General features: G+C 43.7%; 5 protein-coding genes across 16 annotated transcripts; 3 read left to right on the forward strand and 2 right to left on the reverse strand.

Moving 5' to 3' along the window:
* Positions 1-2,832: 2,832 nt before the first annotated feature.
* LOC139577206 (ras and EF-hand domain-containing protein-like) lies at positions 2,833-34,091 on the forward strand. Its single transcript, XM_071404140.1, has 17 exons — positions 2,833-3,592; positions 10,424-10,570; positions 12,930-13,020; positions 15,226-15,321; positions 15,563-15,640; positions 16,108-16,223; positions 18,660-18,728; positions 19,422-19,500; positions 20,127-20,206; positions 21,567-21,897; positions 22,017-22,151; positions 22,805-22,955; positions 23,126-23,207; positions 23,618-23,732; positions 28,721-28,840; positions 30,702-30,778; positions 31,121-34,091. The coding sequence occupies exons 1-17, from the start codon at positions 3,261-3,263 to the stop codon at positions 31,224-31,226; spliced, it is 2,205 nt and encodes a 734-aa protein (XP_071260241.1). The 5' UTR covers positions 2,833-3,260; the 3' UTR covers positions 31,227-34,091.
* Positions 34,092-65,906: 31,815 nt separating this feature from the next.
* On the forward strand, positions 65,907-88,300 carry LOC139577207 (transducin-like enhancer protein 1). Of its 4 annotated transcripts, none has more exons than XM_071404141.1 (20): positions 65,908-66,617; positions 66,963-67,063; positions 67,605-67,668; positions 68,184-68,228; positions 72,111-72,173; positions 72,275-72,379; positions 74,481-74,667; positions 74,944-74,960; positions 78,549-78,665; positions 78,875-78,928; positions 79,162-79,314; positions 79,511-79,649; positions 80,094-80,293; positions 81,201-81,277; positions 81,403-81,652; positions 81,819-82,066; positions 85,687-85,834; positions 86,389-86,539; positions 87,336-87,412; positions 87,557-88,300. In XM_071404141.1, the coding sequence occupies exons 1-20, from the start codon at positions 66,594-66,596 to the stop codon at positions 87,662-87,664; spliced, it is 2,328 nt and encodes a 775-aa protein (XP_071260242.1). In that variant the 5' UTR covers positions 65,908-66,593; the 3' UTR covers positions 87,665-88,300. The 4 variants fall into 4 exon arrangements, with proteins under 4 accessions (XP_071260244.1, XP_071260242.1, XP_071260243.1 ...); XM_071404142.1 differs by having other exon boundaries at positions 80,112-80,293; XM_071404143.1 differs by lacking the exon at positions 72,275-72,379 and having other exon boundaries at positions 65,907-66,617.
* A 27,919-nt stretch (positions 88,301-116,219) lies between these two features.
* LOC139577209 (MAP kinase-activated protein kinase 5) lies at positions 116,220-145,035 on the reverse strand. 2 transcript variants are annotated; one of them, XM_071404145.1, is made up of 15 exons: positions 143,936-145,035; positions 139,077-139,150; positions 133,698-133,773; positions 131,909-132,006; positions 127,133-127,241; positions 126,775-126,864; positions 126,490-126,585; positions 126,324-126,404; positions 123,164-123,351; positions 122,875-122,995; positions 122,233-122,363; positions 119,658-119,773; positions 119,437-119,541; positions 119,032-119,096; positions 116,220-116,584 (listed from the first exon to the last, which is right to left on the reverse strand). In XM_071404145.1, exons 1-15 carry the CDS (start codon positions 143,969-143,971, stop codon positions 116,540-116,542), a joined length of 1,431 nt encoding a protein of 476 aa, XP_071260246.1. In that variant the 5' UTR covers positions 143,972-145,035; the 3' UTR covers positions 116,220-116,539. The 2 variants fall into 2 exon arrangements, with proteins under 2 accessions (XP_071260246.1, XP_071260248.1); XM_071404147.1 differs by having other exon boundaries at positions 119,658-119,770; positions 143,936-145,030.
* Positions 145,036-150,591: 5,556 nt separating this feature from the next.
* Positions 150,592-177,164, forward strand: LOC139577210 (ataxin-2-like). 7 transcript variants are annotated; one of them, XM_071404148.1, is made up of 25 exons: positions 150,593-151,252; positions 153,015-153,048; positions 153,333-153,392; positions 154,129-154,200; positions 154,742-154,892; positions 155,665-155,679; positions 159,989-160,119; positions 160,580-160,671; positions 160,856-161,044; positions 161,336-161,508; positions 163,181-163,372; positions 163,932-164,111; positions 167,675-167,839; positions 168,000-168,107; positions 168,223-168,293; positions 168,412-168,719; positions 168,911-168,977; positions 169,096-169,227; positions 173,324-173,341; positions 173,901-173,967; positions 174,730-174,908; positions 175,117-175,243; positions 175,550-175,968; positions 176,079-176,253; positions 176,532-177,164. In XM_071404148.1, exons 1-25 carry the CDS (start codon positions 151,161-151,163, stop codon positions 176,558-176,560), a joined length of 3,246 nt encoding a protein of 1,081 aa, XP_071260249.1. In that variant the 5' UTR covers positions 150,593-151,160; the 3' UTR covers positions 176,561-177,164. The 7 variants fall into 7 exon arrangements, with proteins under 7 accessions (XP_071260254.1, XP_071260249.1, XP_071260251.1 ...); XM_071404151.1 differs by having other exon boundaries at positions 150,595-151,252; positions 175,550-175,911; XM_071404152.1 differs by lacking the exon at positions 150,593-151,252 and adding an exon at positions 151,830-152,482.
* A 1,282-nt stretch (positions 177,165-178,446) lies between these two features.
* LOC139577211 (SH2B adapter protein 3-like) lies at positions 178,447-240,526 on the reverse strand. Of its 2 annotated transcripts, none has more exons than XM_071404155.1 (8): positions 240,411-240,526; positions 224,886-225,887; positions 201,304-201,405; positions 197,226-197,320; positions 188,885-188,976; positions 188,347-188,561; positions 188,015-188,186; positions 178,447-184,106 (listed from the first exon to the last, which is right to left on the reverse strand). In XM_071404155.1, the coding sequence occupies exons 2-8, from the start codon at positions 225,858-225,860 to the stop codon at positions 183,790-183,792; spliced, it is 1,968 nt and encodes a 655-aa protein (XP_071260256.1). In that variant the 5' UTR covers positions 225,861-225,887; positions 240,411-240,526; the 3' UTR covers positions 178,447-183,789. The 2 variants fall into 2 exon arrangements, with proteins under 2 accessions (XP_071260256.1, XP_071260258.1); XM_071404157.1 differs by having other exon boundaries at positions 240,264-240,461.
* Between the last annotated feature and the right edge of the window lie 446 nt (positions 240,527-240,972).

The raw sequence follows: 240,972 nt of genomic DNA on the forward strand, positions 1-240,972 counted from the left end.
CACCACTGTTACACTCTATCCGCCGACTTGATAAACACACTAGAGCATTGGGCCAGTAACCAAAAGGTTGCTGGATCGAATCCCTGAGCTGACAAGGTAGAAATATGTAGTTCTGCCCGTGAGCAAGGCCGTTAACCCACTGTTCCCCTGGCGCTGAAGACGTGGATGTTGATTATGGAAGCCCCCCGCACCTCTCTGATTCAGAGGGGTTGGGTTAAATGCGGAAGACACATTTCAGTTGAATGCATTCAGTTGTTCGACTGACTAGGTTTTCTCACAGACACACTTTTGTTGAAATTGATAACACATCTGACAAACTCCTCCACAGTTACCACAGAGGCATGACTCAAATCAAATTAAACGCTTTTTAAATACAGCCTGTGTGATATAAAGAAGCATGAAGAGTGTTCAGGGAATTTTAATAGATATCTCTCTATCTCTCTCTAGGTTGAAGCTACTGCATCTCTACGGCTGTGCCTACATCCTTACTGAGAAGGAGATCAGAGACATCAACCCCACTGTTACACTCTACCCGCTGACTTGATACACACACACAGACACACTTATTGTTGAAATTGGTATCACATCTGACAAACTCCTCCACAGTTACCACAGAGGCATGACTGTAAATACAGCCTGTGTGATATAAAGAATGAAGAGTGCCCACAGCACAAGTGTGTCAAGGGCACTCCTTCCATCACCTCCTTCATACAGTGATGTGGTGTCAGGCAAGCTTTATCCACATTACATCTATCTAGTCAAGGTACAAATATGTTGTAGATTTGTTATTTATTTTTTTACATGCTGATTGCTAGTGAAAGTTTCCCATTATCTAGAGGCGGCAGGTAGCCTAATGGTTAGCTCGTTAGTCCTGTAACTGAAAGGTTGCTAGATCGAATCCGAGCTGATAAGGTACTGAACAAGGCAGTTAAGAAGGTAAGAACTACTTAGGAGGGGAACCACAACTGATCACTGCTCTACTCCAACCATGGTCCTTCCATGGCAGGGGGAATGGATGACATGTTTGCGAACACAATGACTGTTTGTGCCTTCATTCTGTTACCAAACTTTGAAACTAAAATGTTCTTCAAGTAAATATGTTTTAATAAAATGTTCTTTACACATGCTTAAAAGTTGTCCTTGTGCCAGAGTGAGCTCCCGGGTGTGCTCTGGGCGTTAGTAAATTCAGAGCGTTGTCAGACTGTTCCGTTAGTAAATTCAGAGCGTTGTCAGATTGTCCCGTTAGTAAATTCAGAGCGTTGTCAGATTGTCCCGTTAGTAAATTCAGAGCGTTGTCAGATTGTCCCGTTACTAAATTCAGAGCGTTGTCAGATTGTCCCGTTACTAAATTCAGAGCGTTGTCAGATTGTCCCGTTAGTAAATTCAGAGCGTTGTCAGATTGTCCCGTTAGTAAATTCAGAGCGTTGTCAGATTGTCCCGTTAGTAAATTCAGAGCGTTGTCAGATTGTCCCGTTAGTAAATTCAGAGCGTTGTCAGATTGTCCCGTTAGCAAATTCAGAGCGTTGTCAGATTGTCCCGTTAGCAAATTCAGAGCGTTGTCAGATTGTCCCGTTAGTAAATTCAGAGCGTTGTCAGATTGTCCCGTTAGTAAATTCAGAGCGTTGTCAGATTGTCCCGTTAGTAAATTCAGAGCGTTGTCAGATTGTCCCGTTAGTAAATTCAGAGCGTTGTCAGATTGTCCCGTTAGTAAATTCAGAGCGTTGTCAGATTGTCCCGTTAGTAAATTCAGAGCGTTGTCAGATTGTCCCGTTAGTAAATTCAGAGCGTTGTCAGATTGTCCCGTTAGTAAATTTAGAGCGTTGTCAGATTGTCCCGTTTGTAAATTCAGAGCGTTGTCAGATTGTCCCGTTAGTAAATTCAGAGCGTTGTCAGATTGTCCCGTTAATAAATTCAGAGCGTTGTCAGATTGTCCCGTTAGTAAATTCAGAGCGTTGTCAGATTGTCCCGTTAGTAAATTCAGAGCGTTGTCAGATTGTCCCGTTAGTAAATTCAGAGCGTTGTCAGATTGTCCCGTTAATAAATTTAGAGCGTTGTCAGATTGTCCGGTTAGTAAATTCAGAGCGTTGTCAGATTGTCCCGTTAGTAAATTCAGAGCATTGCCAGATTGTCGCGTTAGTAAATTCAGAGCGTTGTCAGATTGTCCGGTTAGTAAATTCAGAGCGTTGTCAGATTGTCCCGTTAGTAAATTCAGAGCGTTGTCAGATTGTCCCGTTAGTAAATTCAGAGTGTTGTCAGATTGTCCCGTTAGTAAATTCAGAGCATTGTCAGACTGTCCCGTTAGTAAATTCAGAGCGTTGCCAGATTGTCCCGTTAGTAAATTCAGAGCGTTGTCAGATTGTCCCGTTAGTAAATTCAGAGCATTGTCAGATTGTCCCGTTAGTAAATTCAGAGCGTTGCCAGATTGTCCCGTTAGTAAATTCAGAGCGTTGTCAGATTGTCCCGTTAGTAAAGAGCGTTTTGCTAAATGTGAGCATTTAGAGCACTCACTGGACGCTCTGGCCGAGCAGTAGGGTTGAGCGTTCTGACCTCACAACGGTAGTCAAGCACCCAGTATAACTGGCTAACGTTGGCTAGCTGGTAGCTACTTCCAGACACATGTTCGTTGTAATTAGAATTGGTTCTTAACTGACTTGCCTGATTAAACCATTTTAATTTTTTTAATCTAGTAGACAGAAAGGGGTCTTGGTCTTCTAGACTATCTCTATGGAAGCACAGTTGTTTTTGCTTGTGTTTCGTTTATTCAACCTATTACAGGTAATTATGTAACTGCGCGTGGCCGGGCACACAGTTCTTGTTTGTTTTGTGTCTGTTCTCCAAGTTGAGATGCCAACACAAGAAGTAAGCCGCGTCAGCAGCTGTCGCACCCCACCTCTCACCACCTGTGTACCTGGCAAGAGACCCGCGGCAAGGGGACTGTCACAGCACCGCAGAGGACGACACGACACTTGATAAAAGATACTAGGACGAAGGACGAGACATTAATACCGTTAGCCCAAGGTGGTCGAAGTCCTGGAGAGAATGAACACTATATTTTTGTTGACCTTTTCTGGACCTCAATAAGGTGTTTGACAGTGTTGGAAGACTTGGACAAAAACCTCAGACTTGAAGTTCGTAAGATGGTGGTAAAAATGAATTTAATTGGTTAAAAACGTTGCTTTATTGTTGTTGACCATAGTGTTCTTTCCCCTGGTGGTTTTCTGCGTGCTTGGTTTCTGGGGCTTTCAACTCTGGGCTAAACCATGTCATTACCAGGCATGGGTAGGGACCGAGAGAGTTTGTTTTCGCTCTTTCACGCTTGTGATGTGGATAATTCTGGACAGATTGAAAAATACGAGTTTATTAAAATCTGCTCAGAGCTCAATGTTCCACCGACGGAGAGAGAGCACATATTCTCTAAACTGGACACCGACAGAGACGGGACTATCAATCTAGCGGAGTTCATTAGCGGCTTCCTCGGGATCTCGGAGCAAGTGTATTGTGGGAACATGGAGAGCGAGAGCTGGGAAGTCTCTTCTCCGGCCTGGGAAGATTTCCAGACCCGACTGGGGGACCATGCCAAGTTCATACCCAGGTGAGGTATGGTTTACATTGCAACAAAAAAATTATAGGCTAATTCAAAATATTTTTCTTTACATATTTTCATAAAACAGTTTCAATGTACTTTATCAGTGTGTGTAACCAATAGACTACAGGAAGGTTCTGCCCTTATTTGGATTCATAAAATAAATATACTCAATATTTGTTGTATGATTGTAGTGTTTTTTAATTTGAAGCTGCTGTTCTATTCCGGTTTCCAATGATATTGGCAAAATGTGGTTAGGACACCTGCTCCACCTATTTGTGTGTGTGCGCGCGTGCGTGAGATGCGTGTGTGTGTTCGGGTCAGTTTAGCTCTAATACGTCAGTTATCTCTAGGACCAATAGAAATGCAGCAACCTAACCCGAAAGAATGAGCGAAAGAAAGAAAGAGAAAAAGAGAAAAAGAAAGGAAGGAAGGAGTGAAAGGTAGGTATCAGTAGCCTATCCTATGACAGGTTATGAAATAAGGTCCCATTGAGCAGTTAGAGGGAGAACACTGCCCCCTAGGGCTGGGAATGGGACTGAGACACCGGCTAACAATACCATGGAGAGGACATTGATTAACACAGTGATTCTATGTTCCCCATCACATCTTAAATAGACCTCATTATGACTGTTTGATCACCAGCTTCACCAGCTGTACAAAGACACCCATCAGAACTAACATCTTAGCCTGCTTCTTTGAAAAAGGGCCACCCCTGGGGCCCTCCATTAGGGATGGAGGCAGAGGGTTTTCCGCTGCAGCAGATAAAATCACTGGGGGGGGGGGGGGCCCAACCTCAAAAAGACAGTAGGCCTTACATCCAACCAGAAACTGAGGTCACAATAGGGCAATTCAATGGTAATAGAGGGTGCGTTTGTAAATTCACTCTGGCTATCTACTCCAATTTCAGAGCACTATAGTCTGAGTGTGCCGGAGTGCAGAATAACTGGTTAATTTACGAACGCTCAACAACCATTGAATATGGCCGGTATCAGTAAACGTCAGCAAAAAAAGTGTAATTAAATTGTTGCCAGCAGCACAGTTACAGTCACCAATGCTCTGGATAACATGTAAACAGCCTAACCAGCTCTGCAAGGGCAAGTAAAATGGTCAGAGTGAGGTGTTCTCTCATTATGTGTCTGGAAGTAGCTACCAGCTAGCCAACGTTAGCCAGTTATACTGGGTGCTTGACTACCATTGTGAGGTCAGAACGCTCAACCCTACTGCTCGGCCAGAGCGTCCAGTGAGTGCTCTAAATGCTCCGAGAGCAAAACGCTCTGAATTTACTAACGGGACAATCTGACAACGCTCTGAATTTAATAACGGGACAGTCTGACAACGCTCTGAATTTACTAACGGGACAATCTGACAACGCTCTGAATTTAATAACGGGACAGTCTGACAACGCTCTGAATTTACTAACGGGACAGTCTGACAACGCTCTGAATTTACTAACGGGACAGTCTGACAACGCTCTGAATTTACTAACGGGACAGTCTGACAACGCTCTGAATTTACTAACGGGACAATCTGGCAACGCTCTGAATTTACTAACGGGACAATCTGACAACGCTCTGAATTTACTAACGGGACAATCTGACAACGCTCTGAATTTACTAACGGGACAATCTGACAACGCTCTGAATTTACAAACGGGACAGTCTGACAACGCTCTGAATTTAATAACGGGACAATCTGACAACGCTCTGAATTTACTAACGGGACAATCTGACAACGCTCTGAATTTACTAACGGGACAATCTGACAACGCTCTGAATTTACTAACGGGACAATCTGACAACGCTCTGAATTTACAAACGGGACAATCTGACAACGCTCTGAATATAGTAACGGGACAATCTGACAACGCTCTGAATTTACTAACGGGACAATCTGACAACGCTCTGAATTTAATAACGGGACAGTCTGACAACGCTCTGAATTTACTAACGGGACAATCTGACAACGCTCTGAATTTAATAACGGGACAGTCTGACAACGCTCTGAATTTACTAACGGGACAATCTGGCAACGCTCTGAATTTACTAACGGGACAATCTGACAACGCTCTGAATTTACTAACGGGACAATCTGACAACGCTCTGAATTTACTAACGGGACAATCTGACAACGCTCTGAATTTACTAACGGGACAATCTGACAACGCTCTGAATTTACTAACGGGACAATCTGACAACGCTCTGAATTTACTAACGGGACAATCTGACAACGCGGTGAATTTACTAACGGGACAATCTGACAACGCGGTGAATTTACTAACGGGACAATCTGACAACGCTGTGAATTTACTAACGGGACAATCTGACAACGCTCTGAATTTAGTAACGGGACAATCTGACAACGCTCTGAATTTACTAACGGGACAATCTGACAACGCTGTGAATTTACTAACGGGACAATCTGACAACGCTCTGAATTTACTAACGGGACAATCTGACAACGCTCTGAATTTACTAACGGGACAATCTGACAACGCTCTGAATTTACTAACGGGACAATCTGACAACGCTCTGAATTTACTAACGGGACAATCTGACAACGCTCTGAATTTACTAACGGGACAATCTGACAACGCGGTGAATTTACTAACGGGACAATCTGACAACGCTGTGAATTTACTAACGGGACAATCTGACAACGCTGTGAATTTACTAACGGGACAATCTGACAACGCTCTGAATTTAGTAACGGGACAATCTGACAACGCTCTGAATTTACTAACGGGACAATCTGACAACGCTGTGAATTTACTAACGGGACAATCTGACAACGCTCTGAATTTACTAACGGGACAATCTGACAACGCTCTGAATTTACTAACGGGACAATCTGACAACGCTCTGAATTTACTAACGGGACAATCTGACAACGCTCTGAATTTACTAACGGGACAATCTGACAACGCTCTGAATTTAGTAACGCCCAGAGTACACCCGGGAGCTCACTCTGGCACAAGGACAACTTTTAAGCATTTGTAAAGAACATTTAATAATTTTATAAAAACACATTTACTTGAAGAACAGTTTGAAGTCACAGTTTGAAGTCAAAGTGTAGTAACACAATGAAGGCACAAACAGCACAAACCGTCATTGTGTTTGCAAACATGTCATCCATTCCCCCTGCCATGGAAGAACCATGGTTGGAGTAGAGCAGTGATCAGTTGTGGTTCCCCTCCTAAGTAATTCGAGTTTAAGGAAGCAGGTAACTAGATGTGTTGTAAACATGAAATAACTCCAAGCACCTCTGTCACTTTTGATTACTATCAAAAGTATTACTATTAAAAGTATTTAGCATTTCTTAGCTTGCATGTAGGAAGGTGATCTCTCTGTAAGCCCTGGATTTTATGACCCGTGGCGTGTACCAGTGATGCTGCCTGTCTTGACAGGGCTGTTGACTGTGACAGTGAGTCTATATGCTTAAGGATTGTAATCTGGCCACCATGTTGAAGGCAAACACACACTCACACACTTTAGATACCTCTACCTATCTGACCCACACACTTTAGATACCTCTACCTATCTGACCCACACACTTTAGATACCTCTACCTATCTGACCCACACACTTTAGATACCTCTACCTATCTGACCCACACACTTTAGATACCTCTACCTATCTGACCCACACACTTTAGATACCTCTACCTATCTGACCCACACACTTTAGATACCTCTACCTATCTGACCCACACACTTTAGAGATACCTCTACCTATCTGACCCACACACTTTAGATACCTCTACCTATCTGACCCACACACTTTAGATACCTCTACCTATCTGACCCACACACTTTAGATACCTCTACCTATCTGACCCACACACTTTAGATACCTCTACCTATCTGACCCACACACTTTAGATACCTCTACCTATCTGACCCACACACTTTAGATACCTCTACCTATCTGACCCACACACTTTAGATACCTCTACCTATCTGACCCACACACTTTAGATACCTCTACCTATCTGACCCACACACTTTAGATACCTCTACCTATCTGACCCACACACTTTAGATACCTCTACCTATCTGACTCACACACTTTAGATACCTCTACCTATCTGACCCACACACTTTAGATACCTCTACCTATCTGACCCACACACTTTAGACACCTCTACCTATCTGACCCACACACTTTAGAGATACCTCTACCTATCTGACCCACACACTTTAGATACCTCTACCTATCTGACTCACACACTTTAGATACCTCTACCTATCTGACCCACACACTTTAGATACCTCTACCTATCTGACCCACACACTTTAGATACCTCTACCTATCTGACCCACACACTTTAGATACCTCTACCTATCTGACCCACACACTTTAGAGATACCTCTACCTATCTGACCCACACACTTTAGATACCTCTACCTATCTGACCCACACACTTTAGATACCTCTACCTATCTGACCCACACACTTTAGATACCTCTACCTATCTGACTCACACACTTTAGATACCTCTACCTATCTGACTCACACACTTTAGATACCTCTACCTATCTGACCCACACACTTTAGATACCTCTACCTATCTGACCCACACACTTTAGAGATACCTCTACCTATCTGACCCACACACTTTAGATACCTCTACCTATCTGACCCACACACTTTAGATACCTCTACCTATCTGACCCACACACTTTAGATACCTCTACCTATCTGACTCACACACTTTAGATACCTCTACCTATCTGACCCACACACTTTAGATACCTCTACCTATCTGACCCACACACTTTAGATACCTCTACCTATCTGACCCACACACTTTAGATACCTCTACCTATCTGACCCACACACTTTAGACACCTCTACCTATCTGACCCACACACTTTAGAGATACCTCTACCTATCTGACCCACACACTTTAGATACCTCTACCTATCTGACTCACACACTTTAGATACCTCTACCTATCTGACCCACACACTTTAGATACCTCTACCTATCTGACCCACACACTTTAGATACCTCTACCTATCTGACCCACACACTTTAGAGATACCTCTACCTATCTGACCCACACACTTTAGAGATACCTCTACCTATCTGACTCACACACTTTAGATACCTCTACCTATCTGACCCACACACTTTAGACACCTCTACCTATCTGACCCACACACTTTAGATACCTCTACCTATCTGACCCACACACTTTAGATACCTCTACCTATCTGACCCACACACTTTAGATACCTCTACCTATCTGACCCACACACTTTAGATACCTCTACCTATCTGACCCACACACTTTAGATACCTCTACCTATCTGACCCACACACTTTAGATACCTCTACCTATCTGACCCACACACTTTAGATACCTCTACCTATCTGACCCACACACTTTAGAGATACCTCTACCTATCTGACTCACACACTTTAGATACCTCTACCTATCTGACTCACACACTTTAGATACCTCTACCTATCTGACTCACACACTTTAGATACCTCTACCTATCTGACCCACACACTTTAGACACCTCTACCTATCTGACCCACACACTTTAGACGCCTCTACCTATCTGACCCACACACTTTAGATACCTCTACCTATCTGACCCACACACTTTAGATACCTCTACCTATCTGACCCACACACTTTAGATACCTCTACCTATCTGACCCACACACTTTAGATACCTCTACCTATCTGACTCACACACTTTAGACACCTCTACCTATCTGACCCACACACTTTAGATACCTCTACCTATCTGACCCACACACTTTAGATACCTCTACCTATCTGACCCACACACTTTAGATACCTCTACCTATCTGACCCACACACTTTAGATACCTCTACCTATCTGACCCACACACTTTAGATACCTCTACCTATCTGACCCACACACTTTAGATACCTCTACCTATCTGACCCACACACTTTAGATACCTCTACCTATCTGACCCACACACTTTAGATACCTCTACCTATCTGACCCACACACTTTAGATACCTCTACCTATCTGACCCACACACTTTAGATACCTCTACCTATCTGACCCACACACTTTAGATACCTCTACCTATCTGACTCACACACTTTAGACACCTCTACCTATCTGACCCACACACTTTAGATACCTCTACCTATCTGACCCACACACTTTAGATACCTCTACCTATCTGACCCACACACTTTAGATACCTCTACCTATCTGACCCACACACTTTAGATACCTCTACCTATCTGACCCAGTTTTACCAAAGCATGAATGAGTTATTAACATGTAAAATGGCTCCACAATTATTATGCAGTCAGGGAAATGAGAAATGAACATTTAAGTACCTGAATGAGCATGTAGATATTAGGTAAATACTGTAGGCCTCACAGGTATACAGATGAACAGGTGTGTTTCACCCCCCTAAGTGTTAAACCTACTTCTTCTCCAGTTCAACAAATAGCCTAGATACGTGAACCCAGCCATGATGAGTAAGCTTCCATTTCAAAGTACAACAACACTGTCAACACTGTTGAAATGAATGATATTGTTGCAGCAGCATAATAATATCATCATAACTTTGCCCAAGTGTTGCATTGATGTTTGTGTGCTGTAGAAATGTTATGATAGTAGCTATTAGAGAGGTATATCAACGAGTGGTTCTAGATGCTTCTAGTGGTAAATAGCTGTTCAGACATTATGCTGTTGTGTTAACATTCCCTCTCTGTCGGTCTCTCCGTATATCTGTCTTTCTGTCCATCTGTTCTCCGTCTGTCTGCCTCCGTTTGTCTGTCTGTCTGCCTGCCTCTCTCTGTCTATCTGTCTGTTTGTGTTGTGTCTGTAGGAATGAGCAGGCAGCCACGCTGTATCAGAACATCAGTATGGCAGAGCCCAGGATGGTGCCTCAGTATGAGAGACTCATCATGAGTTTCACCAGAGAGATCAAACAGCACAACGCTGAGATGGAGAACCTGGCCCTGGCTGTCAAACGGTACACACACACACACACACACACACAAATGCAGTTTGCTTAAAAACACATACTGTACATACACTGCAGACATTCTATCATACACACCCTCAAATACACACATACCAACCCAGATACAATATAATATTATGTTCTACTCACACCATCACAGATACAATATAATATTATGTTCTACACACAACACAGAAATAGTATTACGCTCTACACACACCAACACAGATATAATATAATATTCTACACACACCAACACAGATATAATATAATATTCTACACACACCAACACAGATATAATATAATATTCTACACACACCAACACAGATGTAACATAATATTATGTTCTACACACACCAACACAGATATAATATACGATTATGTTCTACACACACCAAAACAGATATATTATGTTCTACACACACCAAAACAGATATATTATGTTCTACCCACACCAAAACTGTAACGATATTCGTCTTCGGATGAAGAGTAGTCATCGGACCAAAGCGCAGCGTGGCAAGTGTTCATGTTATTTTTATTAGAACAGAAACACTAAACAAAATAACAAAGAGAGTGAACCGAAAACGAAACAGTCCTGTAAGGTGCAGCAACACAAAACAGAAAACATCTACCCACAAAACCAACATGGAAAATGGCAACCTAAATAGGCTCCCCAATCAGAGACAACGAGAAACAGCTGTCTCTGATTGGGAACCAACTCAGGCCACCATAAACCTACATAACCCTAGACCATACAAAATCCCCATAAATAAACAAAAACCCTAGACAATACAAAAACTAAACAAACCACCCTTGTCACACCCTGACCTAACCAAAAAATAAAGAAAACAAATATAACTAAAGTCAGGGGGTGACAAAAACAGATAAAATATTATGTTCTACTCACACCAACACAAATATAATATATTATTATGTTCTACACACACCAACACAGATATATTATTATCTTCTACACACACCAACCCAGATATAATATAGTATTATGTTCGACACACACCAACACAGATATAATGTAATATTATGTTCGACACACACCAACCCAGATAAACTCCGCAAAAAAAGAAACGTCCTCTCACTGTCAACTGCGTTTATTTTCAGTAAACTTGTGTAAATATTTGTATGAACATAATAAGATTCAACAACTGAGACATAAACTGAACAAGTTCCACAGGCATGTGACTAACAGAAATGGAATAATGTGTCTCTGAACAAAGGGGGGTCAAAATCAAAAGTAACAGTCAGTATGTGATGTGGCCACCAGCTGCATTAAGTACTGCAGTGCATCTCCTCCTCATGGACTGCACCAGATTTGCCAGTTCTTGCTGTGAGATGTTACCCCACTTTTCCACCAAGGCACGTGAAGTTCCCGGACATTTCTGTGGGGAATGGCCCTAGCCCTCACCCTCCGATCCAACAGGTCCCAGACGTGCTCAATGGGATTGAGATCCGGGCCCTTCGCTGGCCATGGCAGAACACTGACATTCCTTTCTTGCAGGAAATCACGCACATAACGAGCAGTATGGCTTGTGGCATTGTCATGCTGGAGGGTCATGTCAGGATGAGCCTGCAGGAAGTGTACCACATGAGGGAGGAGGATGTCTTCCCTGTAACGCATAGCGTTGAGATTTCTTGCAATGACAACAATCTCAGTCCGATGATGCTGTGGCACACCGCCCCAGACCATGACGGACCCTCCACCTCCAAATCGACCCCGCTCCAGAGTACAGGCCTCGGTGTAACGCTCATTCCTTCGACGATAAACGCGAATCCGACCATCACCCCTGGTGAGACAAAACCGCGACTCGTCGGTGATGTGCAGGTGTTGTTACACATGGTCTGCCACTGCGATCAGCTGTCCGTCCTGTCTCCCTGTAGCGCTGTCTTAGGCATCTCACAGTACAGACATTGCAATTTATTGCCCTGGCCACATCTGCAGTCCTCATGCCTCCTTGCAACATGCCTAAAGCACGTTCACGCAGATGAGCAGGGACCCTGGGCATCTTTCTTTTGGTGTATTTCAGAGTCAGTAGAAAGGCCTCTTTAGTGTCCTAAGTTTTCATAACTGTGATCTTAATTGCCTACCGTCTGTAAGCTGTTGGTGTCTTAACGACCGTTCCACAGGTGCATGTTCATTAATTGTTTATGGTTCATTGAACAAGCATGGGAAACAGCGTTTAAACCCTTTACAATGAAGATCTGTGAAGTTATTTTGGATTTTTACAAATTATCTTTGAAAGACAAGGTCCTGAAAAAGGGACGTTTCTTTTTTTGCTGAGTTTATATTAATATGTTCCACACACCAACACAGATATAATATAATATGTTTTTATATTGTATTTCTTCTCAGGGCCCAGGACAAGGCCTCCATGCAACTCAGTGAGATGGAGGAGGAGATGGATCAACGCATCCATACAGCCGAGAACAACACAAGGCTTCAGGTGACAAACACACACACACTTGCTGATTCACTTCAGAAATGATGTCCATGTTATCAGGCGGTATCGGCAGGTTGTGTTCCTACAATGTTTAGACAGACTGATAAGAAGGGTGTAGCTCATCTCTTCCCTTATGTCAAATAGAGAGGGATCTGGGATCAGATTACTCATAGAATCTCAAACACACCTCAACGATGGCCAGGTCAGGAGGAGTGCTTGATACATCAACCTGTTTTCATGTCTGGATTTTCATCTGGCTCAAAGTAACTGCAGTGGGTGGGTGGCTTGGGGCGGTCTGGCGGTCCATATTCTGAGGTAATGCTATTCCATCACACGCTCTCGTGCTCCTCTCTTCTTCTTCCTGTAGCTTTTCTGTCAGTCTTTCACTGTCCTATCTAATAAAGAGTCAATGCAAAAAGGAGTGGGACTGTCCCTGTCCTTTAAAAACAAGTAAAGTTACTCAACAGTGATATTCCTTGGATTCCCAGTCAACATTATGTGGTGATGGGACTGAGCGCTCCTTTTCCTGGAATCTGGACATTATTCCCAATCTCATCTGTGGAAATGGTTCCCTCTCTCGTTCCTCTACTCTGGGAACAGTCTTATCGTGAAGAGGGCGTGACAACACATCTTCCTTTGTCGACAGCATATTGACTGGCTGCATCACCACTTGGTATAGCAACTGCTTGGCATCCGACCGCAAGGCTCTACAGAGGGTAGTGTGTATGGCCCAGTACATCACTGGGGCCGAACTCCCTGCCATCCATGACCTCTATACCAGGCAGTGTCAGAGGAAGGCCCAAGAAATTGTCAAAGACTCCAGCCACCCAAGCCATAGACTCTTCTCTCTGCTATCGCACGGCAAGTAGTGCCAATGCACCAAGTCTGGAACAACAGGACCCTGAATAGCTTCTACCCCCAAGCCATAAGACTTCTAAACAAGACTGCTAAATAGATAATAAAATGGCTACCCGGACTACCTCAATTGACTCTTTTTTGCACTAACTCTCTTGACTCTACCCTGGACTCTACCCACACACTCACACATACTTACACTGACTCCCCAACACACACATACACACACACACACAATTTCACTCACCACATACACTACTGTTAGTCAATTTACCCCAACCTATATGTACAGTACATAGCTACCTCAATTACCTCGTACCCCTGCACATCGACTCGGTACTGGTACTCCCAGTATATTGCCATGTTATTTTTACTTGTTATTTTTCATCGTTATTTATCGTGCCAAAATTTATATTTTACATTTAATTGTTTATCTTATCTTTAACTCTGCATTGTTGGAAAAGGGCCCGTAAGTAAGCATTTCACTGTTAGTCTACACCTCTTCTCTACGAAGCGTGACAAATAAAAAACATTAAAAAACAGATATTTACTTTAAGCATTCATGTTCCTTGATACACCCTGGCCCCTCCACCTGTCACCCAAACTAACCTGGCCCCTCCACCTGTCACCCAAACTAACCTGGCCCCTCCACCTGTCACCCAAACTACCCTGGCCCCTCCACCTGTCACCCAAACTAACCTGGCCCCTCCACCTGTCACCCAAACTAACCTGGCCCCTCCACCTGTCACCCAAACTAACCTGGCCCCTCCACCTGTCACCCAAACTAACCTGGCCCCTCCACCTGTCACCCAAACTAACCTGGCCCCTCCACCTGTCACTTAAACTACCCTGGCCCCTCCACCTGTCACCCAAACTAACCTGGCCCCTCCACCTGTCACCCAAACTAACCTGGCCCCTCCACCTGTCACCCAAACTAACCTGGCCCCTCCACCTGTCACCCAAACTAACCTGGCTCCTTCCACCTGTCACCCAAACTAACCTGGCCCCTCCACCTGTCACCCAAACTAACCTGGCCCCTTCCACCTGTCACCCAAACTAACCTGGCCCCTCCACCTGTCACCCAAACTAACCTGGCCCCTCCACCTGTCACCCAAACTAACCTGGCCCCTCCACCTGTCACCCAAACTACCCTGGCCCCTTCACCTGTCACCTTAAGTATTGAGTTAATTTGGACAGTAGTCGTTGTGTTTTTTGGCAGTAGTGATCTCTATATGTTGTCAGTGTGTGAGCAGTTGATGATGATGTTATCCTCTATAGTTGTGTCTTCAGTCCTTGTGGAGGCCATAAGTGAGGGAATGATGCTAAACCATTGATCCATTGTGTTGTCTGTAGGAAGCCAAGAGGGCCGAGGCAGCTCTAAGTGAGCTGAAGAGACACTATGAGTCCGAGGTGTGTGAGCTGCAGCACAAGGTCCAGAAGATGAAGCTGGTGAGTTTACTATTGGACTATTCCTCATACAGTTCCATCTAGTACACTCTAAAGATATCCTCTACAGTCCAGGCCAAATTTGAAATACATTTTCACTTTTTATAAAAGTATTAAACTTCATGAAACTCAGGATAGTCGCCTTTGAATAAAATACATCTATGCTGCTATCTGTGCCTCTGAAGATACTGATTCGCTGAAGGCAAGCAGCATTTGTGTTACTTTATGTCTACTCCATCCTCAGATTGAAGACCAGTACAAGAACATCAACATGAAAGACGAGTCTTCAACCCTGAAGAGGAAGATCAACGAACTGACTCTGGTGAGATGGTTCTTCCAGCTAGTTCTATATCACTCTGTACATATCCTTTATCTCTGCTCCATTTCCTGCTCCAGAATCAGTCTGGCTCTGACCCTGATGTCACCTGTCCCTAACCCCTCCTCTTTCTTTTTCTCTCGCTCTCTGCTCTCTCTCTCTCTCTTTCTCTCTCTCTGCTATTTTTCTCTCTCTCTGCTCTCTTTCTCTCTGCTCTCTTTCTCTCTCGCTCTCTCTGCTCTCTTTTTCTCTCTCTCTCTCTCTCTCTTTCTCTCACTTTATTTCTCTCTTCTCCCTCCCTCCCTCCCTCCCTCCCTCCCTCCCTCCCTCCCTCCCTCCCTCCCTCCCTCCCTCCCTCCCTCCCTCCCTCCCTCCCTCCCTCCCTCCCTCCCCTCCCTCCCTCCCCCCTCCCTCCCTCCCTCCCTCCCTCCCTCCCTCCCTCCCTCCCTCCCTCCCTCCCTCCCTCTCCCCAGGAAGACCAGAGGCTGAAGCAGGAGTTGATGCAGTCCCACACTAACATAGCCTTCCTGCAGAGTGAACTGGACTCGCTGAAGAGTGACCTGACAGACCACAGCATCAACTCGGAGGGGTGAGACATACACACACACACAAAGCATTTTAAGGCCTTTTTATATTAGACCCTGTCAATCCAGGATGAGTTACTGTAACATGGGTGTTGGAAATCACAGGAGGCTGCTGAGGGGAGGATGGCTCATAATAATGGCTGGAATGGAGTGAATGGAATGATATCAAGCACATGTAAACAATGTATTGGATGTGTTTGATACCGTTCCATTTATTCCATTCCAGCCATTACTTTGAGCCCGTCCTCCCCAATGAATCTGCCACCAGCCGCCTGTGTTGGACACCCATTGTGCATGAGGCATAATCATCTGTACAATCTCTCGTAAAATGCCTTACCTGGGGTGGTAACATGTTTGGCAGACCTGTAACAGGATATCCTGGTGTGAAGTCACACTCACAAAGAGTCTCACAACACGGTTACCTGGCAACCAGGCCGGGGAGATAGATTTCACACTGTGCCTTTGAACCCGTTCCATTCAAACTACGTTTTTTTGTTGTGAATGTGTCGATTCTTTGAGAATGCTGAAGTGACTGCTTTGTCGGCATTATTAGACTGTAAACCTGCTCATGTGCAGTGCCTATAGAAAGTCTACATGGATTTCTTCACATTTTATTGTGTTACAAAGGAGGATTAAAATGGATTTAATTGTCATTTTCTGTCAACAATCTACACAAAATATTGTGTAATGTCAAAGTGGAAGAAAAATTATATATTTTTGGGATTAAGGAAAAAAAATTGGACCGCTATGCTCCCGAGCGGTCTAAGGCTCTGCATCTCAGTGCTAGAGGCGTAACTACAGACCCTGGTTCGATTCCAGGCTGTATCATAACCGGCCGTGATTGGGAGTCCCATAGGGCGGCGCACAATTGACCCAGCATCGTCCAGGTTAGGGTTTGGCCGTCATTGTAAATAAGAATTTGTTCTTAACTGACTTGCCTGGTTAAATAAAGGTTAAATAAATAAACAAATATACCTTGATATGGTAAGTATCCACCCCCCTGAGTCAATGCATGTTAGAAACTCCTTTGGCAGCGATTACAGCTGTGAGTCTTCTTGGGTAAGAGCTTTGCACACCTGTATTGTACAATATTTGGCCATTCTTTTTTAATGTATTATTCAAGCTCTGTCAAGGTGATGGGGATCATGGCTAGACAGCACTGTTCAAGTCTTGTAATAGATTTTCAAGCAGACGCTGTAGCTGTTTTAAAATCGCTAATGGCCTCATGGTGACATCCGTAAGCAGTTTCCTCCCTGTCCTGCATCTCAGTTCAGAAGGACGACTGCATCTTTAATGTGTCTGGGTGGTTTAATACATCATCCACAGCATAATTATTAACTTGACCCTGCTTAAAGACATATTCAATGTCTGATTTGTTATTGTTACACATCTACCAATCACTGCCTTTCTTTTTGAGGCCTTCGAAAAGCTCCCTGGTGTTTTGTAGTTGTAACTGTGCTTGAAATTCAGTACTTGACTAATGGGACCTTACAGATGTTATATGTATGGGGGACAGAGGAAGGGGTAGTCATTCAAAAATCATGTCAACCCCTATTATAACTTCCATATAACTTATTATGTGATTTGTTAAGCAACATGTTTCTTCTGAACTAATTTAGGCCGGCCTAAACAAAGGGGGTGAATACTTATGCAACGACTATATTTTTGTTATTTATTTTATTTATTTGTAAACATTTGTAGAATTGTCTTTTCACGTTTACATTATGGAGTATTTTGTGTCGATAAATCGGGAAAAAATTAACAATTACATTCATTTAAATCCCACTTTGTAACGCAACAAAATGTGAAAAAAGTTCAAAGTGGTGTCGACTTTCTATAGGCACTGTATGTGTTATGAGAGTTTATGTAGTATGTGTTATGAGAGTTTATGTAGTATGTGTTATGAGAGTTTATGTAGTATGTGTTATGAGAGTTTATGTAGTATGTGTTATGAGAGTTTATGTAGTATGTGTTATGAGAGTTTATGTAGTATGTGTTATGAGAGTTTATGTAGTACTGTATGTGTTAGGAGAGTTTATGTAGTATGTGTTATGAGAGTTTATGTAGTATGTGTTATGAGAGTTTATGTAGTATGTGTTATGAGAGTTTATGTAGTATGTGTTATGAGAGTTTATGTAGTACTGTATGTGTTAGGAGAGTTTATGTAGTATGTGTTATGAGAGTTTATGTAGTACTGTAGGTGTTATGAGAGTTTATGTGTTATGAGAGTTTATGTGTTATGAGAGTTTATGTGTTATGAGAGTTTATGTAGTATGTGTTATGAGAGTCTATGTAGTACTGTAGGTGTTAGGAGAGTTTCTGTAGTATGTGTTATGAGAGTTTATGTATGTGTTTTGAGTGTTTATGTAGTGTTATAACAGTGTATGTAATATGTGTTATGAGAGTATATGTGTAAGTTGTGAGTAACTATGTATGTGCAGATACGAGGCGATGATGAGAGAGTTCTCTGATGAGAGGGATAACCTGGAGCGACAGATAGAGATCCTACAGTAAGTCTGACCAATCACAGTGCTCGCCTGACACACAAACAGGAACACTGACCAATCACAGTGCTCGCCTGACACACAAACAGGAACACTGACCAATCACAGTGCTCGCCTGACACACAAACAGGAACACTGACAGTGCTCCTCTGACACACAAACAGGAACACTTCAAGACTACGAACCTTATTTTCAAAAAGTATTGAAAAGTTTCTGTTTTCATTAGCCAACCTGTCAATGGTACTTTTGATCACCCCCTTCCCATTCTAATCCTTTTCATCCCTCCTCTCTCTCCTCTGTTTCTCTCCCCTGTTTTTCCCCTCCTCTCTCTTCTGTTTCTCTCCCTCCTCTCTCTCCCCCCTCCCTCTCCCTCCTCTGTTTCTCTCCCTCCTGTCTCTCTCTGTTTCTCTCTCTCCCTCTGTTTCTCTCCCTCCTTTTCTCTCTTCTGTCTCTCTCTCCTCTGTTTCTCTCCCTCTTTTTCTCTCCATCCTCTCGCTGTCCTTTGTTTCTCTCCCTCCTCTCTTTCTCTTCTTCCTCTCTCCTGTTTCTCTCCCTCTACTCTCTCTCTGCTCTGTTTCACTCCCTCCCCTCTCTCTCCCTGCTCTCTCTCCTCTCTCTCTCCTCTTTCTCTCCCTCCACTCTCTCTCTCCTCTATTTCTCTTCCTCTCTCACTCTCCCTCTTTTCCTCCCCCTCTATAGGGCAGCCAACAGGAAGCTTAATGACAGTAATGATGGGCTGCTCAGGTCCCTTGAGAACAGCCTCAGCAAGAGCAACAAGGTGAGATTAGACACCTGCATCACCACGGTAACAACACCAGCACGCTCGCTCTCTCTCGCTCTCCCTGCCTCTCATCTTTGTCCCTCTCTTTCAATATGCCCCCCCCCCATCCCACACCCCTTCTATCCTCCTCTACACATCATCTCTCTGATCTCTCTGATCTGAACGTCGGGTTGAATCTCTCAATGCTAGTACTGGGGGCTTGTCTGTTGGATGAATCATCTGAACCCTGTATGAGAGGCAACGATATCAACATTATATTTCAGTCTTGACGCCTGATTCACTTTCCTCATAACCTCAGAACTTCCACTCAGCTTCACACACTCTCATCTAACGGTCATTCCTGTACTAACACAGAGGGTTCAGTGCACACACACACACACACACATATATACACACACACACACAAACACACATATATACACACACACACACACATATGCACGCACACACACATGTATATGCACGCACATGCATGCACACATGCACCCACACATGCATGCACACATGCATACACGCACTCACACACAGGCACGCATGCAGACACACACACATACACACACGCACACGCACAAGCACACACACACAGTGAACCAGACAGTTGTGACAGTGATGTTGTGTTTCAGCGTGATAGCAGTGCTTCCCCAGCCAGCATCATTAGCAGGAGAAGCAGGAGCAGCTGTTACTCATCTCCATACTTGGACAGGTAAGACAGGACCAGCAACAACCTGGCGTGTTTGTGCAGGTACACACTGCACATCCACATTCCTTAAGTTCTAGACCTCAGCTGAATCTGGTAATGAATGGTGTGGCTGTTGAACAAGTTGAGGGGACTAAATTACTTGGCGTTACCTTAGATTGTAAACTGTCATGGTCAAAACGTATAGATTCAATGGTTGCAACGATGGGGAGAGGTCTGGCCGTAATAAAGAGATGCTCTGCTTTTTTGACACCACACTCCACAAAGCAAGTCCTGCAGGCTCTAGTTTTGTCTAATCTTGATTATTGTCCATCATGTGGTCCAGTGCTGCAAGGAAAGACCTAGTTAAGCTGCAGCTGGCCCAGAACAGAGCGGCACATTTTGCTCTTCATTGTAGTCAGAGGCCTGATATAAATACTATGCCAATCTCTCTTGGTTAAGAGTTGAGGAGAGACCGACTGCATCACTTCTTCTTTTTATAAGAAACATGAATGTGTTGAAAATCCTAAATTGTTTCCATAGTCAACTTACACACAGCTCTGACACACACACTTATCCCACCAGACGTGCCACCAGGGGTCTTTTCACAGTCCCCAAATCCAGAACAAATTCAAGAAAGCTCTGTTCCATCTCATATTGCTCAAATAAACAGCAAACCTGGTTTCAAAAAACAGATAAAGCAACACCTCGCGGCACAACGCCTATTTGACCTAGATAGTTTATGTGTATGCATTGATATGTAGGCTACGTGTACCTTTAAAAAATGTATGTAGTTCTGTCCTTGAGCTGTTCTTGTCTATTAATGTTCTGTATTATGTCATGTTTCATGTTTTGTGTGGAACCCAGGAAGAGTAGCTGCTGCTTTTGCAACAGCTAATGGGGATCCTAATAAAATACCAAATACAAATGTGTGTATGCTCAAACTTAAGTATATGCCAAGTTATTCTCAGGTGGAAAATTTGCTCTGAACACGTGCCTGTTTGCATTGTAGAGTGTGCTCATAGCCGTCCATGGAGGACAGACCTGCGGAGTCAATGTTTGGGCTCCCGAGTGACACAGAGGTCTGAGTCACTGCATCTCAGTGCTAGAGGAGTCACTACAGACCCTGGTTCCATTCCAGGCTGTATCACAACCGGCCGTGATTGGGAGTCCCATAGGGCGGCGCACAATTGGCCCAGCGTCGTCCGGGTTAGGGTTTGGCCGGGGTAGGCCGTCATTGTGAATAAGCATTTGTTCTTAACTGACTTGCCTAGTTAAATAAAATGTAAAAAATGTTATAGCATGGTTGTTGGAGCTAGCTTAGCAGTAGAAAGGAAGGTTTAAGTTTCTAGCAGACTGTGTGGATGTTGTGTCTGTCCTGCCCCAGATTCTACCAGGCGGGTGTGGAGGATGTTGATGAGGACGAGGACCCACTGGGAGGCCTGTTTGGGGGTGGTGGTAGGGGCTCCCTAGGGTGTCGGAGGCCCGGTCTGGACACGCTAGCTCTGGCTCTGTGCGACCCGGGCATGCAGCGCAGACGTAGCTACGAGGTGGACAGCCTGCCCGAGAGCTGCCTAGACAGCGGCATGTCCACGCTGCGCGGCTCCAACTACGGATATGACTCAGAGCAGGAGGTCAAAGGGCACGAGGAGGAGGAGGAGGGACAGAGGGTGGCCAGGATCACAGATGGCCTGGCGGAAGACAACTCTGACAACGACGTAAGCCATACACACACACAGACATTATACACAATTCATCTACTTATACTAAGCACACATATTGTGAGTGATAACTGTCATTGTGTACTGACGTTAATGCTCTAGTGTTGATGTGTCAGATGGCAGAGGTGCGGAACAAGATGGTGTTCGGATCAGACAATGGTTCTGTCCTGGACTGGAAACCCTTGGAACCAGTCAGCCGGAACAGCTCGGGAGCATCCACACGCAAAGCCCTGTCCGCCATCACCAATGAGGTACAGGACAGAGGGAAGGCATGTGGGGAGAGAGGGAGGAGAGTAGAGGAAAGAAAAGGAGAGGAGAAAAGGGGGGGAGGAGAAGAGAGGAAAGGAGAGGAGAAAAGGGGGGAGAGGAGAAGAGAGGAAAGAAAAGGGGAGAGAGGAGAAGTGAGGAAAGAAAAGGGGAGGAGAAGAGAGGAAAGAAAAGGAGAGGAGAAAAGGGGGGAGAGGAGAAGAGAGGAAAGAAAAGGGGGGAGAGGAGAAGAGAGGAAAGAAAAGGAGAGGAGAGGAGAAAAGGGGGGGAAGGAGAAGAGAGGAGAAAAGGGGGGGAAGGAGAAGAGAGGAAAGGAAAGGAGAGCTCAAACTTTTGGTACCTTTGATGACACCCAAACAGACCCTTTATGGTAGAACACACTAGTATGGAGATTAACAGGGAGACGTGGTAGAAAACACTAGTATGGAGATTAACAGGGAGACATGGTAGAAAACACTTGAGTGTAAATGTTTGACTTAGTTCAGGAGAAACTGCTGACTATGTTGACTATGCATGACTGAGTCAAGGTGTGCCTTTAATCCTCTCTCTCTCTCTCTCTCTCTCTCTCTCTCTCTCTCTCTCTCTCTCTCTCTCTCTCTCTCTGTCTCTGTCTCTGTCTCTGTTTGTGTGCGTACAGGCAAAGGAGAAGGAGTCAGCTGACCTGGGATATATGACATCAGAGAAGGCCTACCGGGTGGTGTTGGCAGGTGACGCGGCGGTGGGCAAGTCCAGCTTCCTGCTCCGCCTCTGCAAGAACGAGTTTCGAGGAAATACCAGCGCCACCCTGGGTGGGTGTGTTAGCTCTCACCTGCGTACATAGTCAACACTGACCCGGCTGTATTCCACAGTGGTGGGGTTGTATTCATGGCTAGCTGCCTGGGTCAGCTATAGGAGATATGTTTAGCAGTGGGATGGTCTTTGGAATAGTGTGTTTGAATACTCTTGTGTTTGTCCTCAGGGGTGGACTTTCAGATGAAGACTCTGGTAGTGGATGGAGAGCCTACCCTACTCCAGCTATGGGATACAGCAGGCCAGGAGAGGTGTGTGTGTTAAAAAAAATAACACAGCGTGTTAAATCAACACTGTGGAGTCTGTGGGCCCATAAATACACTGCAATAGTGTTAATTTAACACACTGCTTAGTGTCAATTCTAAATTCTAATATAAATTGTAGTTACCAACCATAACTGTATTTGTTAGTGACATGGTTGTTGCATCCATCCATTTTTGGTCCTATGGACTTCATCAAGTGTGATCCTAAGGGTCTACAGACACACGTTCAGTGTTGATATTTAACACTGGACAATTTGCTGTGTACCTCCTATCTGCATCTTTGTTTTTGAATATTGCAAAAATTTCTTTCCAGTATGGCGAATCCCCACAATTAGTCTATTTCAGCCTATGTTTGGAGTGGTCCTGTGTTGACCTTTAACCCTGTGTGTGTGTCCCAGGTTCCGTAGCATTGCTAAGTCCTACTTCAGACGAGCCGATGGCGTCCTCCTACTGTATGATGTCACCTGTGAAAAGAGCTTCCTCAATGTCCGAGAGTGGGTGGACATGATCGAGGTAGTAATATTTGATTGATTTATATATATAACTGATTGCATTTATATAATAACTGATTGGATGTATATAATAACGGATCGCATTTATATAATAACTGATTGGATTTTTATAATAACTGATTGCATTTATATAATAACAGATTGGATGTATATAATAACTGATTGGATTTATATAATAATTGATTGGATTTATTTAATAACTGATTGCATTTATATAATAACTGATTGGATTTATATAATGACCTGATTGGATTTATATAATGACCTGATTGGATTTATATAATAACTGATTGGATGTATATAATAACTGATTGCATTTATATAATAACTGATTGGATGTATATAATAACTGATTGGATTTGTATAATAATTGATTGGATGTATATAATAACTGATTGCATTTATATAATAACTGATTGGATTTATATAATGACCTGATTGGATTTATATAATGACCTGATTGGATTTATATAATAATTGATTGGATTTATTTAATAACTGATTGCATTTATATAATAACTGATTGGATTTATATAATGACCTGATTGGATTTATATAATGACCTGATTGGATTTATATAATAACTGATTGGATGTATATAATAACTGATTGCATTTATATAATAACTGATTGGATGTATATAATAACTGATTGGATTTGTATAATAATTGATTGGATGTATATAATAACTGATTGCATTTATATAATAACTGATTGGATTTATATAATGACCTGATTGGATTTATATAATGACCTGATTGGATTTATATAATAACTGATTGGATGTATATAATAACTGATTGCATTTATATAATAACTGATTGGATGTATATAATAACTGATTGGATTTGTATAATAATTGATTGGATGTATATAATAACTGATTGCATTTATATAATAACTGATTGGATTTATATAATGACCTGATTGGATTTATATAATGACCTGATTGGATTTATATAATAACTGATTGGATGTATATAATAATTGATTGGATTTAAATAATAACTTAATGGATTTATATGACGCTTTCCCAGGTGCTTAAAGCTCTTCACATAGTAAGGTTGAAACGTCATCCACCACCAATGTGTAGCGCCAGTTGGGTGACGCCACGGCAGCCATCTTGTAGTGTATACAATCAGTATCTTCCATAACACTAGATAACACAAAACATTCAATACATTTAATGTAGTGACTTTGGAATGGTTGGGGCTTTGATGTATAAGAATTTGAGGTTTTGTCATCACAACAATATGCAATAGATGAAGCCTGCTGAAGTCCCTATGCACATGTTGTCGAGTGTCATTTGATGGGTGACAAGTGCAGTATTTGACCCAAGTGTCGGAAAATTGTGTTCTCACTCTGTTTTTCACTCTTTTATGTGCAGTCTACATGTAAGTGCTATGTGTTGCATGTGTGTGTTTGATTCTTGATGACTTTCACTTTGCTATAATAGATGTATGCTACGTACGGTACTGCCTGTGAATTTGTGTTGCATTGCTTGAGTGACTGAGTAGTGTGCATTTAAATACACATACAGTACCAGTCAAAAGTTTGGACACACCTACAGTACTCATTCAAGAGTTTTTCTTTATTTTTACTGTTTTCTACATTGTAGAATAATAGTAAAGACATCAAAACTATGAAATAACACATATGGAATCATGTAGTAAATGTGTTAAACAAATCAAAATATTTTATATTTTAGATTCTTCAAAGTAGCCACCCTTTGCCTAGATGATAGCTTTGCACACTCTTGGAATTCTCTCAACCAGCTACACCTGGAATGCTTTTCCAACAGTCTTGAAGGAGTTCCCACATATGCTGAGCACTTGTTGGCTGCTTTGCCTTCTCTCTGCGGTCCAACTCATCCCAAACCATCTCAATTGGGTTGAGATCGGGGGATTGTGGAGGCCAGGTCATCTGATGCAGCACTCCATCACTCTCCTTGGTCAAATAGCCCTTACACAGCCTGGGGGTGTGCTGGGTCATTAAGCGCAAACCAGATGGGATGGCGTATCGCTGCAGAATGCAGTGGTAGCCATCCTGGTTAAGTGTGCCTTGAATTCTAAATAAATCACAGACAGTGTCACCAGCAAAGCACCATCACACCTCCTCCTCCATGCTTCACGGTGGGAACCACACATGCGGAGATCATCTGTTCTCCTACACTGCGTCTCACAAAGACACGGCGGTTGGAACCAAAAATCTCAAATTTGAACTCATCAGACCAAAGGACAGATTTCCACCGGTCTAATGTCCATTGCTCGTGTTTCTTGACCCAAGAAACACGAGCAATGTGTCCTTTAGTAGTGGTTTCTTTGCAGCAATTTGACCATGAAGGCCTGATTCACACAGTCTCCTCTGAACAGTTGATGCTGAGGTATGTCTGTTACTTGAACACTGTGAAGCATTTATTTGGGCTGCAATCTGAGGTGCAGTTACCTCTACTGAACTCATCATCTGCAGCAGAGGTAACTCTGCGTCTTCCTTTCCTGTGAGAGTCCTCATGAGAGCCAGTTTCAACATAGCGCTTGATGGTTTTTGCGACTGAACTTGAAGAAACTTTCAAAGTTCTTGAAATGTTCCGCATTGACTGACCATCATGTCTTTAAGTAATGATGGGCTGTCGTTTCTCTTTGCTTATTTGAACTGTTCTTACCATAATATGGACTTGGTCTTTTACCAAATAGGGCTATCTTCTGTATATCACCCCTACTTTCTCACAACACAACTGATTAGCTCAAACGCATTAAGAAGGAAAGAAATTCCATAAATTGACTTTTTACAAGGCACACCTGTTAATTGATCAAATCAAATCAAGAATCGGCTTTCTATTCCGCAACAAAGCCTCCTTCACTCACGCCGCCAAACTTACCCTAGTAAAACTGACTATCCTACCGATCCTCGACTTCGGCGATGTCATCTACAAAATAGCTTCCAATACTCTACTCAGCAAACTGGATGCAGTTTATCACAGTGCCATTCGTTTTGTTACTAAAGCACCTTATACGACCCACCACTGCGACCTGTATGCCCTAGTCGGCTGGCCCTCGCTACATGTTCGTCGTCAGACCCACTGGCTCCAGGTCATCTACAAGGCTATGCTAGGTAAAGTGCCGCCTTATCTCAGTTCACTGGTCACGATGGCTACACCCACCCGCAACACGCGCTCCAGCAGGTGTATCTCACTGATCATCCCTAAAGCCAAAACCTCATTTGGACGCCTTTCCTTCCAGTTCTCTGCTGCCTGCGACTGGAACGAATTGCAAAAATCTCTGAAGTTGGAGACTTATCTCCCTCAACAACTTTAAAAATCTGCTATCCGAGCAGCTAACCGATCGCTGCAGCTGTACATAGTCCATCTGTAAACTACCCACCCAATTTACCTACCTCACCCCCCATACTGCTTTTATTTATTTACTTTTCTGCTCTTTTGCACACCAGTATCTCTTCTTGCACATGATCATTTGATGATTTATCACTCCAGTGTTAATCTGCTAAATTGTAATTATTCGATTTATTGCCTACCTCATGCCTTTTGCACAAATTGTATATAGATTCTCTTTTTTTTCTACCATGTTATTGACTTGTTTATTGTTTACTCCATGTGTAACTCTGTGTTGTCTGTTCACACTGCTATGCTTTATCTTGGCCAGGTCGCAGTTGCAAATGAGAACTTGTTCTCAACTAGCCTACCTGGTTAAATAAAGGTGAAATAAAAAATAAAATAAAAAATTGAAATGCATTCCAGGTGACTACCTCATGAAGCTGGTTGAGAGAATACCAAGAGTGTGCAAAGCTGTAATCAAGGCAAAGACTGGCTACTTTGAAGAATCTCATATATAAAATATATTTTGATTTGTTTAACACTTTGTTTGTTACTACATGATTCCATATGTGTTATTTCACAGTGTTGATGTCTTCACTATTATTCTACAATGTATAAAATAGTAAAAATCAAGAAAACCCCTTGAATAAGTAGGTGTGTCCAAACCTTTGACTGGTACTGTACGTACACACGTGTGTTGGATTGATTGTTAATGGTGTCAAGAGATTGATGTTTGATCCACTTTCATTGTTGTAGCTCTTGAATCATTTGACTGTATTTCAGTTGATAACGCTATGTGTGCAGTTGCTGTGTTGCATGTTTGCGGTGTAGTTGTGGAGTTGTGCTGTCTGTGATGACAATATATGCATCTAAAATGGAACACTATTCCCTATATTGTGCACTATACACTGAGTTTACAAAACATTAAGAACACCTGCTCTTTCCATGAAATCCTCTTCAATCAGTGTGTAGATGAAGGGGAGGAGACAAGCTTTGAGACATGGATTGTGTATGTGTGTTGTTCAGAGGGTGAATTGGCAAGACAAAAGATGTAAGTGCATGGTATGGCAGTAGGTGTCAGGCGCTCTGGTTTGTGTCAAGAACTGCAATGCTGTTGGATTTTTCACGCTCAACAGTTTCCCGTGTGTATCAAGAAGGGTCCACCACCCAAAGGACATCCAGCCAACTTGACAACTGTGGGAAGCATTGGAGTCAACATGGACCAGTATCCCTATGGAAACGCTTTCGACACCTTGAAGACTGCATGCCCCGACAAATTTAAGCTGTTCTGAGAGCAGAGGGGGGGGGGGGGGTGCGCAACACAATATTAGGAAGGTGTTTCTAATGTGAGGTATACTCACTGTATGTAGCCACGCGAGTTACACTGTTTTCGCAACTTTGCATAATTATGCATTTTTCCAGCCTCGCGAGCCACATTGATCTTACATGAATATACGCTACTTGGAAAAACACGTATGGGCCCTAGTCAAAAACAGTACACTATAAATACTGGGGGGAAAAATACCTTGATCAAAACAAAGTAGTGCACTATAAATACTGGGGGGGGAAATACCTTGATCAAAACAAAGTAGTGCACTATAAAGGGAATGGTGTGCCATTTGGGACTGTTGTTTTACCTGCTGTCCATATCTGTTCAGGACGTGTCCCAGGACGACATCCCCATCATGCTGGTGGGGAATAAGAGTGACCTGAGAGAGCAGGCTCTGCAGGACGGGATCACCTGTGTCTCCACCAGCTACGGGGAGAAACTGGCCATGGTGAGACCGCTCAACCTCAACATCTTAGCACTTTTACTTAACATAAGGGCCAAGTTGTGTTACCCGTGGCAAGGAAACTCCAAACCCTAGTTACATTTTGGTCATTTGGAAGATACTTTTATCCAGAGCGACTTATAGATGCTTCTACTTGTACCCTAGAACTGTTTCCCCACTCCAGTCCTCAAGTAACACAAACGGTACCCCCAACAGTACCCCCAACAGTACCTCCAACAGTACCTCCAACAGTACCTCCAACAGTACCCCCAACGGTACCCCCAACGGTACCCCCAACGGTACCTCCAACGGTACCTCCAACGGTACCCCCAACGGTACCCCCAACAGTACCCCCAACGGTACCCCCAACAGTACCCCCAACAGTACCTCCAACGGTACCTCCAACGGTACCCCCAACGGTACCCCCAACAGTACCCCCAACGGTACCCCCAACAGTACCTCCAACGGTACCCCCAACGGTACCTCCAACGGTACCCCCAACGGTACCCCCAACGGTACCCCCAACGGTACCTCCAACGGTACCCCCAACAGTACCTCCAACGGTACCTCCAACGGTACCCCCAACGGTACCTCCAACGGTACCCCCAACGGTACCCCCAACAGTACCCCCAACGGTACCCCCAACGGTACCCCCAACAGTACCTCCAGCAGTACCTCCAACAGTACCCCCAACAGTACCCCCAACAGTACCTCCAACAGTACCCCCAACAGTACCCCCAACAGTACCCCCAACGGTACCTCCAACGGTACCCCCAACAGTACCCCCAACAGTACCTCCAACAGTACCCCCAACAGTACCCCCAACAGTACCCCCAACAGTACCCCCAACGGTACCCCCAACAGTACCCCCAACAGTACCTCCAACGGTACACATTTTTATTGTAGCCCTGGACAAACACACCTGATTCAACTTGGGCCTCCAACAAAAATGAGTGCTGTACCCGAGGACTGGTGTTGGAAAACACAGTTCTAGGGTACAACTAGAAGTCACTTTGGGTAAACTGTTAGTCACTCTGGGTAAAATCATCTGCTAAATGACCAAAATGTAAATGTAACTAGGGGTTGGAGTCCACTGCCCTACAATATAGTCTAGAACTGGGACCCAGAATTTTGCCTAATCAGGTGACATGGTCTGGCAGACTCCTCGGTCCGCTTATTATGTATCAAACTTTATTATGTATTAAACTACTAGCACACAACTCAGACACCCATGCATACCCCACAAGACATGGCACCAGAGGTCTCTTCACAATCCCCAAGTCCACTACAGACTATGGGAGGCACAGAGTACTACATAGAGCCATGACTACAGGTAACTGATGCAAGCAGTAGAATCAGATTTTAAAAAACAGATAAAAATACACCTTATGGAACAGCAGGAACAGTGAAGAGACACACACACAGGCACAGACACACGTACTCTACACACACGTACACATGGATTTTGTATTGTAGGTATGTGGTAGTAGAGTAGTGGCCTGAGGGCACACACTTAATGTTGCTGGACCCCAGGAAGAGTAGCTGCTGCTTTGGCAGGAACTAATGTGGATCCTTAATAAATACAAATATAAATACAAACTTCGGCCTGATTGAGAGGTCATGTCTAGAAGGGATCCAGCTCTTGTCAAATTTATGTCAAAAGTTGATTTATTATTTTATAATTTAGCATTTTAGCCAACCCTAACCCTTTTCCTAACCTTAACCTAATTATCCTAACCTGCCACATTAATTATCCTAATCTGCTGCATAAGTTCTCCTAAACCTGCTACGAAAAGTCAATTCTGACAAAAGCTGGATCCCTTCTAGCCATGACCTGATTGAGAGTTGTGTTGTTGTTTCCTATCAGACTTATAACGCCCTCTTCTGTGAGACCAGTGCCAAAGACGGCTCCAATGTCATAGAGGCCGTGCTGCATCTGGCCAGGTAAGATATACCAGGTCCTAGTCATCTGTTGTCTCTCTCTGCTTAGTGATATTTAACTGTCCACGGAGTACTCTCTGATCTGTCTGCTTTGGATACGTTTTGATAAGGATATTTTCCTAAACTGTTCTTACAATACCAACATGTAGAACAACATGTAAAGCTTTGCTGCCCTCTAGTGTGCAATAATGTTATTTAACGTCCATCATATTCACACTAATGCCCATACAGTGGAAGTGTGCCTCTCACTCACTCACTCACTCACTCACTCACTCACTCACTCACTCACTCACTCACTCACTCACTCACTCACTCACTCACTCACTCGCTCTCTCGCTCTCTCAGAGAGGTGACCAAGCAGGTTCATGGGGCTGAGGACCAGGGGTCTGTGACTAACCTCTATAGAAATCCCAACAAGAAGATGCCCACCGTCACCTGCTGCACAGGATAAGATACCGAACAGAAACGCTACTAGAGTAACCAAAACTCACCACCTAAGGAACCGCATCAACAGAACACCACAATACTAGAACACTGTGTCCAACAGCAGAACAAGAGAACAATGGGACTTCAGAAGAAAAGAACACAGGAGAATCTGATCAGAACACTAGAGAACTGTACAGTAAAACTAGAACCACAAGACAGCTGGTTTTCTCATATAACATCAACTGTACTGCTTAATGCTATAGGATAACTCATATTGAGCTGTTTAGAAAGACAGCTAATGCCTGTGTGTGTGTGTGTGTCTGTTTGTTTGATTATGCGCTTGCAATGAATGCATGGGTGCTTGTGTTATATGCAGACGTCATTCACATCCTGGTTAGTAGTGAAATCTAATCTCCTATGCTGTTGATTGTGTCTTATGAAACCTCTGTGTGTACCCAATAGTCATACATTTGAAGTCAGAAGTTTACATACACTTAGGTTGTAGTCATTAAAACTCGTTTTTCAACCACTCCACAAATGTCTTGTTAACAAACTATAGTTTGGCAAGTCGGTTAGGACATCTACTTTGTGCATGACACAAGTAATCTTTCCAACAATTGTTTACAGACAGATTATTTCACTTATTATTCACTGCATCACAAGTCCAGTGGATCAGAAGTTTACATACACTAAGTTGACTGTGCCTTTAAACAGCTTGGAAATTTCAGAAAATTATGTCATGGCTTTAGAAGCTTCTGATAGGCCAATTGACATAATGTAATGAGTCAATTGGAGGTGTACCTGTGGATGTATTTCAAGGCCTACCTTCAAACTCAGTGCCTCTTTGCTTGACATCATGGGAAAATCAAAAGAAATCAGCCAAGACCTCAGAAAAAAAATTGTAGACCTCCACAAGTCTGGTTCATCCTTGGGAGCAATTTCCAAACGCCTGAAGGTACCACGTTCATCTGTACAAACAGTAGTACGTAAGTATAAACACCATGGGACCACGCAGCCGTCATACCGCTCAGGAAGGAGATGCGTTCTGTCTACTAGAGATGAACGTACTTTGGTGCGAAAAGTGCAAATCAATCCCAGAACAACAGCAAAGGACCTTGTGAAGATGCTGGAGGAAACGGGTACAAAAGTATCTATATCCACAGCAAAACGAGTCCTATATCGACATAACCTGAAAGGCCGCTCAGCAAGGCCGCTCAGCTCACTGCTCCAAAACCGCCATAAAAAAGCCAGACTAAGGTTTGCAACTGCAAATGGGGCAAAGATCGTACTTTTTGGAGAAATGTCCTCTGGTCTGATGAAACAAAAATAGAACTGTTTGGCCATAATGACCATCATTATGCTTGGAGGAAAAAGGGGAGGCTTGCAAGCCGAAGAATACCATCCCAACCGTGAAGCACAGGGGTGGCAGCATCATGTTGTGGGGGTGCTTTGCTGCAGGAGGGACTGGTGCACTTCACAAAATAGATGGTATCATGAGGTAGGACAATTATGTGGAAATCTTGAATTAAACATCTCGAAACATCAGTCAGGAAGTTAAAGCTTGGTCGCAAATGGGTCTTCCAAATGGACAATGACCCAAGCATACTTCCAAAGTTGTGGCAAAATGGCTTAAGGACAACAAAGTCAAGGTATTGGAGTGGCCATCACAAAGCCCTGACCTCAATCCTATAGAAAATTTGTGGGAAGAACTGAAAAAGCGTGTGCGAGCAAGGAGGCCCACAAACCTGACTCAGTTACATCAGCTCTGTCAAGAGGCTCTGTCAACTTATTGTGGGAAGCTTGTGGAAGGCTACCCGAAACGTTTGACCCAAGTTAAACAATTTAAAGGCAATGCTACCAAATACTAATTAAGTGTATGTAAACTTCTGACCCACTGGGAATGTGATGAAAGAAATAAAAGCTGAAATAAATCATTCTCTCTACTAATATTCTGACATTTCACATTCTTAAAATAAAGTGGTGATCCTAACTGACCTAAAACAGGGAATTTTTTACTAGGATTAAATGTCAGGAATTGTGAAAAACGTGAGTTTAAATGTATTTGGCTAAGGTGTATGTAAACTTCCGACTTCAAATGTATGTATCACAGATAGCTATTGTGTATATATATATATATACTGTCTGTCACTCTCTGTACATTGATATACACTGTATATCAATGTACAGACAGTGACTGCCAAGTACCAAGTACTATATTCACAACAAGCCACTAGTAGAAAGTCACTGGCATATTTTTAAGTTAACTATGACATCGTACATGATGAGGAGAGACAGATGCACAGGATAGGTGGAGAACAGGAAGGTCCAACAGCACAGTAGAGAAAGGTTATTTATAACAATGAAAGAATCTTCTTTTATGGAAGCTTTTTATTACTAAGAGGGACGTGTAGATAGTGGACGAGCTACAGCAAATAGAATCACATTCTAGTTTTGTGATCGTAGAGACAGAAGTGTCTGAAACACCCTCCATGTACAGTATTTGTGATGAAGAGAAACAACTGCTTGATCAGGGAAGGAATGTTATTATGTCAGTTGAGCGAGCATACTGTATGTCTGATTTCTGATTGGAGGAGCCAAGAGCAACGTCTGGAGAGAGTGATTCTGATTGGATGAACCTGGTTTGTGTGCGTGTGGTGTGAATGCATATAGGCAAGTTTTATGTCTGTGTATATATTTTACAATAGTTTCATAATTAATATATAATGTCATGTTAGAGTTGCCGTTTGCCCGATTTATTTGGAACTCTCCCAGGTGACTGATGATGTCACTGTGAGCCCACACCTGTCTGTCTCTTTTGTCTTGTCTGTCTGAGCCCCCAATGTGCTCATACTCAAAGCACTTTACTATTAAAATGTAGCATGAACAAAAACCAGTGTCGTATGTATAGCCTTGTCCAGGCAGAGCCTGAACAGAGTGGAATGTTTAATGTTGCATCATTTATCTGGAGACTCATCTGCTGAAACCAAGGCAGTTCATGTCATAGGACAGTTTGTTTAAATAACAGCTACTCTCTCGCTCTGTCACACATACACACACACACACACCCCCCAAGGCTGCGTTTACACAGGTAGCCCAATTCTGATATTTCTTCCACTAATTGGTCTTTTGACCAATCACATCAGATCATTATTTTTTATCTGATTGGTCAAAGGATTAATTAGTGAGAAAAAATATCAGAATTGGTCTGCCTGTGTAAACGCAGCCTAAATGTCCATGAAATCGCTGAAGGGGAAACAATTTCAACTATCAGGTAACTTCACACTAAATTTGATGTCACCCATATTCCCTGAGAGTGTTTACGTGGAGGCCCTCTGAGCTGTGTGAATAGCTGCAGCATATGTCAGTGTTTATTCAGCCCGTTGGTGTCTGGAGGCCTGGCACGGAGCCCAGCCCCACCTCCCATCTGTTTACATTGTCATGAGCTTGATGAGGCGAGCCCAGTCATTAGTCAAACAACATGTGGGGTGGGGGCAGACAGGCAAGCAGGCAGGGGGATAATTAAATATTCACAAATGTGTAGCAGGCAAGGTTAATGTTTGGAATGGATTCATTAATTTGATGTGGGAGGAACAGCAGCGTGTCATAATCCCTTTTTTATGGCCACCCAGCTGAGTCCCAGTATGTCATCACTGTTGGACGGGTTTGACCATGTTCAAGGGTTTATGAGATGCTGTTAATAACTTTATAATAACCTCTGTCTGCACTGGTGTTGTTCTCCCTGTGATGGAGTACTCAGAGTGGGTTGAAGGAAGGTGAGGATGATGGCCTTTGCGATTCTGGAAAGGTCCCTCGCTCGGAAGAGCTGTTATTACTATCACCCCCCCCCCCTTCAGCTATCAGCAGAAGAGGAAGAGGAGGAGGAGGAGGAGGAGACAGAAGAGAGGGAAATAATGGAAGGATTTCTGAAGAGATTGTCCTTGTGTGAATCTCTAATAAACATACACACACAGTCACACACACTGTATAGAACAAGCACACACAAAATCCATGCTCACCCGTACACACATACACAGTCTGACGTGTGGTATTTAGGCTACTCTTAATCAATTAGTCAATTAACATTGTCTAGCACTACATTAATGTAGGATCAAACTCACAAGATTACCATAATCACATCAATCCAACTAAATCAGAGTTCTGTCTTTGGGGCTGGGTTGCTGGGGGATCATGAGGTCACCATCTGGAGAGGTCATAGTTCGTTGGAGAGGCCGGCGGCCACACATGGACATCTGGGACAGCAGACTGTGGAACTCCACCCCTCCAACTATACTCCCCCAAGACTGCCCTGCCTGGGATATCAATCACATCGTGACAATGTCACATCACAGGGAGCTCGGACCGGCCTCATCTAGTCGATTCTTACCTGGAGATACACAGACGAAGACTGTAACTCACTTTAGGACCTAGGTGAATATGAGTGAAAACCCTCTGACAACTCTTTGATTTGAAATGTCACAACCTATTATATTTAATGTGATGTCTGAAGGAGAAGGAATGCCTTGCTCTTACTGTCACTGGATTCATATGGATAAATGTGACCCAGAGGAAGACTCTATTCTGGGACCAATGATGTTGAATAACATTATGATATATAGCTACACTCCCCTTCATATTTATTTGGACAGTAAGCTACAATGTTTCATTTGGCTCTGTACGCCAGCACTCTGGATTTGAGATCAAAAGTTAGAGGCACAAATATCATGCCCCCAAGACATGCTAACCTCTCACCATTACAATAACAGGGGAGGTTAGCATTTTATATCATGCCCCCAAGACATGCTAACCTCTCACCATTACAATAACAGGGGAGGTTAGCATTTTATATCATGCCCCCAAGACATGCTAACCTCTCACCATTACAATAACAGGGGAGGTTAGCATTTTATATCATGCCCCCAAGACATGCTAACCTCTCACCATTACAATAACAGGGGAGGTTAGCATTTTATATCATGCCCCCAAGACATGCTAACCTCTCACCATTACATTAACAGGGGAGGTTAGCATTTTGAGGGGGTATGATATTTATGTCTCTGTTACTTTCTCACTCATCATTATTCACAATTCATTCACATTAATGTAGAAATGTTCAGAAACATATTCTATTGGTATTTACAATCAAATTGACTCCAAAATGACACAATACATTATTTACCATTCATTTCTATTGGGCACAAAATAATCTGAAACACAACCAAAACAAACAGCAAATGCACCCAACAAGTTTGTAGAGTCACAAGCCTGATGTAATCATTGCATGCTTAGGAATATGGGACCAAATACTAAACTTTTGACTTCTTTATAACACATAGACGTGAATTTCTACAAATACTTAGGACACCTTTAAATGGGGGGACTAGATACATAAATGGCTTTAATTTCTAAACGGTACAACAGATATGTATGAAAATACCCTCAAATTAAAGTTGACATTCTCTACTGACGCTTCATATGAAAAATGTGGTCTCAAATCTAAAATGCTAGAGTATAGAGCCAAATTAAACATTTTAGCTTCGCTGTCCAAATACATACTGAGTGTACTGTATGTTTATGGTTGGTACAGTCAGCACTAGGTGCTATTTGTGACTTGGACATCAGAGGGCAGCATTGTCCTACAGTGTCATCACATCACACAACCTATCTCCTTCTCTGCTAGGGCACTTTGAATGTAAATATAATTTGCAAGTTCTTCTGACATGATGTAAGTTCAGGTGATTACATTATAACCATGGGGTTTGTCACTGAGACAGTTTAAGGTGATGAGGAAGTATCTGTGTGTGTGTGTGTGTGTGTGTGTGTGTGTGTGGGTGTGTGTGTGTGTGTGTGTGTGTGTGTGTGTGTGTGTGTGTGTGTGTGTGTGTGTGTGTGTGTGTGTGTGTGTGTGTGTGTGTGTGTGTGTGTGTGTGTGTGTGTGTGTGTGTGCGCGCGCGTGCGTGCGTGCGTGCGTGCGTGCGTGCGTGTTTTACTATATTTGTGAGTATCAGAAGTCCTCACAAGAATAATTATCGCTACAAAAATCTGAGAAGTGAGAACATTTTGCCGGTCCTCTCTTGTAAAAAAGCTATTTTAGCGTTGGGGTTAGATTTAGGGTTAGAATTATGGTTAGAATTAGCTTTAGGTTTAGGGGTTAGGAGTTACTGTGAGGTTTAGGTTAAGGTTAAGGATAGGGTTAGGGTTAAGATAGTTATATAGCATATTCATCATAGATACGTACAGTACCAGACAAAAGTTTGGACACACCTACTCATTCAAGAGTTTTTCTTGTTTCTTTTATATTTTCTACATTGTAGAATAATAGTGAAGACATCAAAACTATGACATAACACATATGGAATCATGTAGTAACCAAAAAAGTGTTTGCACACTCTTGGCCTTCTCTCAACCAGCTTCACCTGGAATGCTTTTCCAACAGTCTTGAAGGAGTTCCCACATATGCTGAGCACTTGTTGGCTGCTTTGCCTTCACTCTGCGGTCCAACTCATCCTAAACCATCTCAATTGGGTTGAGGTCGGGTGATTGTGGAGGCCAGGTCATCTGATCCATCACTCTCCTTCTTGGTCAAATAGCCCTTACACAGCCTGAAGGTGTGCTGGGTCATTAAGCACAAACCAGATGGGATGGTGTATCGCTGCAGAATGCATCCTGGTTAAGTGTGCCTTGAATTCTAAATAAATCACAGACAGTGTCACCAGTAAAGCACCATCACACCTCCTCCTCCATGCTTCACGGTGGGAACCACATATGCAGAGATCATCTGTTCACCTACTCTGTGTCTCACAAAGACACGGCAGTTGGAACCAAAAATCTCAAATTTGGACTCATCAAACCAAAGGAAAGATTTTTGCCGGTCTAATATCCATTGCCCGTGTTTATTGGCCCAAGCAAATCTCTTCTTCTTATTGGTGTCCTTTAGTAGTGGTTTCTTTGCAGCAATTCGACCATGAAGGCCTGATTCACTCAGTCTCCTCTGAACAGTTGATATTGAGATGTGTCTGTTACTTGAATTCTATGAAGCATTTATTTGGGCTGCAATTTCTGAGGCTGGTAACTCTAATGAACTCAACCTCTGCAGCAGAGGTAATTCTGGGTCTTCCTTTCCTGTGGTGGTCCTCATGAGAGACAGTTTCATCATAGTGCTTGATGGTTTTTGCAACTGCACTTGAAGAAACTTTCAAAGTTGTTGAAATGTTCCGCATTGACTGACTTCATGGTGGAGTAGTGGCCTGAGGGCACACAGTGTGTTGTGAAATCTGTGAATGTATTGTAATATTTTTAAGTTGTATAAACTGCCTTAATTTTACTGGACCCCAGGAAGAGTAGCTGCTGCTTTGGCAGGAACTAATGGGGATCCATAATAAATACAAATATTTGATGTCTTAAAGTAATGATGGACTGTCGTTTCTCTTTGCTTATTTGAGCTGTTCTTGCAATAATATGGACTTGGTCTTTTACCAAATAGGGCTATCTTCTGTATACCACCCCTACCTTGTCACAACACAACTGATTGGCTCAAATGTATTAAGAAGGAAAGAAATTCCACAAATGAACTTTTAACAATGCACACCTGTTAATCGAAATGCATTCCAGGTGACTACCTCATGAAGCTGGTTGAGAAAATGCCAAGAGCGTGCAAAGCTGTCATCAATGTAAAAGGGTAGCGACTTTGAAGAATTTCAAATATAAAATATATTTTGATTTGTTTAACACTTTTTTGGTTACTACATGATTCCATTTGTGTTATTTCATAGTTTTGATGTCTTCACTATTATTCTACAATGTAGAAAATAGTAAAAATAAAGAAAAACCCTTGAATGAGTAGGTGTGTCCAAACATTTGACTGGTACTGTATATAGTCTTATCTAGAATAGATACTGGTAAACAGAGATCTATGTAAGGTCAAATAAGCCAGTGTTCAGTACAGAATGGTCAGGAGAGAGGGGATCAATAGTCCATTCATCCAGTACTCATGGTCATATCGACTGATCACTGCTCTGAATAACCTTTGACCCAGCTCATCATGAGATAGCCAATGGAAATAGACCATCATCGCAATCACACACTAATTCCTCACAAAGAACAATTGATCTGGATTTGAAAGTAGCATACGGCTCACTCTCTTTATCTCGTTCTATTTTTCTTGTTTGTTCTCACTCTCAATTCAACGCAATGGGCTTTATTGGCATGGGAAACATATGTTTATATTGCCAAAGCAAGTGAAATAGATGAACAAAAGTGAAATAAACAATAAGAAATGAACAGTAAACATTACACTCACAATGGAGACATTTCAAATCTTTCTCTCCATCTCTCTCCCTCCCTCTCTCTCCCTCTCTCCCTCTCTCTCTCTCCCCCCTACTCCGTCTCTCTCTCTCCCTATCTCTCTCTCTCTGTCTCTCCCTCTCTCTCTCCCTCTCTCTCTCTCTCCCTCTCTCTCTTTCCCCCCTGCTCCGTCTCTCTCTCTCTCTCTCTCGCTCCCTCCCTCTCTCTCTCGTCTCTCTCTCTCTCTCTCTCTTGCTGTTTGTGACCTGCTGTTCAACTGTACTCATAGAGAAACAATAGCTCACCACACATACAGACACACACTCAAAGTACACACATTAAGTGGTTAACTGTCAAACTACACACCCAGAGGTCAGCTAAGGTCAGAGTTCATTTACATAAACAGATGGAGAAGCATTTTAAAAGCCTGTGTGTGTGTGTGTGTGTGTGTGTGTGTGTGTGTGTGTGTGTGTGTGTGTGTGTGTGTGTGTGTGTGTGTGTGTGTGTGTGTGTGTGTGTGTGTGTGTGTGTGTGTGTGTGTGTGTGTGTGTGTGTGTGTGTGTGTGTGTGTGTGTGCGTGTGTGCGCGTGCGTGCGTGCGTGCGCGCGTATCCACATGGTGAATGCAGTTGTACTGTAACGCCGCCTTCCCCCAACATCCCGCTGGCCCTGCTGAACCATGGAGACAATTAGCAGGCTGGATACATATATCATCCAGCCAGGTCACCCGTGATACAAGTCAGGATTAGACGTTCATCTTTGTCTGAGGACGTCAGGAGACGTGGGAACCGTTCACTAGGGGCAACAGTGAGCGGTGTTGCCTTCAAGTAGGTTTCGGTTTTATTAGGGCTTTGTGGACAGGGATGGCAGATGGGCATTTGTGTCTGCCTCTGGTGCAAAAAGGTTGCATGTTCAAATCCAGCGATAGAAAACTTTTGAGATTTTTGTTCGAAGCCTTTCCCAAACCCTTACCTTAACCATGTGGAGTAATGACTAACCTTAAGATTTCTGAGTTAATACCTAAACTTAACCCTAACCTTAAAAATGTGGAGTTAATGACTAAAATGAACCTTTAACACTTAGATATGTGATGTTTGGAACAACTTCAAAATTGGACGTTTGAAAAACAAGGACGAACGTCTAATTCTGACGTGAGACTGTTAGAGCTTGTTGATGTGTGTGTGTGTTGCTGTCTTGCTGTGCTGTGCGGTCTGTCACTGTGATGACTTTCACAGCATGTAGATCACACCTGCTGACAGCGAGCTCATCTCTGATTGGTCGAAACAAGACAGGGTCATGGTGATGCTGATGGGGGTGTAATCTGGACAACAACATTCTCTCTGGGTCTCGACCCCGCCCTGTGCAACTGGGTCCTGAACTTTCTGACGGACCGCTCCCATGTGGTGAAGGTAGGAAACAACATCCCCACTCTGCTGATCCTCAACACTGGGGCCCCACAAGGATGCGTTCTCAGTCGTCTCCTGTACTCCCTGTTCACCCATGACTGCGTGGCCATGCACGCTTCCAACACAATCATCAACTTTGCAGACGACACTACAGTGGTAGACTTGATTACCAACAACGACGAGACGGCCTACAGGGAGGAGGTGAGGGCCCTCGGAGTGTGGTGTCAGGAAAATAACTTCTCACTCAACGTCAACAAAACAAAAGAGATGATCGTGGACTTTAGGAAACAGCAGAGGGAGCACCCCCACATCCACATCGACGGGACAGCAGTGGAGAAGGTGGAAAGTTTTAAGTTCCTCTGTGTACACATCACGGACAAACTGAAATGGTCCACCCAAACAGACAGCGTTGTGAAGAAGGCGCAACAGCGCCTCTTCAACCTCAGGAGGCTGAAGAAATTTGCCTTGTCACCTAAAACACTCACAAACTTTTACAGATGCACAACATGTAGGGCCGTATCACCGCCTGGTACAGCAACTGCTCCACCCACAACCGTAAGGCTCTCCAGAGGGTAGTGGAGTCTGCACAACGCATCACCGGGTGCAAACTACCTGCCCTCCAGGACACCTACACCACCCGATGTCACAGGAAGGCCAAAAAGATCATCAAGGACAACAACCACCCGAACCACTGCCTGTTCACCCCGCTATCACCCAGAAGGCGAGGTCAGTACAGGTGCATCAAAGCTGGGACCGAGAGACTGAAAAACAGCTTCTATCTCAAGGCCATCCGACTGTTAAACAGCCATCACTAACATAGAGAGGCTGCTGTCAACATACAGACTCCAATCTCTGGCCACTTTAATAAATTAACATTAATAAAGGTATCACTAGTCACTTTAAGTAACGCCACTTCAATAATGTTTACATATTCTAAATGACTCATCTCATGTGTATATACTGTTCTATACCATCTACTACATTTTGCCTATGCCGCACGGTCATCGCTCATCCATATATTTGTATGTACATACTCTTATTCAATGCCCACATTGTGGGTTTCTCTAGAGATAAATCAGATCAAGCCCGAACTGTGTGGTAGGGAGTTGTAGTCTCTAAAAGGCCAATGTTCCTGCCAGTAACTGCAGCCCCTCATGATGAGTTCTGACTTTTTGTGACACCAACGCCGATCAAAGTTGCCCATCCCTGATCTAAGTGATTGATAGTTGGTATTCACCAGTCATAAAAGTATGCCTTATTTACTTTAAAGAACTACTAAAATAGTGATTTTGTCAGACAGCATAGGCAGCAGCTCTATAGTGATGAGATGATGACTTGGAATGAAATAACAAAGTCATCAAATAAAACCAACATACACAACAACTGAAATATGTTATTCAAGTAATGTGTATCACTGATGGTTAATACGCCCATCCGCCATCCCCGTCCACAAGCGCTCACTGTTGCCCCTAGTGGCCGGTTCCCACGACATCTCGTGACGTCCTCAGACATGGATGGACGTTGAATACTGACTTGTATCACGTGTGACCTGGCTGCTTCTCTAGCTGTACAACATCTCAGAGCCGGGCGGAGGGGCCAGCCAGGACTGTAATGACAGCCAATTAGGAAGTAGTGCTGGCTGCCACCGTGATGACAGCTGGTTACCATCGCACAGCTCTAACCGCAGATCAAACAACACACACTGACCTGCTAACTAATTAGCTCTGTGACTTAGGGCGGGTGAGACACACACACACTCTCTCAAAGACTGAACAGTGTCCTTCCTCTGATCTCCTTGTTGATGTGTGGATCTCTATCTAGGTCAGAGCAGACTTGCAATGTCTCATCCTCTCTTCCTGTTTTTTTTCTTTCTCTCTCTCTCTGTGTGTGTGTGTGTGTGTGTGTGTGTGCGTAAGTGTGTTTGTTTGTGTGTAAGAAAGAGGGGATACGGTGATGTCACATAGTCACACAATGACCTTTGAAGAACTGGCTTGAAATTGAGGGACCACTTCAAAAGAGAAGCATTAAAAATAGAACACAAAACTATTTTAAAGAAACATGAGAAATATCTTCACAGCCTGTTACTCTGCTCTTATACTTTCATTCCTTCAACCCCCTGCTTCACTCCCTCTCTCACTCACTCTTTCCATCACTATTCTGCCCTCCCTCTCATCTCTCTCTCTCTCCCTCTCACCATCCCTCCCTCTCTCCCCTGGGGTGTATTTGTGTGTGGATTGTGATACAGATGTGTGTGTGTGTGCGTGGGTAGGTGCGTGAGTGTGTGTGTGTGTGTGTGTGTGTGTGTGTGTGTGTGTGTGTGTGTGTGTGTGTGTGTGTGTGTGTGTGTGTGTGTGTGTGTGTGTGTGTGTGTGTGTGTGTGTGTGTGTGTGTGTGTGTGTGTGTGTGTGTGTGTGTGTGTGTGTGTGTGTGTGTGTGTGTGTGTGTGTGTGTGTGAGCATGACACTGTGAGAGGACAATGAGGATATTGACTGTGACAGAAACACTTCTAGCCAATCATGATCTGTGTGGCATCTGTATATTTCTGTTCCCTCCTGTTCTATAGAGTGGCGTCGCATCCATAGATGCTGTCTAGATTATATGGTTCAGACTGAAACAGTCTTCTAGACTTGGTCAAGCCTTAGCGTAAACATAGACTGTTAAGATAGAAGACAAAGAGTGCTTTGGTTGAGGACTAGTTCTTCAACTGTCACACATAGTCACAAACACACACACACACACACACACACACATAGTCACAAACACACACACACACACACACACACACACACAGACACAAATACAAACACACACACACACACACACAAACAAAAAAAAACACACACACACACACACAGAGAAGAGAAGTGTGTGATGTGATCTGACCTCCTCATGCATTGTGCATCTCTCTCTCTGTGTTTTTCTTTCTCTCTCTCTCTCTCTCTCTCTCTCTCTCTCTCTCTCTCTCTCTCTCTCTCTCTCTCTCTCTCTCTCTCTCTCTCTCTCTCTCTCTCTCTCTCTCTCTCTCTCTCTCTCTCTCTCTCTCTCTCTCTCTCTCTCTCTCTCTCTCTCTCTCTCTCTCTCTCTCTCTCTCTCTCTCTCTCTCTCTCTCTCTCTCTACTCTCTCTCTCTCCAGCAGGAGTACATGATGAACAGACAGCATAACATCAACAGACCTGCTCTCAATCTACCCCCCCCCCCCCCCAACAACCTATTAATGTCACACTCTCTTTGAAAAGTAACATCACAGAGAAGAATGTATTAAATCTGAAATCTTTCCACTTCAATGAGAATCAGGAAATCGTCTGCCCTGTGGGGTGTTGATGGGAAAGGGGGGGAGCTGTCTCTGTGCAGATAAATCAGAGAGTCAGTGGGGGCTCTCTAAACCCCCCCACCCCACGGCGGGCCGATAAAAGGCCACGCCTGATTGGCTGCGGCTGGGCGATTCCGCTCGGAGTGGCAGAGCACTGGATGTTGGGATGTTTGGATACAAACGCAGTCATTCATGCAGACATGAGCGAGGTCACCTCCTCTCTCTCTCTCGCTCTCTCTCTCTCACCCACTCCATCCTTCATACTTAACCACACCACACACACATCTGCCCTGATCTCTCCTTGTCTCATTTTCCCCCTCCTCGCTTCCTTTTCAGTCAATGTCTTTCTGCACGTACATGTCACCTTCTCTCGCACTGTTACTTGAATCTTTTATCTCTCTCTCTTTCACTCTCCCTCTCTCTCTCCCTATCTGCCTCCCTCTGGTGATTGGTCCGCTAAACGCATAATTAGTTGCCGTCGACATCTCTGACAAATCTAATCCTGCTAATGGCCGCCACATGCCTCTCCTAATCAGTCAGAGACCTAGAGAAGAACCTCTTCTTCCCTTGGCATCCATGAACTCACCCCACTGCAACTATGCTTGAAAATATGGAGAGTGGTATTCAGTAATGTGTTGTATTGTATTTGGCGCAAACGTAAAGCTTTGTATTCAGGAAGAAAAGTTCATTGCTTTGCCACATTGTTTGCATTATTACTTTAGTACCTTGTTGCAAATAGGATGCATGTTTTGGAATATTTCTATTCTGTACAGGCGTCCTTCTTTTCACTCTGTCAATTAGGTTAGTATTGTAGAATAATTACAATGTTTTGATACATCCTCACTTTTCTCGTATCACAGTCATTAAACTCTGTAACTGTTTTAAAGTCACCATTGGCCTCATGGTGTAATTCCTGAGCAGTTTTCTCTTATTGTTGAGAACTTGTTCTCAACTTGCCTACCTGGTTAAATAAAGGTGAAATAAATGAATAAACGTATTCAACGTATTATGTGACTTGTTAAGCAAATTTGTACCCCTGCACTTTTTTAGTCTTGCCATAACAAAGGGGTTGAATACTTATTGACTGAAGACATTTCAGATTTTAATTTCTAATTAATTAGTAAACATTTCGAAAAATATAATTCCACTTTGACATTATGGGGAATTGTGTGTAGGCCAGTGACAAAAAAAATCTATTTAATACAAAACGTGGAAACAGTCAAGGGGTGTGAAAACTTTCTGAAGGCTCTGTACGTGGCAGTGCCGGCCTTATAATATGATAGGACTTTCCTTATAAGTACATTTTGGTCCACAAGAAAAGTTTAACCCCTGACAGAGTCCTTTATTTTTGCAATGAATTCTAAGTCTCCTACTACACCTGCTCCAGGACAGGCTCGCTTTCATCAACCTATCTTGATTCAAGTGTTCCTGACTGATCTAATGATGTGTATTGGTGAAAAATAAAAATGTGTGTGTGTGTGTGTGTGTGTGTGTGTGCGTGCGTGTGGGAGACGCCGAGGTGAAAGGCTGGATTTCTGGTTCACAATGGAATATAACAATAATCATTATTGTGTTGCTGAGAGTCAGAGTAGACTAAATCTGAGCAGACAGCTACACAGACACACACTCGCATTCACACTGCATTCACACTCACATTCACATTGCATTCAGGCTACACAGAATAAAGGGCTGTGTCAGTCATTACATTTTTTCAGCCGGTAACTGTCATGCAAATATCTGCCGGTCTCACGGTAATTGACCGTTAATGAACATAAACACATGTAGCGACCCTTAATGAACATAAACACATTTAACATCTCTGGCCTTCCATGCATAACCTACAATCAACTGATGAGGACCTTTGGAGCATCAACATTTTTAAAAAGTCTAACAAATCTATTTAATATGGGCTCCACCAGGGGCCACATTTGGTCTTCAACGATGTCCAGAGGGTCTCACTGAAAATGTGTTATATATCCTTGCTGTCAACATTTGCAAAAAATAGTCATCTATCCATAATTTTGGGGGAATTTTCTATGCTAGTGATTATTAGTGAGCTAGACAGTCAAGAAAATGCATGAATGTAGGTCAGTGGTGGTCGGTGCCGTTTAAGATGAGGGAGGACTATTCTTTTTTTATTACAGCATAATGGATGACTGTCATTCATATTCCGTTCACAAAGTTCAATGTAACATCAATAGGTTTAGGCTACTACATGATACTCTAATGTTCCCTATTCCCGTCATGTTGCTACAACCTAGCTTTTGAATGAGAGTTTACAACGTAGGTGCACAGGTCGAGAGAAATTTGAGTTATCAAGATGACAGACATTGACACATTCAATACCGCCTTGCACACACTTGCCTGTATCGGTTGCAAACGACAGTTTCTATTGGACAAATTCAGTTATGTTAATCCCCGTTTCATTCCGTTTGCTTCCATTAAAAAAATAAGAAAATCAACTGAATCAGCGGAATGAATACACCCCTGATCACACGCAAACACAGTTCACTCTCATAGCAGCCACACACAATTGCCAGGTCGCAATTGTAAATGAGAACTTGTTCTCAACTTGCCTACCTGGTTAAATAAAGGTGAAATAAATGAATAAAATAAAATACAAACAGCATGAGCCCTTTGATTGTTGTATAATTCTATATTGCATCTACGCGCTCTCTTCCTCTCACCTTTTCCCTTCACTTTGTTGACTTCAGTGCACAACACTGAACATCAGCTGTGTGTGACCAGGTGAAAAAAACTTTCCAAGCCAAACCTTAATATCATAACTGCTACACACAGCCTACATCGTTGTCACCATATTAGTTAATGTCATAATCAACATAGCTACTAGAACTAACACGTTAGTAAACGCGCTATAATTACACACTACAGTGTACAGAAAGAAGTTTAGCAGTTACACAGGCGAGCCCCAGTGGCAATAAATTCATAAAACCAAAAAACTCACCTTGAAGAGTTCCAGTGTTGGATAGCCATAGCCAGCTAACTAATATAGTATCCAACTCTGTTTGAGCCGGGTGTTTGAGTAGGCTAAGCTAGCTAGCTGCATTGGCTAGCTAAGTAAGTGAAAAGAAATACAACATATAGCTAGCTCTCTCTCTCTCACTTTTCCTTCATTTTTGAAGAAATTAATTTGTTCAAAACTGTTTAACTATTGTCTTTCTCTCTCGTTGAGTCAACTACTAACCACATTTTATGCACTGCAGTGCTAGATAGCTTTAGCTTATGCTTTCAGTACTAGATTAATTCTCTGATCCTTTGATTGGGTGGACAACATGTCAGTTCATGCTGCAAGAGCTCTGATAGGTTGGAGAATGTCATCCAGAAGTTGTCATAATTACTGTGTAAGTCTATGGAAGGTGGTGAGATCCACTAGCCTCCTAGGTTTTGTATTAAAGCTAATGTATCGAGAGGAGAACAGAAACTAGCTGTCCTCCGGCTACACCATGGTGCCACCCTACAGAGTGCTGTTGAGGCTACTGTAGACCTTCCTTGCAAAACAGTGTGTTTTAATAAATTATTTGGTGACGTGAATATATAGAGTGCATTCGGAAAGTATTCAGACCCCTTCACTTTTTCCACATGTTGTTACGTTACAGCCTTATTCTAAAATTGATTAAATATGAAAAACAAATCCTCATCAATCTACACACAAAACCCCATAAAATTCAGTTTTTACAAACGATTACGCAATGACTGTGTTCATGAGAACACATTTCACTAAGCGCTGTAGGCTATGGGTTCTCCAACCCTATTCCAGGGGTCCTAGGCCTATAGGCTACACTTAGAGTTATTGGGCCACTTGTAGTTGTGATATAAACCGTATACACACATATAGGCCTATGGGCTAAGCTACATGATGCAAGTCACTATGATTTGGAAAAAATGCATGCGCCGTTACTTTCCCCAAACGATGAGCATCATTCACATTCCTTATTTCATTTTGTATCTACACTTTAATAATGTTTACATATATTGCATTGCTCATCTCATATGTATATATTGTATTTTATATCGTCTATTGCATCTTGCCTATTGCATCTTGCCATCTTCCCTATGCCGCTCTGTCATTGCTCATCCATATATTTATATGTATATATTCTTATTCCATTGCTTACTTAGATTTGTGTGTATAAGGTAGTCGTTGTGAATTTGTTAGATTACTTGTTAGATATTACTGCACGGTCGGAACTAGATGAACAAGCATTTCGCTACACTTGCAATCACATCTGCTAACCATGTGTATGTGACCAATAAAATGTGATTTGACTTTCATTTTTGTCTTTACGTATATTAAATAATACACACTGAGTGTACAAAACATTAAGGACACCTGCTTTTTCCATGACATAGACTGACCAGGTGAATCCAGGTGAAAGTTATGATCCCTTATTGATGTAATTTGTTAAATCCAATTCAATCAGTGTAAATTAATTGATGGGAGGAGACAGGTTAAAGAAGGATTTTTAAGCCTTGAGACAATTGAGACATGGATTGTGTATGTGTGCCATTCAGAGGGTGAATGAGCAAGAAAATATTTAAGTGCCTTTGAACGGGGTATGATAGTAGGCGCCAGGTGCACCGGTTTGTGTCAAGAACTGTAACGCTGCTGGGTTTTTCACGCTCAACAGCGTATCAAGAGCGGTCCACCACCCAAAGGACATCCAGCCAACTTGACACAACTGTGGGAAGCATCTGAGGGCAAAAAGGGGGGTGCAACTCAATATTAGGAAGGTGTTCTTAATGTCTTGTATTCTCAGTGAATGTGTGAAATTAGTTTTTAGTTAATGGGCCATTAAATCGTCAGTGTTCATATGCTGGTTTGTTTCAATATCTATGTTTTTGCATGTTCATTGATTGATTAATTCATATTATGCTACGTAAATATAAATAAAAAATGTGTTAGCTAATCCAATCTATTGTTTGGACTTATTGTGCCCGTTACTGAAATGTTTTTTTCCGGTTTAGATGCTTAAGGTAGTGTCATATTTTATATTTACAACCTGGCAGTCACTCTGAATGCAGGTTGCAGGTGAATAAAAATTCCAAATGTTGGATATCCCTATCCCCAATCTGGCTGAATTCCAATAGGAATTACACATCACTTTGCAAGCCAGCATAATGTGATTATAAGTTTCAGGCCATTTTATTAGGGTACAACTAGGCCCTCAAAATAAGGCATAATGAATTATGTGTTGTATTATATTATTGAATTTTAATGATATCATATTCGCTTAGGATCTCACTTGGTGAAGTCCACAGGACTGATAATGGATGAATGTAACAACCATGTCTCTGTCACTAACAAAAACAGTCATGGGTGGTAACTCGAAAGGCAAGGCACTCTGGGAAATATGCAAATAAGACTTTACACTAAGCAGTGTGTTAATTTAACACTGAAAAGTGTGGACCCGTATAGACACTGGACCGGTTTTACATTTAACACTCTCAGTGTTGATTTAACACTGTAGAATTTGCAGTGAACACCATAACAGTGTACATTTAACACTGACCTAGTTTTAACATCGAATTCTAAAGTGTTAAATACAAGGCATTAGTGAACACCATAACAGTGTAACTTTAACACTGCGTTAGTGTAACATTTTAATGCCACTGGTGTTGGAAAGTATTGGTGTTAAAAGTGCAACACTTTGAAAACTGTAAATTCAACACTTTCTGGTGGTTCTAATGTAAACACTTCAAAAGTGTGAAATGGAACACCCACAGAGTTCAATGTTCTGTGTGCACCTGTCGAAACAGGGATTAAAAAGACAGGTTATCCTTGAATGGAGGACGTTTTTCCGCGGTTTATGCCAGCCAGGTAGGCTACTCTGGTTGTAAAGTGAAGAAATGTGCTTAATATTAGGAAAGTTGAGAAATAAATATAGTAGACCTAGTCTATAGAAATCTGATCGGATCCTCCTCTTTTTAATAGAGGCCGTCAAAATATTTTCTCACGCAATTCCATGGCATAGCCTATAGAAATGTTGCGTAACATGGGTTTATAGGAACACCTATTTCATTCCATGCATCAACCAGCTACGAGGAGCTGGCTCTCGCTGAGCAACGGGTGATCCTATTCCACTCAAACTCTGAATGCCAGGGCTCTCATTAAGTGTTTGATTTGATTTGCGAATGCATTTGCATTGATGTCAGAGTAATTAGAGGGACTGAGTACCAGGCCATCAGCGACTGGCCATTAAATTTGGTAGGTAATACGGTCAACGTAAAAGCTCAGACACACCGGTAGGATTGTCAAACGCTTGCCTGCGATAGTACTTAGCACCTCTGAACAAAGTGTCGGCAGTCAATCTCTTTTGTGGTCACACAGCAAAGACCTTGGAAGTCGTCAGTCTTGTTAAAATACTTCAAACCAGAAGGTGGCAGTAGCATTGTTTGGCAATGCATATCCGTGTGTTTTGCATATGGTCTAGATTCCAAGTTATCTTTGCAGATGTTGCTATTTCGTAGAAAGCCCTTGTTGATACTAGCCAAATGGCCACAGCTAGATAACTACCTAATGTTAGCACACTTGCTAGATAGCATGACATAGCTAGCTAACTAGCTAAGGACACTGCACTAACTCGGCAGCTAACACAGGCATCTGTTTCATTGAAACTAGCTAATCCATTGTGATTTAATTATAATGTCAATACTAGCTACAGTGGTTAGCTAGCTTCGAGAAAGTATTTAGTGTTGTGTGCATTGCGTCTGTGCACTTAGCTAGCTACCATCCCATAGCCTACATTACATATGAAGTGTGACGGGCTCATCTGTGGATGTACGGAGAAAATGCCCTCTTTTTTACTTTTTTTTTTTTGGGGGGGGCTCCCTCACGTGGGGTTCATGCTCTCTGATTGGCTCAAGTTGTGAAGTTGTTGGCCACTGACGAGCATTGCGATTCTACAAGTAGAATTGGTAGGTTCATCGCTACCGGGTCAACACGCAGCAGGTACCGCTTTTGTTTTAGCAAGAGAAGGAACTGCCTTCCACTGCGATAAGTACCTATCGGCAGTCTATTTGCAGGGAAGTTTTCGGTGTGGTTCATGCTTTACAGCCCTACACATGTACACACACACTCTACAGATTGAATCAGCCCCCCACCAACCCAGTTGTTTGTGTTTGTGTTTATATTTGTGCTTGTTTGTGTTGTTGCTATGCTGATTTCAGTGCTACTCTCTCTGTGTAGATAATCCTCTAATCCTGAGATAGGAAACCGAGACAATGTCATCAGTGATTCACTCTCCCAATGTCTGCGTTCCCTAGGCGCATAGGAAGGAACAATCAAATCGAACACAGCCTACATGAAACCAGGGGGGTAGAGGGAGGGGAGAGAAAGAGAAAATGGAGGAGGGGAAAGAAAGAGAGAGACGTAGAACAGAAAATGGGCAAGTGAGAGTCAACATAATTAATGCATGTACTTGTTTTGTTTCCGTGTTTGTCAACCCGTCCTCCCCTGGTGAAAAAGCCACAGGTTCTGAGAGAGGAACCAAACACACCCTACAAAGAGTTGGTAAATATTTACAGTTTACACACAGACACAGTGTGTGTGTGCGCCTCAGCCGGTTACATGTGGTGCCTGAGCGTGTACCCCAGTGAGAGAGAGAGAGAGAGAGAGAGAGAGAGAGAGAGAGAGAGAGAGAGAGAGAGAGAGAGAGAGAGAGAGAGAGATCAAACACATTCGGTCATATGGTCTGAATTAGGGTGCAGTCCTCATGTTTCATTATAAAATCCAATAAAGCAGCTCTTACATAACACACACACACACTTAACACTGCTCATACACCACAAACACTGCACACATAAACATAACACACAGACATGTGTGGATGTGGTCGCAGTTGGGAACATTTTTTCCTACACCACAGTCCCACAGTGCAGCATGAGGTTCTGCCCCCTGTAGGTTCCGTGTTAGGGGCTAATGGGCCCACCCACAAACAGGAAACGGAACATGTACACACACACACCGACGCACGCAAGCATGCACGCACACACATGCCCAAACTTTATTACAGCTCACACAATGTCCCATTATAAGACGCTCTAACAAGCCTTAACATCCTGTTGGAGATCATGTGTCGGCAGTCTGATATTTTAATACTGTTATTTCCAGTGAAACAGAATGGACTTATTTCCTCATCCCAGCACACCTGACGGACACACCGTCCTGTGTCTTGGTCCATCTGAAGTAAAAGGGTGGAAAACAGCTAAAGAAATGCTGAGTTGTCACGGTGACTTTATGCTTTTCATTAGAGCCTGAAACTCCCCAGGAGTCCACCCCTTCCCACACACGCATGCACACAAACGCACAAACAAACACACATACAAACACACACACACACACAAATGCACATACATGCCCACACGCACATACAAACGCACATACATGCCCACACGCACATACAAACACACATACATGCCCACACGCACATACAAAAACGCGTACAAACACACATACAAACACACATACATGCCCACACGCACATACAAAAACGCGTACAAACACACATACAAACACACATACAAACACACATACAAACACACATACAAACACACATACATGCCCACACGCACATACAAACACACATACATGCCCACACGCACATACAAAGACGTGTACAAACACACATACAAACACACATACAAACACACATACAAACACACAAACCGAGCCCCCATGTGTGAAGATGTTTCAAATTACTCAGGACACACACAGCACTTAATGCGTCAACAGCAGGAGCAGCCGTCCTCTCAGCAACTGAGCTGCTTTGTTCTCAAACATGGAAAATCTCCTTTAAACTATACTAAATGTGATAGCGATCACTACAGTGCACATAGACAGAAACACACACACACACACACACACACACACACACACACACACACACACACACACACACACACACACACACACACACACACACACACACACACACACACACACACACACACACACACACACACACACACACACACACACACACACACACAGCCTTGATGTGATACAGCTGCTGCTTTGGCGGATGATTAAACAGGAGCAAGACACAAATAACAGGGGCGCCAAAAACCACACGACCTGGCCCCGGAATATTCCACAGCACCACCGCTTTGCTCTGCTCTGCTCTACCACATGATGCACAAACCTGCTCAGCATTATAGCTCTATCAACTAGAAGATATCAAAGCTGATCTCAGGGAGTATCCATGTTCATCTAGGACAGGGGTGTCAAACTAATTTTTCCTGGGGGCCACATTCTGTCTTTAACACAGCACTGCATTGAAAATTGGTTATATTTCCTCGCTGTCAAAATCTTCTCCAGCGTTTTTGGAATTTACAAGGCTCTCTGACTGTCAAGCTTTCAGTTCGGTGATTATTAAAGAGCTGGACAAAGAAACCGTATAATGTAGATCCATTATAATTTCTACACATTATCGATTTGGTTTCAGTCATTTTAAAGTATATTAAGTTTGTTTACCTCCCTTAAAAAATATATTTATATATGTATATATATATATATATATTTTTTTTTTTACTCAAACCGTGCCGGACTAAACCCTGTCGCGACAATATGAGGCTGTTACTGTACAGTTGGCTTACCACAAGGGAGTGAGGGTAGAGAGCTGTGTGGAGAATGGGAGCTAAGTATTCAAGGTTGAGTAGTAATGGTATAGACCCAGTCAGTATTAGACAGAAAGCCTCGACCTTGCTCACATGTGGGGAAAACAACGTGTGGTTACCTAGGTTACCCCATTGGCTCACAGTAAAAACGTGTCCTTTTTTAAATGCAATTTTCTTGTTATTTGCTTGTTTTAGTCAATTACAAAACTAAATTTAAGAAAATTACAGCATGTCTAAAGATGACTTGCCTGCTCCCGAGCGATGTCCCTACTTAGAACAACATAATACTGTAGGGCTTCCCTCATGCCCCTTTTCATGATGATGCTACGGTCACTTGAGTGAGTGTTAGCTAGCTACCGACTGAAACATTTAGCTAGCCGAGACCAACAGCACAAACAAACAGACTATAGAGCTACAAGTAGTGAATGGAGTCCCAACATTTCCCACTCTCCCCCACGAATAGCCTGAAGCCACAAGGCTCTTCTTGCAAGCTCTATTTCCCTATGTGGGAGCATTGCGAACCGTAGGTCGGGATTTTTGACCTGGCTAAATGTACATTGAACAGCACAGCAACTTTTGTTGTTGTTATTTCTGTATAACAAAATATCTACAACTAAGTTGTCTCTTAAAAATCATGTTTTTTGTTTCCCCCAATTTGTGGGCGTGGTCGAGGGGAATTCCTTATTATTACATGAATATCGACTGGGACTATGAGATGTATTCTATAAAATGGGTGTAGGTGGTTTTGTCACTTCTTCTTCAAAGTGTTTGACTGTTTCTGTAGAGTAGGTCAAAGCCTCAGCAGGTCATGCATGCTGGTCAGCAGGTCATACATGAAGGTCAGCAGGTCATACATGAAGGTCAGGGTTTACAGAGATCACCAGAAGACCAGGTCTGGCGAGATGAGACGACTAGACGACTAGTCACAAAGGTACTTTAGTCTGAGGGCCAAATGCAGCCACATCACAAGACTGTTCTGAAGCACCCAGCAGACCCTTCCATGAGGTCAGGTGTTACCCTGGCCACACAGGGTTATGGTCAAGATTAGGATGGTGGTGGCAGGGGGGCATCAGGTGGTTGACGGTGCTTTGAAAACCTCTTTTATCTGAGTCTGTTAATGATAACCGCTGATCATAAATTCACAGCCAATGCTCTCCTCTGGCGTAGTACTCTGTAATTCTATTTCACAGATCCTCAGCACATAGGATGTATTGAGTGGAGGACAACCGTAGCACGCGCTGACACGCACATGACTGCACATCAGCTCAGAGGCAAAGACTGGCTAATCAGAACAAGATCATCAGAGTCGTGACCTGTCATTATTGATTATAGACTCCAAACTGAGACAGTTGTTAGAAAGACTCATCTTAATGTATATGAGTGTCTATTCATGTATCTGTATAAATGTACAGTTACAAATCAATAATTTCCATTATGATGACATTAAAACACTTAACATTGTTACGGCATTTGATGATCACAACTGAGAGATGTATACAAGCGAGAGAGAGAGAGAGAGAGAGAGAGAGAGAGAGAGAGAGAGAGAGAGAGAGAGAGAGAGAGAGAGAGAGAGAGAGAGAGAGAGAGAGAGAGAGAGAGAGAGAGAGAGAGAGAGAGAGATAGAGAGAGAGAGAGCAGATAAGAAGAGAAACACATACTGTATCTGACCCTACAGGAAGAGTGTGTTGACTCTGTCCTGCTCTGTACATCTCTGTAGGGAATATAGCTTGCTAATTCAGAAAAGGTTTGTCTCTTCCTTTCAAGTCCAGCAACTCAATATCCTGTGGCAGGGAGTGTGTGGAGCGAGGTGTGAGTCTGGGGAGCGAGGGGTGAGTGTGGGGAGCGAGGGGTGAGTGAGGGGAGCGAGGGGTGAGTGTAGGGAGCGAGTGGTGAGTGAGGGGAGTGAGGGGTGAGTGTGGGGAGTGAGGGGTGAGTGAGGGGTGAGTGTGGGGAGTGAGGGGTGAGTGAGGGGTGAGTGTGGGGAGCGAGTGGTGAGTGTGGGGAGCGAGGGGTGAGTGAGGGGTGAGTGTGGGGAGCGAGTGGTGAGTGTGGGGAGCGAGGGGTGAGTGAGGGGTGAGTGTGGGGAGCGAGTGGTGAGTGTGGGGAGCAAGTGGTGAGTGTGGGGAGTAAGGGGTGAGTGTGGGGAGCGAGTGGTGAGTGTGGGGAGCGAGTGGTGAGTGAGGGGAGCGAGGGGTGAGTGTGGGGAGTAAGGGGTGAGTGAGGGGAGTAAGGGGTGAGTGTGGGGAGCGAGTGGTGAGTGAGGGTAGCGAGGGGTGAGTGTGGGGAGCGAGTGGTGAGTGAGGGGAGTAAGGGGTGAGTGAGGGGTGAGTGTGGGGAGTGAGGGGTGAGTGATGGGTGAGTGTGGGGAGCGAGTGGTGAGTGTGGGGAGCGAAGGGTGAGTGTGGCGAGCGAGGGGTGAGTGTGGGGAGCAGATCAGCCTGGCAAGCAGAAATACACAGGGCCTCATGTGGACAGTCTGATGCCTCTGTGTGTGTGTGTGTGTGTGTGTGTGTGTGTGTGTGTGTGTGTGTGTGTGTGTGTGTGTGTGTGTGTGTGTGTGTGTGTGTGTGTGTGTGTGTGTGTGTGTGTGTGTGTGTGTGTGTGTGTGTGTGTGTGTGTGAGCATGTGAGTGTCTCACATGAGCATATGTTTGTTATAACACTACCAGTCGATTATGCATCTGCTTCCTGATTTTATCCCGTTGGGGCCATGAGACACCCCCAGTCTGCGAGGTGACCTCCAGTAAGCCTGCTGATTGGCCCAGATGTGTGCCCTTGTTAAACCTAACTGCTGCTTACACTAGTCTGATCACAGGATCAAGGGCCCTAATGGACTTTACTGCTTATCCCTGGGACCGGTCTCTCCAGCACACCCGGGTGCTCCAGGTTGAAACTAAAAGCTATAAAAGCACTGTTCCACGAAGACCCATCACTGAGCCATTTATTTTAGACTCAGAGGTCATGACCTCTGTGTATAGACATATGAAGAGTCCAGGGGTCAGCCACAAACCAGAACATCCATTTAATTTAGTGTAAGCTAAATATTAGGTAAAGACCAGTAGCATAAGCTAAATACTACATAAAGGCCAGTAGTAGGAGCTAAATATTAGATAAAGGCCAGTAGTAGGAGCTAAATATTAGATAAAGGCCAGTAGTAGGAGCTAAATATTAGATAAAGGCCAGTAGCATAAGCTAAAAATGTGTGAAAGGCCAGTAGCATGAGCTAAATATTAGATAAAGTCCATTAGCATAAGCTAAATATTACATAAAGTCCATTAGCATAAGCTACAGTTTAGATAAAGTCCATTAACATAAGATACAGTTTAGATAAAGTCCATTAACATAAGCTACAGTTTAGATCAAGGCCAGTACCATAAGCTAAATGTCACATGGCCTATGCACCTGCTGGTAGTTTGAATAAGCAAAATGTTATCAGGAATAATTCAAATGAGCCAATGTAAAAATAAAAATAAACAGTTGTGAGTATTAAGGGTATTATAGGGCATTGTACATTAATTTACACAATGTAAATTGTTTATCATAACAATAATATGTTACATTCACTGAAAAATGTAACTACATTTCCCCGTCAATATATTTTATGTTAAAAAAAAATCTGTGACTCACAAATGGTGGTCCTCAAGAGCTTTAAACAGTGATTTGGTGGTCCTAAAGAGCTTTAAACATTGATTTGGTGGTCCTAAAGAGCTTTAAACAGTGATTTGGTGGTCCTAAAGAGCTTTAAACATTGATTTGGTGGTCCTAAAGAGCTTTAAACATTGATTTGGTGGTCCTAAAGAGCTTTAAACAGTGATTTGGTGGTCCTCAAGAGCTTTAAACAGTGATTTGGTGGTCCCTGGAACAGAAGAGGTTGGGAACCGCTGACCTAGAGAGTGTGATGTCCTATAGTACACACAATGTGTGTGTGTGTGTGTGTGTGTGTGTGTGTGTGTGTGTGTGTGTGTGTGTGTGTGTGTGTGTGTGTGTGTGTGTGTGTGTGTGTGTTTCAGGACTTGTTTGTAGATTAACACATTTCTAATAGCCTTAAAAGTTGGTGGTATTATGCCACCAGTTACCAAGCAAAAACTTAAAATATGGCCAACTTTCTTTCTATTCTCACATTCTCTCAAATTCTCTCTCTCTCTCTCTCTCTCTCTCTCTCTCTCTCTCTCTCTCTCTCTCTCTCTCTCTCTCTCTCTCTCTCTCTCTCTCTCTCTCTCTCTCTCTCTCTCTCTCTCTCTCTCTCTCTCTCTCTCTCTCTCTCTCTCTCTCTCTCTGTTTATCTCTCTCTCTCTCTCTCTCTGTGTCTCTCTCTCTCACACACACACACACACACTTCGGGTGAGACATTTTGAAACAGGCCTTGATTAGTGTTAATCCTGGATCAGATTGGGTTAACAGGAGCTTCTCAGTCCTGGCCCTGTTGTAAACTGTTGTTGGATAACACAGGCTGTTTTGAACTACTTTTAGAGATCATAGTGAGGACCTACAGGGCTTTATTTATTTTATTATTTTCTATTTTTTGAACCTTTATTTAACTAGGCAAGTCAGTTAAGAACAAATTCTTATTTACAATGACGGCCTACCAAAAGGCAAAAGGCCTCCTGCGGGAGCGGGGGCTAGGATAAAATATATATACAGTATATATATATATATATGTATATAAATATAGGACAAAACACACATCACGACAGGAGAGACAACACAACACTACATAAAGAGAGACCTAAGACAACAACAATATACTGCATTATACTTTATACTAGTCCTACTGAGACTGGGGCTGTCCTAATATGGACACCTTACTTATTGATCACACAGTGGCCTTATGGGTCATTCCTCCTAGTCTCCTATACTCAGTCGTCGTGATCAGGGTTTACCATACATCAATATAGGTCATCTTGTCCAAACCTCCATGGACAAAAGTTGAACATCAGGTCAACCTCAGATGTAGTACAGCGAATCATCTGGTTGTTGGCTTTGATGCTTCCTTGTGTCAAGTTACAAGCAGAGCTATCATTTAAGAGAAAAATTTGGTAAAGAGTGAGCCCCATGTGTACACGTGCAGACGCACACACGCACACACACGCACAAACACACACAGTTTTAATATGATAACTAGTGGTCTGTCTTGTGGAGTGCAGGATGCTGGATCAGTCATGGGATGTGTTTGATGGCTCTAATAAACACCAAGGATTATTCTAGAACATTATATTAGGGCAAGAATTTGTCACAGCAGCACGTTGCCGTGGTGACAGAGGAGCGTTGTTGCCAAGGAGGTGTTGTGGAGATCAGAGGATCAGAAGATCAGAGGATCAGAGAGCAGCCTTGTTACTGGAGGAAGTAAACAAGAAAATGGATTCCGCCCCATAACACACATTACACCCCATTGTGTCTTGAGTAACATCAAACCATGAAGAATCCCTGAATGTCTGGTCTATGGCCCAGATAGCCTTTCTCTCCTTGTCTCTGTACAGAGGAGGACTTAGCCCTCCCGGATAGATGGATTAGGTGTAAGGCAGTCAGAGAAAGGGCATGATTTACCCCCCTCCACCCCTCCATCTCTCCAGTGTAGGCTGTATGACTTGTATTTTTCTCCCTGGTCAATTTCATATCCAAAAACAAACAGTGGATCTGTGCCCCTGTCTACCTCAGGGGAGGCTAGGGAGGGGGAAGGAATAATCTGATTGTTATTTCATATTTTCCTGGGTGTAAGCTGCTGTGGTGATCCACCCCTCCAACCTCCACACCCCTCCCCGATTAAATGAATCGGCCGCAGAGGCAAGTTCCCAGGCACTGTGATCCGGTCTGATCCACTGTGATCCGATTGCCTGGCAGGCAATGTGGGATGCAAGGCTAAGCCTTGTTAACACAAGTGTTTAATAACTCAGCTAAATCTGCTTAGTTCCTCCCCTTGTCCCCCCCACCCCCCACACACACACACACACAGGGCCATTAGTGTAAGTACAGGCCTATATAGGGTCACATGGCCACAGCAAGCTGCCAGTATTATCCTGTGTTGAGGGTATTTCCCAGAGCGTGTTTTCATTAGTGTTAAACAAACGCTTTTTATCCAACTATGGAGCCATCTTTGTTCCCCTTGAGCTTTACAGTAATGTCACTCAGATCACGGGTTCATTATCACTGAGCTTTCTGAAGACACAAAGAGAATGCCTTTTACAGAAAAACGCTTCCACGTACAGCGATGCCTCAGAAAGTGATTGAGCTAAATCGATATTTTTTCTCCTACAGATATAAAATAATTGTATGCTGTTGAGTGCATTGACAACTAAGTTACAACCAGGAAAAATACTGCTTTCTTTTTTATGTCGTCAGAAAACTTTTCAAAGAGAATGGAGAGATCAAGCAGAATGCCCTAACGTTAGCACTGTCACCGTTTTTTAAAAGAAAAATGTACTTCTCCTGTGAATGTGAATCAGCTTGTGTGTGTGTGTGTGTGTGTGTGTGTGTGTGTGTGTGTGTGTGTGTGTGTGTGTGTGTGTGTGTGTGTGTGTGTGTGTGTGTGTGTGTGTGTGTGTGTGTGTGTGTGTCTGCTCCCTTAACCCCCACCCCACTGTAGGGAAAACAAGACCAGGGTAAACACCACAGTGCAGTTCAAACATACCCAAACCACAACAAGTCAAAACGAAAACAAACCCAGACTCAACCCAAACACACACACACACACACACACGCACACGGTGGGCCGGTGGAAGGAGGTTTTGTAGAAGAACGAGGGAGGTCTTCGGGATCCTCGAAGCAGGATGGTGTTCCTTCATATTGATATTGTACTGGTGCTCTGTCCTATCGAATCAGCTGCCCATAACTACGTCTACCGTTCATTGATGAAATGAAGCATCGCTCTTTCTGCTTTTGACAACCTACATGTCCTCCAGCAGGTAGAGAGGTGTGGTCAGAGAAGGGGTGCAGCTTGGCCTGTGGGTTGTTGCGTTGTTGGGTGGTGTTAAGCATCACTAATCAGAGGGCAAAGCACCAGCTCTTCACAGAGAGCTTGAGGAGACACTCAGCCCTGATACATCTGATATGCATTATGAGTTCCACAGCTACACATGTAAGGAAACACAAACAGAGCAACCACCACCCCCTCCTTCTCATCACACACACACACACACAAAGAAACACACATACACGCATCAGAGTTGGGCTCAATTCAGAATTTTGTAATTGACTCCCATTCAACTTATGATCTGAAATTCGGATTTAACTGCTCACACTCAACAGGATGTAGAATTTGAATGTCGGTGACAGGAAGTACAATTTAATTCAGTGCAATTCAAATAAATTCCACTCAGTCATAGAACATGAGAGTATTATTGAATCTGACATGTCACACTTCCAGATACCAAGGAATATATCACTTTTCTCTGGAAACAATGTTCATATCCTCTTTTAACCTTAGTGCTTAAAATAGCCAATTATATTTCCACCAACCATTTCATTTGTTTGGCTTCTTTTTGAAAGCCTTAGGGTAAACTTGAGGTTTAAACGAATGCATTCTGGGAAATGTTGTATTTTTCCCCCCAATATTGAACACAATTTAAGTGATTAATGAATATAAAAACTAAGAATATTCACATACAGGTTTTGTTTTCCTTGATCATTTATTTTGTCCTGAAAATCAATTATACATGTTTTATGTGCAATATGTACTGTATATTTGTATACACTACACATAATATAGAATAGAAAAGGCATTTGAATTTCATTGAATTTCACTGAATTGAATTCTATTTCCTTTCATTAAAATTATAATTTCAATTCTGTATCCTGTTTACTACAATTCAAGAATTGAATTGGAATTTCTGAGGCATTCTCAATTCAATTCTGAATTGAATTGGGTGGTGTTAATTCAATTCTGAATTGAGCCTAACCCATTTCAATTCTGAATTGAGCCTAACAAACACACACACACAGTGTTATATACACAAATACCCTCCTGAAAGTATGTGTGGGACACCCAGCAGAATGGCTGTGGCCCATCTGGGCCCAATATCCCGGTCAGAACCAAAGCAGCTCCACATGTTGCCTTTGAAGTGGCTCTGAGCCCAGCTGGGGCTGATAAACCAGGGGGTTTACGTTGGTTCAGAGGTCGACCTGGAGGGAGGAAGGGATTTGGGCTGTTGGAGTGGGGGGGGGGGGGGGGGGGGCACAGTGTGTCATTTCCATATTGTCTGGTTCTCATGCCCCACATGTTTTCCATTTACCTTTTTTTTCCGGGCCCTCCTGTGAAATGTAATAGCCCTACCCGTGATTGGGCTGCTGTGTCCCTGTGTGATCTTGGTGTCAGTCTGCTGGTGTCTCTGGTGGTGGATATACTCACGCCTCTGTGCTGTTCCCAGGTCAGTGGCAGGCAGACAGGTAGGTAGGTGGGTGAGTAGGCAGGAAGAAATGTAGGTAGGTAGGCAGGCAGGCAAGAAGAGAGAGCGAGAGAGAGAGAGAGAGAGAGAGAGAGAGAGAGAGAGAGAGAGAGAGAGAGAGAGAGAGAGAGAGAGAGAGAGAGAGAAAGAGAAAGAGAAAGAGAGAGAGAGAGAGAGAGAGAGAGAGAGAGAGAGAGAGAGAGAGAGAGAGAGAGAGAGAGAGAGAGAGAGAGAGAGAGAGAGAGAGAGAGAGAGAGAGAGAAAAAGAGAGAGACAGAGAGAGAGAGGGAGAGAGAGAGGGAAAGAGAGAGAGAGAGAGAGAGAGAGAGAGAGAGAGAGAGAGAGAGGGAAAGAGAGAGAGAGAGGGAAAGAGGGAAAGAGAGAGAAAGAGGGAAAGAGAGAGAGAGAGAGGGAAAGAGAGAGAGAGAGAGAGAGAGAGAGAGAGAGAGAGAGAGAGAGAGAGAGAGAGAGAGAGAGAGAGAGAGAGAGAGAGAGAGAGAGAGAGAGAGAGAGAGAGAGATACAGATAAATTCAAATGATGCCCTTGGTTGTACATTAAGACATCAAGACAGACAGGAATTGGGCCTTTTCAGTTTCACAGTGTGTACAAACACAATGCATTAAGGGGCCCCAAGGGAAATGAGTGCAATACAATAAGGTAACATCTATCACAAATATTATCAAAACAACTATTGAAATTCTAATCTCAGTCTTCACAAATGAATAACACCATCCCGACGTGTCCACCGTCATGCCTGAATGACTACACCATGAAGCCGAGGGAAACAAACGACTGGCTTCATAGAACAGCTCAACCGAAAACCTCAAGCAAATTTCCATTGTTGACACACCTCAGGACCATAAATCCCTCGCAGCCCCCTCCCCTCCCCATTGTGGTGAGTGGCTAGAATGGGATCACTCCATGTAACCTCCCACACAAAGGTGCTTGTTCAACCATTATCTGTGAGAGCCTCTTCTCATCACTAAGCAGGGACTGACCTGGCCACCGTTGAAATATCCACTTCTCCTGTCTCTCTTGTTCTTTATAAAAGCCCAGTCATTTGTTTAGCCACCAAATCACAAATGAATGAACATTTGCAAACCAAATGGGGGCTTGTTTGCTGGTTATATCTGTCATTCAAAGCAGGCGTTAAAGGGATAGTTCACATAAATAACAAAATTACATATTGGTTTCCTCACCCTGCAAGCAGTCTATGGACAAGGTATGACAGCAATCAATGCTTGGGTATACTTTCCCTGGCACTATTTCCACATGCTAACATTTCAGCATTTGTGGCACAAATTTTTAGCATCATGTTCAAAAACATCTATAAGTGACTTTGTTGAGTTTCACACTCAATTTTAGATACTTTCAGATGATTTGGACATGATGCACGAAAAATTACAATATCAGTCCCATGACGTTTTGTTAAAACGGGAAACTAAACCAAAGCATGGATTGCTGTCATACCTTGTCCATAGACTGCTTACAGGCTAAGGAACCCAACGTGTCATTTGGGTAAACTGTCCCTTTAATGGAGTGCATCTCCACTCCAAACTAATGTAGTTTGGGGGGGGGGGGGGGGGGGGGCAGAGAAATGGTGATTTGCGAGGGAAATTAAGTGACACTGTGATCATTTGTCAATATCTACTCTGTCTTTCAAAATACAGAAAACATCGGGCTTCAAAACAGTTGGGGTTTGCCTGGAACACACCTTCCTATCTACTCTGATGGAATCAACATATTGTGCACACAGGATTGGATTGTAGGGGTAGTATGTAATTTACTTACAACAAGCATACGTATTCAGGCGTATCTACGTATAACATCTACATATTTAGATGTATCTACGTATAATATTTACGTATTTAGACGTATCTACATATAATATATACGTATTTAGACGTATCTACGTATAATATATACGTATTTAGACGTATCTACATATAATATATACGTATTTAGACATATCTACGTATAGCATTTACGTATTTAGACGTATCTAGACAAATGTGTGGCAGAGCACGTCATCTAGTATACTTAACAGCTCGTTAAAGTCTACCCAGAACTCCCAATCCCCTAATATACTCACTACTCACTCAATACTATCAGCCAATCTACAAGCATCAATGAGAAAACCATCACATATTCTATGGTTGAATGCCTTAAAGAAGAAGATGAACTACATATTGTAAGGCTCATCCCACCTGTTTTATGACAAGTCACGCATTGGGTACGACATGCAGCATTCAATCATATGTCTATCATGGCACAGTATCTTTGACATTGACGCTGTTCAATATCCTGTACTATTCTATATGATTCTATGTAGAATGGATATTTTCTACTGTCTACAGACCTGATATTCAAGGAATAATGATGATAGGAGAGCTTAGCTGCTTAAGTGGAGACTGTAGTAGGGAGCAGACTGCAAGGGTCTGTCTGGTTCCTGGTTCCTGATTGGTTTATGTGAGGGCTGGGGTGCAGGAATAAATGGCAGCGATCTATTAAGATGGCCCGGATTGAACCAGCCTATGGCCCGTCACGTGACTGGGTGAAGCCGGTGAGGGAGGAGAGCTCTACTCAAATCAAACAACAATCTGAGGCGCTCGGTTATGTTGTCAACAAGGCGGCATGAGCCGTTGTTCAGAAACATACAACATCTCTTTTCCACAAAATACGTTCAAATTTTCAAACTAGTTTTCATTGGGAAGGCAGATAAAGCGTTTTTATCAAAAACAATCACTTTTGCATGTGAAGAGACACAGAATCCACATCTAAGGAGGTTGGTGGCACCTTAATTGAGGAGAACGAGCTCGTGGTAATGACTGGAACGGAATCGGTGGAATGGTATCAAATACATCAAACACATGGTTTCCATGTGTTTGATGCCAATCCATCCTCTCTGTTCTAGCCATTATTGTGAGCCGTCCTCCCCTCAGCAGCCTCCCCTGATCCACATGCTAACCTACGTCCCTTTTTCACCATTGGCTATAACGGGACAGCCAGCTGATGCCCAGGATACATCCCGCTTCCAAAACGAATGCAATCACTTTTCATCCGGTGCAAACTACGCCTACCTGGGTGCCTGGCTAGCTTAATAGAATTCCCTCAATTCTCCTGGAGCTCAGGCTGATAGTGAACCCACTGCATCTCCACATCATCGTCCACCAGACTATGTGATGGAAAGGTCACGCTGGGTCATGTGCATCTCTCTTATGGACCCAGATGAGCCAGAGGTCAGGGCAGGTCACGGCACTCTTGGAGCCTTGCACAGGACAGGACAGGAGGCCATGGGTTCCCATGCTGAACCTACAGGATAACCTGGAACTATTTTAAGACATAACTATAGCAGGGGAAAAGGCAGTGATACAAAATATCTTTAATATAATAGTTTATTTGTGCATGTGTGTGCGCCTTTAAGGATCTCTGATGTCGCCACGTTACTTTGACTGACAGCTGAGATCTGTCACTCTCCAGTACACTAGCCGCCTTGTGCTTTACTCCTCGCTAAACCTATCCGTCACTCGGATTGGCTAGTGTCTGTGTAGCTCAAAATAATCGACAGACTTGAATGCATTCAGAGGAAATCTATTGGTGGATTCTACATATTGCGTCATTATCCCACGTGGAAAGACAATCCCTATTGGCCCGTGTACATTTTCGGAGGCAGTTCATTTTCTGGTTAGCTGGGGGAGTGTGAAACCGCGTGAGAAAGTTGCCATTGGGGTAAAGCGAGGCTTGACGCTACATTGTTGAGTTGATAGTGGGAGTTATTATCAAAACTAACAACATTTTCCCCGTACGAAACCTTTCTTTAGACTGGAGTATTTTCCAATCTTACGTTTCATCGAGTACAGGCTATTATTCGGATAACGAATAGTAATTTATGTTGAGCATTCACCACAAGCGACCACGGCAAGTCAAGTGGGAACTCTTCATTACAATTAACTTATGTGGATTTGTTCTAGTAACCTACGCTTTTTTCCCTGAGCGCGTTGTGGTCTTGGCTCTGTTGACTACAACTGGAGTTTCGGCTATTCGGATATTTCTGCGTGGACAGGATCACACAGCCTACAACAGAGGAAGACCGCTCTTGTTTTTCTCCTCTGGATGACCGTATCCCTTGTTTTTACGTTTGATACATGGTCGTATGCTGGAGTAAAGAAAGAGTATTCTTCCGCGCATCAGTCGCCGGAGCACCGCTGTTGAGGAGTTGACTGGAGATCTAGGAGGACAAACGGTCGGACGTTTTGTGTCAATTTACGGCCAGTCTCGGAAGGACCTAGGATGCATTTATCGTAAGGTGGAGCATCCCCACGCCGGTCCCTATTTTGATACCAGACTGTTTTTTAGGAAGAGGACGTCTGCGGAGGTAGAACGATGTTCCCCCAGGGTCGACACCCGGTAAGGTTGGCCAGTGAAACGCATCCCCCATCCGCAGGTTCTCTGCACTCATTTGTCATGTCGAACCATTCTGTATACCGGCGATGGTGGGTCAGTCCCGGATGTCGGGCGAAGCCCCTTTGTTTGTCTTTGGCTTAGAGGCTGTCAGCCTGTAACAGTTCTGTAATGAGTTTAACATGATGCACTCTCAGTAATTGGGGCTAGGCGCACATCGCACTTGGCAGCGCACATCGCACTTGGATGCTATATTGCTGTTTGTAATTCACTGTTAATTAGCCTACATCTATGATGCAGAATCAAACGGACAGGTATTGAGTGATGTGACTTTTTATTTTATTTTGATAGACGCCCCACCAGGCCCCGGGCCAACCTTTCAAATTCACCATTCCAGAGTCACTGGACCGCATCAAAGAGGAGTTCCAGTTCCTCCAAGCCCAGTACCACAGGTGAGTGGCTGTTCACACACACAACCCCCACACACACACCCCACCCCACCCCCACACACACAACCCACCCACCCCCACACACACAACCCACCCACCCATATACACTCCGAGGCCAGTATGTCACACTTTTTGTGCTCAGACTGTGGTAGGTATAAGCCATGCTGATGTGCTTAAGCCAGAGGGTAGAGTCGAGGTCAGATTTTCATAAATCACCTCTTATTTTCCCATGTGTGGGACTGGGGAGGAGGAGAGGAGAGCGATGAAGTGCCCTGCATGATAACAGTAGTAGGCAGTAGGCTAGACTGCTGCTATCATAGCCATATGACCTAGAATGTCTTAATGGCCTATGCAGCAGGTAAACAAATATTGGTCTTGCATGATTCCAAGAGGTTTTCCAGACCATGCCGCTCTGCCCTACAGACCATATTAGATATGTTTATCTGAACTAGATTTGGAATGTCTTCTGGGTATGTGTTCAGGATTGGTGGTGGTGGCTATGTGGCGTCCTGTTTTATTTTGATAGTGTCTCTGTCCTCGGCAGTTTGAAACTGGAGTGTGAGAAGCTGGCCAGTGAGAAGACAGAGATGCAGAGGCACTATGTTATGGTGAGTCCAATCAGCACACACATTCTAGATGTTAACGCACTATCACTGTCTGGATTGATACTATTGCCACATTGCAAGCATACTGTCAACGTTTATTTTTTGCTTACACACACAAACAGGCCTATGCACACACATTGATTTCCACTACATTAGCTCTATATATATATATATATATATATATATCTACATTCTGAGGTTGTTTTGTCTTTTTTGCATTTTAGTCGTTTAGCAGATGCCGTTATCCAAAGTGACTTACATTTAGTGCATTCATCATAAGATAGCTTGGTGAGACAACCATATATCACAGTCATATCAAGTACATTTTCCCTCAATGAAGTAGCTATCAGCTGGGTCAGTGCTAGTAGGAAAAGAGAAGTGGTGTTAGGGTGGGGAGACTGACTGAGATGCCTTACGATACTCTTTGAAAAGGTAAAGCTGTTAACTAGCCCTCTCTTTAAGATAGTTTACTTCCCTTTCCTCTGTCAGCCTAATGATTACAACTCTGTCATCCACAGTACTATGAAATGTCTTATGGGCTGAACATTGAAATGCATAAACAGGTAAGCTTTGCTCACACTCGCTCTTACTATTTCCTATAGTGTGTGTGTGTGTGTTCACGCAGAGAATGGGCTTTTAGCCTGCCAGGAAGTGTGTGTGTGTGTGTGTGTGTGAGAGAGGGTTTATCAGTGATGGATGGTGCTCTGTTTCTCTCAAGTTAGACCTGGTGGTACGAGCTCAGAGGCAGGATGAATTACTCTGTTGATTGATTGGTACTGTCTGGGGGAGTAGCCTGTTTTATTGCATTGAAGAGGCTGGGCTGGGGAGGGCATAGGAATCAATCACAGAGTCCTTTATCGAGAAAATGCAGAGGAGCACTCTTCCTCAATACACACACAGGCTTGCCCCACAGGAACAGAGCACTCTGGCTCACAGCATTTACCAGTAATTACCACAGAAATCGATTGGTCAGGACAGAGGAAATTGGAGGTGGAATAGCCTGGGTGGTTTGCTGAGGAAGGATTATGTGTGGTCTCTCTCTCTCTCTGTGTCGCTCGCTGTCCCTCTCTCTCGCTGTCCCTCTCTCTCGCTGTCTCTCTCTCGTTGTCTCGCTGTCTCTCTCTCGTTGTCTCGCTGTCTCTCTCTCGTTGTCTCGCTGTCTCTCTCTCGTTGTCTCGCTGTCTCTCTCGCTGTCTCTCTCTCGCTGTCTGTCTCTCTCGGTGTCTGATAGTAATGCATGCCTCCTATTGTGGGGAAGATGTAATTTCTGCTCATTGTCTCAGTAGAGGTTGGTATTGTGAGTGCTGTATCCCTGCCCCTGCCACACTGTAGCCAGTTGCTCTGGCCACACCAGCCCCAGGCCTGCCTCCCCTCTGTCTGCACCGCTGCCTGATTGAATGAAGTTGGAGGAGATGGGAGTGCAGACCCATTCTCCTGCTGCTCATATTAGGGTATTGGGGCTGAATTCCAAACCTATCCTTAACCCCTACACCTACCCACTTTATGTAGACCTGAACGTTTTGATTCAGGTTTAATGAAGCAGTATGGTATTAGGCCTAGCTCCATCTTGCCCTCTGATAGGTTAGACGTAAGTTTAGTCTATCCAGCCCTCAGGTGTAGTATAGACCCAGAAGTGCCTTGGGGTTCAGTGTAGATCTGGAATTCAACTTGTCCATGTAGGGCTCTCTGCTACCTGGCAGGCCCTCAGACCTATGGCCTGTAGGCCCTCGTCACTGATATACTAGCTGATGACTCGACAACTTGCCATGATTTCCATGTGCGGTTCGTCGTGTCACCTACTACCATAGTTGAACACACTGGTTATTGTTCTGAATCAGAGCGGAAGTCTGCTCCATGACCAAAGGCCTTCCTTTCGTTGTAAGCCCCTGGCATGTGTGAAAACCTCCACGCTGTCTGTCTCCTGGGGTTGGGTCGGGTAAGAGATGGGCGAGGTGAGGGACTTTTATTGGCCCATTGATTTTCTGGCTCCTCTGACCCACTTGGGCATCTGGCTCTGGGTCGCGCAATGATTCCCTTAACCGTTCCTTAATGAATCCCTGTTAATGCTCTCCTGTGGGTTTAGTGCCCAAAGTGTCTTGGAACTCAGCCTATTCCCGGCCTGCAGCACCTATGTGCCGGCTAAGAATACCCCTCAGAGATGGTGCTTCCCTTCTGGGAAAGTACAGTGGGGAGAAGCAGGTCTTTTCTTGGCTTACAGGTATATTCTAGGAGCTAGGCAGGTGTATTCTAGGCCAGCTGCTGTGGTTCTAGGAGCTAGGCAGGTGTATTCTAGGCCAGCTGCTGTGGTTCTAGGAGCTAGGCAGGTGTATTCTAGGCCAGCTGCTGTGGTTCTAGGAGCTAGGCAGGTGTATTCTTGGCCAGCTGCTGTGGTTCTAGGAGCTAGGCAGGTGTATTCTAGGCCAGCTGCTGTGGTTCTAGGAGCTAGGCAGGTGTATTCTAGGCCAGCTGCTGTGGTTCTAGGAGCTAGGCAGGTGTATTCTAGGCCAGCTGCTGTGGTTCTAGGAGCTAGGCAGGTGTATTCTAGGCCAGCTGCTGTGGTTCTAGGAGCTAGGCAGCAGACAGAAGCAGGTGTGCTAACGGGAAACCGGTGAGGCTGCCTCTTTCTAGGGCGTGTCACAAAGGCTGCTAGAAGATTGGCTGGAGGATCTCTTCTGATAATGTAGCCAGCATCTGATATCACAGAGATCTGTATGTATCAAGCGTCTGATCTAGGTCAGCACTCCTGCTCTGAGAAGCTCAATACATACGGCCCATGGGCCCTGACTCCATTTCTCACTCGCTTTTCAAAAGAAAATGGGATGTGTGTGTGTGGTGTTTGTGTGTGTCTGTCTGTCTGCGAGTGTGTGTGCGTGTTTGTGTGTGTGTGTAATGTCCTATTACTGCGTTCGAAGGGTCCTCTAATTCCCCCTGTACCCTGACCCGCCTCAGATCAATTTGATTGGACGATATGTAATTTGAGCTGCATCATCTGATTTGCAGCCTCAGTGGGGGTATAGGGTATCCAGCCAATCGCAGTCACCTCCGGGGGCCGGATGCCCAACCATGGATATGAGTGGGACGAAATTAAATTAGGAGTGATGAGATTATCTTAAAGCACCGATGGGAATAGTAGCGAGGCAGAGGGTGAAACTTAATCTAAGGCTGACATGATAGCAAGGCAGGAGCCTTGGTATGATTCATTGCTGTGTGTGTGTATGGTGCGTGTGTTTTCTGAGAACTGTGGCAGGCAGCAAGCTGTTAACTAGCCCTCTCTCCAGTGAATTGTTTATGGAGTCACTCATACCAATATTTACTTTTTAAATTTTATTTATCCTTTATTTAACTTGGTTGGTCTCATTACGATAAAGATCTGGACCAATACAGCATTGATCCTATATCTTGACAGATGGCGGCAGTTGGTCCTGAAAGCAGTTAGACATGTCTGGCTATCCTTCAGCACATCTCCAGCATCACATGCACACTAGGGTTTACCGATATTTGGTCAGACCTCTTCTACGATATGCTACTCCTAATATCCGATATAATCGTTTTGCAATGTTAATGACTAGATAATTCAAATGTTAGTTTTTATTTCCGATATAATAGTCACATTCTCATTACTATGATCTCTCCACCATTTCCTGGTTGCTAAAACATCAGTTTGTGACAAAACAAGCAAGTATAGTGTAGAGAATCATTGTACCATCTAAACCGCTGTGAGAGAAGTTTTCCATAACCAAAAATATAGTATTTTCAGCTGTTTGAAGCTGCTGTACAAAACCGGAAGTAAAAGACACAAAAACAAAACTTAAGAACAGGGAGCATAGAAATAACGCACATAGAACAGATCTACTGCTTCTTAGACTTGCTTTCAATGAGAATGACAGATCAAAACTCACATTTCTATATATTTCTATATATATATGTATATATCTATATATTTGGTTGGGTCGCCCAAAAGTTACATATTGCAGCTTTAAATAATCTTAGTATGACTACAAAATAAGACTTAGTTCATTCATTTAGATTTTTATTTTCAACATATTAATATAGCCTAACTGATAAAACTGCACAGTTTTGGTATTTGTAGAGTTCAAATTGTCTTAACCCTCACAATACATTTTCAATGTCTAATATCACGATATTTAATCATATATAGGATATCGGGTGCAGTTGACCTGGGCTGTATTCACTAGGAACCAATGGGGAGGGACATACCTGAATTAGTCCATTAAGAAACTCTCGATTTCAAAACTGTTTTGCTACACTGTGCACTGATGAATAAACCCCAGCTGGAGTTGACCTGCACATGGCTGTGTGAATACAAGGGGGAATGTTTTTATGTCCGACGGCCCCTAGGCACTGCTGGATGTATCTTCTAAGCTGTGATGGTCACTGCACTATCCATACTGATCCATCCATCCTCTCTCTACTCCGTCCAACAGACAGAGATTGCCAAAAGGCTCAACACCATCTGTGCACAAGTCATCCCCTTCCTCTCACAGGAGGTAAGTGTGTGTGTGTGTGTGTGTGTGCATATATGTTGTCAGTACATTTTGTGTAGTAGGCCCAGGATATTAGGTGTGTAATGCTGTGTGTGCCCATGCAGCACCAGCAGCAGGTGGTCCAAGCGGTAGAGAGAGCCAAGCAGGTCACCATGGCTGAACTCAACGCCATCATTGGGGTACGGGGACTTCCCGGCCTACCATCCACTGTAAATACACTCTACTGCAACTTCCTGTGTGTGTACTGTGAGAGTGTGTGTATGTGTGACATGCTATTAGTGAAATGTCGACATGTCTGTGACAGTTCTTTACCGGGATATGCTGCTGCTGTGTTTGGTAACCATAACAACATGCATATTTTTAGTTTTTATTTTCTTTAACCTTTATTTAACTAGGCAAGTCAATTAAGAACAAATTCTTATTTCCAATGACGGCCAAACCCGGACGACGCTGGGCCAATTGTGCACCGCCCTATGGGACTGCCCTATGGGACCCGGAATCCAGGTTGTGATACAGCCTGTATTTGAACCAGGGTGTCTGTAGTGACGCCTCTAGCACTGAGATGCTTTGCCTTAGAACGCTGCGCCACTCGGGAGCCCAGCAGCGTAGCTGCTGCTGTGTTTGGTAACCATAACAACACGCGTAGCTGCTGCTGTGTTCGGTAACCATAACAACACGCGTAGCAGCTGCTGTGTTTGGTAACCATAACAACACGCGTAGCTGCTGCTGTGTTCGGTAACCATAACAACACGCGTAGCAGCTGCTGTGTTTGGTAACCATAACAACACGCGTAGCTGCTGCTGTGTTTGGTAACCATAACAACACGCGTAGCTGCTGCTGTGTTTGGTAACCATAACAACACGCGTAGCTGCTGCTGTGTTTGGTAACCATAACAACACGCGTAGCTGCTGCTGTGTTTGGTAACCATAACAACACGCGTAGCTGCTGCTGTGTTTGGTAACCATAACAACACGCGTAGCTGCTGTGTTTGGTAACCATAACATGCGTAGCTGCTGCTGTGTGTTGGCTGTTTGGATTTTCTCAACGGTTCTGTGAGGCTTTGGAAGAGGGGGAGGCTGAGGTGGTGGGGGAGGTGGGTTTGATGGCTGTGGCAGGGGTGGCGGTTGCCATTTGAGTCTTAATTGCAGGATTCCAGTGTGTATAAAGTGGGTTTGAGAGTCTGGTCCCCCCCACCAAGCTGTCAGTCACTGTGTTTGTGTGTGTTAAATGAGTGTAATGAAGCATGGACACCCTCACCCCTCCCTCCACGGCTCACCCTAACACCCCCTGACACACAGGCTCCCCCCGCCTCCACCAATACTTCCCCTCCATTTACTCTCACCAGTGGGGGGGAGGTGTGTGTGTTCGCATGTGTGTGAGCGAGCGCTCCTTGCCATGCTGTTTTGGCACATGGAACAAGGGCTCGGTGGTATGTGTGTGTTTGGCGGGCAAGCCCAGGGATTAGCGCTGTGAAAGAGTAGGTATGGGGTTAGAGTGCTGTGGCGTCTCTCTCCTGTGGTTCTGAGGAGGAGGAGGAGGGGGGGGGGGTGGCTTAGTCAATTAGAGATAAAGAGGAGGGTTGACCTTCACCACCGCCCCTCCCCCACTCTCCTGCTGAGACCCTCCCCCTCCCCCCGCGGCAAATCTCCGAGGTTTGATTCCTGCGGCTACTGTCTGAAGACGCAATAATGATGTTTTGGAACACAAAGGCATTTCACGCTCAGACGAGCGCCTGATTTGGTGTGAAAGAGACCGAGACCTGACAGCTAAACGCCCCCAATCCACCAGAGCCCTACTCTCCTCCCCACCTTCCCTCCCTCCCTGGCCCGCAGGCAGCAGCTGGGGCTCTCCAACCCCCTCCTCCCTTCCTCTTCAAGCTCTGGGCTGTGATCCCAGCTGTCAGTATTGTTCTCTCTCTCTCTCTGTGTGTGTGTGTGTGTGTGTGTGTGTGTGTGTGTGTGTGTGTGTGTGTGTGTGTGTGTGTGTGTGTGTGTGTGTGTGTGTGTGTGTGTGTGTGTGTGTGTGTGTGTGTGTGTGTGTGTGTGTGTGTGTGTGTGTGTGTGTTTAGAAATATAGAGTGTGTGTTGAAGGGAGAGGATTATGGCTCTGCCATTATTTGTAAGAAGGCCACATCGTAGAAAGCTGCTCTGGATGAAACACTGAAGGGTCATGAATTCCTCTAGGTTTTCACATTGATCACTCTGCTCCATCAGTGTGTTAATGGCTTGTTCTATTGATTGACACACTTTCAAGTGGATTGGGGAATATTGATTGATTATAAATTAGTAATTGATTGCCTCTCTCCTGTAGCAGCAGCACCTGTCCCACGCGCACAGCTCCCATGTCCCGCTCACCCCCCACCCCGCGGGGCTCCACCCGGCCCATTTGGGGGGAGGGGCCAGTCTGCTCGCCCTGTCCAGTGCCCTGGGGGTGCCGCCACCCCACCTGGCCAGCAAAGAGGACAGGAAACACCCAGTGGAGGCCGAGCACCTGAGAGGTGAGACCCACCCGGCCTTGTTGCTGGGCCTGCATCTGAGGAGGAGTCTGTCTGGCTCGCCCACATAGCCAGACAGAGGGAGGAGAACGGACTGGACTGTGTTATCATTGGGTTTGTTAATAATAAATATACTGAAAACAACAAGTGCACGGCTCTGGATTCTAATTCTTTTATTTTTCTCTCCGTTTCTTTTTGTGTGTTTTCCATGCCTCCCTCGTGTGCGCCCTGGTGTCCTCGACACCTTGATGCTGTGTGTCATCGTTGCTATGGGAACAGAGAGAGAGCCAAGCACAGTAAGTACTTCCTGTTAGCTATGGCTGCAGCCTTGGCAAGCGCTAGTTAAATACCTGAAAGGAAGCGTCATACCCCTCCTAGATGATATGATACGAGAGAGTCAACTAGTCCTGAAATAAAGCATCATACCCCTCCTAGATGATATGATAGGAGAGAGTCAACTAGTCCTGAAATAAAGCATCATACCCCTCCTAGATGATATGATAGGAGAGAGTCAACTAGTCCTGAAATAAAGCATCATACCCCTCCTAGATGATATGATAGGAGAGAGTCAACTAGTCCTGAAATAAAGCATCATACCCCTCCTAGATGATATGATAGGAGAGAGTCAACTAGTCCTGAAATAAAGCATCATACCCCTCCTAGATGATATGATAGGAGAGAGTCAACTAGTCCTGAAATAAAGCATCATACCCCTCCTAGATGATATGATAGGAGAGAGTCAACTAGTCCTGAAATAAAGCATCATACCCCTCCTAGATGATATGATAGGAGAGAGTCAACTAGTCCTGAAATAAAGCATCATACCCCTCCTAGATGATATGATAGGAGAGAGTCAACTAGTCCTGAAATAAAGCATCATACCCCTCCTAGATGATATGATAGGAGAGAGTCAACTAGTCCTGAAATAAAGCATCATACCCCTCCTAGATGATATGATAGGAGAGAGTCAACTAGTCCTGAAATAAAGCATCATACCCCTCCTAGATGATATGATAGGAGAGAGTCAACTAGTCCTGAAATAAAGCATCATACCCCTCCTAGATGATATGATAGGAGAGAGTCAACTAGTCCTGAAATAAAGCATCATACCCCTCCTAGATGATATGATAGGAGAGAGTCAACTAGTCCTGAAATAAAGCATCATACCCCTCCTAGATGATATGATAGGAGAGAGTCAACTAGTCCTGAAATAAAGCATCATACCCCTCCTAGATGATATGATAGGAGAGAGTCAACTAGTCCTGAAATAAAGCATCATACCCCTCCTAGATGATATGATAGGAGAGAGTCAACTAGTCCTGAAATAAAGCATCATACCCCTCCTAGATGATATGATAGGAGAGAGTCAACTAGTCCTGAAATAAAGCATCATACCCCTCCTAGATGATATGATAGGAGAGAGTCAACTAGTCCTGAAATAAAGCATCATACCCCTCCTAGATGATATGATAGGAGAGAGTCAACTAGTCCTGAAATAAAGCATCATACCCCTCCTAGATGATATGATAGGAGAGAGTCAGTCCTGAGCATCATACCCCTCCTAGATGATATGATAGGAGAGAGTCAACTAGTCCTGAAATAAAGCATCATACCCCTCCTAGATGATATGATAGGAGAGAGTCAACTAGTCCTGAAATAAAGCATCATACCCCTCCTAGATGATATGATAGGAGAGAGTCAACTAGTCCTGAAATAAAGCATCATACCCCTCCTAGATGATATGATAGGAGAGAGTCAACTAGTCCTGAAATAAAGCATCATACCCCTCCTAGATGATATGATAGGAGAGAGTCAACTAGTCCTGAAATAAAGCATCATACCCCTCCTAGATGATATGATAGGAGAGAGTCAACTAGTCCTGAAATAAAGCATCATACCCCTCCTAGATGATATGATAGGAGAGAGTCAACTAGTCCTGAAATAAAGCATCATACCCCTCCTAGATGATATGATAGGAGAGAGTCAACTAGTCCCTGGTTGCTAGGGGACCTGATGCTACTTTGCACCACAAAGTACAAGCCATCTAGTTTCCCCCTTAGCACTTTTGATGTTAACCCCTGCTAATCATTCCTTAAGCCCACTCATTATCTTTCTCTCACACAGACACAGCTCTGTGCCACCCACCAGCCTTGCTTTGATTCACCTCCCTTTCTCTCATTCTCATGTCAAACTGGCCTTCATTTAGAAATGCATCCATGGCCTTTAAGTGTGTGTGTGTGTTTTCTGAGGTTAACATCATGGCAGGGTGGGAGGGGGCTGGGGTGCTGGGCTGCCTGCCGTTACTGGATTGGCCTGGATCTGCCCTGGACTGTTTGGCGCTCTCTCCAAATGAGGGAATTAGCAGAGCCCTCATACACGCACGTACACAGACGTACACACACACACACACACACATACACATACACATACACACACACACATACACACAATGACAGGAGCTCTCGCCCTCCACTGCCCGGCATTGTTGTGTGTATTAAACACCTCAGTGAGCAGATTGCCCCCCCCCCCCACTTTGCTGATCCTGCGCTTAAAGGGCCTCATTGTGTTTAATACGGCTGCCGGTCGGGGGGGGGGGGGGGGGGCTAGAGCGTCATGACCTGAGAGACAGCGGGGAAATTGCTTGTGTTTTGTGGGTCAGCGCTCTGCTTTCTAAAGCCTTTAAATAATGTTCCCCTGGGAGGGAGACTTTGAAGGAACCTTTGGCTGGGGGTGAAGAGGGGGAGGAAGAGGGGAGGAGGCCCCTTGCCCTGCCTGTCTATTGGGGCTCTCTGTGTGTGTCTGTGTGTGTGTTCTGCGGCTCCTGGATGCACATTTCATTGACAGCGTCAGGCCTAAATGGACTCCAACATGATGGGCTAATCCACACACAATGGAATCTGTTAGCCAGGGGAGGAGGGGGGGGGGTTGTGGAAGTGAATCTCACACACACACACACACACACACACACACACACTGCCCTTTAGCTACAGCAGTAATAGCTGGAAAGGGCCAGGAGAGGGAGCACTGATAAAGCGGCAGAACTACTCCAATCAGCGTCTTCTCTGCCGTGTGTCAGCCCACCACCACCTCCTTGACGTGAGGGTTTTGACTGAAGACTGACAGACAGCCACACCTGCCCCTGGCCTGGAGGGTGAAGGTGCTGTAGTGCAGGGCTCTGAGACACCATCCTGTTGGTTTTCACTCCAACCCGGTTCCTGGAGAGAGACCATCCTGTTGGTTTTCACTCCAACCTGGTTCCTGGAGAGAGACCATCCTGTTGGTTTTCACTCCAACCTGGTTCCTGGAGAGAGACCATCCTGTTGGTTTTCACTCCAACCCGGTTCCTGGAGAGAGACCCTCCTGTTGGTTTTCACTCCAACCCGGTTCCTGGAGAGAGACCCTCCTGTTGGTTTTCACTCCAACCCGGTTCCTGGAGAGAGACCCTCCTGTTGGTTTTCACTCCAACCCGGTCCCTGGAGAGAGACCCTCCTGTTGGTTTTCACTCCAACCCGGTCCCTGGAGAGAGACCCTCCTGTTGGTTTTCACTCCAACCCGGTTCCTGGAGAGAGACCCTCCTGTTGGTTTTCACTCCAACCCGGTTCCTGGAGAGAGACCCTCCTGTTGATTTTCACTCCAACCCGGTTCCTGGAGAGAGACCATCCTGTTGATTTTCACTCCAACCCGGTTCCTGGAGAGAGACAAAAACAACCTACAGGACGGTCGCTCTCCGGGAACAGGGTTGGAGAACCGTGATGTCGATGCTGATTTCCCCACTAATGTTAGGTTAGCATTGGGATGAAGGGAAGCTGATCTGTACCTAGGGCAAACCTAGGGCCTGTAGAATGTCATGTCTCACCCCTTCCTCCTCCTCCTGTCTTTGGCAGAGTAATACCCTGCTGGTTGCTGACAGTTTGCGTAACTCAGACAAGCGGCGCAACGGACCAGAATTTGCCAACGACACCAAGAAGAGAAAAGTGGAGGACAAGGACTCCAGTCATTATGTAAGCAGCAGCTGTGAGGGTGATACGTGTCAAATCAAATTGTCACATGTGCCGAATACAACATGTGAAATGCTTACATACAAGCCCTTAACCAACAGTGCAGTTCAAGAAGAGTTGAGAAAATATTTACCAAATAAACTAAAGTAAAAAGTAACACGATAAAATAATGTGTGTGTGTGCGGTGACTGACACTCTGTTTGTCCCCACAGGATAGTGATGGGGAAAAGAGTGATGACAACCTGGTGGTGGATGTCTCCAATGAGGTAACGTGTGTGTGTGTGTCTTTCTGACGTGTACATGCCTGTCTGAATGTTCTGTTAGGCCTCGCTAGATGGCTCAAAAATAGATGGATAGATGGATGTCATATAGGCCCTGGTCAAAAGTAGTGAACTATATAGGACATGCGGTGCTCTTTAGGACGCAGACTATTATTACACATGGGGGGGGGGGAAGTGGTGCACCGAGTGAGTCAGTGTGTGAATGAACCCCCCTCCAGGACCCTGCCTCCCCACATGGTACGCGCCTGCCATCCCCCAGGGAGAACGGGCTGGACAAGACACGTCTCCTGAAGAAGGACCCCTCCTGTAGCCCTGCCTCCACAGCCTCATCTGCAAGCTCCTCCTCCCTCAAGTCCAAAGAGATGGGAATGGTGGGTGTAGCTGAAGCCCTCAATACACCTAACCCAGTTCTGTCTAAACAAGACTTAAACTCTGGATCACAAACACACAACTGACCTTCAGCAGAATATCTCAGCTCTGTCTCTCTCTCGCTGTCTCTCTCTCGCTATCTGTCTCTCTGTCTGTCGTGTGATATCTGGGTAATGAATGCCTCTGTTTCCATGGCAGCGTGATAAGCCGGGTACGCCTGGGCTGAAGTCGAGCACACCTACTCCCAGAGGAGACTCCACCCCCGGACCCAGCGCCACTCCCAGTCTCCGGCCAAGCCTAGTCAAGCCCCCCTCCATGGAGCTACCTCACCCACCTAGTAAGACGATAAAAAGTCACACCTTTTGAATTGACCTTGTGCCATTTCCAAGCCTTCCTAACAGCCTACAAGGCGGCAGGTAGCCTAGCATTAAGAGGGTTGTGCCAGTAACTGTAAGGTCACTGGTTTCGAATCCCCAAGTCTGTGCACTTGAGCAAAGCACTTAACCCTAGTTGTCGCTCTGGAGAAGAACGTCTGCTAAATGAATAAAATGGTGCATGTATATTATAGGCCACCTACTTGTATACATTGGTTTTTGTTAGGGATTCTACACTCAAACTCTTTTGGTATTTATTTCATTAGTCCTTTAATACAATCCCCAAAAACTGCAATTCAGCAGTCAAGTTTTCAAGAAAGCTCTTTCAGTACAGTGCAAAAATGTGATGTGTTTTGGCATCATATGAATATGACTGAATACAGTTCCATTAACCCATCTGACAACAGCTCTTGTGTACCCCTCAGCTGCTGGTCTGCGGACCCCGCTGGCGGTGCCTGGGTCGTACCCTGGGCCTTTCGGAATGCTGCCCCATGCCACCATGAACGGGGAGCTGGCGGGCGCAGCCTACGCCGGCCTCCACAACATGTCCCCTCAGATGAGTGCTGCGGCTGCTGCCGCCGTGGCCGCATACGGACGCTCCCCTATGGTGGGTGTGTGCTTGTGTGTTCGCTTATTCATTCCATCCGAGTCCATAATATGTGCTCATTGCATGTCTAAACGGCTAACATGCTGACCAGACCGGACACGCGAGTGTGCGAGCGTCGCAAAATAAATTTGGAAATCCATGTTATTCAATTATTGCACCCACACTGCTAGCGTGCGCCAAGAAGCGTCTGCGACGCCAAGGGCTAAAATAGAACTCCTTTCTATTTCTGACGCAGATCACGCTGCAAGTCCTGCCTCTCCCATTTCCTCATTGGTTTATAGAAGCAGGAACCCACATGCTATCTCCTCATTGGTTATACCACGTGGGTGATTGAAAGACGTTTTGCCGGTTGTCGTGGTAATTCTATGAAAGTTTAGATGCGATCACCATATAAGTTCAAAGATGAAAAAGCCTGGAAGGAGGAGAGATGACTAGAAACGATTCGGTTGGCCGTTTTATGTGTGGATTAATTGTCGGAGTATAGGACCTTGTGCAGTTCAGGTAAAATAACAACTCAATGTTTATATCCCAGGACAAATTAGCTAGCAACAGCAAGCTAGCTAAATAGGACAAATTAGCTAGCAAGTGCAAGCCAACTAGCTAAATTGCCATACATGTTTAATGCTTTTCGACCTGTCCCCAAATTAATGTAATTGGTTCAGAGTTTGTTTTGATATTTTAACCTGCGTGTCGTGATCGCGTTTGTTGTGGGGGGACAAAATACATTTATGCAAGATAGCGCACGATGGCACACGCGTGCAGCCGGTTTGGGTTCCGTGTAAGTGTCTGTGTTTATGTAGGACCCAATACGCTGTCAACTGACCTCATTTCTCGTGTGTGTGTGCGCTCGCGTGCGCCCCCATGGATCTTTGAGTGTGTACTCATCCCTCTCTGTGTTCTCCCTCAGGTGGGCTTTGACCCTCATCCTCACATGAGAGTGCCTGGAATGCCCCCCAGCTTATCAGGCATCCCTGGAGGCAAACCGTGAGTGTGTGTGTGCGGAGACAGTGACCACTGTCCCAATACGTTTGGTGCTCACTGTATCTCAAATGTATTCCATGCCTCAAGTCCACCTTCCCTCTTCCTCCTCCAATTCGTCCTCCTCTCAGGGCCTACTCTTTCCACGTTAGCGCCGATGGACAGATGCAGCCGGTGCCCTTCCCTCCGGATGCCCTAGTGGGCCCGGGCATCCCACGCCATGCTCGCCAGATCAACACTCTGAGCCACGGCGAGGTGGTGTGTGCCGTCACCATCAGTAATCCCACGCGCCACGTCTACACGGGCGGCAAGGGCTGCGTCAAGGTCTGGGACATCAGTCACCCTGGCAACAAGAGTCCCGTGTCCCAACTGGACTGCCTGGTGAGTGCTACACAAATATACACGCTTTTATCCAAAATCACGCAGTTGACGCATGTATTGAGTAGCGTTGTGCGTATTTAAAGAGAGATCTTTAAAAACACACCTACCTACCACTTTATTTCATAGTTTGTGTATTAGAGACCAAATATAAGTGTGTGTGTGTCAGAACCGAGACAACTACATCCGCTCGTGCCGGCTGCTTCCCGACGGCCGGACGCTCATCGTGGGGGGCGAGGCCAGCACGCTGTCAATCTGGGACCTGGCCACGCCCACCCCGCGCATCAAGGCGGAGCTGACCTCCTCTGCCCCCGCCTGCTACGCCCTGGCCATCTCCCCCGACTCCAAGGTTTGCTTTTCCTGCTGCAGCGACGGGAACATCGCCGTCTGGGACCTGCACAACCAGACCCTGGTTAGGTAAGGAACACTGGGAGGAGAATACATGGCCAGTTGGTAATAGGTAGAACTGAATAGCCTTTACTAACCACAGGTCCAGCGTCAGCTAATGTATTATCCCCCTACTGTGGTAGGTAAGATTGGGGTAAGGTGATCTGTTCCTAGATATGTGGTTAAGGGCAACTTCTTTCCTTGAGTGAATACACATGAATGTTTGTACAGGTAACTGCCAAAATAAAGGGAACACCAACATAAAGTCTCTTAATAGGGTGTCACGGTAGAGGTTGACACGAGTGAAATTTCAGTCTTGTACTGTCCTTATCCCGTAATAGTCCTATAACCACGGAACTTTCCGGTCCCATCCCATGCTAATTTTTACATTCAGAAATAACTTCCTCCCTTAGCTGTTCGTCTGTCTGTCCCCTGCTCTGCATGTGAGTAGCCGTAGCAACTGCTGCTGCTCATGAGACAGTAGCCTGTCCTGCACACACAGAGGATGACAACCACAGTCAGTAAGTTGAACTCATGGATATGGACATGTGTAATTGCTCGGCAAAGACAACTCGATCAAATTTAGCTAAAACATTGCTCTTTCCTTTTAACGGCTCTGTTAGTGATGGGTCCTTGGCTGCAACAAGATGTTGGAATTCCTCTCTTGAAGGTTTCGTCATTCAGTCTTTTTTTTATTATAATTTTGTTTACCTTTATTTAACTAGGCAAGTCAGTTAAGAACAAATTCTTATTTACAATGACGGCCTAAGAACAGTGGGTTAACTGTCTTGTTCAGGGGCAGAACGACAGATTTTTACCTTGTCAGCTTGGGGATTCAATCTTGCAACCTTTCGGTTACTAATCCAACGCTCTAACCACTAGGCTACCTGCCAACTTACGTTGACATCTGAGGTAAATTAGTCAGTGTTTACACCAGTCTCAACGTCAACCGTGAAGAAGCGACTCCGGGATGCTGGCCTTCTAGGCAGAGTTCCTCTGTCCAGTGTCTGTGTTCTTTTGCCCATCTTAATATTTTATTTATATTGGCCAGTCTGAGATATGGCTTTTTCTTTGCAACTCTGCCTAGAAGGCCAGCATCCCGGAGACTCCTCTTCACTGTTGACGTTGAAACTGGTGATTTGTGGGTACTATTTAATGAAGCTGCCAATTGAGGACTTGTGAGGCATCTGTTTCTCTAACTAGACACTCTAATGTACTTGCCCTCTTGCTCAGTTGTGCACCGGGGCCCCCCCACTCCTCTTTCTATTCTGGTTAGAGCCAGTTTGCACTGTTCTGTGAAGGGAGTAGTACACAGCGTTGTACGAGATCTTCAGTTTCTTGGCAATTTCTCGCATGGAATAGCCTTCATTTCTCAGAACAAGAATAGACTGACGAGTTTCAGAAGAAAGTGCTTTTTTTCTGGCCATTTTGAGTCTGTAATCGAACCCATAAGTGCTGACGCTCCAGATACTCAACTAGTCTAAAGAAGGCCAGTTTTACTGCTTCTTTAATCACCACAAACGTTTTCAGCTGTGCTAACATAATTGCAAAAGGATTTTCTAATGATAAATTAGCCTTTTAAAATGATAAACTTGGATTAGCTAACACAACGTGCCATTGGAACACAGGAGTGATGGTTGCTGATAATGGGCCTCTGTACGCCTATGTAGATATTCTATACTTTTGAACGGTAGTGTACATTACCGTAGTGTTTCCTTTTCTATACATTACCCTAGCGTGTCCCATTCCAGACATTACCTTGGCATTACAGACATTACCTTGGCATTCCAGACATTACCTTGGCATTCCAGACATTACCTTGGCATTCCAGACATTACCATGGCATTCCAGACATTACCATGGCATTCCAGACATTACCCTGGCATTCCAGACATTACCCTGGCGTGTCCCATTCCAGACATTACACTGGCGTGTCCCATTCCAGACATTACACTGGCGTGTCCCATTCCAGACATTACACTGGCGTGTCCCATTCCAGACATTACACTGGCGTGTCCCATTCCAGACATTACACTGGCGTGTCCCATTCCAGACATTACACTGGCGTGTCCCATTCCAGACATTACACTGGCGTGTCCCATTCCAGACATTACACTGGCGTGTCCCATTCCAGACATTACACTGGCGTGTCCCATTCCAGACATTACACTGGCGTGTCCCATTCCAGACATTACACTGGCGTGTCCCATTCCAGACATTACACTGGCGTGTCCCATTCCAGACATTACACTGGCGTGTCCCATTCCAGACATTACACTGGCGTGTCCCATTCCAGACATTGCCCTGGCATTCCAGACATTGCCCTGGCGTGTCCCATTCCAGACATTGCCCTGGCGTGTCCCATTCCAGACATTGCCCTGGCGTGTCCTTTATTTTGGCAGTTACTTGTATATGTTCATGTGTTACTTCTGAGTGTACAGTGTAGTTACATGTGTGCTTGAGCTGGTCGTATATCATGTGTGTGTATTTGAGCATGTTCTGAATTGATATAATATATATTCTTTATGCAGACGTTTTCATCTAAAGAGATTCAGTCTCTGGGGGTGGGCCCAACGGGAATTGAACCCACAAACCTTGGTGTTGCAAGCGCTATGTTCTACCAACTGGGCCACACAGGACCATGTACAGTTAAGCAATAAGGCCCGGGAAGATGTGGTATATGGCCAATATATCATGGCTAAGGGCTGTTCTTAAGCACGACGCAACGCCCGGACACAGCCCTTACACGGAACCCAAACCGGCCGAGCGCGTGCGCCATCGTGCATAAATGTATTTTGTCCCCCCACACCAAACGTGATCACGACACGCAGGGTAAAATATCAAAACAAACTCTGAACCAATTACATTAATTTGGGGATAGGTCGAAAAGCATTAAATGTATGGCAATTTAGCTAGCTAGCTTGCACATGCTAGCTAATTTGTTCTATTTAGCTAGCTTGCTGTTGCTAGCTAATTTGTCCTGGGATGTAAACATTGAGTTGTTATTTTACCTGAACTGCACAAGGTCCTATACTCCAACAATTAATCCACACATAAAACGGTCAACCGAATCGTTTCTAGTCATCTCTCTTCCTTCCAGGTTTTTTCATATTCGAACTTATATGCTGATCGCATCTAAACTTTCATTGTATTACCACGACGACCGGAGAAACAGTTCCTCTTTCAATCACCCACGTGGTATAACCAATGAGGAGATGGCATGTGGGTACCTGCTTCTATAAACCAATGAGAAGATGGGAGAGGCAGGACTTGCAGCGCAATCTGCGTCAGATATAGGAATGACTTCTATTTTAGCCCTTGGCAATGCAGATGCTCCTTGGCACGTGCTAGCAGTGTGGGTGCAATAATTGAAAAACATGGATTTCTACATTTATTTTGCAACACTCGCGCACGCGACGTGTCCGGTCTGGTCAGCAGGTTAGCTGTGGTATATTGTCCATATATCACAAACCCCCGAGGAGCCTTATTGCTATTATAAACTGGTTACCAACGTCGTTAGAGCAGTAAAACTAAATGTTTTGTCATACCTGTGGTATACGATCTGATATACCATGACTGTCAGCCAATCAGCATTCAGCGCTCGACCCACCCAGTTTATAATATTTGATAACGTGTGTTGTCCAACACAGGCAGTTCCAGGGCCACACAGACGGAGCCAGCTGTATTGACATCTCCAATGATGGGACCAAGCTGTGGACAGGGGGGCTGGACAACACAGTCCGATCCTGGGACCTAAGGGAGGGACGCCAGCTGCAGCAGCACGACTTCACCTCACAGGTACACACAGACACACACACACACACACCTGAGAAACACAACTCATGCAGCACGGCTTGAAACCGCAGGTTGACGCACACGCTGCACACACAGGCATCTCACATCACTGGTGATGAAGGATCTCATGCACTTTGGTTGCAGCTCATTGTCACCTTGCAACGGTGTATTCTTAAGGACCTCCTTGTGTAACAGGAGAATCCAGAATAATGCAGGACTGATCACCTATCACAGGTTACAATGCCCAGCACAATATAGTGTATTAACAGGTTTGGCGCGGAGCAGGATGATATTAGCTTGATACCTAAGGAGTGAATTGTAAAGGGGAAAAGACTGGGCTTCTTGTTGTGGCAGCTGGGGCAGTCCTCTGTTAATTCACACATTATATACAGGACATTAGCCACAGCTGTGTGCTAGCAGAGATGCTATTGAAACAACAAGGCCTGGAGCGATACTTTACTTTTAATACCGCAAACGGCAATCAGTATTTACCCACCTAGTTGTTGTTGTTTTACCACTTCATCAGTGACACACACTCTGCCCTTCCCTCTCTCCAGATCTTCTCTCTGGGCTACTGTCCGACGGGAGAGTGGCTGGCGGTGGGGATGGAGAGCAGTAATGTAGAGGTGCTCCATGTCACCAAGCCAGACAAGTACCAGCTGCACCTTCACGAGAGCTGTGTGCTCTCCCTCCAGTTTGCCTCATGTGGTAAGACCAGATCTCTGTATGACTGACGTCCTCGAGGTCTGTATGACTGACGTCCTCGAGGTCTGTATAACTGACGTCCTCGAGGTCTGTGTATGACTGACGTCCTCGAGGTCTGTGTATGACTGACGTCCTCGAGGTCTGTGTATGACTGACGTCCTCGAGGTCTGTGTATGACTGACGTCCTCGAGGTCTGTGTATGACTGACGTCCTCGAGGTCTGTGTATGACTGTATGACTTCTTGTTAGCTGTGTTTTGTCTCCCTGTATCCTGTTTTTTTAAATATTTTTTTTTATATATATATATATATAACTAGGCAAGTCAGTTAAGAGCAAATTCTTATTTACACTGACGGCCTAGGAACAGTTGGTTAACTGCCTTGTTCAGGGGCAGAACGACAGATTTTTACCTTGTCAGCTCAGGGATTCGAACCTTTCCGTTACTAGTCCAACGCTCTAACCACTAGGCCACCTGCCGGGTTAAATTTCCGCTTTCGAACTGTGGTTTTGTTTTCCATTTTGAACTGATGTATTAAACTTCCTGTTTTATTCTGTTTAACTTTTCTTCTCCACATTCTGACCTGATATCTGACCTCTGGTGATATCTGACCGTGCCATAGCCTTACATTCTGTTTCCATGCGTCCTCATATACAGTAGCTCTAATCCTGACTTGATGTGATTATAAGCCCTCTACTCTGGTATTGGCCCCTACAGTATTAGCTGTCATAGCTTTATGTGATTCCTAAAGCTTTTTCTCTTTCTTTCTCTCTTTCTCTCTCTCTCTTTCTACCACCACCAGGTAAATGGTTTGTGAGCACAGGGAAGGATAACCTGCTGAACGCGTGGAGGACACCGTACGGAGCCAGTATATTCCAGGTACACACACACCTGTCTGTTCTCTCCGATCGGCCTACCTACCAATGTTTTTTTGATCTTGTGTCAAGGCTGGGTGTTAAGCTTTCACTAATCTTTCGCTCTATACCCCCCCCCCCCCTTCTACCTCTCTCTCCGCTTCTGTAGTCGAAGGAGTCTTCGTCGGTGCTAAGCTGTGACATCTCAGTGGATGATAAGTACATAGTTACAGGTTCTGGAGATAAGAAGGCCACTGTCTATGAAGTCATCTACTAGACTGCACTAGTGAGCGGATCGGCCACTGACAAACCAAAGTGGCTTTTTACTGTCCTACATCTGACCCTTGGTCAGGGAATCCTAAAGAACATTCTATATACGTGACCTTTCTACTGTCGTACAGCTGACTCTGGGTCAGGATATCCTACAGGACATTCTATATTCATTACCATGGGCAGAGCCCCCAGAACAATGACTGATGGAAATGCGGACCGAAACCTCAGATATGCCGAATTAACAGCATTGTCGTTTTTATTTTGACAGACGAAGAATGTGAATGGCCTGGTGACCTCTACCCTTTGTGACCCCTAACCTCTGACCCTAGCCTGCTTTTCTGCCAGACATGAGCCCCCACACTGACTCTTCACCCTAGTACCGTGTCCCATCCTACATGTCTGCTATCGTGTGATTAGTTCAGTTTTATTCTCTTTGTATTTTTATCGGTTGAGCGTTTGTAAAAAAGTGTATATATTTCTTTTCTTACAGTAAATGCTTTAGAAATAACAGAAATGTTTGCTATGTCTTTTACATGGAAAATAATCTAACCAGGAAAAAACACTAAATGGTCTTAATGCTAGCTAATATAAATCGAAAGAAATTACTAGACAATAAATGTTATTTTTTTCTTCGAACAAACGTCTTTTCTCTGGCTTCCAAAGTAGTGAACTGTATCGGTAAGGCCATGACCTTCCATCCAACAGGTCCTATATTCAGACTGCATCGTCTAGTTCAGGGGTCTTCAACCTTTTCTTGCCTTCCCCTCTCAGGCAAACCGGCGACCCAGGGACCCCATCATACATTAGCAAAAAAAAAAAAAGGTAATTTGTCTTATCAGGTGAATGATAATGGCAAGGAGAAGTCATCAACATTTTTTAAATGAGATTTGGTAAGTAGTTATTATTTAGACTTTCCAGCATTATGATTGGAAGAGGAAGTGTGAACTCTTAACAGCCTATTAGCTAGAAAGGTAACTAAGCACATGTTCGCTAAGAGCAACTGTTTAGCTGGTTAAACAAAGGTTAGCCATACTTAATGTCCAAGCTAAGAAAGCCTACCGACAGCCAGTGGCACTTGCTGCACTGGTAACCTATTATCGGGTGCTTTTTCAAAGCTCTAGTGAGTAATATTTGGCTCCAGTGAGGACAATTTGCTCAATATTAGAAAGAGGGTATTCTCTTCTCTACCATAGATGACGTCATTCAATATTTGTTTATTCTGTTGCTAGGGATATTAATCGACCTTAGGGAGGAAAAAATACACTTATACTGAACAAAAATATAAATGCAACAATTTCATTGATTTTACTGTGTTGAAAAATGAGGAAATCAGTCAATTTAAAATAATTCATAAGGCCCTAATCTATGGATTTTACATGACTGGGCAGGGATGCAGCCATAGGTGGGCCTGGGAGGGTATAGGCCCATCCACTTGGGACCCAGGCCAGGCCAATCAGAATGGGTTTTTCCCCACAAACGGGCTTTATTACACAGAAATACTATTCCGTTTCATCAGCTGTCCGGGTGGCTGGTCTCAGACGATCCCGCAGGTGAAGAAGCCGGATGTGGAGCTCCTGGGCTGGCGTGGTTACATGTGGTCTGCGGTTGTGAGGCCGGTTGCAAGTACCTCCAAATGACCTAAAACGATGTTGGCAGTGGCTAATGGTAGAGAAATGAACATTCAATTCTCTGGCAACAGCTCTGGTAGACATTCCTGCAGTCAGCATGCCAATTGCACGCTCCCTCAACTTGAGACATCTGTGGCATTGTGTTGTGTGACACAACTGCACATTTTAGTGGCCTTTTATTGTCCCCATCACAAGGTACACCTGTATAATGATCATGCTGTTTAATCAGCTTATTCTAATGCTACACCTGTCAGGTGGATGGATTATCTTGGCAAAGGAGAAATGCTCACTAACAGGGATGTAAACAAATTTGAGTGCGTATGAAATATTTCTTGGATCTTTTTATTTCAGCTCATGAAACATGTGACCAACACTTTACAGGTCTCATTTATATTTTTGGTCAGTGTACACACACGCACACACACACTGAGTGGCCAAAACGTTAGGAACAACTATTTAATGTTGACTTGCACCCCCTTTTGCCCTCAGAACAGCCTCAATTCGTCGGGGCATGGATTCTACAAGGTGTTGAAAGCGTTCCACAGGGATGCTGGCCCGTGTTTACTCCAATGCTTCCCACAGTTGTCAAGTTGGCTGGATGTCCTTTGGGTGGTGGACCATTCTTGATACACACGGGAAACTGTTGAGTGTGAAAAACCCAGTAGCGTTGCAGTTCTTGACACTCAAACCAGTGCGCTGGGCACATACTACCATACCCCGTTCAATGCCACTTAAATCTTTTGTCTTGCCCATTCACCCTCTTAATGGAACACACACAATCCATGTCTCAAGGCTTAAACATCCTTCTTTAACCTGTCTCTTCCCCTTCATCTAAACTGATTTGAAGTGGATTGACATCAATAAGGGATCATAGCTTTCACCTGGATTCCCCTGGTCAGTCTGTCATGGAATGAGCAGGTGTTCCTAATGTTTTGTGCACTCAGTAGGTATGTAGGAAGGAAATGGGGATACCTAGTCAGTTGTACAACTGAATGCCTTCAACTGAAGTATGTGTGTGTGTGTATATCAATTTCGAATCAAATTGTATTTGTCACATGTGCCGAATACAACCGGTGTAGACCTTACAAAAAAAAATGTGAGTAAGAATCAGAAATAAAAGTAACAAGGAATTAAAGAGCAGCAGTAAAATAACAATAGCGAAACTATACACAAGGGGGTACCGGTACAGAGTCAATGTGTGGGGGCACCGGTTAGTTGAGGTAATATGTGCATGTAGGTAGAGTTATTAACGTGACTATACATAGATGATAACAACAGAAAGCAGCAGTGGTGTAAAGGGGGGGGGGGGGGGGGGCAATGAAAATAGTCTGGGTAGCCATTTGATTAGATGTTCAGGAGAATTATGGCTTGAGAGTAGAAGCTGTTTAGAAGCTTCTTGGACCTAGACTTGGAGCTCTGGTGCCGCTTGCCGTGGGGTAGCAGAAAGAACACTCTTTGACTAGGGTGGCTGGAGTCTGACATTTTTTAGGGCCTTCCTCTGAAACCGCCTGGTGTAGGAGGTCCTGGATGGCAAGAAGCTTGGCCCCAGTGATGTACTGGGCCGTACGCACTACCCTATGTAGAGCCTTGCAGTTGGAGGCCGAGCATTTGCCATACCAGGCAGTGACGCAACCAGTCAGGATCCTCTCGATGGTGCAGCTGTAGAACCTTTTGAGGATATGAGGACCCATGACAAATCTTTTCAGTCTCCAGAGGGGGGATAGGTTTTGTCGTGCCCTCTTCACAACTGTCTTGGTATGCTTGAACCATGTTAGTTTGTTGGTGATGTGGACACCAAGGAAATTGAAGCTCTCAAACTTCTGCACCACAGCCTCGTCAATGAGAATGTGGGCGTGCTCGGTTCTATTTTTCCTATAGTCCACAATCATCTCCTTTGTCTTGATCACGTTGAGGGAGAGGTTGTTGTCCTGGCACCACACGGCCAGGTCTCGGACCTCCTCCCTATAGGCTGTCTCGTTGTTGTCGGTGATCAGGCCTACCACTGTTGTGTCATCAGCAAACTTAATGATGGTGTTGGCCGTGCAGTCATGAGTGAACAGGGAGTACAGGAGGGGACTGAGCACACACATCTGAGGGGACCCTGTGTTACCTACCCTTACTACCTGGATCCAGTTGCAGAGGGAGGTGTTTGGTCCCAGGGTCCTTAGCTTATTGATGAGCTTTGAGGGCACTATGGTGTTGAACGCTGAGCTGTAGTCAATGAATAGCATTCTCACATAGTTGTTCCTTTTGTCCAGGTGGGAAAGGGCAGTGTGGAGTGCAATAGAGATCGCATCATCTGTGGATCTGTTAGGGCAGTATGCAAATTGAGTGGGTCTAGGGTTTCTGGAATAATGGTGTTGTGAGTCATTACCAGCCTTTTAAAGCACTTCATTGCTACAGATGTGTGTGCTATGGGTCGGGAGTCATTTAGGCAGGTTACTTTGGTGTTCTTGGGCTAGGGACTATGCTGGTCTGCTTGAAACATGTTGATATTACAGACTCAGACAAGGAGAAGTTGAAAATGTCAGCGAAGACACTTGCCAGTTGGTCAGCGCATGCTCGCAGTACACGTCCTCATAATCCATCTGGCCCTGCGGTCTTGTGAATGTTGACCTGTTTAAAGGTCCTACTCACATCAGCTGCGGAGAGCGTGATCACACAGTCTTCCGGAACAGCTGGTGCTCTCATGCATGTTTCAGTGTTATTTGCCTCGAAGCAGGCATAGAAGCAGTTTCTCGTCTGGTAGGCTCGTGTCACTGGGCAGCTCTCGGCTGTGCTTCCCTTTGTGTAGTCTGTAATGGTTTGCAAGCCCTGCCACATCCGATGAGCGTCAGAGCCGGTGTAGTACGATTCGATCTTAGTCCTGTATTGACGCTTTGCCTGTTTGATGGTTTGTCAGAGGGCATAGCGGGATTTCTTATAAGCTTCCGTGTTAGAGTCCCGTTCCTTGAAAGCGGATGCTCTAACATTTAGCGCAGTGCGGATGTTGCCTGTAATCCATGGCTTCTGGTTGGGGTATGTACGAGTGGCGCAGCTGTCTAAGGTACTGCATCTCAGTGCAAGAGGCATCACTGCAGTCCCTGGTTCGAATCCAGGCTGCATTACATCCGGCCGTGATTGGGAGTCCCATAAGGCGGCGCACAATTGGCCCAGCATCGGCTGGGTTTGGCCGTCATTGTGAGTAAGAATTTGTTCTTAACTACTTGCCTAGTTAAATAAAGGTTAAATAAAAAAATGTAGGTACGGTCACTGTGGGGACGACGTCATCGATACACTTATTGATGAAGCCAATGACTGATTAGGTGTACTTCTTAATGCCATTGGCGGAATCCTGGAACATATTCCGGTCTGTGCTAGCAAAACAGTCCTGTAGCTTAGCATCTGCTTCATCTGACCACTTTTTTTATTGATCGAGTCACTGGTGCTTCCTGCTTTAATTTTAGCTTGTAAGCAGGAATCAGAAGGAAAGAATTATGATCAGATTTGTCAAATGGAGAGCGAGGGAGATCTTTATATGCGTCTCTGTGTGTGGAGTAAAGGTGTCCCCCCCCCCCCCCCCCTCTGGTTGCACATTTAACATGCTGATAGAAATTTAATAAGACGGATTTAAGTTTCTCTGCATTAAAGTCCCCGGCTACTAGGAGCACCGCCTCTGGGTGAGTGTTTTCCTGTTTGCTTATGGCGGAATACAGCTCATTCAGTGCGGTCTTAGTGCCAGCATCAGTCTGTGGTGCTATGTAGACAGCTATGAGAAATACAGATGAAAACTATCTTGGTAGATAGTGTGGTCTACAGCGTACCATGAGATACTCTACCTCAGGCGAGCAAAACCTCGAGTCTTCCTAAGATATCATGCACCAGCTGTTATTTACAAAAATACATAGTCCGCCGACGCTTGTCTTACCAGACGCCGCTGTTCTGTCCTGTCGATGCAGCGTATAACCAGCCAGCTGTATGTTGATAATGTCGTCGTTCAGCCACGACTCTGTGAATCATAAGATATTACAGTTTTGAATGTCCCGTTGGTAGTTTAATCTTCCGCATAGGTCATCAATTTTATTTTCCCGAAGATTATACGTTTGCTAGCAGAATGGAAGGAAGTGGGGGTTTATTAGATTGCCTACAAATTCTCAGAAGGCAGACGGCCCTCTGGCCTCTTTCTCTGCCTTCTCTTCACACAAATGACGGGGATCTGGGCCTGTTCCCAGGAAAGCAGTATATCATTCACGTCAGACTTGTTAAAGGAAAAAAAGGATTCCGCCAGTTCGTGGTGAGTAATCACAGTCCTGATGCCCAGAAGTTATTTTCGGTCATAAGAGACGGTAGCAGCAACATTATGTACAAAATAAGTAAAATAATAAGTTACAAACAACACAAAGAAATGACAAAAAAACAACAATTGGTTAGGAATACGTAAAACGTCAGCCTTGTTCTCCGGCGCCATCTTGTTTTGTGTGGCTTTTTTTTCTTCTCGTACCCCCTTCATTAACCTCCACGGACCTCCGGTTGAATACCCGGGGTCTAGCTCATCATATGACATTGATTCCACGCCAGCGTAGGCAGAATTTTTTAACTATATACTCTTCATACACATCAAATTTCCAGAGTGGGCTCTCTGGTACTTTTAATGATATGACCCATTTTATATAAAAAAATGTTTTTTTAAAGACCTATAATTGATATTATAGGTCATTAACCAAATCACAGGTCTCTCTTAGGATTGCCCATTCAGAAAATCACCAGCAGAGGGAGTTCCCTTTGAATCCATTTTCCCATTCACTGTTGGTGGGGCTCATAACATGTATGATACCTTCAGAATTAGAAGATGTATTTGATGTATATATATTTTTTATTTTTATTTTATTTATCCGTTATTTTACCAGGTAAGTTGACTGAGAACACATTCTCATTTGCAGCAACGACCTGGGGAATAGTTACAGGGGAGAGGAGGGGGATGAATGAGCCAATTGTAAACTGGGGATTATTAGGTGACCGTGATGGTTGAGGGCCAGATTGGGAATTTAGGGAATATTATTCCAAACAATGTCTTAAAATTAACTAAATTCAAAAGGGTATCTTTTTAGATATTTGTAATGTAATAAATGAACATGAAAAGGTGTATTTCAGGATCTAGACATACTCCATATGTTAGAGCACACTACAAAGAGTATAATGACACCAAGATGTCTGTATTGTGTATAGTTCACGGATCATAGGGTCTTACAGGAGGCATGGATTAGATTTAAGATGGCCATTTTCATCCTGATTTAAAAAACAAAAAAATGGTGATTACAAATGTAAACAAGTCAAACGTCCCCCCCAATTAAGTTTTTATGTGAGAATTGTCAGAATAATCTGAGACACCCATAATTTTTTCCGCCTACGCTGGTGTGGAATCTCCCATGTAGAGATGACTGATCGGATATGGGTGAGAGTGTCAGACGGCACTCATTGCTGTAGTTAGAATCTAGATGTTCTATAGAAGCTCTTCAATGGCAGAGACATTATCCAGTGGGGCGTTAAGTATGTGTTGAGGCTAATGATGTTGAGAACATAAAGGTCTGGATGAGGCCTCTGGGAAGGCTTCATTAGCGGAGCACGGCAGAGCAGACGGCCACCAGGTGTTGAAGGTAGGTGCATTAGCACAGTAGCGATTGTAGGTTAATGCTAAAGCAATGATCATTAAGGCGACGGTGTGGAGGTTAATTTGCAAGCTAATGTCCATTAGAGAAGGGCTTCCAGGGGGAAGTGGAGGCGGAGCTGCTGCTACTCTGACAGCTTGAATAATGAGCTGCTCTACTTTCTAGAGAGAGGGCAGTGAGACTGGCTACATCCGCAATGGGAGACAGTGTGTGTGTGTTCGGTTGCATGGACATGTGTACGTCAGTTTATCTGTCATAAGCACAGAAGTGTACACAGTACAATGCAACGTTTGTGTGTGTACCTGTCGTGCATGTTTGTGTGCTTGCAGAAGGTACAAGGTACCCTAAACGTGACAAGCTGTGTACATGGAATCAGTGTTAAATGAAGACAAATCTACTGCTAAGTACTGTAGTAACAACCATGGCAACTAGACTGTCAGTACAGTATTTAGTCTTATCTGACAATTACACCAACTAGACTGAATCAGGACAGTATTTAGTCTTATCTGACAATTACACGGGGCAAGGTGATGCAATTCCACTGATTCTCTGAGCAAATGGAAAATGTCAAGCCTAAATTCCATCCATCTGTACTCAGAGTCCCCTTTTGATCTGTGCCAATGCTGCCCCTCTCTGATATCCAGAAGGATTATTCTCCAAATCTCTCTCAAATCCATAATCTCATTTATCCCCATGGCACACCAAAGGTGTTCTCGCTGTGTCAGTCAGTCTCCCACTACTTGTGTCCAATATATGTCTCAAACAAAGAACAGTAGCACAGTACTGATGCAGCACAGCAGGGCTTTCACAACATTCTAGGATCATGTTATCTTCAGAGAGAGAGAGAGAGAGAGAGATGAAGGCAGGGATGGAACCTAAATGATGGACAGAATAGAATCCATTGAACATCTACAATCTAGATGTTGCTCTGAGCTGCTGTTCACTCTCCTGTCTCTCCCAGGTGTACCATACGTTCCTCTCTCTGCTTTGTTGTTCAGCCAGTAACACTGTGACAGTGGAAGTGTTAGCAGGCTAATGAGCTTAGCGCTGTCTCCCACCTGAGGCGCTGAACCATACTGGGCTGATCAGAGCTGATTGAGCTGCGGGTATCTGACAGAAACACCTGGCTGGCTCTGTACACCTCTGTCTTCCTCCCATCGCCCTCTTCCAGCCCTGCTTCCACACCTCCCCACGCTGCACACGGCTGATAGCACAACTCAGTCCTGTCAACACGCAGGATAATCAGGAGCCGGGGATTCTGGGTAAGCCGTGATAATCCCTCAGATGGAATATGGAAAGCATCAGAGAGTTATTCAATGGGATACAGATAAAGGTAGAGGAAAAGTGTGTGTGTGTGTGTGTGTTGGTTGTGTGAAGGGAGTGTGTGTGGTGTTTGTTTCGGTGCTGGTTTTGTGAAGGGAGAGTGTGTGGTGTGTTTGTCTATAATATGTCTGCCAGCTGTGTGTATGTGCATGTGAAATTGACAATTTATTTCAGGGAAAGAAAAAAAGATGTATTCAGAGCCCTCCAAATCCCAGAGAAGGTACTACCGCTCGACACCCTTCCACAGTAACTTCCTATTAATATTAAGTCAATCCCCAAAAGCCTAATTTAGTCAAATGCAAAATAGGATTCACATTTCACATTCTCATCTTAATCAAGTAACAGCTGTGGATACTGTACCACTAAAGCACCTCTGTCAGACAAATCTCATGAGCCATATAAAATCCTATCTTAATTTGCTGCTTTGTAGGCTAATAATTATGCCATATACTGTGTGTGAATGTCGTGTTAATGGCAGTCTATAAATGTCTGAGGAAAGGAGAGCATCAGATGGAGAGAAAAAATAATGCTAGTTTGAAACTTTAATAACCTTTTTCCTCTTTCATCTCTCTATCTTCCTCTCTCTCTGTCTCTGTCTCCCTCTCTGTCTGTCTTCCTCTCTCTCTGTCTTTCTATGTTCTCTTCCTTCTCTCATTTCTTCACTACTGAGGCGATTAGTGTAATCAGCTGGCTGTGAGAATGATGCCGTTATTAACTGGTCTACTGTCAGGAGGCTTTCTGGAGCAGTGGATGATTGTGGGAGCAGGCAGGGATTGTGTAGCTTCATTTCAGATAAGTGGCTAATCACCAAATTACTAATTGCCCCTTTACAGTCTTTAGGTGGGAGGCAAAGAAATCCATTTTTACTCCATGTCTCTTCACTACAGAGAGAATATCCAGAGAATTTAACCTCATCCACATATACCCCCTAAATACCTGTCCCTCTATGCCCCTCTTCTCACTCACTGCTACTCTTCATGAGTTTCTGATGTGTAGACTACTTTCATCAATGCCAAAGCCCTGACAGAGCTCATCAATCAGTGTTCAGAGTCAACGGGCTTAAATGAAGTTGCTAGACGGGCAATCCGATATATTGATTTATGCTACACACACACACACAGTGAGTAGCCTAAACATAAATCCAATGACATTCACACGATATAGGACTGTGCAGATAGATACTTATCGCTTCTCACATCAGACTAGAGAATCAATGTTTCATCAACATAAAACACCCTTGACAAGAGATGAAAGGTTGAAACTTTTGATTGAGCCCAAAAGACATGAAAACCCTGCCGTCTCTCCGATAATCTCTCATCTCTGTGTTTAGCCTTGGCGTTCTCCCGCGCGACACCAACTCAGTCATCTAAATGATGTGAAACCTTGGTTAATTATGCCCCAACAGCTATGGAGCCTGAGCCCAGCAGACACTCCCCAGGGCCCAAATTTCGAGGGTTTTAATCTGTAAAATATGTGCGCGCAACGTCGCTAATCTCAAAGTAATCTCAGACACTTTTATTTTAATTTATTTTATGTGATTTCACACAGCCACAGATCAGATCTGATTTGCGTAATCCTCTGATTCTGATAAAACAAACGTTTGTCCTTCTGTTAAAATAAATGTCATCTCCCTCTATGAAATATTCCAAAAATTCCCCATGATTCTGCCTCTGAGGTGATATTAGTGTAGGTGAACCAGACATCTGTTAATGTTACACCGCAAATAATCATCCTGATGATATTATGATAATCATAAATGTATTAACTACATTTAATTGTAACTAGTCAGTGAAAATATCTGTATATTTGTGTGTGTGTTTGCATGCACTACAAGAGTGCACCTGTGTCTGCGTGCATCTCTGCATATGGATGTCTCTCCGATGAAACTCTTGCGGCTCCTCCACTGACCTCCATTTTCCGCTTAGTGAGTTTAGTGAAATCCTTTGTGTGGAGAAGCGGTGATAAACTGGGGAGAAGAGCGGGAGGGGAGGGCAGCCCAGAGGCGAATAGGAGGGGGCACGCTCTGCTGACTCCATCACTCCTGGAGAGGGTGAGTTAAGGTGGAGACAGACCCTGGGCCTGCCTCCATTATCATCTGCAATCTCTCTCCATCCACCCCCTTCTCTCTCCATCCCCCCTTCTCTCTATCCTCCCTCCCAGTCTCATCTCTTGACTCTCCATCTCTCTCACACTGCTGCCAGATTAGAGCTGGTGAATCGATGCTGCCTTTGCCCTCACTAAATGCTCTACAAGCTCCTTTGGCGTTTCAATGGCTACTGCCCTCTCTGCTACTGCCCTCTCTGCTACTGTTCTCTCTACCAATCATCCTCACTGTCTTCCTAATGACTCAGTCATTTTCTCTCTCCATCTCGCTCTTTGTGATGTACACTACCGTTCAAATGTTTGGGGTCACTTAGAAATGTCATTGTTGTTGAAAGAAAAGCAATTTTTTTTGTCCATTTAAAATAAAATCTAATTGATCTGAAATACAGTGTAGACATTGTTAATGTTGTAAATGACTATTGTTGCTGGAAACGGCAGATTTATTTTATGGAATATCTACATAGGTGTACAGAGGCCCATTATCAGCAACCATCAATTTTTAGGGCCTACATCTGACACCAGCTGGTATAGAGGTCCTGGATGGCAGGAAGCTTGGCCCCAGTGATGTACTGGGCCATGCGCACTACCCTCTGTAGCCCCTTGCGGTCGGAGGCCGAGCAGTGACCGTAACAGACGGTCCTCAAATCCTTTTTGAGGATCTGAGGACACATGCAAAATCTCTTCAGTCTCCTGAGGGGGAATAGGCGTTGTCGTGCCCACAACTGTCTTGGTGTGTTTGGATCATAATAGTTAGTTGGTGATGTGAACACCAAGGAACTTGAAGCTCACAACCTGCTCCACTACAGCCCCGTCGATGAGAATGGGGGCGTGTTCGGCCCTCCTTTTCCTGTAGTCCACAATCATCTCCTTTGTCTTGATCACGTTGAGGGAGAGGTTGTTATCCTGGCACCACACTGCCAGGTCTCTGACCTCCTCCCTATAGGCTGTCTCATCATTGTCGGTGATCAGGCCTACCACTGTTGTCGTCTGCAAACTTAATGATGGTGTTGGAGTCGTGCTTGGCCATGCAGTCATGGGTGAACAGGGACTCTCGTGTTGAGGATCAGCGTGGCAGATGTGTTGTTACATACCCTTCCACCTGGGGGCGGCCCGTCAGGAAGTCCAGGATCCAGTTGCAGAGGGAGGTGTTTAGTCCCAGGGTCCTTAGCTTAGTGATGAGCTTTGAGGGCACTATGGTGTTGAACGCTGAGCTGTAGTCAATGAATAGCATTCTCACATAGGTGTTCCTTTTGTCCAGGTGGGGAAAGGGCAGTGTGGAGTGCAATAGAGATTGCATCATCTGTGGATCTGTTGGGGCGGTATGCAAATTGGAGTGGGTCTAGGGTTTCTGGGATAATGGTGTTGATGTGAGCCATTACCAGCCTTTTAAAGCACTTCATGGCTACATATGTGTGTGCTATGGGTCGGAAGCCATTTAGGCAGGTTACTTTGGTGTTCTTGAGCTAGGGACTATGCTGGTCTGTTTGAAACATGTTGGTATTACAGACTCAGACAAGGAGAGGTTGAAAATATCAGCAAAGACACTTGCCAGTTGGTCAGCGCATGCTCGCAGTACACGTCCTCATAATCCATCTGGCCCTGCGGTCTTGTGAATGTTGACCTGTTTAAAGGTCCTACTCACATCAGCTGCAGAGAGCGTGATCACACAGTCTTCCGGAACAGCTGGTGCTCTCATGCATGTTTCAGTGTTATTTGCCTCGAAGCAGGCATAGAAGCAGTTTCTCGTCTGGTAGGCTTGTGTCACTGGGCAGCTCTCGGCTGTGCTTCCCTTTTGTGTAGTCTGTAATGGTTTGCAAGCCGTGGCACATCCGACGAGCATCGGAGCCGGTGTAGTACGATTCAATCATAGTCCTGTATTGACGCTTGCCTGTTTGATGATTAGTCGGAAGGCATAACGGGATTTATTATAAGCGTCCGGGTTAGAGTCCCGCTCCTTGAAAGCGGCAGCTCTACCCTTTAGCTCAGTGCGGATGTTGCCTGTAATCCATGGCTTCTCGTTGGGGTATGTGCGTACGGTCACTGTGGGGACGACGTCATCGATGCATTTATTGATGAAGACGGTGACTGATGTGGTGTACTCCTTAATGCCATCAGATGAATCAGGAGGATAGAGTTATGGTGAGATTTGCCAAATGGAGGGCGAGGGAGAGCTTTGTACGCGTCTCTGTGTGTGGATTAAAGGTGGTCTAGAGTTTTTTTCCCTTTGGTTGCACATGTAACATGTTGGTAGAAATTAGGTAAAACAGATTTAAGTTTCCCGGCATTAAAGTGAAATGGCCACTAGGAGCGGCGCCTCTGGATGAGCATTTTCTTGTTTGCTTATGACCTTATGCAGCTCGTTGAGTGCGGTCTTCGTACCAGCATCGGTTTGTGGTGGTAAATAAACAGCTAGAGAAAAATATTGATAAACTCTAGGTAAATAGCGTGGTCTACAGCTTATCATGAGATACTCTACCTCAGGGGAGCAAAACATTGACTTCCTTAATATTAGATTTGTTGCACCAGCTGTTGACAAATAAACACAGACCACCACCCCTGGTCTTACCGGAGGCAGCTGTTCTATCTTGCCGATGCATGGAAAACCCAGTCAGCTGTATGTTATCCATGTTGTTGTTCAGACTCTGTGAAACATAAGATATTACAGTTCTTGATGTCCCGTTGGTAGGATAGTCTTGATTGGAGCTCATCCAGTTTATTATCCAATGATTGCACGTTGGCTAATAGGGCTGATGGCAGAGGCGGGTTACCCACTCACCAACAAATTCTTACAAGGCACCCCGACCTGCGTCCCCTATATCTCTGCCTCTTCTTCATGCAAATTACAGGGATTTGGACCTTGTCCGGTGTTTTGAAGTAAATTCTTCGTGTCCAACTCGTTATAGAAAAAATCTTTGTCCAGTACGAGGTGAGTAATCGTTGTTCTGATATCCAGAAGCTCTTTTCGGTCATAAGAGACGGTGGCAGAAACCTTATGTACAAAATAAGTTAAAACAACGTGAAAAAACACACAAAAACATAATTGGTTAGGAGCCTGCAAAACGGCAGCCATCTCCTCCAGCGACAGTAATATAATGATAGTACTAAAAGAATTGTATCAGTATGCCAGTGTCTGTAGTATAGTATCAATTTCGACAGTACAGTGACAGTATCTGGAGTATAGTATTATTTGCTGGAGTATAGTGACAGTAGCTAGAGTATAGCAGCAGTGTCTGGAGTATAGCAGCAGTATCTGGAGTATAGCAGCAGTATCTGGAGTATAGTATCAGTGTCTGGAGTATAGCAGCAGTATCTGGAGTATAGCAGCAGTATCTGGAGTATAGAATCAGTGTCTGTAGTATAGCGGCAGTATCCGGAGTATAGCGGCAGTATCCGGAGTATAGCGGCAGTATCCGGAGTATAGCGGCAGTATCCGGAGTATAGCGGCGGTATCCGGAGTATAGCGGCGGTATCCGGAGTATAGCGGCGGTATCCGGAGTATAGCGGCGGTATCCGGAGTATAGCGGCGGTATCCGGAGTATAGCGGCGGTATCCGGAGTATAGCAGCGGTATCCGGAGTATAGCAGCGGTATCCGGAGTATAGCAGCGGTATCCAGCTATCTGGAGCATAGTGACACTATTTGGAGCATAGTATTAGTGTCTGGAGTATAGCATCAGTATCTGGAGTATTGTGGCAGTACTACAATATAGTACTATAGTGTCTATGGTGTTCTACAGTTATAAATAAAAGCTGTTACTGTGCGTTTCTAACAGGCCCAGAGTGGCAGAAACATGCCTGTTACTCATCACTGAATGAAGGGCTCGTCACTGAAAGAAGGGATAATCACTGAAAGAGATAATTGCTGCCGCTTCCTTGTCTTTTCCCCCACTTTTATTCCTCTCACTCTCCAGCCTAGTGATTACCCCTCGTTAAAATCAGAGTAAAACAGTGTTAGCGCCGATCGTTAGGGCTCTTCTGCTTCTCACACGCTCAGTCATTACCTCTTACTAAATGAATGGCCTTTGAGGAATGTTATTCTAGTTCCAATTAGCTCTCAAAGATTGGAGGAGAGCCAAGCTAGGAAAACACACACACAGATGAACACACACACAGATGAACACACACAGTTGCACACGCACACTCACACAGTCAAGGCACAGACACAGCAGCTAATGGCTCTGGCAAATCTCTCAGGGAACTCAAGAGCTTTAAACTACACATTGTAAATCCCTCTCCGATTAGTGAATTCACACACCGCTCCAAACGACTGTTTATCTGCCACCAATTACCACTCACAGCCACCAGAGACCTTCACTATACAAATAAGCTCTACACATGCACATATGCACGCATTAATACATACGTACACACACACCCACACAGTCTTAACAGCAGATTGCTAGGTGTCTTATCTGTCCATGTTAGTATGACGGGAGGATTTAGTCACATGACCTGAGAGACAGGAGCAGTCAGGCACCAAAACTCATTTCCACCTTCAGAGTCTCTTATCTCTTCAGACTGCTCGCCGTGTGTGTGACAGTGCGTATGTGCGAGAGTAAGTTGAGATTTTATGCAGTTGCTGTCTATGTATATACAGTACTGTATATATTTGTATAGCTCAAATGCATTTAACAGCAAAAATCTAATATGTCTGCCCTCTGTCCCATGCACACAACAAGGTCCCAGGGTGTGCTGCCCTGCCACTCAACTGTGGTTGCCAGGGTGATGTATTATGGCTCCTACTGTATGGTCACCTAGCTCGGCACCATCACCATGGCGACTCCAGATGCAATCTTCCTAGCCAATCAAATGGTTGTGCTGACCTGTGGAGAGCAGTGGGCCAGCCTGTGACCTGGCCTTCAACGCTACACTAATCAGAAACGCATTAGGCTAATCCTACAGAACTCAGCTGTAGCACCACACAGATGACAATAAACTGCATTATTAATAATAAACACAGACAGCATAAGCAGCTTTATGATGTATGACAACATTATACTGTCAACATCATCCATGAGTTCTTCCTTTTTTTTACCACCATGTTATGTTATAGCAGTGTGTGTGTGGGGTGGGGGGCAGCAGAAATCAATATATCGGATTGCCCGTCTAGCAACTTAATTTAAGCCCGTTGACTCTGAACACTGATTGATGAGCTCTGTCAGGGCTTTGGCATTGATGAAAGTAGTCTACACATCAGAAACTCATGAAGAGTAGCAGTGAGTGAGAAGAGGGACATAGAGGGACAGGTATTTAGGGGGTATATGTGGATGAGGTTATATTCTCTGGATATTCTCTCTGTAGTGAAGAGACATGGTGTAAAAATGTATTTATTCGCCTCCCACTTAAAGACTGTAAAGGGGCAATTAGTAATTTAGTGATTAGCCACTCATCTGAAATGAAGCTACAAAAATCCCTGCCTGCTCCCACAATCATCCACTTCTCCAGAAATATCTGAATTAAGTACTTGAATATATGATATTTAAAATACTTTGTATTTTCAAATAGACAGCCCAAAACAAGTACTTATATTATTTGTAAAAACCAATTGGTCTGCGATAGTATTTTCAAATACTATTGTCAAACACCTGGGTTAAATGCATGGGAGTGTATTTCAGTCTAAGAATTGGAGTATTCCCAAATACATAATATTAAACTACTTGTCTTTTCAAATAAAATATATCTGAATACTTACTTCGAATGTATGTGAAAGTAATTGAGATATTTGAAATAGCATTTGAACCCAGAGAGAGAGTACATACGGTGCATTCGGAAAGTATTCAGACCCCTTGACTTTTTCCACAGTTACATTACAGCTTTCTCCTAAAATTGAATATTTTTTTCCCTCAATCTACACATAATGACAAAGCAAAAACAGGTTTTTAGAAATCTTAGCAAATTTACACAAAAAACAAACTGATATTACATAAGTATTCAGACACTTTACTTTACTTTGTTGAAGCACCTTTGGCAGCGATTACAGCCTACAAGCTTGGCACACCTGTATTTGGGGAGTTTCTCCAATTCTTCTCTGCAGATCCTCTCAAGCTCTGTCAGGTTGGATGGGGAGTGTCGCTGCACAGCTACTTTCAGGTCTCTCCAGAGATGTTCGATCGGGTTCAAGTCCGGGCTGAGACTTGTCCCGAAGCCACTCCTGCGTTGTCTTGGCTGTGTGCATAGGGTTGTTGTCCTGTTGGAAGGTGAATCTTCACCCCAGTCTGAAGTCTTGAGCGCTCTGGTGCAGGTTTTCGTCAAGTATCTCTGAACATCTTTCCCTCGATCCTGACTAGTCTCCCAGTCCCTGCAGCTGAAAAACATCCCCAAAGCATGATGCTGCCACCACCGTGCTTCACCGTAGGGATGGTGCCAGGTTTCCTCAAGACTTGACGCTTGACATTCAGGCCAAAGAGTTCAATCTTGGCTTCATCAGACCAGAGAATCTTGTTTCTCATGGTCTGAGAGTCCTTTAGGTGCCTTTTGGCAAACTTCAAGCGGGCTGTCATGTGCCTTTTACTGAGAAGCGGCTTCTGTCTAGCAACTCTACCATTAAGGCCTGATTGGTGGAGTTCTGCAGACATTGGCTGTCCTTCTGGAAGGTTCTCCCATCACCACAGAGGAACTCTAAAACTCTGTCAGAGTGACCACCGAGTTCTTGGTCATCTCCCTGACCAAGGCCCTTCTCCCTCGATTGCTAAGTTTGGCCGGGAGGCCAGCTCCAGGAAGAGTCTTGGTGGTTCCAAACTTCTTCCATTTAGGAATGATGGAGGCCACTGCATTCTTGGGGACCTTCAATGCTGCAGAAATATTTTGGGACCCTTCCTCAGTTCTTTGCCTCGACACAATCCTGTCTCTGAGCTTTACGGACCTTCGACTCTAATTCCTTCGACCATGGTTTTTGCTCTGACATGCAGTCAACTGTGGGACCTTATATAGACAGGTGTGTGCTTTTCCAAATCATGTCCAATCAATTGAATTTACCACAGGTGGACTCCAATCAAGTTGTAGAAACATCAATGGAAACAGGATGCACCTGAGCTCAATTTTGAGTCTCGTAGCAAAGGCTCTGAATAGTTATGTAAATAAGGTATTTGTTTTTTTATTTTTTATGAATTTGGAAAGATTTCTAAAACCTGTTTTCGCTTTGTCATTATGGGATAGTGTGTGTAGATTGATGAGAGAAAAAAATTATGTAATACATTTTAGAATAAGGCTGTAACGTAATACAATGTGGAAAAAGTCAAGGGGTCTGAATACTTTCCGAATGCACTGTATCAGTGTTTTGATCCAGTGAAACGTGTTCCATGACTGAGTGGCATAGGGAATTGTGATGCTCTGGCATGTCTGTTTGTGAGGGCTTACCAAGCTCTCCATACACAAATGGGAGTTATGCTAATAGGTAATAACTGGTAGTTAAGGCTATAGAAATATAATGAATAGAACAGACTTGGAACCTCTAACCCTGGCAATTTGACTGGTAAACTCATGAGTACACTCGCAATGGCTGCCTGGTATTGTGTTGCAATAATTTCCATGGTAGTGTATAATGTTCATTCAAATTATGCTAATTGATGTGGCTCATGCAATTGAATATATTTTTTTGTAATGTCAGTTGAGTTGATTCAAAAAAATCACAGCACAGATTGATGGGTACACTTCCTGCTTTGCTCCTATGGGTACACTCAACGGTCGCCATTCCACCCATTTTACCATGGGGACGGCCCCATTCTATTTCTATGGTTAAGGCATTCTGTGGTGAAGATTATCCAGTTAGGGATTATAGTCCTAGATGGAGGCTTAATCCTGGAATGGTGTGCCATCAGTGCTTTTACTCCAGAAGACTTCATTTGTGTGTGGTTTTGAATCTATGGTGAGAATAGGTGGCCACTTAATTTCTAGATGAATACTGCTGGTTACGGTGAACAGTGTTTATAGTTTTGTGTTTTTAGATTTTTATTTTAAATTCGGTTTCGTTTCAGTGATTTGCTAGTTTTTAATTTAGTTTTATTTGTACAATTTAAATATTTCGCTTTGATATTATTTGGTGTTAGGGACAGAAAGCATGTGTTGGAGACATTTGTGTTGCATAGTTTTTTGAGGATGTCTTCTTGTAACTGGGAGGCAGTAATACATAAAGTGATTTGTCAGGTCATAGATTAGGTTTAAATGATTAAGTCAATCTCAATGTGACTTGGATTTAAAAGGAATAGCGCTGAGACTGGTGCAAAAAAATATGGTGGAAGCCAGGAAACTTTATATTGCGTATGTTTACACGAATCCAATGTACATGTAAGAAGAATTTAAGTTGGCTACCTAGCCAAATTTTCCTTGCTAGCTAGTGATAACTAATAGAACAGGATAGCTAACAACTGAAGTTCCTTCTGGAAAAATAAACTAATTCAATAGCTAGTGATACTGATCAAATATCTATATACTGACAACATACTGGACTGACTGCTCTAACAATGGGAATAAATGTCTGCAAAAGCTGTGAGGAGGTGGGATCCGGCGGGGATATTCTAGCCAATGAGAGGGCGGATACACGTGTGAACAACAGGCACAACGCAGATATAAAATAGTTTTTTTTCTCAAAGTTACCAGAATGTCACATGCTTCCACTTGTATCAGTACGTTAGAAACAACCTAAACATTAGGCTGCATTTATACACTAACTTCAGTAGCTTGAACACCCACAAAAAGCTTGAAACCTTCATTGAAAAACCCATTCGATTTTTGCCCAAAGTAAAAAATATATATATTTTTAAGTTTTTATTTTAGTTAGTTTTGGAGTTAAAGATGAATAGTTACCGTATAGCTTTCGTTTTTCCAAACAGGTTTATTCATTATTTTATTTGTTTACTAAATAGTTTATCATTAGTTTTGGTTTGTTTTACTATAATAAACTTGCTGTGTAGATGCTATTTTCAACCAGCAACTATCAGGAAATAACACTGATCAATTAAAAATATATTATTTTACAGTGTTAGTTTCATCAACTGTTGTACAATATGATACAAAACACAGCAAAACAGAATTGAGTGCACTGGGCCTTTAATATAATTAGAAATGGCAATGGGTACATCAGGAATGGCCATGGCCTCGTAGTTTGTGTACACATCGAGAAAGACAAAAACACACAAAGCAATCTTATTTGTCCATTTCACTTTAACCTGCACACAGGAGAATTTATTAAACTATTGATTAAAAACCAAAAAGATGGACAATGAGTTTTCACAAGGCAGTTGGTAGCAATGCGCTAAGTAATAGTGACTTCAGAAATAGCTTGATAACCACTCATGATTGTATTCTATCCCTGCTCCAGATTAACATGCAGTTAGTTCAACTGCTCCCGAATGCTCGATTTTCTACAGAGATCTGTATATCATGACGAGATGCTCATGTCTTCGCCCTAACAATGGGAGTCGTTCCAAAGGCGGGAAGGCAGACGTGTTTAGGTCCAAATAAACCCATAGGATTTATTTTGGACAGATTTCCGCTCTCTTCCGCTCTGTTTTCTCTCGAGGCAGAAGAGTTTAAACTTTAGTCAACAGTGACCTCCAGTGGTGGATAGAGCACTTTGTCACAGGCCATTTTCAGTTGTGCAGTAGTTTACAATGAAATACATCTCAATTCATCCTGAAGAACTGGAAAGATATGAAACATTCATAAACCCTGTTCACTGGATTGTGACGCATTGACTGACCAAATGACGATTGTGTCTAACCAGGTTTCCATCCAACTCGTGTATGCGAGTAAAACACATGTCGAATATTTTTTTTTTTAATGACAGGCCTGATGGAAACATATTTTCGGTAAACTTTCTAAATTTCAACAAAACAAAACACGCTAGATAAGGTGGTATCTTTTTGTGTCGTTAAAATTAATTATGGTATATTTCGGTGGGAACGATTTTATGCGCAAATATTGATAAAATAATATTATCAAAGTACATTTGGAGCACGTGATGACATGTTGTCTGGTCTTCCCACTACGTCTCGTCGGGAATGCATGCAGTGTATTAGTCTACGGATTAAATAAATGATGAACTTCACAGGGTGGTGGAAGTGCAAGGTGATAAACGTGATGCTCCTTTCCAATAAATATCGAGGGTCTTATTCTGGTGACATGATCATCGATGATCGATGATTGGTAACCGTTTGACAAATACAAATAATCTTGCTCTTTTGTCCATAATAATGTCATTAGGCTATACGTGCACTAGCACGTACCAATACCAGCGAGAAATCAATCAGTAGTGTTAAATGCGATGGAAACCCATTTAACCTTGCATTTTTAATTTGGTACGTGGGAATTTAACCGCAAAGGGTATTTTGTCCTTTACGTCATCACGCACAGCCTTGTATCTGCAAATGAAAAATCTGGTGGGAAAATGCGTATATTGTTTTTATATTCTCATGAAATTCTGTTGCCAATTGGATGGAAACATAGCTACTGACGTTCGTGTAACCATGCATTTATCAGCTGTGTTCCGTTTTGATACTTGGAGTTGATATTCATAAAAATGAATTCCCCTCGAACACGCCCACAAACTGGGGACAACTAACATTCTTTCCACTGACCCCTTAAAAGTGCTAACTTCGTTGGCGATTTTTAGTTATACAGAAATAACAAAACATGCTGCTGTGTTGTTCAACTGAGTTTGCAAAAACATGAACACTTGCTTTTTCCACGATCGACTGACCAGGTGAATGCTATGATCCGTTATTGGTGTCAATAGCTAAATCCACTTCAAATCAGTGGAGATGAATGAAGTAGACAGATTCAATAAAGATTTTTAAACCTTGATAATTGAGACATAGACAAAAGATTTAACATGGGCCAGCATTCCTGTGGAATGTTAGGAAGGTGTTCTTAATGTTGTCTCAAGGCTCCTCCCGGTCTCCTCCCTTTAATCTTGAAGTGGATTTAACGGGTGACATCAATAAGGGATCATAGCTTTCACCTGGATTCACCTGGTCAGCCTATGTCAGGGAAAGAGCAGGTGTTCCTAATGTTTTGTACAATCCGTGTATGTGATCATATACAAATTTAAGTAAGGTTTGAAATTATGTTTTTAGTCTAATATTATATCTGTTTGAGCTTCTTGCAGTCAATTTGCAGTCTCCAAATGTGAAATTATGACCATCCGCAAAAAAAAATTTTTTGTCCTGAATCTAGTTGATCACCAATTGATGATTCTCTCTACTATTATTCTGACATAATAAAGCGGTGATCCTAACTGACCTAAGACAGGGAATTTTTAAAGGGATTAAATGTCAGGAATTGTGAAAAACTGAGTTTAAATGTATTTCATAGATATTTAATCATAGTAAAAATTCCCTGTCTTAGGTCAGTTAGGATCACCACTTTATTTTAAGAATGTGAAATGTCAGAATAATAGTAGTGAATGATATTTCAGCTTTTATTTCTTTCATCACATTCCCAGTGGGTCAGAAGTTTACATACACTCAATTAGTATTTGGTAGCATTGCCTTTAAATTGTTTAACTTGGGTCAAACGTGTCGGGTAGCCTTCCATAAGCTTTCCACAATAAGTTGGGTGAATTGTGGCCCATTCCTCCCGACAGAGCTGGTGTAACTGAGTCACGTTTGTAGGACTCCTTGCTCGCACATGCTTTCAGTTCTGCCCACAAATTTTCCATAGGATTGAGGTCAGGGCTTTGTGATGGCCACTCCAATACCTCGATTTTGTTGTCCTTAAGCCATTTTGCCACAACTTTGGAAGTATGCTTGGGGTCATTGTCCATTTGGAAGACCCATTTGCGACCAAGCTTTAACTTCCTGACTGATGTCTGAGATGTTGCTTCAATATATCCACATCATTGTCCTACCTCATGATGCCATCTATTTTGTGAAGTGTACCAGTCCCTCCTGCAGCAAAGCACCCCCACAACATGATGCTGCCATCCCCGTGTTTCACGGTTGGGGCGGTGTTCTTCGGCTTGCAAGCCTCCCCCCTTTTCCTCCAAACATAACGATGGTCATTATGGCCAGAAGTTCTATTTTTGTTTCATCAGACCAGATGACATTTCTCCAAAAGGTACGATCTTTGTCCCCATGTGCAGTTGCAAACTATAGTCTGGCTTTTTATGGTGGTTGTGGAACAGTGGCTTCTTCCTTGCTGAGCGGCCTTTCAGGTTATGTTGATATAGGACTCATTTTACTGTGGATATAGATACTTTTGTACCCGTTTCCTCCAGCATCTTCACAAGGTACTTTGCTGTTGTTCTGGGATTGATTTTCACTTTTCGCACCAACGTACGTTCATCTTTAGGAGACAGAACGTGTCTCCTTCCTGAGCGGTATGACGGCTGCGTGGTCCCATGGTGTTTATACTTACGTACTATTGTTTGTACAGATGAACGTGGTACCTTCAGGCATTTGGAAATAGAGTGTGCAAAGCTGTCATCAAGGCAAAGAGTGCCTACTTTGAAGAATCTCAAATATAAAATATATTTTGATTTGTTTAACATTTTTGGTTACTACATGGTTCCATATGTTTTATTTCATAGTTGATGTCTTCACTATTATTCTACAATGTGGAAAATAGTACAAATAAAGACCCTGGAATGAGTAGGTGTGTCCAAACTTTTGAGTGTATGTGGATCCTTCAAATTAGTGGATTTGGCTATTTCAGCCACACCCATTGCTGACAGGTGTATAAGATTGAGCACACAGCCATGCAATCTCCATAGACAAACATTGGCAGTAGAATGACCTTACTGAAGAGCTCAGTGACTTTCAACGTGGCACTGTCATAGGATACCACCTTTCCAACAAGTCCGTTTGTCATATTTCTGCCCTGCCCTGCTGCTGTTATTGTGAAGTGGAAACATCAAGGAGCAACAACTGTTCAGCCGCGACGTGGTAGGCCACACAAGCTCACAGAATGGGACTGCTGAGTGCTAAAGCACGTAAAAATCGTCTGTCCTTGGTTGCAACACTCACTACCGAGTTCCAGTCTGCCTCGAAGCAACGTCAGCCCAAGAACTGTTAGTCGGGAGCTTAAAATAAAGGGTTTTTATGGCCAAATAGCCATACACAAGCCTAAGATCACCAAGCGCAATGCCAAGCGGCGGCTGGGGTGGTGTAACGCTCGCCGCCATTGGACTCTGGCACAGTGGAAATGCGTTATCTGGAGTGATGAATCACACTTAACCATCTGGCAGTCCAACAGACAAATCTGGGTTTGGCGGATGCCAGGAGAACGCTACCTGCCCTAATGCATAGTGCCAGCTATACTGTTTGGTGGAGGAGGAATAATGGTCTAGGGCTGTTTTTCATGGTTAGGACTAGGCCCTTTGGTTCCAGTGAAGGGAAATCTTAACGCTTCCAACTTTGTCATCAGTTTGGGGAAGGCCCTTTCCTGTTTCAGCATGACAATGCCCCCGTGCACAAAGTGAGGTCCATACAAAAATGATTTGAAGATTTGTGTGGAAGAACTTGATTGGCCTGCACAGAGCCCTGACCTCAACTCCATCAAACACCTTTGGGATGAATTGAAACGCCGACTGCGAGCCAGGCCTAATCGCCCAACCTCACTTGTGACTGAATGGAAGTCCCTGCAGAAATGTTCCAACATCTAGTGGAAAGCCTTCCCCGAGGAGTGGAGGCTGCTATAGCAGCAAAGGGGGGACCAACTCCATATTAATGCCCATGATTTTGGAATGAGATGTTTGAGAAGCAGGTGTCCACATACTTTTGGTCATGTAGTGTGTATATATATATATAACATTTTACTTCAAGTATTGTTTTAGATTACTAATGGTACGATGCCCAATACAACAAAAAATACTTAAACATGTAATTTTGTCCTTGAAACATTTAATTGAAATACTGTAGATTTCCATTCATTCCTGCAGAAGACTGCTCCCACTGGGGAGTGCCAATATGGCCAACTAGTGGCTTCAAAGCCTCTCAATGGCCAATGCATAGCATCAGCAATGAAGTGTTTATATACACCATTGGTCATACCCCCATCAGAGCCCAAAATATAATCTTGTTTTACACCATTGTTTGTAAACAAATACTGCAAAGCATCAAAACATTAAGTGTAATTTTGATATGGATGGTCAGTCCCTGCACCCATAGCTCCGGCTATAAATTTGAGTGGTTACATTTCTCCAGGCCTATCCCTCAGCTTTTTTCCAAAACAGATGCGGAGTGCCAGATATTCTAGCAGGCATCATCGCTGCGCAGAATGTGGGGATCTTCTCAACATTACTGTGCAGAGGGAGATCCCCCTAACATCAGGCCTCATTGGTGTGTGTGTGGTGGAAAATTACAAACTACGCTCTGTCTATTCTGTATTAACCTTAGAGAACTCGACTGACACAGACCGCCCTTGTCTGTTCTAGTCATAAGACTGGGTGAAGCCACAGAATGTGATACATCCTGTTACTCAGTATCTACAGGATCCCAATGGAAACCTACTGAGGAAAACAGAGAATAGCATGATAAGCAGGGTCATGATCTAAAACATTCAGACTATACCCGGTGTCAGCAGATAGTTACGAAACTTGCGATTTATCGTTTGATTGCACTATGTACCCACCTTTTGTTTCCACACATCTGCTAACTGTGCAGTAGATAAGGTTATACTTCTGTTCGTTGGGTCCTTAACTCTGCACCATTGAGTGATGGTTAACTGCTCCAGATTTGCAAATCTTATAATAAAGTTGATGTTTGAAGAATCTACAGTCTCTCTTCCTTTTGGTTAGAATTACCACGACATGTGCAAAGGGAGGGGACCCTATCAACAGCCAACATCACTGCGCAGAGGGAAGAGATCCTCCTAACATCAGGCCTCATTGTTGTGCAAAGGGAGAGCAGCCTATCAACAGCCAACACCACTGTGCAAAGGGAGGGCATCCTATCAACAGCCAACACCACTATGCAAAGGGAGGGCACCCTAGCAACAGCCAACACCACTGTGCAAAGGGAGTGGATCCTAGCAACAGCCAACACCACTGTGCAAAGGGAGGGCATCCTAGCAACAGCCAACACCACTGTGCAAAGGGAGGGGATCCTCTCGTAACTAACATCTAGGCACAGAGCTCCATTTATGTCATTTGATCTGACCATATCAAACTCCGGGCGGTGCGAAATGGCATTGGCACTTGGATTCACACTTGGCAAGACAATAAACCAAAGTACTAATACAAATCCACAAAGAAATAGTTAATTGACTACAAAATCAGTTTCCGGACTTGAACCCCATTGAAAACCTGTGATTTCAGTTGAAGAGGGCAGTCCATAAGAGGATATCAAGGATCTGGGAAAATTCTGTATGGAGAAATTGTCTAAGATTCCTCTAATATCATAAAACATTTTTAGAAAAAGGCAGTGTTATCATCCTCACAGGGGGAGGGCGCTAAAGTATTGAAAACAGGGGTGCCAATCATTTTGACCCCCCCTTCTCTTTTAGATTTTGTATTACTTGAAGTCTATGCCTCTTCATTGGTAATTGGTCTAGAGTAGAGATTCTTCAATAAAGCCTTCTCATTCAAAAAGAGACTTTTTTTTTTTCATGCACAATTTTCATTGAGAAACTGTACCAAACATCTTAGATGTAAAACTGCTCGACTACGATTCTCCTCTGCAAAAACAGCTAAATTAATGACAGATGAGTTGACATTTTCCACGTTACGTTACAGCCTTATTGTAAATTATTATTATTTCTTAATCTCAATCTACACGCAAAAACAGGTTTAGAAATGTTGGCTAATTTAAATCAAATTAGTACTTTATTGAAGCATCTTTGGTAGCGATGACAGCATCGAGTCTTGGGTATGACGCTACAAGCTTGGCACACCTGGATTTGGGGAGTTTCTCCCATTCTTCTCTGCAGATCCTCAAACTCTGTCAGGTTGGATGGGGAGAATTGCTGCACAGCCATTTTCAGGTCTCTCCAGAGATGTTAGATCGGGTTCAAGTCCGGGCTCTGGCTAGGCCACTCATGGACATTGAGACTTCTCCCAAAGCCCCTCCTGCGTTGTCTTGGCTGTGTGCTTAGGGTTGTTGTCCTGTTGGAAGGTTAACCTTCGCCCCAGTCTGAGGTTCTGAGCGCTCTGGAGTAGGTTTTCAGGATCTCTGCTCCATTCATCTTTGTCTCAATCCTGAATAAAATGTCAACAACCATTAACATCGGTTACACCCAATATCTATTTTGCAGTCTCCACAATTACCTTCAACCAGGCATTCTGCTTTCCACAACCCATGTCGTATTGATAACCTTACCAATAAAAGCTTTGACACCGCACAATCATGAGCGCAAGACTTCTGAACGGACCTCAACCATGCCAGAACAAGCAGAAACACCAGCACCAACTTTAGGTCCGCTTAGTACAGGAGCAGCCGTGACTAATTCTATATCCCTGAGCCTGGCAGCCACCAAATGTTGCAATACGTCGACATTACGACTACCTTCACATTGCGCCCACATTCACCGTAATCATGTGCCCCGCCACACTTAGCTTTTCAATATAAAGGAAGGAAAATGTGCTGCAAGGCCCATTCTTTGGCATTTAAAACACCTCAATGGGGATGGGACGAATTCTCTGACATTTGAAACTAAGGAATCCTCTCTACTTTTCCAAGCAAAACCTTCTCAAACCTCAGCATCACTGATAGGCTTTCCCTTCTTTGACCCTCTTTCCTACTGATCAACCTTTTGGCCTCACTCACTCTTCCTCTCCTTTAATATCAATGGACAGGGGTGCAACTTCAGTTTTAGAAGTGGGGGGGAAACATACCCGACTACTCAGAAGCGTCCTCATGGTCCTAAAGCACACCCTGTCCCCCCGACCCCAGTGAAATTTGCACCCGTCTATGGACATAGATATTGGGACCACAGTGATGACTCCCCTCAATCTAGCATAATCACCAGGAACATGGCTTTAAATCGTCCCCTTAAGCTTTTCCATTTTCAGAATCTCCTCTTGCTGTGCCTGGCTTCCACAAAATATTAACAATCTGCCATTTCCAATGAACCCAGCTAATTTGACAGCATTAGCTAGTTGGATAGGGTGTAAACGGGGTCTTGTGGTCTCAAACACCATTACCACTTTCCACTCCAACACACACTTGCTTCCTACTATGGCCCTCTTTTTGCTTTCTTTACTAGACACTCCACTGCTTTCTGTATCATGATCTCTTCTTGTGTCTTTCCACTACCGACCATTCCGGTCCTTGGCCCTCATTCTCCAGTTCCATACCATCAGAACTGACACCTATATTGTTCGCATTCCAGCACAGCTGCTGCTTCACCAACTTTTTCTCTCCATTTCGTCTGCACCATTGGTGGTGGTGGTGGGGGGTGGGGGGGGGGGGGAGTACACAATTGTCAATCTTGAGTAAATGACTCAAGTCACGCAGTAAAATACTTAAGTATATTTTAGCAATTACATTTAATACTTAAGTGTCAAAAGTAAAAATAATTTCAAATTCAAATTCAAAACCAGACAGCACCATTTTCTTTAGGGATAGCCAGGGGCACACGCCAACACTGACATAATTTACAAAATAAAGCATGTGTGTTTAGTGAGTCTGCCAGATCAGAGACAGTAGGGTTGACCAGAAATGTTCTCTTTAAGTGCGTGAATTGGACCTAACCAAAAATCTCCTTAATAGAACTTAGAAACATTTGTGGCTTTTCTTAAAAAGAGGCTATAAACCACATCCATTTAAGACTGGAGTATTTCAAGTGTGTCTAATCATTCTGCTGTCCATGCGGATAGAGATCAGTAGGCTCACGGCATTATGTGGTTATTACATAGAGGGTGCCTACATTGAGAGAATCACTGCAGGATTGATGGAAAACGTGAGACGTGGTATACACTGCACGTAGTTGAACAAATAATAATTGCCCCTTGTCAACAGTTTATTATTTACACAGCAAATTGTCCATTACAAAACAACCCAATGTTTGCCCATTCATCTCCATTAGGAATGGTAATATTAGCCGACAATGAGTTGAAAGAACACGAGCAGTGGAGGGCGATTAAATGGCAGCGTTGGTAATTAGTGTTGGGCATGCACCAAGGATTGACTAATTGTCTGTATTAGCATTCTACCTACTCCAGAGTCATTATCAATGTAGATGAGGGAGAAATGATCTGCCGCTCCCCTCATCTCCGTGAAGAGCGCCGCGCTAATGACAGACACTTGTCATGTGGATAGTTTCCTGCAGAGCGCTACCGCCAACACAGCAGGCTGTGTGGAAATCAAACAGAATAATCAGAAATGGTTAGAAACACAGCCATCGCAGAGAAAGACATGAACCTTGATGCGTGACAAATGTGGACTAACAATATTTTAAGTGGTTTGTTGAGAGGTTGTGATTAAAATCAGATGTGTTGCGCGCTGCTCTGAAATGATGAACGCATATATGCATTATAGCAACACAGACCTGAATAACACACGCTTCTTACTGTTGCAAATAATTCCTTTAATACAAATAGTCAGCATGTTCATGACATTCCCAAGAGGACAGAGGACAAAAGGAAATGAAGAATACCGATTGAGGTACAAATCTTCCATGGAGTCAGCAGGTAGCCTAGCGGTTAAAAGAGGTTGGGCTAGTAACCAAAAAGTAGCTAGTTCGAATCCCAGAGTCGACAAGGTGAAAAATCTGTTCTGCCCTTGAGCTAGGTAGTTTTCCCCCCCCACACACACAACTGCTCCCCGGGTGCCAAATGTGGAAGCCCCCCCACAAATTCAGAGGGGTTGGGTTAATAGCAGAAGTCATGTTGTTTCGGGTTGGACCTTGTTCGCAATTAACGATAAAAAAAAAATGTACGTATGCTAGTACATACGGGACAACCAGAGAAAATATGGAACAGAGAAGGCAGGAATAGTAACAAATAGCACAGGCAAGTTTTTGTAGTGGCCAAAAGTAGGGTACTATAGGGAGCAATTTGAGATGCAGACATAGCTAGGTCAACATGTATAGGTGCTGTCTGGATCTATTTCAGATATGGACTTAGGAACTACTTCAACAGTGTCTGTCTGACGAGGCATGCTCTCCAGATGACTGACTGTACAAAACGCAAATGAGGGGAGAATTGTACTTTTTCTCCATCTTTCTCTCACGCAGCAGAAAATATAAAATCAGTCTAGACATCAGGGCCTGTATTCATAAAGTGTAGGCGGGCCGATCAGGATCAGTTTAACCTTTCAGATGATATGGGAAGAGGAAACAGCCGCTTTATGAATAAGGGCCCTGATCTTGTGCGGTGAAGACACTTTGTATCATTGGGTATTTTCACACAAAGATGAGCAAGTGTTATTTCTAATGTGGTTGTGATTATGAATGCATTGTTATCCTGAGTTAGGAGGCTATATGTTGCCATGAAACAGTTAACAGCCATGACACATTCATGTTACAGATGTTTGGAGGACAACTTCAGCATTGATTCATGATAGGCCTCCAAACAAACAAAAGGACATACACAGAAAGGCTTGCAGTCATTGTTTTGACCAAATAAAAATGTAGGGCAACAGTCTCACAATGGGAAAATATGCATTTACATTGCACCAACCCTTGCCCAATACACTTGAATGTGAGAGGAGCACATGCTATCTTGGACAAACAGGGAGTCGGTGCATTCAGGTCATCGATTTAGAAGAAAAATCGAAACAATTAGGAAATAAACGTTATTCGCCTCATGTGCAAGCAAGGCAAAGACTTTATCCATGGGAAGGTTCAAATGTAGACATTTGAGAATGTTTAAATAGGAAAACATATATAAATACAACTAACAAATAGTCAAGTACTATATTAGAGAACCTGCATTGCCTCTTTTGATCAGTCTTGTTTAGTGTACTATGCTCTGGACTCTTTACCAAAGGAAGAAACAGGGAGGGTCCACGTTAGCCATGAATGATACTTTACATACATAAATATAACATGTAAATGTATGCATATGAATGTAAATACAACATATGTACAAATTATGCACATGCCCTAAATGTCTATTGCTGATATCCAGTAGATTGAATAGCTCGTTTTGCTATTTTCTCTGTCATTCGAGAGCAGAGCAGTAATCCCCCCCCCAGTGACCCTCACACTGTCACCGGGGGCCCACTCCCTACCCCTCCCTGGAACACAAACCACCCACCCAGTGGGTGGAGAAACGGAGCTTAGACCTAGTTCCTCGGTCTGCTTTAGAGCCTCTATTGTTCAACTGACAGACTTAAACGTTTGGCTTCATGGTCAAAAATAAAGATTTCTTTGTTAAATAAATACTATTTTTTAGCATTGTTAAAAAGGTAAAGAAATAAGAATCAAATTAAATAAAAACAAGTGAGATTAAAACACATCACTGTGGACATCCTGGTCAAGCAGCTTGGAAAAATTCCCTCCCAGTGGGTACAGAAAACAACGAAGTATTTCTTTTTTGCAAAAACTAAAATATAAGGATTGTATGTTATTTGCAGTTGTTCATAAAAAACAGTATAGTACAAACAAGTCCTCTTTTGAATATCTACAGCTGTACAATAGTCTTGCAAGTGAGTACATGAAAAAAAATGCTATTGGTTTTAGCATGTCAATTCACATAAAAATGCCTCTACAGTCATTGGCTAAAAACTGTTCTAATAAACGCTACAAAAAGGTAAGACAGCACTTGCTACTGACAGTCTTGCAAATGTGTCTTTACCTCTATGGCCTGCTTCACTATTTCAGCCAACTTCAAGCGATCCACTTTGTCAGTAAAGGCCCGTCCTACAATGAAGACCAAATAATTAAAATGTTGACCAAAACCAGATACAAAAAATGTAAATTCCACCCTTTTTCATCATCAAATTCATCCTCCAACACCACCCAACATGTGAAAATGGAGGATTTATGTTTTGTAGTAAAAAAGATAAATAAAAATTAAATGTATGTTTCCAATGACATCATCCGGAGACAGCGATTTTAACCAACATTGAGCAAGCAAAGGTTACTAACTGATGAATTAGAATTTCCCATTCATTTGGGGATCCCCCCCCCCACAGAAATGAGTGTTGTTGTATGTGCTAGCTGCCATTGCTCTGCATTGAATGCAGTATGTTATGCTCACCGTCCCAGCTGAGACCCTGCAGCCCGTCTCGCAGCAGTTTGCAGTCCCGGTTGAAACGCCAAGCCTCATGCATCACCTCATTCAGCTTCTCATCCTCATTCTCCCCTGCCACACACAAGCAAACACAGTTTCACCATGCTCACTGTGTGCATGCATGTATGCCAGAAGTTGTACATCTGTTGGTTGATGGGAAGTGTGTGTATGTTTGTGTGTGGACTGACCAGCCTGTGGGAGGATACACTGAGCGATGACGTCTCGTAGTTTCTCCAGGGCCACGTTGGAGTCCTCGCCGCCGTTCTCTGGGTCATGGATGAAGAAGCCATCACTCGGCTTGCTGCTGTAGCACACCACACAGTCAGGAGATCCAGATACCAGACACCACACAGTCAGGAGATCCAGACTAGAGGTCGACCGATTAAATCGGGGCCGATTTCAAGTTATAACAATCGGAAATCGGTATTTTTGGGCGTCGATTTGCCGATTTTTTTTACACCTTTATTTAATCTTTATTTAACTAGGTGTAACAGTATAACTTTAAACCGTCCCCTCGCCCCGACACGGGCGCGAACCAGGGACCCTCTGCACACATCAACAACGGTTGCCCACGAAGCACGGTCGTTACCCATCGCTCCACAAAAGCCGCGGCCCTTGCAGAGCAAGGGGAAACCCTACTTCAGGTCTCAGAGCAAGTGACGTAACCGATTGAAATGCTATTAGCGCGTACCCGCTAACTAGCTAGCCATTTCACATCCGTTACACTCACCCCCCTTTCAACCTCCTCCTTTTCCGCAGCAACCAGTGATCCGGGTCAACAGCATCAATGTAACAGTATAACTTTAAACCGTCCCCTCGCCCCGACACGGGCGCGAACCAGGGACCGTAGGGACACATCAACAACGGTTGCCCACGAAGCACGGTCGTTACCCATCGCTCCACAAAAGCCGCGGCCCTTGCAGAGCAAGGGGAAACCCTACTTCAGGTCTCAGAGCAAGTGACGTAACCGATTGAAATGCTATTAGCGCGTACCCGCTAACTAGCTAGCCATTTCACATCCGTTACATAGGCAAGTCAGTTAAGAACACATTCTTATTTTCAATGACGGCCTAGGAACGAGGCAGAACGACAGATTTTTAACCTTGTCAGCTCGGGGGATCCAATCTTGCATTGATTACATTGCACTCCACGAGGAGCCTGCCTGTTAGCGAATGCAGTAAGTTAAGGTAAGTTGCTAGCTAGCATTAAACTTATCTTATAAAAAACAATCAATCAATGACTGTCCAATGTGTACTTAACCATAAACATCAATGCCTTTCTTAAAATCAATACACAAGTATATATTTTTAAACCTGCATATTTAGCTAAAAGAAATCCAGGTTAGCAGGCAATATTAACCAGGTGAAATTGTGTCATTTCTCTTGCGTTCATTGCACGCAGAGTCAGGGTATATGCAACAGTTTGGGCTCTTTGCGAACTAATTTGCCAGAACTTTACGTAATTATGACAACATTGAAGGTTGTGCAATGTAACAGGAATATTTAGACTCATGGATGCCACCCGTTAGATAAAATACGGAACGGAATAAACGTTTTGTTTTCGAGGTGATAGTTTCCAGATTAGTCAAAGGTATATGGTTTAGAGAGAAATAGTCGACGCGTTATAATTCCTGTAATAACTTGCGGCTGAATTTGAAAGGGGTTCCTTCGTTATTTTACCGTTCATGTCTTCCACAGAGAATGTCTTGATCTACTTCAAATAAGGTCTGTGTTTCGTGCAGGCTTAAACCGCCTCAACGTTTTGATACCCGTGTAAATCTCACTAGGATAAGGTAACGTTTGTCAACATATTTTCATAAGTCCACTCTACAATTTTTAAAAAAATCTTCGCTTATATTTAGCCAATATTGATCAGAGTTACCTTGTCCTATGGATATCTACACAGTTATAAAATTGGCACGGTGATGTAAGCCTACACGAAACACAGACCTTATTTTAAGTGAATCTAAAAATATCCTATGGAATAAATGAAGGAACCGCTTTTCAGATTTTGCTAGGTGTCATGGGAATTATGACTCGCACTTTGGTTGTCAATTCTTACCATGCCCATTATTAAAATAGGATTTCCTGCATATAGAAATTAAAGTTTGTTTTCAACATTCATCACAGGTAACTTAAACTCTATTTTTATTCAAACAGTTGAGAGTATGTCTCCTAAGCAGACTCTTCAGTATCATTGTCACTTCAGAGCTGTGTGCGTGTGTATTTATATATTATATTAAGTTAAAATAAAAGTGTTCATTCAGTATTGTTGCAATTGTCATTATTACAAAAATGTGTGTGTGTATGATATATATATATTAAATATTTTTATTTTATAAAATCGGCATCGGCCTTTTTTGTCCTCCAATAATCGGTATCAAAATCATAATCGGTCGACCTCTAATCCAGACACCACCACACAGGAGATCCAGACACCACCACACAGGAGATCCAGACACCACCACACAGGAGATCCAGACACCACCACACAGGAGATCCAGACACCACCACACAGGAGATCCAGACACCACCACACAGGAGATCCAGACACCACCACACAGGAGATCCAGACACCACCACACAGGAGATCCAGACACCACCACACAGGAGATCCAGACACCAGACACACATTTTGTTTAGCAGTGCTGTTCTCAGCAGAAAGTCCCTCTCCGCTATAGAGCTAAAGTAGTGACAGTCAGACTGTGTAAAGCAGATCCTAACCAACTACTAAATAGAGAGACAGGCATTTAACAAGACAGACCCTAGGAGCTTCCTTTTCCTCAGGATGGGGTTATTAACGGAGTGGAGAGGCTTGAGGCTGACGTTAAGGTCCTGTATCCTCATGTTAGCCAGCTGTTCAGCATGGGCCTGCTGGATCCCAGCTACCACCGCCTGGCAGAGGGAGGGACGGAGGAATAGACGGAAAGAGGAAGGGTCACATGGCTAAATTTTGCACCCTGAACATTGCTATTAAAGAGATACCTCAGGATTTTGGCAATGATCCTACTACTTCCCCCAGAGTCAGATGAACTTGTGGACACAATTTTTATGTCTGTGTCCGTTATGAACAAAGTCAGAGGTAGTTTCACGAGTCAATGCTAATTAGTGTTAGCGCAATGACTCAGTTTATGGTATCTGCTAGCGCTAGTCAGCAATTGCACAAGTTAGCAAATTTCTTCAAACACGCAGAGACAAAATAGGATCCACGAGTTCATCTGACTTTGAGGAAGTAGATAAAGGGCCTCATTGCTAAAATCCTAAAGTATCCCTTTAAGGCAGCAAAGGCTTTGTCTGCAGAGTCCTGTAGTAAGTATTACTGGGTCTATCTAAAGCGCTTTGAGACTAACGGGAAAGAAAGCGTTACATAAAAGCTATCCATCCCTGTCGATCCATCCAGGCCCACCTTGTCCATCATCATCTGAGCGGAAGGAAGCACGTTGTCCAGAGCCTCTGTGCAGTTCAGCCAGGGGTGTTCCAAAACCCCCTCGATGGTCAGCCTCTCCTCAGGCTTCACCTTCAGCAGCCTACAGAGGGAGGAAGTAACACTAGTGAAACAGATTCTTTAAACCCTCCTCAAGAATACAACATGAGTAAAGCACCGGTTTGGCAGTCCACATTGTCAGGCAAAACCATCACTCGTGAACCATGTCATCTTGTTAGCACACACAGTAAAGCCTGCTGTGGGGACATACTTGCGAACAATGTCCTTGGCCATCTCAGAGATCTGGCTCCACTCGTCCTCGGGGAAGTCGAAGCTGGCCGTCATGATCTTCTTGCGCATGTCCTTGGGGATGGTGCGGCTATGGTGCTTGGAGTAGAAGGGAGGGTAGCCACACAGCATCACATAGATGATCACCCCAATGGACCACAGGTCACAGCTCTGCACGCACAGCAGGGGACAGTGAATAGGGATGAGGGAGAGCGAGAAAGGAGAAGAGTTAGTGTGACAACCCTACAAACACTAATGTCCTTAGTGGAAATATGCTGCCATTGGTGGAATAATGTCTCATTGTGGCTGAGGTAGTGCCTCACCTTGTTATACAGTGCATTCGGAAAGTATTCAGACCCCGCTCCCTTAATCCACAGTTAAGTGACAGCCTTATTCTAAAATGTATTCAATATTTGTTTTCCCTCAATCCACACACACAACCCCATAATGACAAAGCAAAAACAGGTTTTTAGAAATCTTCGCAAATGTATAAAAAAAGGGACTATCTTATTTACATAAGTATTCAGACCCTCTGCTATGGGACTCGAAATTGAGCTCAGGTGCATCCTGTTTACATTGATCATCCTTGAGATGTTTCTACAATTTGGAGTCCACCTGTGGTAAATTAAATTGATTTGGAATGGCACACACCTGTCTATATAAGGTCCCACAGTTGACAGTGCATGTCAGAGCAAAAACCAAGCCATGAGGTTGAAGGAATTGTTCGTAGAGCTCCGAGACAGGATTGTGTCGATGGATAGATTTGGGGAAGGGTATCAAAAAATTTTGCAGCAATGAAGGTCCCCAAGAACACAGTGGACTCCATTATTCCTAAATGGAAGTTTGGAACCACCAAGACTCTTCCTAGAGCTGGCCACCAGGCCAAACTGAGCAATCGAGGGAGAAGGGCCTTGGTCAGGGAGGTGGCCAAGAACCGATGGTCACCGAGTGCCTCTGCGGAGATGGGAGAACCTCCCAGACGGTCAACCATCTCTGCAGCACTCCACCAATCAGGCCTTTATGGTAGAGTGGCCAGACGGAAGCCACTCCTCAGTAAAAAGCACATGACAGCCCACTTGGAGTTATCCAAAAGACACCGAAAGGACTCCCAGACCATGATAAACAAGATTCTCAGGTCTGATGAAACCAAGATTTAACTCTTTGGCCTGAATGCCAAGCGTAACATCTGGAAGAAACCTGACACCATCCCTACGGTGAAGCATGGTGGCACCATCCCTACGGTGAAGCATGGTGGCACCATCCCTACGGTGAAGCATGGTGGCACCATCCCTACGGTGAAGCATGGTGGCACCATCCCTACGGTGAAGCATGGTGGCACCATCCCTACGGTGAAGCATGGTGGCACCATCCCTACGGTGAAGCATGGTGGCACCATCCCTACGGTGAAGCAAAACTAGGGCTGGTTAAGGTTTTACTACTAACCTACAAAGCATTACATGGGCTTGCTCCTACCTCTCTCTCCCATTTGGTCCTGCCGTACAGACCAACCCTACGGTCACAAGACACAGGGCTCATTATCCCTAGAATTTCTAAGCAAACAGCTGGACAGAGGGCTTTCTCCTATAGAGCTCAATTTTTATGGAATGGTCTGCCTATCCAGGTGAGAGACGCAAACTCGGTCTTGACCTTTAAGTCTTTATTGAAGACTCATCTCTTCAGTAGGTCCTATGATTGAGTGTAGTCTGGCCCAGGGGTGTGAAGGTGAACGGAAAGGCACTGGAGCAATAAACCAGCCTTGCCGTCTCTGCCTGGCCGGTTCCTCTCTGACTCTAACCCTATTACAGGAGCTGAGTCACTGGTGCTCTTCCATCCCAACCCTAGGTGGGGTGCGTCACTTGAGTGGGTTGAGTCACTGACGTGATCTTCCTGTCCGGGTTTGGCGCCCCTCTCGGGTTCGTGCCGTGGGGGAGATCTTTGTGGGCTATACTCGGCCTTGTCTCAGGATGGTAAGTTGGTGGTTGAAGATATCCCTCTAGTGGTGTGGGGGCTGTGCTTTGGCAAAGTGGGTGGGGTTATATCCTGCCAAAGTGGGTGGGGTTATATCCTGCCTGGTTGGCCCTGTCCGGAGGTATCGTCGGACGATGACACAGTGTCTCCCGACCCCTCCTGTCTCAGCCTCCAGTATTTATGCTGCAATAGTTTGTCAGGGGGCTAGGGTCAGTCTGTTATATCTGGAGTATTTCTCCTGTCTTATCCGGTGTTCTATGTGAATTTTAAGTATGCCCCCTCATAATTCTTTCTCTCTCTCAGAGGACCTGAGCACTAGGACCATGCCTCAGGACTACCTGGCCTGATGACTACTTGCTGTCCCCAGTCCACCTGGTCGTACTGCTGCTCCAGTTTCAAGCTTTCTGCCTGCGGCTATGGAACCTTGACCTGTTCACCGGACGTGCTACCTGTCCCAGACCTGCTGTTTGCAACTTGCTCTCTCTACCACACCTGCTGTCTAACTCTGAATGATCGGCTATGAAAAGCCAACTGACATTTACTACTGAGGTGCTGACCTGTTGCACACTCTACAAACCACTGTGATTATTATTATTATTATTTGACCCTGCTAGTCATCTATGAACGTTTGAACATCTTGGCCATGCTCTGTTATGATCCCCACCCGGCACAGCCAGAAGAGGACTGGCCACCCCTCAGTTTGGTTTCTTCCTAGGTTCCTGCCTTTCTGGGGAGTTTTTAGCCACCGTGCTTCTACATCTGCATTGCTTGCTGTTTGGGGTTTTAGGCTGGGTTTCTGTATAGCACTTTGTGACATCGGCTGATGTAAAAACGGCTTTATAAATACATTTGATTGATTGTTTTTCAGTGGCAGGGACTGGGAGACTAGTCAGGATTGAGGGATAGATGAATGGAGCTAAGTACAGAGAGATGCATGATGTCCTTCCAACAGAACAACGACCCGAAGCACACAGCCAAGACAATGCAGGAGTGGCTTCGGAACAAATCTCTGAATGTCCTTGAGTGGCCCAGCCAGAGCCCGGACTTGAACCCGATCTAACATCTCTAAACTGACCTGAAAATAGCTGTGCAGCAACGCTCCCCCATCCAACCTGACAGAGCTTGAGAAGAATGGGCGGGGGGCACCTTGTTATAAGTGGGGGGTAGTGGCTCACCTTGTTATAAGTGTAGGGGGTGGGTGAGGTAGGTATTATTCCAGACTTTTCCTTCTGGTGTCGCCTTTGAGCCTCAAGTACCTAGAGTGAGGAGAAGACTGATTGAACCATTTCATCCAGAAATGTCTATAGAATACTCCCCAACTTGGTGTCAAATCACCCTTACCTGAGGTGCAACGTAGTAAGGCGTGAACTGTGGGGTCATCAAGTCCCCCTGGTCGATTTTGGCAAATCCAAAATCGCACAACTTCACCGGTGCATCCTTGAACAGGAAAGGGATAACGACAGACCAGAAAGAGGGATGAGCATATGAGCATTCTCATTTAGGATTTGTGTAAAAGTTTAAGCGATTCTCCTCTTGCAACATGCTTGTTTCAGCCTATTACTAGACACCTGTATAAAGAGCAGTGTGTGTGCGCGCGCTTCACAGTCAGCCCATCTATTTCCTCACCAGGGAGTTATCCTTGAAGAGCAGGTTCTCTGGTTTCAGGTCTCGGTGTGCAATATTCAGTGAGTGACAGTGTTCCAGCGCCTGGCCGATCTGACAGAGGATAAAGGACAACACAGAGAGAGAGGCTCAACTACACCAGGAAGTCATGTAATTAATGTATGTGTACATTAGGACGCCTGGGAGGAGGAGCTGCAACGCAGAGGAAAATGCTTGGTTTGAATGCATAAATCTTCTACGTGTCACAAATGGCACTCTATTCCTTATGGGGTGCACCTACAGGGCTCTGGTTGAAACAAGTTCACTATGTACCGTATGGAATATGGGACCCTTGTGTTTTCACGACAGGCAGAAGGTGTACCTGTTTAGTGACCTGGCTGGCCATCTTCTCTGTGAAGTGTTTGTGCTGACTGATCCTGTGGAACAGCTCACCTCCCTCCATCATCTCCATGACGATCAGTAACCTCTCTCTGATACGGAGGGAAAGACCAAAAGAGATGTAGACAAGGAATGAATGAGGGAAAACACTTGTCATCAACTCAAATCTGGGGTGAAGCTTGAATTTGGTTGTTCCATTAGTTTGTAGTATTTTATTAGGATCCCCATCCTGGGGCCACACAGGAAACAAAGATATAAAAAAAATATATATACATAACACAATTTGTTTTCTGTAAAATAACGTTGCATTTGGTCAAACACCATTTCTTCCAAAAGTTGGCTAAGTACCGTCAACAGGCGGATTCGTTGGATGTTTGAACTATTTAAGGGTGCTTTACTATTCTTGGGCAACGGAATGAGTTTTGGCTCACTCCAGGGCACACCGTCTTCTAGGCTTAAATTGAAATTTGACAATTTAACGTGGTATCAGATACTGAATACCAAGTTGAATTGTCAAATTAAAGGCCAACTCCTTAATTTGAAAACAACACAATGGTAGCCACTTGGGTTCAGAAGGATGTCACAAATTTATAAATGGCTCGAGCCTAGTTCATAGGACTAACCACATCAAACTAAAATCTAAAGTTGATTTACTCATCAACGAAAAAAACTAGGCTTAATATTTTGCTTCAAAATATGGTTGACACTATCAAGAGATTAGTATCCTAACAATGCTAAATAGTGCTTTCTTTATATGTCCAAATACTGACTTTTAGCACTCAGTCTATGAGACTAGGCTTTAGGTGAGGCAGAGGACCCTGTAGCCATATTTCTTCCACATCATCTCTCAGCCTAACAGGAATAGAGCCCCACAGTGGAGGTGTCATAATACCCATAAAACCTAGCGGTCAAACAGGGAAATGGTTACAATCATTTTTCCCCATAGGGGATTTTAGAAACCCTTAAAACAAGGCCTGTGTTGTGTGTAGGCTTACCCTGGAGTGACGTTTTGAAAACCGTGTAAAAATGTATCAATATAGTCCACTCCATTTACTCTGATTCGAAAATACTAGTTACCATCAAAGTAGACAACATGGAAAACTACAAATCCCTGCAAGCTCCTACACGTCATCTCTAGCTGACACCTTTGCTAACAGGTATTGTGTAAATTTAAAACTTGCGCAAGACCGTTCACAGAATTGTCAATTTAAAATACATTTTGCCAATTTATTCATTACTACACTTACCTAACATTAGATAGTAAATCCAGAGATTCTTACCTTTGCATCAATTCGGCAGTCTCGTCCAGATCAACATTTGTAGTTCTTTATGATCGCCTCATCAGCAATTCAATTTTTGAAAGTCATAGAATGCCACCTTTCCAATAAGTCAGTTCATCAAATGTCTGCCCTGCTAGAGCTGCCCCAGTCAACTATAAGTGGTGCTATTGTGAAGTGGAAACGTCTAGGAGCAACAACGGCTCAGCCACGAAGTGTTAGGCCACACAAGCTCACAGATGGGAACCGCCGAGTGCTGAAGCGTGCAAAAAGAAATGTCTGTCCTCGGTTGCGACACTCACTACAGAGTTCCAAACGGCCTCTGGAAGCAACGTAAGCACAATAATGGTTAGTCGGGAGCTTCATGAAATGGGTTTCCATGGTCGAGCAGCCGCACACAAGCCTAAGAACACCATGAGCAATGCCAAGTGCCGGCTGCAGTGGTGTAAAGCTCCCCGCCATTGGAGCAGCGGAAACCCGTTCTCTGGATTGATGAATCGCACTTCATCTGGCAGTCCGACTGACTAATCTGGATTTGGTAGATGCCAGGAGTACGCTACCTGCCCCAATGCATAGTGCCAACTGTACAGTTTGGTAGAGGAGGAATAATGGGGCTGTTTTTCATGGTTCAGGCCCCTTAGTTCCAGTGAAGGGAAATCTGAATGCTACAGCATACAGTTATATTCTAGATGATTCTGTGCTTCCAAATGGGTGGCAACAATTTGGGGAAGGCCCTTTCCTGTTTCTGCATGACAATGCCACAGTGCACAAAGCGAGGTCCATACAAAAGTAGTTTGTCAAGATCGGTGTGGAAGAATTTGACTGGGCTGCACAGAGCCCTGACCTCAACCCCATCGAACATCTATGGGATGAATTGGAATGCCGACTGCGAGCCAAGCCTAAATCGCCCAACATCACTGCCTGACCTAAATAATACTTGTGGTTGAAAAGAACCAAGACCCCGCAGCAAATGTCCCAACATCTAGTGGAAAGCCTTCCCAGAAGAGTAGAGGCTGTTATAGCAGCAGATGTCCCAACATCTAGTGGAAAGCCTTCCCAGAAGAGTAGAGGCTGTTATAGCAGCAGATGTCCCAACATCTAGTGGAAAGCCTTCCCAGAAGAGTAGAGGCTGTTATAGCAGCAAATGTCCCAACATCTAGTGGAAAGCCTTCCCAGAAGAGTAGAGGCTGTTATAGCAGCAGATGTCCCAACATCTAGTGGAAAGCCTTCCCAGAAGAGTAGAGGCTGTTATAGCAGCAAATGTCCCAACATCTAGTGGAAAGCCTTCCCAGAAGAGTAGAGGCTGTTATAGCAGCAGATGTCCCAACATCTAGTGGAAAGCCTTCCCAGAAGAGTAGAGGCTGTTATAGCAGCAAATGTCCCAACATCTAGTGGAAAGCCTTCCCAGAAGAGTAGAGGCTGTTATAGCAGCAGATGTCCCAACATCTAGTGGAAAGCCTTCCCAGAAGAGTAGAGGCTGTTATAGCAGCAAATGTCCCAACATCTAGTGGAAAGCCTTCCCAGAAGAGTAGAGGCTGTTATAGCAGCAAATGTCCCAACATCTAGTGGAAAGCCTTCCCAGAAGAGTAGAGGCTGTTATAGCAGCAAATGTCCCAACATCTAGTGGAAAGCCTTCCCAGAAGAGTAGAGGCTGTTATAGCAGCAAATGTCCCAACATCTAGTGGAAAGCCTTCCCAGAAGAGTAGAGGCTGTTATAGCAGCAAATGTCCCAACATCTAGTGGAAAGCCTTCCCAGAAGAGTAGAGGCTGTTATAGCAGCAAATGTCCCAACATCTAGTGGAAAGCCTTCCCAGAAGAGTAGAGGCTGTTATAGCAGCAAATGTCCCAACATCTAGTGGAAAGCCTTCCCAGAAGAGTAGAGGCTGTTATAGCAGCAAATGTCCCAACATCTAGTGGAAAGCCTTCCCAGAAGAGTAGAGGCTGTTATAGCAGCAAATGTCCCAACATCTAGTGGAAAGCCTTCCCAGAAGAGTAGAGGCTGTTATAGCAGCAAATGTCCCAACATCTAGTGGAAAGCCTTCCCAGAAGAGTAGAGGCTGTTATAGCAGCAAATGTCCCAACATCTAGTGGAAAGCCTTCCCAGAAGAGTAGAGGCTGTTATAGCAGCAAATGTCCCAACATCTAGTGGAAAGCCTTCCCAGAAGAGTAGAGGCTGTTATAGCAGCAAATGTCCCAACATCTAGTGGAAAGCCTTCCCAGAAGAGTAGAGGCTGTTATAGCAGCAAATGTCCCAACATCTAGTGGAAAGCCTTCCCAGAAGAGTAGAGGCTGTTATAGCAGCAAATGTCCCAACATCTAGTGGAAAGCCTTCCCAGAAGAGTAGAGGCTGTTATAGCAGCAAATGTCCCAACATCTAGTGGAAAGCCTTCCCAGAAGAGTAGAGGCTGTTATAGCAGCAAAGCGGAGACCAACACCATATTAACACACATCATTTAACAATGATATGTTTGACAAGATTTTGGTCAAATAGTGTATATAGCTACATCTCCATTCCTATACATGCTATAACCATGTATAGCTACTACTGCATCACATAATTAAGTGTGATTCAGAGATGGCCAAAATATGAATGTTTTCTGATGTTACTAAGTTGTCAATTTCATGAACCATGTTTCTCAGGCTACATATGTTAATATTGGCTATGTTTTGTCCTTTTCTGGGTTGCTTATTTGTTTTTAGTGCTATTATGAGGCTGATCTGAGGTAGACATGTCAGTGACATTTACATTGGAGCCAATGGCACTGAGTGGGCTCTTCAGACAGTGGAATTCAATTCTATGGGCATATTATTATTGCTACAAGCTATAAAAACAATAAATTACTGGGAGTTTATGTATCGAGTGTGCAAATTTGTTTTTAATAGCTTGTAGTTTATTCGCCGCTGGTCAGCACCTCTACATATTATTACTGACAATACCCTCGGAGCTAACGGAACACATGACATGACTGTCAGATCTAAAACCATATCCATTCAGAGACGGAGACTGGCAGACCTTTTTAAAACCACGTCTCAATAATTATCTAAATCTCTGCATTGGTTAGAGAAGCCAGAATTATAATAAGAAACATTTGAAATCAAGCGTCTGACATTCACATGAATCATTCCAAGGACACAGCTGTGGGATATCAGATCAGATGAAGTCTCTAACACAGAAATGCTATGATCGGTAGCTAACCCTCTATATGAAATAGCCTTGGGGTTGGCTTGAAATGGTATACATACAGTACAAGATAGCTTAGAACTGTGCCATTTGGTCTATGCCTCGAACGAGGATTAATACAAGACTCAGTAAGGGTTAACCGTTGTGGGCAAGAACTGATATCACAGCCCTTTAGTAAAAGTAAACAAGGTGCACAAGCATTAATACTGTATGTAGCAATATGACAGTGGCATTCACAGGTTTTTAGGTGATCCCGTCAATGACGTGTTGTATGTGCTGGTACAGTGGACTTGCTCCTCACCTTGGAGTGGATTCGTGAGGAAACTGCACACTGTTGGCATACACCTCCATAATCTGCACGATGTTGGGGTGTGTGGCACACATCATGTGAAGCCGCACCTGAATCATCACGGACAGAACAAAGAGTTAAAACACGCCTGGTGACACTGACCACGTCTGGCTAGGCAGAGGCAGACAGTCTTTCACGATTGATACACACAAACAGAGCAGATAACCATCGGCAAAACTACAGAGAGACTTATTTTTCAGCGTTCCTTGCAGAAACATATAGGCCAAGTAGCCCTTCAGAGCTGACAAGGTCACGTTGCACTGCTGTGATGTGGTGGGGGCAGCTCGTTTCAACTGCACCGCACACAGCTGGACAACTGCAGGTAGCCGAGGTGCAGTGTTGGGGAAGCTACTCTGAAAATATAGTTTACCAAGTTTCCAATTAGTTCACACTGGAAGAAGCTACACTAAAGATACCCTTAAGAAACATATTTTACTTAACTAAAGTTGCTTTGAAAAGGTAGTTCCCTACATCTTTTCAACTTCGTGAAAAATTACCATATCCGATTTTAGTTATGTCAGACGACAAATTGCAAGAACAGCTCACTCTGGAGTCACTACGTTTCAAGTAGGGATGGGCGGTATCCAGATTTTCATACGGTCTCTGTACCATATATAGTATACGGTATTATCGAATGTACACACAAGTGGCGCGTTTTTTATTTATTTAAACAATGACATTTTTGGAGGGGATGACGACGCACAATATTATTTTGGCAACAGGGATCTTGATCCAGGAGAGGACTGAATGTCTCTGCTGTGACCAAGAATCTTAACATCTAGCTAGAAAGTTAGAAAACCAAACGCATAGCTGGAGCCCTGAGCTGAATATAATTTGACACATCTTAGATTTCTTACAGCTATACTTAACTTATAGTTCTAAGCAGTAGCATACACCCCAGCAGGGGTATCCCCTACCCAAAAAATACCAAGGTATATGGTATAATCGACCAAGCCTAGTTTTCAAGTGAGAATAAGACATGTCTGATGCCGAAAAATCAGGAACAGTCTTGCCTACTTCACCCATATTGTATTTTAGCAAACAATGTAGTACGTAGTTCCAGTAGTTAGCTACAACACTACAAAAACAGTTATGAACTACTGAAACCACTAACAAGTTTTGAATTTAGTTCAACTACCACCAAACTACAGAAGAAATGTATTAAATTACTAGCTGAAACACATGTAGTTCACTACTCTGCCGAGGTTCTTTATCTGATAGTAAGTAGTGGGCTGGTGATGACATTTAGTGGCTGAGTGACTATACAATTGAGTGCAAGGGAGCAGAATGTTCAGTTTTTTCTTTTCAAATCTAGTTGAATGGCTATTTTTACCATGTAGGCACCTGCAACTTAACACAGGTGAGAAATTACACAGTAAACAAGAATTTAAATAACTTGGTCAAGGCCATCATTTACTTTGAAGTGAAAAATAGTCATTTTTGTTTTAATAAAAAATGCTGGTCCTGTACAGTTAAAAAAATATATATATTATTTAAGAAACAGTGTTTCATGCAAGGGTGCCAATATATTGGACTGCATCTTATGTCCCAAATGAAACCCTATATAGTGCACTATATTTGAGCAGAGCGCTACGGGCCCTGGTTGAAATTAGTGCACTTTAGACAACACAGCAGACGCAACACAGACCAAACAGAAGACACATAATAACAGTGGAGATGACACACAGACAAGGACGACGCAAACAAAAGACAATCATAAAACCAAAACAATGGTTCAAACCTCATTTCTGGCCTTGGGACGATCAATGAGGATCTTCAAGGCCAATCGTTCCTGAGTCGACTTCTTAACACAAACTCTATTGAGGAAGATAGAAAATGTAATTAAGAAATCAGACAACAATAGTGAGCCAGCTTTTCATAGAGCTAATTAGGGCTGCACAAGTTAGCTCATTTTAATATCGCAAGAGGCGGCAAAAATATTACAACATTGAAAATGTAAGAATGGTCCCGAGAAACACTTTGGTTCCTACCATGTCACAACTTTTACTGTACCTGGCCTTTTCATTAGAGTTTGAGAGATCTTCTGTTATATCTGACAATTAATCTTGATGGTTGTAAAGTCGTCTCAAATAAAACTGTGAAGGACCTCGGCGTTACTCTGGACCCTGATCTCTCTTTTGACGAACATATCAAGACTGTTTCAAGGACAGCTTTTTTCCATCTATGTAACATTGCAAAAATCAGAAATGTTCTGTCCAAAAATGATGCAGAAAAATTAATCCATGCATTTGTTACTTCTAGGTTAGACTACTGCAATGCTCTACTTTCCGGCTACCCGGAAAAAGCACTAAATAAACTTCAGTTAGTGCTAAATACGGCTGCTAGAATCCTGACTAGAACCAAAAAATGTGATCATATTACTCCAGTGCTAGCTTCCCTACACTGGCTTCCTGTTAAGGCAAGGGCTGATTTCAAGGTTTTACTGTTAACCTATAAAGCGTTACATGGGCTTGTTCCTACCTATCTTTCCGAGTTGGTCCTGCCGTACATACCTACACGTACGGTACGATCACAAGACGCAGGCCTCCTAATTGTCCCTAGAATTTCTAAGCAAACAGCTGGAGGCAGGGCTTTCTCCTATAGATCTCCATTTTTATGGAATGGTCTGCCTACCCATGTGAGAGACGCAGACTCGGTCTCAACCTTTAAGTCTTATCTCTTCAGTAGGTCATATGATTGAGTGTAGTCTGGCCCAGGAGTGTGAAGGTGAATGGAAAGGCTCTGGAGCAACGAACCACCCTTGCTGTCTCTGCCTGGCCGGTTCCCCTCTCTCCACTGGGATTCTCTGCCTCTAACCCTATTACAGGGGCTGAGTCACTGGCTTACTGGTGCTCTTCCATGCCATCCCTAGGAGGGGTGCGTCACTTGAGTGGGTTGAGTTACTGACGTGATCTTCCTGTCTGGGTTGGCGCCCCCCCTTGGTTTGTGCTGTGGTGGAGATCTTTGTGGGATATACTCGGCCTTGTCTCAGGATTGTAAGTTGGTGGTTGAAGTTATCCCTCTAGTGGTGCGGGGGCTGTGCTTTGGCAAAGTGGGTGGGGTTATATCCTTCCTGTTTGGCCCTGTCCGGGGGTATCATCGGATGGGGCCACAGTGTCTCCTGACCCCTCCTGTCTCAGCCTCCAGTATTTATGCTGCAGTAGTTTATGTGTCGGGGGGCTAGGGTCAGTTGGTTATATCTGGAGTACTTCTCCTGTCTTATCTGGTGTCCTGTGTGAATTTAAGTATGCTCTCTCTAATTCTCTCCTTCTTTCTCTCTCGGAGGACCTGAGCCCTAGGACCATGCGTCAGGACTACCGGGCATGACGACTCCTTGCTGTCCCCAGTCCACCTGGCCTTGCTGCTGTTCCAGTTTCAACTGTTCTGCCTGCGGCTATGGAACCCTGACCTGTCCACCAGACGTGCTACCTGTCCCAGACCTGCTGTTTTCAACTCTCTAGAGACCGCAGGAGCGGTAGAGATACTCTTAATGATCGGCTATGAAAAGCCAACTGACATTTACTCCTGATTATTATTTGACCATGCTGGTCATTTATGAACATCTTGGCCATGTTCTGTTATAATCTCCATCCGGCACAGCCAGAAGAGGACTGGCCACCCCTCATAGCCTGGTTCCTCCCTAGGTTTTGGGGAGTTTCTAGGGAGTTTTTCCTAGCCACCGTGCTTCTACACCTGCATTGCTTGCTGTTTGGGGTTTTAGGCTGGGTTTCTGTACAGCACTTCGAGATATTAGCTGATGTACGAAGGGCTATATAAAATAAACTTGATTTGATAAACTTGATTAGTTGTCATGCCAAACACCACTAATCATGAATTGGAATACACATTTAATTTCCATGATCCCAACAGTTCACCAAAGTGTTTAATCTAAATAAAAATTGCAAAAATCAATCAAATTATTGAATTTTTTTATGCACTATTACATAATTTGCCGCCCTAGAGCTAATTAGTGAAGGGGAATGAAACATGTAAAAAAAAAAATTTGATTAAAATGTATAAATAGAGTCAGGATATTATTGAAAACCTATTGTATCATTTTGACAATATCGTATTAAAATCCAGCATTTCTCCTCCATAGCTTGTTCTCCAGCAGGGAGCCAATTTGTTTTCAGCACTTTTATTTCCATGACCGATCAAAACTTATTTTCTCATTGCTCTCCCTTGTCCCTCTGCAGCAGCAATATGTTCAGAACAACAAATCACAAAAATCTGTGTAATTATACAATACAAAGAACAGCGATACATATCGTATCGGCACCAAACTACCGTGATAATATCGTATCGTGAGGTCCCTGGCAATTCCCAGGTCTAGCGCTAATGGTGGTCCACGCCGTTATTAGGTTAAATAAGAGTGGGCTTAATACCAGTATCAGCCTCTCACTGAGGACAAACATTCAATCCAAACCATAACCTCTGCTCCTAAACTCAGATCACACTAAGAATAAAACATAGCCTATCCTGGAGGAACATTCTGCTTCGACCAAAGTTCAACAGGGGGAGTGAAATTCCTGATGCATCAGAAAGAGCATGAGGAGGAGAAGGAGGAGAACAGGGTAACGGGAACAAGAAATGGGAAGGAGAGAGCAAAGACATAGGCTAGTAATACGTACAGTATCTAGCTATAGATCGCTAGAAACAGAAAGCAATGAGTCTCCATTCTGAATAAATAACTAAGGTTTTGCGGCACGCAAGAGCTTGTGTTCATTGTGTGTCAGTAGACCATGACGAACGGTGAGCCGCTGAGGACTTAAGGCTCAGACATACCAATAGCGTTTGCTGGCAGAGAGTAATTAACACCTCTGAAAGTAATTTGCGAACAGAGTGCACACCGATTTTACATGTAGAATCACATGAAAATTGTGGGAAGTAATATGTCTATAGTAGGTGGTCCCTAAAACACAGCGCACTGAATTATCAGCAGACAAATACTAGATCCACATTAGGTGCGCTGTGTGTGTGTGTGCCTTAAGACCATGACAAAAGGTGAACCACCCAGGACTTGGACCATTACAAACAGTAACCCTAACCCAGTACTTTGAAATCTTTTGGAGTCTGAGTCACATACCAGCTGTTCCAAAGGTAAGGCCAATCATATCAAACAAGGCCTAGGTAACAATTGACTCGCTCAGGAAGAACTGAGGGGTGTACTATGAAGCTGGAGGAAGAATTAGCGAGCTAACTTCGGTAAATTCCATGTTCAACTCAAGATAACAGTCGACACGAAGGTGCCTCACCTTTTAGCCAGGTAAATTTCTATGGCAACGCCACCAGCTCTAACTTACTCCAGGGCAGGCTAGCTCCACTTTATCCTGAATGAAGTTTGGTCCTCAACTCACTGCTCAATCAAATTAGATTCCCCTCACTCTTCAGACCATATCTTAGGAAGATGACTGATTAAATGTTTTATTAAATCAAAATGTTAAAAATAGTATAATACACTACCATTCAAAAGTTTGGGGTCACTTAGAAATAAAACAGGCCTTCTTTAACCTAGTTGAGTATCTGGAGAATAAGCATTTGTGGGTTCGATTACAGGCTCAAAATGGCAAGAAACAAAGAACTTTCTTCTGAAACTCGTCAGTCTATCCTTGTTCTGAGAAATGAAGGCTATTCCATGCAAGAAATATCTAAGAAACTGAAGATCTCGTACAACGCTGTGTACTACTCCTTTCACAGAACAGCGCAAACTGTCTAACCAGAATAGAAAGTGTGAGAGGCCCCGGTGCACAACTGAGCAAGAGGACAAGTACATTAGTGTCTAGTTTGAGACAGATACCTCAAGTTCAATAGTCATTTACAACATTAACAATGTCTACACTGTATTTCTGGTCAAATTAATGGACAAAAAAATAAATAATTAGATTCTCTTTCAAAAACAAGGACATTTCTAAGTGATATCGCTAGTAGGCTGTACATGCACCAAATCTCCAGTATTTTCCCTTCATTGCTTGTTCTCCATATTCTTTTTAAAGAGAGAGCCAATTTGTTTTCAGCACTTTTATTTCCATGACTGATCAAAACTTCTTCTCATGGCTCTCGTCCCTCTGCAGCAGACCTATAGTATGGTGGAGTAATAAGTTTGGAACATCAAATCGCAATGCATTTTAAATCACGAGAATCGCAATAAGTATGGCGATATCGTGACATTCCCAGCCCAATACGTCACACTACACATTAAGTAATAACAGGATGCACTTGAAACATCACACGTGGTAAAACTTTACTTTTGTCTTAATACGATTATTTTAGCCATAGGAGTGGGGAAAGGGGGCCTGTGCATTGATTAGCACACCAAAGACTAGATTAACAAATTGATTCATAAAAGAATGACAGCACTTCTAGTAGCCCATTCCCCATTGAATTTGCAGGATAATCTTTAATTTTCAGCAACAAAAAAATAAAAATATGGCACTGACTCGTCCATGGATTGCCGTTTCAGCATGGTCTCAATGAAGAGTTTGGCGTTCAGCTACCCACGCTCGACACAAACACGCAGTTACAAGCTGGCTTGAGTTAACAGCGGGTGCATGATAAATGCACACATCCGTAACATGGATGAAGCCGGAGGTGAAATTTAAAGCAAACTGAAGCTGGCTAGCTTTAGAAAATCCTGAAAAGATCTAGCTGGCGTCGTAATATACCCCTCTGAAGCGAGTAGCCTGGCCAAAGATGAATTAGGAAAGTGTAAGACAGCCTTTGAGGTGAAGGCAATTCAACGCAAGTCCAATTCCCTAAACATGAGAATGTTGGAGGAACTTCCCTCCACAGCTGACGAGGTGAATCCCAAACACATTGACACTAATGCCCCGTCCAGAGATGACACATTGCAACACCGAACGGGTCAATGGGGTGAGAGGGTGCTGGTGCTGCCAGGGTAGGCGCCACTGTAAACACACTGAGTAATACTACCTTTAACAAGTGTAGGTGACACCACCATCTACAATCCAGTCTAAGAGCACTGGACTCTTCTGGAGGACAACTGTTGAACCTCATCTGGGTTTATGCAACCATATTTATGCATCTCCTACATTGCACAAATGAGTTGGCTATGGCAAAGGGAACCCTTCAATAGGGCAAACTATGAGAGAACAACACTCACCTAACAGGTCCACTGATCCCAGCCCCAAGCTTCTGTGTCCAATTGATGTTGTACTCCTCCAAGATGGAGGTTTCCTAAGAGAGGGAAAAATCAAGAATGCATCTGGGTCAATTACATGTACCTTTAAACGATAAATAGCTATAAGTAGAAATATGTATTTTTTACTTTCAAGGCCTCCAATCAGTCAGTGTGCGGGGGTACAGGCTAGTTGAGGTACTCTGTACATGTAGGTGGGGGCAAAGTGACTATGCATAGGTAACAAACAGCGAGTAGCAGCAGTGTACAAAAGGGAGGGGGGCGGGGTCAATGTAAATTGTCTGGTGGCGATTTTTATGAATTACAGAGGTCTAAAGGCTTGGGGGTAGAATCTGTTGAGGAGCCTTTTGGTCCTAGACTTGGCGCTCCGGTACCGCTTGCCGTGCAGTAGCAGAGAAAACAGTCTGACTTGGGTGGCTGGAATCTGACAATTTTAATGGGCTTTCCTCTGACACCGCCTATTATATAGGTCCTGGATGGCAGGAAGCTTGGCCCAGTGATGTACTGGGCCGTACACACCACCCTCTGTAGCACCTTGCAGGCAGATGCCGAGCGGTTGCAGGTGATGCAACCGGTCAAGATGCTCTCGATGGTGCAGCTGTAGAACTTTATGAGGATCTGAGGACCCATGCCAAATCTTTTCAGTCTCCTGAAGGGGAAAATGTGTTGTCGTGCCCTCTTAACGACTGTCTTGGTATGTTTGGACCATGATATTTCATTGGTGATGTGGACACCAAGGAACTTGAAACACTCGACCCGCTCCACTCCAGCCCCATCGATGTTAATGGGGACCTATTCAGCCCACCATTTCCTGTAGTCCACGATCAGCTCCTTTGTCTTGCTCACACTTTGGGAGAGGTTGTCCTGGAAACACACTGCCAGTTCTCTGACCTCCTCCCTATATGCCGTCTCATCGTTGTCGGTGATCACTGTTGTGTCATCAGCAAACTTAATGATGGTGTTGGAGTCGTGTTTGGCCACGCAGTCGTGGGTGAACAGGGAATACAGGAGGGGACTAAGTACACAGCCCTGAGGGGCCCCAGTGTTGAGGATCAGCAGACGTGTTGTTGCCTACTCTTACCACCTGGGGGCGACCCGTCAGGAAGTCCAGAATCCAGTTGCAGAGGGAGGTGTTTAGTCCCAGGGTACTTAGCTTAGTGATGAGCTTCGTTAGCACTATGGTGTTGAACGCTGAGCTGTAGTCAACGAACAACATTCTCACATAGGTGTTCCTTTTGTCCAGGTGGGAAAGAGCAGTGTGGAGTGCGATTGAGATTGCGTCATCTGTGGAACTGTTGGGGCGGTATGTGAATTGGAGTGGGTCTAGGGTGTCTGGGAGGATGCTGTTGATGTGAGCCATGACCAGCCTTTCAAAGCACTTCATGGCTACCGACGTGAGTGCCACGGGGCGGTAATCATTTAGGTAGGTTACCTTCGCTTCCTTGGGCACAGGGACTATGGTGGTCTGTATGAAACATGTAGGTATTAGAGTCCGTCAGGGAGAGGTTGAAAATGTCAGTGTAGACACTTGCCAGTTGGTCCGGGCATGCTTTGAGTACACGTCCTGGTAATCCGTCTGGCCCAGCGGCTGACTCGGTACCAGTGCCCCCTGTATATAGCCTCGTTATTGATATTCTTATTGTGTTACTTTTTATTTTAGCCTACTTGGTAAATATTTTCTTCTTGAACTGTACTGTTGGTTAAGGGCTTGTAAGTAAGCATTTCACAGTGACGTCTACACTTGTTGTAGGTGGCGCATGTAGCAAATAAAGTTTGATTTGATCAGTCCTGCATCTGGGAACATTTCACACAGAAAACATGTGTAGGCATCAGCAACCCTGTTCACAGTTAAAAGAGAGGAATTTTACAATATTTCTAGGTCAAGGTCCTGTTGTGTATACACTCGTTGGCCATAATCGTAATGCATACCAATTACTCAGAGGCTTTTCTTGGACCAGAGATGACCCCTATCCAGTACCACTGGGCTCTGGTCCAACTCTTTATATCCTAGGACTAGCAAGGGTGTATTTGGCAAGTAGCAAGGAAGAGTTGTTAACAAAAAAGCCAAAATGCTTAAGGTAAACTCCATAAGTGTCACTTAAAACCTTTCCTTTTCCTGTTCAGTCTAGTGGGCCAATCTGGCCCTTGGGGCTTTTTGACCCAGGCTGTGTTCCAATTCTCTGCGCTAGGCTATTCCAAACAGCCAGCACCTCTCGTTGTCACTAGTAAACATTTGTAGTATTTCTATACTCTTAAAATCAGATTTTTAACCAAACCTTGAATCACACTGCTAACCTTAAAGACCAAATGTTTGTTTTCAAGAATTTTTACGATATAGCCCATTTTGATTTTGTGGCTGTTCAAATGGAAACCGACCCTCTCCCCTCTGTGCCTCCTCCCATCCTTAGCACATTCTGACCGGCCACTTGGAACACATTTTATGGTTGATATGGATGCCCACTGACACACTAAGAGTAGCAGCCAAGAGCAGGGGCGACTAGGCCAGGCATCTGAGGGGTTGTCTGGGGATGATTATGGTTCCAGACAGACTGGCTGGATGACATTTAAGACAGACCTGGAGAGAGGAGAGAGGGTTCACAAGGAGGTATATATCCTTAATACATAGGAGTGTTTCCTGCTAAAAGCATCTACTAAGCTAATTAAAGTATTTAATACCCTACTCGCTTGAGGGTGCTTGATCGTTACACCGGATTCTGACCATGACACATTTCAGAGGTTGAATGTCACACTCATTCATCTATTCCAGAAAAAGGACATCAAAGTAAAAAGTAAAAAAGGTTGTTCTGATATGTAGCAAATGAAGAAAAAAATAATAACACATTGATAGATGGGTCATGCAATTGCATATTCATGGTGATGAGAGCTAGAGGGTTATTTAACAAATTATACGTTTAAACAGAAACCTACATATAGTGGCACAGTTTTTGTCATAATAACCATAAAACCTAGTGGTTAAACAGGGAAATGGTTCCAATACTTTTCCCACCATTCATTGTTCCCCATAGGCGATTTTATAAACACAAAACACAGCCCTTATTTTAAGTGTTTCTAAAATCCCCTATGGGAAAAACGATTGGCGGAATTTTTTTTGGAACCATTTCCCTGTTTGACCACTAGGTTTTATGGGTATTATGACACCACCACTGTGGGGCTCTATAAACAACATCCAGCAGAGTTCAGACTACTTGGGGCACTAAATTGTGTTGTGGGGAAAACAAAAATTAGGCTGGTTTCATGTAACTAATACACATGGAAAGTGAATTCTTTCTTCGCTCTTACAAGACATAAGATTACTGTTTTCCATTTTAAATTAGGTGATATGTGACAGCATGTTACACATGAGACATTGCTCCTAAAATACAGTGTTAGGGAAGCTACTCTGAAAATAGTTTACCATGCTGCCAATTACTTTACACTGGAAGAAGTTTAGTATCATTAAATGAATCCTTAAGAAAAAGGTAGTTTACTTAACTAAAGCTATTTTGGCTGTAGTGAACTACTTTTTCAAACTACTTCGTGAAAAGTAGTATTTAAAATCTGAGAGGTCATACAATACAAATTGCAAGACAGGTCACTGTAGTCTGATGTTAACAGAATGTAATTTCTCATATTAAAACAAACAATTTCAAGTGATAATTAGTCAGGTCTGATGAAGGGAAAGTAAATTCTTGCCTACTTCACCCGTATTTTTTTTGTAGTAGTGTAGATCCAGTAATTAGCTATACCGCTAGCTACAGGGCAAAAAAGTAATTGACTATTGAAAACACTTCCAAGATTTGAATTTAGTTAGTTAAACTGCTGCCAAACTGCAAAATGTCATTTAATTACTATACTGAAGAAAAAATATAAAAACACAATTCCATTGATTTTACTGAGTTACAGTTCATGAGGAAATCAGTCAATTTAAATAAATGTATTAGGCCCTAATGGATTTCACGTGGCTGGGAATAGAGGTATGCATCTGTTGGTCACAGATACCTTACAAAAATGGCCCTCAGGATCTCATCATGGTATTTTTGTGCATTGAAATGTCCATCGATAAAATGCATTTGTGTTCGTAGCTTGTTTGACCATACCATAACCCCACCATGGGACACTGTTCACAACGTTGACATCAGTCAATCACTCGACGCCATACACGTGGTCTGCAGTTGTGAGGCTGTTTGGACATACTGCCAAATTCTCTAAAATGACATTGGAGGTGGCTTATGGTAGAGAAATTTATATTTAATTATCTGGCAACAGCTCTGGTGGACATTCCTGCAGTTAGCATACCAATTGCACACTCCCTCAAGACATCTGTTGCATTGTTTTGTGTGACAAAACTGTGGCCTTTTATTGTCCCCAGCACAGGGTGCACCTGTGTAATGATCATGCTGTTTAATCAGCTTCTTGATATGCCACACCCATCAGGTGGATGGATTATCTTGGCAAAGGAGAAATGCTCACTAACAGGGGTGTAAACAAATTTGTTTACCAAATTTGAGAAATAATATTTTTGTGCATATGGAACATTTGAGATCTTTTATTGCTGTTCATGAAACCAACACTTGACATGTCACCTTTACATTTTTGTTCAGTGTAGTTGAAGTATACGTACTTCACTACTCCAACACTGCTAAAATACTACAGTAATGTACAAAGAGGAACAAAATATTTACTCTAAAATCTAAGCAACTGACTTGTCTATGAAATACAATCGGACACTTCAGTCAAGTGACACTTAGTTCAATGCATTATAAAAAACATTAGCAGCACATCCAGCATGCAAACAGTTGCTCTATCTTCAAATTCACCCTTACCTTGATGAATATGTCTGCGTTGTTATCCTCCGACATGATGTTCCACTGTGATAGAAGAGTCCTAACTTTTGTTTTGGAGTTCTTGCACAGTTTACAATCAAAACAAAGGGTGTTGACCTTTAACAGCGATTGTTAATGTTAAATAGCTAACGTTTTCCCTTCCGGGTACAAGCTACTGATGACAGGCCATGGATGACGCTTGATATTCGGCCAAAAAGCCACAGATAAATGCGTTTACTTCGGTAACCCGACTTGAAGACATCCAGCCGGGGCGAGATGCCTCATTCCAGCACTGCTACAGTGCCTCCAACTTTTTCAGATAGTCTTGACTTGGCTGTGGCGACCATGTAGAGCGACAAAGTCCCAATGGGTTGTCTGAAAAGTCGTAAGGTGTAAGGGATCCAATATGCAAACTCACCGCTTTTGGTAGGGCGCTGAGTGGGGGACAAAGAGTGGTGTATTTATAGCCATTGAGTGATATGATTGAGCACCTGGCTGGCTAGCTAGCTAGGAAGATAGCTACAGGACACACGTCAAACACCGGTCAAATGAGCGGCTACTAGCTAATGTGGCTCTTCTGCAAGGGTTTCGTTGTGTTGTAAAAGCCTGCAAACTTGCTAACTAAACAGTCAAAACAAGCTTTGTTGAGATACCGGGGGTTTCGGGTGAAAATATAGCGGCGGGGGAGGAGAAAACGGTACACCGAGTACCAAAACTCGTCGACGCTTGTTTAGTTAGCAAATTAATGAGTTAAAAGAGCCTGGCTTGTTAGCAACCTAACCGTCATTTAAAAAGTAAATAGCCCCCCAGATTAGATATCGTTAAACACAATACCTGATAAAGAATACTATTTTTAGCTGACCAGTAAGTGACTTAAATACACCAAGTGGCTAACTAAACAAGAAAGGTGTATAACGAAAGCCTGATGAAAATGATATACATTTTAAGACATTACAATTCCAGATATTTCGGGAACGTCACCACTACAACATTCAATATGAAGGTCAAGTATAATAGTTGCATTGAGTCCCGTTCACTTGTAATCCATTTCCCGACATTATTATGAAATCAGGCAGGAAAAATCCTGGCATTTATTGGGCCTTGGGGTCCTTCTTGTTCAATGCGGGCAAATAGCAGAGAGGAAGAGGCCAAGCGAGAGGTTTTACTCCTCCCAAAATCTGTCCGAGAAAAAAAGCCAAAGAAGTGAGATGTTTTTGAATGTCAACTAAAAATATATATTGCTAATTTGCTGCGTGAGGCTTTATTGATCGAATAGAAGTTTCGTGATGGTTAAGTTGTTACGACTGCACTGATAAAAGTGGACGCACGTGGCATTTCGGCAACTTTGAAAAACAACTAAGTTGTGCCTGTTTTCATAGAGATAAATAGAGGACAAATCAAAGTTTATTTGTCACGTGCGCCGAATACAATACGGGTATAACCCGTGTTAGCCTTGACATTGCCATTATGGTTTTCCACCATTTCAAAGTACTCAATTGGGTGTGGATTTCTATGGGTTGGGAGCAATCAGCCAATGAAGAAGAAAATTGACTGCTTTAAAACTGAGATAGCATCAATGGGGCTGCCCATTCTGACACAGACACTATAATGACACAGATAAAGTTTAGTCCTGTATCTCTATGTCATGTTCACACCTGTATCTGCCCTCTCATTGGCTAGAATGGTCCCACCTGATCTCTCCTGCCATCCATCTTTGAGGACATGTATTTCCATTGTTAGAGCGGTAGCTTGACTATCTTGTCACTATAATAGACAATCTTCGCACAAATATACACTACCAAAATTATAACATCCTCCACTCTTCTGGGGAGGCTTTCCACTAGATGTTGGAATATTGCTGCGGGGACTTGCTTCCATTCAGTCACAAGAGCATTAGTGAGGTCAGGCAGTGATGTTGGGCGATAAGGCCTGGCTCGCAGTCGGCATTCCAATTCATTCCAAAGGTGTTTGACGGGGTTGAGGTCAGGGCTCTGTGCAGGCCAGTCAAGATCTTCCACACCAATCTCGACAAACCATTTCTGTATGGACCTCGCTTTGTGCATGGGAGAATTGTCACGCTGAAACAGGAAAGGGCCTTCTCCAAACTGTTGCCACAAAGTTGGAGGCACAAAATCGTCTAGAATGTAATTGTATGCTTTAGCGTTAAGATTTCCCTTCACTGGAACCAAGGGGCCCCAGAACTTTATTCCTCCTCCACCAAACTTTACAGTTGGCACTATGCATTCGGGACTATGCATTCGGCAGGTACCGTTCTCCTCTCATCCGCCAAATCCAGATTAGTCAGTCGGACTGCCAGATGGTGAAGCGTGATTCGTCACTTTAGAGAACGTGGTTCCACTGCTCCAGAGTCCAATGACGGCAAGCTTTATGCCACTCCAGCCGACACTTGGCATTGCTCATGGTGATCTTAGGCTTGTGTGCTGCTGCTCGTCTATGGAAACCCATTTCATGAAGCTCCCGACGAACAGTTCTCGTGCTGACGTTGCTTCCAGAGGCAGTTTGGAACTCGGTAGTGAGTGTTGCAACCGAGGACAAATTATTTTTACGTGCTTCAGCACACGGCGGTCCCTTGTGTGGCCTTCCACTTCGTGGCTAAGCCGTTGTTGCTCCAAGATGTTTCCACTGAACAGTAACAGCACTTATGGCTCACATCAACACCATTATCCCAGAAACCCTATACCCAATCTAATTTGCATACCGCACCAACAGATCCACAGATGATGCAATCTCTATTGCACTCCACACTGCCCTTTCCCACCTGGACTAAAGGAACACCTATGTGAGAATGCTATTCATTGACTACAGCTCAGCGTTCAACACCATAGTGCCCTCAAAGCTCATCACTAAACTAAGAACCCTGGGACTTAACAACTCCCTCTGCAACTGGATCCTGGACTTCCTGACGGGCCTCCCCCATGTGGTAAGGGTAGGGAACAACACATCCACCACGCTGATCCTCAACACGGGGGCCTCTCAGGGGTGCGTGCTCAGTCCCCTCCTGTACCCCCTGTTCACTCATGACTGCACGGCCAGGCACGACTCCAACACCATCATTAAGTTTGCTGATGAATTAACAGCGGTAGGCCTGATCACCAACACCGATGAGACAGCCTATAGGGAGCAGGCCAGAGACCTGACCATGTGGTGCAAGGACAACAACCTCTCCCTCAACGTGATCAAGACAAAGGAGATGATTGTGGACTACAGGAAAGGGAGGACTGAGCAGGAGACTTGACATGGGTCCTCAGATCCTCAAAAGGTTTTACAACTGCACCATCAAGAGCCTCCTGACGGGTTGCATCACTACCTGGTATGGCAACTGCTCGGCCTCCTACTGCAAGGCACTACAGAGGGTAGGCCCAGTACATCACCGGGGCCAAGCTTCCTGCCATCCAGGAAATCTATTCCAGGTGGTGTCAGAGGAAGGCCCTAAAAATTGTCAAAGACTCCAGCCACGCTAGTCATAGACTGTTCTCTCTGCTACCGCATGGGAAGCGGTACCAGAATGCCAAGTCTAGGTCCAAGAGGCTTCTAAACAGCTTTGACCCCCAAGCCATAAGACTCCTGAACAGGTAATCAAATGGCTACCCAGACTATTTGCACTGTGTGCCCCCCCAGCCCCTCTTTTACGCTGCTGCTACTCTCAGTTTATCACATATGCATAGTCACTTTAAGTATACATTGATGTACATACTACCTCAATTGGCCCGACCAACCAGTGCTCCCTCACATTGGCTAACCGGGCTATCTGAATTGTGTCCCGCCAACCCCTCCTTTACGCTACTGCTACTCTCTGTTCATCATATATGCATAGTCACTTTAACCATATCTACATGTACATACTACCTCAGTCAGCCCGACTAACCGGTGTCTGTATGTAGCCTCGCTACTTTTATAGCCTCGCTACTCTATATAGCCTCGCTACTGTATTTTTCACTGTCTTTTTACTGTTGTTTTTATTTCTTTACTTACCTATTGTTACCTAATACATTTTTTTGCACTATTGGTTAGAGCTTGTAAGTAAGCATTTCACTGTAAGGTCTACACCTGTTGTATTCGGCGCATGTAGCCACCCTTTGCCTTGATGACAACTTTACACACTATTGGCATTCTCTCAACCAGCTTCACCTGGAATGCTTTTCCAACAATCTTGAAGGAGTTCCCACATATACTGAGCATTTGTTGGCTGCTTTTCCTTCACTCTGCAGTCCAACTCATCCCAAACCATCACAATTGGGTTGAGGTCGGGTGATTGTGGAGGCCAGGGCATCTGATACAGCACTCCATCATTCTCCTTCTTGGTCAAATAGCCCTTACAAAGCCTGGAGGTGTGTTGGGTCATTGTCCTGTTGAAAAACAAATGATAGTCCCACTAAGCGCAAACCAGATGGGATGGTGTATCACTGCAGAATGCTGTGGTAGCCATGCTGGTTAAGTGTGCCTGGAATTCTAAATAAATCACAGACAGTGTTACCAGCAAAGCACCATCACACCTTCTCCTCCATGCTAATGTCCATTGCTTGTGTTTCTTGGGCCAAGCAAGTCCCTTCTTATTATTGGTGTCCTTTAGCATTGATTTCTTTGCAGAAATTCGACCATGAAGGCCTGATTCACAGTCTCCTCTGAACAGTTGATGTTGAGATGTGTCTGTTACTTGAACTCTGTGAAGCATTTATCTGGGCTGCAATTTCTGAGGCTGGTAACTCTAAATGAACTTATCCTCTGCAGCAGAGGTAACTCTGCGTCTTCCTTTCTTGTGGCGTTCCTCAAGAGAGCTAGTTTCATCATAGTGCTTTAGGGATTTTGTGACTGCACTTGAAGAAACGTTCAAAGTTCTTGACATTTTCAGCTTTGACAGACCTTCATGTCTTAAAGTAATGATGGACTGTCATTTCTCTTTGCTTATTTGAGCTGTTCTTGCCATAATATGGACTTGGTCTTTTACCAAATAGGGCTATCTTCTGTATACCACCCCTACCTTGTCACAACACAACTGGTTGGCTAAAACTCAGTAAGAAGGAAAGAAATTGAAACAAATGAACTTTTAACAAGGCACACCTGTTAATTGAAATGCATTCCAGGTTACTACCTAATGAAGCTGGTTGAGAGAATGCCAAGAGTGTGCAAAGTTGTCATCAAGGCAAAGGGTGGCTACTTTGAAGAATGTAAAATATTAAATATATTTTGATTTGTTTAACACTTTTTGGTCACTACATGATTCCGTATGTGTTATTTCATAGTTTTGATATCTTCACTATTATTCTACAATGTAGAAAATAGTAAATATAAAGAAAAACCCTGGGATGAGTAGGTTTGTCCAAACTTTTGACTGGTACTATATATCATTCTTCAATTGGTCATTCAGATCAATAAATGTTGCACATTGTGCCTTCAAGGAACGTGATCCTGGTCTCCCAACCGATGGGCAAACTCAGGGGTTGAGTTCCTGCCCAACAAGATGTGCTGGCGTTGCATTGCATCAACCATTGGTTAAGTGCTATGTCATCAACTGTACAGTCGGGCATCAGATTGCTATATCATATGATGTGGTTAGCTGATTTGTTAAATACCTATCCAGGCATTGTAAGATATGGCATTCGTTTATCGGAACTCAACCACAAAACACCGCTCCAATAGGGTAGATCTTAACGACCATTCCCAGGCAGCAGTTGTTACTAATACAACTAATCAATTTCTTATCTCATGATGCCACCCAAATTAGGCAAACAATTAATGATTTTGGTGATGTGCCAAGGTGTGCCCCTTTCTGTTGAATTAAGTAATTTCTGGAAAATATAGCTATGTCCATTAAAGAACCACTTTTGTCAACAACAAAAAAACCTGTGATAAAAGTTCGATATAGCCTCATTAATCTGTCAGTGAAACTGTCACTAAATTATTTGGACATGATCTCCGTTAGATTACTAAAATGAATCAAACCTATTGGTAAAATCTATTTATTTTACATGTGAGAGATACAAATGATCCCTATACCGAGCTATAGAATAGAAATACTGTTACTTTCCCACCAATAAGCAGTTATGCTCCATTTGAAATGGATAGATTTCAGAAATGTGTGCTGGGACAGCACTGTTCTGGGCTTTTGGCACTACCACAGTTGATCAAACAGAGGTCCAACTCCAATCATCATCTCATTGATTTATGCATAAAAAGAGTGAAAGTGGAACCAAAGAGTTTAGATGTAAAAAAAAATTTTACGCCCTCTCACACCAAGATGGATGTTTTTTTCCATATAAATAAATAATCCAATTTACCATTGCCTACACCTAGCTGCTACACTGCCATCTATCTCACTTTCACCTCTCAACTTCTCAACCCATAGAGATAAAATGATATCTCTGACTGTGGTTCAACATTCTGACAGTCAATACTAAATGGAAATGGAAAGATTTTTTGATGCAATTTTTCCATTATTCAAGATGTAGCTGTATGTCTTTAACACGAATTGAGCTGTTTCTTTTATGAATGGGTGTCATCATGATCAAAGATCTTCTAGCACCCGGCTCACGTGGATGCCATGGTACCGCCAAATCTTTGCTACCGCTGCGGATGATCTCTTGACTTCCTGTAAATAGTGCAATTTGTAGGTCTTATATCTCCGAAATAAATACCTGAAGGTTAGACTGTGGATGACCTCCAGTCACTCATTTGGGTTTATAATTATAATTTTATTCGAAACATTAACATTTTACGGTTGTCAAAAGACGAGGGGCAGTTTATTTAGGTGGGATCATAGCGTGACGGAAATCGGTATATCCCTCCGCTGTTTTGTCTCCTTTCAAGACTGGTTTTGGTCTTTTCGCTGGTAGCAACGAAGAGAGAACCCGACATAGCTGAAAATCCCGTTTGACGGAATTTAAAAACATTTTCAGAATCGAAAAACAAGTTGACAGGAGCTTTAATTCACCCATTTGTTACAAGTGTAATCGGCGCATATTCTATTTTTTTTAAGAGCGTTACTTATATTTTTTAAAAGGCATTAACTGACACAGCTAGCTAAGTTGGCTAGCTAACTTTTCATAGGTTTGGAATCACATGCGCGAGTAGCTGAGCGACGTTATCAAGTTTACTTTTTTAAAACTAGTTAACTATCTCTAAATATTATCTAGTCGTCATTTGGTTGCAGTGTATATTCTTTTTGAGATTTTAGGAATACACCACACACGTCGTTTATGGGCTCATCATGTCAATGAAGCAGGCCGGTGGTAATCGCAAACCCGGCAGTGGCGCTGCCTCTGGTGCCGGGGGAAGTGGCGGACGACAGAATTTGGGCAGGTAGGTGATTTATTCAGTCGACATTTTAGCTAACCATATTATTATTATGATCACAACGTTGTGAAATTATCAATCGCTGACTATGCCTTTTATTACAGGAGTTGATATTTCCACGATAAATGTCAACGTGTGTGTCGCCCTGACTGCTATACTATAAGCTATAAAAAGAGTCGCACACTCCATATAACGACCTCTAACCTCACAGTAATTTATTGATTACTGGGAGGTTATATATATGAAGTGTGCGACTTATTTTTATAGCTTATTTATTCACCGTTAGTCAGCACCTCTACACGAAATAATTTTATCTGGGTCTGCGCCAGCTCATGCTTATCTGACTACTAAACTAACCGCACGTCGTTTGTGGTAGGCAAGTTTCTATCCAGCTAGTTAGCAACTTGGTCCATACTATTCAGAATCCTTGTGATGTCCCTAGCCTTACTGTAACCATTTTAAATTTCAACGGGTAAGGAACGTCGACGATCCCGGATAGCACGGACCCTAGCAAATTAGGCCTACGAATGATGCTGGACACGGTCTCGTAGTACTGAATGTTCCAGCAGTAATGCCGTACTTAGCTAGCTAGTTTTGGTTTGGTAGCGCCATGTCTGTTTGTAAGTTAGCTAGTATTTAGAGCATAGCTAACTCGTTTTGGTTTGGTAGCGCCATGTCTGTTTGTAAGTTAGCTAGTATTGAGAGCATAGCTAGCTAGCAGTGGTTTGTATCCTGTGCCACTTGCTTCGATGGATCATCCTGTTAAGAGGATGCATATGCAGCTAGAAATCAAACGGCTAGCTAGCTATACCTCCTTAACTAGAATTAGCTAGGCTACTACCCTGTTAACCAGGTAACGCTTTCTATCATTCATTAATTTAATTCATGCCATCATTGCATCGGCGTCAAATGGATAAGTCAGTATAGTAAAGGTGGGCAGGACATAACCACTCAACGTTTTGCCTTTAAATATTGTTGCGAGATGGAAGTTTTGACACCGGCGATTGCAAGTCATATTGCCAAACTAGCTTGCTACCTTTTTTTGTTTTGAAGTCGGAGTCACAGCAACGATGTTGCAATCATTTTTAACTTGTAAGTGCGTGCAAGTCTGCAAAAGAAAAGGGGGCGTGGCGGTATTTTGTGGCGAAGATATAATTTTAAGACCGACGAAGGACTTTCAACCTTGACGTTTTAGTTGCTGCTTGTGTAAAATTGTGCCCTTGAAACATGGCTTGTGTAAGTACTACCGTTAACCAGAAGGGCTGTATTTCAGCAACATATCAGTCTATTTTGATAGCAAACTATTTTGACGGTAGGGACAGTATGTCCCATCGTTGCATGTTTTTTTGGAGGGGGCCAACAACAGTCATATTCCACACTTTGGAGTCCTGACCCATGCATCATAGACGTTTAACCCAGCCATGCATATATAAACTGTCATCATATGGGTTAGGGAGACAAGCGCAAACTGAAATTATTTCAGTAATGAATTTCCTAATCCAGAAGGAAATTGTGTGTGGGAAAGTGAAGATAAATGCAGTGTTTGCACAGCTAGTGAAAATATCTAGCCAGTCATATTTCAGGTGAAACTTAACCATATGAATCATTATCACTACAGGGCATGCAGGACTCATTAAATATGCGTAGTGTTTATTTGACTGTGGAAAGACAAACACTGCATTTATCTATTTATTTTGTGTCACAGAATCAGCAATGAGTCATTTTGAGGATTATAATGAGATTGACAATTATTTTTTTTGTCTTTAAGGGGACGACATAGTGCCAAAGGACCTTCAGCAGCAGTAAGTGAACAGTTTCATTATTTATCATTGTTTGATTTGGTTTTCAGTCCCATTATTTGAATTAGGCATGTGAAGTTGGCAGCTAATGATTTGTCACTATCTAGGGTATCATATCTACTATTGTTTTTTTTATGGGAGAACCCCCCCCCCCCACCATACTGGTACACAGTTGTCTGTTTGTCACACTCTTCTTTGTCCATAATGTTTGCACACACATTCTTTGGTGTTATTTTGCTTTGGGCTCTCAGGTTTGAATTGCGTGATCAATACGTTTTGTCTTTCAGGTTGTCTCTAATGGTGTATATGCAAACATGAGGATGGTCCATGTCTTGACATCATTAGTGGTATGTTTCTCGATCACTTGATGCATTAAGGCTGTGAGGATCAGGCAACACCAAATACATTTTATGATTTGAAACTAATTCATAACCGATCTCTAGACGGAGGTAGCAGAGCCAGATACTGTGTATGTTGGATGTGTCCCCTCTCCCCAAAGCAGGGGAAATTCTGAACAAAGCTTTTTTTTTTTTTGTCTAATGTCACTGGAAAGCTAATGACAGCACACTACACATTTAATTTACATTTATGTAACCTTCATTTAACTAGGCAAGTCAGTTAAGAACAAGTTCTTATTTACAATGACGGCCAAACCCGGAAGCCGCTAGGCAAATTGTGCGCCGCCCTATGGGACTCCCAATCACGGGTGGATGTGATACAGCCTGGATTCGAACCAGGGACTGTAGTGACACCTCTTGCACTGAGATGCAGTGCCTTAGACCTCTATGCCACTCATGCTGTTGACTCGTTGAAGCATATCAAAGCAAGCAACAGTGACATGTACCTCATGTTGTTTTCCCAAAGACCTTCCCTTGCGAATAATTAAGCCATGTGTGATTGACAGATTGTTTTAATTAAGAGGCATATGTTTTTAGGAGTGAACTTTGTTTAAATGTGTTCAGACTGCCAATGGAGATACTTCTTAGCAGCAAGTCAGTTGTCTTAGTTGAGTTGGAACGTGACCGTACATCTCGTGTGTATGACGATGATGACGGAGTAATTTCTTTCTCCCTTCATTTGCAGGGAACCAATTGTGAACTGAAAGTAAAAAATGGAATGGTTTATGATGGAGTGTTTAAAACATACAGCCCAGAGGTAAGGACAATCACATAAAGCAATGTCAAAGCCACATTTTTCCTATTGGGTGACAATAAGTACATTTTAATTGTTATGGCTAGAGCTGTGTTGTATGACCTGGTCCCTTGTAGCTTAGTTGGTAGTGCTTGTAGCGCCAGGGCAGTGGGTTTGATCTCTGCGACCACCCATACGTATAATGTGTGCACGCATGTCTGTATGTTGCTTTTGGTAAAATCGTCTGCTGAATGATTATTATTATTAGTATAATACTTGAGGCCAAGCATATTCTATCTTTCTTGGTAACATAAAAGGGTTACACACAGTGGTCCTTACATGCAACATATGCTTCAAGTTTAACAGCCTTGTTGTCCATTTATTAAAGGGAAAATGCTTTACATGGCTCACTTACTGATGCAGTGTTCATAATCTCGCATCGCACACATAAAACCCAAATATAAAATACAACCATGTATTCCCTTCGGGGAGTAGGCTAACCTAAGTGTTTACAGTGATAGTTGATGGCGCTCTCTACTTCACCACTCTGTCGTCCGTCCCCCAGTGTGACCTGGTTCTGGATGCGGCCAACATAAAGAGTCCTGGGCCCAGTGTGGGCTTGCGACAGGAAGACCTCGTGGACAGCATTATCTTCAAGGCTTCCGACGTGGTGGTGGTGCACTTCAGAGACGTGGACTTCAATTTTGCCAGAAAAGGTACATCCTTATGTCAAGACCTATACACTCAAGGTTGTCACTGGCCCCTTAAAGACATAGCTACACCTACAAAGTTAACTTACGTTGGTTGGATGCATGAGGAAATGCCTATTTATTGGCCAATACAAAGACCGCCCATTCCTCCTGTGTGAATTGTTATCATGTCTAGAAGCAGAACCAAGGCTAGATCATGTGCCTGAACTGAATGCTCCCTCTGTGGCCAGTCATTGAGTAATAATGTGAAGTATTGATTGCTCCGAATGTCTCCCAGGCACTGCAGGGGTACTCAATAAGGCTGTGATCCAATATATCTATATTACCTCTAAACCTGTCAGGATTCAAGCAGTGCACAGTGAGCAACGATAGACTCTGCTAGTTAGCATTAATGAAATCAACTTGTGAAGTGTTACTGTGTGAAATAGGTGGGTTAGATCAGTGCTTCCCCACAGCCATTCCTGAAGCATCCCTGGGTGTCCAGGTTCTTGTTGTAGCCAACCCAGTTTCTAGCTGACAAATAGCAAAGGCCACATGTTAAATGCATACAGTATCTCATTGCCATGTGCCAGATATTTCACTGAGCTAAGTCTCAGGTAATGCACCAGAAAACCCATTTGTTTTGTAGATGAAAGAAATGTAGCTGTGTGGTTGGAATGGAAACATTAGTATATACATAGTGGTGCTTCAGGGAAAAGGTTGGGAACCCCAGGGTTAGGCTACCTGTCTTCTCTCAACTGACCCTCTCTTCCATGTGTTTCTCCTCAAATGGGTGTAGTCTCTACTGACACAGGTAATATGCTGTTTTCTGCTCTTGCACCTTTTTGTTGTTGTTGACGCATACACATGTTCATTTTGATGGTAAGGGGGTAAACAGTAAAACCTCAAAAGCTTTGAGGAAATGCAGTAGCTTAAGGGTCCTCTGTAGAGCATGGCTTTTGCAACGCCAGGATAGTGGGTTCGATTCCCAGGACCACCCATACGCAATGTTCCCTGCAAGCAGCTCCCCCGGGACTGCCGCACAAAATAAATATCAGCCTGCGCAGAGAAGCACAAGATTGAATGTCACTCAACTTTTTAGAGTTTTCCCCTTTTAGTTAACACTATCAAAGTTTCCCTTTACTGTGGGAATTGTGATTTGAATCAACACAATATTAGCCACTTTCAATGCAACATACCGAAACATAACTATGCAAGAGGTTTTGTTGTAGGCAAAACGCATCGGCGTAGGATTCTATTGCGTTGACACGCACGACCCAGCTCGTACTCTACACAGACCTTTGCGGCATAAGCAATCAGAGCTGCAGTAGGCCTTTATGCAAATAGACCATTGCCATATGAATCTGTGCCGTTCACGTTGAACTGGAATGCGTTTACAGCATGAGTGGTCGTGAGTAGATGCGCTTGTTTTGATCAACGTGAGAGCTGCATGTATGCACATTTTGTTCATATCCTTTGCTAGTTAGTGATTTATTAGCCCAGTTATAGATCATTTGTAGTCGACAATAGGGGGGGGGGGGGGTGATACAAAAACATTATTTTACCAGGTAAGTTGACTGAGAACACGTTCTCATTTAAAGCAACAACCTGGGGAATAGTTACAGGGGAGAGGACGGGGATGAATGACCCAATTTGTAAACTGGGGATTATTAGGTGACCGTGATAGTTTGAGGGTCAGATTGGGAATTTTGCCAGGACACTGGGGTAAACACCACTACTCTTACGACAAGTGCCATGGGATCTTTAATGACCTCAGAGTCAGGACACCCGTTTATCGTCCCATCCGAAAGACGCCACCCTACACAGGGCAGTGTCCCCAATCAGTGCCCTGGGGCATTGGGATATTTTTTAGACCAGAGGTAAGAGTGCCTCCTACTGGCCCTCCAACACCACTTCCAGCAGCACCTGGTCTCCCATCCAGGGACTGACCAGGACCAACCCTGCTTAGCTTCAGAAGCAAGCCAGCAGTGGTATGCAGGGTGGTTTGCTGGTGGTATGCTGATTGCTTCCTACAAGAGCATAAAACGTGTACATTTCTAGACCTTTGAAAAGTGAGTCGGCTGAAGAGCTTTTTTTGTCTTAAAAGGGGCAGTGTTGTATTTTAAGACGTCTTGAATAAGCTAAGTAGCCAATATGCAGAGGGTATTATCATTTGTCTGATTCGCTATCATAATGGTATGGGAGTAATAATGCATTTTATTTTGTGACGTGCTTTCTTGTGTCAAACAACACATTTTCAGTCACCTCCTTGTCTGAAAGAAAAGCAGGTTAAAAAGTATCATGGAATGTAGGCCTACATTGACCACACATTGGCTGCTATTGTAGGCTGAATGATTGAACAGCTATTTCCATGTTAAAATGTTATGGTGTGCATTTCTCCATTGTTTTTGATGGTAGGCCACTCTGATAAGCCTACATTATGAGTAAACAGCCTACTTGACCACTGTCTGAAACTGTAACTCGGTGTTCACTGTAAACTCACATTAAAAGTTGCATAGAATTTTCGCAATGTTGGAAGTTTGCGCTCTGCAGACCTGAAATTTGCTCAGCGCCGGACAACATTTGAGGGAACATTACCCATATGTAAAAGAAAATATATGCACACATGACAGTAAGTTTCTTGGATAAAAGTGTGTGCTAGATGCTATATATTGTAAGGGTCAATCCTCATATTGGGCTTGTTTCAGCCAAACCCCCTTGTCATTAAAATTAGAGGTCGACCGATTATGATTTTTCAACGCCGATACCGATTATTGGAGGACCAAAAACGCCGATACCGATTAATCGGACGATTTTTAATTTGTAATAATGACAATTAAAACTAATGATTGAATACTTTTCTTTTACCTTAATATAATACATCAATAAAATCAAGTTAGCGTCAAATAAATAATGAAACATGTTCAATTTGGTTTAAGTAATGCAAAAACAAAGTCTTGGAGAAGAAAGTAAAAGTGCAATATGTGCCATGTAAAAAAGCTAACGTTTAAGTTCCTTGCTCAGAACATGAGAACATATGAAAGCTGGTGGTTCCTTTTAACATGATTCTTCAATATTCCCAGGTAAGAAGTTTTAGGTTGTAGTTATTATAGGACTATTTCTCTATACCATTTGTATTTCATTTACCTTTGACTATTGGATGTTCTTATAGGCACTTTAGTATTGCCAGTGTAACAGTATAGCTTCCGTCCCTCTCCTCGCTCCTACCTGGGCTCGAACCAGGAACACATCGACAACAGCCGCCCTCGAAGCATCGTTAACCATCGCTCCACAAAAGCCACGGCCCTTGCAGAGCAAGGGGAACAACTACTCCAAGTCTCAGAGCGAGTGACGTCACCGATTTGAAACGCTATTAGCGCGCACCCCGCTAACTAGCTAGCCATTTCACATCGGTTACACCAGCCTAATCTCGAGAGTTGATATGCTTGAAGCATTGTGAAGAGCTGCTGGCAAAACGCACAAAAGTGCTGTTTGAATGAATGCTTACGAGCATGCTGCTGCCTACCATGGCTCAGTCAGACTGCTATATCAAATCATAGACTTAATTATAACATGGTAACACACAGAAATACGAGCCTTTGGTCATTGATATAGTCGAATCCGGAAACTATCATTTCGAAAACAAAACGTTTATTCTTTCAGTGAAATACGGAAGCGTTCCGTATTTTATCTAACGGGTGGCAGCCATAAGTCTAAATATTGCTCTTACATTGTACAACCTTCAATGTTATGTCATAATTATGTATACTTCTGGCAAATTAATTACGGTCTTTGTTAGGAATAAATGGACTTCACACAGTTCGCAACGAGCCAGGCGGCCCAAACTGCTGCATATACCCTGACTGCTTGCACGGAACGCAAGAGAAGTGAAACAATTTCCCTAATTATAAGAAATTCATGTTAGCAGGCAATATGAACTAAATATGCATGTTTAAAAATATATACTTGTGTATTGATTTTAAAGAAAGGCATTGATGTTTATGGTTAGGTTTGGTGCAACGACAGTGCTAAATCATCACCCGTTTGGCGAAGTAGGCTGTGATTCGATGAGAAATTAACAGGCACCGCATCGATTATATACAACGCAGAACACGCTAGATAAACTAGTAATATCAACCATGTGTAGTTAACTAGTGATTATGTTTGATTGTTTTTTATAAGATAAGTTTAATGCTAGCAACTTACCTTGGCTTCTTGCTGCCCTCGCGTAACAGGTAGTCAGCCTGCCATGCAGGCTCCTCGTGGAGTGCAATGTAAGGCAGGTGGTTAAAGCGTTGGACTAGTAACCAGAAGGTTTCAAAAACGAATCCCCAAGCTGACAAGGTAAAAATCTGTCATTCTGCCCCTGAACAAGGCAGTTAAGCCACTGTTCCTAGGCATTCATTGAAAATAAGAATGTGTTCTTAACTGACTTGCCTAGTTAAATATAGGTGTACATAATTTTTTATTTTTTTTTATCCGCCAAATCGGTGTCCAAAAATACCGATTTCCGATTGTTATGAGAACTTGAAATCAGCCTTAATTAATCGGCCATTCTGATTAATCGGTCGACCTCTGATTAAAATATTCAAATGGCTTGATTCTCTAAAGAGCTTTGGTTGACTCTATTGAATAAATGCAACTGAAACAAAAGTACTTACAAAGATGTTGAATTGTGCTAAAATATCTCTCGTTTAAAAATGACAAGTGCGGTCTCAAATTTTCCTTTTTTAATAATTCAATCAATTCTGCGTGACCACATTGTCTGACCTGCCTGGAGTCATATTTTTCATGCTATGACTGTAATCAAAGTGCATGTTATTTATAGATTTATTTTGCTTACCATCATTGATTTCTGTACTCGTTCTCCCTAATGTTAACACTATGATTCTGCTACTTCTGTGTTGTGACTGTCTCTAATGGTTATCCTGACATGATCACTGCCAAAGCAAAGAGTGCACCTGGCTCTTAGAAAAGCAGATAATGTGCTATCTGCCTTCTCCACACCTGCACAGTCATCATTTACCTGTGCGTGTGCCTGCGCGTGTATGTGTGATCCCCTCCGTGTTTGCATGCATGTCTGTCTGCTGTATATAACTATGAATGTGTGTTGTAACGTGTAGATAACTTCACGGACACTGCAGTGGGCGGCAGAATCAACGGGGAACACAAGGAGAAGGACCTGGAGCCGTGGGATGGAGGGCGGCAGCAGCACATGGTCTCGGGCAGCCTGGAGTCTCTGGACACAGACGTGGTATTGCTTTCCATTTAGTGCTCTGCATGGAACTATATCTGCTGCTGTGGGCAAAGTTGCCCCTAGATGCTGATCTGGGATCTGTTTATTTTCCACCTTAGTGGTTAAAGGGTTACTTTGGGATTTTGGCAATGAGGTCCTTTGTCTACTTCCCCAGAGTCCGATGAACTCCTTTATCTCTCCGCGTCCAGTATGAAGGAAATTGGAGGTAGTTTTGCAGCCAATGCCAACTAGCGTTAGCACAATGACTGGAAGTCTACAGTAGCATCTGACTCTGGGGAAGTAGATCAATCCCGAAGTTTCCCTTTAAGGTTAGGATTGGGGCAGGGGAAGCTGATCCTAAATCTGGAGCTAGGTGACACTTCACTCCAGAGCATTGCTTGTTTTTTACTCTCCATTCATAGTTTATATCATCTGACCAAAAGCCTCTCTGCCTCTTTCGTTTTCTCGCTCCTCTTAGTCAAATGGCTGGGACCCGAATGACATGTTCAAGTACAATGAAGAGCAGTATGGCATCAAGTCCACCTACGACAGCAGCCTGTCAACCTACACGTAAGCTACTCCTGCTCCTCTCTGTCCACTCATGCGTCATACAGGCACAGCCAGGTTTTATCAAGAAGGAACTCACCTCATCCACTAACAATGTGTAGCACCCACTTTGCTTTGCATGCGTGTCCCCTGTTTGGGGACAGGGGGGTGTGTGTGTCTAAGGTTTGCCCTGTGCTCTGCTATGCAGGGTTGCCCTGGAGCGGGATAACTCTGAGGAGTTTCTGAAGCGGGAGGCGCGAGCGGCGCAACTGGCGGAGGAGATCGAGGCCAGCTCCACCTACAAGTCCCGCGTGGCCCTGGAGAATGACGAGCGCAGCGAGGAGGAGAAGTACACCGCCGTGGTGAGGGGAGAGAGGGAGCAACACACACTCAACAGGTGGGTCTCACACAACAGGTGGGTTTTCACAATCCATTAGTTGATGCTAGCATCGATAAATTGAATGTTCGTCTGTCACTCGCATCCATGTTCAGCTGCGACTCGCCTCATGTATGGCTAACGTACTGGCATACTGCAGTGTCTTTAAGCTCTCGTTCAGTTGTGGACATTGCAGAGGCAGACTTGCAGGTTGTTTGCACGATTCCGCTGCCAATTCGCACATCTGGTTTCACACTGTGGTAGTTGCATTCGTTTTTAACTTGTTCTCCTGGGTCACTGATCTCTCCATAGAGAAAACAAGTACATTCCCCCGGGTCAGAGGAACAGAGAGGGCATGTCATGGGGAGCGGGTCGCCAGAACTCCCCCAGGTTGGTCCAGAGCAGCAGCGGACCTCCACCTCCCCGGCCAGGTCTTCACGACTACAGCCCCAGCTCTGGAGCCGACCAGCGGGTTGTCAACGGCGGTAAGGTCCCCCGGCACCCTGGTTCATCCTGGCGCGTGGAACAATATCACATTTTATTTGTCACATCCTTTGTAAACAACAGGTGTAGACTAAAGTCCAATTCGCATGGGACTAGTATTACTAGAGAACGTTGGTTATGTATTTATTACACCAGAATGTCCATTATTCCAGAGGACGATTCAGACAAGATTAGTTTTTTCCCAAAATGTCCCTGTAATTTTTGGGGTGGAAGCCTGGATGTTTTTTTTCTAGGCGTGAAGATATTTCAACAAGTCCAGGCGACAATATGCTACACTGATAAATCGAGCTTGGTTCCAGCTTTCTGAACCATACCAAACCATCTTTTAGGTCTTGTGTTGATAAATAATATTTGAATTAAGGAAGTGTAATGTTTTAACGATCCGCAGCAGAAGGCATCCTAAATGCCCCCCAGCCTTCAGATGGGAGCTAAACAGTTAACTTGTCATTTCCAAAGGTTTAGCTCAGTTGTATGCTGCTTTGGGATCTATTAACAGCAAGGGTTGTAATTACATATGTTTCACTGATGCATTTGGCAATATTTAATTCACACACAAAACATCAACCAAAGCATTCACTGTGGAAGTTGATACATGTTGGCCCTTCATTTATAGGCTATGAGCAGCACTTAGTTCAATTTATCCAATCAATTATTGTTTTCTTGCTCAAACCGTGAGCAACACCTGTCAAACTCTCTCAAAACACAGGGATGTCGATTCGCACGGGACTAGTATTATCAGAGGACCTTGGAGTTAGCCAACAGTAGGATATTCTGGATGGAATTGTTACACTCCTGCCATATAAAAATGACTGACATGGCAGATTCAGAAAGGACTAAAATGACAGATGTGGTGTTTTTTGCTCGTGCACATAATTCCATTACCCAACCTCCCCCAGCAAATCTAGGGCACCACACAATGACTGAATGAAAGGCACTATTGTCAAAGCCAGAGGATGTCTCTGCGTCAGACCACCCCTAGATGGGTTTTTACAGGCATCCTGTAGAGATCAGTTGTGTGAACATGACTGGCTATTTTTGAATGAGCTTATCTCAGTCCTGAATTTACCCTATCCCTAGTTTTAGTTTTTAAAGTATTTCTTTTTAGTTAAGCTGTATGTTCATCTCGTAGTTTGTATTGTATATTCTAACTGGTCTTTAGACCACAACTGTCGCATCACCTGTAAGATATGTTAGTCTGACACAAGTCCAGGCCTATGTTTATCTGTGTCTGGGAAACTGGCCGTGGCGAGTTTGGCCTTGACTTTCAGACATTAGTACTCGGTAATCATCCTCTCATCCCAAAAAACACAATTGCATGTTTCTCTCTCTACATTAACAATTTGAATGTCAGTTCAGTTTCATTTCCTGAGTTGTCATCTTGTTCTGCGTCCTAACTTTCTTTGACCTTTTTTCAAGTTTACACTGTTTTCATCAGAAAATCTCTGGCGTTTATTCTTTGCTATGCTGTTTCTATCCGTTTCAACCTGCTGACCCAGTCTCCTCTTCCTGCCTTTCCTTGAATCACCCTCCTTTTCCTTGTGTACCCATCCCTCGTCTTTACCCCTCGCTCCACCTTATTATCAGTCCTCTTTCTGTCCTTGCTCTCTCGTTTCTCCTTATTTCTCCTCTGCTCATTGTCATTTGTCCTATCAGGTGCCACCTCCTGCCCATCGCCATCCTCCCGCTACCAGTCAGGCCCCTCCCCTCTCCCACCCAGGGCGGCCACGCCCACCCGGCCTCCATCCAGACCCCCCTCGCGGCCCTCCCGGCCCCCGTCTCACCCCTCTGCTCACGGCTCTCCAGCTCCCATCTCCACTATACCCAGTAGACGCATGTCCTCCGAAGGTAGCTACCTCCCTCCTAACAGAGTGGTGAACACACAGAGCCACGTGCACCGCTGGGCAGGCTGTGCTGCTGCTGTCTCTAATCTCCTACTACAAGACGCTGCTTTTAAATTGAGAAACGTCTTTGGACTTCGATGTTTTTTCTTCTTTGCCCTACCTCCACTTTCCTCCTGTCTCTCTCGCTCCTGCTCTCTCTCGCTCTCCTTGCACACATTGCATTGTGAATTGTGTGGTGTTGGTCGCTCTCTCCAGTAACACTCCCATGGTGTGGCAATGAAAGCAGGAGGCACTAATCAAAGGCTTGTCACAGACTTGTCAGTGTTTACGTCCACTGGATGCATTGATGACCGTTGTATTGGTGAAGGAAGATGGTGTATGTATTCATGCTGTTTTTTCCATCACTGTTCCACAATTATTTTGTAATATTGTCTGTGGTAAGTAGCTGTTTGTATTGTCCACCTAGCTGCATATAGTTTGTGGTACTAGTGGCTCATAAGTCTCTACCTGGGCTCCTTCTAGCTAAATGATGTGATGTGTCACAACCATCTCTCTCCCTCCAGGCCCTCCCAGGATGTCCCCAAAGACCCAGCGTACCCCTCGCACCCATAGAGTTCCCCCTGGGGGTAGAGTCCCCCCGGGAGTAGACTTCATGCCCCACAATGCTCCAGGAGAGGTGTCCGTGCCCCCGGCTACCCGCAGCAGCTCATCCGGTGGCACCTGGTCTTCAGTGGTCAGCGGAGGTAAGAAACCCCATCTGTCCTTCGGGACTGGGGTAGAAATGACACCTGGCAAAATAGCTTGGATTGTTACAGGTATAGCCACTGTGTGGTTATATTACATAGACAAATGGTATGCCTAGTGTTGTGGCGGTCATAAGATTGTCAGCTGTTAATTGTCATGCAAATGACTGCCGGTCTCACGGCATTTGACTGTTAATTAACATAACATGTTTACCATCTCCTGGCTTCCACACTGCTGATGTGCTCCTTTGGAACATCTACATTTTAACAAGTCAAATTAATCAATTTAATATATATGTCTTAGAAATCGTAACATAGGTGTTGCATGAGACTATTGATTTGGAAAAAGTTGCAGAAAAAGGCATGTGCTCTCATCCTTCCCTCGGCGAGACGATTGCGTTGTTAATCTGCTTGTGTGTCAAGCAATTTAGGGGATATCTAATCAATGGAAGATGGCATTAAAATGACAATTAATTTCTTACGGCTTCGATACCGTTAACGGGATCGATATGACAACAGCCAGTGAAAGTGCAGGGCGCCAAATTCAAAACAGAAATCTCATAATTAAAATTCCTCAAACATACAAGTATTTCACACCATTTTAAAGATACACTTCTTGTTAATCTCACCACAGTGTCTGATTTCAAATAGGCTTTACAGCGAAAGCATCACAAACGATTATGTTAGGTGAGTGCCTATTCACAGAAAAACACAGCCATTTTTCCAGCCAAAGAGAGGAGTCACAAAAAGTAGTAATAGAGATAAATTAATCACTAACCTTTGATCTTCATCAGATGGCACTCATAGGACTTCATGTTACACAATACATGTATGTTTTGTTCGATAGAGTTCATATTTATATCAAAAAATCTCAGTATACATTGGCGCGTTATGTTCAGTAGTTCCAAAAACATCCAGTGATTTTGCAGAGAGCCACATCAATTTACAGAAATACTCATCATAAATGTTGATGAAAATACAAGTATTATACACGGAACTTTAGATAAACTGCTCCTTAATGCAACCGCTGTGTCAGATTCCCCAAAAACTTTACAGAAAAAGCAAACCATGCAATAATCTAGAGTACGGCGCTCAGAGCCCAAAACATCAGCCATGTTGGAGTCAACAGAAGTCAGAAATAGCATTATAAATATTCACTTACCTTTGATCTTCATCCGAATGCACTCCCAGGAATCCCAGTTCCACAATAAATGTTTGTTTTGTTCGATAATGTCCATTTATGTCCAAATAGCTCCTTTTGTTAGCGCGTTCAAGTTCACAAATCAAAATTCATGACTAGGAGCAGACAAAGTCAAAAAGTTCCGTTACAGTCCGTAGAAACATGTCAAACTAAATATAGAATCAATCTTTAGGATGTTTTTAACATAAATCTTCAATAATGGTCCAACCGGAGAATTCCTTTGTCTTCAGAAATGCAATGGAACTCAAGCTAACTCTCACATGAACGCGCATGGTCAGCTCGTGGCACTCTGGGAGAGACCTTACTCATTCGCCCCCACTTCACAGTAGAAGCATCAAACAAGATTCTAAAGACTGACATCTAGTGGAAGCCTTAGGAAGTGCAACATGACCAAAATCCCACTATCTTCAATATGGAATGAGTTGAAAAACTACCAACCTCAGATTTCCCACTTCCTGGTTGGATTTTTTTCTCAATTTTTTTGCCTGCCATATGAGTTCTGTTAAACTCACAGACATCATTCAAACAGTTTTAGGAACTTCAGAGTTTTCTATCTAAATATACTAACAATATGCATATATTAGCAACTGGGACTGAGTAGCAGGCAGTTTACTCTGGGCACCTTATTCATCCAAGCTACTCAATACTGCCCCCAGTCATAAGAAGTTAATAGTCTACAACAACCAAAAACCAACAGGTAGGCTTGTATTTAGGCTATAATTTGAGTGGAGTAGTGATGTGTTGGCCTAACTGTAGGATAGTGAGATGCAAAGTAACATTATGGCTAGCCTCAAGTAGCCAAGTTAGCTAGCTTCTCTCGGTTTGATGCAGTCAAGACCGGTACAATGTAATCCGATGGGATGGTAACTAGCAAGAAGTTATTCCAGGGCGAGAACAGTAGTTGCGGTCTCTCCCTCCATGCCTGCATCACGCGGTTGCTAAACTAATTGTCACGCAAACCCTTTCTCAAAGTCGGTGTATATGTTGAGAAACATGCCTATTTTCCTCAAGTACATAGTGTCACGATTCCAAAGCTATACGATACTACAGATGACAAGTTAATTATCTCACATCTTGGTAAAGATTTGTGTTTTGAGCTAGCGCCCAATAGACTCACATTCACTCCTTAAAGGAGGATGCTCCTTGTCCCTGAATTTCCCAGAATGCACTGCGTGGTCCATTTTCATAGCATGGGCAACATTTCCCCATCTCCTCAAAAGTATATTTGTGCCTCCCGAGTGGCGCAGTGGTTTAAGGCACTGAATCAGTGCTAGAAGCGTCGCTACAGACCCGGGTTGGATCCCAATTTGCTACTTTACGTGCTGATATTGTCTTTGTTATTATTGTGTGTAGCTACGTTTGCTAGCTAGCCAGCCAGCCCATAGAGAGCATTCCATTGTGGATTTTGTAGTCGACTTGAGCTGCAACAGATATCCCCAACGATTTTCCATTTTGCTACCCACCTTTATCATGATGCCAAAACTAAACATTTGTTCACAAAAAATATTGTACTCACACATTAGTTATTTAACACTGTAAATTGAAGGAATTAGTGGATTTGGGTAGATTTTTCCTGTTAAGTCAGCAACCTGCTTCTCTCTGAGGGTTTGGGTTAAAAGCATAAGACACATTTTGGTTGAATGCATTCAGTTGTGCAACTGACTAGGTATCCTCCTTTCGTTACTAGCCCTGTGCCTCACATTTTAGAGCTCTGCCCAGGCTGCAGATCCTTTAGAGTGGTCTGCTGATACTAGGGGGGCTCGCCCCGGTCTTTCTCAAGGATCTTGCCGGCTCGGGGATTCAAACCAGCGACCTTTCAGTTACTGCACCAATGCTCGCTCTGTGCTTCTCTTTCTGTAACGGCTCTGGTTTAATAAGGTAGCAAAACAATGTCTTCTGCTGCTTCCCTCATTCTCATCGGACCGGTTGTCCTTCAGATCCTTTCGGGTTTTAAAATAAATAAATGTATGCATGTCCTGGGCTTTTTCTCGTGTCCATTTCAGAACGGGAGCTCTGACTCCCATCACCATTGTCCTCATCATTCAGATGATTAAATCATGAAGTGATTTAGAGGGACAATGGCGTGCTGAGTACGAGGCCATTAGAGGTTCGTTGGCAAGTTTGGTAGGCTACCATTCAGGGCCATTCATTTGCGCCATTTTGGATGGGTTTACCCTGACCAGTGGTCACAGGGAATTTGACTGTGGTTATGACTCGTGACTGCCGTTGTGGAGGTAATACGGTCACTGCGACAGCCCTAGATAGACTAAAGACAAATTTCCATTGTGTGAACTTGTGTAGTGTAAGGGATGTATCTCTTTTGGATGTGTGTAGGATAACGGTGTTTGTTGCTCTTCTATAGCACACAGACCTCGATCCCCTCGGCAGAACAGCATGGGCGGGGCCTCTCCTGGTCCCTCGCCCCAGACTGGGTCCGCTCCCGTAGAACCGGTTACCACGCCAATGTCAGCTTCCTCACCTACTGCTAGCCCTGCCCCCAATATGGCCGCTACCTCCTCAGCAGAGGGTAAGTCTGCTTGCCATCGACATCCATACTTCTGTTGTTTTCTGGCTGTATGCTCTGAAGCTCTGTCACTTTCATATTAAAAGCAGTCAATCGAGCGCCATCTGAAACAAGGCACTTGACGATACAATTTACTCTCCCCTTCTTTCTTCCCTTAATATAGCGAAAGATTCTCGGGTCCAGGCGACGAGACAGAACTCTCCTACGGTCAACAAAGAGAACATGAAACCCCTGGAGAGCCCCCCTAGTATCAGCAGACCCCTCTCTAAAGGTCTGCAGCGTGGACACAGCTCACATTTTGAGAAGGATCCAATTGTATTGTCTGAAATGCATCTCTATTTCTGTATTGGTGAAACGTCTCATGATCTTTCACTTTCTCTCTGCAGGACCCCCCTCCATGGCACCAGACCACAGAAAACAAATAGACAACTTAAAGAAATTTAGTGTAGATTTTAGGGTAAGTTAGGTGTCCTCACTTTCCTTCAGGAAGAAGTATCTCTGGACAGTAAAATACAGAAAATGTGATAAATAATATTTGTTAGTACAGCCATCTAAAACTCATCTCGCTCTCTCAGTTGCAGTCCAGCTCTAACCCAGACCCACAGTTTCAGCAGATGGTGACTAAGCCTCCGCAGGACACGGGAGAGAAGTCCAAGCAGCTTCCTCTGGACAAGGGGTTGGAGGTGTATGAGGGCCCTGTGGTCCCCGCCAGGAGCAACAAGCCAGACAGCCCTGGCGCACCATCCCCCTCCCTGTCCTCTACCCTCTGTCCCGCCCCGGAGCAGAACAGGGGGCCTGACGTGACCTCGCAGGGCGTCCAGACATCTGCACCCAACTTCAGCGGAGGAGCCAAGCCTGAAGACAAGGAAGAGGATGAGGCAGAGTGAGTGTCATGGCCATGCATCTGTTCCATTTGAGTTGGTGTTGTAGTGGGCCTCTCTTGAGGGTAGGCACAAATGGAGTGCAGCTTTAAACAGCCAACCTGAGAGAAATTGATCATCCTGGAGCTCTCGCGTTGCCGAAATAAATTATTTTCTGTCTTATGTTAATGTATTCCTTTTTCCCGCTCCGCAGTCAAATGAGAAAGTCGACTCTGAATCCTAATGCCCACGAGTTCAAACCCAGGGTCTTCACTCCTCAGGTCAGTTTGACTCCCCACATAGGCTGCATCTTCTGTTTCTGCTATTTGATATCTCTGCTTGAGATCGATATTCCTTTTGAAGATGAAAAGACTTTGTAATATGTGCCTGTGTGTGCAGCCAAAGCCGGCCACCACCCCGACCCCCCCTCGGCCCCAAGGCCAGCCCAGCCCCTCTATCGTCATGCAGCAGCCTCAACAGGTCTACTTCCCCCAGATGTACCCTCTGACCCCTGTCAGCCCTGGAGTCCAGGTGAGACGACACACACACACACACACAGACTCCATCCCCCTGCATGCCCCCACAACTCTGGCAGGTCAGAAGAAGAATATTGTGAAAGCTGAGACATCCCCCTGAAATGATAATTGGTGTATGATTGGCATGCACCGTTGCTAAGCAGCATGGAAGGTGGATGAGGGTCCTAAAATATTTAGTTCACCCTCCTTTCACCTCATCCCTTATCTCCTGCTCTTGCTCTCTGTCTCTGTCTGTCTGTGCGTGTGTGTTGTGGTACAAGACGGAATGAAGTTTTTTATTTTTTATTATTAGTATTTTTTTTTTTGAGGTCGGCCGATTATGATTTTTCAATACCGATACCAATTATTGGAAGGCCAAAAAAAGCTGATACCGATTAATCGAATTAAAAAATATATATATATATATATATATTATAATGACAATTAAAACAATACTGAATGAACAATGAACACTTTTATTTTACCTTAATATAATACATCAATAAAATCTATATAGTCTCAAATAAATAGTGAAACGTGTTCAATTTGGTTTAAATAATGAAAAAACCAAGTGTTGGAGAAGAAAGTAAAAGTGCAATATGTGCCATGTAAAAAAAGCTACCGTTTTAAGTTCCCTGCTCAGAACATATGAAAGCTGGTGGTTCCTTTTAACATGAGTTCAATATTCCCAGGTAAGAAGTATTAGGTTGTAGTTATTATAGGACTATTTCTCTCTAAACCATTTCTATTTCATATACCTTTGACTATTGGATGTTCTAATAGGTACTTTATTATTGCCAGCCTAATCTCGGGTGTTGATAGGCTTGAAGTCATAAACAGCGCAATGCTTGAAGCATTGTGAAGAGCTGCTGGCAAACGCAGTAAAGTGCTTACGAGCCTGCTGCTACCTACCACCGCTCAGTCAGACTGCGCTATCAAATCATAGACTTAATTATAATATAAGAAACACACAGAAATACGAGCCTGAGGTCATTAATATGGTCAAATCCGGAAACTATAATTTCGTAAACAAAACGTTTGTTCTTTCAATGAAATACGGAACCGTTCCGTATTTTATCTAATGGGTGGCATCCAGAAGTCTAAATATTGCTGTTACATTGCACAACCTTCAATGTTATGTCATAATTACGTAAAATTCTGTTCGCAAAATTAGTTCGCAACGAGCCAGAGGGCCCAAACTGTTGCATATACCCTGACTCTGTGTGCAATGAACGCAAGAGAAGTGACACAATTTGCCCAGTAATTTTGCCGCTAAACATGAATTTCTTAACTAAATATGCAGGTTTAAAAAAAAAAAAAAAAAAAAAAATAGACTTCTGTGTATTGATTTTAAGAAAGGCATTGATGTTTATGGTTAGGTACATTCGTGCAAGGATTGTGCTTTTTTTGCAAATGCGCTTTTGTTAAATCATCCCCCATTTGGTGAAGTTGGCTGTCTTTGTTAGGAAGAAATGGTCTTCACACAGTTCGCAACGAGCCAGGCGGCCCAAACTGCTGCATATACCCTGACTCTGTTGCACAGAACGCAAGAGAAGTGACACAATTTCCCTAGTTAAAAGAAATTCATGTTAGCAGGCAATATTAACTAAATATGCAGGTTTAGAAATATATACTTGTGTAATGATTTTAAGGGGTTTATGGTTGGGTACAAATTGGTGCAACGAAAGTGCTTTTTTCGCGAATGCGCTTGTTAAATCATCCATTTGGCGAAGTAGGCTGTGATTCAATGATAAATTAACAGGCAACGCAGGACAAGCTAGATAAAATAGTAATATCATCAACCATGTGTAGTTAACTAGTGAATATGTGAAGATTGTTTTTTTTTATAAGATAAGGTGCTAGCTAGCATTAAACTTAACTTGGCTCCTTGCTGCACTCGCATAACAGGTAGTCAGCCTGCCACGCCGTCTCCTCGTGGAGTGCAATGTAATCGGCCATAATCGGTGTCCAAAGATGCCGATTACCAATCGTTATGAAAACTTGAAATCGGCCTTATTTTAATCGGCCATTTCGATTAATTGGTCGACCTCTAGTTTTTTCTGTATAGAAAAGTCTACGGCGGGCCGCCTAAGTGTTTCAGGCCACTTATGTCCAAACCGTAAAAAAAAAAAAAAAAAAAAGGGATGTGAAAAGGTTCCGTGTAAACTTAAATGACTAAAACCAGCTGTAAAGTATGTAGAAAACATTATGGAGTTTTTATTTATTTATTTTAAGATCAGTCAGGGACAATCAAATTCCCCAAATGATTCATTCAGGACCATCTTTGTCATGGCATGTGGCCCACATTGATTTTGTTACATTTGAGTCACACAAATAGCGTAAGCCATGGCAAGATGTGTAAATTAGCTATATAACAGCTACATTATGTCACTGCGGACAATGGGAGAGTCTCTTAAAATTTCCGGTCAGAGACCGCACCAGTGACCATGCCCACGGCCCCTCCACGTCCACCACCTAAGCCCCACTTTGACCCAGAAAAAAACCCTGGAATGTATCATTCCCAACCAGAAGGTTCACCTTTTACATTTTTGCTTCACTACCATTAGTGTTTTATAGTTTGGGGGTATTTGTGTGATCCATCTGTCCTTAAATGCAGTTGTGGCATGCATATGTTAGAGGCCCTTTCTTCCTACTTTTGCCTGACTAGTCACCGTTTCACCATTCCACAGTCATTCACTCACTGTCTGAAGTCATGTAGAGTAGCCTACTGCTTCTTTGTATTGGTTTGTGACATTCCGGGAGACTTCAGGTGGGTTTGAGTCGAGCTTGAATTAATGTTTTTTTTCCTGAGTATCTCCTGTCAGTATACAGTAGCATTGTCTTGATGCTAGTCCTGTTTTGGTGTAGGCCAGTTGGGAGTAATGTAGAACTCGGGAGTGAATGCAGTAGGGCTGGGCGATATCGCCAAAATGTCATCTGTTTTTCCCCCCCAAATTTGACGGGTTTTTGTTTTTGATTCTTAAAAGTTCTACATTTGCTTCTTTAGTAGTGCGTGACCCTAGGGTGGCAACACATACATTCTAAGTCACTTTAATGGGTCTTTCTCCATTCTGATTGTTTTATACTGTTTAATTCAACTTCAACCTAAAATAATTTCCTGCATTTAACATCAATTTCATCATTTCCACACTGCCACGATATGAACAAAAATACTGCACCTTATTTTTAACCAGGTGTTGCAATTGCGATTTAGATCAAACCACTTGGGTGAACGTTTGGAAATAGAATATAAATAATAGTGGGCACTTTGAATACAGTGACATGACAACGAATGAAAATTCCATGGATGTGTTATTGTGACTGGGTAGGAACCAAAGTGGTGATCAGTGTTTCCAAGGGGACCCTATAGTCTTTGACTACATTAAATCTTTATTCATACAGCCAACATATGACTAGTTAGCTTGTCAGCTAACTTGCAATTAGCATTAGTGGCTAACACAATTTAGCTTAACTTGCTAAGAAAATACAAACCACCTGTTTGCAGATGTAAGAAACACAAACTAATATTGTAAATTTAGTATGCTTGTGGATTTATTAAGATCAAAGTGGAAAAATTGTTGCATGTGCTGCATTGACCTGAAGGAAAGTGTCCGGTGGTCAAGCAACAACAAATGCGCTCCTTGAGTGACGGGGTGGGACTAGGTCTGTGTGGAAGCGGCATGGAGGGATGACCCGAGTAGTGGAGTAAACTATAAAAATGAACGTTACACACTGCGTATCACATTTAACAAACCAAACATTCAAATACCCTTATAGAAGGTAACGTAAAAACCCAAACCGGTCTGTGCATAAATACCGGTGTATATAGAAAAATACGGTATACCGCCCAGCCCTAGAATGCAGTTTGAGACTAGTGAATCCGTTGTGAACTATGCAATTGTGTGATGGGAGATCTCTGGACTTGCGCTGTCTCCAAAAGCACATACAATAAATCACTTTGTGGCAGATATTGTAAGAAATAAATCTATTTTGGTCTTGAAGTTGCTATGGTGATCCAACATTAGTCACTTGAGAGAGAAACATTTTCTAGTTACCACAAACAAGCAACTAAAGAATGGTTCTGTTGTTTCTCCCTTTCCTCTCTCCATTAGAAAAGCATTATCTGGAAGGTTTGTGCATTTCTTAAGCTTTCTACTCTTTTCTTACCTTATGCCCAAATCCGTATGTGATGTTTTGCTTGCTTGAAAATGTCCCATCAGATGTTGGTTTGCCAATTTCTTATTGCAATTGTTTCCAGTTGTCGATCTTATCTTCGTTTTTAACAGCTTACTTTGGTTCATTTGACAACTAATGGTCTCGCTGCCTTAGCATTTTTTTTTTTTTACCTAAGACTGTCTTCATTCACAAACTGAAGAAATGCAGAGCAATTCTCGTCTTTGTATGTGAGCAAATGTTGCTATTTGATTAGCCTGCATTAATAATGTGCAGATGAACGTAGAATATTAAGTGCATGGTTCATAGTCATCCAGCTGATAGAAGGGGGGCCCAGTGTGGACAGACAGGTGTATGCATGAGACCAGACAACCTTTCTTCTCTTCAAGTTTACAAGGCATGCTGTGAACATGGATTGTGGGTGTATGAGGAGGTCAGAGTTGAAAGGGTAAGGGGTCAAGAGGGGCTGAGAAATCAGTGGGTTAACCCTGGTGTTCTTCTGATCGTCTCTGCCAGTCTCCAGCCATGTACCACGTCCAGATGCCTCCTATGACGCTGAGCCAGTCCAAGCCCTACAGACAAGGTAAGGGTGAGACTGCTCACTGGCAACGCTGTCTCATGTCTTCCTTGTCCTCATCAATAGCACAGTGCAGCTGCCAAATTAACAGCCAAAGCCTGCTTCCAGAAGTCAGACATGCTGCCCCCGCACACACCAATGTGTGCACATGGAGCCAAAGCTGTCTGGCAAACGCATAGTGAAGACATTCTCATGACTTTGTGCAGTAAATATTAATTTGTTTTTGTAGTCGTAACAGCTGGCCTGCATCAGGTGATGGCGCTGCTTAATGTGTGGAGCTTTTGATGGCGTTGTCTAGTCTGCTGGAAAGTCAAACAGCTACACTAACAGTGCTGCGGTGCTTTTGGAATTCAGCATTTTCATAGGGTGTATGTCATCATAGATGGATTCAGCATTTTCATAGGGTGTATGTCATCATAGATGGATTCAGCATTTTCATAGGGTGTATGTCATCATAGATGGATCCAGCATTTTCATAGGGTGTATGTCATCATAGATGGATTCAGCATTTTCATAGGGTGTATGTCATCATAGATGGATTCAGCATTTTCATAGGGTGTATGTCATCATAGATGGATTCAGCATTTTCATAGGGTGTATGTCATCATAGATGGATTCAGCATTTTCATAGGGTGTATGTCATCATAGATGGATTCAGCATTGTAGACAAATAATTTATTTAAGGTTGCCCACCCAGATATCTCTCCTGTTATTCTGGATGTTGTGTTCTGAACGGTTGTTGTTGTGGTATGCCACTGGCTGCTGCAGTACCCAACATGCCCCAGCAGAGGTCAGACCAGCACCACCCCCAGGGCACGCCCACCATGATGCACCCGGCCGCGGGGCCGCCCATTGTGGCCCAGAGCCCTGCCTACTCAGCCCAGTACTTCACCTGTAGCCCACAGCAGTTTACCAGCCAGCAACTGATGCCCCACTACCAGTCACAGGTAACAATCTGTCAAAATAACTACTCTACTCACTTCTATGGACCATGGATAATGGACAGAAGACCCTATAGATTTTCAGGGCTTGTAGAAGGTATTCCAATACTCCAATGAGCGCATGAATGCCTTAAAATCATCATCAGTGTCTTTGGAATAGGACAACACACACATGTGCAGGCAGTGAGTTCCCCGTCTCCCCCCCCCCCCCCAGGCACAGCATGTGTTCAGCCCGGTGATTCAGGGTCAGGCCAGGATGATGGCCCCTCCCACCCACGGACATCCTGGCCAGCTGGTCTCTTCCACCACCCAGTATGGTGAACAGACTCACACTATGTACGGTAAGACTCCCCTGCGTGTATGTGTGTCAGACCACATTTTCTACTTTTCCCACTATCTGGTTGTGTGTATGTACCTCATCTCACCACCCAGAACCAAATCAGCTTCTCTATTTTGGTTCTGAGACCAGTGGTAAAGAGATTTGTAACACGGTTGCATAGCCACTAATTCCATGTAAAAAGCATAAATGGTGTGCGATTGCGCAATAAACGTTAGATTATTCTGTTTTGGCAAAGCAAACATGTTGACGTTTCTGTGTATTCTGTCTGGTCCGTGACAATAACCCAGTCTTTGTTTGGGGGTTCCAGTGTCACAAGGCCCCATGCCGCAGCAGTACGCCCACCCCAATACCACACTGCATTCCCACCCCCAGCCCTCGGCCACCCCCACAGGCCAGTCCCAGCAGGGCGTGCAGCACGGTGGCAACCACCCGGCCCCCAGCCCCGTCCAGCAGCACCAGGCTGCTGCAGCTGCCCAGGCCCTGCACATGGGCAACCAGCCACAGCAGCAGATGTACCAGGCCCTGGCCCCCACCCCACCCTCCATGACCCCGGGGCCCAACCCCCAGTCCCCCCAGGGCAGCTTCTCCTCGGCCCAGCAGGCCGTCTACCTCCACCCCCAGCAGATGCAGCACGGCTACAACCCCTCCCACATGGCCCACATGCAGCAGGTGAGCTCCACCTTCAGAAGCCCTTCCCTTCACTCTGAGTACATACTATATGAGCAGGTTAGTGGTCCCAGGAACAAAAACACTCATCACTTTTATGGAGTCAGTAACAGTTGTATGTGTCTCTTTCTACTAATCTTTTTTCTCTGTCTTGTTCTCTCCCTCTTCAGGCCCATATCCAGTCTGGGATGGTGCAATCCCACCATGGTAACCCTGGCCACCCTCAGATGATGCTGATGGCCACCCAGCAGCCAGGTGGCCCCCAGTCCCAACTCGCCCAGAATGCCCTCAACCCCATCCCAGTGTCCTCCACTGCTCACTTCTCTTACTTGGCTCACCCCCAAGGTACGTCCCTATGAAACCCCATCCCTACATGCCTCAGGGGGAGGACTTCTCCAGTCACCTGACAGATGTCTTTGCTGCTTGTTCAACTAAACACTACAAGTCTTAAATTGGGGCAAATGGGTTGTTCATCATATCAATGTTTGATCCCATTTCCCAGCCTTTTTGCTAATGATCATTTTGATTGAAAACGGATATTAATAAATGCTGACATGCAACTGTATCTAATCTAACCACGACTGGCCAATCTCAATGATTTGCTCCATTTTATGTCCCTGCAGTACAACAGCACCATCAGCAGCAGCTGTAGAGGGTTACTGTGGAGAACATGGACCCCTCTACCATCCTCGCTCTGAGTCTTCACACAGAGAGAATCCACACAGCTCTCATCATGCTACATGTGCGTTCCTCTCCCAGTCAGAATGTTCAAACAGATTGTTGCAGTGGACAAAGGTTTTATTAGTTTAGAGTTGTGCTGATAACAGAAAGGACTCCTCACTCTTCCCCCCCCCCCACACACACACACATACCTGTAGAGGGTCCCTAAGTGAAACTTGATTTGGCTTGCCAATTTAAGAATTGAGAACGTAAAAAAATGAACCGGAGCTTGCATTTTGTCTGCACCTTGATATGAAAATTCTTCCGACTTGGACAGTATTAAAGTGACTGTTTAATTGCTGCTACTATTGCTGCATTCAAGACTTAAGAACAGGTTCTAACCAAACTAAAACAAATTAAAATCTTCCTGTAATTAATAACAAGTTTGGCTAAAAGGACTGAAGTATTTATGAATTGATGGCTAAGGTGATCCCACTTCCCACCTGACCATTATGTAACTTAAGTTAAAATACAGTTTACTTTGTAGATATACATTTTAAAAAATTAGGAAAAAATAAAAGTTTTAAACTGGGTAACTGTCTTTGTTTATTTTAGCTTTGTGTTTAATCACATTTTATTTTGTCATAACTTTCTTGAAGTAATGTATAGACCTTGACAAATGTATGAATTAAGTCGGTCCAAGGTCAAAAAGTAGATGACCACGCAAGATTAGAACCTGTGACCTGGTCCCTATCCCAGTGATTCTAGAGGGCTGTATAATTATGATTGAAATACTTTGACCATCCAGATCAGTTTTCACGTGAGATGTCTTTTCACGATCTCTAAATGCCTAGTCAACTGCGCTAGCAGGGGGAGGGTACCACATTTTTTCACAGATATAAAGCTGTTCAGTCAACTAATCACATTTTATAATCGATTAAATATGTTGGGTAAGGTTGGAAAACAAACGGCGCATTGGGATTTAAACTGACAAACGTGGGTTGCGACCAAGTTAACACCCTTCAACCTACTTCCATAGGAGCCTTGTCTTTATTTAACTCACCTATAAACTCCACCCCCTGACCTGTCACTAAGCGGTTAAGACTGAAGTCGTGGCAGGTGGATCTGCAACACCTGAACACTGTTATAGATTTCCAACAGCAAAGCTCAGATCAACATAAGCTATTGTTAATGAAAGTTTATTTGTCCAAGTAAACGTCTCAACCTCCAATATCTCACACAAACTGAAATCGTGTGTGTGTAGGCTACAATCAATTGGTAACCCTCAAATATCACAATTTGTTCATATCCATCTAGTCTTACAAGAAATGCAGCAAAGTTGTTTGCTGTTTCGGTCATGTTTGTGTGTCAAAACAATAGAACCTTCCAAAATGGAGGCGATGAAGAGCAACTGCAGAAATATGCAGTCAACTTCATGACCTTTGATCACATGGTTTGTGTAAAGTACATGAAGTCGAACAATTTTATATATATATATATATATATATTTTATCCCCATAATGCAACATACTTTGAAAGGCAGTGACTAACTTGACAAAAGTGATCTGCTCGAACGTGCCCAGTGAGTCCTAACTGTCTATACCGGTCTCAATGTGGATGGGATCAGTACATATTTTAGCACCAGGTATCAACGAGGCTCAAGAAAGAAATGTTTCACATGATGACCCAGTTCTATTTGAACCCCTAGCACCCTCTGTTCAGACTAAACACGTGAAAGCATTATAGGGCTTTGTGGTGGAGCCATACCATTCTGTATATACATTTCAGGGACTTGTAGACTCAGTGATATTTGTAGATAAACATGAAACCACGAGGGAGGTGTAGAGCTTTTTCAGTCACAAATGTGTTGCAGGTAGATTTGTTTTGGTTAGCTTTATTTTCCAAAAGTCAAATATACAGTTTATATAAATTTAGAATGCTTATAACTGAGGGAAATGTAACAATTGATCAAAGATCGACAGAAAAAGCTTTGGGGTGGTTTACTTAGTTATGGAATGTTTTACAGTGCTAATACATAAATAGAATCAACAGTATTGAGAAGACATGCATTTGTCAGTTGAACTCAAATGTACAATGTCAGCCAAGGCGTGGCTGAGGGGCCAAAATAAATAAATGCTTGCAAGCAAATGTTCTAATACCTGAGCACAGGAGGTTGGCGGCACCTTTTAATTGGCGAGGATGGGCACGTGGTAATGGCATCAAACATGGTTTCTATGTGTTTGATGGCAATCCATTTGCACTGTTTCTTTGGAGTATATAACAAACCTATGTGCAGACAGTGGTGAGCAACCCACGTGTGCAGTAATGGAATGCACTCCAATCTTGCCATGACACTGACGTAAGTAGGGGTGATCTTTATTGCTGGATGCCAAGTATGAATTGTTTGTTGCTATAATATAAAACGTTGTTAAGCTAAATCATGGGAAATATGTTATTGCACTAATTTCTAACGTCACGCCCTGAGGTTCAAAGGGTTAAAGCAACAGCAGCTTTCAGGCGAAGTAGTCTTTCTCTCTCGCTACAGGTCAGAGAGGGACTGATAAGTCAATGATACCGTTGATTTCCTTTTGCAGAACAGACGTTTGGGTTTAGTTTAAACTTAAGCGCAGGAGACCAACCGTACTTTGCAATTGTCTATCCCCACCCCCCACCACTTAATGTCAGTTTCAATATTGGAAGATACCCTTGACACATTTGTAGCTCAATTATGCAATGAAAATAAAATCTCCTTTCATGGCAAGTTGATTTCCTGATCATGTATAAGGAAGATCAACCTGCCTTTGTGCATTTCTTAAACAGGAAACCCAGTGATAAACATTGCCATAAATACTGCATGACATCGAGGTTGATGAGTCGCTGACTAAAGTTTCACTGCTAAGTTAGTGTTAAGCAAGGGGAAAGAAGAGGTACATACAGAAAAGTGAAGTGTATTGGTATGTTGGAGAATTATTCAACACATTGTGAAAATTAACAAATGTACACCAGAATGGTTGCTTACACAATGTGGTGTTAAGCCACCGCACACACATGGGTTCTTAGTAAGAGCAAGTGAGTGACGTTTTCTTTGGTGAGGTTTGTCGCTTTCTAGAGCTCGATTAAGAAGCCATAGACAAACATTCAAATGTAGCATCTGCAAACATTTTACTAGCAAAAAAATGCCTTCAGAAAGGACCAGGATGAGTTATCCTTCACTTCCTGGTAGAGATGGAGAGCACAGGTAAGGACCTTTCTGTTTAATGCCGATAGGAAATGAATACACTAATCTTTGGCCCTGTACACATTCAGGTTTTACAACTGATGTACAATGGCTTGATACAACGCTAAGTTTAAAAAATAAATAAATGCTTACACAAGGGTTGTGTAAACTTTTTGGGGTAGACAAACTGTCGTATCAACCATTGTGTGAAAAGTTGTACAACTGATGTACAAAACCTGAGTGAGGACCATAGACTAGGTTGGGTTTCGTGTCCCCTCCCAAACCATTTATTTTGGGGGTCATCTCCTTTATTCAGTCACATCTCTTGAGGTTTAGCACCAACACACCCCAACTATGAGCCTCTTCCAAACCTACGTGGAAGGCTCATTTAGGGCTGTGGAGATCATGAAATTGTCAGCCGGTGATTGTCAAGCCAATAACTGCTGGGCTCTACGGTAATTGACTGTTACACAATCACATTAAATCCATTATTTTAGACAGCTCTAAAGAAACATGATATGAAGAAAATGTAGTCTATTTCAGAAGAACAGAGTAGCATACTGAGTTCTTATGTTAGTCCCTGATATGGCTGTGGGCTACACTAGTTCATTTAGCAGACAAGATATGCTTGGAAATGCGTGGCATTATTTTATAGTGTGAAGAATATAACTGAGCATTGCTGAATAAAATATCCTTGAGGGAGTGCACTCATGTGGCTATTCTATGTTGAGTGGTTAACATATAGGTACTGCTATATGCTTAGTTTTTTTTAATGCAACTTTAGTAGGAATATGTTTTGATTTTTAATAGTCGCATGAAAGGCATTAGCTCTGTTTCTTGGGCAGGCTACATACTTCAGTCTGTCACAATTTGACAAGCACTTGATAATCTCAGCCTATTCTCAATTTAATATGGTCTTTACATATAGCCTACTAATATGTGTGGAGTAATTTTTTTATTAGGATGGCCCACAAAAAAAACATGTAATCTGTAGCCTGCACTCTAATAGCATATGGAGGTTGCGTGCAGTTACATTTTTAATATGCAAGCATAGGCAGCGTGTCCATAAGACTAGGGGAAGCTAAGAGTTTCCCAAAGTAAATTTGATTAATGTTCCCAAAATTATATAGCCTAATTAGCCTAAACCTGTCTATACAGAAATAAATCATTCAAAATAGGTTACTAAAAAGCATGATTTTGCCACAGAGGATAGTCCTACTAAAAAAGTGGATTGTTTTAAATCGCATTGCCTATAGTTGGAAGATAAGGCAGTTCACAATTTGGGCAAATATTTGTTGAGTTGCGACTGTCTGAAAATTAGAGGCCAAGCCAGGCATATAGCAATATTTCAAAATACAAATGGCGGGAAAACAGTTTGGAAAGCAAATGATTAATGTTGTAAAGAGAAGACAGTGAAAGGACTAATTGTCATCAAAATTCTCAACTTAATTGAGTGAACATTGTTGGGTCAGTGACACTAGTTTGTTTTTGAAAAATGATTTCCTCCAGTTTAGATGGACATATGCGTCTCGTAGGCCTATTATATGGTCAACGTCAGGAACTTTGTCACTGTCAGCTGAGTAGGCTACTCATTTTAATTTGTCCTATTAAAAAAGATGCTAATGTCTCCAGCCATATAAAGTGTAGTAGAATTGCATGAAGTGTTTATAAAAAGGTAACGTTTTTCACATGCGAAGATGAAACGTATCCGATATAGCCTAGGCCTGCTATACACGCTCAGCAATGAACTGAACGGTCTTTTTTTTTTTTACCAACAGTGATTCAGTTATATTATTAGCCTAAATGACTATCTACTCTACTCATCACATTACAAATAGTAAGCCATCTTACATAACTCTACAAATGCGATTAGACATGTAATGCTTTATTATAAAAAGGTGCATTTTTATGGTGAAAATTACAAGAACATCTCACTGCACAACTCTCATATTTCTGAAAATTGTTTGGGATTCTGTGTTTTCATGTATTAATGACTTTTTGTCTGTTACTTTTGATGAACACTACCGTTCAAAAGTTTGGGGTCACTTAGAAATGTATTTTTTTTTAAAGAAAAGCACTTGTCCGTCAAATTGATTAGAAATACAGTGTAGACATGTTGTAAATGACTATTGTAGCTGGAAACGGCTGATTTTGTTATGGAATATCTACATACAAGGTCCATTATAAGCAACCATCACTCCTGTGTTGTGTTAGCTAATCCTGAAGGCTGTGTACTACTCCCTCCTTGCTCAGTTGTGCACCAGGGCCTCCCACTCCTTTCTATTCTGGTTAGAGTCCAGTTTGCGCTGTTCTGTGAAGGGAGTAGTACACAGCGGTGTATGAGATCTTCAGTTTCTTGGCAATTTCTCGCATGGAATAGCCTTCATTTCTCAGAACAAGAATAGACTGACGAGTTTCAGAAGAAAGGTCTTTGTTTCTGGCCATTTTGAGCCTGTAATTGAACCCACACATGCTGATGCTCCAGATACTGAACTAGTCTAAAGAAGGCCAGTTTTATTGCTTCTTTAAATCAGGACAACAGTTTTCAGCTGTGCTAACATAATTGCAAAAGGGTTTTCTAATGATCAATTAGCCTTTTAAAATTATAAACTTGGAATAGCTAACACAACGTGCCATTGGAATACAGGCGTGATGGTTGCTGATAATGGGCCTTTAATGACTATTGTAGCTGGAATGTGTACAATGTCTACACTGTATTTCTGATCAATTTGATGTTATTTGAATGGACAAAAAATTTGCTCTTTCAAAAACAAGGACATTTCTAAGTGACCCCAAACTTTTGAACGGTACTGTATGTCAGTTGGTCTATACACCGTAATGTGCTTTAGTTACAAATCTTATCATGGGCTAGGCTACATGACATGTGCGACTATGATTAGAAAAAGTTGCAAAAAAAAGCATGCTCTGTTTCTTACCTTATTGCACACCCTGGGCATCATTCATGAGTGATAGCCTAATATTGTCACCCATCAGACTAATCTGATCTTTACATGTGTGAAATTAGTGATGGACCATTATCTTGCACCTGTCGGAACAGGGGCAAAGAATATGTAATCTATGCACTTAAAATAGCGAATGGAGGATGCTTTTCCGGTGTTTCATTTTCATTACAGCCAGTTTGGCTATACTCCTGCTGTGAAGAGAAGCAATGTGGTTAATATTAGGAAAGTTGAGGAATATAGTAGGCCTAGCCTATAGAAAGCTGTGCCTCTAAGAGGCCATCAAAACTATTTTCTCACGCAATTGCATAGCCTATTGAAATGTTTTGCAACATGAGCTCTCATGAAGTGTTTGATTTTCAAGACATTTGCATTGATGTCAGAGTGCTGAGTACCAGGCCATTAGCGACTGGCAGTTAGCATGTTTAGTAGGCTACTAATGAGCATCAGAGCGCAGTTTAGGAGAAGGCTAGTCACATGGAATTTGACTGTGGTCATGACTCGTGACCGCTGGTGTGGCAGTAATACGGTCACCGTAACAGCCCTAAACTCATCACAGTTAAGGTTTTTATTTATTTATTTTTCAACACCTTCATATATTCCTACAAAAATAGTCTGCGTCCTAAAATACACAGTGTTTAAAAGTACACAATGTGTGCATTTGAGATACACTAATACACAGCGTATCAAAGAACATTAGAATACACTTTAAAATGGAGTGTGTATGTGTGAAGGGAGGGACTGAGGGAAGACCTTCCACACCAGCGCCACTCACTCACATGTAGCAACGTCCCTTAGAAGGACCACGACAGCCGCTTCAGAAAATGACAATCATAACAAGATTAGACACTTTCCTAAAAATACATTCACAATGGACACTCGGGTCGGACCTCTGACACCCACCCCATGAGACAGACCTCCACTGTGGCATACACGTTCACTCATGAGTCTGTCCTTCGCTCGTTTGGAGTCTCAGAGCCACCACTGGGTCGGCTGTGACCGGGGAACATGTACTGGTTGTTGATGGACCGCTTGTGGCCCCGGTTAGAGGAACATGTACTGGTTGTCGATGGCCCGCTTGCGGCCTCTGTCTGGCTCCAGTTCGTAGTCGGAGTCCCGTTGAGTGAGGGGTGGGTGGGGGTTGGGGTGACGCAGCAGAGGTCTGCGGCCCACAGACTCGCTCCGACGCAGGGGACCCGAGGTGGAAAGGTCTGGGAAGGGCGCAGGGCGTAGGAGAGGGAGCCTGGGCTGGGGCAGGGGGTCTGGAGAGGGGAGCAGGCTGGGGCTGCAGTGGGCTAGGCTGGGTTCGGAGCTCCAGCGGTGCAGGGAGAATGGAACCAGGACAGCGGATGAACTCTGACCTGAAGACAGAGGGATCACAGAGACATTCCAGTATTTATGCTGACAGAAACAAAGACTTGGAACATCCCATATACTGTATATTCCCACAGTTGTAGCTGTATTAATAGCATCTAAAGTAAAATGTCTATTTTTAAAATAAGTTTGTGCCAAATGTTAATATCTTTATGCAAAGTGTTAACGACATCAAGTTTCCATGACGACACCACAGTTGTAGGCCTGATAACCGACAACAATAAGTCAGCCTACAGGGAGGAGGTAAGTGAAATGGCAGTGTGGTGTTAGGACAACAACTTCTCCCTCAACGTCAGCAAAACAAATGAGTTGATTGTTGACTTCAGAAAGCAGAGGAGGGAACATGCCCTGAGGACTTGACATGGACTAAAAACAACAGCACTCTTGTCAAGAGGGCACAACAGCATCTCTACTTCCCAAGGCGGCTGAAGAAATTCGGTATTCCACCGCAGGTCCTCTCCAAATACTACCGCTGCACCATCGAGAGTGTCCTGCAAGGCCATCCAGAGGGAGAAGATGGCCCAGTACATCACTGGGACCGTGCTCCCACCCCTCTAGGACATCTACTTGAAACGGTGCCTGAGGAAGGCCCGCAACATCATCAAGGACCCACCCCAGCTACGATCTTTTCTCTCCCTGATCGTCTGGCAGACAGTATTGAAGCATGAGGTTTGATGCCAACAGGCTAAGAGACAGTTTTCTGACTGCGGAACACTGGACTGACCACCTGCTCTGATTCTCCGCAGCTTAGCAGACTGTCTCACACACACGGGTCAACTGTTTGTTTACCCACCCGCAATGACTACTAACCTGTCCGCAACCGCCCGACTACATGTGATCAAGTGAAAATCTGAGGTCTGCACCAGACCCTAACACTCTAATATAGAAAATACTGTAGACTACAGTCAAAGACAGCAGAACATTTTGACAGGGGGTGTAGGCTTTTTTGGTTGTTGCCCGATTGGAATATTATTGAAGATGTATTATGAAAAGACCCTAAGGATTGATTGTAAACATCGTTTGACATGTTTCGACAAACTGTAATGGAACTCTTGACTTTGTCTGGATTTTGCGCTCGCGCATTGTGCCTTTGGAATAGTGAACTGAACGCGAACAAAACGGAGCTATTTGGACATAAATATGGACGTAATCGAACAAAACGAACATTTCTTGTGGGAGTCCTGGGAGTGCATTCTGATGATGATCAGCAAAGGTAAGTGAAGATTTATAATGCTATTTCTGACTTTGTTGACTCCACAATTTGGCGGGTAACTGTATGGCTTGCTTTTGTGGCTGAACGCTGTACTCAGATTATTGTGCTTTGCATTAAGAACAAGTTTATCTTTAATTCTATGTAAAACATGTATCTTTCATCAAAGTTTATGATGAGTATTTCTGTTATTTGATGTGGCTCTGCAATTTCTCCGGATGTTTGAGGCATTTCTGAACATGGCGCCAATGTAAACTGAGGTTTTTGGATATAAATATGAACTTTATCGAACAAAACATACATGTATTGTGTCCTATGAGTGTCATCTGATGAAGATCATCAAAGGTTAGTGATTCATTTTATCTATATTTCTGCTTTGTGACGCCACTCTTTGGCTGGAAAAATTGATGTGTTTTGGCGGTGACCTAACAATCGTTTGTGGTGCTTTCGCTGTAAAGCCTTTTTGAAATCGGACACTGTGGTGGGATTACCTTTAAAATGATTACAATGACAACAAGATTACCTTTAAAATGGTATAAGATACTTGTATGTTTGAGGAATTTTAATTATGAGATTTGTTTGAATTTGGCGCCCTGCAATTTCACTGGCTGTTGGCGAGGTGGGACGCTAGCGTCCCGAACGATCCCAGAGAGGTTAAAGTACCACGTTCATCTGTACAAACAATAGTACGCAAGTATAAACACCATGGGACCACGCAGCCGTCATACCGCTCAGGAAGAAGATGCGTTCTGTCTCCTAGAGATGAACGTACTTTGGTGCGAAAAGTGCAAACCAATCCCAGAACAACAGCAAAGGACCTTGTGAAGATGCTGGAGAAATCAGGTAAAAAAAGTATCAGTTCCACAGTAAAACGAGTCCTATAATCAACACAACCTGAAAGGCCGCTCAGCAAGGAAGAAGCCACTGCTCCAAAACCACCATAAAAAAGCCAGACTACGGTTTGCAACTACACATGGGGACAAAAATGGTACTTTTTGGAGAAATGTCCTCTGGTCTGATGAAACAAAAATAGAACTGTTTGGCCATCATGACCATCGTTACGTTTGGAGGAAAAAGGGGGAGGCTTGCAAGCCGAAGAACACCATCCCAACCGTGAAGCACGGGGGTGGCAGCATCATGTTGTGCGGGTGCTTTGCTGCAGGAGGGACTGGTGCACTTCAAAATAGATGGCTTCATGAGGATGGAAGATTATGTGGATATATTGAAGCAACATCTCAAGACATCAGTCAGGAAGTTAAAGCTTGGTCGCAAATGGATAATGACCCCAAGCATACTTCCAAAGTTGTGGAAAAATGGCTTAAGGACAACAAAGTCAAGGTATTGGAGTGGCCATCACAAAGCCCTGACCTCAATCCTATAGAAAATCTGTGGGAAGAACTGAAAAAGCGTGTACAAGCAAGGAGGCCTACAAACCTGACTCAGTTACAACAGCTCTGTCAAGCTTGTGGAAGGCTACCAGAAACGTTTGACCCAAGTTAAACAATTTAAAGGCAATGCTACCAAATACTAATTGAGTGTATGTAAACTTCTGACCCACTGGGAATGTAATGAAAGAAATAAAAGCTGAAATAAATAATTCTCTCTACTATTATTCTGACATTTCACATTCTTAAAATAAAGTGGTGATCCTAACTGACCTAAGACAGGGAATGTTTACTACGATTAAATGTCAGGAATTTAATCCTGTATTTGGCTAAGGTGTATGTAAACTTCCGACTTCAACTGTGTGTGTGTATATAAACTCAGCAAAAAAAGAAACATCCTCTCACTGTCAACTGTGTTTATTTTCAGCAAACTTAACGTGTGAATATTTGTATGAACATAAGATTCAACAATTGAGACGAACTGAACAAGTTCCACAGAAATGGAATGTGTCCCTGAACAAAGGGGGGGGGTCAAAATCAAAAGTAACAGTCAGTATCTGGTGTGGCCTTTCTGATTGAGGGGGTCAAATACTTAATTCACTCATTAAAATGCAAATCAATTTATAACATTTTTTATATGCATTTTTCTAGATTTTTGTTGTTGTTATTCTGTCTCTCACTGTTCAAATAAACCTACCATTAAAATGATAGACTGATAATTTCTTTGTCAGTGGGTAAACGTACAAAATCAGCAGGGGATCAAATACTTTTTTCCCTCACTGTAAATACACACACACACACACATATACACACACGTGTGTAAATACATATATACAGTGGGGAGAACAAGTATTTGATATTGATATCATACAATGTGATTTTCTGGATTTTTAAGAAGCATCTCAAGGTCCTGGAGTGGCCTAGCCAGTCAGTCTCCAGACCTGAACCCAATAGAAAATCTTTGGAGGGAGCTGAAAGTCCGTATTGCGGCAAACCTGGTCAAGAACTACAGGAAACGTATGATCTCTGTAATTGCAAACAAAGGTTTCTGTACCAAATATTAAGTTCTGCTTTTCTGATGTGTCATGCAATAAAATGCAAATTAATTACTTAAAAATCATACAATGTGATTTTCTGGATTTTTGTTTTAGATTCTGTCTCTCACAGTTGAAGTGTACCTATGATAAAAATTACAGACCTCTACATGCTTTGTAAGTAGGAAAACCTGCAAAATCGGCAGTGTATGAAATACTTCTTCTCCCCACTGTGTATGTGTGGTGGAGGTCAGTAACTTACTCACCTTGTGCGGTAGAATTGGCCACCACAAAGCTGGTGAGGGTGACGTCGCAGGCGGCGACACACTCCAGGGGTATGGGGTAGAGGCGGAAGTGACTGAGCATGTCCATGACGGAGGGGAAGCGCAGATGCTGCACCCTACACTGACCACACTCTGTTAGAGACAGACGCAGGTGCTGCAGAGGGAGAGAGAATAAGTCTTCTTTCACTTTTACAAGGATCACTACATGGGACAAAGATGATGGTGCTTCTATTCAGACATCTTTATAGAGGAGATTATATCAAAAACGAAAAAGGTATTCTTCTAGAACCTGTGTGTGTGTGTGTCTGCATCACCTTGGCCTTGCCCTGGTAGTTGAAGGTGAGGACATAGTCTCCGCGGCGGGTCTCACTCTGCCTCACCAGGAAGACTCCGTGGCCCTCCAGGCCCGAGTTCTGGACCAGGTGGGCAGCCTTGACCCGCGAGATGGGGCCGTGGAACCAGGGGTACAAACACAGGAAGTGGTCAGTCTTATGGTACACCTGCTCCGAGAGGGCAAAGGTCGCAGAGCCTAGTGGGGGGGGGGACACGACAAGCAAGGCGTAAGAATATAATATAATAACATTGTCATTTAGCAAACATTTTGATCCACAATTAGCTCATTACCGCTATGTTCATTAGACATACATGCAGCCCATGCAGGAATCACACCCACAACTCCTCAAACTGGTACAAACACCATGCTCTGATTCTAAACGGCAGACACTCGTAACTACTACTGCATCATTTCAAAAATCAAGTTACAATAGAATCCTGAGATATTCACACACTTCCTTGTTGTGAAACGACACGCATGGGAAAGAAGGTCCGCCCTTTCCTGTCCCTGACACCCACCCTGACTCCCTGACTCGGAGCTCCCTCTCCGGTTGGCCGTCGCAGCATTGTCCATAGGGTAGGTTAGACATTCCAAATCCCCGCTTCCAGACCTGTGGACAAACAATGCCTTTAGTTAGCAGCAGTCAATCCACAGTGGGCTGAAACGTTAGCCTCCTGGGAATTACACTGCCATCGACTGACTTGATTAGTCAACTCCAGCCTCTGTGTGACTGCTCTTTTAACAATTCTGCATTATTCACAAGGAAGTCAAATCAAAAATTATTTAGATCACACTAGTATAATATTACAATAATACACAAATTGATTATTATTTAAATTGTGTGAACCACAGAGGGGAGCTTTGGAGGGGTGTTCACACTAGGGGAGAAAGTAAGAGAACGAAAGGAAGAGGGAGTGCTGGGGGCCATCGAGTCTACAGGAAGCAGCAGGATGGAGGCACACAAAAGCGTCGGGGCTCGGTCAGGAAGCGTCTTGTTAAGTCTTGAGAACGCCACATGTTATTGTACATGAATCCCGCACCCCAAGCAACACCACACACGCATGCACGCACACACACACACACACACACTTTGGTAGCCAGGTTGAGAAGGAAGACAGATCAAATCCTGCTTAAAATGATGACTACAGTTCTGAGAACTCTGAATAACAGGAAGACGAGCCTTCTCTTTTCTCTGTGAGTGTGAGTTAGTGGGTGAAAGACAGAGAGAGACACAGACAGAAAGAGAGGAGTTTTTACTTCTCATACATATTCAGTCCTCTGTGGCCAGTTTATTAGGTACACCACCCATTCACAAAAATGCAAGTAGACTGGCATCCAGTTACTGTTCCATTCAACGTTAGAATGGACAAAACACTCTGACCGTGGTATGATCGTTGGTGCCAGGCGCGTCGGTTCTAGTATCTCAGAAACGACCAGCCTCCTGGGCTTTTCACGCACGACAGTGTCTAAGGATTACCGAGAATGGTGCGATAAACAAAAAACATCCAGTCAGCAGCAGTCCTGTGGGTGAAAACAGCTTGTTGATGAGAGGTTGAAGGAGAATGGCAAGAATAGTGCAAGTTAACAGGCGGGCCACAAACAGGCATATAACAGCGCAGTACAACTGTGGTGTGCAGAACGGCATCTCAGAATGCACAGACGACCAAACCGGGTTCCACTCCTATCTGAAAAAATCAAGAAGCCGCTGCTCCAGTGGGCACGCGATCACCAGCACTGGACAATTGAGGAGTGGTCACCTGGTCACCTGGTCCGATGAAGCCCGGATCCTGTTGCGTCATGCTGATGGCAGAGTCAGGATTTGGCATAAGCAGCATGAGTCCATTGCCCCATCCTGCCTGGTGTATGTGTGTGTGTGTACATATATATATACACACACACACACAGAACAAAAATATAAAAACGCAACATGCAACAATTTAAAAAGAAAAATCTGTCAAAAGGATCGTCACGGTATCTTTGTTTTCAAATTGCCATCGATAAAATTCAATTGTGTTCGTTGTCAGTAGCTTATGCCTTCCCATACCATAACCCCACCATGGGGAATTTTGTTCACAACGTTGACATTAGTAAACCGCTCGCCCAAACAACGCTATAGACGCTGTCTGCCACCTGCCCGGTACAGTTGAAACCGGGATTCATCCGTGAAGAGCACACTTCTACAGAGTGTCAGTGGCCATCGAAGTTGAGCATTTGCCCACTTAAGTCAGTTACGACGCCTATCTGCAGTCAGGTCAAGACCATGGTGAGGACAACGACCACACAGATGAGCTTCCCTGAGATGGGTTTTGACAGTTTGTGCAGAAATTCTTCAGTTGTGCAAACCCACAGTCCGGGTGGCTGGTCTCAGACAATCCTGTAGATGAAGCAGCCGGATGTGGTGGTCGTGGCCTGGTGTGGTTACACGTGGTCTGCGGTTGCGAGGCCTGTTGGACGTACTGCCAAATTCTCTAAAACAATGTTGGAGAATAATTATTGTAGAGAAATAAACATTCAATTCTCTGCCAATAGCTCCGATTGACATTCCTGCAGTCAAAACTTGAGACATCTGTTGTGAGAAAACTGCACATTTTAGAGTGGCCTTTTATTGTCCCCAGCACAAGGTGCACCTGTGTAATGATCAAGCTGTTTAATCGACTTCTTGATATGGCACACCTTTTAGGTGGATGGATTATCTTGAAAAAGGAGAAATGCTCACTAACAGGGATGTAAACTAATTTGTGCACAAAATTTGAAAGAAATTATCCCAGAAAAGCTTATTTCTTTCAGCTTATGAAACATGGGACATGTTGCGTTTATATTTTTGTTCAGTGTAGCCTATAGAAAGTCTACAACCCATTGAACTTTTTTCACATTTTGTTACAAAGTGGGATTGAAAAAGATGTAATTTCTCATTGATCTACAAAAAATACTAAATGTTTTGCAAATTAATAAAAATGAAATAAAATAGTCGTTGCATAAGTATTCACCCCCTTTGTTTAGGCCGGCCTAAATTAGTTCAGAAGAAACATGTTGCTTAACAAATCACATAATAAGTTATATGGAAGTTATAATAGGGGTTGACATGATTTTTGAACGACTACCCCTTCCTCTGTCCCCCATACATATAACATCTGTAAGGTCCCATTAGTCAAGTACTGAATTTTACCCCTTCCTCTGTCCCCCATACATATAACATCTGTAAGGTCCCATTAGTCAAGTACTGAATTTGACCCCTTCCTCTGTCCCCCATACATATAACATCTGTAAGGTCCCATTAGTCAAGTACTGAATTTCAAGCACAGTTTCAACTACAAACACCAGGGAGGTTTTCAAAAGCCTCATAAAGAAGGGCAGTGATTGGTAGATGTGTAACAATAACAAATCAGACATTGAATATGTCTTTAAGCATGGTCAAGTTAATAATTATGCTGTGGATGATGTATTAAACCACCCAGACACATTAAAGATGCAGTCGTCCTTCTGAACTGAGATGCAGGACAGGAAGGAAACTACTTAGGGATGTCACCATGAGGCCATTAACGATATTAAAAACAGCTACAGAGTCTGTGAGGGGAGAAAACTGAGGATGGATCAACAACATTGTAGTGACTCCACAATAATGACCTAAATGACAGAGTGAAAATACAAATATACAGAATAAAACTATTCAAAAACATGCATCTTGTATGCAACAAAGCACTAAAGCAATACTGGGAAAAAATACAGCAAAGGCAAAATCCTAAAGGAGAACCTGCTTTACACCAAAAACGGAGAGGAATTCACCTTTCAGCAGGACAATAACCTAAAAGACAAAGCCAAATATACACAGGAGTTGCTAACCAATTAGACAGTGAATGTTCCTGAGCAACCAAGTTACAGTTTTGACTTAAATCTGCTTGAGAATCTAAGACAATATCTGAAAATCACTATCTAGCCATGATCCCCAACACCTTGACAGAGCTAAAATAGGCAAATATTGCACAATACAGGTGTATTGCAAAGATCTTATGAGAATTACCAAAGATGATTCACAGCTATAGTCACTGCCAAAGGAGTTTCTAACATGCATTGACTCAGCAGGGTGAATACTCCCGCGCTCAGGTCTGTTCAACGCTGGTCCGACCAATCTGAATCCACGCTTCAAGACTGCTTCGATCACGCGGATTGGAATATGTTCCGCATCGCGTCCAACAACAATATTGACGAATATGCTGATTCGGTGAGCGAGTTCATTAGGAAGTGCATTGACGATGTCGTACCCACAGCAACGATAAAAACATTCCCAAACCAGAAACCGTGGATTGACGGCAGCATTCGCGTGAAACTGAAAGCGCGAACCACTGCTTTTAACCAGGGCAAGGTGACCGGAAGCATGACCGAATACAAACAGTGTAGCTATTCTCTCCGCAAGGCAATCAAACAGGCTAAGTCTCAGTACAGAGACAAAATCGAGTCGAAATTCAACAGCTCAGACACAAGAGGTATGTGGCAGGGTCTACAGTCAATCACGGATTACAAAAAGAAAACCAGCCCCGTCGAGGACCAGGATGTCTTGCTCCCAGACAGGCTAAACAACTTTTTTGCCCGCTTTGAGGACAATACAGTGCCACTGACACGGCCCCCTACCAAAACCTGCGGGCTCTCCTTCACTGCAGCCGAGGTGAGTAAAACATTTAAACGTGTTAACCCTCGCAAGGCTGCAGGCCCAGACGGCATTCCCAGCCGCGTCCTCAGAGCATGCGCAGACCAGCTGGCTGGTGTGTTTACGGACATATTCAATCAATCCTTATCCCAGTCTGCTGTTCCCACATGCTTCAAGAGGGCCACCATTGTTCCTGTTCCCAAGAAAGCTAAGGTAACTGAGCTAAACGACTACCGCCCCGTAGCACTCACTTCCGTCATCATGAAGTGCTTTGAGAGACTAGTCAAGGACCATATCACCTCCACCCTACCGGACACCCTAGACCCACTCCAATTTGCTTACCGACCCAATAGGTCCACAGACGACGCAATCGCAACCACACTGCACACTGCCCTAACCCATCTGGACAAGAGGAATACCCATGTGAGAATGCTGTTCATCGATTACAGCTCAGCATTTAACACCATAGTACCCTCCAAACTCGTCATCAAGCTCGAGACCCTGGGTCTCGACCCCGCCCTGTGCAACTGGGTCCTGGACTTCCTGACGGGCCGCCCCCAGGTGGTGAGGGTAGGTAACAACATCTCCACCCCGCTGATCCTCAACACTGGGGCCCCACAAGGGTGCGTTCTGAGCCCTCTCCTGTACTCCCTGTTCACCCACGACTGCGTGGCCATGCACGCCTCCAACTCAATCATCAAGTTTGCGGATGACACTACAGTGGTAGGCTTGATCACCAACAACGACGAGACGGCCTACAGGGAGGAGGTGAGGGCCCTCGGAGTGTGGTGTCAGGAAAATAACCTCATACTCAACGTCAACAAAACAAAGGAGATGATTGTGGACTTCAGGAAACAGCAGAGGGAGCACCCCCCTATCCACATCGACGGGTCAGTAGTGGAGAAGGTGGAAAGTTTTAAGTTCCTCGGTGTACACATCACGGACAAACTGAACTGGTCCACCCACACAGACAGCGTTGTGAAGAAGGCGCAGCAGCGCCTCTTCAACCTCAGGAGGCTGAAGAAATTCGGCTTGTCACCAAAAGCACTCACAAACTTCTACAGATGCACAATCGAGAGCATCCTGTCGGGCTGTATCACCGCCTGGTACGGCAACTGCTCCGCCCACAACCGTAAGGCTCTCCAGAGGGTAGTGAGGTCTGCAGAACGCATCACCAGGGGCAAACTACCTGCCCTCCAGGACACCTACACCACCCGATGTCACAGGAAGGCCATAAAGATCATCAAGGACAACAACCACCCAAGCCACTGCCTGTTCACCCCGCTATCATCCAGAAGGCGAGGTCAGTACAGGTGCATCAAAGCAGGGACCGAGAGACTGAAAAACAGCTTCTATCTCAAGGCCATCAGACTGTTAAACAGCCACCACTAACATTTAGCGGCCGCTGCCAACATACTGACTCAACTCCAGCCACTTTAAAAATGGGAATTGATGGAAATTATGTAAAAATGTACCACTAGCCACTTTAAGCAATGCCACTTAATACAATGTTTACATACCCTACATTACCCATCTCATATGTATATATACTGTACTCTATATCATCTACTGCATCTTGCCATCTTTATGCAATACATGTACCACTAGCCACTTTAAACTATGCCACTTTATGTTTACATACCCTACAGTACTCATCTCATATGTATATACCGTACTCTATACCATCTACTGCATCTGCCATGCCGTTCTGTACCACCACTCATTCATATATCTTTATGTACATATTCTTTATCCCTTTACACTTGTGTGTGTGTGTAAGGTAGTAGTGTGGAATTGTTAGGTTAGATTACTGTTGGTTATTACTGCATTGTCGGAACTAGAAGCACAAGCATTTCGCTACACTCGCATTAACATCTGCTAACCATGTGTATGTGACTAATAAAATTTGATTTGATTTGATTTGACTTCTCAGGTCTAATTTTTCAATAATCTTTAGATGTTAGAATTTTTCCCCCACTTTGACAGAGTATTTTGTGTAGATCGTTGACCCCAAAGAAATTTAATCCATTTTTATCCCCTTATGAAAATAAAATGTGAAGAAATCCAAGGGGGTTTAGACTTTCCATGATACTTTATATAGTGCATTTGGAAAGTATTCAGACCCCTTGACATTTTTTTACGTTACAGCCTTATTCTAAAATGGATGAAGTAAAACCATTTCCTCATCAATCTACACACAATACACCATAATATAAAATAAAAAAAATACTTTGCAAATTTATCAAAAACAAAACCCACAAATATTTACATAAAGTATTCAGACCCGTTGCTATGAAACTCGAAATTGAGCTCAGGTGCATCCTGTTTCCATTGATCATCCTTGAGATGTTTCTACAACTTGATTGGAGTCCACATGTGGTTAATTAAATTGATTGGACATGATTTGGAAAGGCACACACCTGTTTATATAAGGTCCCACAGTTGACTGCATTTCAGAGCAAAAACCAAGCCATGAGATCGAAGGAATTTTCCGTAGAGCTTAGAGACAGGATTGTGTCAAGGCACAGATCTGGGAAAGGGTAACAAAACATTTCTGCAGCATTGAAAGTCCCCAAGAACACAGTGGCCTCCATCATTCTTAAATGGAAGAAGTTTGGAACCACCACAGCTCTTCCTAGAGCTGGCCACTAGGCCAAACTGAACAATCGGGGGAGAAGGGCCTTGGTCAGGAAGGTGACCAAGAACCCAATGGTCACACTGACAGAGCTCCAGAGTAACTCTGTGGAGATGGGAGAACCTGCCAGAAGGACAACCATCTCTGCAGCACTCCACCAATTAGTCCTTTATGGTAGAGTGGCCAGACGGAAGCCACTCCTCAGTAAAAGGCACATGACAGCCTGCTTGGAGTTTGCCAAAAGGCACTTAAAGAACTGACCATGAGAAACAAGATTCTCTGGTCTGATGAAACCAAGATTGAACAGCCGGGGAAACCTGGCACCATCCCTACGGTGAAGTATGGTGGTGGCAGCATCATGCTGTGGGGATGTTTTTCAGCGGCAGGGACTGGGAGACTAGTCAGGATCGAGGCAAAGTTGAAAGGAGCAAAGTACAGAGAGATCCTCGATGAAAACCTGCTCCAGAGCACTCAGGACCTCAGACTGGGGCAAAGGTTCACCTTCCAACAGGACAATGACCCTAAGCACACAGCCAAGAAAACACAGGAGGGGCTTCGGGATAAGTCTCTGAAAGTCCTTGAGTGGCCCAGCCAGAGCCCAGACTTATACATCTCTGGAGAGACCTGAAAATAGCTGTGCAGCGACGCTCCACATCCAACCTGACAGACCTTGAGAGGATCTGCAGAGAAGAATGGGAGAAACTCCCCAAATGCAGGTGTGCCAAGCTTGTAGCGTCATACCCAAGCTGTAATCGCTGCCAAAGGTGTTTCAACAAAGCACTGAGTAAAGGGTCTGAATACTTATGTAAATGTATTTATTTTGTATTAATTAGCAAACATTTAAAAAAAAAAAAAGTTTTTCCTTTGTCATTGTGGGGTATTGCGTGTAGATTGATGAGGGGGGGAAAAAACTATTTAATCAAAATCTGGAAAAAGTCAAGGGGTCTGAATACTTTCCGAAGGCACTGTATCTCAAACACACATGAAAAATAGCTGCACACATGCGCAAACTTATGAATATGCACAATCACATAATCTTGTATGCTGTTCCAACTGCTAGATTTGGAACAGCATGATAACAGACATGTTGAAAGCGTGGCCAAGCCATGGGTCTCCAATAGCTCATCATTCCCTGCACTCTTCTGCCATTTAATACGGGATATCCATTTTGAAGACAAATGTGGAATCCTAATAGCAGTATGCTAACTACTAGATGTCAGTACTGCAGGAGAGAAATGCATGAGACTAAAATGTGTGTGTGTGTGTGTGTGTGTGTGTGTGTGTGTGTGTGAGAGAGAGAACCCTTGGGACATGGGTGCTGCAGAGCTGAAACCGTGTTGGCCTCAGAACGGGAAGTGAGATGGAGAATCCAGACATCTGCAGAAAGGTCCTGAAAATTCCCCCACTGAGACACACCTCCCCCACGCTTCCTCTTTTACAGGGCTGCACCTGACACAGCTCTGCAGGCACGCACGCACACACAACACAAAGCTAGATGACGAAAAAGGCTGACAGTAGACAGGGAGAAGAGTAGCATGATAAATAGTGGTAACATTTAGGTTAGATGTGGCACGTCTCTCACCTGTTGTTTATCCATTCTTTAATTTCTGTTGTCCAGGAGCTGACCTGTTGGTCATTGTCGGTCTCAAATATGAGACTACCTGGATAGTGATTAACCTGGGATGAGACAAGACTGCTGGTTAAGGAGATGCACACACAGAAAGACATAACACACACACGCACAAAGTCGTGACACACACGCACAAAGACGTGACACACACACACAAAGACGTGACACACACACACAAAGACGTGACACACACACACAAAGACGTGACACACACAAAGACAAAGACGTGACACACACACACAAAGATAAAGACGTGACACACAAAGACGTGACACACACAAAGACAAAGACGTGACACACACACACACAAAGACAAAGACGTGACACACACACACACAAAGACAAAGACGTGACACACACACACAAAGACGTGACACAGACGTGACACACACACACAAAGACGTGACACAGACGTGACACACACAAAGACGTGACACACACACAAAGACGTGACACACACACAAAGACGTGACACACACACAAAGACGTGACACACACACAAAGACGTGACACACACACAAAGACGTGACACACACACAAAGACGTGACACACACACAAAGACGTGACACACACACAAAGACGTGACACACACACAAAGACGTGACACACACACAAGAACTGGAATAGGAAGAAATGAAGGCAAGTTTGGCAGAGGGTCAAATCAAATCAAATCTTATTGGTCACATATACATATTTAGCAGATGATATTGCGGGTGTAGCGAAATGCTTGTGTTCCTAGCTCCAACAGTGCAGTAGTATCTAACAAGTCACAACAATACACACCAATCTAAAAGTAAAATAATTTAATTGAGAAATATATAAATATTAGATTGAGCAATGTCGGAGTAGTATTGACTAAAATACAGTAGAATAGAATACAGCATATACATATGAGATGAGTAAAGCAGTATGTAAACATTATTAAAGTGGCCAGTGATTCCAAGTCTATGTATATAGGGCAGCAGCCTCTAAGGTGCAGGGTTGCGTAACCGGGTGGAAGCCTGCTAGTGAAAGATATTTAACAGTGTGATGGCCTTGAGATAGAGGCTGTTTTTCAGTCTCTCGGTCCCAGCTTTGATGGATGATAGCGGGGTGAACAGGCAGTGGCTTGGGTGGTTGATGTTCTTGATTATCTTTTTTGCCTTCCTGTGACATCAGGTGCTGTAGGTGTCCTGGAGGGCAGGTAGTTTGCCACCGGTGATGCGTTGGGCAGACCGCACCATCCTCTGGAGAGCCCTGTGGTTGCAGGCGGTGCAGTTGCCGTACAAGGCGGTGATATAGCCTGACAGGATGCTCTCAATTGTGCATCTGTAAAAGTTTGTGAGGGTTTTAGGGGCCAAGCCAAATTTCTTCAGCCTCCTGAGGTTGAAGAGGCGCTGTTACGTCTTCTTCACCACACTGTCTGTGTGGGTGGACCATTTCAGATCGTCAGTGATGTGTACACTGAGGAACTTGAAGTGTTTCACCTTCTACACTGCAGTCCCGTTGATGTGGATAGAGACGTGCTCCCTCTGCTGTTTCCTGAAGTCCACGATCAGCTCCTTTGTTTTGTTGATGTTAAGTGAGAGGTTATTTTCCTGGCACCACTCTCCAAGGGCCTTCACCTCCTCCCTGTAGGTTGTCTTGTCATTGTTGGTTATCAGGCCTACTACTGTTGTGTCGTCTACAAACTTGACAATTGAGTTGGAGGTGAACAGGGAGTACAGGAGGGGGCTGAGCACACACCCTTGTGGCCCCTGTGTTGACGATCAGCGAAGTCAAGGTGTTGTTTCCTACCTTCACCACCTGGGGTCAGCCTGTCAGGAAGTCCAGGACCCAGTTGCACAGGGCGGGGTTCAGACCCAGGGCCCTGAGGTTAATGATGAGCTTGGAGGGTACTATGGTGTTGAATGCTGCGCTATAGTCAATGAACAGCTTTCTTACATAGGTATTCCTCTTGTCCAGATGGGATAGGGCAGTGTGCAGTGCAACAGCATCGTCTGTGGATCTATTGGGGCCGTAAGCAAATTTGAGTGGGTCTAGGATCAGGTAAGGTAGAGGTGATACGATCCTTAACTAGCCTCTTAAAGAACTTCATGATGACAATAGTGAGTGCTACGAGGCGATAGTCATTTAGTTCAGTTACCCTTGCTTTCTTGGGTACAGGAACAATGGTGGACATCTTGAAGCAAGTCGGGACAGCAGACTGGGATAGGGAGAGATTGAATATGTCCGTAAGCACTTCAGCCAGCTGGTCTGAGAGCGCGGCGAGGAATGCCATCTGGGCTGGCAGCCTTGCGAGGGTTAACACGCTTAAAATGTCTTACTCACGGCCATGGAGAACGAGAGCCCACAGTCCTTGGTGGCACTATGTTATCCTCAAAGCAGGAGAAGGTGTTTAGCTTGTCCGGAAGCAAGACGTCGGTGTCTGTGACGTGGCTGGTTTTCCCTTTGTAGTCGGTGATTGTCTGTAGACCCTGCCACATACATCTCGTGTCTGATCCGTTGAATTGCAACTCCACCATGTCTCTGTACTGACGTTTTGCCTGTTTGATTGCCTTATGGGGGGAATAACTACACTGTTTGAATTCGGCCAGATTCCCAGTCACCTTGCCACGGTTAAATGCGGTGGTTCACGCTTTCAGTTTTGCGCGAATTCTGCCATCTATCCACAGTTTCTGATTTGGGTAGGTTTTAAGAGACAGTGAATACAACATCTCCTATAGAGTTCCTGATGAACTCAGTCACCGTATCTGTGTATTTATGTTATTCTCAGAGGCTCCCCGAAACATATCCCAGGCCGCATGATCAAAACAATCCTGAAGCATGGATTCCGATTGGTCAGACCAGCGTTGAATAGACCTTAGCACGGGTACTTCCTGTTAAGAGTTTCTGCCTATGGGAAGAGAGGAGCAAAATGGAATCGTGCTTAGATTTGCCGAAGGGAGGGCCTTGTAGGCATTTTCAAAAGTTGAGTAGCAGTGGTCCAATGTTTTTCCAGAGCGAGTACTACAGTCAATGGGTTGGTCGAACTTTGGTAGCGGTTTCCTCAAATTTGCTTTGTTAAAATCCACAGCTACAATAAATGCTGCCTCAGGGATATGTGGTTATGAGTTTGTATAAAGTCCAGTGTAATTCTTTGAGGGCTGTCGTGGTATCGGCTTGAGGGGGAATATACACGGCCGTGACTATAACTGAAGAGAATTCTCTTGTGAGGTAATACGGTCGGCATTTGATTGTGAGGTATTCTAGGTCGGCTGAACAAAAGGACTTGTGATTATCATAACATACAGAAACATCATGAGTAGTTAATCATGAAACCTACACCCCCGCCTTTCTCTCTTCGGAGAGTTCTTTATTCCTGTCTGCGCGATTGTACTGAGAACCCAGCTGGCTGTATGGACGGGGACAGTATATCATCCCTAGAGAGCCATGTTTCCGTGAAACAGAGTATGTTACAATCACTGATGTCTCTCTGGAAGGAGATCCTCACCCTGAGCTCGTCTACTTTATTATCCAGAGACTGAACATTAGCGAGTAATATACGCTGAAGCGGTGGATGGTGTGCACGCCTCCTGAGTCGGACTAGAAGTCCACTCTGAATACCTCTTCTCCGTCGGTGGTGTTTTGGAGCAGCCTCTGGAATAAGTTCAATTGCCCTGGTGGGTACGAACAAAGGATCCAATTTGGTAATATCGTATTCCTGGTCGTAACGCTGGTGAGTTACCGCCGCTCTTATTTCTGTCTGTATGTAATAACACACAAAAGAAATTCAGGCCTAATAATGTAAGAAAAATACTGCAAAGTTGCTTAGGAGCTAGAAGCAGAGCTGCCATATCTGTCGGCGCCATATTACTAGGTATGTGTGTGTGAGTGCGCAATTCATGTGGAAGCTCAATGCTCATAAATCCACAGGAGTGCTTTTGGACAGAGAACAGACTGGCTCGGCTGTGTATGTGTGTGTGTGAATAGGCGATGTTGAGAAAAGGACAAGAAATGAGGTATGAAGCTAGATCACCAACAACAGGGAGAGTCTCTCCTCTTCCTCACCTTTAGAACAAACGTGTTTGTGTTGTCAGGCATCTCCAGACAGTTGCAGCGGCGGATCTCCAGGATGTCTGAGCAAGGTGCTGTCAGTTTAGGACTGGAGCCCTGGAGGAACACACAGCAGAGAGAGACACCGGGTCCGGGATCAAGCAGACATTGTTACAGCATGTCGCGTCCTAGACCCCTCAAACACCACTCTGTTCCAGTAACACACCACCTCATTCCAGTAACACACCACCTCAAACACCACTCTGTTCCAGTAACACACCACCTCATTCCAGTAACACACCACCTCAAACACCACTCTGTTCCAGTAACACACCACCTCATTCCAGTAACACACCACCTCAAACACCACTCTGTTCCAGTAACTCACCACATCCACTTCGACGCAACTCCCTTCAAAAAACCACGTCATACTAGTGTGTTTGTGGCACATTAAGAGACGTTTCAAGATACAGTTTGCTTCTGCTTTACTTGAACATTTAACTGAGTGTTCGTGGTGAGGAGGGTTAGTTTGTGTTTTTTTTTGTGTGGAGTAGACATATCAGGTTGCATTCATTTGATCTATTGCTGTTTTGATGTCGTTTTCCTTTCGCTCTACAGCGCTCTCCAAAACTAGATGGAGAGGGGATCCAGATGGTTGAGGAACTAGTGGGAAATGCACAACCACTGGGACATGCAGGCTGTGTGTGTGGGGGTCTTTCTCAGTGTCTAAAGTACGTGTTCCTGTGTGTACGAGTCTTTGCTGTTGAAAATCCAACTTGGCTCTTCCCCTGGAGTATCCCTCAGTGGAACTCTCTGGGCTGAGCGCCAGGACTCCTTCCCTCCAGGCCAGGCCCAGTTCAGAATGGAGAGACCCAGAGAGGAAGGCTGCTCCTCAGGGAACACACTCACAGTCTCCAGCCCAGCTCAGAGGGAGGAGGGGAGGCCAGTCATCAACAGCCCCATGGGATGACAGGGCAAAGGTCACCTTTGAAAATTAATCTCCTCACTGTTCTTTCAGGAGAAAATGGGCAGAAGGAAAGTGCTCATCGTATGCTGATGATAGCTCTGCTGTTGTGTGTCATGTGTGAGCTGTTCCACATGCTGGCTGACGGAAAGGAAACGAGCGAGACAGTATAAGATGGGGGAGAAAGGACAGCGGGGGACAAAGGAGAGCGGGGGAGAGAAAAAAACGGGTGGATTCCAGAGGGCTGAGGCGGATGAGTGTGACCCTGTGACAGTGTGTGAGCGGATGAAATGTCTATGGGTGTGTCCTAAATTACACCCTATTACCCATTTAGTGCACTACTTTTGACCAGAGGCCTATGGGCCCTGCTGAAAAGGAGTGCACTACTTAGGGAATAGGGTGCCATTAGGAACACACACCATGCTTATCCCAGACAGGTTGGGCACATCAAAAGGAGATTCCTTTCCCCCTCGTTTCCTGTCCTCATGAGTCTTAGTATGAATGAATCACATGGAGCCATTGTTCATCCCAACAGCTTTAGGGAGAATTGGTAAGTATTTGACTCAGTAGCGAGATTTCCATCCAATTGGCGACAGATTTTCATGCAAATATCCTAAAATCTCCATAAAGAAAATGTGCATTTTCCCACCAGTGATGTTTTCACCAAACTGACTTGTTGCAGATTTTTTTTTTTAAATCTGTGCGTTTTCGTGTAGCGAATAAAAATGTGTTTCCATCGCATTTCTAACTCTACCGATTGTGACAAAACTGCTGCGTTAAAAAGCAAAGCAAATGTGCCTCTGGTCTTGGCAGATGTGTTCCAGCCAACAGTTGGCAGATACACTGTGGGTAGGCTTGAGATTAATATGGATAACAGCGAGAATATTTACACTTGTCAAACTGCAGTCAATCATTGATCAACATGTCACCAGAATAAGACCCTGGATATTTATTGGAAAGGAGCATCAAGCTCATATTGTGCACTTCACCACCCAGCCAGAGCCCGGACCTGAACACGATCAAACATCTCTGGAGAGACCTGAAAATAGTTGTGCAGCGACGCTACCCATCCAACCTGACAGAGCTTGAGACGATCTGCAGAGAAGAATGGGAGAAACTCCCCAAATACAGGTGTGCCAAGCTTGTAGCATCATACCCAAGAAGACTCGAGGCTGTAATCACTACCAAAAGTGGTTCAACAAAGTACTGAGTAAAGGGTCTGAAAACTTATGTAAATGTGATTAAAAAAAAAATTTTTAATAAAAAACTGTTTTTGCGTTGTCATTATGGGGTATTGTGTGTAGATTAATGAGGGAAAAAAGGATTTTATCAATTTTAGAATAAGGCTGTAACGTAACAAAATGTGGGAAAAGTCAAGGGGTCTGAATACTTTCCGAATGCACTGTATACTGCATGACTTTACTCGCATAAAGCCTGTGGATGGAAACGTGGTTATGGAAGGAAGGAATCTCCCGCTCCCTCCCTCCCTCCCTTAGATTAATACCAGGTCTCTTTCCAGTTTGCTGCACCACCCACTGGCACTGCACTGACTCACTACACAGAGACAGCACTCCACCGGGCGGGTGGGCGAGTACACACACACACACACACACCAGCTATCATAAATTAGGCCTACACAAATATGATACACACCAGATCCGAGTGTGTGTACTGACAAACAAATGTACCAGCGGTTCAGTGGACACTCCATAGCTAGGCTATGTCAACTAAAACTGACACTGTCAAACAAGTGGAACAGATTGGCAAATAAAGGTAGCGAGGGTCTAGCATAAACAAAAACTCCAGAGCTCTTCAACCTTTAAAAGAAACAGGACACAGCAATAGATAGGCTACATCTGACTGATGTATTGAGAGTTAGTGACAGGAACGCTTTGGTAGGGTGACGCCACTGGAAGCCTGTGAAAACTAAAATGTTGGACAAATGCCATATTTGGTTAGCCGTCTGCTTCGAAACGCCTGACGCCATCTCCTTGACTGTATACACAACGCATCCAAATTGTTTGTCCCTTTTCGAGCTTGTTTAGAGCATTTTAGTGTAAGGTATGCCCTGAGCCACTGAAGCCACAAGGGAAAAGCAAATAGATGCAACACAGTTTGATGTGAAGCAAAAAGTCTCATGCTACTCATCCAACGACATCTCACGTCAGAGATCAGCTGTTTACCAAAACAGTGGCGGGGTGGCCGCTTTGCTGTTGTTTGCAGATGGCCCCTTTAAAGCTCAATATGACGCTGAGTGCACTACAGGGGGAATTTACAGAGGTCTGCTTGTGACACCCTCCGATTCCATTTCACTTCTCACTGGTCACTTTCAATCTTAGTCATTCACAATCGTGTTTCAGCTTCAGTCACACACAACATTTGATAATATGGTTGGAGAAAATTGACAATATAACCCACAGATGTGTGGCAAAGCAAATATTCACAGCTGACACTGTCCACCTTGGGCAGGACTCCCAGCATGCTTTGCACCAACATTACACTGACCCTGGGGTCATCATCATCAGGACCCTCTCCAGAGACTTCCCAAATGTTACCCTCCACCTCCCCATCAGTACAAATATACAAACACACAACTCAATACAGGAGGATTTTCATACGCTACAGTTATTGGGTTGAGATTTCATTTGGTTGACAAACTAATAAGGCGATTCAGAATTTGATCGTTTATAATAGTCCCTGTTCCACATCCACACATGACATTCTGTACTATAGGAGGATAGGCCTAGGCCAGGGTTCCCCAACTGGTGGGACACAGGTGGTTTTATTCCCCCCCTCTCCAAGTTTTGGAAAAAAAAATTAAAAAAGATACAAAAAATTTGGGTTGAATTTTCATTGTTGTACATAAGACTGTAAAATCACCAGGAAATCAGCGGCAAGTGATTTCAATTTTGTAAATCTGTTCAAGTATTCCCACGCGTAACAGACACGTGGTTGTATAAACATTTTGAAATGATTATGCTTGAGTCAAATATATCTGTTTGTGGTTCTTGCAGTCAATTTGCAACCTACAAATTATTTGTAATTATGTTCCGGCCCCCTGACCATCCGCTCATGAAAAAAAAGCCACTCCTGAATCTAGTTGATGATCCCTGGCCTACACTACACGCTAATCAGCCTTGGTGGTTGCCTTTTGACTTTACACCCAGCCCGACTCGGCATCTTTATGGCGAAGCAGGTTTATCAAACAACCCTGCAGTGGAACTGAAATCCTCAGAAGTGTCACAGGAAAGAGAGCGTGCTGTTCTCGGTTGTGAGCAGTCTGAGGAGAGCAGCGGCTAGTACGGTGATAACGCCATATGAACCAGATCTAGCTAGATATGACATCATCAAGGATGTGGGGACAGCAGCACTATGATTAAACTGAGAAATTACAGGTTTCTAGGAAACAGAGCAGCCAATAGGAAAGAGATACTAACAGGCTGCATAGGCAATACAAACAAGACCATTTTTCTATTCGGACTTGTGTGTCAATTATCTTGCAATTTAAAAATGGTAATAATAGCTAGCCTATGCAGCTAAAAAAATGACAGCCACTCTGGTCTGTAAGTTATTCCACTGAAGGTGTAACATCAGGAAAATGACAACGTCAGTCAGTCTGACCTTTGGCCCTGCTCTTGGAAATACAACCGCAGTTTCACCGAAACACTCGAGGGCACCTGCTACTGAGAAATGTATAGAGGTGAGAAAGCGAAACAGAATAGTGTTTCCTGTTACTGTCTAACATTGAGCCTTGAGGTCCTCATTAGAGACTGGGGCTAGGGTGTGAGCTTGTTTTAGGCCACAGACATGGAGCTTTACCCCAACCCCCTCCCCATCAAATCTGTGTGTGTGTGTGTGTGTGTGTGTGTGTGTGGTCCCATACAGTGCATTCGGCAAGTATTCAGACCCCTTCACTTTTTCTACATTTTGTTACGTTACAGCCTTATTCTAAAATGTATTGTATACCATTTGTTCTTATCAATCTACACAATAAAACAGTTTTAGAAATGTTTGCAAATTTATTAAAAATAAAAAACCGAAATACCTCAATTACATAAACTATTCAGACCCTTTGCAATGAGACTCGAAATTGAGCTCAGGTGCATCCTGTTTCCATTGATCATCCTTGAGATGTTTCTACAACTTGATGGGAGTCCACCTGTGGTAAATTCAATTGATTGGACATGAATTGGAAAGGCACACACCTGTCTATATAAGGTCCCACAGTTGACAGTGTATGTCAGAGGCAAAAGCAAGTCATGAGGTCGAAGGACTAATCCGTTGAGCTCTGAGACAATATTGTGTCAAGGCACAGATCGGGGGAAGGGTACCAAAACATGTCTGCAGCATTGAAGGTCCAAGAACACAGTGGCCTCCATCATTCTTAAATGGAAGAAGTTTGGAACCACCAAGACTTTTCCTAGAGCTGGCCACCTGGCCAAACTGAGCAATTGGGGGAGAAGGGCCTTGGTCAGAGAGGTGACCAAGAACCCGGTGGTCACTCTGACAGAGCGCCAGAGTTCCTCTGTGGAGATGGGCAACCATCTCTGCAGCACTCCATCAAATCAGGCCTTTATGGTAGAGTGGCTAGATAGAAGCCGATCCTCAGGAAAAGGCACGACAGCCCACTTGGAGTTTGCCAAAAGGCACCTAAAGGTCTCTCAGACCATGAGAAACAAGATTCTCTGGTCTGGTCTGACAAAACCAAAACTCTTTGGCCTGAATGTCCAGCATCACGTCTGGAGGAAACCTGGCACCATCACTACGGTGAAGCATGGTGGTGGCAGCATCATGCTGTGGGGATGTTTTTCAGTGGCAGGGACTGGGGAAGATCCTTGATGAAAACCTGCTCCAGAGTGCTCAGGACCTCAGACTGGGGCGAAGGTTCACATTCCAACAGGATAACGACCCTAAGCACACAGCCAAGACAACGCAGGAGTGGCATCGGGACAAGTCTCTGAATGTCCTTGAGTGGCCCAGCCAGAGCCCGGACTTGAACCCGATCAAACATCTCAGGAGAGACCTGAAAAATGCTCCCCATCCAACCTGACAGCGCTTGAGAGGATCTGGAGAGAAGAATGGGATAAAGTCCCCAAATACAGGTGTGCCAAGCTTGTAGCGTCATACCCAAGATGACTCGAGGCTGTAATCGCTGCCAAAGGTGCTTCAACAAAGTACTGAGTAAAGGGTCTGGTCTGAATACTTATGTAAATGTGATATTTCTGTTTTCAAAGAGTCTGAATATTTCCCGAATGCACTGTATGCATGCACATGCAACTACAGAAGTAAACCATTGGAGCTAAGGAGGTCTGGGGAAAGTGGGAGACTGAGTGAGTGAGACATTTGCTCTCCCCTGTCTTCGTCCACAGAAAAGAGCCAGCTCTGCAGTTTTGTCCTCTGACCCAACAGGCTGGGAGATGTAGCACAGAACGAGTGTCGGCCTGCCTCTGCCTACCTGCCAGTCGCTCGCTCAGCAGTGGACAAAGACAGGGGAGAGCAAATGTCTCACTCACTCAGTCTCCCACTTTCACCAGACCTCCTTAGCTCCAATGGTTTGCTTGTGTACTTGCATGTACACATGCACATACTTACATGCATTCAGTGAATTCGGAAAGTATTGAGCCGCCACTCCGTCTGCCCGCCCGCCACTCCCTCTGCCCGCCCGCCCGCCACTCCTGCCTGCCTGCCCGCCCGTCTCTCTGGCCACCACTCCGTCTGCCCGCCCGCCTGCCTGCCCGCCCGTCACTCACCTCTGTCCGTATACACTGGCCTTGGCTCTGTGAAAAGCCATTCAGGCAGAACAGGCATTCACACGGGTCCACTGAAGACAGTGAACCACGTCTCTCACACACACACACAGGGTTAGGGTGCCAGAGCAAAAGGGACAATTAGAGAAAGAGAGAGGAGCAGGGGAGGGGGGAGAAGACAGGCAAAGGGAGAAATGAGAGAGGGGAAAGGTGACAAAAAGAGAAAATGACCAGAGAAGAGGAAAGAGATGTTCCAGAGAGACAGAGGTAAGCTAGATGACAGACGTAGCTCCCCTCAGGGGCTTTCCACAGTCGACTGAGCAAGGTCAGGTGCACTAACACTGTGGTTACAGGTCCATCACAGAGAGATAAGCCTTGTTGCCCACAACAGAGGCGCACGCACACAGGGCATCAAAGCCCGTGAAAGGTTTAAAACAAACAAGCACTACTCTGCATGACTACGGTAACCACTTGACTTCCTATCGACTCTCTTCTAGATATTCTGTGTCACCTTGACGAACACATTTTTTCCCTCCCCTTTCTTCTACTCCACCATTTTAAGTGTACGTACTGTAAGAGACAGGATGGGGTACAGAACAAATACGCAGAAGAAAATTTAAAAAGAAATGTAGTCTAAACAACAGAAAATACTATTTTGAGCTAAGTTCTTTCCCTGTGATCAGAACTGAAAACTGGGACCTCCTCTCAGCATCTGTATGTTTCCTACTTGATTCTGGGTTCTTAGTCCCGAGGTCAGTGTAAGGAGATGGGACTAATTTGGCCTTTAGTCTTTACATTTTAATGTATATTTTTTTCAATCAAATGGACGTGTTGTGGAAACAGCCTTTGTAAGCGTTGACTGCTGGATTGACCTCTGCATGTTCATGTCTTTTAGCAGCAGCAAATACTATTAGGCTACAGTGAGTGTGGGTTTCCCTTTTTCAGTATGCCTTTTGAACCCTGCACCTAAAATACTTTGTATTATTAAGAACTATTGAGTCAAGCATGCTAATTCCTCATTCTGCAAACGAAACAAAAACAAATGGGCTGCGTCATGCACCAGACAGCACACGTGGTCACCTAAAAAGTCAAGTTTTCATGACTCAAAACATGCATTTATGGGTAGCGTCCCAAATAGGTTTGGCCAATTTGAAGGGACAGAATGTGTGATCATGGTCATTTTACTGTGCTAGAATTCTGACAGAAGCATTGCAGGTTACATTAAGACCTACTTCCACCAGATAATACTTGCCTATCTACAAAGTTTGCATCCCAAATGCACCTATTCCCTATATAGCGCACTACTTTTGACCAGGGTCCATAGCATTTGGGACACATCCTAAGCTAAGAAGCTCAAATACATTATTTTTTTTTTTAAATGGCGGAAAGCCATCCATCTCATTTAGCACATCAAGAAGCAACATTAACCACACGTTGCCCCTTTGCACACAGACACTGTCAGTGTGTTAACTGTTGCTCTCTGGCTTGCTGACACACCAGCCTACACAAACACACAGCAGAGTCAACTCCAAAACAATGCTTTGACATTTCATTAGGCTACATTTAGGCCAAGTGTTCCTCAGGAGATAATACACTCATGTCTGCGGACACCTGCTCGTCGAACATCTCATTTCAAAATCATGGGCATTAACATGTAGTTCGTCCCCCCTTTGCTGCTATAACAGCCTCTTCTGTGAAGGCTTTCCACTAGATGTTGGAACATTGCTGTGGGGACTTGCTTCCATTCAGCCACAAAAGCATTAGTGAGGTCGGCACTGACGTTGGGCAATAAGGCCTGGCTCTCAGTCGGCATTCCAATTCATTCCAAAGGTGCTTGATGGGGTTGAGGTCAGGGCTCTGTGCAGGCTAGTCAAGTTCTTCCACACAGATCTCAACACACCATTTCTGTATGGACTTCGCTTCGTGCACGGGGGAATCCTCATGCTAACACAGGAACGGGCCTTCCCCAAACTGTTTCCACAAAGTTGGAAGCACAGAATCGTCTAGAATGTAATTCTATGCTGTTAAGATTCCCCTTCACTGGAACAAAGGGGCCTAGCCCGAACCATGAAAAACAGCCCCAGACCATTATTCCTCCTCCACCAAACTTTACAGTTGGCACTATGCATTCGGGTAGGTAGCGTTCTCCTGGCATCTGCCGAACCCAGATTTGTCCGTCGGACTGCCAGATGTCGAAGCGTGAGTCATCACTCCAGAGAACGCGTTTCCACTGCTCCAGAGTCCAATGGCGGCAAGCTTTACACCACTCTAGCCAACGCTTGGCATTGCGCATGGTGATCTTAGGGTTGTGTGGGGCTGCTCGGCTATGGAACCCCATTTCATGAAGCTCCCGACTAAAAGTTCTTGTGCTGACGTTGCTTCCAGAGGCAGTTTGGAACTCGGTAGTGAGTGTTGCAACCGAGGAGTCAGCGGTCCCATTGTGTGAGCTTGTGTGGCCTACCACTTCACAGCTCCTAGACGTTTCCACTTCACAATAACAACACTTACAGTTGACCGGGACAGCTCTAGCATGGCAGAAATTTGACGAACTAATTTGTTGGAAAGGTGGCATCCTATGACGGTGCCACGTTGAAAGTTGCTGAGCTCTTCAGCAAGGCCATTCTACTCCCAATGTTTGTCTATGGAGATTGCATGGCTGTGTGCTCCATTTTTATACACCTGTCAACAACAATTGGCTGACAGTGTACTTCATAAGCCACGTTGTTGGTATGGACAGCATCCACTTTGAAAAGCAACGTTTTGCTGAAGCCCTCCTTCTATTGTTGATACCATGGAAGCTCTCAAGTATGAAATGTGCCCCACAGATTGATGAGTAGATGCCCAATTCACCCGCCTCCTTTTCACAAATGTATCCCATTTCTTGCGAAGTGTTTCATTTGCGTTGCCATAGAGGCATACTCACATGTGCATAGCAAGTGTTTACACCCTGCTATCACACAAAGCTTGGCTACCATGATTAATAAAAATGCAATTGCCAGCTAGCTCTATACTACTAACCCACAAGTACATTTTTTAAATGAGTATATGAAGGGGTGAGCATGTATTTTTATTTCCTCACCGTGTGCCGCTGGCCACGGGGGGTTGTGAGATTGTTTCCGACGTTAGAGTTGATTTAGTTACTATTATATGAGTTTCTGGCATTGGGAAATAGCAGCTACATTTAAGTTTACATTAGTGTAGTTTACATAATTCCACCATTTCAAGGTTTGACATTGCTTGGTGCTTACGAGAAACACAACCCGGTAGCAGAAACACAGCTTGATATTGAGACGAGGGTGACGAAAACTGAAACTAATGTCTAGTAATCTGAGGTGGATGATTATGTAGTGTGAAAACTGTACCAAACAGAGGCCAGTTTGCCTCCAGAAATTGGTTTCCATTCATCTGCGTTGCGGTAGAGGCAGGTGTTCTGATTTCTATGTTCCAGTAAAAAGATGCGTTCTCTTCACGGATGATATTCTTTCACCAAGTAGTCTAGGCCTTTATAATGAGAATAGCTTATCTTATAAAAGCATAAGGAAAATAAGGCCTAGGAACAGCCCAATACTATTATATTTCTATGTAATTATCTATTAAAAGCAGATTTTTTTAATTTACTTTTTAAATAGGTAGCCTAATAGTGGAACGAATCCCACAATTTCAGGCAACTGGTTGCATAGCAATAGCCCAACCAAAGCGAAGACAGTACAACGTTGAGTAGCTTTAACGTTGATTTAAAAAAAACAAGGGAGTACTAAAGCAAGTTTTTTCATCACTCATCAGGTTTCCTGTAACTGGAGTGCTAATTGAGTTACTGGTTTTGCTGGTTCAGGCCACATGTTCAGATGCTTACTTGTGGTGCACAGGGTGACTGAAATGAACACTGTTGCTTTGTAAGTTTGAACTATACTCCGTGTCAACACACAGATGGGCGATGAGGTTTGGTAGAGTAAAAAGTATTTTCCATTCCATTTTAATTCCATTCTGTCATGGGTTAACAAGAGAGAGGTAATAGATTTAAATACAAACAATAAGTAAACTAAGGCTAAACCTGAATTTATCTTTATCACTGCAATACTGTGGAGCAAAATTTGGCAATATTGCCTTTCAGATGATTTTTTAAACAAAATGGGGAACAGATCATTTTGATCTGGATAATGCATACTGAAAAAACATCCCCAGTGTTTCCTGGAAAATATATTTAAAGATGCACAATGCAGAAATCACTTCGTCATTTCCTTGATGCTAAAATTCTAATAGTTTGCCCAATTTCTATTTGTGTGACAAAACAAGCAACTATAGTGTAGAGAATGATTGTACCATCTAAACCACTGAGAATGATTGTACCATCTAAACCACTGTGAAATATATTTTCCAAAACCAAAAATATTGTATTTTCAGCTGTTTGAAGCTGGTGTACAAAACCGAATGTAACAGACAGGGAAGCATAGAAATAGAGCACATAGAACATATACCACTTCTTAGACTTGCTTTCAATGAGGGGGAAGGACAGGAGGAAGGACAGATCTATAACTCACATTTCTATGTGAATTTGGTCAGATCGCCCAAAAAGTAACATATTGCAGCTTTATTTAAAAAATATATATAAATCAAGATAAGCAATTAAAGTGAAAGCAATTATTTCTCACTTTTGGTTACTCATCTCTTGATGCGATACACACGCATAAACACGTGCATAGATCCAAACAGGAACATTACCATCAGTGAACAGTCATGCACACAGTGAAACCATGTGGTGAAGATTAAGTTGTAAAGTCACAAACACTGGCACCATCAAACAGCATACTTTGAGGCCTTGCAACAAAAAACGAGGGCCCATTTACTCAAGAATGCATTACAAAGCGTGGGCAAGGTAACAGGAAACATCTAGTCCTGGATGAGAGCCTTGTGTTCTAATCCATTGGCAACCTAGGCAGAACCTCAGCTGTCTCCTAAAAAAAAGGGTCCATCTCTTAAAAATAACACGACCAGAGCCGTGTGTTAAAATGATCCATATTCTGCTCTGTTCTTTAAAAAGGTTGCTTCGTGTTTCTACTTTTAGTAAGAGCCAAACAGTACGTCTCTAACTAGGCTAACCCTAAATTAAAAAATTATAAGAATAATGTATTTCTGTGAAATCTGACCACAGATTATCTGCCCAGTTTATCGGCTACACAAACACCATCTTTAAAAAAAAAAGTTAGGACTCCCCTGCTATGGAGCTTCTCATGCAAAGAAATTAATCAGCTCACACGCAGCTTCCTCTTTCTGCAAAATGACCCGACTGGCGTCGCCATTGTAGTTCAGATACACATAGTCCTCAATTAAATGTTACTATATTTGCAGGGGTGCTGCTATGCTATACGCAGGCAGTGCATGGGCATCACATACACAACCACAGTGACCTCAGCAAAATCCAACTATAGCCTTTAGTTTATCTTTCATATCTTTTCCAAAACATGAATTCAGACCAATACGTGGAGAGAAATGTAGCCTATTAAATATGGTGCTGTCGTACATCTATTAAATATGGTGCTGTAGTACATCTATTAAATATGGTGCTGTAGTACATCTATTAAATATGGTGCTGTCGTACATCTATTAAATATGGTGCTGTCGTACATCTATTAAATATGTTGTAGACAGACAAAGTATTCAGACCCATTTACTTTTTGCACATTTTGTTACGTTACAGCCTTAGTTTAAAATTGATTAAATAGTTTCCCCCCTCAATCTACACACAATACCCCATAATGAAAAAGCAAAAAAAAAACAGGTTTTTAGAAATGTTATCAAATGAGTATTCAGACCCTATGCCATGAGACTTGAAATTGGGCTCAGGTGCATTCTGTTTCCACTGATCATCCTTGAGCTGTTTCTACAACTTGATTGGAGTCCACCTGTGGTAAATTCAATTGATTGGACATGTTTTGAAAGGACACACCTGTCTATATAAAAAGGTCCCACAGTTGCATGTCAGAGCAAAAAACCAAACCACGATGTAGAAGGAATTGTCCGTAGAGTTCTGAGACAGGATTGTGTCAAGGCACAGATCTGGGGAAGGGTACCAAAAAATGTCTACAGGATTGAAGGTCCCCAAGAACACAGTGACCTCTATCATTCTTCAATGGAAGAAGTTTGGAAAAACCAAGACTCTTCCTAGAGCTGGCCACCAGGCCAAACTGAGCAGGGGGAGAAGGGTCTTGGTCAGGGAAGTGACCAAGAACCCGATGGTCACGCTGACAAAGCTCCTCTGTGGAGATGGGAGAACCTTCCAGAAGGACAACCATCTCTGCAGCACTCCACCAATCAGGCCTTTATGGTAGAGTGGCCAGACGGAAGCCACTCCTCAGTAAAAGGCACATGACAGGCCGCTTGGAGTTTGCCAAAAGGCACCTAAAGACTCTCAGAACATGAGAAACAAGATGCTCTGGTCTGATGAAACCAAGATTGAACTCTTTGGCCTGAATGCCAAGCGTTATGTCTGGAGGAAACCTGGCACCATCCCTACGGTGAAACACGGTGACGGCAGCATCATGCTGTGGGGATGTTTTTCAGCGGCAGGGACTGGGAGACTAGTCAGGATCGAGGTAAAAGATTAACGGCGCAAAGTACAGAAATATCCTTGATGAAATCCTGCTCCAGAGCCTCAGACTGGGGTGAAGGTTCACATTCCAACAGGACAACGACCCTAAGCACACAGTCAAGACAACACAGGAGGGGCTTCGGGACAAGTCTCTGAATGTCCTAGAATGGCCCAGCCAGAGCCCAGACTTGAACATCTCTGGAGAGACCAGAAAATAGCTGTGCAGCGACACTCCCCATCCAACCTGACAGACCTTGAGAGGATCTGCAGAGAAGAATGGGAGAAACTCCCCAAATACAGGTGTGCCAAGCTTGTAGCGTCATACCCAAGACTCGAGGCTGTAATCACTGCCAAAGGTGCTTCAACAAAGTGCTGAATAAAGAGTCTGAATACTTACGCAAATGTGATATTTCAATTTATTGTTTTATAAATTCTCAAAAAATTTGTTTTTGCTTTGTCATTATGGGGTATTGTATGTAGATTGATGAGGAAAACGTTATCAATTTTAGAATAAGGTTGTAACTAGAGGTCGACCGATTATGATTTTTCAACGCCGATACCGATACCGATTATTGGAGGACCAAAAAAAGCCGATGCCGATTAAATCGGCCGATTTTGTTATTTTATTTGTAATAATGACAATTACAACAATACTGAATTAACACTTATTTTAAAACATCAATAAAATCAATTTAGCCTCAAATAAATAATGAAACATGTTCAATTTGGTTTAAATAATGCAAAAACAAAGTGTTGGAGAAGAAAGTAAAAGTGCAATATGTGCCATGTAAGAAAGCTAACGTTTAAGATCCTTGCTTAGAACATGAGAACATATGAAAGCTGGTGGTTCCTTTTAACATGAGTCTTCAATATTCCCAGGTAAGAAGTTTTAGGTTGTAGTTATTATAGGAATTATAGGACTATTTCTCTCTATACCATTTGTATTTCATTAACCTTTGACTATTGGATGTTCTTATAGGCACTTTAGTATTGCCAGTGTAACAGTATAGCTTCCGTCCCTCTCCTCGCTCCTACCTGGGCTCGAACCAGGAACACATCGACAACAGCCACCCTCGAAGCAGCGTTACCCATGCAGAGCAAGGGGAACAACCACTCCAAGTCTCAGAGCGAGTGACGTTTGAAACGCTATTAGCACGCACCCCGCTAACTAGCTAGCCATTTCACATCGGTTACACCAGCCTAATCTCGGGAGTTGATAGGCTTGAAGTCATAAACAGTGCAATGCTTGAAGCACAACGAAGAGCTGCTGGCAAAACGCACGATAGTGCTGTTTGAATGAATGCTTACGAGCATGCTGCTGCCTACCGCCACTCAGTCAGACTGCTCTATCAAATCATAGACTTAGTTATAACATAATAACACACAGAAATATGAGCCTTAGGTCATTAATATGGTCGAATCTGGAAACTATCATCTCGAAAACAAGACGTTTATTCTTTCAATGAAATACGGAACCGTTCCGTATTTTATTTAACGGGTGGCATCCATAAGTCTAAATATTCCTGTTACATTGCACAACCTTCAATGTTACGTCATAATTACGTAAAATTCTGGCAAATTAGGCAGCCCAAACTGTTGCATATACACTGACTCTGCGTGCAATGAACGCAAGAGAAGTGACACAATTTCACCTGGTTAATATTGCCTGCTAACCTGGATTTCTTTTAGCTAAATATGCAGGTTTAAAAATATGTACTTCTGTGTATTGATTTTAAGAAAGGCATTGATGTTTATGGTTAGGTACACATTGGAGCAATGATACGCACCGCATCGATTATATGCAACGCAGGACACCCTAGATAAACTAGTAATATCATCAACCATGTGTAGTTAACTAGTAATTATGATTTATTGATTGTTTTTTATAAGTTTAATGCTAGCTAGCAACTTACCTTGGCTTCTACTGCATTCGCGTAACAGGCAGGCTCCTCGTGGAGTGACTAGTTAACTGTAAGGTTGCAAGATTGAATCACCCGAGCTGACAAGGTAAAAATCTGTCGTTCTGCCCCTGAACGAGGCAGTTAACCCACCGTTCCTAGGCCGTCATTGAAAATAAGAATGTGTTCTTAACTGACTTGCCTAGTTAAATAAAGGTGTAAAAAAATATATTTGAAAAATACAGCCAAATCGGTGTATACCGATTTCCGATTTATGAAAGCTTGAAATCGGCCCTAATTAAATCGGCCATTCCGATTAAATCGGTCGACCTCTAGTTGTAACGTAACAAAATGTGGAAAAAGTCAAGGGGTCTGAATACTTTCCGAATGTACTGTAAATGGAGACTGTTTAATGCCAAAAATAAGGGGTTAAATACATGTAAAAAATAAAATGTTTCATGGTCTTTCTTATATCTCTCAGATATAGGACAGACACCTCAGAACAAACTTCCTTTAGTTTTTTTTGTGGGACAAACTTGTTCTATGTTGTGAATCTGTTATTCAATGCGTTTGTATGGGCTAATAGCAGTAAGGCCAAAAATTAATTTATCAAATATTATACTTTTTTTATACTTCAATGAGTCTTAAAATTCAAAATCAATTAGCAAAATGAGCCTTGGAATGACCACCTTAGAACAATCCCCCCCCCCCCCCAACTATACAAGTAACTCAAAAACGGTACTGCCAGTTTGCTGCATGCACAAAACAAATATTAGCCTGCAAGCCTCTTGATCCAGGAGGGGATCCTCTGCTGTTACCAAGCGAATGCTTCATTTTGGAAGAAGCTAACCACTTACAATAGCTAGATAGCTAAGTAGCTACTAAATTAGCAAAACAAGTAAGCAACTGCAGAGCATTTAGCACATTTTAGACAGTTAACTTAATAGTTATAAGATATTTAGCCGGCAAACATTTAGTTGTGAATTCCATACTGTAATTAGATCATAGTGACTCACATGGCTCCGGTCTCTCGTCGTTGTGTGCTTGTAAACAAACACGTGACTAGGGACTTTAAATATATATATATTTTTAATCAAATGTATTTATATAGCCCTTCTTACATCAGCTGATATATCAAAGTGCTGTACAGAAACCCAGCCTAAAACCCCAAACAGCAAGCAATGCAGGTGTAGAAGCACTACCGTAAGCTTCATAATAATGTGACATGTGAAATGAAGAATGCAATGTACTTTATCTCCTAACGTTTTGCTCAAGTTGACTGAAGGTATTTAATAAAAAAGTAGCTAGAAATATTAAAATGTATTATTTATTTTTTTAAATTAAAAATAAAAAGTTAACAGTATTGACATTATTGAAAAACCATCCCGTGGCTTTTTCCAAATACCCAGGTATACGGTATACCGCCCAAGCCTAGTAGAAACCTACCAAAAAAACAATTGGGCAACAACAAATTCAATCCCTTTTAGACCTGGATAAAATGTTTCACTGCAATAATGAAAACCTGGCAGTAGAAGGCCTATATATGACCTTTCAGCTTCCCTATCAAATCCAAAAAATGTCAAGCAGACAACCTAAAAAAATGTACAATGACAAATGGTTTGATGAATGCAGAAACCTAAGAAAGAAATTGAGAAATCTAATCAACCAAGAACACAGAGACCAAGAAAACCTGAGTCTATACCTTCACTATGGTGAAACATTAAAACAATACTGAAATACACTAAGGAAAAATAAGGAACAGCACGTCAGAAACCAGCTCAGTGTAATTGAAGAATCCATAGAATCGAACACTTCTGGGAAAATTATAACACACTAAACAAGTTATCTATCCAAAATGGAGATATGGATAAATCACTTCTGCAATCTTTTTGGCTCTATAACAAAGAATAAACAGCAAAACCAAATCTTAGAATCAGCTATTAAAGACTACCAGAACCCACTGGATTCTCCAATTACATTACATGAACTACAGGACAAAATACACACCCTCAATCACAAAAAGGCCTGTGGTGTTGATAGTATCCTAAATGAAATTTGAAAAAAATACAGATCACAATTCCTTCCACAAACTTAACTCTTTAACTGCTCTGGCATCTTCCCCAATATTTGGAACCAAGGACAGACCCCCCCCCCCCCCCCCAATCCACAAAAGTATAGACAAATTTGACCCCAATAACTACTGTTGGACATGCGTCAACAGCAACCTTGGGAAAATCCTCTGCATTATCATTAACAGCAGAATCCTACACTTCCTCAGTAAAAACGATGTCCTGAGCAAATGTCAAATTGGCTTTTTACCAAATTACTGTTTGACAGACCACATATTCACCCTGCACACCCTAATTGACAAACAAAAACAAAGCCAAGTCTTCTCATGCATGAGGGTCTGCTATACAAATTGTTGGAAAGCAGTGTTCAGGGGAAAACATTCTAAAATCTGTGTACAGAAACTGGCAAAAAAACATATTTCTTTCCTCAGGGCCGTGGGGTGAGACAGGGATGTAGCTTGAGGCCCACCCTCTTCAACATAAACATGAATGAATTGGCGCGGGCACTAGAACAGTCTGCAGCACCCGGCCATACCCTACAAGAATCTGAAGTCAAATGTATAATCTGGTGCTTCTGTTTTGATATGTAGGCTATGTGCCTTTTTTTCAGGTATTTCTGTCCTTGAGCAGTTCTTGTCTATTAATGTTCTGTATTATGTCATGTTTTGTGTGGACCCCAGGAAGAGTAGCTGCTGTTTTTTGCAACAGCTAATGGGGATCCTAATAAAAATACCAAATACCAACCAAGGAGGGCCTACAGCAGGAGGGCCTACTGTCAGACCTGAGCCCTGACAGTGACTATCAGTAAGACAAAAATAATGGGGTTCCAAAAAAGGTCCAGTTGCCAAGACAACAAATACAAAATCAATCTAGACACAGTTGCCCTAGAGCACACAAAACTAAACCTTGGCCTAAACATCAGCGCCACAGGTAACTTCCACAAGGCTGTGAACGATCTGAAAGAGAACAATGGCCTTTATGTCATCAAAAAGAACATACAATTCAACATCCCATTTAGGATTTGGCTAATATCTGAATAAAATATAGAAATATTGATAATTTATTTGACCAAGAGCGAGAGAAACAGCACCCATCTGTCTCCTTATGTGTAGACCATGTATCTGATGGCATGTCATACTTTTTCTGGACAGACAGCATCAGATACATGGTCTACATACAGTAAGACAGAGCAGCGCGGTTTCACTTGCTAGTTTCAGCAGAAGAGGCGAAGCAAGAGAGCTCACTCTCGCCAAAATCTGTCCAAAATAAGACAATGCGTTTTTATGGGCATAATATGCAGACCTAAGCTTGTCGCCTGCATTTCCGCCTTTGGGACAATGACTCACATTGTTAGGGCAGAGACATGAGCATCTCGTCATTATATACAGATCTCTGGTTTCAGACAGTTGCGAATTAGAAAGGAAAGTTGGAAGGTTGCACAGTGCACTGTTTGGATGCTGCGCTCCCCTAAAGTAAACAGAAGTTTTGCCAATATTATATAATTACTCCTGTCTAATTAAAATAATAAAAATACTTTACCAGAGAGCTTGACTAGTGCATAGGCCTACACCTATTTAGGTAGTAGGCCATTTGGGCAGCACACGTGGCAATAGGCCTAGCTGATTGAGTTGCGGTTGTCAATGAAAAGCATATCAAAATGTGTTAAGATAGTGTCTTGAGTCTAATTTTAAAATGTTGAGACAAGGAAAGAGATGTGTGACGAAGATATGGGCATCTCTCTCCAGAATGTATGCCCTCAGCTCTCCGGGATGTGCCCCACTGTCTTCCGCCAATTCTTGTACATTAAATTGTTTGATTGTGTGAATTGTTTGTCCTTTGATTGTTTATTTGATCAATTCCCCATTACATACGTAACCAGTAGGCCTAGTAGATGTATTGTTAATCCCCATCCTTTATCGTTCTCATTCTGAGTGGAAACGTTCTTTGCAGAGTTCACAACCTGCTACAATTGTGAGAAACAAGTTTTGATTTATTTCATAACCATCATTAAGGAGTTATCCATTTTTTCCATTGTCTTTTGTTTGGAGTGCTCCATGTGAGCAATGAGTATGTGTGTAGTTTCTCTGCCATGATAACGTTGAGGGAGTGGGACAGCAACACAATTAGACGGAACCAAATCATAAGAAAACAAAAAGATAATTACTTGACACCCTGAGATGCCAACCTGCTGAGTTGATACAATGTTGCACTTCACTAACGATAGCTCAAGTCAAGACAGATAGAAAGGCAGGCAGACAGGCAGAGTAGAGATTAATGCGATTGAAAGATCCAGAATTTTCATCAGGATATTTTCTACTGTTTTTATGTCGACTTTAGGCCTAGTTGACGATGGAAGTTATAGGCCTACTGCTGCACTGGCCTTTAAGCTATCTCTGACTTCCATGTGCACATTTCTTTAGCCGACAATGGATCATGGTGTATCAATGTGTCCATATGGAAAAGGCTGGTGCTATTGCATTAGTTTAATTTTAACTTAGATTTTTATCATTTTGATTCTTATGACTAACCACAGGAAAGTGTTATTATTGAAATGAAACCGTTCCACGAAAATCCACATTTAAAAATAATCATAACTGGCACCCAGATCGGTAGAATTGGTAGGATAAATTGTAAGTTTCCCCAAACTTGAAACTCATGAGCTGCCTATGGTCTTCATTACGAACACCCATTAACAAAATTTGTGAAAGCGCAAGCGTGCGCACACAGGAGGTCCAGTGAAAAAAACTGGCTCGCCTACAGAAATAAAAAACCCGTCCATCTGATTCATTCTGGCACCGGCCCTGCAGAACCCATTGCCCTCTACAGTTGTGAGGTCTGGGGTCTGTTAACCAACCAATAATTCACAAAATGGGACAAACAACAAATTGAGACTGTGTATGCAGAATTCTACAAAAATATCCTTTGTGTACAACGTACAAAAAATTATAATAATGCATGTAGAGCAGAATTAGGACGATACCCGCTAATGATCAAAATCCAGAAAAGAGCCGTTAAATTCTACAACCACCTAAAAGGAAGCGATTCCCAAACATTCCATAACAAAAGCCATCACCTACAGAGAGATGAAGCTGGCGCTGGGGCTCTGTTCACAAACACAATAAGACCCCACAGAGCCCCAGGACATCAACACAATTAGACGGAACCAAATCATAAAACAAAAAGATAATTACTTGACACAATGGAAAGAACTAACCAAAAAACAGAGCAAACTGAAATTATATTTGGCCCTGAACAGAGAGTACACAGTGGGAGAATGCCTGACCACTGTATTTGTATATATTATGGATCCCCATTAGTTGCTGCCTCTTTCTAGGGTCCAGCAAAATTAAGGCAGTTATACAATTTTCAAAACATTACAAAACATTCAGAGATTTCACAACACACTATGTGCCCTCAGGCCCCTACTCCACCACTACCACATATTTACAATACCAAATCTGTCTGTGTGTGTGTGTGTGTCCAGTGCGTATGTAATCGTGTGTATGCATGTGTCTGTGTTTGAGTTGCTTCACAGTCACTATTCCATAAAGTGCATTTATATTGTTTTTAAAAATCTGATTCTACTGCTTGCATCAGTTACTTGATGTGGAATAGAGTTCCATGTAGTCATGGCTCTACGTAGTACTGTGCGTCTCACATAGTCTGTTCTGGACTTGGGGACTGTGAAGACACCTCTTGTGGCATGTTTTGTGGGGTATGCATGGGTGTCCGAGCTGTGTGCCAGTAGTTCAAACAGACAGCTCGGTACCTTCAACACCTCTCACAAATACAAGTAGTGATTAACTCAATCTCTCCTCCACTTTGAGCCAGGAGATTGACATATTATTCATGTTAACTCTCTGTGTACATCCGAGGGCACACCCTGCTGCCCTGTTCTGAGCCAGTGGCATGTCATTAGTAAAGATTGAAAAAAGCAAGAGGACTAGACAGCTGCCCTGGGGAATTCCTGATTCTACCTGGATTATGTTGGAGAGGCTTCCATTAAAGAACACCCTCTGTGTTCTGTTAGACAGGTTACTCTTCATCCACAATATAGCAGGGGGTGTAAAGCCATAACACATATGCAGCAGACTATGATCGATGATGTCAAAAGCCGCACTGAAGTCTAACAAAACAGCCCACACAATCTTTTTATCATCAATTTCTCAGTCATTTGTGTAAGTGCTTGTAGAATGTCCTTCCCTGATTCAAAATTAAGGAAAACTTTGACAATGTACAGACTCAGTGAGCATGGCAGACCTGGCTCTCAAGAGAAGACAGGCTATGTGCCCACAAAATGAGGTGGAAACTGAGCTGCACTTCCTAACCTCCTGCCAAATGTATGGCCATATTAAAGACACATATTTCCCCTCAGATTACACTGAAAAGGGCAACCAGTGAAGCACAAACACCATCGTAAATATAAACTATACTGAACAAAAAACATAAAAGCAACATGCAACAATCTACTATTTTTCTGAGTAACAATTCATAGAACGAAATCAGTCAATTGAAGTGCCCCACAAAGGCTTTATTACAGACATAAATATTCCTCAGCCAGCCAGCCCCCCCCCCCCCCCCCCCCGCCGCAACCACAAATTGCACCTGTGTAATGATCATGCTGTTTAATCAGCTTCTTGATTTGCGGATGGATGAATTATCTTGGAAAAGGATAAATGCTCACTAACAGGGATGTAAACAAATTTGTGCACAACATTTCAGAGAAATAAGCTTTTTGTACATATTAAACATTTCTGGGACCATTTATTTCAGCTCATGATACATGGGACCAACACTTTACATGTTGTGTTTATATTTTTGTTCAGTATATATGTATCTGTCCATTTTCCATTCTGTACTTCAACTATTTGCACATTGTTACAATACTGTACATAGCATTAATAACATTTGAAATGTCTATATTCTTTTGAAACTTTGTGAGTGCTATGTTTACTATTAAGTTAAATAACAAATCCGAAATTATGTTTATTATCTATTCGAGAGAGAGAGCGCACAAGAGAGAGAAATACATATGAACGACCGGGTAAGAACGTATGGTCAGTGGTGTGATGATGCGTTTTATATAATTTGATATCTTGAGAACTTCACTGCTGACATGGCCAACAGTTGACTAATGAACAAAATACTAAACGTGTTTTGTTGTTGTAAAGTGATCCTTTAATGTTCATATATATTTGTGAGGGCCTCTACAGTATGAGGGAATGTCAATGTTTGTGTGCTACGGTCTACAGATATTCTCTGGCTTTGAGCATTGCCAAGATTCCACAGAAATAGTGCAAGGCCTCCACAAGCACGCACACACACACACACTTCTGAGTGGAAGACTTAATGGAGCTGCAGCTTTAAATCTCTCAAACAGTCTTTAGCAACAAATGTGCACTTGGTTGTGCTAAAACACCAGATGCTGGCAGAGCTGCCTTCTAAATATACATTATTAGTACAGCCTTTTCAAAGCCTTGTGCTTAACCAAAAACTCTCGGGCCTACATCCACGACTGGTTTACAAATATCTGGTTTTAATGTTCTCTAAAAAGGTTGCTTGGTTTTCCAGCTCTGACAATCTGACACGGGCAGCCTGCTATGTGCGGCTTGCAACTACCCCCAGGCTACGTAAAACTGGGTGTGTGAATCCAGCAGCCTGCCCACTCACTTCCCTGGGGTTGTGTGTTGGCCCGGCCAGCTATGGTTCTCTCCTTCCGTTCAGACGAGTACATCTCAAAACAGACGCAGTAACACTTCTGCTCCGTAGCATGCAGATTATATTTCTGACAGTACAGAGGCTTGATATAGGCTACATTAAGAGCCTATCAGGCTTCTCTACAGACCTTGTGAAGTTACTAATGTTAACACTGAAAACAACAGCCCAACATGGTTACTGCCCAGAGAAGTAAACTGCAGCAGAGACAGGAAACAGTGTGGGAGGTCAGCTGAACTGAAACTTTCATGTCAAGCTTTAGATCATTTGCATTTGACAGCCAGTGTAGGTGGAGCAGCCTAAACTATGTTCATTTCTCACGCACATCTCACAAAACAAAACAATCGTCACCAAACAAGACAATCGTCAGATAGGAATAATAGAAGTCCTTTGAAATTGGTACAGGGCATGGGTAGGGGACCTATCAGGGACAACCAGGGACAACCAAACCCTGGTCAGAAACGTCACTGCTAAATGATCAGCACTCCTAAAGCAGCAATTGCCTACAGTAGGTGAAGCACAGTTTGATAAGATAAAAGCCCAACAGAAAGAATCAGAAGAATTTAGTGGTAGGGGAGAGCCCAGTCCAGCAGCTGGAATCAGGTCGCTTTAGTTTACCTTGGGGGGGTCGTAGAGCTCCAGCTGGAACCTCTCTCCTGCCAGGCCCTCTCTGATCTTCCTCACAAGCAGGCGGCAGCGCTGCCAGCGATGCTGTGTGTCCGAGATAGTGTCGTCAACCACCAGGTACTTCAGCTGGCCCTCCTTGCAGCTGCTTGCAGCCTGCGGCCTGCGCTTCCCACTCTGCCTACGGGCAAACCTGCTATTCAGCCGTTCCAGGAAGTGGGCCGCCGTCGACGTGGGGAAGGCAGAGGGCGTGGTCTCGTGGGAGGGGTTCCCAGTCAGCGCTGACGACGATAAGGCCGTCACTTCCTCCAGTGCCCCACCCATTCCCCTGTCCACCGGCCTGCTGGGCTGCAGGTCCTGAAGGGGCGGCGGGCGCTTCTTAAAGAGACGGCACACGCTTTTCCTGATCTGGCTGACAGAGAAGTGCGTAACTTCAGCAGCAGTGGAGAAGGAAGTCGAGGTGGGGGTGTACCGTTCGGATGCAGGCCGCCCCTCCGACACAGACACCTCCTCCTGGCTGCGGCTCCGGATGGGAGCTCGAGCTCGTAGCACCGGGTTGGCTGCCGAGCACCGGATGGGGTTCCCCTGCTCCCGGCTTGTCGGCACAGGCTCCGTCTTTGGGGCCAGCACGCCAGGCCGGCCCGCCTCCCTGTAGTCCAGTGCCCCGGAGGTGGTGGTGATGCGGAGCCGGCCCATCATGGGGGGAGGGGGAAGGGGGGGAGGGGTCGATGCAGGGAGTTCTTTGGCCACCTCACTGTGGAAGTGCTGCTGGAACAGCTCATTGAACTGCTTGGAGAAGCTGTCTGGTGGGACGACATCGTGCACTGGCCACTCCCTGGCAAAGTTCCAGTAGTGGTTGGCTAGTTCTCGGGCCGTGGCAATGGCATGCAACTCGCAGAACTCCCTCCAGCCACGAGGCGCTGAAACCGAAGCTGTGGTCGTAGCCTGATGGATAGTGTTACCATTCATTGCAGTAACCAGAACAGCTGAGAATCACTACAAATGAGATGTGTTGGTGGGAGAGAGAGAGAGAGATATTATTTAAAAGGGGCCATTTTAATACATTCACTTACATTTGAGATATAACAATTGATACAGACCAAAGGTCTATTTAATTCAATTTAAAACCTTCTACTTTAACAGACACCAAAGACCAAAGTAGAGGAAAAGTACCATGCACGACACGCGGACATTCAGCTGCAGCTGTACATAGTCCATCTGTAAACTACCCACCCAATTTACCTACCTCACCCCCCATACTGCTTTTATTTATTTACTTTTCTGCTCTTTTGCACACCAGTATCTCTTCTTGCACATGATCATCTGATGATTTATCACTCCAGTGTTAATCTGCTAAATTGTAATTATTCGATTTATTGCCTACCTCATGCCTTTTGCACACATTGTATATAGATTCTCTTTTTTTCTACCATGTTATTGACTTGTTTATTGTTTACTCCATGTGTAACTCTGTGTTGTCTGTTCACACTGCTATGCTTTATCTTGGCCAGGTCGCAGTTGCAAATGAGAACTTGTTCTCAACTAGCCTACCTGGTTAAATAAAGGTGAAATAAAAATTAAAAAAATTCAGAGAAGGAGATTTATCTACCATAAATCTAATTTCAACAAATTCAATTTGATTACAGGTTAACTAACTGCTACACATAATGATGTCATATGATTTATTGGGAGATAGGCCAAACACTACACTACATCCTTCATGAAGAAGATTCAGAGCAATCTGAATATCAACCAAAGAGAAAAAGTTACTGGAGAGAACAAATGATTATAGTAGCCTCAGTCAAACTATAAAAGTATATTTCCTGAAGAAAATGTGTTTGCTTGCTTGTCTTAAAGTATTTATGGTTGTAGCAAAGTAAGTCTATGTATCACTATGGTCATCGAAATGCATTGGATTTAATGTGAATATGGCTATAGTAGAAACTGTTCATCCCAGCGCCTTATTATTTTGTTGACTAAATGGAGTGGAGCAGCTTTTTAAAGAAAAATTCTGTACCTATTCTACTGTTCTATCGCACGTGCGTTGATGTCTGAGGGGGAAAACAGTGGTGGTTGTTTGCAGTAACTCCTTTGTTGGTGTAACATCCCAAACAGACATGACATTTTCACTTTTTAAGTTAACATATAAAAATAAAAAAATGGTTCAAGCACTGGAGCTTATGGAAGAAAACAGATAATATTAAGAGTACATGTAAGATTGAGTATTCTTGCTTTGAGCTAGCACACTAATAAGGGAAAGGTAGCCTACATTGACAAGAACGTCATGCCTCAACTACACAAATTACTAAAAAAGGCTCAACCCTGGATGATACAGTAGTCTTGACACTTTACTCCTAGCTATATTTACATATCTACCTCAACTACCTCGTACCCCTGAACATCGACTCCATACTGTTACCCAGTGTATACAGCCCCGTTATCGTTACTCATTGTGTATTTATTATGTTTCTATTAGTTCTATATATTGTCTCTCTGCATATTGTCTCTCTTATGGCAAAGGCCCATAAGTAAGCATTTCAGTGTAAGTCTGCATCTATTGTTTACGAAGCATGTGACAAATAACATGTGATTTGATGACGCAAATAGGCCTAACTCTGATAAATTTAATTTGTCTTATGAATAATCACATTTATTTGTCACATGCTTTGTAAAACAGGTGTAGACTAACAGTGAAATACTTCCTTGCCAGTAGACCCTACTCTACATACAATTTTTCCAACTTTGCAGCAATGTGGAAATTCTTGTTTAATACACCATGGAAGTACATAATTCCAGCACTGAGTTTTGTTGGTTTTTGAATAATGTGTAGTATTACAGAACCAAAACTGAGATCTGCCTTGTTCCCTGTTCCGCTGCCTGCTGAGGGTTAGAAACAACAGTAATCCTTGTTACTGGGACGCCACATCTCTGATGCTCTCCCTCTGTTAGCGAGCGCTGAGGCATGGAGCAGCATGGTGGGGGTAGAGGAGAGCAATAAAACCTGATTAGATTAAACCCAGATCAGTTTTATACGCTTTACACAGGGAAAAGGCCACACATGAATGGAGCCAATATAGTACTGTGAGAGTGAATGAAGGGCAGATTGAGGAAGTTGGCTTCAGCATTTCTCAAATGGATGCTACAACTGGGGACTTCTCCTTATTCAAGAGGGGGGTCTCATGATAAGGCCTAATGGTGTCAATAAACACACTAGGCTGTTCTCTATGGCCTCTCCCTCCCTCGAGATAGAAGACCAAGGCTGACGAAACTCAACCTCCACCATACGTGATGTGTTTTTCACACGGTGGACAGAGACGTCACAATGTGTGTCAGAGGCGTTGACAGCATCCAGAAATATTGCATCACCAACCATCAATGTCCCACTACCATTCTTCTCCGCCCCCAAAGCCCCTGTACGCATGCTCCCGCTGGTACTCCCACCCCTGCCGCTGGCCCCCAGATGGCTGTTTCTATCAGTGTAGCCAGCCCAGGCATGACTCAGCAGCCTCCAGCACTGCAAGACACACTTCCTCTCCTTCACTGTGTGCCTGCCTCGCCCTAGGCTGTCTGTCCCCCTGCATTCCCTTTGGGCTCAGCCGTGTGACACTGCCCTAACCCTCCAGTGACACTGCCCTAACCCTCCAGTGACACTGCCCTAACCCTCCAGTGACACTGCCCTAACCCTCCAGTGACACTGCCCTGGCCTACTGGAGGCAGAGCAGCAACACAACCCTCACGTCGTCCTAGTGGAAGCCCTCTAAACAGGGTGGACATAATTATATCTCATAGGTCGGTATCTGTGCTCACACACTAAACAGTGTTCCTTGTGACCCCCGTTGGGAACGGTGGTTACTTTAGGCCATGGAGTAGACAGAAGATCCCTCCCTCCTCAAGCCTGCTGCAGTGGACCCAGTGAAGAGCTCATCCCGGTCAGATGACAAACACTCACCTTGAACTTAGCATGACACAGAGAGAATCCTGACTGTTTTATTAAGGCTGTTTTACGCAAGAGAAAGACATCTACCCCATCCCCTGTACTATTAGCCTACATGAACAACTGTCAGAGTAGCCATCCCCTATTACCACACAATAACTTTGATCCAATCCCAAATGGTGTTGTTGATTCTCCATATTGCACAGGTTTGGTGTTTGAATGCAAAGTGTTTCTAAGGAAGTACAAAACACTGACAAGCAGGGAACCAAGAGAAGTGGGTATGTAAAAGCCTCATGTGCTTTGGCCTGGCTCTCGGAGGAAGGGAGAGAACCCAGGTGGCAGACTCACTGAGACAAAAGAAAGGTCTAGCGACCAGTGGCACTAAGGCAGCAATCTCAGGAACAGGAAACCCTGCCCTGCCCTGGCAACCGTCTCCAACACAAACCGTACCCTACAGTACCCTGGCCTGGAAACTGTGGGAGCCAGCTCTCATTCAGTTCACTACCCTGAGCCAGAGAGGAAGCTGAAACACAAAGTGGGTCGGACAGCTGGCCGTTACACGGCAACGAGACGGGTCGGTCAGCTGGCCGTTACGCGGCAACGAGACGGGTCGGTCAGCTGGCCGTTACGCGGCAACGAGACGGGTCGGTCAGCTGGCCGTTACGCGGCAACGAGACGGGTCGGTCAGCTGGCCGTTACGCGGCAACGAGACGGGTCGGTCAGCTGGCCGTTACGCGGCAACGAGACGGGTCGGTCAGCTGGCCGTTACACGGCAACGAGACGGGTCTGTCAGCTGGCCGTTACACGGCAACGAGACGGGTCTGTCAGCTGGCCGTTACACGGCAACGAGACGGGTCTGTCAGCTGGCCGTTACACGGCAACGAGAGCATATCGGTGTAGGCCGGGATGTGTAGGCTTAGGCTATGTTCTGTTTTCTGTGTCAACTCGTTGTCCATGTGCGTAAAGCAATAATAAATATTATGAAAAAGTGGTTGTAAAGTATAGGCTTCTAGTGGGATGAGTCTATATCTCAACGGCAACTGGACCTTTTCTCTACCTCTCTAGTAGCTTATGGGTACTTTACAAAGTAGTGGATTACACTTTGTCAGAAGAGGGACATAATTCCTAACCTTTGTCCCCAGTCCTTCAACATGCTTACTCACAACAATGCAAGCTCCACACAACACAATGTAGCTATTCTTATGACGCACTGAAACAACTCCACAATTTCCCAGATTTAGAAAATAGAGAATCAAGTAGCGAAGGCCAAGCCAAATGCAGGGAACAAGTAAGGATTTTCCCTGTGTCAGACAGTGAGGGGTGAGAGAGGGAACTGACGGAATGAATAGTTTACAATACAGAAACATTAATGTTTCCTAAAGAAAGTGTGTGTGTGTGCTTGCTTGTCCTAAAGTATTTATGGTTGTGAAAGTTGTTTTGGTGTTGGTAGCTTTTACTGTTATGGCGTTTAAGGCAAAATCGATAGGCCAATAACAAAAGGTGTGGCGAATAACAAGTGTTTTTGCTTTCAGCAAGCACACTAATAAAAAGAATGCAATAAAAAGAAAGGAAATAAGCTGTTCTACAGTCCAAAAGCAAATTTGGCATGCTTCAGCTAGCACAAGCATATCTAGTAGCCTAATGCTATGCTACTACTTTACTTTGGTTGGAGGAAGTGGCAAAATCTGAACTAGTGAAGACAGTAGATTTAGCCCCTCCCTACTACTGAACCATCTGGCCTAAGCAGGTACTTTCCGGTTATATTATTCACCTCAAGCACCCCTTTATTCATCATGAAAACCCTAACGCGCCATTTCCAACAAGAGAGAAATCAAATCATTCATGAGAAAAATCAAGTCAAGAAGTATGTGGGACGCTGGGCTGAAGGGAGTTGTTCAACCTAGTTCAGCGCGGAAACGTGATATCTACAACGACCATAATCTATTGCGCCTGGTCTTTCCGACTCGGACAGAGATGGATGCACTTCTACACCTGCTACGTAGATGCACACAGAATGCACGCAGCCCGCGAACCGCATTAGAGAGAAGAAAGTACACAACCACGAGAGAGAGGGATATAGACAGTTCATGAAAGTGTGCCTCATCTACTTTGAAGAACTAGTAAAATTATTGTCAATACTTAGGCAGGCGAGCTAAATAGGATGACTGAAGACAGTACAGTATGGGGAGAACAGAGATGATGTTGTCTGGCTGACTGCTGCTGCCTGAGCAGAGATGAGAGGATGACTGAAGACAGTACAGTATGGGGAGAACAGAGATAATGTTGTCTGGCTGACTGCTGCTGCCTGAGCAGAGATGAGAGGATGACTAAAGACAGTACAGTATGGGGAGAACAGAGACAATGTTGTCTGGCTGACTGCTACTGCCTGAGCAGAGATGAGAAAGGATGACTTTGAAGGAATGAAAGACAAAGTCATCAAATAAAAAGTAATATACACAACTGAAATATTGTACTATTCATAGAAATGTCCTAGTGATGTCTACCCAATGTGGACCTGACAGAGACGATGGAATATTGTTTTGGCAATTGAAAGTTCACTGTTTTGGGCTTTGAAATTTCCATTAAAAAAAATCTATAAACAATGATTTGAATGTAATTATTTCATCATGCATTTAATGATATTTTTTTAATCAAAACTCGTGATTATCTTTTAATAATCAAACCGAGTGGAGAATGAAAGAGGACACCTCCCACAGCTAATCAAAGACACGCCCTGTGGCACGGATGGTTGGAGGCCATTGGAGTGGACTCAGCCCTGGGGCACGGATGGTTGGAGGCCATTGGAGTGGACTCAGCCCTGGGGCATGGATGGTTGGAGGCCATTGGAGTGGACTCAGCCCTGGGGCATGGATGGCTGGAGGCCATTGGAGTGGACTCAGCCCTGGGGCATGGATGGCTGGAGGCCATTGGAGTGGACTCAGCCCTGGGGCATGGATGGCTGGAGGCCATTGGAGTGGACTCAGCCCTGGGGCATGGATGGTTGGAGGCCATTGGAGTGGACTCAGTCCTGGGGCATGGATGGTTGGAGGCCATTGGAGTGGACTCAGCCCTGGGGCATGGATGGTTGGAGGCCATTGGAGTGGACTCAGCCCTGGGGCATGGATGGTTGGAGGCCATTGGAGTGGACTCAGCCCTGGGGCATGGATGGTTGGAGGCCATTGGAGTGGACTCAGTCCTGGGGCATGGATGGTTGGAGGCCATTGGAGTGGACTCAGTCCTGGGGCATGGATGGCTGGAGGCCATTGGAGTGGACTCAGCCCTGGGGCATGGATGGTTGGAGGCCATTGGAGTGGACTCAGCCCTGGGGCATGGATGGTTGGAGGCCATTGGAGTGGACTCAGTCCTGCCAGACAAACAAGTTACTCCACTCCTCACGCAAATTAAATCAGTCAGTCACCAAGTAAGCTACACAGTCATATGCCAAGAAACAGGTCAAGAGCCAACTCTTATCAGAACTCAAACAGAGTAGTCAGCATACGTCAAACCAGGGGTTCCCCATCCATCTGTTAGGCTACTGGTCCAAGGAACCACTAGTTGAGCAATTCTTCCAAGAAGAGGGGAAAGCAGTAATCAGATGAGTAAAGTATTTTGCTCAACTATTTTGAACTGGAATAAATTCTGCACTTATTACCAATGACCAACACAATTCCAGTCAAAATAGAAGATGGTCAGAAATACTGTAGCCTCCCATGACCATATCCAACCCAACCCCATTTGTTGTCACCATCATGTATCCCAGTGGTTTTCAAACTTTTTGACCCACGACCCCCAAAAAGGAATGATACAAAGCTTGCAAACATGCGCGCACAATCCCTGTGCAAATGTAGCCTGCTATTACAGTCATAAACGGTAATGCATTTACAAAATGCAATCTAGGCTACAGAAATAAACTGTGTTTTACACCTACATTTAGAGCTGAAAGTCAATCATGTTAGCAGCCAATTGGGATACAGTGCCTTCAGAAAGTATTTCATACCCCTTGACTTATTTCACTTTTTGTTGTGTTACAGTCTGAATTAAAAATTGATTTAAAAAAAATAACCTCACTCATCTATAAAATCATGGTAAACATTATTATTGAACATAGTGATTCCATGCAACTTATGTGACTTGTTTAATCAAATGTGTACTCCTGAACTTATTAAGGCTTGCCATAACAAATGGGTTGAATACTTACACTCAAGACATTTCATTTTTTTATTACATTTGTAAAAAATGTCTAAAGACATAATTCCACTTCGACATTATGGGGTATAGTGTGTAAAGCCAGTGATAAAAATAAAAAAAACACCTTAATTTCATAAATTTTAAATTTAGGCTGTAACATAAGAAAATGTGTAAAAATACTTCAGAATGCTTTCTGAAGGCACTGTATATCATGTCATTTCTCTGGAGTCCAGAGCAAGAAAAATCACACGGCCAACTTGTAAAGGAGAAAAGCATGTTCTGTCTTTGGAAGGCAGCCTGCCTGCAGAGTGCAAGCCAGGTAGTTCTTCCTCACAAATATCATCCCATAATATTGAAGGCGGTGCGATGTTCCGGCTGCTTATCTATAGCCAGTAGCCACCCAAGCTAGGCCTAACTGAAATGTAAAAATTATCAATCAAATCGCCAGGTAGCCTATTGCTCTGGCTAAAATGAGTCAGTAGTAGATTGCTCTGGCTAAGATGAGTCAGTAGTAGATTGCTCTGGCTAAGATGAGTCAGTAGTAGATTGCTCTGGCTAAGATGAGTCAGTAGTAGATTGCTAAACTGTATTTTATATGGGTGATAAACATATAAACATCTGTTTTTGGCAGGCAAAACGGGAGGAAATGAAAGAAGTTATTTCTGGTCAATAATCTGGATATGCGCGCCCGCCTTTGTGCACCAATGCTGAGGACTGGTCATTGGTCAACAATCAAGACGCACAACTGTTTGGTTCTGAAGCATAGATGATCATTTAAGGATGATTTGAGGGCAGTGGGTTGAACAACAATGCCAAAGAATGTATTTTAAAAAATATATCATTTTGGGGGAAATTATACCGCCACTGAAAAGGGCACTTTAGAGACTGAAAGGACCAAGGGGCAGGTAGAGCTCTGTGTTGGAGACTGGAACGGTAACGGGGCAGGTAGAGCTCTGTGTTGGAGACTGGAAGGGTAACGGGGCAGGTAGAGCCCTGTCTGTGCACATGCCTGCTCTCACCCCCCCCCCCTCACTGTCTGAGCTATGTTTGAGAGTTCCTACTTCCGCTTCTCCACTCCACTTCCTGTCTTACTGTAGGCTGCTGACTTGTCTTGATACCCACCCACCACATATACACAAAATCTTTCAATGATTCTGTCTTTTATCAATTGAAGTTTCTCATATTTTCAAAGCATGAACCTCCAAGCTCATTCAAATTGAGTAGAGAGCCCCAACACTCAAGTAAACCACAACAGCACTGCATGTAGGCTACACTACCTACTTATAGGCCTACAATCAATACCCACTTACAAAAACAAACAAGTCTCTCATTACTGTTTCCATAGACACACAAAGACCCCCCCACCTCAACACATGGGTTCCTACATAGTACATACGCACACACAAATCATAGTCTTCTCTCCTGCCATGCATGTGTACAGTAGTACATAAAAATAGATGACCTACGCGGAAGATTAAACTACCAATGAAACATTCAAAACTGTAATATCACGGAGACGAGGCTGAACGACGACATTATCAACATACACCTAGCTGGTTACACGCTGCACCGGCAGGATAGAACAGCGGCGTCTGGTAAGACAAGGGGCAGCGGACTATGTATTTTTGTATATAACAGCTGGTGCACGATATCTAAGGAAGTCTCGAGCTATTGCTCACCTGAGGTAGAGTATCTCATGATAAGCTCATGATAAGAGTTTATCTGTATTTTTCGTAGCTGTTTACATACCACCACAGTCAGAAGCTGGCACTAAGACAGCATTAAATGAGCTGTATTCCGCCATAAGCAAACAAGAAAACGAACAAGAAAACGCTCCTAGTGTCCGGGGACTTTAATGCAGGGAAACTTAAATCCGTTTGACCAAATTTCTATCAGCATGTTCAATGTGCAACCAGAGGGAAAAAAGCTCTGGACCACCTTTACTCCACACACAGAGACACATACAAAGCTCTTCCTCACCCTCCATTTGGCAAATCTGACCATAATTCTATCCTCCTGATTCCTGCAAAAATTAAAGCAGGAATCACCAGTGACTAGATCATCTCCCGGGTGGCGCAGTGGTCTAGGGCACTGCATCGCAGTGCTAGCTGCGCCACCAGAGTCTCTGGGTTCACGCCCAGGCTCTGTCGCAGCCGGCCGCAACCGGGAGGTCCGTGGGGCGACGCACAATTGGCATAGCGTCGTCCGGGTTAGGGAGGGTTTGGCCGGTAGGGATATCCTTGTCTCAGTATGTAAAAAATGTAATAAAATGTATGCACTCTACTGTAAGTCGCTCTGGATAAGAGCGTCTGCTAAATGACTAAAATGTAAATGTAAATGTAAAAAGGTGGTCAGATGAATCAGATGCTAAGCTACAGGACTGTTTTGCTAGCACAGGCTGGAATATGTTCCGGGATTCCTCCGATGGCATTGAGGAGTACACCACATCAGTCATTGGCTTCATCAATAAGTGCATCGATGACGTCATCCCCACAGTGACCGTACGTACATACCCCAACCAGAAGCCATGGATTACAGGCAACATCCGCACTGAGCTAAAGGCTAGAGCTGCCGCTTTCAAGGAGCGGGGCTCTAACCCTGAAGCTTATAAGAAATCGCACTATTCCCTCCGGCGAACCATCAAACATGCAAAGCGTCAATACAGGACTAAGATCGAATCGTACTACATGCTATGACGCTTGTCGGATGTGGCAGGGCTTGCAAACCATTACAGACTACAAAGGGAAGCACAGCCGAGAGCTGCCCAGTGACATGAGCCTACCAGATGAGCTAAACTATTTCTATGCTCGCTTCGAGGCAAATAACACTGAAACATGCATGAGAGAACGAGCTGTTTCCCGGAAGACTGTGTGATCACGCTCTCTGCAGCCGATGTGAGTAAGACCATTAAACAGGTCAACATTAACAAGGCCGCAGGGCTAGACGGATTACCAGGACGTGTACTCCGAGCACGCGCTGACCAACTGGCAAGTGTCTTCACTGACATTTTCAAACCACTCCCTGTCCGAGTCTGTAATACCAACACATTTTAAGCAGATCACCATAGTGCCTGTGCCCAAGAACACTAAGGTAACCTGCCTAAATGACTACCGACACGTAGCATTCACATCTGTAGCCATGAAGTGCTTTGAAAGGCTGGTCATGGCTCACATCAACACCATATCCCAGAAACCCTAGACCCACTCCAATTTGCATACCGCCCCAACAGATCCACAGAAGATGCCATCTCTATTGCACTCCACACTGCCCTTTCTCACCTGGACAAAAGGAACACCTATGTGAGAAAGCTGTAGTCAATGAATAGCACAGGGTTCAAAACCATAGTGCCCTCAAAGCTCATCAATAAGCTAAGGACCCTGGGACTAAACACCTCCGTCTGCAACTGGATCCTGGACTTCCTGACGGGCCACCCCAGGTGGTAAGGGTAGGTAACAACACATCCGCCACGCTGATTCTCAACACAGTGGCCCCTCAGGGGTGCGTGCTCAGTCCCCTTCTGTACTCCGTTCACTCATGACTGCACTGCCAGGCACGACTCCAACACCATCATTAGGTTTGCTGATGACAACAGTGGTAGGCCTGATCACTGACAACGACGAGACAACCTATCTGGCACCACACCAAATCTCCCCCTCAACGTGATCAAGACAAAGAGGATGATTGTGGACTACAGGAAAAAGAAGACAGAGCACGCCCCATTCTCATCGACGGGGCTGCAGTGGAGAAGGTCGAGAGCTTCAAGTTCCTTGGTGTCCACATCACCAACAAACTAACATAGTCCAAGCACAGCAACACAAAACCTATTCCCCCGCAGGAGACTGAAACGATTTGGCATGGGTCCTCAGATCCTCAAAAGGTTCTACAGCTGCACCATCGAGATCATCCTGACTGGTTGCATCACTGCCTGGTATGGCAACTGCTCGGCCTCCGAACGCAAGGCAGTACAGAGGGTAGTGCGAATGGCCCAGTACATCACTGGGGCCAAGCTTCCTGCCATCCAGGACCTCTATACCAGGCGGTGTCAGAGGAATGCCCTAAAAATTGTCAAAGACTCCGGCCACCCTAGTCATAGACGGTTCTCTCTGCTACCGCATGGCAAGCAGTACTGGAGCGCCAAGTCTAGGTCCAACAGGCTTCTAAACAGCTTCTACCCCCAAGCCATAAGACTACTGAACACCTAATCAAATGGCTACCCAGACTATTTGCATTGCCTCCCCCTTAAACCACTGCTACTCTCTGTTGTTATCATCTATGCATAGTCACTTTAATAACTCTACCTACATGTACATATTACCTCAACTAACCAGGTCCCCCATGCACATTGACTCTGTACCGGTACACGCCTGTCTAGCTATTGTCATTTTACTGCTGTCTAGCCGTCAGTCAGTGAGGCCTCAAGACACCACAAAGCAACCCTCCCTAGCCATCTGTCAATTAGGCCTAAAGACACCACATACTAACCCTCCCTAGCTGTCTGCCAGTGAGCAGCACTCATCTCAAACACACAGGGCTGGAGAGAGGGCTTGCATATCACCAACTCAGATCATAACACACTGTTCCCCTGTGGGAGGGGTCCAAACTTACTGTGAGGGTGTGGGGTTCAGCCGCTCTCTCTCTCGCTCTCTATTTGTTTCATGACCTTCAAGTACCAGGGCGCAACATAAGCATTCCTTTGAGGTAGAAGGACAGCCTTACATTAAAACTAGCTTAGGCCCTAATAAGAGGGGCCGGTCACCGTGGTCAGCAACAGACTAGGCAGCAGTGCCTCTAGGCTGAGAAACACTGATCTACACTTATATTACTGTAGGGCCGATGAGGGTCAGAGCTCGTGCACCAGTGAAATCTATGGAATTCTTGTTAACGCTTAATGGAACGGAAAGCATAGTTGGTGATAACATCTCTTTAAAAGGACATGTATTCATGCATGGCAGAAGCTGATCCATGTGTGCTTACGGTCTTAAAGTTTCAGAGTCTGCAAAGGGCTTGAGATGTGAAAAGCACCAGGAATAGACAAGCATACATGTGGGCATGCAAGAAACATCATAGCCTAACAACATGCAACTAGAACACATACAAACCTGCACACGTGGCAGGTTTAGAACAGAGAGGTGAACATAGTGATGCAGTTCATTTTGCCCTTCAAGAGACTTTAAAGAAGTCCTTTCATCACTTAATCTCACCAGAGACCTCTACTTTGAAGAGAAAAACGTAGGATTTGTTTTGTGTATAAAAGCTGGGTTCAGGCAGACGAGCACGCTCTGACACACCTCTTAGGCCTATAGCATCGCTGAGATAATTATTGTTTTGATTTAAGTCTATAACAAAGGAATTGTGCAACAGCACCAGCTTCCCCAATTGTTCCTCTCTTCTGCATCCTGTAATCATGTTTACGACTGATGTTTCCATGCGAGTCACCCACAACAGAGCTCATCAGAACGCCATTTATTCTGCCGATTGAGCTTGTGTACACATTTCAAACATAGGCTATAGCAGAGAACTATTAGCCTATAAACCAAGTAGTTTTGGGAACCAGCATAGGTAAGAACAAAAATATTCCCAAACAGGTTTTTGTGAGCTGGTACCAAAATCCACCAATACGGACATACTGTAAATGATGGTGACATAATTAAACATTCTGCAAAAGATAGACCTACGTATTGATGTCACGTTCTCCTAAAACCGTGCACACCGCTCTTCAACTTTCTAGGCTTATTTGCTCCTATTTGGTATAGCCTGGAATTCAAACAGAACGTCGCTCTGATTTTTACACATTTGTTGTCGGAATCGTCAGAATCATTGGCCTAATGCAAAACTAATTTGAATGAATTTGTCAGGCATTGGACTACTAAATATTTTTTGTGCTGTTTGTGCCATCATTCTGTTACCAAACTTTATATCTGCACTGTTCTTCAAGTAAATGTGTTTCTGTAAACAATTTCACTGGAAATGGTTAAACGTAGACCTTGTGCCTAATAGAGTTGTATGGTTTGTTTAACTTTGCAATTATTGATTTTTGTTTGACATTTTAAAGTGACAAATCTGAGTCTCAGCATCGCTCAGTTACCATGGAATTGCCCTAATCCAAACCGTAACATTTTGGGGTTCAGGCTAAGGCTGGGTTAACACCCCACCAAGCATTCACCTTAGTAAACATCACTGACACTTGCATAAATAAATGCAGTGTGTGGTGCAGTCACAAAGCGGTTTGCAGAGACTCTACAGAGTAGGCTACTTCTAGTGAAGGGCAAATCCATCCGAAGCTCGCCCATAGTTCTTGGAAGGACGCTGATAGCCAGTCCAAGCCGGTCCAAGGGATATTCAGTATGGATTCCAAGTCTCTGATCTTTGTGTGTGCCCCCCAAGCAGCAAGTGACATATTTTAAGAAATTGTTAAACAACCACCCTCTGAGAAACCAAAGGACTTTGTGCTGACTACTGCTCGGTTATCTTCAGTAGAGTTGCATAATGTTGCAAAAAGCTAGAAGGGGCCCACATTCAGGAAGGCAACATCTTGTACAGCATACAGACATGTACTAGAACACATGCATGTCTGACAAGTAAGAATCATACCGGCTTTATACTGCCATGTCTATCTGCAATGTGCACTCACTAATGCCAACCAGGTGTTCAAAACGACATCAATTCCATATACTGAAAGATTTACTATGTTTCTGAACACAGCCCAAGGTAATTCAGTAGGCAAACGTTTCAGATATACATTATTTCTTATTTCAACATGTCAGAGAGGCATGTTAGTTCTAAATAACACTTTATTAACGTTACACAACGTTAACTTGCTGAACAGGTCACAGGTGTGTGACAGTAAAACCAGTAATACATCACCATTCGGAAAGTTTGGACATTTTAACTAAATCCCGTTTGTGGTCTGACGTGGTTGTCTTTCTGAGAAGAACTTTGCTAGTTATCAAATGTTTTGCAAGAAACTACACAAAGAAGTGGCAAACCAGTAATTTAGTCACGTCTGGGATGGAGAGGACGGCCCTTTAAATTTAATCCAGAAATGTACACATTTCTACAGTGGCTAGCTAAACACAGTTGGAGTTCATGATACAACTTCACCGAAATTAGCTACTATGTGTGGACAATTAACTACAAACAAGCTAGCTGATTTTTAACGACACTTATTCCAACGATTGGCGCTCTGTTTTGAGCACTTCGGAAACAAGACCAAATTTGACACAAGGCTCTTGACAATAGGCTATACTCACGTTCTCTGTTATCTTGGATGTGCACCCATAGCACGACGACATACCAAAAACGTGGACGTAGCATAACCCATATGCGTTGTGAAACATTTATAATAACTAAAACAAACTTCGGTACATAATAATAATACATATATACTTAGAATGTACCTGCAAGCCCAAACGCCCGTTGCTTTCTCTCGCATGTTGAATGTGTTTTCAGGAACGAAACTGACTGGTGTGAAGCCAGCAGCATTGGCGAGATCGAGGTCGTCAGTTCCGGGTGACGTTTTAGAAAAACCTTCACAATAAAAGTACGGAACTGAAGGAAAGAAAAAAGCACGAACACGATGGCAGTGAAATCAAATGAATGATGAAGTCAGAGGTCTTAACGATGACTTAACGACACATTTTGGAAAGTATTATGAATTGTTAGATACTGCTGCACTGTTGGAGCTAGGAACACAATCATTCCGCTACACCCGCAATAACATCAGCAAAATGTGGTCCCGTGTGGCTCAGTTGGTAGAGCATGGCGCTTGCAACGCCAGGGTTGTGGGTTCAATTCCCACGGGGGGACCAGGGTTCAATTCCCACGGGGGGACCAGGATGAATATGTATGAACTTTCCAATTTGTAAGTCGCTCTGGATAAGAGCGTCTGCTAAATGACTTAAATGTAAAATATGTGTATGTGACCAATACAATTTTATTTTATTGCAGGAAATGATGACT

The sequence above is a fragment of the Salvelinus alpinus genome, chromosome 5 (assembly GCF_045679555.1).
Source record: "Salvelinus alpinus chromosome 5, SLU_Salpinus.1, whole genome shotgun sequence".
Lineage (NCBI taxonomy): Eukaryota > Metazoa > Chordata > Actinopteri > Salmoniformes > Salmonidae > Salvelinus > Salvelinus alpinus.

What these genes read in the sequence shown, in the direction of transcription:
- LOC139577206 (XM_071404140.1), top strand. Translation starts at nt 3,261, where the DNA reads ATGTCATTACCAGGCATGGGTAGGGACCGAGAGAGTTTGTTTTCGCTC. An exon ending in AGAACAACACAAGGCTTCAG is followed by an intron (nt 13,021 to 15,225) that starts GTGACAAACACA and finishes TGTTGTCTGTAG; the next exon opens with GAAGCCAAGAGGGCCGAGGC. An exon ending in CACAGCATCAACTCGGAGGG is followed by an intron (nt 16,224 to 18,659) that starts GTGAGACATACA and finishes ATGTATGTGCAG; the next exon opens with ATACGAGGCGATGATGAGAG.
- LOC139577207 (XM_071404141.1), top strand. Translation starts at nt 66,594, where the DNA reads ATGTTCCCCCAGGGTCGACACCCG. An exon ending in TTCCCGGCCTACCATCCACT is followed by an intron (nt 72,380 to 74,480) that starts GTAAATACACTC and finishes TCTCTCCTGTAG; the next exon opens with CAGCAGCACCTGTCCCACGC. An exon ending in ACGGAGCCAGTATATTCCAG is followed by an intron (nt 87,413 to 87,556) that starts GTACACACACAC and finishes CCGCTTCTGTAG; the next exon opens with TCGAAGGAGTCTTCGTCGGT.
- LOC139577209 (XM_071404145.1), bottom strand. Translation starts at nt 143,971, where the DNA reads ATGTCGGAGGATAACAACGCAGACATATTCATCAAG. An exon ending in ACGCAGACATATTCATCAAG is followed by an intron (nt 139,151 to 143,935) that starts GTAAGGGTGAAT and finishes TCCCTCTCTTAG; the next exon opens with GAAACCTCCATCTTGGAGGA. An exon ending in CCAGCCAGGTCACTAAACAG is followed by an intron (nt 126,865 to 127,132) that starts GTACACCTTCTG and finishes ATCCTCTGTCAG; the next exon opens with ATCGGCCAGGCGCTGGAACA.
- LOC139577210 (XM_071404148.1), top strand. Translation starts at nt 151,161, where the DNA reads ATGTCAATGAAGCAGGCCGGTGGTAATCGCAAACCCGGCAGTGGCGCT. An exon ending in AGCAGCCTGTCAACCTACAC is followed by an intron (nt 160,672 to 160,855) that starts GTAAGCTACTCC and finishes TCTGCTATGCAG; the next exon opens with GGTTGCCCTGGAGCGGGATA. An exon ending in AGTACATACTATATGAGCAG is followed by an intron (nt 175,969 to 176,078) that starts GTTAGTGGTCCC and finishes CTCCCTCTTCAG; the next exon opens with GCCCATATCCAGTCTGGGAT.
- LOC139577211 (XM_071404155.1), bottom strand. Translation starts at nt 225,860, where the DNA reads ATGAATGGTAACACTATCCATCAGGCTACGACCACAGCTTCGGTTTCA. An exon ending in CTCCGAGTCAGGGAGTCAGG is followed by an intron (nt 188,562 to 188,884) that starts GTGGGTGTCAGG and finishes CCCCCCCACTAG; the next exon opens with GCTCTGCGACCTTTGCCCTC. An exon ending in ACTACCAGGGCAAGGCCAAG is followed by an intron (nt 188,187 to 188,346) that starts GTGATGCAGACA and finishes CTCCCTCTGCAG; the next exon opens with CACCTGCGTCTGTCTCTAAC.